General features: G+C 38.1%; 1 protein-coding gene across 1 annotated transcript; it reads left to right on the top strand.

Annotated features, from left to right (window-relative positions):
- The first annotated feature begins 75611 nt into the window (after nt 1-75611).
- On the top strand, nt 75612-254219 carry MLIP (muscular LMNA interacting protein). The gene is made up of 13 exons (XM_055123001.1): nt 75612-75707; nt 85945-86100; nt 89800-90192; nt 104453-105970; nt 113430-113501; nt 129975-130040; nt 130124-130207; nt 130314-130352; nt 144656-144700; nt 158359-158403; nt 180124-180252; nt 205304-205510; nt 252073-254219. Exons 1-13 carry the CDS (start codon nt 75612-75614, stop codon nt 252076-252078), a joined length of 2856 nt encoding a protein of 951 aa, XP_054978976.1. The 3' UTR covers nt 252079-254219.
- The last annotated feature ends 34139 nt before the right edge of the window (nt 254220-288358 follow it).

The following is a 288358-nucleotide window of genomic DNA, read 5'->3' as shown; positions in this document are numbered from 1 at the left end:
GGTGAGCATTTATGATGTCTCTTCTTTCATGATTTGGGGAAACTATCTTTTCTATAAGTGTCATTCTAAGTAAATGAAATATAGAGTTTGAATTAATAGTCTTAACCATAACCAAGAACTTGTACAATCTTATTATAAAGTACAAGTGACATGATGTTAATTTGTTGATTTATGGTTTCAGATGGCTGTAAAATTAAAATGGAAGAAAATAATGCCTGATTGCAGAAATGCTCTTATAATTACTAGTTTTGTGACTGTGGGCAAGGTATTGAACTTAATTCAATACTAATTTAATTTAACTTCTGTTGTGAAAATTAAACTAGAAAAGGCAAGTACTTATTACAGTGTCTAGCTGAATTAAATTTTCTTATTGTAACTTTAATTTTATGTACATATTTTAAGTGTGTGTTTGAGAGTTATATCCATTTGGGGCATTTGAAGCGGTTGACTAATAAAAGCACTAGTGGCTTATGTAACAAATTGTACAGGAATGACAAAGAAAGAAGAAGCTACACAAGAACTTCCAGGCTGTTAAAGCTTTGGTGCTAAACCTGTGGTTCTCTTTATGGCCAATGTTTATTTCAGAGTTTTCATTTTATTTAACGTAAAGCTTCCCACTTTGTTATTTGAGCTGCATAAGAAAAATGTATCCAGTGTGCCTTTTACTGATGCTGTGGACTGTGCATCTCTCTACAAGTTTGTTCTTTCTCGAAAAAGAGGACCAAAGTGGTAGGAATCCTTTGCAGGCAGAGCAACTTGTGAAAGGCTCTCATCCCTAGCTACAAGGCGCCTTCTTTATCGGCACTCTCACAAGAATTTACATCCCAGGATGAGTCACATGGCGAACTAAGGCTGTGCTTCCTGACAAGCGGCTTAGACTCAAGTTCTGCTGCTATTTTTAGCTGCTCCCCACCCTGGAAGGGAAGACACTGGCTGAGCTTGTAAATGACACATTGTACTGCTGACAAACAGGGTGGATGGTGTCAGATTGAATTTCCTCAAGACTCTGTTTTCTTCAATTATGAGGACTAGTGGGGGACAAAAAAGGCCAAAAAAGGTCCCCTGGAAGGCTCAGCACCATAGCCCATAGGGCATTGTGCCGTGAGATGACACTGAGCACAGACACGGGCCTCCTTGCCCTCTCTGTACCCACACTGACCGAATTCATAATTAGGGTAAAATTAAAGATAAACCGGGGCTGGAGCGATAGCACAGCGGGTAGGGTGTTTGCCTTGCACGTGGCCGACCAAGGTTCGATTCCCAGCATCCCATAAGGTCCCCTGAGCACCACCAGGAGTAATTCCTGAATGCAGAGAGCCAGGAGTAACCCCTGTGCATTGCCGGTGTGACCCAAAAAGCAAAAAGCAAAAAAAAAAAAAAGATAAACTAAGCAGTTACAATCTGTGTCTCGCATGCAAGTTTGCACTGCGATGGTGAATAAACTAAAGGTAGGAATTTTGGTTTTGAGTGGCAAGAGAAAACTGCATCATCACATGACTCAAGATAAAGATTTCCCTGGCAGCTTGGCCACTGTAATCGACATGCACCCAGAAAGGACCTTTCTCTAATGAAGACACTCTTGCCTTCTTTCCTAACCCACACCCAAGAAGCTAGACCTCTCACCAGAGTGTTTAACAAATGATAGAATCATCTTTTTATATGTCTGTTTCCTTAGTACACTTTCCATCTCAGTGTTCCTGAAATATGAAAGCAGACATGCAGTGGGTGTCATGTATCAATAGGAACACACACTAAGTACACATGCTTGCAGTGGGATCAGAATACCGATGTCCTTTCATAGTTTCTCACAATCGACCAAAGGCCATGGAACTGTTGCATGCCTTTAATACAGAGACTCATAAATACATTTCACTTTAAAGAAGAATCATAGGTAACTCCTAGTTAACCTAATTCTCTCAAGTTGGATAGACATTTTACATTACTTAAAAAAAATAACATAATATGCTTTTTTCTCTTTCCTTACTCCACATGCCCCCCTCCGCATTTTTGTTTTGCAGTCATAGTTGTTGCCTTGTCACACACACATGTTGTGGAACTCAACAAAACAATAATCTCTATATTTATTATATATTTATCATATATAGGGAAACAAAAACAGAAAACAGGAAATATCGGGTTATAACAAACCTGTGACTCTGTATTAAAGAACTCAGGACCCAAGCAAGGAAGAAATGGGAGAAGGGTATGAAGAGGGGAGCAAGAAGGAGAAAGGGCTATGCTGGAGGGTCTTGGCACTTGGGTAGTGGTGAGGGGAGGTAACTGTGTGTGTCAAAACCATAACCAGGAGCACTTCCGTGAATATATGAGCTCAACTATATTAAGGGGCCCAGGAAATAGTCCAGCAGGTAGGGCACTTGCCTTATATCTTGACGACCGGGTCCTAACCCTGCCACCCCATATGGTCCCTCGAGTCTTGACAGGTATGATCCCTGAGCAAAGAGCAGGAATAAGCCCTGAGCACCACTGGGTGAGGCCTCCAAAACAAATTAGTTTTTGGAAAGAGCATCAGGAGAAAATTCCCAGAAGTTTTTGCTTCTCTTTTCCGTCTTCTCCTCATTTTAGGAAAAAAGTTGCTTTCTCCCTTTGCTGGACTGTATGCTGCCCTTTGCTCCTTCTGTCAGATTGCTTTGTGAATTAGTGTTCTAGGGACTTGTAGAAGGAACCATCGGGACCCAGGAGTGTGAGACTGTTTCTGTGTCTGGAGATGCTTCCATGTTCTGGGTCCTGCTTCTGTGTCTGGGAGATGCTTCCATGTTTTGCTGCAGCATGTTTTTACTCTGTGATACTGAAAAAGCTCCAATCTTTTCTATATAGAAAAATGTTAAAATTCATCTCTGGAAGCTTACCACCAAGGATGTCTTCATTTCTATAGCTATTGTCTACTCAGATGTAAAATTCCTAGCTGCTTTTAGTAAAAGTTTTCTCTTAAAGAGTGAAAAAGAAAGTATAAAGAGTACTTTCAGTAGAAGTAAAAAAAGGAAAGAATTTGCCTAGCAATTCAAAATACTGGTTTTATTCACTCCTGGCATTTGCATAGAAGTTGTATTCCAAATCATTTATTCTACTCCCCTTTGGTTTTTTCAGTACTCTAAGACAGGAATATTATTTTTTCATAAGTTTTGTAAATGACAAAATTTATATATAGAAAGATAAAAGAATTGCCCAGGGCATAGGTTAACATATATTTAGTGCTTATTTTGTTAGCATATATTTAGAAGATTCAAAGTACTATAAATGTATAGTACACCTTTATGCCTCATAATAGACTGAATGGTTGGGTATTATTTCTTTTTTATTTAAAAATTTTATTTAAAAATAATTATAAATTTCTGTTCTAAAATTATTTATGTCAGGTAGTAGACACTAAGAAATTAAATGACTTGCCAAAGTCATACTTTGCTCTCTAGTGGCAGAGAAGCAATTTATCCCTATAGAACCTTGGTTGTCACCAGAACATTCTGCGAGTATTTGGTATAGTTGTCCTACTCATTGGATGGGAGTCTTGTGAGATGACTTGTATGCATTGTTTTAAAAGGAAAGGTGTGAAAACTTAATTTCACAAATTAATTGAAAGGCTACATTTATAATTGACAGGTTCATTGAAAATTTCCAAATGTTAAGCATTATAAAATTCAATTGATAAATAATTATCAAGCATTTTCCGGTGTCACGGTATTGTATATATTTGTATTATTCCTGCAGTTTTCTTTCTGATAAGCCTGCTCCTTGGTACAGGTCACACCTGCCTTTTTCTCACCCTTACAGATGTTCTGGTTAGGCTGATGGTCATACGCCTGCCTTTATAAGACTTACATTCTACAAGAAAGGTAGTGTTGTCTGTCTCTCTCCTTTTGCCTATTTTCACTCAGCATAGTACTCTCCAGATCCATCCAGATAGCAGCAAGTTGCATGATTTTATCTTCTTTTTCTTTTGGCCACACCACTGATACTCAGGGACTACTCCTGGCTCTGCACTCAGGAACCACTCCCTGCAGTGCTGGTGGGCGGGACAGGGTTGGGTGGGGGCCATAAGGGTTGCTGGGGATTGAACCTTGGTTAGCCACCTGCTAGGCAAGTACCTTACCCTCTATCTCTCCTGTCCCTAAGTTCATCTTTCCTTCTGGTGGAGTATTATCCATTGTGTATATGTACCATCATTTCTTTCTTCTTTTTTTTCTTTTTTGCTTTTTGGGTCACACCCAGCGATGCACAGGGGTTACTCCTGGCTCTTCACTCAAGAATTACTCCTGGTGGTGCTCAGGGGACCATATGGGATGCTGGGATTCGAACTCGGCCGCGTGCTCCCCTACCCGCTGTGCTATCGCTCCAACCCCTGTACCATCATTTATTTATCCAATGTTCTGTTCTTAGACAATTGACATTTCCCCAGAATTTGACTATTGTGAATAGTGTTGCAATGAACGTAGGAGTGCAAATGTATTTTCTGAATAGAGATTTTGGGCTCTTGGGGTAGACGCAAGAAGTGTAACTGATGGAATTTCTAGTTTTTTGAGAAGTGTCTATATTGTTTTCCAAAATGTCTGGCGTGTTCTTTCTATATTTTTCTCCATACAGCTATGAACAGGTCTGATATTGAGATCTTTAATTTATTTTAATTTGATTTATGTGCATGCGGTTTGAATCCATAGTTTTGTATGCGACTGACCAGCTTTCCCAGCACCATTTATTGAAGAGCTTTCTTATTCCACTTTTTGCTCTTTTATTGAAAATTAACTGCCTATATAATTGAGGACAGGTCCCTGGATTCCCCATTCTATTTCATTGATATGAGACACTGTCCTTATTCCAGTACAATACTGTTTTGATTAGTATAGCTTTTTTACTATTATTAAGCTGATTGTCAGGTCTTTGATTTTCTGAGACTTTTTGGCATTGAGATGACCAGCAAATCTTGAGCATTTCTAGGTGCCTTGTCATTAATACTATTAAGATACTTCAATTGGGGTTACTTCTGAACCACATTTAAGGAAATATAGGTCAGAGCTTCATTTGTGATGTGTGTCAGATTCACTTGAGTGATATGTATTTTCATTTTTTAAAATTTGTGTTTCCCTGATGTTAAGTGATAAGAGACTTTTTTTTATATGCCTTGGATTATCTGTATGTATTCTTGAGGAAGTTTATGTTTATCTCTTCCCCCACCCCCATTTTTGTGGGATGGTATTGGACTTGCACTTGTTTTGCAAGTATGAAGCCTTGGAATCAATCTTTAGCACTGAGTTGGATAACACTGGGTTGTTTTTGCTGCTTCCACCAGGAGCTTAAGGTCTCTGAACCATCCCTGCAACAGTGCAACTGAGGCACAACTAATAATCTTATATTGCTTTTCTCTTTCCTTTATGTCATTTGTATGGTTTATTTAGCAAAGTCCTTTTTGTATAGACACAGGAAGGCAATTGATGCTGTGCTATATAACATGGGAATTAATTGACTCCAAAATAATACTTACTCCTGGGCATCCATATTTACTTAAGCCTCGGTTGCCCTTAGTTTCTAGCACTCTAAATGCAGGGTTTGATGGACCTGGGATTGATGGAGCCAAGGCAAGCTGTGAGCTACCCTGGCATTGAAATGGGCTGGGCCAAGAGTTATAATACTTAACTGTAAGTTAGGAGCACGGTCATGGATAAACTCTGTCATGGCCCAAAAGAGGTAATTCCATAAGGGAACTGCTGGGGTTAGGAAGACAAACCTGGACTGAGGACTATGGTCTGGAGTATATAAGTGTGATGTCCCCAGGAAGAGCCAAACTTTAAGCTTGATATATCTCTTACTGTGCTCATACAGAATGATGTTGCTAGAATTATTAGAAGTAGATTTACTACAGCTATATAAGTGGATTACTAGCTGAAGAAAAAAGAAAGCAACAACCCCTGGATGGAATCCCGTCCTTGAGGGACTCCTAGTAATCTGGAATGATCTCCATAGATGAGATTTTGTTCTTGAGTTAATCTCCTGGAGGAGTGGCCTTACCCTTCTTTGTTGATTTGTTAATGTTCAACCCCACCTTTGTAAACCCACCCTACATAATTCCTATACAACTGTGCTGCAAGGGGCTGGGAAGAGAAGAGACTAGAAACTGAAAAAGAAGACAATGGCAGCAAACTAGAAACCAGGAGACAGAGAGAGACAGAGACTGTCATGTCATTTAAAAGTTAAAAGAGGACAGACAATGGAGACTGGAAAGGAGAGTCTGAGACCAGAAACAGACCAGAGGAGAGACTACAGAGATGAGAGTCAGATAGAGCTAGAGAGACAGATAGAAAAGAGCACAACGGCACACATAGAATCAGAGCACAAAGGAAGAAGATAGGGAGAGAGAGAAGCAACAAAAAGAAGAGATCAAGAAGACAAGGAAGTGAACCGAGACTTTGGAGACTCTGAGGTCCGCAAGACTAGGATGATGGAACTCTGATGATGAGACTATGGCCGTATTGACGACTATGACAGCACCATAAAGGGAGACACCAGGGAGTCCACCTACTGCCTGTCCTTTGCTCATTGTCCCAGTTTCTGGGGAGGCTGATCCCAGTCCACCGAACACTGTCGCTGTGTCTTGTCTGCTCCCAGCCTGCATGGCCTGCCTTCACAACAACCCACCATCCCTATTCCCTATTTCTTATGTATTGTGTGTGTTGTGTATGTTGGGCTGGAACAATTGCGCAGTGGGTAGGGTGTTCACCTTACATGCAGCCAATCCGGGTTAGATTCCTCCGCCTCTCTCGGAGAGCCTGGTAAGCTACTGAGAGTATCTCGTCCGCACAGCAGAGCCTGGCAAGATAACCCATGGTGTATTTGATATGCCGAAAACAGTAACAACAAATCTCACAATGGAGACATTACTGGTGCCTGCTCTAGCAAGTCAATGAGCAACGGGATGACAGTGACAGTGATTATGTGTGTTGAGTGAAAACTCACAGCACTGCAAAAAATAGAATTAAAAAAAACCCCACAATGACTAGCTTCAACTAATACTTTTTCTGAAGTTGAGAGGGTACCAACATATGAGAAGAAAAAGTACTTGAGTACACTATGAGTTAAAATTTGATAGTAGTTAATAACATTTGGATATAATAAAGGAACTATCAATCTACAACATGTTCACTTTGTGAAGATCATGGTGAGTATGTACTCCTTGTTTCATCATGTTGTTTTTAATATTCTAATAATGAAAAGTGATAATTTGGTGTTACTGGCCTATCTTGACACTTTCATCTCTTAATTGTCATTGATTATTTAGCTAATGGATAGTTAAAAAATCACTAGAAACTTTTAACTTGTTATTGCTTTGTTTATGAATGGAATTATCATTAGACTAACAAAGTTTGATTTCTTTTTCCCATTATATGTTTCTTTGCCCAATTATCAAAATATTTTGAAATATGAGAACTGTTTAATTAATAATGAATATGCATAAAATTTACTAGTTCTGTTCCCAAAGTAGACTTTTGTTTAAAGGTATTTTATTTAGTAAGTTTAACACCCCATATAATAGTCTATACTCACTTTATAGATGTAGAAGATTAGAGTAGTGGAAGTTGGGAATGACATACTAAATTATTATGTGTCTGAAGAAAGAAATTGTATATAGTTTCAAATATTCTCCCAGACACACCTAGGTAATTCCAGAGCCACTGAAAAATATACTTATGTTTTTTACCTCTAAAAGATGATAATATTATATTTTAAATAAATAGCATTACTGCTGAAATTCTCAAGCTTCACACCTAAATGACATTTCCACGACTCATAGCTCTTTTAGCAACTATTTCTTTTTAATGCGTTCAACTGAGACAGATGTACAAAATCATAGGAGAGAAGGTGTTTATCTGCTTTGTTTACCGCTACCATTAAAATTGATGTCCCTAGATATTTCTAAATTTCCAGGTCAGAGAAAATTAAAAGCAAGGTTCAGGTGAAAGAGAATGTTCATTGGCTCTGTGTCTAGTTATCATGTGTTGAGATTAAAATGTCAGTCCCACTTTGCATTCTGACCTGACATACTTTCTTATTTACTGTGTTTCCAATTAATCAAATAATAAGCAGTTTAGTAATATTTATGTATCTTTATATAAAATGAAATCTATGGTATAGGGATGGGGAATATTTTTACTGTAAAGGATAATGCATTTGTCAATGCTTATGTAAATAACAGTTGATCTAATTTGTGTGTGTGTGTGTGCCAGGGGTCAAACCCAGGACTTCACATTCATGAGGCATGTACTTTCCCACTGAGCCATAGCCCCATCTTGCTTTTAAAACTAGTAGCTGTAAAAGAAGGCAAAGAACAAAAAATATTTAAATAAAAACAATAAATCGGGCAGGAATTTCACTTTAGCATTGAACTACATCTACACTAACTAGAGAGAGTCAAGTAAGTGAGATGAATCAGAAGGAGAAATACAAATATTGGATGACCTGACCTATCTGCAGTAGATGAAAAAGCAAAGCAAGGGGATAGACTATGACCAGTGAAAACAAACCCCTACACTGACAGTAAGAAGGAGACTAAGAAGGGCTGGAGGGAAGGAGACAGACAACAAAACACCTAGGGGAGAGATAAGGGTTTATTGGCACTTTGGTCATAGGCCATAGGTGTGAGATGAACACTACACAAAGACCAAACCTTTGTTTACCAGACTGCCTTGAAGATAAAAGAACATATACTTTATGGTGTATATTCTTTTCCTAACTGTACAGTGGACAAAGATAACACCCATTACCACTATTATTTCATTGTGCCCAAAGCTTCATGCTGGCCATCAGACTCTAGCTTTTGAAGAATTATACAATTCCAGAGACAAAATATGCAAAATAAATGTGAATGATATTAAAAATGAAGCCTTGTATACATGAAACATAATACTAGTATGAGGCTAAACAAAATGAAAATTATATCATTCTTATTCTCAGGAAGTCTCTAATGGGGGATTAGTGTAAAACTGATGCAAATTTTACTATAATATCAGCATTGCGGATGTGGAAGTTGAGAGATTAGAATATTACAGAAATATACAGGGAATCTTTGAAGTGTGGGACGATAAAGCAAAGGTACATTTAGAAGTGCCAGTGAGTTAGAATGTAAGGATGGCCTAAGGATTTGTGACAGTCCCATTACTTTCTCAAGTTAGTTCTATTTTAAACCTTTGACTTAAAAAATACCTTGCTTCAAAAATGATATTCACTTTGCAACATTTTAAGGATTTCATTTTAGGAGATCTTGAATTCTTTTTATTGTTGACCTGATTTTATATCAGATGCCTTTGTGATCAAAAAGGTAACAGCACATAGGCATATAAATTCTAGCTGTTCCCCACCTGAGTAACAGGGACAGGTAAAACCAATACAGAGAAAAAACAATTTTTAATATTAGAACTATGTAGACATTTTTGTAAAGTGTTTCTCCTAATACAAATACTATTCTTATGTATTGGTTTCTCAAAACAGTTGCCCCTCCTGATTCGCTTTGCTTGTGAATGATCCTTAGGATCATTAGGCCAGAATGATTAGGATCCTTGTTATCCTAATCACAATTCCACTGTTCCCTTTTTGCATTTTTATTTTATTAAACAAACAAACAAACAATGTTTCAGCCACAATGGCGGTGCTCAGGGCTTGCTTTTGGCTCTGTGCTCAGTGATCATTCATTCCTAGGGGTGCTCAGGGGACCGTTTATGGTACAGTGATTAAACTGTACCATAAATTGTAATTGTAAAGCAAGTACCTTACCTCCTGACATGTTTATTGACCCCACTTGTGACCTTTTCCACCTCCTTACTCCTTCTGTTGTCAAATTCTGACAAATATTTTTAAAAGTGATTTTTGGCTTCTGCTTATCTATTTTCTACAGCTAATATCTTGGGAATTAAAAAAAAATTATTAGTGAATCACCTTGAGGTACAGTTATAAACTTACAAACCTTCGTGTTTGCATTTCAGTCATACAATGATCTTTTACTCATACCTCCACAGTGCCCATTCTCCTCCACCAATGTTCACAGTATCCCTTCCACCACCAACCTGCCCCCCCCTCTCTGCCTCTGCAGCTCTGCAGCAGGGCATTCCCTTTTGTTCTCTCTCCTTTTGGGTGTTGTGGTTTGCAATAGAGGTATTGAGTGGCCATTGTGTTCAGTCTATAGTCTGCTTTAGGCACTTTCAACAGAACAGGTCCTCCCAATATCCTTTACTTGGTGTTCCCTTCTCTATCTGAGCTGCCTTTTTTCCCAGGATGTGAGGCCAGTTTCCAAGCTGTGGGGCAGACCCCCTGGTCCTTATCTCTACTACTCTTGGGTGTGAGTGTCCCATTCTTTTACTTTATATTCCACAAATGAGTGCAATTCTTCTATGTCTGTTTCTCTCTTTCTGACTCATTTCACTTAACATGATACCTTCCATGTTGATCCACTTATATGCAAATTTCATGACTTCATCTTTTCTAACAGCTGCATAGTATCCCATTATGTATATGTACCAAAATTTCTTTAACCAGTCATCTGTTTTGGGGCACTCGGGTTTTTTCCATATTTCGGCTATTATAAACGTTGCTGCAATGAACATGCAAGTGCAGTTGTCATTTCTACTATACCTTTTTGTCTCTCCAGGATATAATCCCAGGAGTGGTATTGCTGGGTCAAATGGGAGCTCAATTTCTAATTTTTTGAGAATCGTCCATATTGTTTTCCAAGAGGACTGAACCAGTCGGCATGGCATTCCCACCGCAGTGAAAGAGAGTCCCTTTCTTCCCACATCCACACCAACACTGGTTGCTTTTGTTCTTTTGGATGTGTGCCAGTCTCTGTGGTGTGACATGATATCTCATTGTTGTTTTGATCTGCATCTCCCTGATGATTAGTGACGTAGAGCATTTTCTCATATGCCTTTTACCCATTCGGATTTCTTCTGTGAGAAAGTTTCGTTCATTTTATCGTCCCATTTTCTAATGGGGATGGATGTTTTCTTCATGTAGAGATCAACCAGTGACTTGTATACCCTTGGTATCAACCCCTTATTGGATGGGTATTGGGTGAATGTCCTTTCCCATTCTGTAGACTGTCTTTGTATTTTGGTCACTGTTTCTTTTAAGTTGCAGAAGCTTCTTAGTTTAAGACAGTCCCATTTGTTTATCTGTTTCCAATTACTTGGTTAGTGGTGTGTCATCTTTGAAGATACCATTAGCTTCAATATCATGGAAGGTTTTGCTAAACTTGTCTTTAATGTACCTGATGGATTCTGGTCTGATGTTGAGGTCTTTAATCCATTTTGATCTAACTTTTGTACATGTTGTTAGGTATAGATATGAGCGCATTTTTTTTTGTTTTTTTATATAGCTGTCTAATTTTGCCAGCACCATTTGTTTAAGAGGCTTTCCTTGCTCCACTTCACATTTCTTACTCCCTTGTCAAGGATAGATGATCATATATTTGAGGGTGTGTGTCAGGATATTCAACCCTGTTCCATTGGTCTGTAGCTCTGCCTTTGTTCTAGTATCATGCTATTTAATTATTACTGCTTTGTAGTATAGTTTGAGGTTGGGGAAGGTGATGCCTCCCATATTTTTTTCCCCAATAATTGCTTTAGTTATTCGTGGGGGCTTATTGTTCCATATGAATTTCAGGAGTGTTTGCTCCATTTCTTTGTAGAATGTCATGAGTATCCCATTGAATCTGTACAATGCTTTGGGAGTATTGCCATTTTGACAATGTTAATTTTCCCAATCCATGAGAAGGGGATATCTTTCCATTTACTAGTGTTCTCTTTTATTTCGTGGATTAGCGTTTCGTAGTTTTCTTTGTACAGGTCCTTTACCTCCTTAGTTAAGCTGATTCTGAGGTACTTGATTTTCTAGGCATTTGTGAATGGGATTGCTTTGTTCATGTTACTTTCTTCTCTCTCATTATTTGTGTACAGGAAAGCCATGAACTTTTGGGTATTGATTTTATAGCCTGAAACTTTACTATGCCAGTCTATTGTTTTTAGGAGTTCATATCATCTGCGAATAGAGCTTGATTTCTTCCTTACCTATCTGAATGTCCTTAATATTTTTTTCTTGCCTAACTGCTACTGCAAGTACTTCCAGTACTATATTGTACAGAAGTGGTGAGAGTGGTCATCCTTGTCTCATCCCTGATCTTAGAGGGAAGGCTCTTAGTTTTTTTTTTTCCCACTGAGGATGATGCTTGCCATAGGCTTGTGGTATATGGCTTTTATTATATTGAGGAAAACTCCTTCTATATCAGTTTTAGCGAGTATTTTCATCATAAATGAGTGCTGGATATTTTCAAATGCTTTCTCTGCATCTATTGATATGATAATGTGGTTTTTATCTTTTCTTTTGTTGATATGATGAATTATGTTGATTGATTTCCAAATGTTAAACTATCCTTGCATTCCTGGGATCAATCCCACTTGGTTGTGGTGTATGATATTTTTGATGAATTATTGAATTCTATTTGCTAATATTTGAGAATTTTTGCATTTGTGTTCATCAGGGATATCGGCCTGTAGTTTTATTTTTTATTTTTTTGTTGTGTATTTGTTTGCTTTTGGTATTAGGGAGATATGAGCCTAATAGAAACTGTTTTGGAGAGTTTCTGTTTCTTCAATTTCCTGGAAAAGCTTAAGAAGGAAGGGCAAAAGTCCTCTTTAAATGTTTGGAAAAATTCTCTAGTGAATCCATCTGAACCTGGTCTTTTGTTTTGGGGAAGATTTTTTTATTATAGCTCTGTATAGCACTGTTATCCCATTGTTCATCATTTGCTTGAGTGGCACCAGTAACGTCTCCATTGTGAGACTTGTTACTGTTTTTGGCATATCGAATATGCCACGGGTAGTTTGCCAGGCTCTGCCGTGTATTCAGGATACTCTTGCTGGGCTCTATGAGAGGGATGAAGGAATCAAACCCAGGTTGACCGTGTGCAAAGCAAATACCCTACGTGCTGTGCTATTGCTCCAGTCCACTATTTATTACAGTTTCAATCTCCTTGATATTAATAGGACTATTCAGATATATCCAGATCTTTTTGATTCAGCCTTGGGAGATTATAGGAATCCAGGAATTTACCCATTTCTTCTGGTTCTCTTGTTTGGTGGCATAGAGACTTTCAAAGTAGTCTCTGATGATGTTTTGAATTTCTTTGGTTCCTGTTGTGATGTCCCATTTTCATTTCTGATTCGGTTTATTAGGGTTCTCTCTCTCTCTCTCTCTCTCTCTCTCTTGGTGAGTCTTGCTAATGGTTTATCAATCTTGTTTATTTTCTTGAAGACGAGCTTTTGGTTTCATTGATCTTTCGAATTGTTTTTTGGGTTTCTGCGTCATTGATTTTTGTTTGAGTTTCATTATTTCTTTCCTGTTGCCTGGTCTGGGCTACTTTTGTTGGTCCTTTTCTAATATCTTGAGCTTTGAAGTCTTATTTATTATTGTCATGGGGTTTTGTGTCATCTTTCTGTGAGTGTTTGTTTTGCTTGTAGGGGTTTTTCTTGTCTTAGCCCCTTTAGTCCTTTTAGGTTTGGTTTTGAGCCTATGAAGTTTCTGAGCTGTTGTTTATGCATGAAATAGTGTATTGTTCCTTTGAGTTTGAGTGAGAGTTTAGTTGGATAAAGTATTCTTGGTGAAGTGTTCATTTCATTGAATTTTTTCACTATATCCCACAACTGCCTTCGAGCTTGGACGGTTTTCTCTGATAGGTCTGCTGTGCATCTAAGGGGTGCTCCTTTGTATGTGATTTCCTTCTTTAAACTTGCTCCTTGCAGTATTGTGTCTTTATCCATGACATCCATCACTCTAACTATGATATGTCTTGGAGTTCTTTTTATTAGGGTCTCTTTTAGCTGGCACCTTTGGGCTCCTTGAATCTGGATGTCTGCATTCTCCAGCTCTGGGAACTTTGCAGCAATGATTTCTTTAACTGTGACTTTTTCATTGGAGTTGCTTCCCTGTCCTTCTGGTACTCCGATGATTCTAATTTTGTTCCTCTTGAAATCATCCCTAGGTCTCTGATTCGCCCTAGAGCTATTTTGAGGTCTCTTCCCATTGTTTGTTGTTGCCTGTAGGCTTCCTTCAGCTCATCTTCAAGTTCACTGATTCTCTCTTAGGCTGTAGCTATTCTACTCTTGAGTGCACCCACTGAGTCTTTTATTTCATCTACCAAATCCTTTATTCACGACACTTCTTTTTGTAGCTTTTCTATTTCTGTGCTCATTTTTTCCTGTATTTTTTTCAGCTGCCCGTTCCACTGTTTGTTTTATGTCTTCCTTTAATTTACTGAATACCTGTTCCACCGTTTGTTTGAGTTCATTGAACATCTTCAGCATTTCATCTCTGAATTTCTGAATTCTTTATTGGAAAGATCATATTTGTGGGTAACGCCTATTGAGACTTCTGGGCTTTTTTTTTATCATTCTCTCCTCATGGTGAGGTTTTGCGCTGTTTCTTCATGTTGTTGTGGTTGTATGGAGGTGTGACCTTCCAGTTCACTATCGCTATTCCCTCTTGTTACGAGAGAAGATTCTGGATGAGCTTTGTCGATAGTGGTGGCCTTTTTATTTTCCCCTTCTAGAACATGTCCTTCCTCTCAGATGTTCCCCTATTTCTTATGTGAGGACTCCAGTGAAGCTTTCACGGAATGTCATCTTTTATGTTCGGCTTGTGCAATTTCTTGTGTCATTAGTATTTTGGTGAACTTGGAAGAGACTCATGGCGTATTGGCCTATTGTGCTTGAGATATCTAGGATGTTACTCACGGACTAGACAATGGAGATTGAGATGTAAGTCCAGATTGCCTGAAATGGGAAAAATAACTGTGGCCGCTTTGGCCACAGGCACCACAAGAGGTCATGCCCACTTCTGTGGAGGTCATGCCCCCTACCTTGCTGTAGCTGGGGAGGCTGGGACGGTCTGGCTCTTAGGACATTTTTTTTTAATTTATTTTTTTTATTGAATCACCATGTGGAAAGTTACAAAGTTCTCAGGTTTATGTCTCAGTTATACAATGCTCAAACACCCATCCCTTCACCTGTGCCCATATTCCACCACCAAAGACCCCAGTATACCTCCCACCCCCCACTCCCCACCCCCCATCCCTGCCTGCTTAGTTGATAAATTTCACTTCATTTTCACTTTACCTTGATTACATTCCATATTTCAACAAAACATTCACTATTGTTGGAGTTTTCCCCCAAGAAAGATAGCCCTACTGCCCATGCAGCATTTGATAATTAGTTTTCCATTGCTGAAACTGGAGAGATATGAAGTCCCGTTGTTTCAAGTACATAGAGCTTTTCCCCCCTCCTTCCCGCGCCACCAAGTTCGTGCCTGCTTAATGAATAGTCCTCATCTTATGGCTGACACCACGCCGCCCTACGAGAAAAAAGGATATTTCCAGTCCTAGGCCGGCGTGGGGCTATGGCTTAGTTCAGTCTAGAGACATGGTTACAAGTAGTTTCTGGGACCGGAATTAGTCTAGATAGGCTCCGGATTCTGGTTGATCAGCAACATCGCGGCCACTCAAAGTGTGGCCACCTGGGTCGAGTCTCAGCTCGACCAGGAGCATGCCCTGGTATTGGCCTGAGACTTCCCAAGTGTCCTGCTGTTCAAAGTATATAGTTTTTTTTTTCCCCCTCCCATTCCCACGCCTCTAAGTTCATGCCTGATTAATAGACTTCATAATATAGTGGACACCACACCGCGTTTCTCCCAGAAAAGGGAAAAGAACCAAGAAAGAAGGATATTTCCTCACCTCGGCCGGTGTGGGGCTTTGGCTTACTTGACAGTCTAAAGAAATAGCTGCTACTCTGATTACCTTCAATATTTCAACAAAAAACACGGTACTATTATTTGGAGTTTCCCCCCACAGTAATATCTGCTAAAAAGGAACCTTTTCACGTTGCTGACAATCAGGAGATATTAGGTCACGCGGCTGTGACAGCAGCCGCGAAGTTTGGGATTTCCATATGAAGTCCAGGGAAAATTCTTTTGGTAATTGCATCACTGCAATCTTTTACTTCCCTTTCGTGGTGCTCACATGATGGAGGAGCCTGGAGAGAAGAACCGTGCCCCGCTGGAGGCCCATGGGCCAGTAGCTCCGATCACACAGTTTGGAGGCATTTTTGGGGCGCTGCTCGTGTCCAAAGGAGTTCAGTTGCCTCCGGGGTCGAGCTCGCGCGGCGGCAGAAAAGAACTCTTAGGACATTTTTAAGGACTTTTGAAAGCATCTAAGTATCTCTCTTCATTTCATATGCACAAAAGCCAGGTCAGTAGTTCTCAAAACACCTTTGCAATGCACCAGACTGTTTCTGTTTTGAAGAGCATTAGCGCTCTCCATTATTAAGTCAAAACTCCCTTAGATTTAGGACTATCTCTGTCTAGGCTGGTTTCCAGTTGCTTATCTTTCTGCATTCTTTTGTATCATCTGGTTCATGTACATTTCTTGAAAACAAAGCTTTTTCCTTTTCTTTCTCCCTTGGAGCATCAGAGGTTGAAGGAGCATGAAGAGATAAGTGAAAAACAAACTTCTGAGAGGGTGCTCATATATTTTTCTGCAGTATTCTGCTCTCAGCTTCTGTTAATCTTAAAGACTTAACTTTAATATCTATTTCTTAATTTTTTTAAGTTTAAAAAAATAAAGGAAGTGATTCATGGTTATTGGGAAAATAAAAACAGAGTTATTTAAAATAGCCTGTTTATAATTTTTAAACAGAACTTAGGTATTGTGCCTATCAAACAGTAGGTGTTCAATGAATGTTTGTAGAATGAATATATGATCATTGAAGTCAGAATCTAAACCAGTCAAATTATTAGGTCTGTTGTCTTTTTTTTTGTTTGTTTGTTTTTGGGTCACACCCGGCGATGCACAGGGGTTACTCCTGGCTCTTCACTCAGGAATTACCCCTGGCGTTGCTCAGGGGACCATATGGGATGCTGGGATTAGAACCCGGGTCGGCCGCGTGCAAGGCAAATGCCCTACCCGCTGTGCTATCGCTCCAGCCCCTGTTGTCTTTTAACTCAGTTATCATTTCCCACATTTTCACCTGTCATCTTGTTTCTTTTCTGACCAAGAAAATATAAGATTCTCTGTGTCAATGTGTGTGCACACACGTGTGCTTCTTAACAATTAGAAAAAAATGCATTTGAAATGTTTTATCTTGTAATATGTATGGGAAAAACTAGCAAGCTTCTGAGAGTTTCCTGCCCACTTGGGACAGCCTTGCAAGCTTCCCATGGTGCATTCATATGCTAAAGCCAGTAACAAGCTGGATCTCATTTCCCTGATCCTGAAAGAGCCTCCAATGCGGCATCATTGGGAAGGCTGAGTGGAGAAAGGCTTCTAAAATCTCAGGGATAGGATAAATGGAGAGGTTACTGAGCCTGCTCGAGAAATCGACGATCAACGGGATTTCGTGATCGTGATGTATAGGAACTATTTTGATATGATAAAAATACTTGGTTTTGGCATATTTAGTAGTGGTATGCCAATTCTGCACATGTGATTAATTTTCTTGCTTATTTAGGTGTAGGGCCCTGCAAGTAGGTTTTAGCACTGTATCACTGTAGCACACTGTCATCCCGTTGTTTATCGACTTGCTCCAGCAGGCACCAGTAACGTCTCCATTATGAGACTTGTTGTTACTGTTTTTGGCATATTGAATACGTCATGGGTAGCTTTCCAGGCTCTGCCCTGCGGGTGAGATACTCTCAGTGGTTTGCCGGGTTCTCTGAGAGGGATGGAGGAATTGAACCGGGTCAGCCCCATGCAAGACAAATGTCCTACCCGTTGTGCTATCACTCCAGTCCACAAGTAGGTATTAAGCAATTCAAAACTATGTTACTCTGTCTTGTCAAATAGTACCATGGTGAATAAATTTGGTCAAGATAGATTCACCCTAGTGAGGATAACTTTGTGTTTGTCCTTTCAGCCTTGCCGCAGGGAACTTAGTTTACCTTAAAGCAATATCCTTTCTGTATGGACACAGGAAGACAGTTAATATTATGCTTTGTAACTGGTAGCTTAATAACTCCAATAATATTTACTCCTGGGCATCTGCTTTCTCGACTTCGTTGTCCTTAGTTCCTAGCATCCCAAAAGCAGGGTCCAGACTAGGAATGGAATGGAATGGACCCAGGGCAAGCTGTGAGCTACCCTGGCATCGAGATGGGTCAGGCGAAAGTGCCAAACTGTAAGTTGAGAGCATGGTCATAGACAAATGCTGTCATGATCCAAAAGTAACGATGCAACTAGGACCCTGCTGGGATTAGGAAGCCTAACATTGCCTGAGGACTGTGGTCTGGAAGATATAGTGGATGTCCTCAGAAAGAACCAAACTTTAAGTTTGATATATCTCTTACTGTGCTCATACAGAATGACATTGCTAGAAATATTAGAAATAAATTTACTATAACTATTTAGATAGATTACTAGCTGAGGAAAGAGAAAGCGACACACCCTTGTTTGAATCCCACCCTTGAGCAGATCTCCTAGTAATCTGGAGTAATCTCCTTAGATGAGATTTTGTTAATGTCCTGGAGAAATGGTCTTACCTCTTTTTGTTGATTTGTTAATGTTCAACCCACATTTATGTCACCACCCTATATGAGTGCTATATAAACGAAGACTGTAAGAGAAGTAGAAGGAAGAGGTAAGACAGAAGCAGAGAGAAAAAACGGAGGCAAGACAGAAGACATAGGAGATGACACAGAAGCAAGAGGGAAGACACAGAAGCAGAGACAGAGAGAGATCGGAAGAGACCAGAGGAGAGACTACAGAGACAGAGACAGAGATAGAGAGACAGACAGAAGAGAGCACAGTGGCCACACAGAAGCAGAGCACAAGGAGGAGCCATGCCGATCCGGTCCATACACAGCGGCTGGAGAACACCGAACACAAGCGGTGAGAGAGAGAGAGAGAGAGTGCCGCCTTGAGAGCCCTCGAACAAAACAACACACATCACATCGACCCCCCACCTCGCCCCCCCCACCTTGAGCGCGTCTTTGTATTTTTTACACCCTAGCATGTGTAAACTTAAAAAAATTATCCATGGTTAGATCAGATAGAGGCATTTGTACATACGTTTATGTGTATTTGTTTATGTGTATTATGTGTATTTTAAATGTATATATGTGAGTTTTTATATTTACAATCAAATATAATTTAGAATTTTATTGCCTAGGACAGATACTTGTGCTTAGAGAATCTATTGTGTGCTTTTAGAGTATTGTTTAACTTAGGGGCCGGAGAGGTGGTATAGTGGGTAGGGTGTTTGCCTTGTACAAACACCCTAGGGGTGACTGTAGCCATACCAGACAATGCACAGGGATTTCTTTTGGCTCTACACTCAGGGAACACTTCTGTGTGCTCAGGGGACCCTGAGGGGTCTCTTGATTTAACTCAGGTGTGCTGTGTGCAAGGGAAATACCCTACCTTCTGTATTATCTTCTACAACTACTTTCTATTTTTATTTGTCTATCTCTAATCAATTCCCCCAAACCAGAGTTAACAGTAAAGTACACGTTTGTAGTACAGTGTGATGAAATTATTGTAATATTTAATCAAGAGAAGTTTGAAGATTTTCATAGTAGCAGGTTACTGGTTGTAGATATCTAAATTAGAATAGTCCTGGAGGTTTGTTTTCCTTCAACTCCTTCCCTGGGGCTATACATTTTGATACAAGAAGACTATTTAATGTGTTTGCACAATATAGAAGGATGTCTTGAAAGAATCTCGACACTTTGGTGTCAAGCTTCTCAAACTTTGGTAACCAAAAACTTTACCTCCCTTTTGTAAGTCAAGGTCAATTTATAGTTTGTTGGAGCTGGAAGGAAGAATCTGGAGAACAGAGATTTGAGAATTTCAGAGATCAAGGGGTTAATTTTTACCAAACTAAGTAACTTAGTAACTTATCTTCAGCAACCAGTATGTTTTGCAGCATCAAGGAATTTAGCTATGTTGTGCAATTACTTCCTCCTTTTGAACAATCTAAAATTAACAAGCAGCTGACTATCAGGTGATCTCCATTAATGGAATTGTTCTATTTTGTTAAGATTCATGATTTTCTCCCCAAATTTTATTTAGGCACCATGATAATGCTGCTAATAACAGAGTTTGACATGAAATATTCCAACATCATACCCTCTGCCAGTTGTCAGTGTCCATCCACCAATATCTCCCTGTTCCCCTCACTCACCCCTACTCTTGCCTCTTTGGCAAACTCAGCTCTGTACACCAGCTTGCTGGTTCTATGACTGTTGGTGTTGGTCATTTGCCAGTTGGCTATTCATTAGTGTTTCTTTATAGTTCACAGAGGAGACTGATCATTCAGTACATGCCCCTTTGCTCTGACTACTCTACACGATACCCACTAGTTCTCCTCCATTTTTCAACAATTGCATGATTTCATATTTTCTCATAGCTGGCTTATATTCTATTCTTACATATACCACATTTCTTTATCTACTCATCTATTCTTGGGCACACGGGTTATTTCCAAATCTTGGCTATTGTGAATTGCAATATTATGAATATAGAAGTGAAAATACCTTTTTAAAATATTGTTTTAGTGTTTTGTCACAGAGATCAAATTGGAATCATGGGTCATATGGAAGTACAATTTTTAAGGTGCTTAGTGGTGGCTTGGAAGGGTCTCATATCCCCACCAACATTGGCATCAAATGCAGTGCCATATGACAATTTCACTGCATTCAGTGATATCTCGTTGTTGTGTTGACTTGTATTTCCCTGATTATAAGTGGCTCAGAGCACTTTTTCATATACCTATTGGCCATTATATATCTTCTTTGAAGAACTACTTATTTAGTTCTTTTCTCCATTTTTTCCGTGGGGATGTTTTTGTTGTTTTTTAATTTTATGAGTTTTTTTTAAATTTTATTTTATTGAATCACCATGTGGAAAATTACAATGCTTTCAGGCTTAAGTCTTAGTTATACAATGCTGAAACAACCATCCCCTCACCAGTGCCCATATCCCACCACCGAAGACCAAAAAAAAAAAAAAAACACAGTACACCTCCCATCCCGCCCACCCCCGCACCCCCCGCCTTGTAACTGATAAATTTCACTTTACTTTATATTAACTTTGGTTACATTCAATATTTAAACACAAACCTCACCATTATTATTAGGAGCACCCCACTAGAGTCAGACCTGTTGTGAAGAGAAATGAGGTCACGTGGCCGCAGTAGCGGCCGCGCGGTTTTGTATTTCTGTACTTTAACAACTAAGTCCAAGGAGATTTCTTCCGGATATTCAATCATTGCAAGCTTGTAAACCCCATCTGTGGTTGTCATAATATAGCGTCCCCACGCCCTTCATCCCCAGGAAGGGACAGGCGAGAGAGAGAGAAATACCTTTTCCCTCCTGGGCGGGCATGGGGTCGCGGCTTAGTTCTCTGGCTGGAGACAATCTGCAAGGAGCAGTTCATGTTGAATTTGGTTCAGCTGGGTCTGGATTCAAGCTCGCCCAGCTGTGGAGGAGCCGCCCACGTGTGCGGCCCCCAGGGTCACATCTCGGCAGCGGTGGGAGGGGCCGGTGCCTCCCACCTTCCCAAGGGCACCCTCGCGCCCTTTTGCTGCACTTTTTGTCGTAAAATCCCATCTGTGGTCGTCATAATATGGCGTCCCCACGCCCTTCATCCCCGGGAAGGGACAGGCGAGAGAGAGTGAAATACCTTTCCCCTCCTGGGTGGGCATGGGGTCTCAGCTTAGTTCTCTGGCTGGAGACAATCTGCAAGGAGCAGTCCATGTTGACTTTGGTTCAGCTGGGTCTGGATTCAAGCTCGCCCAGCTGCGGAGGAGCCACAAGTGTGTGCGGCCCCCAGGGTCACATCTCGGCAGCTTATGAGTTCTTTATGTATCTTGAATATTATCCATTTGTCATATTTGTGGTGAGTAATATTTTCTCCCAGTTTTTAGACATGTTATTTTTATCATTATTTGTGCATAAGTTTATTAATTTGATGTAATCTAATTTTTAAACTTTTGCCTTTTTTCTTTTTTGCCAATGGCATTGAGATTCATGATTTTTAATAAGAGGAAGTTAAAGGCAAAAGACAAGAAGCACTGAAAATGATTGAGTGGCTGTTCATGTAGATGACCAGCAATAAATCCAAATTCTGCTGAAACTAGTAAAATTTTGAATAAGTCTTTTGTCCCTTGCTTTCCTTATCTTAAGAATATTAATGAGCTAAAGTTATGTCATTGCTGTGTGACTGAAATGAAATGATTCATGCTAAAGGCCTAGAATACCCCTTGCCCTGGAATCCTTACTGTTTGTTTGCTATTGTCACCAGGACTAAAATGATGATCGTTTCTTTTTATATTAGAGTACCTCAATTTTTTTTTTAAATCAAAGATACTTGGGGTTGGAGTGCAATAGATAAGGATCTTGCCTTGCATGTGGCTGACCTGGGTTCAACCTCTGCACCCCAGGTAGTCCCCCGAGTCCACCAAGATTGATCCCTGAGCTCAGAGCCAGGAGTAAGCCCTGGGCACTGCTGGGTGTGGCCCCCAGAAATAAAACAATTTTAAAATAATAGAAGTTAGAGTTTTCCTGTTTTTTTTTTGGGGGGGTCACACCCGGCAATGTATAAATGCATAGGGATTACTCCTGGCTCATGCACTCAGGAATTACTCCTGATGGTGCTCAACGGACCATATGGGATGCTGGCAATCGAATCCAGGTTGGCTGAGTGCAGTGCAAATGCCCTACCCGCTGTGCTATTGCTCCAGCCCCTCCGGTTTTGTTTTAACTGTACCATTCATTGTATAAAGGAAATAGCACCAAGGAGTGGTGCTAAATAAGGCACTAAATCTTAGGTCACAGAAGTCCTAAACTTCAGCATATTCAGCGTATTCAAGAAACAATATGCAGAATCTACCAGTGATATTTAAGATGAGTTGTAAATGAGACTAGAAAATCTGGCATACTGCAGGCAACTCAATCTTAGGCTTTGAAGCAGTTGGGTTGGATTCGGATGCCCTTCATTCTCTTGACTTTTGAATTATTCCTCTATGGACTGCCAACACTTTCAGGAACATCCTAGGATAGCTCTGATTTACCCGATTGACAAAAATGTTATTAATTCATTCCTCATTGTCTTCTGTCATTATTTTCAGACTTTAGCTTCTAATATTTTCAACAGTAGCACAAATGGATTTGACTCTGATAATTATACATGAGTTCTTTTGGAACAGTCTTTTCCAGTTTTCATATAATTGAAATTGTATCACTGTCATCCCGTTGATCATCGTTTTGCTCGAGGGGGCACCAGTAAAGTCTCCATTGTGAGACTTGTTGTTACTGTTTTTGGCATATCGAATATGCCACAGTAGCGTGCCAGGCTCTGCCATGCGGGAGAGATACTCTTCATAGCTTGCTGGGCTCTCTGAGAGGGATGAAGGAATCTAACCTGGGTCAGCTGCGATGCCTTAACTGCTGTTCTATTGCTCCAGCCCAATTGAAATTGTATGTAATTATAATTAAATGTATGTTTGTATTTAATTTTGTCCACCCAACATATAGTCTTTCCACATTTAACTAAACCACAGAATTAGTTATTGTATTTTTTTTAATGTTGGAGTACTGTTATTTATTCAGCCATTGATTAAGCTGATTGAATTGGGCATGAACTCCACATTACCTTTTAAAATTGTTTTTAAAATTAGATATCCATGAGATAGACCATTACAAAGCTGTTCATAATTGGATTTCAGTCATACGATGATCCAGCACCCATCCCTCCACCAGTGCACATTTCCCATCACCAATGTCCCCCATTTCCTCACCACCATTCCCCAAGCCCCTACCCCTTACCCCCAGCCTCCCTCTGTGGGAGGCTTTTTCTTGCTCTCTCTCCCCTTTTCCTTTAGTGCATTATGGCTTTCAATATAGGTGCTAAGAGATTATGGTATTTGTTCAGGCATTCAGTATTTTTATTGGGACGGAAAAATAAAATAGACTGGAGTAGCTTTTCAATTTGATGGAAGCTTTGTGGCGTGGATGTGATTGCGGAGGCTTCTGGAAGTACAGGGAGGCGAAGAGAGGTAGCCCATCCCCACCCTGAGGAAGCCTGGAGATTTCAGTCACAAAACCTGCATGCCAAAATTTTCAGCAGATTATACCTTGGTGAGGTCTGTCCTGAGACAGTGCATTCAGGCTGGGGTTATGGTGGCGATTTTGGATTGTGGAAGCAAGTGGCTGCTGGGGACTCTGTTTGGGCGGGCCCCAGGCCAACTGGGTCCCCTCCAGTTTACCCTAGTCTGTTTAGCCACACTCGGGTCTGAGATTAACTGTGACTTTTGACCTCTTTTGAGATTTATCTATGGGTCTCTAAGATAAGATCAATAAATGAGCTTGTAGAGCTGAGCCGAAGACGGTTTGTGGGTATGGCTCCCACATACCTAACTTTTGGCCATTTAATTTCTTGGTAAAGTTGGTCACAAGTTATTGGGATCTGGCCAAAGGCACAGAGGCAATTTGGAGTGGTCAGGAAACCTGAAGGCACCATCAGGCTGCTGATGCAGGTACAGGTTGATCTGTTGGTGGCACCATATCCCGTAGTTATTGCATTTCTACATAAATATTATTGAACAATTTCCCAATTATTAACTATTTAAGTTGTTTTTGTAGTTTCATTTAAAAGTCCTTTTCTATATGTTTCTGCTCCTTTTATTTTCATTTTAAAAATTATTTATTTAGAACAAATTCCAAAAGTTATATTATTACACCAAAGGCACAAATATCACGATGTATTCATAAATTTCTACATATCAAATGTGTAAACATTTCCATGTATCAACACACATATACATACATAGAGCAGAGTGCCCCTCTCAGTTTTAAGAACTATTAAATGCATGCAATATATTTATCTCAGAAAAGCCCAGTACCTAATTTTTTGATTTTGGGGAAATAATTGGACTCAGGTTACTGTATAAATGATGGATGGGCTATTATTTCATCATTTTAGAAAGAAATTCTGAGCAGGATGACCATGCATATGTGTGCACACATTTATATAGCTTTCTCGCTATTTGGAATCAAGTGGGTGTTCTCTGACATTAGGTCGGAGCATGTAACAAGAGTGCACTATTTGCATAGTTAGGGGTGTTAGTTTAGGCAGAATTTAAGTAGATACTCTCTAGGGAAGACCTACTTTCCCTACCATTATATTATTGCAATTTAATGATAAATAATTTGGGTTTGCATATGATTTGTGGCTTCATCAAACATGCAGAGAACCTCTTTTTTATGTTCAGGGCAGTCAGGTGCTTTGGCAGCCATAAAGATGTGAAAACCAGAGTCACAGCATTCTGCAACTTTGTAATCAAACAAGAGGACTAGCATTTGGTCACAAATCAATACCCTAATAATTAGTCAGTGCTGTGTCTTCCCCTCAATAATGTGGGCATTAAATGGAGAATGAAATTACTTTCATGGAATGTTGATTTATCTTTAGCCTAGATATTCAACATGGGTGATAGCCTCAGGAGAAAAAAAAATTCATTTCCATTTTGAGGCCAATGACACTTATTTTCAAGACTAATTATGTAAGCTTTTCTTCTTTTATCAGTGGCATTGACACATGGAAATATCTGGGAAATCTGAAGTTTTCCAACATCCTTGTGAGAAGCAAGTACACTGCTATTTTCCAAATACATTTATCTATAAAGACAAAATTTCTTCTGGGAAACAGAGAGATTGAAATTAATGGAGGAACGACTCAGGAGTTGGCATTTGATCTTTAGCATGACAGTAAGATTAATTCAGTGTATGATATATATTTGTAGCTGAATTAATCAAATATGCTGAAATTGATAAGGAGAAAGGAGGAATTGACTTTGACATTCTGTTTGATAGTTGTTATTAAATACTCAGCAAGTTCAGTAAAATACACAGCTACTTCAGAAATAAAGGAAAAATTGTAATATTGACACTTATTTTTAGAAATATATCTAATTAACCTTCAACAGCACCTACAAAAATCCTCCAAGTATTAGATTATTTAGAAATTGTTAAAAATTTTTCCTTTAAACTCAACTCATTTCAGTTGATTTTCTAGAATTAGATTTGATTACATTTTCCACATATAGGCTAAACTTAATCGTTTTCTCCTAAGTGGGCAATCAGCATTTCTCTTAGGCTATAGAACTAATAGCCTGAAATGTATTCTGTGAATTAATATTGCAGTAAAAGGGCTGTTATGTTAAAAGCTTTCCTGCTCATGTTCTAAATACCTTAAGCTTTATAGAAGCTTCATAGAAGCTGACACAAATATCTAATAGCTTCATTTGTAGAAATCAAATTTGGATATAAGTGATGGTAATCAAAACGTATATAGTTTATGCAAAAATGGTATTTCTTAACTCACATATTCAATCTGAAAATCCAGATTCTATCTGACAGTGGGATGTACCAGTCCTCAAGTTTACTTGAAACTCAGATTAAAAGTAGATAGGCTAGTCACTGGGAACCAACCTCGGTTCCTTTCTCTGCCAACATTTTTCTTCCTTACTGCAAACTGGGGCTGACGTGTTGTGGAGACAGATCTAAGTGGTTCCTGAATTTTACATCTTAAAACTTTGAGGGGAATGATGGTAAATAACCCATTACCCAAACTTAAAAATCCAGAAAACAGTTCTTGTGAGTCTAGTTTAAATTTGAAGTTAGCACTGGATAAGATTGACGGGAACAAAGAAGTATTTTCTATTGAAATTACTTTATTTTGTATTTGGCCTTCATCCATCTGTGCTCAGAGCTTATTCCTGTCTCTGCATTCAGAGATTACTCCTGCTAGTGCTTGGGAGACCATATGCAGTACCAGGGATCAGACCAAGCTCCCGAACATCTCTTCTCTCTCTCCAACTCTGATCTTACACTTTAAATGCACTTTAAATTTCATTTCTCATAGAAAATATTTAAAATATGAATTATAATTTTTATTTTATTACAATTTTTACTGACACATTGTATATTTGAGGCTTAGCATGAGGCGACTTACTTAAATTTGCCAGTAAATCCAATAGCCAGGAGTCGGGCTGAGCATTTGTTTCTGTGTCTCATTCCGGAGACCCCCGGTCCTCCAGTGCATCAATCAAGTGCATTACTCCTGTTTCAATTTCAGGTAGTGGGATCATGAAATGACATGTCAACTCACATGGTAGTGAAGGTAGATGGGTTGGAGGTAGAGAAATGTGCTAAAGAGGATACTGTTAAAGGTTTCCCCTACCATCCTAATGTCAGTAATAGAGATTTGGGAGACGTTTGTCACCAAGCTAATGTTGACTGACCTAAACATGTATAGTAAATCAATTCACATTTAAAGGTATTTCAAAAGTGGACAAAACTATTGTGTCTCAAGTCTACATTCCAGAGGTCACAATTTCACTTACAGTTTATCTCCCCCCACCCCCACTGTTTTATTATTTACTGATTGTAAGTGAGAAAAATGTTTCTTCTTGAGATAATCTCAAGACTATTCAACAAATGCCTTTTCATTCCCAATTATGTGGAGTAAACAAATAGAACAAATACATTCACATATACATAGTTAGTTTTCTCCATGTACAGGGGATTTTTATAATTGCTTAACGATGAAAAAAGTGTTTCTTATTTCAGAATGAACAGAAATATCCAAAAATTTCAGAAACCATGTCTTTGGAAAAGATTCAAATTTGTTGCATATTTTTAAAATTTTAAGCATAATATAATTATAAAGTGAACTTAAACAATAGCTTTGTTCTCTTGGTTCATCAATCCAATTATTTGGAAGGTTATTTTGAAAAGGTATAGGTAAAGTGGGTAGTGGTTGAGTTCAAATTTTGATGCATTTAATAGCTTCCTCCATGTTTAAAAAAATTCTTGTGACATTTCCACTGTATAGGTTTTTTTTTCTTTGCTTTGGGTCACACCTGGCAATGTTAAGGGGTTACTCCTGGCTCTGCATTCAAGAATTACTCCTGGTGGTACTCGGGGAACCATATGTGTGCAAGGTAAATGTCATAACTGCTGTACTATATCACTGTGGCCCCTCTTCCATAAAGTTTTTATTTTGTTCTCTCCCACCCACCACACATACACCTCTATTTCTTTTGGAGGAGAGCCACACCAAATGATTGTTTTTACTCCTCAATGTCAAGTTTTAAGGGAAGAAACTTCCCAACTCTGTGTAGCTGTTGCCTGCCTGTTTACACAGAAACAGCTATACAGCTTGTCCAATAAGTCACTCTCCCTGCTTTATTTATCATTTTTGTTGTTTCTCCTTCAATTTTCTCATTACTTGGTACCATGCTGTTACTAGCTCAGCTTGACATAATGTCAGATTTTCCATTTCTTTGTTCTTTACCTCCTCCATAGTTTATCTCCTAGATAATAGTAAATTGTTAAGCTGTATTGCTTTAAGCAGAGATTCTGTGCTAACCTTTTGGTCAGAGAGACAAAGTGTGTCTATCTAACTAGTGACTTCCAGACTGACAGCTCATGTAAGGTCCTTCAAGGACCATGTGGCTGCTTTCACTTTTTGGAGAAAGTAGGGCACATAAAATTTATTACATGCAAAATTTGCCTTTAACCTTGAGAAACCCTTTCTACAGTTATGGGCTCCTATAATATTTTGATGTCCTGATCAGAGATAATATTTATACATATAATAAAGGAATTCATTATTGAAGATTGGGCCTCCAAACCTTTTGAGCCATGTCTATTTGAGGAAGTAAATGGTCAATCTTCTGAGTATGTTGATTATACTTACATAATACAAAAATCCTAAAATAAAATAAAGCAAGCCTCTTATATTTAAAAACTGGAATCCTTTTCATTCATGTAGTAAATAACAAGATTTGGGGATGTCTATTATGGAATGGAGGCATTGTGTCCTCTGCTCTTGCTCTCGAAGGAAAGAATTCAGTCAAGAGACTCAGAGTGAGATGGAGTGAGAGGAATTTTATTGCAAAGCAAAATTGAAATACAAGACATTCCTAAAATTGTGGAGAGGGCTAATTTAAAAATGGGCGGCCCTGCAAATTTGTACTGTGTAGACTGTTATTTGCTTTGCTCTTTCTCTGTTCTTATTCTTGGGCATCCCTTTGAGCATTTGCCTCACTCTGCTGCTTAGTGATCTCTGATTCTTGTTTTTACACACACACACACACACACACACACACACACAAACACATACACCCCTGTGTGTGAACAACCTCTTCAATTCTTTCTGGGCATGGAGAATCTGCCAGTAAGCAAGCTTTTGGAGCTCCATTCTGCTCCTCACAAGTCTATTTTCCGGTACTGGTTTTTAGCCTTTGTATACATGTGGCCTGCCATCTATCTGTGTGCTAGTACCCAGACCATCACTTACAGTCACTGCAGTAGATCCATGGTTTTCAATCTGTTTGTACCTGTGGCCCCTCATTGGCCATGGACTTGGACCAGCAGTTGGAAGCCAGTTTTATGCTCTCACAGCTAGCTGGCTCTCCCCCTTTCTCTTCTGCCTGGTCACCCACCATTGCCACAGATGCAAGAAGGGGGAGTGTTGAAAACAACAGATCTCCGGAGGGTAGCAATGCCCTAGGAATCTGTTCATCTGCAGTTTATCCTGCCCACGGACATTTCTTGCCCTCAGAAAAGAGCCAACCACAGACTAACAGAGAAGGCGACCTGGAGCCTACTGTGCTCCCTATTCTCGGCCCCCCCCCCACCCCCGCTCTCAATGCCACCTTGTCTGCTCAACCTACAGACCTCTGGCCTCCAGAGAGCCAGAGGATCGCCGCACCCAAAAGACTCTTCTCTCCTGCTGCAGAGCCAAGCACCAGGGGGTTGGTGGTGGTGTGTATGGGGCAGTGGGCTCTTTACTGCCGGTTTAACTCCTTCTCTCCTGCTCAAGCCTGCCCGCGTACTGGCTGTCTCAAGCTTCATGGCACTCGTGATTTCAAAATGGTAACCCAAGAATGTTACGTTGTATTGAAACACTTGATATATAAAATGGTCAATGATATTTATTGGTAACAAAGTCATAGTGTTAATTTGAAAGTGGGGAATTGATTTCACTCTTGTAATTTAAAAAATGATAAATTTCAGGTATAAAATAATAAAAGAATATGACTTTCTCTCCATGGAGTCCCAAGGACTCTCTCATGGAATCCTTGCATTATATCCATGGACTTCTTATAATTAGCATGAACACTGCTGAGAACCACTCCCACTTAAGGTGATCTACAGTATTGTTTTCACCTAGGTACAACATTTTAAACTAAGATCTTTAGTGAGAAAAATGTTTTACCAAACAAATTATAATAATGTGTTTTCTATAATTTTTATTTTCTTCTATACATACCTGCAGTAATAGTATATGTCTTAACAAAAATTATAATGCTTTCCAAGCATTTTTTTTTTTGCTTCTGCCTTATGGGCTGCTGTTTACTTTTTCAGCTACTCATGGGCACCAGTAGTTTTGAAATCTCTGCACATTTTTATCATCTTTCTTTTCACTTTATCACACACCATTTGAGTTCCAATGGCAGTAGTCAGCACCCATTCCCTTCTGAAAAAGGGAATTTTGCCACTATTGTCCTTAAAGCTCGTCCAAGGCTCCATCTCTGCCCTTACCTTCCAGCAGAGTTGGCTTAGAAATGAGGGTTGGAGACCTAGAAGAGCAAGACCCAGCATGTCTTTTGTAGCAGAAAGTTGACCTTTTCTAATACAGCTCAACTGCACCCATGGATTAGCTCTCAGCTTTCATACTTTCTTCTAGAAGGATGTTTTATTATAACTTTTAAATTGAGTTTTTAAGTAGGACAGCTTTAATTCTTTTTTCTTTTTGGGTCACACCCAGCAATGCTCAGGGGTTACTCCTGGCTCTGCACTTAGGAATTATTTCTGGTGGTGTTTGGGGGACCATATGGGATGCCTGGGATCTAACCCAGGCTGGCTGTGTGCAAGGCAAACACCCTACCCGCTGTAAAATAGCTCCAGCCTCTGACAGTTTTAATTTTAGAAGTAAAATTCACTTTGAGGATTTGGGAATATTGGCACTTTTCTTTTACTATGTTCTCATGGAATTACAACAATAGCAAAATGGTTTGCAAGTCAATTATCTAGTTTTGTAAGTTAAGGATGCCTGCAGTTCACTTTCATTTGTTTGAGTCTAAATACTCATATTTGAGCCAATTCTTAAAAATTGTATCTCTGAGTTCATGTGTGCTAGAATAGAGACCTCAAATTTTAGAAACTCCTAAAATTTTGCAAGAAAAATAGATCACCACAGTTGCTGACTCAGCAAGTCTGAGTCAGGTGGGAGCCTGCAATGGGTGGGAGCAGCAAACCTGCATTCCTGGCAGTGTGTTAGGCAACACACACCTCTGTCCAGAAGCAGACCATGGAGCCTACTGGTTAGAGTTTAAGTCACAGAGCTAACATTGCTGCTAATCTGTTTATTTCTAATATAATTTGAATCTCAAATTTTAAACAGCATGAAAATCTTACTTTCTATAAGCAAATATATACTTTATGTATTTTCTTTCCTCCCAAATTTCATTTTATTAAATCACCATGAGTTACAAAGTCACTTATAGTTGGCTTTTTGCCAATGTTCCATCACGGATCCAGTAACCCACATCAGCTTCCTTCCACCAGTGTTCCCAGCTTCCCTCAGCCCCGCCTGCCATCTTCACAGACATATTTTAAGTTGGTTATTAAAGTTTGGGTCTCGTGATTTCAGTGGTTTAGGTATTTAGCTCTATCATTCCTTGACCCCACCGATATACCTGAATCCCTTTGACTTGTGCCCATTGCTTCTCATCTCTCTCTCCCCCTCCCTCTCCCTCTGTTTCTTTCCTTCTTCTCCCTGTACTGTGGGGTCACAGGTGATACAGCCATCCCCTTTAAGTAAACCATTGCATTTTCTGATCTAGTTACTTTAAATACCACATGTAAGTGATATTATCCTATGTCCCTCTTCTTCCGTCTTACATAGTGTGTAAATTTTAAACATTACTCCCTTAGTAGAGGTAAGATTAAATGTGGGGGTTGTAAGATCCAGGGTCAGTTATAATGCAATATAAAACAGTTATGTGTTTCATAGCTGCTCTTAGACATTTTATGTATACAAAGTATGGATATATATAAAAGATATCCATATATGGATATATATGTAAAGATATCCATGTTATAAAGGAAATTTATATCAATGGGAAGTAAAATGGGCTTATATTTATAGATTTAGTCCAGTGACACCAACCTGTTTACTTCTTTTCAATCAATTTTACTCCTAGCCATTCTTTTGGCTTTTGTGCCATATTGTTTTAGGTGATACTTTTCCACACTTTTGAAGATGAAATTTCCATGAAGTTTGTTAACTTGTTAGTTTGAAATTGGTTAGTGTTTTTATTTTTGTTTTTTGAAGGTGCTATTGATAAATGACTCCCAGTGTGTGCCTGCTGCAAAGGTGGGAAAATGTAATCAATTTTATAGTTGTGCTAAGTGTTCAGCTCAGGCATCTGCTTATACTTCACAGATGTGTGAATTGAATTGAATGGGGGGAGATTCTGGTGCAAATCACCACTCCTTGCCAGTCTTGGTTCAGGAGCTATCTGGGCAGGGATTGCTTCTCCTTGAGTGAAAAGTGAAGTTGAAGCCATAACATGCTTCCTCCTGCCCCCCTCCCCCTCCCCCAGTTGCCTTTCATATATTTACTTAAAAACAAATTCCTTTTGACCACAGTGCTAGTATCTTAATTCAGCTGTCTTCCTGAAAAATGTTTGGCATAATTTATGCAAATTAAGGGGCAAGTAGCTTTGTTCCAGTATTGATTGAGCTTTTGCTTTCTCTGAAGCATTTACACAACTGGGGAAAAAGAATGGCACCAAAGAATGAGTCTGTCTATAGACAATGACAATCTTGAATTCAAAACCCAATGGTGTCATTTGTTAATTATGCTACCTTGGACAAGTGGTCAGTTTCTTTGTTTCAGGTAGAAAATCTGCAGGGCTGTGAGGGATCAGAAACAAGATGGGAAACAGCTGGTACCCAGTAAACAACCTATAAATGGAAGTTATTATAGGCAGAATTTCTTAAAGTTGCTCATGAATATCAAACTTTGACTCATTCATTTGCAGAAGTACAGCTGCTATATTTATTTAAACTGAAAGAAAATCCCAAACTCTGAATAATGTTTTTTCAGAGGACAGCCTTTGTACTTCTGACTAAATTTTTATTCAAGGTGATATTTGCTTATTTGTCCTTGCTTTTGGCTTCTGTGTATATTGATTGGTTTGTTGAAGTTAAATTGCTTTTACAATTTTATCCAAGTTTTTAAAGAACATTAAGTATACAATAGTTACAGGTATGTCTGTTACTAGTCTCCCAAATGTTAAGAATCCCTACTGTTAATAGCACACAGTACTGAATCAATAAATATTAGTGATTATTCTTAGTAATGATAATAATTTGACATTTCATTATACATGCTTCCAGATGTTACATGTCTTAAAATGAAAGTGCTGTTTTTTATGACCAGCACTTGTCTGAGTCATAGTAAGTTAAATTATCCTTACATATATATATCATAAAGAGCTGTTTGTCTTTTTATTCCTTATGGATTCCTGGTCAGTCAGACCATAAAAAAGCCCCTTTTTTCATAACTCCAAGTAATCCCACTCATATTGCCACCTCATAAGTGCTTCTTTATCTTCTGTTAGATAATACCTTGAAGTATTAAGGCAACCCAAGGTGTAAAAAACTAAGCACGCTGACAGGCCTGTGCACTCGTGGGCTCTCCAGGCGGCTCTGTCTCACCGCCCACATTTGGTGCTCTGGAACCACTGTGTATGGGTTGGATCAGGATGGCGGTTGGCCAAGGGCAGGCGACGGAAGGAAGAACGAGGACCAAGCTGGCTGCTGATTAGTTACCGTTTATTCAATCTTCCATCTTTCTCATCTCCTTCACTCCTAGCTCCTTCCTCTCTCTGGATCTACTGCAGCCTCTCTGGATTCTCTTGTCTCTCTCCTCCCTCTTTCTCTCTCCCCCTTGCCCCTAGGCTACACACAGCCAGGTAGCAAAACCATCATAAGAAAGCCCTTCCTGAGGGCCAGGCATTCCAAAGCCCTTCCTGACTCTTCAGGTTATTTTCCTTTCCTTAGTCCAAACACTCATTAACATCTTAATACTAGTTATTTTTGTATGGACATAGCAAGAGATACATTAAGTCTTGCAAGGCAGCTCTCCTGGCAACATCTTGCCACAGACTCAGACTACAGCACTCTGGCCAGATTAATCCTTCCTCATCCTAGCAGGGTCCAAATCTAGTTATCACTGTTTGGATCATGACAGCATTTGTCCATGACCAAGCTCTTAACTTATAGTTAAGCATTAGGCGCTTTGGCCAGGCCCATCTCGATGCCAGGGTAACATACAACTCACTGCTTGCCCTGGGTCCATCCCATTCCTCGTCGGGACCCTGCTTTTGGGGGTGCTAGGAAGTAAGAGCAGCTGAGGCTTAGGTTGAGAGAACAGATACCCAGGAGGAAAATGTCATGTAGAGTCAAATGACTCCCAGGTTACAAAAGCATAGCATTTGCTAAGTCTTCCTGTGTTCATACAAAAAGGACATGGCTCTGAATAAGCTATGCAAAGGACTCAAGGAGAAGAGAAAAACAATATATACAAGTCAACAGAACACTAAGAAAGAAGCTACAAATAAACTCAGAGGAATGGGAGCACTGTGATGGGAGTAACCCAATAAACTTAAACTACCTGAGGTTATGTTATCCTACACCAAGGCTTGACATTTGTCAATCAAATTCTGATTATACTTAAAAGAGAGGGACTTTGAAAGTTTGATATTTGGCACTACATTGTGATTCTCTGAGCACTGCAAAGGATTATTCTTAAGTACAGAGTTAGGAATATATCCTGGGCACTACAAAAAAAACCATATGCTAAAAAAATCTAAAATGATAGACAGATATATTTTATTAATATAGGTCACTTATTCTTTATTATATTTATAGGGCACATAAATTAAATATTGGGCAGAAGTTAAATAGGACCTCAGTTAAGAATGTTGTTAAGAATGTTGCTTGGCTCCTTAAAGACTATGATCCTGGAGGGCTACTAGTCACTTTTGGCACCCAGCGGCTTCTTATAGAAATGCACCTAGACTGTGAACTGAGCTACAACCCTATGCTGCCCCGGGAGGGAAAAGGTTTTTCTCTCTTGACCATTTCTTTTTTTTAAAAAAAAATTTATTCTTTTATTGAATCACTGTATGGAAAGTTACAAAGCTTTCAGGTTTAAGTCTCAGTTACACAATGCTCGAACACCAATCCCTTCACCAGTGCACATATTCCACCACCAAGAATCACAATATACCTCCCCCCCCACCTCCCCAGCCCCCCACCCCGCCTGTGTAACTGATAAATTTCACTTTACTTTCACTTTACTTTGATTACATTCAATATTTCAACAAAAAACCTCACTATTATTATTTGGAGTTTCTCCCCCCTAAAGTGGGACCTGCTGAAAAGGAAGCATTTGATAATTTGTTTTCCATTGCTTAAAATGGAGATATGAGGTCAAGCAGCCGCACGGTTTTGGATTTCTGTATTTTAGTATTTTAGTAACTAAGTCCAGAGAAATATCTGCCAGAAATTGCATCATTGCAAGCTTCTACCTCTCAGCTACTTTATATTCCACATATGAGGGCAACCTTTCTATGTTTGTCTCTTTCTTTCTGACTCATTTCACTCAACATGACACTCTCCATGTTGTTCCACTTATATGCAAATTTCATGACTTCAAAGGGACTCTCCTTCACTGCTGGTGGGAATGCCAACTGGTTCAGCCCTTTTGGAAAACAATATGGACAATTCTCAAAAAATTAGAAATTGAACTTCCATTTGACCCAGCAACACCACTCCTGGGAATATATCACAGAGAGGCAAAAAGGTATAGTAGAAATGACATCTGCATTTCTATTCCATTGCAGCACTGTTTGCAATAGCCACAATATGGAAAAAACCAGAGTGCCCACAAACAGATGACTGGTTAAAGAAACTCTGGTACATCTACACAATGGAATACTATGTAGCTGTCTCGACCATTTCTTTCTGCGGGGGTGGCACCCACGTGGCAACCACCATCTTCTAGAACCCACTACCCAGAGATACTAGTTTGCAATGACATGGCGCGCAGGAGATCTTGGGATGGGGGTGTTACCGGCATGCTCTCTGCCCAGATGAGATCTGGAGCAGCCTCACACGATACAGTGAATTGCGCTAAAATATCAGAAATCCAAAACCACGTGGCTGCAATAGTGGCCAAAGAGCTCATATATTCTTCACTCTCAGCAATGGAAAACAAATTACCAAATGATACCTTTTCAGCAGGTTTGATTGTTGGTTGAAAATTCTAAATAATAATAGTATTCTGTTGAAATTAAAAAAAAAGAATGTTGCTCAAAATGGGGTCAAAAGAATAGAAAGGGGTGGATAGCAAATTGGGCAAAAGAGACCCCAGTCTGTGGTTAAGGGTGAAACTAGAATTCTTCTGCCAAAAATAAGGTGATATCCACATATTTTGATATAAAGACTATGGGTAAAAAAACCTATATAATGTTTTGAACTAGTCTTTAATTTGAAATTGTGTTTTTTTTTTTCTTATAGCCAAATATAAGAAAGGCTGGAGCAGTAGCACAGTAGGTAGGGCCAACCCAGTTTCGATTCCTCCGTCCCTCTCAGAGAGCCTGGCAAGTTACTAAGAGTATCCTGCCTGCACGGCAGAGCCCGGCAAACTACCTGTAGCATATTTGATATGCCAAAAACAGTAACAATAAGTCTCACAATGAGGACGTTACTGGTGCCCGCTTGAGCAAATCGATGAGTAACGGGATGACAGTGATACGGTGATAGCCAACTAGTATTCCATTTTGTATTTGTATTATAGTTTCTTTAGGTAGTCATCTATTTTTAAACATGGGCTGTTTCCACCTTTGGCTATCATGAACAGTATTTTAAATCCTGGTACCTAAAATTAATAATGATATTATTCAATAACAAAAGTGAATCATTTTCCTGATTTTAGCCTGGAATCCCCCTGCTCTGGTTATAACATAAAATACTACTCAGGATTAATAAATGAAGCTTTGGCTTTTGCAATTAAATCAAATGTGAAGGAGAAAGACAAATATTGAATGATCTCATGACTTCATGAGACTGGACAAAACCAATGGAAGCAAACCCAGGGATTTGGACTGCAGATTCGTGTGTGATGAACAGGACTGGCGAGGGGCTCACGAGGGTTCAAGAAGAGAGGCCCACTGAATTGTGGTGGAGTGAGGATGTTGGCATTCTTGTTGTGGTTGTGGTGGGTAACAAATTCTCTGCAGAGGTGGGAAATTATAGTTCTAAAATGTATAAACAGCCATGTAAACTAATGTTATCTCAATAAAAAATAAAAGGTCAGGGACTTTAAAAACTACATGTTCTATAACTGTCGAAGACTGTTTCCTAGTAATGTTAACAGAAGGCAAATGCCATATGTCCCTGCACATTGATGAAGAAGTTTGGACCAATATTTGCTTAAATTTAGAACACTGACTCATCTTGGCTCAGCATTATACTTTTCTTGCAAACAAGAAAATGGGCTAAGAAGCAGATGGGTGCAAACTAGATCAAGAGCATTTATCTTCAAAATAAATGACTCAGGGCATATATTTTCTTGCTGGACACATAGTTAAATTAAACTATTACTGAGTATTATTGGACATTTTCCATGGATAAGAAGACATCTTTTCATGCCTGTCAAATTTAACAGTTTTCTGTACCTAGAATCCACTTTGCTTGGTCCAAATTCTTATTTTCACTTAGTAATTTAACAAAAAAGTAGAATAATAAATAGGTTCAAACTCACATGATTTGCCATCATTTTGACAGAAATATTTCAATAGCTCCCTTAGAAGTTCCTAACAAGCAAGAGTTTCTTTGTTGAATTAAAATTTTTGGCTTTGAGACACTTATTGTTTTGTACTTTCACAGATTAGGTTAATAGTGGTTGAAAATGGATCTGTAATCATTTGTAATTCATTTTCTCTGTTTTCTCCCTAAAAATTATGTTCATATGTACAAGTAATTATATGAATAAGTAATTGAAGTATTAATTAAACATTTATTATTTTGTTATTAATTATTATTTGTCTCACCACCAGACATTGAGATAGAATTTTCAGATTTAGCTAAAACAGGAGACACAGTTAACTTATACTCCCTGATCAACAACAAGTAATTATTTAGTATCTTGAAAATATAAAAAAAATTTTATCCTAAAAATCTGTTGGGATATAATTATGCTAAAATAATATTTGGTGTTTACTAGACATTTAAATTTATATATAAACAAAAATCATGGTCTAACAAGTACAGTTTTGTGAGATACTATGCTTAAAATGTTTATACTATTTAAATATATACTATTATACAAATATGTAATATACTATTATTAAACATACACTATACAAATATACTATTCAAATTATACCATTTTGTTACACTAAGTTTAAATATTTATATAAATTTATAGGAATCTATAGATATTAAACTATTAAAAATTTTAGGTGCAAGGAAATTGTTAGTACCTCATTAGTGAATCAGTTTTGGTTGCCTGTTTACTCTTATACTTTGTTGCTAGATAGGCAAAATTTGGGTTGAGTAAAATTTATTTTTAATGAGAGCATAGAAGTATGCTTTTGCTGCAAGGAATATGCTTTCTTAAATTAATCATGGTCAGAAAAAATTTTGACAATTGTTTATTCCCTATTTTAATTACAATGTAATAGTTTCATTTTAAGTTTTATGGTATGTGGAAGTTAGAGATAAGGGAAAAAAGGAAGTGGAAAGAAAGAATGTGGAAGGATGGAGGGAAGATGGAAGGAATTAATACCCACCTATTTCATCATCTAGAGATAGATGGAATTAATACAATATACTCATCATCCAGAGAAAACTAACTGTGAAGATATTTTTGTTCTCTTCTTCCTCTGAGGTTAGGATAGCTTTCTTTAGCATAACTTTCTCCACTCCCAATATTTTATGGATTAGCAAAACACTTAACTTATTGTGCAATAATTTGTCTTTGCCTATCTCTCTGTCTCCCTTAGAGTGCTGAATTCGAGAAATCAGGAGCAAGATTTTTGATTTTTATTCCCATAGTTCCTGGCACACAGATTAAACCATGCAAAATTGCTTGAATTAACTTGAGAATGAAACTTAATTCTATGCTATTATTGTAAAATCTAGTTTGTAAATTTAAGGTTTTAAACTTAAAGAAACATCTGTAAATATTGGTCATATACATACATATACCTTGGAAGAGTGGCACTTTTGCAACCAAGTCAGGTTGATTTCTTAAAAACATTATTGATCTTTTAAAAAAGGGGCCTCCCTCAATTTCTGGGTTGAGTTTCATTTTGAAAGTTGTTAAGGTCGAGATAGGTTAATATATTCAGATGGGATTGAAGTAACAGATGCGTTGCTATTTCCAGTGCAGAGTTGTTGAGAAAGCAGGAGAGGAGAGCTTAATTTGTACAATGCTTTGTCATCTTTGCAGTTCATCACTATCAGGCTGACACAGGCAAGTGTTTATCAATGACTTCTATTGACTGACACTGACCTTGTTACAACCGTGGGTTTTTTTGACATCAGTCAGTTTGACACATGGCACCAGGCTTCATGTGCTGCTGACTTGAATGTATTGTGAGTTCTATGGCGTTAGTAGAGCAATTCCTTGTCACTGTCACTACATCAAGCCTTTGACATCAATGATGTGCTATATTCTCTTTTCCATGTTTTCATTTGTAGTAATGTTCTAGTTGTATGATTGTTTTTAATGGAAGCAGGCAACAGATGTAAAATTAGCCATGGACTGATGCATGATCCACTTTGGGACTGTTCCAAGAACAGCGTAGTTTGCTGTAACTTTATATAACAAAAAAATTATTTAAGTAAATTTTAGGTTGAAGTGAGTAGTATGGTTTTAAGGAATGTGCGTGCAAGCTTTGACTCTCTTTGAAAGTTGAACTAGAGATTTTATACTTTTTTAAAACTTTAAAATGTAAGTAGGAAGAACTTGGGAATGTAAAAATGTTATGATTTGAATAATAATTTTATAAAAGGTTTCAAAATGCAACGTTAATTTCTTAAAAATTCTTAGGATGTTATGCATTAGGTTGAAAAAATATAGATGTTGCCCTTTTTATTTTTCCCTTGCCCTTTCATTAACTTCTTATCCTTCCTCACCTTCTCCCTCTTCTGTTCCTCCTCCACTCCACTGTCTCCTAGCCTGACATCTATATTTCCCGATATAACTTTGGACTCCACTTATTAAGTTTAATTATATTTTTGATTTCCAATAGTATCCCTTGAAACAAAAATTATCCATAATTATTACAGGGGCAACAATGCTGTTTATAATACTTATGTAATTGCATTTACTGTTGGGTGTGGCAAGTCTATGAAAATGGAATAAATGGGTACTGAGTGTTCTGGCAGATTTTATTTGTGAGCCATTGCTCATGCAGTCAGGGTCACATTACTTAGATATAAGTGAAATTAGACAGCAGGGAGAGAGAGGATTTTCTAATCCACCATAATGCCTTTAAGAGTGATTTGATTATTTTTCTATATATTTTGGCCAGTGCATATGTCTACATGATTATTGGGAACTTTTTAAAATTGGGAAATTTTTAATATTTGCATTAACAAGGAGAAAAAGAATACCCTTTCATTTGTAAATTATGTCATTTTTTCTTTTAAAATTCTTCCAGTAAGAAAGAATAATGCATTTCCATTGCACTTTTTTTTTGTTTTAGCTTGCTTCCCCAGGGTGGAAAAGTTTCAACTGTTTTCAATATATTTAGGTTATTGTAATGGCCTTTGAATCCCAGAGTCAAGAGAATAGTTGCATAGTGAATTTTTATTCCAGAAATGCATTCGTTGTGAATTTCTATTAAAATTGATTTTGCACATTTATTTCTGATCTCAAATATAAGACAGAAGAGGTTCTTTGGATGCTATCAGGAGTTACTTAGAAATATACTCAAATTGTGTAGCAAACATTCACTTTTTAGTAGATCCATTGCATGAATAGATTTGATTCGAAAGTTACTGAGAGCTTATCATCTAGATAACTTTTCACTAGGAATTATACTCATGGAATACCTTTCATTTTAATAGATCATAAGCTTCAAGACGGGAGGTCCCTTGAATGGATCAAGATAGGAACACGGTCAGTTAGCAGAGAGTTATATCTTACCATACTGCTTTATCCTGCTAAATGCAAAGTTTCTTACTGGCTGTTGTCCCTAGTGGCATGTATATAGTATGTGTATTTATCAAATTTTTTTGAATTTTCTCATATAGATTTTAAACTGAATACTTTGTTAGATTTATACCTATTATGTCACGTTTGGGGGTGCTAATTTAAATGCCTCTGTGTTTTAAATTCCAAACTAGACTTATTCACTGTTTCTTTATATAGGAAAGCAATTGCCTTTTGTGTATTAAGCTTGTATCTGCTGCCCTGTTATAATTATTTACTTATTTCAGGGGGTTTTCTGTTGATTCTTTCCAATTTTCTGCAGACTATCATGTCATCTGTGAAATATGGCATGGTTCATCTCATCTTTTCAAGCATGTATACTTTTTCATTTTTATTACTTTAAAATTTTATACTGTCAACATGATTTACAAAATTATTCATAGGTGAGATTCAGACATAAGTGTTGAGGCAAGAGCCCCCACCCAGTGCCAGCTTCCCTTCCCCAATATCTCTAGGTTCCCATCTTCCCACCAGATTCCTTCACAGGCACATTTATTTACTTTTTTTTAAATTTATAATAAATTTATTTATTTTTAATTAATGAATCACCATGAGGGTACAGTTATGGATTTATACACATTTGTGCTTATGCTTCCCTCATACAAAGTTCGGGAACCCATCCCTTCACCACTGCCCATACTCCACCACCAGTAAACCCAGCATCCCTCCCACCCTCCCCGATCCCATCTCCCCCCACCCAGCCCTGTCACTGTGGCAGGGCATTCCTTTCTGTTCTCTCTCTCTAATTAGCTGTTGTGGTTTGCAATAAAGGTGTTGAGTGGCCACTGTGCTCAGTCTCCAGCCCTCATTCAGCCCGCAACTCCCTTCTCCCACATGGCCTTCGACTACATTATAGTTGGTGATCCCTTCTCTGAGTTGCCCTTTCCCCACAATGTGAGGCCAGCCTCCAAGCCATGGAGTCAACCTCCTGGTAGTTGTTTCTACAATTCTTGGGTGTTAGTCTCCCACTCTGTTATTCTATATGCCATAGATGAGTGCAATTTTTCTATGTCTGTCTCTCTCTCTCTGACTCATTTCACTTAGCATGAAACTTTTCATGCCGATCCACTTAAATAAAAAATTTGTGACCTCCTTTTTTCTAACAGCTGCATAGTATTCCATTGTATAGATGTACCAAAGTTTCCTCAACTAGTCATCCGTTCTAGGGCATTTGGGTTTTTTCCAGATTCTGGCTATTGTAAACAGTGCTGCGATGAACATACATGTGCAGATGCCATTTCGATTATACTTTGTTGCCTCTCTGGGATATATTCCCAGCAGTGGTATTGCTGGGTCAAATGGGAGCTCAATTTCTAATTTTTTGAGAATCGTCCATATTGTTTTCCAGAAGGGCTGAACCAGTCGGCATTCCCACCAGCAGTGTAGAAGGGTCCCTTTCTCCCCACATCCTCTCCAACAGCGGTTGCTTTTGTTCTTTTGGATGTGCGCTAGTCTCTGTGGTGTGAAGTGGTATCTTGTGGTTGTTTTGATCTGCATCTCTCTGATAATTAGTGATGTAGAGCACTTTTTCATGTGCCTTTTGGCCATTTGTATTTCTTCCTTGGTAAAGTTTCTGTTCATTTCACACAACCCCAAATGTATGATCATCTAATCTTTGATAAGGGAGCAAGAGATGTGAAGTGGAGCAAGGAAAGCCTCTTTAACAAATGGTGTTGGCACAACTGGACAACCACATGCAAAAAAATGGGCGTAGACCTTGACCTGACACCATGCACAAAAGTCAGATCAAAATGGATTAAAGACCTCAACATTAGACCACAAACCATAAGGTACATTGAAGACAAGGTTGGCAAAACCCTCCACGATATTGAAGATAAAGGTATCTTCAAAGGTGACACAGAACTAAGCAGTCTAGTAAAAACAGAGATCAACAAATGGGACTACATTAAACTAAAAAGCTTCTGCACCGCAAAAGATACAGTGACCAGAATACAAAGACTATCCACAGAATGGGAAAGGATATTTACACAATACCCATCAGATAAGGGGTTGATATCAATGGTATATAAAGCACTGGTTGAACTCTACAAGAAGAAAACATCCAACCCCATAAAAAAAATGGGGCGAAGAAATGAACAGAAACTTTACCAAGGAAGAAACATTTATTTACTTTTTGATTTGGGTTTTGGTTGTTGTAGTTTGGATCTCCTGATTTCAGTGTTGTTGTCTCTAGTTAAGATCTGCAGCTATACTGTAGCTTTACCCCACTGGTGTGCTTGTGGCCCTGACTTTGTTCCTTCTAGCACTCCTCTTCTTACCTCTCCCTGGATTGTTCTACGACCCATCCATCTCCTCCGTGTTTTTCAGGGATGAGGGTGATGTAGGTGTCCTTCCTTCAATGTGTTGCAGTCTCTCATTCCTGTTATTTTGTATACCACAGATAAGCAAGATCATCCTGTTTGTCTTTTATTTTTAGTATATTAAAACTTTTAATATATACTTAAAGTAATGATAAAAGAAGTCCTTATCTTGTATTTGATTTCAGAGGGAAGGAATTAAGAATCTCATGATTATCTATGAAGTTAGTTATAATTTTTTTCTCTAAGTAGATAATACTGAGTTGAGAAAGTTAATTTTTATTCTTAGTTTAGTCAGTTTTAAAAAATTTATGAATGTTTTAGGTTTTGTCAAATACTTTTTCTGCATCAATTGATTTTATAATATGATTTTTCTTTTTTTAGCCAATTGATGTGATATATTAATTGATTTCAAATGTTGAACCGGCTGTGCACACCTGGGAAAAAAATGGTCTATAATTACTTTTTTATACTGTAAGCTTCATTTTGCTGACATTTTTGTGAATAATTTTTGCATCCATAAGACATTTTTATTTGTAATTATAGTATCTCTGTCTGGTCTTGCTACTAAGGTAATGCTAATCTTGTGGAATGAATTAAAAAATATTTCCTCTGATTCTATTCTTTGAAAGAACTTATAAAGTATTAGAATAATTTCTTCCTTAAAGATTTGGTAGTATTCACCAGTGATTCCAACTGAGTCTGGTGCTTTCTCTTTTGGATACACTGCTGATTCCATTGCTTTAGTAGAAATAGTTCCATATAGAGTGTTTTTCTGATTAGATAAGTGTTAGCAAGTTCCATCTTATAGGATTTAATAAATTTCACACCTGGTTTATCAAACTTTTATGGGTCTACAATTATTCAAAGTAGTCCTTCATTATTCTTTAATGTTTATACAATCTATAGTGATATTATCTCTGTTTATTTAAATTTTTAACTAAATTTGAAGTACCATGATTTATAATATTGTTAATAATAGCATTTCATGCATACAGTGTTTCAATATCACACTCTCAACCAGAATATCCTCTTTCCTCCACCACTGCCTGAGGGTCCCCTCAAATGGTCCTTGCAGTTCCCAGCACCACCATTCTGAGAAGCACTGAGTCTGTAGTGGGCATCTGACCCATTTGGTGGAGCATCAGTTGGTTGTCCCCCCCATTCCATACCCTGAGCACTGCTTGGAAGGTCTCCCTACAAATAAAATAAATTGTAATGATAATAATAACCAATTCATAAAAATTTTGTAAGGATAAAATGAGGAAACAATAAATACTTGGAAGATAGAAATGCCTCTTAGCTTCTAACTTCATGTTTATTATAGTAGCATGGTTATCACTATCATTGCTAGTCATGGCAGAATTCTGTGGGACTCTCTGAAGATAGCAGTTGTTCCATTTGTAGCTAGGATACAGGTCAACAAAAGGGGCCAATGAGATGAGAAGGTGGAAGCCCAGCACAGTATTAGTGGTTCTACAAGAACAATTGCAGAATCCTGTGAGAAACCTCCCACTTGCCCAAAATAGATGTTTTCCTTTGAAGAAAGTGTTGTACATGGAATTGCTTACTGGTGATTGTGTTCACATAAGTGTCTATTTGTGCACATTTCCTTATTCACATCCCCGAATTTGGGCCAATTCTCAAATCTTGTGTGACTCCATCCCCAGGCAGTTTCACAGCTTAGTAAGTGTTATCTTCCTTCATTTTGAGGGCTTATAAATCTACTTTTACTGTTTTCTCTTCCCCTGAAATCTAGTACATCATTTCCAGTTTTTACCTCAAACACAATGTCTCTGCAACTTTAAAATTTCTGTAGCTAAATTTGCTAATTCTCCTTGACAACATTTAAATGGTTTATCCTCATTTTGCTAATGGCACTAATATGTTTCAAATTTATTTTCCTTTTATTTCCATTAAGTAAATTTTAGGCTGGAGCAATAGCATAGAATGGTAGGGCGTTCGCCCTTCATGTGGTCGACCCGTGTTCTATTCCTTCGACCCTCTTGGAGAGCCTGGCAAGCTACCAAGAGTATTGAGCCCACACGGCAGAGCCTGGCAAACTACCCATGGCGTATTGGATATGCCAAAAACAGTAACAACAAGTCTCACAATGAGAGACATTACTGGTACCCGCTCGAACAAATAGATGAGCAACGAGATGACAGTGACAGTGACAGTGAAGTAAATTTTAGCTAGAATCTTTACTTCACTTTTTTTTGATTTATGAGCTTCATGTGTCCTTACTGGACATTCTCAGTGATTCAAGGTCTAGGGACATGCAGCATACATATTCCCTTACTAAAATATAATCCCCTTAAGGAGCTGAAAAATTAACATCAAGAGCTGCTGTGAAATATATGACATGAATTTAATGGTATAAACATTTTCTTTTATATATATATATATACATTATCAAGCTGATTATAAGATGAAAAGTCAAGGTCATTTATTTTATTTTATTTTTTAATTTATTTATTGAATCATTATGAGAACAAAGTGTTCATGTTTGAGTTTAGGTCATACAATGCTCAAACACCCATCCCTTCACCAGTGCACATTTTCCACACCACCCCCCCAGCCCAACCTTCCCCCTGATTCTGTGGCAGATAATTTCCACATTACTCTCTCTCTACTTTGATTACATTCAACATTTTGACACCAGTCCTACCATTATTATTTAGAATTTCCCCCCAACACTCAGACCTGTTGAAAAGGGAACGTTGGACAATTTGTTTTGTATTGCTGGTTATGAGTAGCATATGATGTCGTGGCCGTGTGGTCTGGGAATTCTAAAATTGTATAATTAGGGTTTGGAGAGATTTCTACCAAGTGCCGCTGGGTTCTGAGATTCATTTGTGTGTCTCTGGGATCATGGCCATTAAAGGAGCTTAATAAGTAGCAGGGGACCCTTTCTTGGGTATCATCTCAGGGTCCCATTGGTGGAAGGGAGGAGAAGGATCGACTCCTCCCCATCCCGTGAGGCCTGGTATGTGCCATCAGTGTTGGCCCGAACCTGGGTTTTCCAATGAGGTCTGGAAGATGGCAGCCGCTGGGATTCTCGGGGAACCGGCACTTCTGCTGTTACCCACTCGGTTCTGAGATTTGTTTGTGTGTCTCTCTCAAGGTTATTTTTTAACAGAAAAGATAGCTATCTTTTAAGGAAGAATATAATAAATTAGAACTAAAAAGTACCACAACATAACAGACCAGAATTTTTGTTTTCTCTGCATTGTTAGAAAACAAATTTTTGTTTTCTATGCAGTTAGTTAGAAGGAAGAAAATATGCAGATCTTTCTCATATTTTTATGGTAAGAATTGGTCTCTAGATATAATATGTCCAAGGTTGGCACATTAAAATACATTCGCTTAAGTGTGTGAATGAAAATTCTACAGCTAGACAGTAATAAAAGTGAAACATAAAGTATACCTTACAAACCATCAGAGAAAATAAAATCAAAGGAAAGGTATATCAACTGCAAAATAAAAAATGAAATAAAAAGACAGGAAACATTTAAAAAGGAAGATAACAGACACAGGTCCCAAAATATTTGTTGTAACAATAAATGTAAAGGGAACAAATAACGTTTTTATAGTCTTTGTGGAATTTTATTATCAAAAATAATTAAGTAGAGATCTCTTCCTCTTAGAGAGGTAGCAGCAGGGGTAGCAAGTAGGATATATTGGCAGGTGTGACTAAGTGTGAGTAACACTGAGATTCTTTGGAGCCCCAGGTCTTTAGTATCCAGCTTGGTTATGTAGGAGCTTAGTAGGGTGTATCTCAAAAAGTCCTGTCTTTCCTCTGGGACATGTCATGTCACTTGAGTTTTTATTCAGATCTAAGCACCCTAAATCCTAGAAAAATGGAACGCCCAGCAGACGTCTATCTATCCTCCACATACAACACCATTTTTGTTTATTAACTTTTAAAAATATTTACGTAATCCTTGGTTAGGTAATGTAATGCAGTTCCCCAAAGCTTTAAATGTGCTTTACAATTTCTACATTTCAGTCTCCAGACAAACCTTACTTTTAAATCTAGCCTCATATACCCAAGTCTTTTCTTACCACTTTGTATATCTCGAACCTAACATGTCCACAGTTGAACTCTTTCTTTCTCAGTGAAGATTATTTTGCTTTTCTTTTTCAGTTAAGAGCAACCCTATTACTCTTTTCCTGGAAGTTCTCAGATTTTATGTTTTTATTTTTAATGTACTTATGATTAGTTTACAACATTCTAGAATGAATAATAATAATACCTTAATTCCTTTACATGTGAATAGGATTCACCACACCCATGCCAAAAATCTTCCCTCTCCCCTATTCTCCCACTTGCTCCCCTTCCATCTAATTAACACCATTGTTTTTACTAAGCTGACTAACTAGATTTAGGGTATTAATTTTTTAGTCCATTTGCTTTATTTATATTCAATATATGAAAAATCTACCAATTGTCTTTTACTCTACTTTTTTTCATCTAGCACAATCAGCTCAGGTTCTATCCATATTTCCACAGTTGGCTTATTTTAGTCATTTATTTGGGGTGCTCTTAAGCAGTGCTTGGGGATTCAGGGTCCTTTCCTGACAAGGCTCACTCAACAGTTCAGACAGTCAATGCTGGGGTCAGAGGGTGCAGCCTTTGCTCAGGTTTTGACACTCAGGGATCATCAGAGCCACACCTAGCAGTGCTCAGGGGGCCAAGCAGGAGTTCCACCCAGGAATCAAACAGTGTGGAGCCCTTGGCCCCTGTGTCCCGATCCCTTTTGGAGGATAGTCCATTGAATATATTCTTTTTTTTTTATATATTCTTTTTAGTAGGAACCGCACCCAGATGTTTACCTTAGGTGAAGCTTGGAGGGGGGAATGCGATGTCAGAGATCAAACTCAGGGCCCCCCTATAGCAAGAGTTCCTTGCCCTTTGCGTTCCGAAGACCTGCCAGCTAGTGAGCAGCCAGACTTTCTGCTTAACCTCCAAGAGCCTTAATCTTCACTTGGGGATTGGGTCCAAAGGGAGAACACTGGGTGGGCTGAATTTCCTTCTTATTGAAGTCAATTCTTTTAGCAAGCATCTCCCTCTGAGAGTGTTCAGAAAGGATCCTGGTACTATTCTTGCTTATCTCTCCTTCCAAAGAGGAAATGTGCATATTCTTATGCTAATGTGTTTTCCAACCTTCACACCTTTAATTTAATTCAGGTGGTTATTAAGGAGTAAAGTAACATTATCTTTTTTTGCAGAAAAGTCCAGGGAAAGAGGGAATCTGAGAGGTCTCAGAGGCATCAAACTTCCTGAATATTTATCAAAAGTACTAAAGCTGTAGGAAAGGAAAAAATGAGAGTAGGACCTGAATGAGAAATCTAGGGGGCAGGATGAGATGCACAAATAAAGGACTTGGAAAGTGCTATTTACTTAACCCCTGGGTTTCTGTGGCAGGTGAGACAATCATAACACCAGAGTAGAGAGAGGTCAAAGAACCTAACTAGCTAGAATGCCATTACTTATATACAGCACAGGGTTAGTGCTTAATTCATTACATATAAAATCATTACTTAACTTTTTACAGGGGAGTGTCACTTTTCTCACTCATGTCTCTAAATCAGCATTTCTCAGCCTTTTCCTGGACTATAGTTTCCTTCCTGTCCTACTGATTAGTCCCCTAATCTTGAGCTGTGGTACTCCACTTGTGTAATTTTCACCTGTATTGGGTAGGGCATTTGCCTTGCACGTGGTCAACCTGGGTTCAGTTCCTCCATCCCTCTCAGAGAGCCGGGCAAGCTACAAAGAGTATCCTGCCCACATGGCAGAGCCTGGCAAGCTACCCATGGCGTATTTGATATGTCAAAAACAGTAACAAATGTCACAATGGAGACGTTACTGGTGCCCACTCAAGCAAATCGATGAGCAATGAGATGACAGTGACAGTGACAGTGACCCTCTTGGAATATCCTGAGTGTGCACAGGTTTCATATATCCTGCAGTTGAGAACTGCTGTTTTTAGGCATTCTTTCAATTTCAAGGCTGGTGAAGAATGTTTCTCCAAGTTCTTTTGTCTTATCTTATGTAAAACTAGTCCTTCACTTTCCTGGGATTTGTTTATTACTCTCTTTTAAGCTTCAAATACATATTGATATACAACTTAAGTCACTTGAGTTGCTTAAATATACCCGTCATGTTGTCAAAATGAGTAAACCTGTCTCAGAGGTTGTGTTAGGGAGTTAGGGTATTTCCCATACTAACGTGAATTAATTTTTACCCCACTTATATGCATATTTCGACATTATACAGGAGCACCTTTTCAGTTACTTGACTAATCAAAGATTTGAAATAATGTACTCAGGTTATTTTATTGATGGTTGTGTTCTCTTGAAATGCTGGTGCCCACTGCCTATTTTGTTTCCTTTGTTCCCTTTGCTAAGCCTACCAAAACCTTAACAATATTATGTGCTAGTGAATTAAAATATTTAGATAGGAGAGAGAAAAGATAGCTAAGTGGATACAGGAGCAAAAGTGCCTATTCCTGAAGCCTGAGGACATAGGGTCAGTCACTGGGGTTATATACATATATGCACAGTGCAATTCCGGCAGCCCCGCTATCTGGGAGCTCTGGTGCCATAATTGGTTTCTGGCTATTCTGGGGCAGGGGGTTGCTGGGAAGATCCCCAGCGTCAGGACAGAGGCTCCCAGCAGTGTGTGTGGGAGCGTCTAAGTGGACAGTGTGAGATCTCCAGGGCCACTCACTGCAGCTGGGACATGTGCAGGTTCAGACCAAGGAAACAGTGAGAAACAGAGGAAGCTGGCCGGGAGAGATGAGGGCAGAGGAAGGATAAATGAAGCGATACCAGGCAGGACCCGTGGCACAGAAAGCAGGTGGCAGCCCCCTGAGCATGCTGCTTGTTCCTGTCCTGACATCCAGGTCAGAGGAAGCCTGCAAATAGGAGACTGGCCACATCTAGGCTTAATGAGAAGACAAAAATGTGCTTCTTCCCTTCTTGTTGGAAAAGTATATGTATCTTTCTATATGGACTGGAGCGATAGCACAGTGGGTAGGGCGTTTGCCATGCATGCGGCCCACCCGGGTTCAATTCCACGGAGAGCCTGGCAAGATACTGAGAATATCCCGCCCACACGGCAGAGCCTGGCAAACTACCTGTGGCCTATTCAATATGCCAAAAACAGTAACAGTAAGTCTCATAATGGAGACATTACTGGTGCTCACTCGAGGAAATCGATGAACAATGGGATTACAGTGCTATCTCTTTATAAATCTTTATATATGTGTGTAATACATATATATGCCAAAGAAATCCACTTCTAGTTGCCACCATCCCCCCCCGCCCCGTGACCCTTCCCATGAGTTATGGGAGCTTTCTATTTGCTCTCTCTCATTTCCAGTAAAATCTGCTTAAGTGAGGCTGTTTTTGTTTTGTCCTCTGCTGCCAATCTTCAGTGGTTCAAGACAAGACTTGCTCCAGGTAACAGTACCACAACTAGGGTCAGTGAGCACTGTGGCCAAGAATGTGAGCACCGAAACCTGAGGTGTGGGCCATCATCATTGCAACATCAGTAGAGGGAAGGGAAGGGGGAAATATTTAGATAAAATTATGGTAAATTACAGTAAGGAAATTGGGACTCCATAGCAGAAATACATTAAAATATAATCTATGCAGAACAGATGACTGGCTAAAGAAACTTTGGTACATCTATACAATGGAATACTATGCAGCTGTTAGAAAAGATGAAATCATGAACTTTGCATATAAGAGGATCAACATGGAAAGTATCATGCTAAGTGAAATGAGTCAGAAAGAGAGGGATAGACATAAAGATTGTACTCATCTGTGGAATATAAAATAACAGAGTAGGAGACTAATACCCAAGAATAGTAGTATATAATACCAGAAGGTTGACTCCATGGCTTGGAAGCTGGCCTCACATGCTGAGGGAAAGGCAGCCCGGATAGAGAAAGGAACACCAAGTAAAATGTGGTTAGAGATCCTGTGTGGGATGGGAGATGCATGCTGAAAGTAGACTAGAGACTGAACATGATGGCCATTCAATACCTCTATCGCAAACCACAACACCCAAAAGGAGAGAGAACAAAATGGAATACCCTGCCACAGAGGCGGGGTGGGGTGGGGGGGACAGGATTGGAGGGTGGGAGGGATACTGGGTTCATTGGTGGTGGAGAATGGACACTGGTGGAGGGATGGGTTCTCGAACATTGTATGAGGAAAACACAAGCACGAAGATGGGTAAATTTGTAACTGTATCCTAATGGTGACTCACTAATTAGAAATAAATTAATTTAAAATTATGAAGATTATTAAATTATTAGAAAGTATTACTGTAAAAATAAATAAAAGTTAAAAATAATAAAAATATAATCTATGCATATTTCTCTTTAAAAAGCCATATTTCCTCTAATAATTTCAGATTGATAATGAATTTATTCAGGATTTGGAAAATAATATACTTTCTGTCTCCTACAGTCTTACTGAGTTATATAATTTTAATTATCAAGAAAAGAAATCCTTCCAGTAAGATCATATCAATAAGGCTAGGATACCTATTTTCAGAATATAAATGCTTACCTTAGCTGAGCTTGAATTTGGTGCTGCTTGGCATTTTATAATATATGATTAATTTTATATCCCCAGGCCAGAACGTAATTTTACTCCCAGGATTCAAAGCTTCATTTTTTCCTTTAATGAAATACAGAATGTGATTGAAGACTTGCTGTATTCTGAGCAATAATAGAACCTGATTTCAGAACAGCTCATTTCTGATGAATGGACATGGCAATGTAACATTAATTTAGAGACTATCTTTTATACAGAATGTTCAAACCTGACCATCTAAGACTTTTAGCAACCTGCATTTCCTTGAAACAACATCTCCAAAACCATAATAAAATACCATTCTCATAATACCAACTAATACTCAAACAATTACTAAACTACAAATTGAATCCAAATAATGGATCTATTTATCTGGGGACCCTGCAAACAGTGCTCAGGAGCTCATGGGGCTATTTCGTGAGACACTTGGTAAACTGGAATGAACGGTTCAGTGCTTGACCCATCTATGGACTGCTCAGGCCATAGGCCATGCTCAGCAGGAGGAGAGGGGAGGGAGACCAGAGTTCTTACTTGGTTTTAGATACTTGTCCTCAAACTTCAGGGGAAGAATCCACCAGGAATTTCTCTTTTCTTCTTCCTTCATTCTTTCATCTGTGATAATCCCCCTACCTAGTTTCTCCTGGCAGAAGATTGTTGTTTAAGAAAGCTAGTTGTTTAAGTGTACCAAATGTTTTGTCATTATACTATAGTGTAGTACAGTATTTTCTTAATACAGAAAAGTTATGCCTAATAATTAAGTAAAATATCTAATCTGTGTGTCAGACTTCAAAGTTAGTAAGCCTCATCTAGTTATGAAGTATAATGGTCTTAGTCTATGTATTTTAGCTTTGTTTTTGTTTTCACTTTCTATGCAGAATGACTTTCTTTGACCATTAGAGTCCTTCTCTCTCCAAGATAGTCATTTTGATTTTCTCAATCAGAGCAACTAGGGACTGGGGATATAGCTCAGGGGTAAAGCAATTGCCTAGGGTCAATATCCTGCATCTCCCCTTCCCCCCCATCCCCCAAAAGTCAGAGGAACTATTTGGTGTGGGAACTCGTCTTTAAAATTTAGTGACATTCAATGACTATGAGTTGTATGCAGAACATTGTTAGGTGGTATGAAAGAGAGAGGAGCAGGGATTGCATCTACATAAACACATTACACACAGAGAAAGGGCAGCAGAATAGATTTTTGACATTTACAGCCTTAAAATTATTTTTTTACATTGAAAAATTAATGAATCACTGTGAGATACAGTTACAGACTTACAAATTTGCCTGATTACGTTTTGGTCATACAGGGTCAATGATCGGGTATCCATTCCTCCACCAATTCCCGTTCTCCACCTCCTGACTATGGCACACAGAAATGTTTCCAGACATTGCCAAATGACCCCTGGGAGGAAAAATTGCTTCAGGTTAAGAACAACTTTGTGGTTGATGAGTGAAAGTTGAACCATTATAAATGGAACCAATATTTCTCATGGGTTTAATGTGTATACTAGAGTTCTATTCATGAGAACACATTCCATTCAAAAAATTACAGAATTGATTTAAAATACTTGTTTTTAAAGACATTTATCAAATATGTACAAGTAAACATTTCAAAATATATGTTAAGGAAGATATTTGGTAGCTGAGATTTGTTAGAATTGAATTCAGTGAAGTTTACTCAACATTATTTTATATTTTTTCTGAATTCAATATGAATTCTTCATATGAATTCTTCATTAAAACCCTGAATGAATTGTTTGAGGCTCTTCCTGTTCCTGGAGTGAGCAGATATCATTGGGCTACACTAGCACATGACAGGGACAAATGGAGATGTTACTGGCGCCCACTGGAGCAAATCAAAGATCAATGGGAAGACAAGTGATACAAGTGAATTCAATATAGGTATTATTTTTTGATGTAGAGAGTACAGAATATGAAAAGAAATGAAGACTGGGAGAGGCTTATTCAATAAATTTGGCCAGGAGACTCTTTAGACTCACCTGTCTGTGAGATAGGGTGAGTTTTCAAGATCTTACAGACTAAAAAGATTAGTGAGATTCAGAACTTAATGAGTGGTCATTTTTATTACTTCTTTGAAATCTAGCCACCCTAGATTATAGTGGATCAATCAATGATAATCCTCAGAGTCTTGGGAACAGCCCCCTTAGCATTGTCATTCTGCCTAGAATTAACTCTTCTGATCCTCCAATTATCAATCTTTTAAAGTTTGTTTCTCAAAAACATCTGTTTTTGAGAACTTGTAAACTTTCAAAATATTTAAATTCTTACTTACTCTCACTTCACTGTATTTAACAGGCTTTATGATTTCTACTTTAAATTCTTCAGTTTTCAGAGTCATTTCTGTCTTAACAAAATTGGCACTAAGCTAAGGTTATGTGACTGAATACTAATTCATGAAGATAGTTTTCAGAAGGAAAATTGCAGCTAAGTGAAGCACTGATAATTTGTCAACCTGGATACTTTTCTACATGACTTGAGTAGGATCTGAAATTAAAAACCAGAAGAGAGAGGATTAAAAATAGAACGGGTTTCAGTTTCTAAAAGTGAATTCTTGAAGTGTATTTCCTGTCCTTTTAATTCAATTTATCACATTCCCTGCCACCACCATTTCTGCAAATAAGCTGCATTTCCTTTGGGGCTTCCAGATCTTTCAGCTGGACATTGCTAAAGACTGGTGAGTTGCCACCACAGTTTAAATCATATCATATTGGCATTGTACTAGCAGATACTGTACTTTAAGGTGGAAGCAAAGACTGAAACGTTTTGTCCTTGTTATATATTTTGGTTCGTGTTTTATTCAGTTCAAAATAGGCCCAATGTTAATTTATTTATATGTGGGCAAGTATAACCGTGGAAATCAAGAAGATTTAAGCAATTTTAATTCTTCATTGATTATATTTTCTCAAACAAAATACATTTAAGTATAGGTATAGTTGCATTCTAATTATAGAAAAAGTACATTAGTAAATATATGAATAGTGTCATTATAATAATATCAATTTATCTTATAGGATTCATAAATAATAGAAGCAAAGTTTGTAGTATAGAAATAACACCATGCTTATTAGAATTTTTCTAAATGAAAGAATTTGAGGGTCTATGGAGATTTAAAATTTTATTGACTTTCTATCAGTTCAGTAGATGGTTTGAGGGATTTTATTGTAGTGAGAATTTATTACAAAATTATAGATTATAGTTATTTTAGATATGCAATCTGAAAAAAGTCCTCAGATTATCTGTTTCAATGGCTCTTAAATTTGTAAGCCACAATTTTGTGTATATGCATTCATTTAAATAGAAAACAGAATCTCTGAGATTGTGCTTATTTTTATAATTTTTGTAAAATTTAATTCTATTTCATTCTTTTGGTCTCTTCTTTAACTCATTTTTCTTAAAATGCTCGATAGGATTGACTCCTAGTCATATCCTGTGTTTTGCAAATATACTGATCTTGAATTCATGGGCAAAGCCTCTCTGAAGTGCCCTGTCTGAGGTCAATCAGCTCATTAGCAGCAAAAGCAAATGTTCTTCTGAAAACACATATGGAATTTCAGATTTAAGTCATTTAACATTTGTTGCTTACAAAATGATTGATGATTCATCCATGAGTGCTTGAAAGGGCTTGAATATAAACAGGCGGCAAGCATTACTGTTGCTGTAGCGTGTGCCTGTCCACACACGGACACTAATCTTGGGAAGTGACTCTTGGACACGCCGGCCCAAGAAATCTGATGCATGTCATCGGCTTTGAGTTATCTTCATACCTTTGGCCTCCCCACGAGAGAGAAATGAATCATTCCTGAATCTAGCTATTTCCAGTTCTGAAAAGGCTGTTTACTCTTCTTGGAGAAGGCATGTGGGTGACACAGCAAGAGGAATCTGGAGCAGGTGCTGTTCTGCCTCAGGCCACTGTCAGCCTGTGACTTTCCGAGGCATTTAACCTTTTGCACCTTGATTTTTATCACCAGCAACAGGAGAGAGTAATACTGAACCAATGTCCTCATAAGCTGTTGAGTTTTTGTTATTTTGGAACCTTCCCAGGGGTGCTGGCTCTGAGATGGACTGGGAAGGCCAGACAGTGCCAGGGATGGAACTGGGGCCCTGTGTGTGCCAATTAATCGCGAGTGCCAGCGGTTGGACTCCGTCTCAGCCCCACCTGAAGATCATGCACGGGAATGGAATGAAAGACTAATATACTATATAGACAAGAAGTACTGAACAATGTTCCTATTGGTCAAGATCCTATTTTTCCTTTATTTTTAAGATACAAAGGACATAGAGTGATTATGATGGTCATTGATTATGATTCCTCCTCTGAATAAATTAGAGTAAAATCAAAGGTGGGGAATATGGCTCTACTTGTTCAAAATGTGTTAAGAGGCTTCATGCATATATCTTCCAGCATCATCTTGAATATCAGCCATATGCATACATCACAGTCGGGTAGGTGTTGTGGAAGAACATGTTGGCCACGGCGAGACACAGGCTCTGTCAACACTGGAGCTACAGACAAATGACTCAACCCTGGCAGGGTTTCTCTTCTCACTAGAGAAATGAGGTGTCCTGTTCAACCTCACAACACTTAAGGATGAGTCTGTGCGTTGAGTTGGTAAAAATAAGTGCTAGCAGGCTATATACACCTGAACCACCATCTGATTTTTGTTAATTACATCATACTGAGAACACTGCAGACATATATTTTCATATTTTTAGTGACTGATTTTACCTACAAAGTTGAGTAGTTGTAACAAAGATAGCATGATCCAAAAAAGTCTGAAATATTTACCATCTGGCCCCTTACAGAATAACTTGCCAACTCCTGAAAATGGTCTGAAAATGAGTATAAAATTCTTTCCATTTCTGGCACATAGCAAAGACCCAAAGAAGAAAAACTGTTTTAACTGTATAATGGTAATGGTGAATAAGATGACACAAATGATGATAATATTGGTAGTGATGAGGATGATAAATATTTTATTTCACTACCAGTTTCAAACTCTTTTATCCTATTTTAGAAGTCACTCTTCACATTGCTTGGATACTATTCCCTCCTTTTCCTCTTGTCTCAAAATTAATTTTAAGGGAAGGATCAGAAACTTTCTATAAGACAAAGGAATAAAGCTCAAGCTATTTTTAGCTTTGTCAGGAGGTGTAAAGAGATATTTGGAGGGGACATCTGGATCTGCTCCTTGTTGATTTTTACAAAATGTGACCACTAACCTCTTTATGTTCATTTTTTCATCGGATAGTTTCTTTGGAGCTATTTGTGGAGGGACCATGAGGGATTTATTCGTTCATTTATTTTTCTTGAGAGCCCATCTGCACCCCAGACAGGCCTTTCCTGTGTGGGGCTTGATGATGAGTGCTGCTAACATCCCAAGGGTTTTCTGGCAAATGTTTTCTGAAGGGTCCTCCCCAGCTGTGCTCAAGAGCCCAGAAAGCACTCCTGGTGACACATTGCCATTGGCCTGGTCATGGTGGGCAGGGCTATACCCAGTTGTGCTTTGAGGCCATGTGATTAAATTTGTGGTACCAGCGATAGAACTGGGGTCCCCTGACATGAAAGATATGTGCTTTGAACTATATCCCTGACCCTACTAGAGATAGTTTTCCTGGTCTGAATTTTTTTTCAGTCATCTCTTATTTATCCAATTAATCCCATATAATTGTAATGTATGTTTATTGTTTTTGATGTTGCTTCCCTCTGCCCCTGCACCCCCCTCATCCCCCTGATAATTCATTTCAAAATTTTTTCATCTTTTATTTGGCTACAGATCATGACCAAGCTTTCCTTTATCATCCTAAGAATGTGGGACACATTTGCAATAGCTGTGTATTTTTTTTAATTTAAAAGCCAAAGAAGAATAATGAGCTCCTTGTCTTTCTATTAGAAATTTCTGGAATATCATGTTTGCTAACAATCACATAAGTTTTGCTCTGTCTGTGACTTCGGAGATAAGACCCCCTCTTGCCACCTCTGGATCACGTCTGTCTTAAAAAATTAGAATCACTCAGAAAATTAGCATCTGTTTCTTCTCCCAGTTATCAATTCACATTTCAGATCTGTTTCTCCTTTTAAAAACAGTTTCCCTAGCAACTGAACCAATCTTACATGATCAGAGCTGTTTGTCGCTTTTGAAGTTTGACTTTCTGACAAGGCCTTCTGGCCTAGGGGGATAAAAAGCAACATCCAAACACAAACATTTCAAAAACACTCAAGTGATGAATAACCAATGGAGACCGCATTTTAGGAGACTTCTGTAGTTTGTGTGCCAATCTCCATTACCACCACCCTCGCCAATGTTAGAAATCTCTTGAAGTAGCTATTTTTGTAACAAAACAGATGGAAGAGATTCTAAAATCATCAAAAATATATTCTAGGAAGCAGTGGGTAGATTAAGATATAGGAATGTTTGCTATAGGCAGCCAGGCCAAACAAACTCACCTTGTAGTTGTTCTTAGGCTGAAATAAGAACATTCATCACAATTCAGATGTATCATGGGGAACAAAGTCTTTTTCTCCCTCTGCTCTTAATAGAACAAGACATACTGAGAGAGGTTGGTGAGTTTTAGGTAATACTCATCTGGCTTTTCACTTACATCTTCACCACTTTCATTATTATTAGCATTGTTTAATACTGGTGCTTTTTTTCTTTTGCCCTGCTGTTGTCCTATTTATCAATAACCAGAGTCAGAACCTCATTTAGTTATGGTTTCCTTTCTCTCTACACTCTCATTATGGCTCCTGCTATAACTTAAATATTGTTGAGAGTGGACAAAGTTACTGGAGTAAGAAAGAGAGGTATGATATGCATAACACTATCATGGATCATATTGTAAATCATGGCACATCAATAAACTGGGAAACAAGAAAAAGCAAAAGAAAGAGGGTCAGAGTGAGCATGAAAGTTTCCTGCTTTTCATCATATCACTTCTACTTCTTCAAAGGGAAAAGGTAAACTTCCGAGACCTCCAGAAGTTTGTAAGACACTGTAGGGACCTCCACATGAACGTAGAGCAGAGATTAGACAAGAAACAATCAGAGCAGCAGCAGAAGAAGCTGAATCAGAATTTTCTCATAATGATTGGTTATGTTTTCTTTTTGGAAGATTTTCCCTAAGAGCACAGCATTTTTTGTAGGAATCAAGTCAAATGGGAAACTCTCTCCTTCTTGCTTGTAATTGAGATGGAATTTGTCTGCAGTCCCTGCAGCATATAGGCTGGTGGTTTATATTTCATGGACATAAGTGGAAGAGTCATTTGCAAAAGGACTTGCATTTTCACAAAGTCAATTGATTTTGGGATAGAAGGAAATGTTTGAAAAATTTTAAAAATTCAAAATTTTTATTTATTTATTTATTTATTTATTTATTTATTTATTGCTTTTGGGGTCACACCTGGCGATGTACAGGGGTTACTCCTGGCTCTACACTCAGGAATCATCCCTGGTGGTGCTCAGGGGACCATATGGGATGCTGGGAATCAAACCTAGGTTGGCCGCGTGCAAGGCAAATGCCCTACCCGCTGTGCTATGGCTCCAGTCCCCTGAAAAATATTTTTTTAAATGAAGGAAATTAGTAAGAACCACATACACATTTGGGGTCTTTTGTTGTGTTCTAAGTGCTGTGTCCTTGTATTTCAGATAAATTAGGTATTCAACAAAATTCTAGTTATAACCATTCTCTACCTTGATCCCAAAGGTCAACAGGAACACAATGGATTGTCCAGTGAGTCTTGAAAATGGCATCCTGGAATCTTTGACATATAGCCATAATTTTCTAAAATTGTTCATTCTAGAGAAACAAACAAACAAAAACAAGAAAGCTATAAAATAATTATGAACACTGGGTTACGCACAAGCATATGAAAACTAAAATGTACACTCTTAGGGACATCTAATATTATTTTTAGGGCATGAGTAGATTTATTTCATGACCTTTATACAGATCATATTTTTTTGATTAAGGCATAGAAATGCCTATTGTCTGATTATTGTAAAATGTCTTTTGGAAAGAAAAGCATAAAATCTAGATATGTTGGAAAGAGACATCTGCCCAGCTCCCTCTTCGAGAGATTGGCTGTAGAAAGTGCTCTGTCTGTCATCTCCTTCCGATTCTGCCTCCTGGAGGATGATACTGTGATGAGGTAACAGCTTCACAGGGGAGCCTACCTCAGCTGAAGGCCTGGGCACATTAGTTGGAATACAGGATTCTCTCACATTAACACTCCCACCTTTATACTCAGCACAGGATCTCTTGGGGCGACATTACAGTTAAACTTTGCCCTATGCCAATCCTGCACCTGACTTTCTTCATACTGTTTTTAATAACCCAAGTAACCGTAACCTTGAGTTTTGTGACAGTATCTACTTCTAAGAAGCTAACCCATAGCACCTGGTTATTAATTATATTGCAACTAATTTAAGAGACAAGATTATTTAGTGGATAGCTGATGATATGGGAAAGGATTTATGTGCTAAAATCAATTTAAACTACTGAACAAAAGTCAGCTGTTTCCTGTTAGACCTGAACTTGCTTGTTGACATACCTAGGACACTTGAGAGTGAGAAGCGAGTAGAGAGAAGTGAAGGAGGCAAGCAAGGAGACAAGTAAAACTGGCTTGGAAGATAAAAAATTGGTTTGCATTCAAATGAACACATATTACTAATCAGGGTTTGGAGAGGTAGTATAGTGGGGAGGCACCTGCCTGCCTCCTCCCTGCAGCTGACCTGGGTTTGGTCCTCAGCGGTATCTATGGCCTTTTGAGCCCACCAAGAGTGATCCATGAGCATAGAGCCAGAAATAAATCCCAAGCACAGCTGGGACCCAAATAAAACAACAAAGAAACCAAATTAAAAACAATTTAATATATATTTAATGCTTCTGTCTACCTGGAGCTACATAAAATGTTTTACATCTATTATATTATTTAATTGAGCCTATGAATTAAGTTTTCAAAGTGCCTGCTCTCAACAAGGAAACGGATTTTAAAAAATTAATAAAACTATTTAAGTTCAGGCAATTTATAAGTATAAATCCAAGTCGCAGATCCGCATGTGTCAGGCTCCCTAGTCAAATGGCTTGCATATCAGGTGCTCAGATTAGAACCAGCCAAACATTAAAGAGGAGATTTTAGAGCTCCAGAGAAATGGTAGAAGTGTAGGTACAGCTGGCTAGTAAGGCAGCCAGCTTTCATGAGTGTGGCTGCCAGGAGAGGAGAGAACAGCCATCAGGGAGAAGAAAACCAGGGCAAGTAGGAGGAGCTAAAAGGGCAGTCTTTGGATTCTTGAAAAAAAGAGAATAAGGGTGACTGGAGAAATACCGGTACACAGAGGGTTCAGATGTCACTAGCAGATTTTATTAGTAATCAAATGACCTAACAATATCTCTAATATTTTAGGGAGATAAACTAAGTGATTTGAGAAGTATGAGGTCATCCACTGATCATCATCTGTAAGAATGCTGAAAATTCAGGTTGGTGGGAGGAGGAAGGCTGGCTTTAATAGATGACCATTTAAAACATATGTAGTGATCTCATTGTTAGTTATAGACTGTAATAACAGTTTAATCTAATACTCTGTTAGGTATGTGTTGCAAGTTTTATGTGTACTAATTAAAATAACTTTAATTAGTATAAGGAAGTTACTTTTATTATTCCTATTTTACAGATGGGGAAAAGTGAGGTAGTAAGAGGTAACCTTATTAGTATTACAATTATTACATAGCAGAATTGGATTCAAATCCAGCCATTAATCTGCTGAGCTCTTGGCTAGTAGGACAGAAAACCTGATGGTTTCATTAAAAACTGATGAATTAGCAAAGTTTATATATTGCTTTTGTTTTTCATCTCAGGTACAGTTTTGTAGAAAATGTTGAGGGTATTTAGTGATTATTTATTTTTCTTTTCCAAAGAGCTATTTTAAAAAGGGATTAGTTTTGTCTTTTCCTGTTAGTTTTTAAGGGAAAATTATTTAAAAAATAATTTAAAATGTAAAATGTTGAAGGAAAGAAATATTTCATTTTTCCTAGTAAACGTATTGAGGGAACTGAAATCATACATTTTGGACTTTAATAAATGTCTCCAGAAAGAAAGGAGGCATTCTATCGTTATAGCAGAAAATTTTAGCAACTATGCACAGGAACAATGACTTTCTGTATCTCAAATTCCTTTATGCCTACAGGCTGCTCAACCGAATGTCATTAGAATCACTAGAACTTATTTTCACATAGTTTGAAGTATCGCTCATCTCCTACACAATCACATGTCGACTACAAAGTTATGTATATAGCTGCACATAACACAGTAGAGACAGCAGATTGGAATCTAAGACGTAACTGATTGCCTGCCCGCTCAACATCTCTATCCCGTTCCAGGTAACCAGACTTTTTAATGTCAATACATGCTTTCAGAAATCTGAGGGGAATTCTTGAATTTTTTTTACTAGGACCAATAAAATAGATTTTTAATATGATAATATTGAGCTATTTAAAGTAAAACACACTCTAAAGAAGTGTTTTTGCTTCGAATATGGTATTTAGAATAGACAAATTTGAAACAGGTTTGCTTTTATATGTAGACATCGATTAACAAAGTCATGAAAATAGTTTGATTATTTGCAGAAATCTAAGAGTAAAATAGACAACAGAAATAATAGAAGTTCATCAGAATAAAATGAAATGCCAAGTGAATTTCATTTATTTTTGGTTTTTGGACGGCCACATGTGGCAGTACTCAGGGCTTATTCCTGGCTCAGTGCTTGGGGATCACTCCTGGCTGGACTTGGAGGGCCAAACTGGGGATTGAACCCAAGTTTCAGGTGCAAGGCAAATATCTTACCCACTATACTAGTCTTCAAATTCCAACTGTAACAAAATTGTAATTCCTAAGTACTTAGGAGCTAGGGGTGTAGTTCAAATGGCATAACACTTGCTTTGCATGTGTGAAGCCCTGCATTGGATTCCTGGTCTGGAAAAAAACATACACATGAGTGTATTCATAATGATATTTTCATAAAATTTGAAAATTATTAACTAGATTCATTGATTTTAACACTTAATGTTAGATTTCTATTTACATTGTGCAAGTCAGTATCATATCTTACAGATATGATAACAACTCATTTTCGAGAGAGCTTACTACGGTAGACATCATGCTCAGAATACCTTATGTGTAATTATATTTAATTAATGTGAACTCCCTGTGAGTTATATACTGTGGCTTCTTCATGGAAACAAGGGAGCACCTATTCATTGTAATTTTGGTAATTTTGATAATCTCCATTTAAACCTGTGGGTAAATTTGATAATTACTTAACTTCTTGTTTTCAGTTTAAAAATCATTGCTTTTTTATTTCCTTTTGTGATGTGCAAAAAATTCCTTTAAATGACTTATTTCGTTAACTTGAAATTTCCCTGTTTGCATCCTGAATATTATACCGTGAGAAAAAAAATAAAAAGATGCTTTTCTTGTATTTTGTGCCAAATTGGTTCTTAATATTTTATCTTTTAAGAAGTGACCTGTTTCTAATCTAGTAAGCCTTCTAAATCTCAAGTAATTTCTATAAGTGCTGAAGGCTAAATTATATTTGCATATACTGTCTTCCTGTTGATGTGAGTGGTAGAGAGAAAAAGTCTTGCTTTTCCTTAATTCTTTACACTTGACCCATAGCACCATTGCTTCTTATCTCCTCTTTTTTTCCCTGGGCTATTAATACACTACTAAGTTGTTAATTCAGTAAGTATATATGTAATTTCTACTAACGATACAGCTGAGATCTGAAAAGATAGTCTGATTTATTTTTAAGAAAGACTTCATGGCAGTGCTGGTCCACGGACACCTCTCACCTTGTGCTAAGATAGTGTACACTGTAGTCATGGTTTTACCTGGGATGAAAATCACTAGATGTCAACCCTAAACCAAAAGAAAAGATGATCTCAACTTCATTTGCCTTACCGGCAGTCTTCACCCACTCTTTCATAAATGCATATGTACATCACCAAAACAACCCTTTAGGCTAACTGGAGGTTGATCTGTAGGATATGGAGCAAATGTTAGATTTATTAACTTTCCACTGACTGCTGTGTAATTCTTGAGGAATTGGAGTTTTAGAAATTGTGAGCGAGTCCTAAGGTTTGGAGAGTTTAAATAAGATGATGGCAGCTCAAGGTGAATATGCTTAAAATCTGCCTTTCTGTTTTGTTTTGAAGTAAAACATTAAAGGTAGAAGGAAAGAAACTTCATATAGAGAATTTTGTTAAATTTTATACATGTCATCTATTCTGGGCTGAAGCAATAGCACAGTGGTAGGGCATCTGCCTTTCACGAGGCAGACCCGTGTTTGACTCCTCCGCCCCTCTGGGAGAGCCTGGCACGCTACCTGTGGCGTATTCGATATGCCAAAAACAGTAACAATAGGTCTCACAATGAGAGACGTTTCTGGTGCCCGCTCGAACAAATTGATGAGCAACAGGATGACAGTCTTGACAGTCGTGATCATCTCTGAATCTTTCACACAGCAATCATGAATTAACACATTGTTAATTTATTTCATTAGATACTTATTGAACTCCTTCATGGCAAGCACTCGAATAGGTGCTGAGAATATAGCTGGGCACAACATAGAATAATCTTCCCACTGTGGTTTTGTTTACTTTTCCATGGGGGGCCCAAACACTAAATAAATCACCATGATATGATTATATAACCTTTGATGGGGGAAAATATTATAAGAAAGTACAGTTGCATCAAGTATACAATGGAAGATTCCATCTTGTCCAATAAACTCATGATTTTGTAAAATTTGTGTCAGAAATTATGTTATCCCTTTGGTATAAATAAATTTAAACTATTCTCTATATAATTTCTCAGTTTTCAGAATGCAGTGGGATCAGAGTGTTCTAAATAGAAAAAGGAATATTCTCAATAGGAGAGAGGTGGGGGAGAGAGAGGGAGGTAGGGACAGGACAGGGACAGGGACAAGGGGCGAAAAGAAAAGAAAGCGCCTGCCATTGAGCCAGGCATGGATTGGGGGGTGGTAAGAGGGAAGCTGAGGACACTGGTGCTGGGACATGTACACTGGTGGAGGGATGGGTGTTAGAATACTGTATGACTAATATATAATCATAAACAGCTTTGTAACAGTCTATCTCACAGTTACTCAAAAAAAGTAAAAAAAATGCAGTGGGTGATGAACACTAAGGGAACAGGCTTCTGGAGAACATTTAAAGTAGAGTAAGTAGTCAGCCATTAATTTTGCTCCATTAAAACAAAAAGAATATGGGACCAGCAAGATAATATAGAAGGTTAGGTGCTTACCTTGCCACAGCCAATGCAGGTTCCATTTCCAGAACCACAAATGGTCCTCCAGCATCACCAGGAACAGTCCCTGAGTACAGATCCAGGAATAATTCCTGAGTCCAGAACCCCATCCCCACCCTCTCAAAAGACATTGTCCTTACTCCTAACCAGTCTCTTATTTCTAGTTATGAGAAGGTAGAAATAATTCTTTTGCATTGTCAAATTTTTGACAGTCCATTATAGAGTGCCATTGAACTTATTAGCAATACTGAGAAAGTATTACCTCAATATGATAACTAAGTAGACTGAGTCTGTCTTGGTTTGCTCATTTTACTCCTGATGTCCTAATTACTAGCAGTCCTTCCCTCTTTCTCACTCAGAAATTTCCCAGTTTGTGTGATAAACCCTGTGGTCAAAATAAAGCATGATTAGAAATCTGCTAATAAGTGGAAGAAGCTTGGGGGAATGTCTCATAAATAATCTCTGGAAGATATTTGTCTAGGGCCAGGGTTATAGATCAAGTGGATAGAATGCAAACTTTGAATGCAGGAGGGAATTCCTTATATTTAAATATATATAGAACAAAATAGAATGCTGCTTCCCATTTTATTTTAAATAAAAACAATATAAATCATATTAACCAACAAACATACTGAAAATAAATCATGGTTTTTAATTTTGCCATATAGAAATATACTCTAATCACTACAGATGTGTATATAACTCTATTTACTTACAATAAGATTTTATAAAATTTATTCTGTTAGAACTTTTCTTTTACCATATATATATATAATGAGAGAAACAAATTCAGACAACATATATAAGTATATAATATATAGCAAATATATATCCACTGTGGATGGTCTAAGCACTTTTATTTAATAATATGCATTATCTCCAACAGTTGGCCTCACACTTTATTATAATTTGGACAGGTTTCAAGTTCTTCAGGAATTAATCTATGTTTCATTTATTCAGTTTATGTGTTTATTTTCCTGTGTTACTGAATGTGTTGCTCATGAATATTAGAACAAATGTGTTTTTCATTGGTTGATCTAGACATCTATTGCCCCTTCCTCATCTCCTCTGAGAATATTTGTATATCTATCTCATTCTGCTATCTTTCTAGCTCCGATCATGAATAATGTTTTGATTAGTAATTCTTGGGAGACTTATTTTTTGATTGAGCTATGTTATTTTTATGCATTCATCAACTATCATAACAGAGAGAAATTTCTCTCTAGTTAAACTGGTCATACTGTGATTAGAATTATAGTATGCCTTAGACAAGAAAGAGGTTTTGTAGCAAAATAAATGAGGAGCTGTAGGCTAAAGCCTGTCGAAAGCCTCTTGATTGCGGAACTCAACTCTGCACTGATATGAAATGCACTAACTACAAAATGTGTTTGACTACAGAATCCCTACATTCATCTTGTAAAGCTGATAATTTAAGAATAACACATTGCATAACGCATTACAGAATTCTTATTTGAGAAATTGTCAGGAGAAATTAAATGACTCATCAAAGACCTCACAACTATTTGGTGAAAACTCTGAAATCAAAGCCTATTTTGTCTGCTTCTGACCTACACAATTGGCAATGGAATAGTTTGGAGTATCCTGTGTCTTTTGCTATATGCATATAAGACTACTTCAAAGTGAGTTGACTCTGCCTCTTTAATTTTGCTATCCACAAACCTCTGTACCTTTGGTTCCTAGCAACAGTGACAAATTGTTCCAGTGGAACTGAGAAACTTGAGACTAATTCTGTTTTTTTTTTTTCCTGACAGTGAATTGTTCCAAAAATGGTCCTTTTTCACTATAAGAAAAAAGTTAAAGGAAATTCCACAAATAAAAAGATCACTGTCAGTCAAGCAGTTCACTGAGCAGATATTTATCAGTCTTTTAGGGGGGAGGGAGGTTATATTATTCTAAATGCAAGGAAAATAGCAGTGATCCAAGCAGAGTTAGCTCTTATAAAGTTTAAAACCCATTGAAAAATATTAGATGAGAAACAAACTTTTTTTTCTATTTATTTTATCCTCTTCCCTACCACCCTCAGGGGGTTTGAAGGCAGCTTTTCAGGATATTGAGCCCATCAGGTGGGTGGTTCTGTGCTAGGGTCTAGGGTGTTAGGCTGTTTGGACCATGAATTTCTGGGAATCATCACGTCATAACTGGTGATGCTCTGTGATCATAAGGTTTGTTACTCATAATGCTCCAAAGTCATATGGTTCTGGGGATTTAACCCAACTCAGGCATGTGTGTCCTAACCATTTCCCAGCCACTAGAAACAAATTTTATAGATTGGTAATGTTGTGAAGAAATATTACAAGGTCAAGAAAGGAATAGAGAATAATGGTAAGGAACCAGGTTTCTGTTGTGATTTTAGGTATGATACTAAAATGATTTACTGTTAAAACAGTACTTGAGCAAAGTCATGAAGAGCAATAGGAAGTTTGGTAAGAACATTTCAAAGAGAGGGATTAGTATGTTCCAGGAATGTACAAAAAATAATTTTGGGTAGAACTGTAGGAATATATGTGGGAAGAGCCAGGTGGTGAGAACCCCATCATTTGTGATGCAATCACTTTAAGGATTTTGTTTTTTCTCTAGATCACAAAACAAGCCATTATAAAAATTTCCCTGGAAGAGTGACATTCCTCATCTTCTAGTTTGAAGATTTGATCTTGATAATTCTATGTTGAGAATAACTGTAGGTGTATGTGTTAGATCAGGTTTCCAGGAAGCAGACTCTGAGGTGGAAATTAACATGAACACATTTTCTCTCAAAGAGATGCTCTCAGGAACAACACCTGTGGGAAATGAGAAATAAGCAAGATTAAGCTAGGGAAGAAATTTGGATGTAAAGTGTTCTCCAAATGAGCCTAACCATCTTCCTAAAGAGCTCTGAAATTGAGTCATCCTTTTGAATTGTTTCAAAATGGACTGTTGCAGGTGAACTATGTGATGTCAGGAGCCAGGGCCATAGTAGACTTGAAGAGGGGACTGCTACCAACTTCCTGCTTTATCTATCTCAGTCACCCAAGAAAGTGTGTGGAATACTAGCAGCTGTCAGATTTCTCCTAAATTTTACTTGCTATCCATGGCCTGTGAACATGTCCCCATCTGATTTTCAGGGGGACTTGGAACTCAGGCTGGAGTGAGGAATTTGTTCTTTGTAAGAAAGGAAAAGTCATCCCTCATTCTACCCAAGTTTCCAGGTCCACTGTCTACCCTCATTGTAAGAAATTCAGAAGGAGATGAATAGCAAAGTCAGTTTATTTGGGAAATGGTAAGAGGAAATAGGGAGTAAGAGGTTCAGAGAAAGATGGATTTCTCCAGAGGAGAGAGAGACAAGTACACCTTCGAAGGTGAGAAGTTGAGATGTGGCTGACCCTGAGACTAGAGAGTGCACATTCCAATCAGGAGTACAAAGGAACTCCCAAGTGGGAGAATGACCATGGTGCAGCACTGTAGCACTGTTGTCCCCTTGCCCATCGATTTGCTCGAACAGGCACCATTAACGTCTCCATTGTGAGACTTGTTGCCACTGTTTTGGGCATATTGATAAGCCATGGGTAGCTTGCCAGGCTCTCCTGTGTGGGCAACATACTCTTGGTAGCTTGGTGGGCTCTCCAAAGGGGTGGAGAAATTGAACCCGGATCAGCCGCGTGCAAGGAAAACATCCTACCTGCTGTGCTATAGCTCCAGCCCATGACCAAGGCTAAGAAGCACAAAGGCAGTTTTACAGGGCTTTCCAAAACTGCCCTCCCCACCCCACCCATCTGTCAGGTCCTTGCTATGTTATTGTTGAGAGGAAAATTTTAAAACTATTGGTGTTTATCTTTCATATTCTTATCACAGCCTTTGTTCCTGACTTGGAAGTATTCCTCTAAGGGGGTCCAATCTTTGGGACCAACACTTGTGCATTTCAAAGGATCTCATCCTTGTCTATGGATTATTGCACTGAAGAAATCTTTATACCTCTGGCTGCTGTGGTTTTGAGACACAGTGGCCTTTACTAAACCACATCACCAGGACCTAACCTGGTTGCCTGTCAGCCTGTCTATGTCCTTGCAACAAGAATAAGAGAACTACTTCTTTATATTGCTAGTTCAAAGTAACATCATGCAGGTTGTTCCCGAGGAAGAGGAGTGGCTTTGGGCAAGGAACTTTTTTCATTTGAGGGAAATTTCTGGAGAGAACTGACAGCTGAACTCTGTAAAAGTCCTTCCAGCTTCTGGGGATAGCTTTTAGTCCACCCACAAAGGATTGTGGATGATTTATCAGAGCTTTCTCTATAGGAGGCCAAATGTAACCAGGGAAATTAGTTAGGAAACAATGATTCAGAACAATGATGATGGTAGGTTCTGCTGCTGGGATATTGGAAGTACAAATAGCAATTTATATTTATACTCTGAAGGCAGAGCCAAAACCTTATGCTGATATTTTGATAATAATTACGAAAAATTCACTGTATCACTGTCATCCCATTGATCATCGATTTGCTGGAGCTGGCCCAGTAACATCTCCATTCATCCTAGCTCTGAGATTTTAGCAGCCTCTCTTTACTCGTCTTTCCCAATGATGCCACACTGGAGACTCTTTCAGGGGAATGAGACCCATCATTGCTACTGTTTTTGGCATATGAATATGCTACGGGAAGCTCTCCAGCCTCTCCAGTGCGGGTAGGAATTGAATCTTGGCCCTTGATGAGATAACATGGTGCTGGGGGCAGTTTGTGGGTGTGGCTGCCAAGCTACTGGAAAATGGGGTATCTATGTGGAAGAGGCCCAGTCCTGATCCGAGAAGGCTTGGAGATCTCAGCCTCAGGTCCCGCACACCTGGGTTCCTCTGCCGGTTCCTTCATGCGTGAGTTCATCCACGCTTGTGGAGAGTGGTCTTGAGCATGGCTGTGGCTGGGTCTTTGGCTGCTGGGGCTCTACTTGGGGTGGGGAGGGGAACTCAACCTGCCTCTCTCCGAGTGGTCCTGGTGAAGACAGCCAGGCACAGGGGTAAGACTCTGAAAAATTAGTAGAATTATCTGTTTTTTGCTTAAGCAATGGGAAACAGGTAAATACAGTATGTCGCTGATGAAAAATGTTGAGGGGGTGATGAATAGTTTCAGGTAAAAGGTAAACCATTCATCTAGGATAGATTAAGCATTAGACATCAGTGAAATAGTGAGTGAAACTCTTAGTTGGATAGATGGTGCATTATCCAGAGAAGTCATTCAGTCTAAAAAATAATGTTTGGAACTCACTGATTTATAAATGGTTTTAAAACCATGGAACTGGATAGGATCACCCAAGCTGCTGTTGCTCAACTAACTCAGAGCCTACGGGCTAGCCTAAAACAGAGAAGAGTGTCGAGGGGATAGGAACAAGAACTGATATTTTAAAATTGGTATTTGAAAATACCAAAAAGAAATAGTATTTTAAACTTTAAGTGCAGAAAGTGATTTAATAAAGGGAAGGTGACCACCAGTTTCTCATCCCTAACAGATGTTTCTCATCATTGTCCCTATAGCCTTTTCAAAGTTTACCATGTTTACAGTTTATTAATTTCCTCTGTATATCAAATTGAGTCAAAAAATCTCATATAAATATAAATATGAGATTTTTCCTCAGTGCTAATTTTGCTCAGTTAATTTAAACTAACATGGCTTTCTAATATCATTTAAAGTAGAAGAATATAGTCCAAAGAGAAGAGAATCTAAGTAAGTGACAGGAATTGGAGCTGTGCGGATGAGGCCAACATGCACATCCAACTTTGATGAGGCTAAATTTAGGCTGTGATGGAGTCTCATAGGGATTTGATAAGATGTAAGAATTCACTTTCATTATCATTCATTGAATCTGAATCTGTGGATTTGGACAGTCTTTGTGGGGATCCATTATCGCCAGAGATGGGGAGCAAAACTCCTGCCATCATAGAAGAAATATCACCAAGTGCTAAAATAAAATGAGATGTGGCCCAAAGTTGGTTATTAGAGATAGGAACTAATAGTACAGAAATTAAGAGTGAAGAATCTCTTGGAATAGACAGAAGTCATAGCCCCTTAATGTTTACATCAAGCACATCATCTTGTAATTGCCTCTAACTTCAACCAACAGTCTTGTGATTAGTGATAGTGTATTATCCATGAGGTGGAAACCCATGTTGAGTATAGGATGCAGGCCATTTTAATGTTTTTATCTCTCAGAGCTAAAAATAGTGTTTGGCACTCAGGGGATTTTATTAAGCTAAACAAATGGAATGCCTAGGAAGTACCTTTTAAAATCAAGAACAACCATAGGAACAGAAAAATGGATATATGAGTAGCACTGGCAGTTGTATCTACAATCACTTAAATTTTTTTCTGGCAAACTTTGGTAGATAACCTAATTTTCTCATTTTCCCCCATGTCAGCAAGAGAAAATGTTGGTTCTATATAATTTATTTTAAAAAGTACATCTAAAAGATTTGTCTGCAGTCATATCAACTTAATTTAAAGATGGAGAACCCCTGCTTTAGCCACCAATAGCACCAGATTTCTTGGTGCAGGTGGGACAGTGTACATGTTGGGTTGCTGTACATGGTGCTCAGGGTTTATTTCTGACTCTTTGCTCAGGGGTGTTCCTGGTGGCACTTGGGGGAACACATATGACATCAGGATTTGATCCAGGGTAATGGCTGACATAGCAGCTTTAGGAGTTGAGGCAGACCCTAGGTGACCTACTTATCTATATAGTGTTTAAATATTTATATATAGTAGATATATTGTAGTTGTAGTTGGACAAGACTCTCTCTCTACTCCCCTGAATCCTGTGGGAGTACTTTACTTGCTTTTTGTTATCTGAGAGTGAATCCTTAGTTTTGGGAAAGTTGTCATAATTTTCTATCCAAATGAGAATTGTTTCTATAGGAACTTTGCTGAATACGTGAATTTTTTGAAACTGTATGTAGTTACTAACCAGATGGCTGATACATGCTACTATAATACATGGCTGCATGGTCATTATATGTTTTATTTTGTTTTGTTTTTGTTATTGGGCCACACCTGGCAGGTTATGTGCTCAAGGATTACTTCTGGTGGGGCTCAAGGGAGTGCTGAGGATCAAACCTAGGTTAAATGCATGCAAGACTTACATAGTGTGCTAGCTCTCAAGTCCCAATGTATGTCCTGTATGTCTTTTATAAAGTGAAAAGCTCTAGTTTCTATTGAGAACAGTTAACAGTCTATTATGCCAGTAAGTTCTAATTATTAAACAAGGGAAACAGAAGTTGCCAATAAGATGCAGAACAGAATAGTAAAATAATCAATTTATTTCATTGGTTCTCACATTGTTATGATTCAAGGAGGATTCCATGTAGGACATCATGGAGGAACTGAAATATTCCTTTTCCATTATTTTAGGGTCTCAGGGTTTAACCTGGTTCTGTGCTCAGAGGCTATTATTGGCAGTGCTCTGGGTACCCTGTGCAGGGCCAGAAATTGAATAGATATTGGGTGCATATAAGGCAGGTGACTTACCTCTTGCATTCTCTCTCAGGTCCTTACTCTTCAAAATTTGGTTGTTCAAATATGTTAATATTGCTTTGTATTTGGGGAGGAATGAAGAAATATCAGAGAATAAAGGAATGAGATTGGGAGAAGAACTTTATAATTGGGATTCACTTAGAATAAACTGATTGCATCATTGAAAAATTCCTGATTGCCAGTTTCCTTGGAGAATGACACAATAGACTTTTGAAAGAAGGTAGAGCTAGCATTATATTTGTATTACCTATTGATGTTTGAAAATATATGCATATTTTGTGCATATAATTCACCTACTTTATAACATAGTATTAAATCACATTAATTCCCTTAGTTCTGTTTAATTTTGTTTTGTTTTGGGACCATGGCTGGTTGTGCTCAGGGCATACTCCTTACTCTTTACTCAGGGATTGTTCCTGGTGGGACTTGGGAGACCATATGGAAAGCTTGGAATTAGATCTGGGTCAGCTACACACAAGGCAAGAGCTTTACCCACTGTATTATTTCTCCAGCCTCAAGATTTTGGATGGTTTATATTACCCCTGTTTTCCGATTCTGACTTACCATTATTCTCATTTATATTATTGATCTCTCATATTAAGCTTTACATATTGAACGAAATAATCATCCTCACATAGCCTTGTGAAATAAGGACTCTGCTTGCCCATATTTCACCACTGAGAGGGCTGAATCTTTGAGAGTCTCACTAGAGGTTCTGCTCATAAAAAGAAGTGACTCTAGAGATCTGTCCTGTTTAGTGCCACCTTCTGCGTTCTGTTCTTTTGAGAGGTGCCTTCTCACAAACTTTTCTCTATTCATGACATGAGTGCTCTCTGCACCATTTTCACCTCTTCTAGGCACAGCTCAACTGTCACTTTCTCCTTGAGGGACCACAGATATCTGTGGCCTAACTGTCCTCCAGATGGTCTCAATCTTGGCTCCACAACTGATACAGAGCAGAGCAGGGCATCTCCTGGGATCTTGTTGAAAATGCAGAAAATGTGGGGCTGGAGTGATAGCACAGTGGGTAGGGCGTTTGCTTTGCACTCGGCTTACCCAGGTTCAATTCCCAGCATCCCATATGGTCCCCTGAGAACAGCCAGGAGTAATTCCTGAATGCATGAGCCAGGAGTAACCCTTATGCATCGCCACGTGTGACACAAAAAGCAAAAAAAAAAAAAATGCAGAAAATGTGAAAATCCCACATCTCCTCGAGGAGAACCTGCATTGTAGCAAGATCTCCAGGTGGTATATATGAACAGTTTGGGAGCTTCATACTTTGTGCTTTTCTTTGGGTTATAAGCTCTGAAAGGCAGAAGGGCTTTCTATTGTTTGGTAGAAATTCATAAATGTACAAAGCATACAAGACAACACATTACTTGGTGATGTGATAAGATATAGCATTTATATTCTGAAATTTAGATCATTCTCTACTTCCAAAAGTATTATTATTTGGAAGAATTTCCTTCTGTGTGGTGATAGAGTCCAATTTGACAATTATTTAATTTGTCATGTTTTTACCAACTTAGGCATTGGCTAAAGTTGAAAATGTTAATTGGTGTCTTGTCCCCACATCAAACCCTCCATTCCTTCCCCATGGCCTTTGATCTATCACCTGCCCTTGGGTCCCATCTTTCATTGCCAAAAGCTCAAATATAGATATTAGAGATTTGAAAAAACTCAATACTCAGAAGATAAAGAAAAAGAAAGCTGAAGACTCCAATTAATCTTATATGTGAAATTTTGAGGTCTGTTTCTCTGCAAGGAGGACACTGACTATCTTCCAGGAATGCTGAAATAGAATTTTGTCTCTAAAAACTACTGGATTTCAAGTGTTATTTTAGATTGAATTTGGTTAGTATCAAAACCTCAGTCACTACAGATGATCTTGTATTTTCATTTGCTATTTATATGCCAAGAACCCAAAGCTAATGATTTTTGAAATGATGGCTGTGTGTTTTCCAGTTTCTTTATTTAGATGCAATGTTTACATGTATTTGTATTTCTGAATGTTCTCTGTGAGGGTGACCAAATGATCACACAGATTGGCAGATGCTCGGGCCCTTCAATCAACTTCTTATTGCAGTACAATCTGGTTTCTCTGTTCTTTTTTGCAGAATATATCATCGGAATATATGCATAAGAGAAAAGAGGGCAAGCACATATAGGTTGCATTTAAAAAAATTCACACTAATTCTATTTCAGCAGTCAGTATGATTGCTGATGAACTTGCAAATCTGAAAATTGCTTAAACTTAAAGCCACGCTTTGGAACTGACAACATTCTTTAGTTCAGGGAGGATTCCACTTTACCTCTTTTTAGAGTTCTTTTTTTTTTTCTTTCCTGTGTGAATGTGTGTGTTGTTTTAGTGAGAGACTCCCTTCCCACCTCAGTCATTGGTTTGCTCACTCCCTTATGCGATGAATCAATGCTTCCAGAACAGGGGCTTCTGAGTGACTGCGGGAACAATTACTTCCAAATGAACTCGTGCATCTTAGCAGGGAACGTTCAGACCACACCCCAGGTAAAGGGAAGTCTTTCCTTAAAGCTTTCAGTAACTTTTAAAGGCTGCGGCTGTGCGCTGTGGTGTTTGCTGCAAGAGGGCTTGAGGGAGAGCTGCATGGGGGTAGAAAAATTGGATTGTATATTATAATGCAATGTTATCTAAAGTTAGTGGTAAGGGCGAGCAGTAAAGGCAAAACTGCTTACTGGGAAACCAGGGAAAATGCTCAGGACAGCCCTTGGCATACTGTTGATGTAAGGACACCCTGTAACATCTCTTAATAGGAGGCTAGTGGCCATCTGTGGTGTGGGAGTCAACATCAGAAAGGCGAAGGCTGTGGGGAGAAAGGAGAAAGGAAGAAAAGGCAGACCAAAATGAGCTGCGGAGCAATTAGCTTTCAGGGCGCACGGGGAAAAACATTTTTTAAAAATTATTATTTGGTTATCTGTGAGAAGGAGATAGTCTCAGAGATTTTGAGCACTGGAAACCATATGTAGGAAAAGATTTAAAATCCTAGCTCTAATTTCTATGATTCATATATTTTCTCATGGATAGAGACCAAGATGTGTTTTTAAACGGCATTGACAAGTGAAAGTGTTAATTGGCATTTAACAAGTGCAGTGGTATTAACATGCATCTGTTTCTGCTTTGTGTTGTAAAGGATTTTTCATCACCATAGCAATTCATTTCTGGGCTCCATTGGAACAAGTATGCTGTAAACAGCTACATTTTTTTCTCCTTTCTGAACAAGGGATCCAGCATTCTATAACACATGGCTCTTTATCTAAATGCTGCAGTCTAGCTATTGTAGTTTCAAATGGAATTTTGCACCCGAAATGATCTGTATCCTTGGTAAGATTAGAGGATGCTAGGTAAAGGCGATGAAAAGAGCACCATGCCAGCATTGTCCTGGTAACTTAAAAGCAAATACTGAACTATTGCCCTTTCTGTGGTTGCTCTTCTGAGGTTATGTGTATGGAGAGGAATTTATTCCTGATCTTTTTCTCAAACAGCAACATAGAAAGATGAATAACTCTTTAGTTCTATTAGATTTTCCTGTTTTATGTTACTCTTGAATGATATAAAGTATTGACTCAACTAAAATTAAAACTTATTCTCCTATACTGTTAAAGAAGTACTATATATGATATGTTTCTGTAAAAAAATAGAACTAATAAAGTAGAAGGAAATAATTTTATTTACTTTCAGTTGCTTTCATTGTTGACATGTGGTTATGTTTAGAAATTTATTTGAGGGCATTGATATTCACATACCTTATTAATTGAAACCTGAGGTTTCATTTATACTTCTATTTTATCCACTAAAATGATAGCTATTAATCTTTAATAGGCCCATATTTTATTATATAGCAGCAATGGAATTTTATTTATATTTTAGAGATTTAACTAACTTTTAATTATACAAGTTATAGAGACCTTTTTAAGTATTTATTTATTTGCATTTTCAAAAGTAAAGGCATTTATTGTTAGTTGTGGCTAACAATAAATGTATTTCATAGCCATGACATTTGTACTGAAAGCTAATAAACATCAGCATATAAGTTTTACTTATATATAATGTAGGATGGAACTCTAGTCAACATAGAGAGAAATGAGGGCAGGCCTATAGAATCTGAGGTCATCATTTTACCTCCTTTTTGATTAGCAAAGTATTATTTATTTTCTACCAAAGTGAAATTCTATCATAGATTATATGAATTATCCTCAATGATTTTCTTACTAAGACCACTTTCCATCTATTATGATACTAGTTATGTAAAGAAATCTACCTAAAAATAATCCATCTAGAAAGTGTATGAAATTATTGTATTGCTGATAATGTGCTCCCAAATCTCACAAGGTTTTAATATTCCTCCTTAGGAAGGAAAGCATTGTTTAATATTTTCAAATGATAAGCTGCAACCTGAAAGTCAGCATAAAGGTGTTGAAGGAAAATGAAAAATCATTTTAAATACTGGAGAAAACTTTGGTTTAGAAGGATTTGTTTTTGTATTTTAGACACTTTAAATATATACATTGTTTCCAACTATCTTTGTCATGGTGGTCCCTTCTCTATCCAAACTGTCTTCTTCCCCAGCATTTGAGTCAGACTTCCAACTGTAGACCGATCCTCCTGTCCTTGTTTCTACTGTCCTTGGGTATTGGTCTCATATTATCTTTTTTTTTAAATCCCATAAATGAGTCCAGTTATTATTTATCTATCCCTCTCCTGACTCATTTCATCCATATAATATTCTCCATTTCTATCCATTTATAAGCAAATTTCATAGCTTTATTTTTTCTAAGAGCTGCATAATATTTCATTGTGTAGATGTACTATAGTTTCTTTAACCAGTCATCTGTTCTCAGGTATTCAAGTTGTGTCCAGATTCTGGCTTTGTGAATAGAGCTGCAATGAAAATATTAGTGCAGATTTAATTTCTCCTGTGTGTTTTTGGGACACTGGGGTGTATTCCCAGAAGGGGTATTGTTGGGTCACATGGAAACTCAATTTCCAGGTTTTTGAGGAATGCCCATATTGTTTTCCAAAAAGACTGGGCCAGTGGCCTTCCAACTAACAGTGAAGGAGAGTACCTTTCTCCCCACATCCACAGAAACATTTGTTGCTCTTGTTCTTTTTGATGTGTGCCAGTCTCTGTGGTATGAGGTGATATCTCTTAGTCATTTTGATTTGCATCTCCCTGATGATTAGAGTTATAGAGCATTTTTTCACGTGCCTTTTGGCCATTTGTATTTCTTCTTTGAGAAAGTTTCTGTTCATTTCTTCTCTCCATTTCTTGATGGGGCTGGATGCTTTTTCCTTGTAAAGTTCTAACAGTGCCTTATCTTGGATATTAACTCCTTGTCAAAGCAGTGTTGGGTAAATTCCTTTTCTGAATCTATAGCCTGTCTTTGTATATTGGTCACAATTTCTTTTGAGGTGCAGAAGCTTTTTTAGTTTAATGTAGTTTAATTTGTTCATCTTTGCTTACACTTGCTTGGTCAGTGGTGTTTCATCTTTGCAGATAGCTGGAAATAGTCACTCTAGATTAGAACTGTGCACTGAAAACAGGTAAAGGAACAAACATAATCTATCAGTTCCTGTATTGCAACTCACAATGTCCCAAAGTCTAGAGAGAGACAGAAGCAGAGAGACAGAGAGAAAAAGAAGAAAAGTCTCTTCCATAGAGACAGGCTGGGGGAAAGGTGATGAGAGGGAAACTGGAGATATTGGTGGTAGGAAATGTGCACCAGTGGAGGGATGGGTGTTGGAACACTATATGACTAAAACCCAACTGTAAAAAATTACGAAGGCAGCATGCGAGGGAAGGGGAGGTGCGATGTTGTTCTGTTGTCTGTGTGCGCACTGGGGCAGTTCTCTTTAGCACGCACCGCTCTCGTTTGGTGTTCTTGACCGACTGTGTATGAACCAGATCTGGATGGCTCCTCCTTGTGCTCTGCTTCTGTGTATGCCACTGAGCTCTCTTCTGTCTGTCTATCTCTGTCTCTGTTTCTGTAGTCTCTCCTCTGGTCTCTTCCGACCTCTCTCTGTATCTGCTTCTGTGTCTTCTGTCTATTTTGTCTCCTTCACTTCTGTGTCTTCCCGTGTGTCTTCTGTGTCTTCTCTGTTCTTCTCCCGTGTCCGACTCTCGTGTGTCTTCCCCTCTGTCTCTGGTCTTCTTCTTCTGTCTCCCCTGTCTACTTCTTGTCTCCCTTGTCTTCTTCTTCTGTCTACCCTGTCTCCTTCTTCTGTCTCCCCTTCTTCTGTTTGTGTCCTGTTGCCTCTTCTTCCACAGTCTTAGTTTATATAGCAAATTACACAAAGGTGGGTTTAACATTAACAAATCAGCAAAGAAGGGTAAGACCATTTTTCGAGGAGATTAACAAAATCTCATCTAAGGATCTCAACTAGGAGATCTGTTCAAGGGTGGGGTCTAAATAAGGGTATGTCAGGGTGTGTCCCTTTCTTCTTTCCTCTGCTTAAATAGTTATAGTAAATTTACTTCTAATATTTCTAGCAACGTCATTCTGTATGAGCACAGTAAGAGATATATCAGACTGAAAGTTTGGTTCTTCCTGAGGACATTCACTATATATTCCAGATCACAGTCCTCAGGCCAGGTTAATCTTTCTAACCCCAGCAGGGTCCTAATCTTGTCATTACTTTTGGATCATGACATCATTTGTCTATGACCATGTTCTCAACTTATAGTTGAGTATTGTGGCGCTTTGGCCTGGCCATTTCGATGCCAGGGTAGCTCACAGCTTGCCCTGGGTCCATTCTGTCCCTCATAGGAACCCTGCTTTTGGGGTACTAGGAAATAAGGGTAGGGTAGAGAAAGCAGATGCCTGGGAGTAAATATTATTAAAGTCAATCAGCTCCCAAGTTACAAAGCATATCATTGACTCTCTTTCTGTATCTCTACAGAAAGGACATTGCTTTAAGGTAAACTAAGTTCCCTGCATCAAGGCTAAAAGGACAAACCCCATGTTGTCCTACACCCAACCATGATTAGCTTTGTAAATCTGTTTATCATGCTAACTCAAAAATAAAAAAATAGGTACAGATGTCATTTCTACTGTGCTTTTTTGCATCCTCGGGATATGTTCCCAGAAGTGGCATCGCAGGGTCATATGGAAGCTCAATTTTCTAGTTTTTGAAAAACTGTCTAGTTTCTGAACAACTGGATAGTTGTTCAGAAAACTGGTCCAGAAAGGCTGGACCAGTTGTCATTCCCACCAACAGTGAAAGAGCGTCCCTTTTTCCCCACATCCGCACCAGCACTGGTTGCTTTTGTTCTTTTGAATGTGTGCCAGTCTCAGTGGTGTGAGATGATATCTCATTGTTGTTTTGATTTGCATCTCCCTGATGACTAGGGATGTGGAACATTTTTTCATGTGCCTCTCAGCCATTTGTATTTTTTTTTTTGAGGAAACTTCTGTTCATTTATTCTCCCCATTTTTTGATGGTGTTGGTGGTTTTTTTCTTGTACAATTCTACTAGTGTCTTGTGTATTCTGGATATTTATCCCTTATCAGATGGGTACTGGGTAAATATTCTTTCCCATTCTGTGAGCTCTTTTTGTATTTTGGTCACTGTCTCTTCTGAGGTGAAGAAGCTTCTTAGTTTGATGTAGTCCCCATTTCTTTATGTTTGCTTCCACTTTCATGGTCCGTGCTGTTTCACGGTGATTCAATAAAATTAAAAAATATATATACATTAGGGCCTGAGTGATAGTTCTGCAGGCAGGGTGTTTGCCTTGCATGCAGCTGACCTGAGTTCGATCCCCAGTATTCCGTATGGTCCCCCGAGCACCGCCAGGAGTAATTCCTGAGTGTAGAACCAGGACTGAACCCCTGAGCATCTCCAGGTGTGACCCTAAAAGAAAAAAATTAAAATTAATATATACAGAGAGAGGGGGGCAGAGAGAAAGAGAGTTTCTAGAAGGCATAGGATTTTTATCTTTTTTGAAATTTGGGTTTCAAAATTTTTAAAAATTTAATCACTGTGAGATAGACTCTTATGGCATAAGTGCTTTAATTTTTTAGTTACCAAAAGTTCTGTCTTAGAACAGGAATAAAGTTAGGTAATTCCATAATAAGAGTAAAAATAGCCTACAATGATATCCAGACCTCTTTGATTTCTTGCTCAAAAATAAATATATATAACAACTATTATCTATGCCCCAGGTTACCTGTCTCAGGACCACTTAGATGTCAGCCATGCGCCGTGATGACACTCTCTCCATCCCAGACTTACTGTCACCAGCATGGCTTCTGTTTTCATAGGCACAGTCAGGTTCACATTCTTGTATCATTGTTCCTTGTCTTTCACCAAGTCATATCCTTATTTTTTTTTCTGGAAACCGAGTAACATGATCAAAGACTGGCCTTTTAATCATTTGGATCTCTATTTATATGTTATTTACTCACACATTCATATTGTGGCCCAGGATGTAAATGTTTTCAGAGACATGGAGACTGCCAGTGACTTGCATCTAATTTACTAGTTTTTTTCTACCCAAACCAAACTCTGTGGTGGATAATTATCCTTAAATAACTCTCTTTAATACCCTCAATTTCTTTACACCTTCAGCATCCTTCTGTCAGAACTACCTCCAAACATCAGTTCTTTAAACGTGACAGTTTATCTTTGTTTCCATGTGAGACAGTTGAGTATTCCCAGAGGGAAGTGTCAAACTGTCAAGTGAAGCAATTCACTACAAATTCATGGATTTGATTTTGGGATAGGCCCTTAGTATTGTCAGCTCATCCTTTATATCCTTATAGCTAGATATCTTATCTGAGGAAAGATTGATGATGGTTATTGACCTTGCAGTTAACATTGTTTCAGCTTTTTCCATTTCCCTAAAATCCTGTGTCACTTTTACTACTTCTTCCTCAGTTATCAGATTACTTAACATTAGATTTGGAGGGTTCAACCTTAGACCTTTTACTCTACTTTTTCTTACACTTTAGTAATTTAGTCTCATATTTTGCGCGTATAAGTTAACAACCCTTACAATTATATCTCCATCCCAGACATTTCTCTCAACCCATCCTGACATCCATATTCATATTGTTACTTGAATGTGTATTTGACATATAAAGCTTAATCTTTTCCCCTAAACCTGCTTCATCTGCTGTTTCCTTTATCACAGAGAATAGGGTATTTCTTGCGGATCTGCAGATTGAAATCTTTTACTCATATTTGTCTCTTATCTATCTTGCATCTAAATTTGCAGCATATTGTTTTTCCTTTGAAGTGTAGCAGACTTTTAGCATTTTGTATAAGTCTTATTACAGCAATTAAAGTTTGCTCTATTCTCCTAGCATGGATTATTGGAATAGTTTTAAAAATTTTCTTTCGTCAGGGGAAGCCTCCCAAGCAGTTAGAGAGTCTGGCGGTTATTCCCAGTGATTCTCAGCCAGCCTAGGCTTAATGGTTTCAAGCTGGGGTCTGGGGATGTGTTGCTGCTTTGTCCCTCTGGTACTCAAACCACTAGGCTGCTCTGGACATTGTGCTATATATTTTTGTATACTTAATTCATTTTCTGTCTCCTGTGTCAGATTTTAAATTTCACTGGGGATATATTTTAGTTCACTATGATATCACCAACTGCTACAATGCAGTCTGACATTTAATAGGTATTTAATTAGATTTTATTTATGAATTAAACTAAGTAGAAGGCTAAGTTCAAGTAAAGACCTAGCTTTAATAGGTGCAGAGTAGATCATAGAAAGAATATGAGATCATAGAATTAAAGATGCAGGTGGTTGAGCAGATGTACTGATAGGGATTATGTGCATTCTTTTTTTTTAACCATTTTATAATGTTTTACTATGTTCATAATTAATTTTTATTGTAGTTTAGGTAAATGGTTACAATAGTGTAAACATTTGTAGTACTGATATGTAAGTTACTGTGCCTCACCACCACCAAAGTGCCCAAGACTCTCTATCACTGTCCCTGTGTCACCTCTAACCCACCACTTTACTCCTCCCCTTCACCACTATTTGCTAATCTGAGTTTTTTAATCCAAGGCCAAGTATTTGTCATATTTATCTACTCTCTATTCCCTTGTTTTGTCTCTTTCTATACCACAGATAAGTGATTATCTAATCTTTCACCTTGTTCCTCTAGTTTATTTTATTTCACCTGATACTCTCCAGTTCTACCCAGGTGGCAGTGGGACTTCTCTTCTTTGTTATTTTTTTATTTGGGGGGAATTATTTTATGATTACTTCAGTAATGCATGAAATGAGGATCAAACCAGCAACTTACAATGAGAAGGGGGGACAAGATGTTGAGGATATGAATAAGGAGGCAAATATATGAGTTCTTTAGGTTAATGACAAAGTGGTGGGTTCTGAAATTATGACTACAAGTCAATACTAAAGGACTTGCTTGATTCTCAAAGCCATAAATTTTAAGTGAACACTAAATATGGTAATTAGATTTTCCCTATTCACATTATATCTGTGGCATAGGTGTTGGATAGTTAGGGTTAGAATTAATGGGGACTGTGATTTATCTAAACTGAGATTATACTCGAGAGAGAGCAAGCTACACGGCACACCACATGGGAGTAATTGTGTCTGCTTGAGTATTGCCGTTGTCTTGTTTTGTTTAAACATGGGAAAACATAATGTTGGAAGGATCCATAGACTTTTATTCTGGTGCAATCTGAGAAATGGTTGAGTTGAGGTACTAGATAAAGTGATATGGAAAGTAAATGATAGTGATAAGAGAATCAAAATGATAAAGTTAAAGAGGGGATATACCCACAAATCTTGAGTAGGAGTGGGAGAAGCCTGATAAAGTAGGGGTCAAGGAAACACATTACTAGACCAACTGTCCTTGGGATATAACTAGGTGATATAAAAAGCATCATATAACAAAAAATTGGAAAAGAACCTTGAACAAAATATTCAAAGGAGAAATGGTTCAATTTGAGCGTGGACAGATGACTAAGGGTCTGAATTGTTACAAATGGAGGCCATGAGAGTCAGAGATGCATGTTCGTAGATGAGTGGAAGTTAAAGAACATATAGAGGCACTTAAACAGTGGATAAAGGACACATCATACTTTGAGGCTCAGTGTGAGAGAAAAGAGCTACCTCTGAGGGAGTTTATATGGCAACAAGAATCCTTCAAAATAAAACTGAATTGTGTTGTAACTGAAATGTGGAGAAAAGTTAGGACTCTAGTTGATATTATGGTGGCTGATTAAATTCCAGAAAGCATATAATAAAGTCTCAAGAGTTGGAGTAGCATGCAAGGGGAAACAAAATTAGGAATGTACATACAGGATTGATGGGTGTCTCTGAGACCAGACTTACTCGAGGGATAAGGGCTGCAGGACTTGCCAAGACCAAGTTAGTATGGCTTGAAGAGAGAGGAGAAAGGTTTTTTCCCCCAGGACTTCATCTTTCTTGTGATAAAAACATGGGGAGAGGTGCACAGTGCTAATGTGATTTTTACTAAGGTGGGTACGTGTTATCAAAAGCATTGGTCACATTTCCCTCACCATTCCATTTATTCCATTCTACCACATTAAAGACCTTTTCCTCATCTTAATTTTCTCTGGTCTCCAGACAGATGAGGTTACTTCTCTGGTTCTTTAAATCTGCCTGCCTTTTCTGAAGCTTTCATAATTATTGGTTACTTCTCTGAGTCTATAGTTATAGACTAACCCTATCCCTAACACAATACCAACCCATGCACTTTGCTAACTCTCTTTCCCTCTGTGAATACTCTCAACCTCTCTACTAACACCTCACCTAAATTGGAAAGTGCAGTTGACAGTCCTGTCTTCCCTTGCATCTTTTTACATCTGTCTTCACTCTGTTGATCTTTTGTCACTTAAGAGAACAGAAGTCTCTCTTTCTCCTTGTTTCTATTCTTAGATCTTTCACAACCAGAATAATTTACCTGAAATTCTAATGCATTTTTGTCAGTTCCTGGTCAAACAGTACTATTATGCTTCTCTGTTGTGAGTGGACAAAATCCAAGCCAGCTGTAGATGTCACTGCTAATTCCCCTGCCCCACCCCGAGATTTCTCAGCCTAAGATATACTTATTCTCATCTCCCTCTTCACTTCATATTTAAAGTTCAGCTCTTGCCTTTCATAGAGTTTCTCAGATTAGTAAGGCATTTCTAACTGCAAACTTCTGAGTGCCTCACACACAGAGTATGTAGAGTCATTTTTGAAAGGATAAAAAGTAGATGAGAAGAGTTCTATCCTCTACATCCTTGAGAGGAAATATTAACATTCTAGTAGCCAGAAAGTTAATTTTTTTCAATTCAAATTCATATTTTAGCATTGTATTTAATGATAAATGTTGGAAGTTTCTTGCTTGGTTGATGATTATGAATCAAATTGAACCTGCTAAACCAGGGTTAAATGGGTAAACATCAATTTTGAAACAGCCCAGATGCTGTGTTTTGTGATAACTGAGTAGAGATGACTCCGAATATTCCAGCAGATCAACTTGTCAACCTGCTGTTTTATTGCCACCCTCTAAAACAGCATCTTCCTGGGGCCTCACAGCTTTCCCTGATAAATGGTATCATTAAAAAAAAAGCTATACTATGATTATTTTTATGGTTGTTTTCTTTGGCAACCATGCACCCAAGCACTAGACAATAGACGATTTATCAAAATAAATGAGATAAATATCATGGTTTATAGAGAATAAAATCAAGACAAACCTCTGACAAGACTGAAAGTCTAATTTATTACATGTCTCATAGGTCTCTTCTGGTGATTCTGAAGCCAAACCTCTGATCTTCACATTTGTCCCCACTGTCAGAAGACTACCAACCCACTCTCAATTGACTGACACCTCTAAATTTCTTGTTAAAATTCCTGAGGAATCAAGTGATAAGAATCCAGAAACTGTAACTAGGGTAGGATTCTTTTTATTCTTTTTTTTTCCCTATCAAGCCATTAACACTAAACCATCACTAAATTATTCATCAATAATGATACAAAAATGTTCGAATGCTTATTTTCTCAACTTAAAGTGAGATGGCCATAGAATTTAAGGTTGACTAAAAATACAATTATATAATGGAAGCCTAGATGTCATCATAGTCTTTGGGCTATGGTTGTAGCTCAGTGGTAGTGTTCCTGCCTCGCCCGAATGAGACTCCGGGCTTGACCATGGTAGTCACCTCCGCTGCCCAAAATAGAATTAAATGTCAACAAACCTCACAATCTAATATGTTACTCTCAATCCTTTTGAGTCAGCAGGCATCCATTATTTGCTATTTATAGTTCACCTCCTGGCACCTCCCCTTCTTTCAAACCATTTAAAAGTACTAAGACCAAGATATTTTGTAGTTAAAATTTATCTTGAACAAAAATACAAGATTGGGTCTGGGCTCCACATATATCCCTTGAGCATAGCCTGGAGTGTCCCCTGAGCAGGAGTAAGCTTTGAACATAGCTGCATGTGGCCCCCAAACAAAAACAAAATGCAAAATACCCAAACTTGGGGAATTTTATAAATATACTGTATGCACAAACTTTGATGTTAGTTTTGTAAATGTGTGCAGTTTTGGTGTGTAAAAGTCTTATCTATAGTCATAAAGCTATTGATACTCTTTCAATAGTGGAACTTTTGAAAATGTATCCTGTGGAACTAATACAGAAGAAAAAAATTTTCTGTAGGAAAATAGTTAGGAAAAAATAAAAGCTGCCAAACAGCTAACAGAAAACAATATTGTATATTACCTTAACTAGATTATAATTACAATAATTATGTAATTCCTTATAAAAGTTAACTTAGAATATTGTGACAAAGTACATTACATTATACTGCAATTATTACTATATAAAAGAAAGTCAATATAACAATATATTACAGTATAATATATTACAAGAATATATTACAGTATATAACATATAATATATTAGGTAATATATTATATATACTATAGTATATTGTTACATTTTACATTATACTGTAATTATAACTCTATAAAGGAAGATACCAGGACTGAAAACAGAATAGAAAAAAATTGGAAAATGGTTTGTTAAAATAATTAAATCTGGGATGAAGATGGCTTTGTCCTTAAATATTATTTTATTATAAATAAAATGTGAGTGAGGGAACTTTATAGACTTGAGCCAATTGGAATGCTTGGTTCAGATTGTATTGAAATACCTAGCAAGTTGTAATTGTATCTATGATTCTCAGATTTTCAACCTTGTTTCATTTTATTTCAAAGACTATTGGGGCAAAATTATATCAGATAACCTGCATGCTATATGAAGTGATTTTTGGGAAAGTATCTCTACAGCACTACACTGCCACATGTAACATACTCATGGGATACTTTGTCATTAGGTGCACTGAGTCTGTGAGGAGGTAGATATATGAATCAGTCTTGTTTTCAGTGGACCAAAATTTCCAAAAATAATGTATTTATTTGTTATTGCAACATTACACACACAACCACATTTTTACAACACTTAAAAATTTACAAGATTTTAAAAAATAAAAAAATAAAATTTACAAGATTTTCTCCCTATTATTAGCAATTCAATGTTATAATAAAACAGGATACAAAATCACTATTTCTTTATATATTTAACAACTATTAATTAGATATATTCTGCAATAGATGCTGTGAATTCTGAATGACTAAATTCAACTCATAGTTGTTGAAAAGAAGACAAAAATTAAAATGTTAAAAAGATTAGACCTCAAGTTGTGAAAGATACAGTAAAAAAAAGATATGAGTCTAAAATACTATAGAAAAAAATACTATAGACTGGTGGACTGTGAATCCTTTTATTATTTATTTATTTATTTATTGCCTTCTGGGTAACACCTGGTGATGCACAGGGGTACTCCTGGCTCTGCAGTCAGGAATTACCCCTGGCGGTGCTCAGGGGACCATATGGGATGCTGGGACTCGAACCCAGGTTGGCCTCATGCAAGGCAAATGCCCTTCAGCTGTGCTATTGCTCCAGCCCCTATGAATCTTTTTAGATGATTAATTTACATTAGTAAATTTTTATTTTATATTATTAATAAATAACTTGTTTTCTCAAACAAGTGCATTTTTGTTATTTTACATGTTTACATATTAAGATTTCTCTTTGTTATTTAAGTTTTAGGCTTTCGTTACTATAGAGTATTATAAATTATAATTTGAATAACATTATCAGAGAAATCCTAATCAGAGAGTACTTGTGTTTTATATTAAATATATATAATCATCAGCTGAAAAACACATAATGATGTATAAAATGAAATACTTAGTTTAGTTGTATCTAATCACTTCTATTTTATCTTCACATATAAAGCCCATGCACACATACACAGCAAATATTAAATTAACTGCTACAGTGGAAATTTATTTTACTGTATTCAATGTCTTCCTTAACTTAGTGTTTTGAAGTGACTTTAGACTAAAAGAAAAATTAAAAAGAAAATAATAGCTATCATAGTATGATTTTCTAAACCATGAAAATAAACACTGTTCCTTTTAAATACAATTAAGATAACGATTTTTTAAGAAAAAAAGTAGAAAAGATAATTTGATAGCTGATCAAGTTGATTTGCTTTTGGCTTAGAAAATTGCATTCATAGCAAATTAGATGGGAAAAGATTTTAAAATGTAGAATTTAGAATTATAAATACAAAGTAAAATACAGTAAAACTTTTTATGCATAAAAAGTATTTACCTTTTTACTGCCTTCACTACCTCCTCTATCCTCCCTTCTTTCTCTTATTTTTCTGGTTTTTTTTGTTTGTTTTTGCTTTTTGGGTCACACCCAGCAATGCTCAGGGGTTACTCCTGGCTTTGCACTCAGGAACCACTCCTGGCGATGCTTGGGGGACCATATGGGATGCCGGGGATCGAACTGGGGTCGGCCTCGTGCAAGGCAAATGCCCTACCCGCTGTGCTATTGCTCCGCCCCCCCTCTTATTTTTCTTTCCCCACATCTTTCTCCTTTATTTCTACCTTTATTCCTAATTGTTTTATATATATTATGAATGTATATGTATTTTGTTCTGATTTTGTATTTCCTTTTAGACTTTTATAAAATATTTTTTTTCTAAAATTACTTTTCTTTATAAAATAATATCATTATTTTATTCATAGCAGATTTATTTGCTGCTATTATGGACCCTGAATTCTTTGTACTTAGGCATGAATAGATGGAGCATTAAACACATATATTTAAGTTAAACCTATTGTCTTCAAAACAAATGTTTTGATGTTTTAAAGAATTTTATGCATTAGGACTTGCAATGCTGCAATGAGGGTTTCATGCGTACAACATTCCACAGCCCACAAGATTGTTTTTCTTTCCACCATTGTCTCAGGGCTCACCCTTAAGTCTCCAAGCCTCTTAAACTCAATTCTGTAGACCAGTTTTCAGATTCTATTGCTTTTGGCCATTTGTTATGCTCTTACTATGCCCCCTAATATTTCACATACAACAGAAAAAAATAAACTAAAACAAAAAAGAACAAAAAACTTGTGTCCTTGGAAATTATAAACAGATTAAGCTTTCAAGTACATATGTAGAAGATAAGCATTTATCAAATCCATGCCAAGGTTTTTATGTCTCTCTATTTATTGCAGTCTAATTCCAATGAATACTTGACCTTAAATGCTGAGAGCCAGCAGAAGAGAGACCAAGGGCCATTGCTTTACCCTACAGAAGTCAGTGAAAAGGTTTCACAAGAAAACGGGATTAGAGCAAACGAACCTCAAAGAATGCAGCAAAGTGACCTCTTCAAAGCTGAGTATGTCTTTATTGTGGACTCTGAAGGGGAAGATGAAGCTACAAGCAGAAAAGGTGAAGAAACTCCCACTCTTGGGATGGGTATCCCAGCTCCACGACCCAAGTCTCTCGCCATCTCCTCCAGCCTGGTCTCTGATATGGTCCCTCCCAAAACTCTAGGGGTAGACCTCCAGGTCCCATCCCAGTCAGAAATTCCTCATGGCACAGCACCTCAGCAAAAGCCTATACAGGTAGGTTTTTCTTCTTACCCTAAGAAACAATAAGTGTTTGCATAAAACATGTCCTGTCATATTTGCAAAGGCATTTATGCAAAACTCAAAGAAAAAGAACTAAACCCCCCCAAGTCCCAAGATCCTAAGTTGTCATAGTACAAAAATATGTAAATATTTTACATGTAATTTACGTATATAATATTCAGCAATATTCAGAAGACAAAAATTTACAAATTAAAAAGGATTATATAATTATACTATAAATCTAAGAGAAAATGAAAAAATTCACTGATTCACTGAAGTGGATTTGCAAGAATATTATCTCTTGTTGGGGAATTCTGGAGAAGGTTGATATTGGGAGTTTCTTAGGAGAGAGTGCATGGTGAAATGAGTGGTTTTATCATGAATTCTTAATAGAATAAAGATTGAGTAAGAAAATATCAGTTGCTTAGATACAAACAGATCACTTAAAAGCTGGAAAACTTAATATAAGGGTTAATTAAGAAATAGGAGGGTGTCAGGAAAAGAATTCTCCACCATTCGTCCAAAGGAAAATATCTACTGAAGTTGGAAGGCTGGCCCCACTGAAATAGGGTGACTGTCCCATTTCCAAAATCAGCAGTAATTCTGAATGGTTCCTTTAAGATGGTGAGTCTATGGGTCTATGGTGTGATAGAAGAAAATGTATCTTGATGGTTGGAAAGAAAATAATGGATAGGAGTAGCATTTGGAGAAAAAATATTGATGTTATTGGCTAATGGTCAGCTCTTTGTTATAATAAAATTATAAGATGACTTTGACAAGGCAGTGGTAAAATGTAAGGATGCAGAAGATAACTTGGAGAGTACTGAATGTGGAGTTCTTGTTAATGAAGCATCATGACGTCTTGCTTATGATCTAGCTCTGCATTTGAAGTTTTGCATAGCATTTGGGAGAACACTTATATTGGTGAGACTTGGTCTCATGCAAAACTGTAGAGGAGGATTTTTTTAGGTGCTACCACATTTTTATTCATGCAACTTCAGTGACTTTTTCCTGCTATATGCAAAATACCTTCAATTATCTAGTATTCTTGTGCTACCTTCTGATTATTGAAGATTGACCGGGGTGCCCTCAGCCAGTCCTACTGGAATAAAAATTATATTTCTTATTAAAACTTAGTCTCAGTTATTTTTTGGAAACATTCTTATAATATCACTATATCACTGTATCACTGTCATCCAGTTGCTCAAGCGGGCACCAATAATGTCTCCATTGTGAGACTTGTTGTTACTATTTTTAGCATATTGAATATGCCATGGGTAGTTTGCCAGGCTCTGCTGTGAGGGTGGGATACTCTGGGTAGCCTGCCGGGCTCTCCGAGAGGGACGGAAGAATCGAACCCAGGTCAGCCGCGTGCAAGGCAAATGCCCTGCTGATGTGTTATCCCTATAGCCCTCTTATAATATAATTAAATTTAATCTTAACTAAGCAGTGATGAACTTGGGACTTTTATTTCCTGTGTCAGGAAAAATATTTAAACAGCTGAGTTGAAGATGTTACTCATTCAGTGAAAGGTAACATGATGTGGCCCTTTGAAGGCTGTGTAGCTGTGACGATGCCAAAAGATCACCACAAGAGAATGTTGTGGAGGGGATGGCAGGCTACAGCACTGAGGGTGCCAGGGTCAGGCGCTGTTAAGGCCCCAACGCAGGGCTCACCCATGCAAGCCTGTATTCTACCATTTCCCCAGTCTAGCAAAATATAATTGGCAAAATAGTTTTTGGAATTTTTCTTTTTTTTAAATTTTTTTTAAATTTTATTGAATCATCGTGAGATAGTCACAAGCTTTCATGTTTGGGTTACAATCTCACAATGATCAAACACCCATCCCTCCACCAGTGCACATTCCCCACCACCAATATCCCAGGTAAATCCTCCCTTTCCCACCCTCCTCCTGCCTCCATGGCAGACAATATTCCCCATACTCTCTCTCTACTTTTGGGCATCATAGCTTGCAACACAGACATTGAGAGGTCATCATGTTTGTTCCATTATCTACTTTCAGCATGCATCTCCCATATCAATTGGTTCCTCCAGCCATCATTTTCTTAGTGATCCCTTCTCTATTCCATCTGTCTTCTCCCCTCTGCTCATGAAGCAGTCTTCCAGCTATGGGGCAATCTTCCTGTCCCTTGTATCTACCGTCCTTGGGTGTCAGCCTCATGTGATGCTATCTTATGCCAAAAATGAGTGCAATCCTTCTATGTCTGTTCCTCTCTTTCTGACTCATTTCACTTAGCATGATACTTTCCATGTCTATCCATTTATAAGCAAATTTCATGACTTTATCTCTCCTAACAGCTGCATAGTATTCCATTGTGTAGATGTACCAAAGTTTCTTTAACCAGTCATCTGTTTTAGGGCACTCAGGTTGTTTCCAGATTTTGGCTATTGTGAACAGTGCTGCGATGAATATATAGGTACAGATGTCATTTCTATTGTCATTTTTTTAACTTTTAATAGGGGCCACATCTGCCAGTGTTGCGAGCGGAAGGTGGTTTTAGGTGCCACTCTTGGCTGTGCTCTGATGGGTGGTAAGACCCTGATTCTGAGGAGCTGCACTGCTTGGGGCCCAGTGGTTGCCAAAGCTACACTGGGGCCACAGCAGTAGTATTGGAAGGCGATGTGGTCCTGGGGATCAAACTCTGGGCCTCTACACACTCGGCACAAGCTCCACTACTTTGAGCCATATTCCTTGCCCCTGGAGTCTTTGTCTATTTTGTTCCCACATAGATTTCTTATGTGGAATTGGCAGTGTATTTGGTTTCATGTGACCAAATATATAGAGAACTGGAGAGTTAGTGCAGTGAGTGTGAGGGTGCTTGCCTTACACCTGACTGACTTGGATTTGGTTCCTGGCATCTCATAAGGCCCCCAAGCCCTGCCAGGGGAATCCCTGAATGCAGAGCCAGGATTAAGCCTTGTGCATTTCTGGGTGTGCCCTTGCCAAAGTCATGGCCAAATATATGTAAGTCAAGCTAGAGACCAAAATTGCACACACTTTGGAATAATTTTTCCAGCTTACTTTGGAAATATTAAGTACATTATAGTTCATATTATCAATGCTAAAATAAAAAGTGAAAGCTCAACCTAATTTATTAGTGGTGATTGAACATTGCGATTATCATGAATAGAGAAATACTGTCTCCTGAAATACAGTGATTATCTCTGTATCAATTGCCTATATAATCCATTTGAATGATAAATAGATAATTTTGAAATAAAAATAAAATGAAATGAGTATAAGATGCCTGATATTCACAAATACAAACTAAAAACAAGTCATGACAGAACCAAGAGAGGCACTCGCATAATTTGTAGGAGTAAAAAGTTTAAAAAATATTGCATAATTGGATTTCTTAATGCCAGCAACATTGATTTTCAATATTAATGAAATTAATTCTAGTCTATCTGGCAAAAGTAAATCCATATACAGAATTGTCTCTAGCAATAGTATATCAAGTTGTCAATTATGCAATAACATCAATAAGAGTCATCAATAATGCAATAATATATCAAGCTATTCCACTTTTTATTCTTTCCTTGAACCTTTACATAAAGTATTGTAGAAATTGTTTTTTTAAACCACATTTCTCTTCTCCAGATTCCTGATTTTCAAAAATAGCACACACACACACACACATCACATCTCTATGGAGTCCTTGATTTATCTGTGTGGAAAGCTTCTTCCTTTCCTAGCCCCATCTCCATTCTCACCCAGGCTAGTTCACACCGAAGATCATGTTTTTTCTAGAGCTGATCTATTTGAAGAAAAGGTACTTTAAAAATTATTATTATAATGTAATTCATAATACTTGGTTATGCTTCATACTTGAACACCAATCCCACCACCATGACATCTTCCCACCACATTTTGGATGTTTTCATACCGAACCCCAAACCCTGCCCCAAAACAGAACTGAAATAATTTATTTTGCATTGTTTGTTATGAATAAACTGCTAAAAATGCTCCAAAATACTTTCCTTAGAAAAGAGTGTGTGAAGATTGTTGTACTTTACCCAGGAGCCATTAAGCCCTTCTATAAGAGATTACTAGTATATTGTTAAGGGTTGAGCCTTGTGTGCTTTTATATATACACATATGTATGTATGTGTGTATATATATATATGTAAAAATATATTTCCCTCTAACATTGGTTGTCTTCTACTTTAAACCCCATCTAATGTGGTGAGCTACTCTTGGAGTATGAGTGGTGTGAAGCATGAAGAAAAGGTACTTTTTCTTCCTCTATCTTTGTCACTTTCTTTTTAGCTTGCTGACCTTTAAAGAAAATCTTCAATGTGGCTTCTTTTCACTATGTCTTAATAATCAGCTTTGTCAAGGCCTTTCTCTTGCTCATTCGTGCATTCCTAGCAATTATTTCAGTGTCTTGCTCATAGTAAGTTTCCAAAAAGATGCTTTGAAAGAATAAATATTTATAGTTCATACCCAGGATCTCCTTGTCTGACCCTTTATGAAATCCGCTTTGATCCCCACAGTGAAGAAAAACTCTCCCTTAATGTAATTCTTTTATTTGTTTCTTAGTACATCTTTCATCATAATTATGTTTTTCCAGGACATATTATAAATACTTAGGTTGATGCCTTATGTCTCCTAGCACACTGAAAGGTCTTTAAAGTGCATATTAAATCCATTTCTTTATTCATCAGTCAATTCTCTACAGGAATTACTATATTTTCTTGGCATAGTCAATAAATTTAAAAAATGGGCCAAATTAATTTTTATTCTGAATACTTTCACCAAAATGTTATATTTAGTTAAATGAATGTGATGTTTAAAAAGCCACTACATAAAAGTTTTAAATAAAGCTATAAAAATAAATTTTTGAGAAAGAGAAATGTTTTTGAATCTTAGTTTTTAAAATGTTGTCATGAAAGTCTCTGAATTAGCTTAATTAGGATATAAAAGATGAAAAATATATGACAAAGCTTAGAGGTAAAATAGTGAGAATTAAAATGGGGGAGCGCATGGGGTAAGATTAACTAGATTTGTTCATTATTAACATACAGGGACATAAAAATCTACCATTAAGAGTTTTGTAAGCCATGGTATCTAAAATAAGAGTAATATGTGAAAAAAATGAACAATGAGTGCATTATATAGTCAGGAAATTTGGGTGCAATTGGCTATCATTAATTGAAGAAGGAACAACAGGCTTGAGAAGGGCTAGAAAGGAAGACAAAACTATGGTGTTAAGTTTGAGATATATTGGCACAAAAAATGACATCTAGGGAGTAGGAAGAAGTATAGATATGCTGTGCTGAAGAAAGAAAGAAGTTTGTTACATAAATTGAAGAGATAAGAATGAACATATTCACTCATCGAAAAAAATGTAGAACAAGACAACAAATGTAAAACCTAAGGTAGCACAAAAGAGCCCAGGAAACAAAGTCAGTGAAAGATACTCAAGGAGACCAAAGATATTGGAAAAAGCTAAACAAATATTCAACCAAAAGAGTGGTCTATAAGCAAGGTCAAATACTTCATTAACTAAGATAATAAGTAATATCTAATAGGGACCAGAGAGTTCATACATGGCCCTCCAGCCCAATTTCAACCCCTCGCACCAAATATGGTCCTTTGAGGACTGCCAGAAATAAGTCCCGAGCACAGAGCCTGCAGTAAGCCCTGAGCACAGCTGGCTGTGATCCCCAAACAAAATAATAATATAATATAGTATAATAATCTGAATATAACACAAGGAAATATGTAAAGCAAAGTCAAATGAGCAGGTTCTTTGAGACCTGTTAAAATTTGAAATTAGGAAGTCATGAGGTGACCTCAGTGGTATACTGTGAGTGAGGTATTAGGGCAGACATCAACTTGATAATTGGTAAAAGGTGAGGAAAAGGTGACTGGAAAATTGTCTAAGGAAAGAAAAACGAGAAAGGTCATTATGACCATCTTCATCTGGGAAAGTTGCTATTATAAACCCTGATCCTATGATTTGAATAACAGGACGATGATAGTAATATTCCTTGAGATATTATATGTAAAGGACTTAGAACAGTGCCAGATCCAAGATAGGTTCTTAATAAATAATGAACTGTTTTTTTGTTTGTTGTTTTCGAATCACACCCTGCAGTGCTCAGGGCTTACCTGTCTTCGTGCTCAGGGATTGGTCATTGGGCGTCTGGGGGACCATATGGAGTCGGGACTGTGTGCAGCTGCCGTACCCATTCTGGCCCTAATTAAATGTATTTTTACAAAGTTTAAAATGGGCATAGGTTTAAGGAATATGTAAGAGGTCTTTTACATTTGTTTAAATGTAACTTGTGTGCAAGATCTAAGGAGAGAATGTGGAAATTAAGATGAGAAGATCTGGCTGGAGTCAAATGAAGGTCAACATAAAATCCCTGGAAATATGAACATTAGCATATATCTGTTAAATATCTACCGTCCATGGATCTGTGGGGAAGGGGTTACATCACCTTTTTATCAGTGGAACTTTAGAAACAGAAACCTTCCTTAGAGCTGAGTCCTCATTTTCATTTTGAAAAATTAAATGCCCTATTCAGACCAACATATTTAATTACAGTAGCCTTATCTTATCCTATATATTTTTGAGCCTTGTGCTAGAAAAAAATTGCATTCTGATCTCCATCACTGAATCCAATACTGGAACATTGTAGGTGCTTAGAAAGTGTCTGTGTGGTTGGATGGGAGATGTGTGCTGAAAGTGGATAAAAGACCAAACATGGTTGCCTCTAAGTATTTGTATTGCAAGCCATAATGCCCCAAAGAAGCAGGGGAGGGAGAGGGAGAGGAGGGAGAGAGATTTCCCCCTCAAATGGCATATTTATATGTAAGGAAGTGGTTTGCAAGTAACCATCAGCTGGACAACTTTCTAAGTAAAGCAGAGAAGAACAAGAACTGAGTCTGCTTGAACAAGTAGGTGAGAGTTGATTCAAGTAGTCACTTAGGTCCTGAGAGGGCTTCTTGATTATATAATTTGCCTTTTAGGGGTGATTAGAAACTTAGAGAACCTGGTTCTTTATATACCTATATCTATAACTATTTCTACCAGTAATCTATATCTATATCTCATATCTCTACTATATATCATCTTTATCTCCCTTTATATATACATATATATCTCTTATGTATACATACATATATTTTCAAGAACAAGAATAAGAGATTTGAATTTTACTTTTTGGTTTTGGGGCTACACCGAGTAGTTCTTCAGGATTACTCCCACTACGGTGCTCGAGTGTTGCTACCACCAGGGCTCTGGGGACTGTCTGGTGCCAGGAATAAAGCTTAACCCTCTACCTGCAAAGCGTAAACTCTGGTCCTCCGAACCATTGCGCCCTCAAGTGATTTGCTTTTTAAATAAACTCTTGTGATCTTCCCATTGCCATGTCTCCTTTTCTATCTCTTGATGAATATGTGATTCCCACTGCTTTTGTCACTGTGCCTGATGAAAGACTGGACACAAGTAGCATCGTGCAATTGTTGTGTGAGGCCTCAGCTCTTCTCTGTTGCTGCAGGATCCCCGTGATCTCAGACCAGTGGCTACTTGTTTCCTGTAGGTGAGATCATTTGTACTGCTAGTCCAGGGACAGAGGAAAAACATTAATAGAAAATCAAGTTACTTTGACAATTCCAGTGAAACGATGGAATTGGATGAAAAAGGAGAGTGTCCTGAATTATTGATGTTGAAACTCAGTTTTTTTTCTTGCTGGTGAGGTAAAAATGGAATTAGATATCAGAGTCATTATTGTCCTCATACCTTGCCACTTCTATTGCTCAGAATCTAAAGGAGAAAATGAAGTGCTGATAACTGAGGGAACATGACAGCACTTCCTCAAGGAGACACTCTGTCCCCATTCTGCAGCCTCTGCTCCCTGCAGGATGATCGTACTCCAGTCACTAACTAGGGGAGTAAATATTAAAAGACATTGTACAGCAGGTACAATAAGCTTGTTTTGGTTGACAATGTTTTATTATAATATTGACAAGTGAAGGTGATCTCGGGTGACAGAGAGTGAGTCAACTTGATGTTGAGAACTTACTTTCCTTATATATCTGTTTACCGAGGACTTGAAGTTTCTAAGAATCAATTCACCATATTAAGTAAAAATTCAATGGCACTTCAAAAATAAATGGACCTGAAAGTATTGATAATGAAAGGCAAATTGTTCCAGAAAGAGTGAATACCTTGAGGGGGAACACCTAACTTGGTCTGCACTATCAGGAAGGGATAGTTTCCATTCACTATTTGAATGGAAACACGAAGGTTTGATGACCTGTTTTCTGGGTAGACATGCAGTGTCTGTATTTCAAGCAGGGGAAACAGTTGGGAGGTGCCATCATATAAAAATAGTGTGGGGGCTGGAGCTATAGCACAGTGGATAGGGCGTTTGCCTTGCACGAAGCTGACCCGGGTTCAAATCCTAGCATCCCATATGGTCTCCTGAGCACCGCCAGGAGTAATTCCTGAGTGCAAAGCCAAGGTGTGACCAAAAAGCAAAAAAAAAAAAAAATGGCGTGGAAGAAGAGAACGCATAATGAAAAACTCATTCAAAATTAGAAACTGGGGGGGGGGGCTGAGCAATAGTACAGTGGGTAGGGTGTTTGCCTTGCACGTGGCCGACCCGGGTTTGATTCCCAGTATCCCATATGATCCTCTGAGCACTGCCAGGGGTGATTCCTGAGTGCAGAGCCAGGAGTAACCCCTGTGCATTTGCCAGGTGTGACCCATAAAGCCAAAAAAAAATAGAAAATATACTAGAAAAGTGGAAGTAGAAGCCACAGGTATAACAGTTTTGAAAGGGTGAGAGAGATTGTAAGTGTCAGTTTCTATGGAGAAATTAGGAAAGATAATGGGTTATCTTTACCTGCTTGCTTTTGGAAGAATGAAATCATTGTATATATTGTTTATAGTCTTTGTGGAAGAGCAAGTGGTTACAAACTTGTTAAGCAGTCGGTGAGAGGAGTATTTGTTTACTGTTACTCCATAAAAATTACCACAAATTCAGAGGCTTAAAACAATACCTATGCATTTCACTCCTGATTTCTATAAATCAAATGTCTTAGCACAAGTGAGTTTATTGGTTGCACAGGTTGAAATCAAATTGTTAGACTTCCTATCCAAGAGATGGGTCAGCTTCTAGGCTTCTTTAGGTTATGAGTGAATTTATGTCTTCAATAAATAAATTGAGGCTGTAGAACTCCCCTCATCTTGCTTCTTTTTTTTCTTATGATGCACGTGGTTCAGTCTGAACTTGAGCTGTATTTCCACTCTCATAGCAGCTTGATTCTAAATACCAGCAAGACAGCAAGAACATTTCTTCTATGATTTATCTGCTTGATCCTCTTCTAGGGAGCTCATATGATTAGATTATGCCCATGCAAGATAGTTCTTGAAAATCACCTGGTTAGTTGCTTTAATTACCTTTGTAAAACATTTTCACCTGTGCCAGATTATTTCTAAGCAAGTCACAGTTCCTCCCGTTTTCTGGGAAGACACATCTCTGAAAAGAAGTTTTAGAGAGCAACAAGTAAGGGAGTCAGTGGGTGCTTGCAGCCACAAAAGTGACTGGGAACAAAATGGGACTGTAATTAGGGGAAATAAAGGAACTACCATGGCCTACCATTATCTCTTGTATGTTCAGGTCTTCATAAACTTGTGATATTTAGCAAAATGTTGCAAAATTTAGTGTTTGCAAACAACCTCCACTTATTTAGTTAAACAATTTGTAGTCCAATAATCTGTGTTCAGTTAGTGACCACAGATCTGGATCGAGCACTTTACTGTGGTTCACTTACATGTCTGCAACTGGCTACTAGATTGACAAGTCACTGCTGTGCTTCCTCGTGGTTTGTTAACTGAGAAGGACCTTGTCTTCTCCACTACACCAGCCTGGACGTATTCACTTCATGCAATGTTCTATACTCAGCTGGCCAGTAAACTCCGAAGCACAAGTGTTTTTCAAATGACTTTTCTTGTATTCTACAACTGTCTTTCTTTATTATATGGTAGTTCTCTCCTACCTTTATGCATATTTTGCATTTTGTGGTTTCTTATATGTGTTCAGCTGCTATTGAGAGATATTACATATAATAAAATACTTAGATGCTATACTCACGTAACTTTTATTGTGGCACATTTTATTGTTCTGATTTATTATTAATATCTTGTGAATAATTTATAAATTAAGCTTTATCAGAATGTAAGTATAGGAAAAAGGACTATATATGTAGTAGATGTAGGAAAAAACACAGTATATATTGGATCAGGTATTATCTGTCAGGCATCCACATGGAATCTTTTAACATATGTCCTTTGGATGAGGAGAGGACTACTATATTTGTTAAGATCCCATTGGCAAAAACAAACACACTGTTAACTGAGATTAATGAGTAAGGGGGTGGGGACCATGTTGAGCAGTTCCCAGTGGATGCTCCTAGCTTCATGCTTGGACATCTTTCCCAGTGCTGCATGGAATAAGCTGTGTCGCCAGGTACTAAACCCACCCAGCTGCACGCAAAGCATGCTTTCAGCATGTTGAGCAAGCTATCTGGCACAAAGGAAATATATCTTTTAAAATGAAAAGAGTATGGTGAGCACTTTAATAAATCACTTCATTATTTTATTATGTTTTTAATTATTAATTCTGCTTAGGTTTGTGTTAGGATTGGAGAGATAGAATGACTATGACTATATAGTATATAAAGGAGAACTAATAAAACGAGATCCCTCAGAAGGCAAGAACTTCAAAGCACACAGGGCAAATTTACCATTTAAAAAATTAAATGTAATTTTTTTCTTATAAGGGAAGGGAATGAAGGTGAAGGTACACACTTGTGTTCCCTAGGTCAGAGAGTTAGTATAGCAGGAATGGTGTTTGACTTGCTTGAACCTGGCCTAGTTAATCCCTCTTGTCACATATAGTTTTCTGAGTCCCTCCAGGAGTTAATTTTTATGCTCTGTTTTGTTTTGGTTTGGGAGAGGGGGCATCTGGCAATGCTCAGGAGTTACTCCTATTCTGCACTATTCAGAACTACACAGATGACCAAATAACAGATCAGTAACTTTAGCTAACTGTATATACATTTTTTTGAGGAGGGCTTGGGCCAAACCCAGTGATATTCAGGGTCTACTCCTGGCTCTGCACTTAGAGACTACTGTTGGGACTCAGGAAACCATACGAGGTGCCAAGGATTGAACCTGTGCAAGCAAGTGCACAAATGCCCTACCCACTGTACTATCTATCCAGCCCCTAGTTAACTGTAGATTATATCAAAAAAATCAGAGTAGTTTTGCAATGAATTTGGTTGGAGAAATATGGATAGTCTCTATTACATAGCAGTGGATGCTTGATTAAAATCATCCATATGGGAACAGAACACTGCAGGCATCCTCTGTTGATATTATTGTGAGTATATTCCAGAGTTTAGGAAAGCCTTTTCAGTATAGAAAGTTTTATTGGAGGGAAATATAAGAAGGAGACTCAGAAGGGATCTTGGAATTAGTGCAGAGCATAGGTGTGACTTGAGAAAGGTGTTTGATGTGAAAGAGTAAGAGGGGTAAGGTAAGAAATAAATGACGAAGACAGAATAGGTTTAAGAGAGAAAGTATTAGAACCTCAAGACAAACTAAAAAAATAACATGAAGGTTATTATGGAGGAGTATGAAGTGATGGAGATATTTATAGACTACGATAGAGTCGTTTATCATCACTGCTAAGAGATTTACAGGGAAGAAGTAATGTAAAGAATCCATTCTGAACTCCAGTACTGAGCAGTTGAAAGTGTTCATTCTTTCTCATAAGATTATTCATGTCTTTTCTACCTACTTACAAAAAGCTTTGTTAATGAGAGGAGCTCAGGAAAATAAACCCTTGAATAAAAAAAATTCATTTCTCATTCCTGATAATTTTCTAAAAATAAGGTACTACATTTTTATCTCAGTATAAACTAGGATCACTGCACCTGAGCCCCAGACCCCTGCTCCTCTCCCCCACTTGTCCTTCTTTGATATATATGTATATATGTGTATATATATGTATGCATATATATGTATATATATATATATATGACTGGAGTGATAGCACAGTGGGTAGGGCGTTTGCCTTGCATGTGGCCGACCTGGGTTTGATTCTTCTGCCCCTCTCGAAGGGCCTGGCAAGCTACCCAGAGTATCCCGCCCGCATGGCAGAGCCTGGCAAGCTCCCCATGGCATATTTGATATGCCAAAAACAGTAACAAGTCTCATAATGGAGACGTTACTGGTGCCCGCTCGAGCAAATTGATGAGCAATGGGATGACAGTGATGAACTAGGATATTCTCTAGATGTAACTGCAAACTGGAAATGACTATATCACAATATATAATACAAGTGTATAAGGCATACAACATATATAAATGCATAAATAATCTTAGGCTTTTTAGAGTACTCTTAGAATTTCTTCAATAATCAACTATCACTGTCACTGTCATTGTCACCTCCTAGCTCATTGAATTGCTCAAGGAGGTAGCAGTAATGTTTCCATTGTGAGACTTATTGTTTCTGTTTTTGGCATATCCAATATACCACGGGTAGCTTGCCATGCGGGCAAGATACTTTCGGTAGCTTGCTGGACTCTCTGAGAGAAATGGAGGAATTGAGCCTGGGTCAGCCACGTGCAAGGCAAAAGCCTTACCCTCTGTGCTGTCACTCTGGGATGTGGCATTGTATTTAACTAGTATTTATATGACAAGAATACTGTACTCCAAATACACAAATAATTTACTCATAAAAAGAAAAATATTTTGGGTATGTTATCTCAGAAACAAGTTTGTGATGAGTTATTTGAATTTATCAGTTTTAAACATACTAAAAGACTTGTGAAAATCTTTGGATCAGGTCTGTTGAATATCTTCAAAATGTATGATTAAGCAAAATAAAAAAATACCTTTCACTGCACTTGTCAAGCTTTTGCTAAGTTTGGGTAATATAGAGTTGTATGTTTTTTCTGCTATGTAATGTGTCTGTGTATGCATATCTGTGTATGTAATATACATAATATGTAACATAGTATCTCAACTAACTTACATTACCTCAAATCTTTATTGACACAGGTATTTTCCTTTCTCTTACTGATTGATAAATCAATATTTGAAAGAAAATCTCTACTTAAAATAATTGTGCTTTAAAAAGCATATCAATTCAGTACTAGTCTTAACATACTGGATTACTTGTAGAATAGCACAAAAATGCATATATCCAGTTATTTCACAAACAGTTCAAAGCAAGTACATTATTTGTTTTGTTTTTGTTTGAAGTGGAACTGGTAGAACTACACTGTTTTAGGAAGCTTATATTTCTCAAGTATTCTGGATTCTTTGGCTATAAAAACTATTTCAGGGGCTGGAGCGATAGCACAATAGATAGGGTGTTTGCCTTGCACGTGGCCGACCATCCCAGGTTCGATTCCCAGCATCCCATATGGTCCCCTGAGTACTGCCAGGAGCAATTCCTGAGAATAGAGCCAGGAGTAACCCCTGTGCATCTCTGGGTGTGACTCAAAAAGCAAAACAACAACAACAAAAAAACCTATTTCAGCACAATCCAAATTGCTTGTTAAATTTTAATTCTGGGCAGTAGTAGCTAAAGAAAAAAATTTTTAATCTGAAACCCTTCTATTTTGACTTTATTTTCACACTCAATTTCTCACTGACATTGACTGATAAAGCTTTTGAATTCCAGGCATTGTTTAGGGTTATGAATACCTGGAGTAGCCCAAGATTTTAGAATTTTAGACATTCAAACTGTGATTAAAATCTTCAAGGATTGTAGTCATTATTATTTTTTTATGACTTATCCTCTTAAAGTGGAAGAAAATCTATTATATTTTCCAATGAGTTTTTTCATATTGATAGCAATTTATGACTTTTTATATTATTTGTCTCCAAATTATGATAACTTCTAGCCAATCAATGACTTTCAAACAGAAACATGCAAATAAACTTTCACATTGATTTTCATTCTGGGGCTATTAATAGGGTGCAGGATATCATACTTTGTGATTTAGTTACATCTTGATTTCAAATCTAAAGCAGTACCTCATTAGCAAAACAACTTCTTCCACTTTTAGGAAGTTTCACGTACCTCCTTCCGTGTAAACTAATAGAAGGACTGTTTGTATAAATATTCAAGTGACAAGAGTCTCTTGATCCTCTTGCGGATAGTGCCCTATGACAATGTCTGTTTCTCTTCCCTCTAGTTAACTTCTCCCTCCACCTCCGAGCAGCATGCCTGTAAACCGCCCGCTTTCTCCTTTGTTTCTCCGACTAATCCGCAAACACCACCTGGCCCAGGGGCCCCCGCTGGAGCCTCTGTCCTAGAGGAGTTCCACACTCGGAGGCTGCATCTCAGTGGGGCCCTGGTGGAGGAAACGGCTACGTATTTCCAAACTTCTGCTCACTCTGCACCTTTTATCTCATCGAAGGGCACGTTCTCGTCATTACAGACCCCTCACTCTGCTCAGTTATCAGGTTCTAACTTAGCGAGTACGCCTGCAGCTGATCAAACACCTGGACCGACTCCTGAAGTTCTGAAGAAGACAACACCTGTAGCCTCAAATGTCCTTAGTCCCAAAGAAAAGGCAAGAAGCTCTTCTCCCACACCGTCCTCCAGTGCTTCTCTGAAGTCCGGTTCTGCATCCTACATACCAGTCCGTATTGTCATGCATTCACTTTCTCCAAGCCCCAAACCGTTTTCAACTTCCGTCCATGGTTCCTCTTCGACTATCTGTAGCCAAATGTCATCTACTGGCAGCCTCTCCAAGTCAGGGAGAAAATCCGCAGTGCCATCTCGGCTCTCCCTTCTCACTGCCATCCTAAAATCAAACCCCTCTCACCAAAGGCCCTCTTCCCCTGCGTCCTGCCCCACCTTCTCTCTCAACTCCCTGGCTTCTTCCACGCTCACACTTGATCAGAAAGTAAAACAAACCACATCCATGCCTAAAAAATCTCTCTCCAGCTGTTCCCTGAGATCTAGATCCCCCGAGCAAAGAGAACACCAGATTCCTGAGCTTCCTCAGCAACTCGTACACTTACCCCTTTTCACTAAATCAGACCCCCCTTCCCAGGTGCCTGCCATTTCTCCCACAAAGTATGCAGGAAGCAGCCTTCTTTCTTTGGACATAGAAAAAACACCGTCACCTATTTCTTGGAAGAGCAATCCAGCCCTCTCCTTGCAACCTAGGACAAGTCCTGCAGGTCTTCCTCCTGTTCCACCAAGCCTTTCTCCTCTTTCTTCAAAGGACAGACATGATGATGAGCTAAGGGATTCAGAAAGATCCAAGAATATTCACACGCATCCTTCTCCATCAACCTCCTCTGCACTGTCTTCTATGTCTTCTCCTACTAACCAAGGAGCTGTGAGCCCCTCTCCAGAAAAACGTTTTCATCCTTCCCCAGCTCTTTCAAATCTGATAAACAGATCCAAAAAAACGCTTTCTGGCCAGGGGCAGACTCCGTCATCTACTCCTGCAGTCCCTGATTCGAGTGCTAGCTCTGATTCTCTTCGCAGTTTGAGGTCTTCCCCTATTCCTCCTGCTAATCTGCCCATCCAGGGAATACCCTCAAATTGTGGTAGCGGTAACTTGCCTTCAAGACTGGGAAAATCTGAAAGTTCATGGTCTGACCACAGGTCATCTCCCATCTCTCTAAGAACCAACGAGTTGCTTTCTCCTTGTGCACTGGCCATGCCAACAGACCCTGAAAATAAGACATCTAAGGTATTTTTTGCACGCTGCATGTTGCATGTTTATTTTGCAATATGGAAGTCTTATTTTTCCCAGGGAAAAAAATAAGTATAGTTATGATATTCATTTCTGAGAAGGAGATAGAGAAATGCATGGAGGTTAGGGTATTTAAATGTGAAGTTGAATTAAAATCTAATATTGCTTAGGTTTCTGTAAATCCTTTCGAGTCTGCAAACACTTTTTGTGTAAATATATTTATGGCTTTTAATACTTAATTTTTGCATAATCATAAATTATATTATTGATCCCAATGATCATATTTATAGTAGCTAGTTGAGATTTGGGACTATGATGTATTTCAGATTTATTAATAGTACAGAATCTATTATTCATTAAAATCCCCCATGATGATAGAATACCAACAGGCATAGTATTAAATGTATTATTGTAGATGTAAGTCAATATTATTGCCCAGCCCATTTGAAAATATATACTGTTTCTTTGTTGGCATTTATACATTAGTATTTTTCTTCTTTTACCAAGTGAATTTCTTCATTGCTTTCCATCTCACAAACTAATCAGTTGGGGCTAGCTATGTAGGACAAAATGGAAGAGAAATTTTTATCAGTAAATTATTTGATTTATTAAAAAAATACTATTGGGCTGAAGATATAGTACAGCATCTAGGGCACTTGTCTTGCACGAAGCCAGCCAGGGTTTGGTCCCCAACACCCCATATGGTCCCCTGAGCATACCAGGAGTGGTTTTCCAACACAGAGCCAGGAGTAAGCCCTGAGTACAGCTGGGTGTGATGTAGGGCTATTTTTAAAAACTTGAATATTTAGTAATTATTAAATGCAGAAAGGAGGCAAACTGAGTATAGAAAAATAGAATTAAGTGAAGGCAAGTAGTGATTTTTAAGTATTCTGAAGCAAACCATTGAGCAAAAATGTAAAACAGTATTAATTTTAACATGAAACCTGAATTAATTTTAATATTTGAAGGAGCAAATCTTAAGATTTTATTTAAAAATAGGTTTATTTCCCCTTCTTTATGCACCAAGAAATTAAATTTTAGTTAATAACTTGAACAGGTCACATGTCTTGTATTAACAAAACCGGCATTTATATTAATATAAAACTAATAATTATTAAAGTTACGTTATTTTAGCACAATGGGTAGGGCATTTGCCTTGCATGTGGCCGACCTGGGTTCGATTCCTCAATCCCTCAGTGAGCCCGGCAAGCTACCAAGAGTATCCTGCCCGCATGGCAGAGCCTGGCAAACTACCCGTGGCGTATTCGATATGCCAAAAACAGTAGCAATGTGTCTCACAATGGAGACATTACTGGTGCCAGCTCAAGCAAATCAATGAACAACGGGACAATAGTGCTACAGTGCCACATTATTTTTACTATAATCTACGTCACTGTCACTGTCACTGTCATCCCTTGCTCATCGATTTGCTCTAGCAGGCACCAGTAACGGCTCCATTGTGAGACTTGTTACTGTTTTTGGCAGAGCCTGGAAAGCTAACCATAGCATATTCAATATGCAAAAATAATCTATGTATACAAAGTAATTATATGTTAATTATTACTTTAATGTGTTTAATAATTTTTATTAAGAAAATCATTGCTATGAAGCAATGACCAGAAACCCCAAGTTTATGATCATTATAGAAATTATTAAATCATTGTATTTTAAACCTCAATACAAATGGGCAAAGAAAATAAAACTCCATAATTCTAAATTTTAAAATTCTATGTATTTGAAGTAAAATGATCTAGCACTATACTCTCAAACATATATGTGTGATTATAGAATTTTTATGAGCATGTTATAAAATGATGATCCAAACACTTGCCATTCCTAAATTTTTGACAATAATTTTTAAAACAATACCTCTATATACTTGAATCACTATTGCCTTCTTAAAAAGTGATTTTTCACCAGAGAGTTCTTCAAATTGTTTTTGTTTATGGTTCACTCTGCTTTGCCCATACTTTTGGAGAACTGGAGAATGTGCCCAAACCCATTTTTGTCTTGCTCACATATACTACCAATTCTGAGGATAAGAATTTATTTTTCGTCTGATTTCTTTATTTCCAAGTAAACAGAAATTAAATTAAACATGGAAATCTAAAAACATTGCTGAAAGTGAAAGTGCAAAGAATCATAATTCATCACTTTTTACCCATTTCTTTAAGTAGGAAAAGTTTAGAATGGACAAAATTTACGATAACTCTGAATAGTAGTCACTTTCTGACATATATTGTTCTATGTCATCATATTCATTTCTTCTTTGCTTCTTGCTGTGTTCTCCCCAGAATTAGACTACCTTTCTGTTTGGTAGTATAAGTTATTACTTGAAGAGTTTATAATTTCATTGATATTGATTCTGAAATAGATAAACCCTATCTCAGTTTTTTTGTAATGTTTTATCTAACTTGCTAAGATTATTTTGTACTGTTAGGAAGAAATGGGCAACATAAACATTTGGCATTTAAAAGACTTACATGTGGTCATGAATTGTTTCTTTTTTAATCCTTTCCTTTATGGTGCTAATCCAAGCACAGGCTCTCTTTGAAGTCAGAGAGCTTTAGATTTCAATCAACTTCGCTCAGTGCCAGCTCCCCAAAGCAAAAATACCCTAATATACAAATGGCCATCAAATTAAAACATAAATGCTTCAAGGATATTAGTTCAAAGACTGGACCCCAATGTCCTTTGATATTGAAATAAAATGAAACAGCTACAGAATTCTGAACTAAATTCAGGTATAAAACATGTTTGATGTTTCTTTTTCATAGATAGAATCTTAGGGTTGTAATTCAGTTTTCATTAGCATGATATAATTACTATACTTGAATTTCAGAGAAGGCTGAAAATATTATTGTATATTAAAATCATGATCCCACACAAGGTTTGCAGCTATAACTGTTGCTCAGGCTAGTACAACTGTTTGCATCTATTGTACCATATATTTTTTTCTGGAAAAGAAAAATATCACAAAATTAATCCATAGAATTACATTTGTTTTTCCAACTTACTTTGCTTTTATTTCTAAGATTTTTTTCCCTAGTAAGTTACCATGGTTTTCTGTATGGGAATTTGGGAAAGATCATTATATCAAAACCTCATAAAGTTTGTCACTCACTGAAAATAATCTGAAACTCTTTATTATTATTATTTTTTTTGCTCTGAGACCCTTCAGTGGTATGCTTACCCTAGCCTTAAAGCTATTTGACCACAACTTGTTTAGGGAATCAGTTGGAAGCTTTTTGATATTTCATATAATTTTATAGCTAGTGTTTTATTTATAAACTCTCATTCCTTCAGGGTATCACAACATTTCCAAATTCATCATGTGGGAAACTTGTTGTTAACAGTCTCTTTGTGACTTTTTCTGTTTCTTCTGAAGCACATGTAACCAGGAAAATGAACAATATGGATTGTACCTCTATGAGCAAAACTAGTTAATCTGGATTTATACAAACATTTTTCATTTATTCAATTCATGACTCCTCAGTGCTTATAATGTGCAAGAACATTTTTTAATCAGCAGAGGACAGTGCACAAATAAAATATGCACCAATGCCTACTCACAGAAAATTTCCATTTGATGATGGGAGAGACATTATAAACTGTACTGCTTTGGGACACTGATGATTGGGGCAGTGTTGTAATGGCATACTCATGGAAAGGATAATAAGCAGTACTCTAAACCCCAGTAACCTTAAGACTTTTTTTAAAAAAACAAACTTTACTGCTCCCTCCCCCTATACCATTCCCTAACCAATAACTTTATGCATTACGGTCATAACTGGTCCATGGAGAAGAGTATAGCAGGGTAAAGGGTGGTGTCCCCAGTTTGTATTCAGTGGCCCAGATGTTTTCCTTGAGAAGAAATCCAAGGAGGTTATGGTTCTTAAGAGAATACAATCAGGAAAATCATCAGGAAGAGCTGGGAAGAGCAAAGAACAAAGATTAAAAAGAACATACAGGGATCAGCATGTCCACTGAGTAAAGAAGTTATGGTTATCAGAGAGAGATGGAACCAAGAATCAGGAGTCTTATAGACTACTTCTGAGTCTTCTTTTTATTTTCAGTTGGACAGAAAGCCATGGGAGGGATATTAAAAGATAATTGAGTCTTATCTATGTGCTGCAGGTTATTAGACTGAAGGAGAAAGTAAGGCAATCTTAGACCTTTAAAACAAAGCAGGCAAATAATGGTGGATCTGGTGAAGTTGTAGCAGAGAAGGTGGAAATATCTCGATACATATTTTGCATGTAAAATAACTTTCAGCGAAGATTAAAGTCGCACATATGAAATGAGAAGCAGCTGAAACTAGACTAATGTGACTTCTTGTTTGTTTTTATCTCTTTTTGTTCAATGTCTTTCATTCTGTTTCATCCATAACGTTCTTGATATCTCTCTGGGTATTCTAGATTTTCCTTTTTCTCCCATTCCTGTTATCTGTGACTTCCATATTTGTGCTAATTCTCTGTTCCGTTTTCTTGACCCTCGCCAGCTATGGATTGTGTTAGTACTGATTCACACACAAGGTTAGTGATAGATAGATGTGTCATTTTTACTCTTCGGAGAATATTTGCATTTTTAATTAAGGTGGTTTGCACTGTTTATCTCAAAGAAGAGACTTTTTAAAAGACCAAAAAAAGGCAGTGTTCAATATGAGTTCAAGCCTTTGAAGTTCACAGCTTTGAAGAAAAATGACATCAGAAGCTCAGCATATTGGATTGCCTTCAGGACAAGCGTGGGAGGAGAAAAAGGGTCTCTACACAGATAGACTAGTCTAGGATCTTAGCAATAAATAAGGAACTAAATCTAATTTTTTCTTCACCTTAATTAATCTTAATCTTCAATTAATTTGGGAAACCAATATTTGCTAATTGGGTCAACAAACATTTACCAAACATCTATTTTGTGCTCAGTTGGTATTAGTATTTAAAAAAATCCAATTTCTGTTCTGTAAAAGACAGGTCTATAGGGAGAGAATATACTATAATATAATTAAATGTTATAAATGTAGGATGCTAGGAACCCTAAAAATTCAGCCATGGAGAATGTTGCTAGAGAGAATTGTTCAGGAAAGTTTTTTCTGTTGGTACTTCTCTGCTAATCCATGGTCTATTGCCACATTCTGACATCACCCTCAACCTTACCTTTCATCATCAGGAAATCTCTTTCTGTGAATTGGATATTGTGTGTTAATTGTCAGGGAGACTCTGACTGAGGCAGCAGCTTAGGCATGGCCAGAGGAACAGGGAGTGTGAGTGTAGGAGTAATGAGAAGTGCACTCTTTCCACAGATGAGATGCTTCTAGAAGGAGAAGAGGCCATTGTGCCAAGGGAAGTTCTTCAGGAAGGTTACCGCTTCTTGTTTTTCATATAATAGATGCTCTCACTCACCTGCACTAAAGAGGAGCTCAGCTCATCTTTCTCAAAGCCAATGAGTTTGCTTTTTGATCTCATGGGTCTGTGAATCCTACGGTAGAATCTTAATAGATTGCATCAACAACAAAAAGTAGTTGAATTACCTTTCAAAGAAGAAAAATAAGTTCTTGTTGTCCTAACTTTTACATCCGGTATTTGTATCAAAATGTCTATCACCCAAAAAGATTCAAGGTTTTATTGTATTTTATTGTATTTTTATTCTGAACAGGGACTTTTGAAGTTATAGAAATTTTAGAAACTTTGTAAACTGGGACCAGGACAATACTTTAAAATTGAGCTAAAATGTCTTAATTATTGAGGTATAGTTGACTTTTAACATTGTATACTTTCAAATATATAGTGCACTTTATTTTGTATTTTGATATATTGTGAAATTATTTCCACAATGATCTGTTTAACATTAACCTTGATATATAGTTATACATTTTTTCTCTTTAGGTAGAAACTTTTAATTTCTACTTTCTTAGAACTCTCAAATTTACAATAAAGTATTGTTCATGATACTTGCCATGCTATACATTATATTCAAATGACTTTATTTTAACTTAAAATTTTGTAGCAAGAGACCTTTCTCCTATTTCACAGAATACGCTCAAGCTCCCCTGTTCCTCTGGAAAACACCAGTCTGTTCTCTGTATCTATAAGCTTGATTATTATTTTTTATCTGTTTCACTTATTTATTCCACTTAGTATAAAAATTCATACTATTTCAAAAATTGCGATTTCATATTTTTAAAGCCAAATAATTTTCCATTTTATAAAAATTACATTTTCTTTATTCTTTCATCCAAATACATCTCAAAATATGCAATATTTTATTTTGAGTTTTCTGTTTGCTTGCTTGTTCATACCCAACTGTGCTCAGGGATTACTCCTGGCTCAGTGTTCAGGGACCACTCCTTAGGCCTTGGCCATCCATATGTGGTGCCCAGGGCTGGACCTATGTGAGCAATATGCAAGGCAAGTGCCCATCTCCAGTTTTGTCTCTCCGGCCCTATTCTGAATTTTACTTAAAAATCATGAAATTTTGTTATTTGGCTCATTAAGGCTTTTGTATTAAAATGATATATGGAACCATGATTTTTTTTGTAAAAGTGAATTTAAGATTGAGTGTGGTATTCTTATTTTTTGTTATGGAGCAAAGTTGCTTATATTACTATCCTTCAAATATTGACTAATTTACTGCTTGATAAGCATTTGTTGCTAAGCTTTATATAGTCTTTGTTTTTATAAATGATCACTATATCACTGTATCATTGTCATCCCATTGATCATCAATTTTCTTGAGTGGGCCCAGTAAAGTCTCCATTCATCCTAGCCCTGAGATTTTAGCAGCCTCTCTTTTCTTGTCCTTTCCAATGGTGCCGCATTAGAGGCTCTTCAGGGTCAGGGGAATGAGACCCATCATTGTTACTGTATTTGGCATAGAATATGCCACGGGGAGTTTACCAGTCTCTTCCTCATCCGGGCAGTAAACTCTTGTTAGCTTGCCAGGTTCTCCAAGAGAACTAGTCTATCAGATGCCGCATTTATAGTAGACATTAATAAATGTCTATCATTTATAAATGATAGTGTGTAACATATCAATAATTTATTGGTGAGTATTCATTAAATTCTTGTACTATACAAAATGAAACACTTTCTTTTAATATCAAGCAGGAAAAAAACCAACAATCAATATTTATAGTATTTGCTGGACTAATGGTCCTATGAGTAAATACTGTTAATGAGAATTTACACAAGTCTGTAGAAATGGGTGTTTTAAGTTATAACACATACAACACGCAATTGCCTATAATTAATAGGCTGATACTTTACTGTGATACTCCTTTGCTACTCTTATTCTAATAAAATATTAACACAAGCAAGCTAACTTTTTAGGAAAAAATTGTCTAAGCTTTAAAAACTCTTTTCTCATTTAATAACATCATTTAGCTCAGTAGAACTAGTCAAAAATCATGTATTCGTTCCTCTTTTCATCCCCACTCTTACTTTCTGGTTACCTGTTCCAGCTGTACAAGACCAAGTCAAGCTACAAGGCTCTGGCAGCAATCCCTACAAACATATTTCTATTGGAACAGAAGGTCAGTGTTGGCTCAAAAGCAGAGTGAAATTTACATTTTCATTACTTTTTCTAAAATTTGTTGAGAAGGTTTTGTTTTAAAGTTCTTTTTTTTGCTAAAGTAAAATGTTGCTGCTTGTTCAGAATGCTATGATGAAAGCATCTTGGTCGAAAGCATTGGAGACACTGATTTATCATGGAGGATCCTGCTTCAAACAGATTTGATGCAGATGCAGATATTTATATTCTTTGGCATTGGGAAAATGATGTCAAGAGCTTTCATCTTTGTTCAAATTGACCAAAAATAGAGGTAACATGAGTTTATATGTGAAGAGCTTGGTCAGCAGTGGTGACTGATAGTGGCTTCATCAAGATGAAAATTTGTTACCTGAGAACTCAGCTTAACTCCTTAAATCCCATCCTAAACTCAATCTTTTCATCCATTTTTAGTCAGTGATTCCATATCCATGAATGGGAGGGAGAACCAATGTTCCCTCCAATGACCCAGCTGCTTTCACATAGCCCCAGAGCATTATTGCTTTGCTATTAAGAGTCATTAATTATAAAACTACAGGCTCCTGCTTCTGTAAATAAATTGACTTAAGTCCTCTTGTTTGATAATCATATCTCATATGCTCTAGTGATAGCTAAATTGATGATCAGATCAGAATGGAAGTATAACCAGTTTTGGATCTGATGAAATGATTTATTTCATAAGTTATTTTTATGAAATCTGGGCCATGCATTGTTTCACATTTTAATTCATTACCATGTATTACAACATTTCAATGTGTTATTGTCAAAATATTAATTATTGCCAACAAGGCCACATTTTGGTTGTTATTTATGTAAAGATACATAAAGATACTAAAGATAGATAAAGTCTTGTTCCATTCTTGTTCTTTTAGCATGATCTGGGGAATAAAATATTTGCATGATCTTGTTTTAGAAAAGATGAGTATGATTCTTCCTTTTAAAGGTGAGAATTCTCACTGGGACCTGCTAAGTAGGCACAGAAGTAACTATCAGAGGACAGTATGTTTTACATCTGGTATATCTGATATTTAATTTCAGTAATCCACATGTGAACCCAAATCAATGTTTTATATATTTAAGTTCTTGAACTAGATGGTCACTTGGCTACAGAGAAATTTGGATCTTTTTATTAATGTCTGCTCTGAATTTCTCTCTTTCATAGTTCATTAACAGATGAGTTTTATCTAAAGCACAAGTCTGAGGAGGCTTCCAGAGAATATAAAAGGTGACTACATCCTCAGTCACCCCTTACCCTACAGGATATGGTTGTTGTTGAATCCCAGTAACTGTATTGCTTTACTAACACCCTATGGTTATATCAGATGGGCATTTCTGAAATATATTCACAAGAGTCTGCTTTCATAGAAATGAAGAAAAATTCTCTCCTCAACACCCTGACAGGGAGAATAGGGGCTCATTATGAAATTGTATGGTACTGTAAAATTGTATGATACCACTATTATATTTAATTTTTCTATAGTACAGTTAATAATTTTGAAAAATCTATCTGTGATAAGAAATATTTAATTGCAGAATATCTGTGAGCTTTCTTCTTTTCCAATTAAGTGAATTTTAGAGATTATAGTTGATTTGTTATTTATTAACTTACTTTTCAATTTCATCACCAACCCATTTCATAAATGTAAATAATATCAATCTATGTTTATCACAGTTCAAAATCATATGGAAGAGGACTTCATTTATACTTTTGAATAAAATACTTGAGAAAAATTATTGCGTTTCCTTTTAGTGCAGCAAAATATTAAAAAACTCTCTGGAGGGTTAATTATTACTATAAAAACTATAGGGGTAACACGGTCTTAAGGTAAATTGCTTTACGGCCACAAATATTTGATGATCCGTAGGTCAGATTATGTATGTTTTTCTTCTTCATATTCTTTTTAAAATTCCTTATTTTCAGTTTTGTTGGTTTTCCCAAGTTATGTGTTCCTGAATAAGTAACTTTCCATTTTAAGCATTTTAAAATCATAACTGTTTTATCTCAAGAGATTTGAGCTTATTTTTTAATATGATTTCTTGAATGATATTGTACTGTTCCTTTCATGGTTGAAACTTAAAAACATCTGGTAATTTAGTTCTATTATGAAAACAGAACTCATCCCATGTCATTAAAACGTAAGGGACTTATTTTCTGAACTGAGTGAGGAAAATTAAGGCTATAGTTACCAGAAACACAACTATTTGGGGAAGAATTAACAACCTGGAATAATTTAAACCATAGAATTTTTCTTATATCCCTTTCATATCACATGGATCATTATAATTTAGGGGTAGACTAAGGTTCCAATACCATATTCTCATTATATCCATGCTCTAGAATTCCTTAATTAAAAAACTTTAAAATATATTCAAATATTAGTGCAAAGATTGCTCCATTGAGGGTTCGAACCCATGCTGGATATTTTATAACACATTTCATCTTATAGTATCTAGTATAATTAACCCCCTAAAATAATGCTATTTTTAAAAGCAGGGCTTTTTAAAAGTAAAATAGATTTGTCTTGCTATAGACATTAAGGTACCATTGAATCACTGGGTTGATTTCAGCTTTAATCACCCATAATTTTCAAAAGAGTACATATTATTGGCAGAGACATGAGGTTTCTGGCACTTCTGTAATTTATTGTCTGCCTCAAAAAAATTTATAGCTCATTCCATATTTTATCATATCCCCCACTTTGAATGTTTATGAGAAAAACATCTTTACCTTGTATTCACCAAAGCTTTATTTGAATGTAAAGTATAGCTTAACATGTTAAATTCAGTGTTTTGGTTTAATCTCCTGTCAATAATCTCTTTTCTAACATTCCATTGAAAATGGAATAACATATTTATAAAGGGACAAATTAAAATCATCTCACTTTTTATTTATGACTGCTCATGAATCTTAGTTTACAGTTTACAGTTACAGTTTCTAACAAATTATTATTTGTTCATCGGAGTATAAGTCTTTTTCCTTAGAAGTATACTAAGCTATCTGTTACCTTCATCAACGAGTATTACTGTGGATAAAATAAAGGCTAGATTTAGATACTAACAAATGATGTTCTTTTTTGCCAGTTTCAGGATATATTTTATTTATAACCTATATGTGCTTGAAAAAAATGTTTCAATTTTACATATTGTGTATAAGATTATTTATTTAAATTGGAGTTCTAGGATAAAAATTATTTTAAAATTTTGGTGGAAAAATGATAAAGGAAAACAACTGTGAAGACAATAGTAAAATGTGAAAGTAAATATTAAAATGTAAAGGTAAATAGTTGATATGCCTTCTTATTTATGAAACAATTTGCTCTGAGTTGCTAGTTGAAATTTTTAGAACATAAGTTTGTAAGCTCCAATAAGATTGAGCATATATATTTGGGTGAGACTATTTTTAAGATATCTACTTGTCTTGGAAAATCTGGTCTCTAATTTAGCATATGGCCTATACTTGTGAGATTTCTTAATTTAGATTAGTAGTAGAAGTGGATATCTGCTCAATTATTTTAGTAATGGAGAAACGCCCAGATCCAAAATCTACACTAGCTGCTTTCTTCTCAGACTGTTGTCTGTTGTGCACATATTTTTTTAAAAAAAACACAGCCAATCATATTTAATTATGCATATTAGCTTTTTAATCTACCATGAGCTCTTGGAAAGAATGTAAGTGTTCATTGAGAGAATTAATTTAGTTTACAGCTGGCTAAATCTCGAAATTTTACAGAAAATTTTCCTCAAAATATCATAAAAATAAGGAGCCTAGTACATCAAGATTGGAATGAAGATAATTAGTAGTCTTCCCTTAGACTACTAATAGATTAATAGCACAGCGGGTAGGGTGTTTGCCTTGCACGCGGCTGGCCCAGGTTTGATTCCTCCGCCCCTCTTGGAGATACCGGCAAGCTACTGAGAGTGTTCTGTCCGCACGGCAGAGCCTGGCAAGCTCCCCATGGTGTATTCGAGATGCCAAAAACAGTAACAACAAGTCTCACAATGGAGACATTACTGGTGCCCGCCCACTCGAGCAAATCGATGAGCAACAGGATGACAGTGACAGTGACATAGTTGATGGAGATAAGGAGTTCCTTTCTAATACTTCCAATTTAAGAAAGAAATTATAAACATTTTTGCCACTGTGTCCTGATGAACAAGTTTGGAAATTGTGATAGTTTATCAGAGGAAGAAACATTTGTCCTTCAAAGATCTTGGGATTAAGAATGATAATTAGGGACAGTGGTTTAAGTGTAGAGCACATGTCATACAAGCAGAAGACCTGGGTTTGATCCTCAGTATCTCTTATCTACCCTTTGCCCACATTGCCTGGCATTATCTCCACATAATCAAACAAAATTTAAAATGGCAATGACTATTAGATTTACCCAAATATTAAAATAATTTAAATGTTCATATAAAATTAAATAAGCATTCCTAGTTCTTCCTTGAAAATTTAAAACCAGTCACAAAAATAATGTAATGATAAATATTTCTTGCTCTTAAAATAGTTATGTATTAATATGTCTGTAGTATTCTTTAGCTGACAGTGTACATTTTCCCTCGATTTCCCATCTCTCAAAGCTACTAAGATTGATCTGAATTTCCAACTGGATAAAGTAAGTCAGATTTCTTATCCTGTGAAAAATTTTAATTCTACATTATCACAAAGAACTTCATGTTGACAATTGACAATAGGTAGTCAGTTTGTCATCCTAAGAGGATATATTTTACCACAGAGCTGATTAGGTTTGCAAAACATAGGCGCATTTAGCTTTAGTATGAATCATTTTAGTGGTGGGAGGTTGATTTGATCATTACTGAAATGCAATAACCACCCAGAAAATTTTAAAATCCAGTCAGAATAAATCCTAGGTATCACAAAGCCCCTTTAAGATTATTTTTCCTTTGGAAGCAGTATACTTTTTAAAGCCTATCTACAGTGTAATTAATACCTTCTATTATCAGACTTTTAGAAATAATCCACTCCCAACTAGAGAAGATTATACTGATTCAATATTTCTGACTAAAACGTGTTTGCCATTTCATCAGAGATGCTTGTTTGTGGGAACATATTATAGTTTATTGACATACAATTCCGTAGGCACTTTGATATGCAACTTAAAAATGTGTAAATCTAAATGAGCATCTATTCTGTCAATAAGCAATCTACAACTGGATTTCTTGTCAATGGATATTTAAAATGCTTTATTAAATACATCTTAACTTTATAGACCAAAATAGATCCTTTTTATGACTTCTTGAAGGCTTTATAGAGATGACATATTTGATAAATGGCAACTCATCCATAAAGAACAAATTTTGATAAATTTCCATATTACTTTAATTCAAAATCCTTCCCTCTCCAAACTTTAATAAAGTGTGAGTGTTGTTTCACCATTACTAATCAAATCCTTCATTTTTATTTATTCTCTAAAATCACTTAATAGATTTTTTTCATATTTTGAGTAAATTTTAGTATTTTTAAATAGCTTAAAATAACATTGTGCTTGCATATAGTATTTAGTTTTGGCTATAAAACTTATTGATTGCTTATTTGCTGCACATTGATTATGTGTTCAGATCTTTATTGATAGTTAAGTTGCATTATAATATGGGAAACGAGGTTTATTTGTTATTTAAAGTATGAAATGAGCTTATAATAATTCTTTAAAGAATTTTACAAGAGGGTATTGAATCACATTATTTCCATCAATCATTAATTCTTTGAACTCCATTTTTATTTGCTAGTAATTTTGGGGGGTCAGTTTGCTCATTTTAGTCTATACTAAAGTTATTTTTTGTGTACGTGTTGTCCGCTATATCCTATAATTACAATGGTAAGTACCATATTTTACTTATTATAATAGAACAAAACACCCAGTAGAACAAAGGCATGGCTGGATATGTAATTATGATACAGAATTTATAAGGTATATACAAAGTTATACCATGTCTTAAAAAGGTAATGATAGACACATTGAGAAAATCTAAAACATTGTTAAAGGAGTTTGGTTTGGATATTTTACAATAAATAGGAATTTCCTAAGTAAGCTCAGCACACTCTAAGCAGAGGAAGTCTAGTATAGCAGGAATTGGAATCTGTTCTTGGAAAGTTCTCTCTAGTGCACCTGGAGTCCTTTGGACTGAAAGAGCAGCATGTGAATACGGTATGGGTAGAAGGGGTTGTTACAAAGATGAAGAAAGGAAAGAATCCTTTTCTGAGGAGACTGTTCTTAGTTCTTTAATTATGTTTTTTTCCTTCTCTATGATTTCAGTTATAGTTAGAAGCTCAGTATAGTTAAAACCTATAATGAAGGTCCAGCAGTCTTTTTAAAATTTTTTTTTTTCTATCTGGTGAAATTGGGCATGCTTCAAATGGCTTAACTGCAACTTTATTTTGTCACCCTGCTTGTATGGATAAGGTTCCCTCACCAAACAACCATCCTTAATAAAAATTCCCAGGTACAGTTTTCACACATTCAAATAAGCACATACTTCAAAGCCTGATTTCCATTCTCCCATTTTCCATACTGTCCCTGAAGATGAATGCTTATGGCCAAACATGGCACCCAGGGAACTCTTCCCCTACATTCTTGTGTATTTGGCTGACAGTGATATTGATTTCATGTTTTATGTCAGTTAGGTATTTAATCATTTTCAAAATGGTGGAATAAAAACCTCATTCCCACCATCAGGATGAATAGGAGGTGATTAAAAGACCAATTCAATGTAGCCCATACTGGAACAGAAAATATAGTTTCATATTATTGACTCAGATATCTCAGATGTTGCAATTAGCTTGAAAGACTTTTAAAATTATAATTCAAGTATCTGTCCAGAGTGATAGAACAGCAGATAAGGCACTTGCCTTGCATGTGACTAACCCAGGTTTGATATCTGGCACCCATTTGATCCCCTGAGCACTGCTAGGAGTGATCCCTGAGTGCAGAAACAGGAGTAATTTTTGAGTACTTCCAGCTGTATCCCCCCCCCAAAAGTATTTAGAACATGCTCATATTAAATTCTTTGTGTAGGGGCTGGAGCGATAGCACAGTGGGTAGGGCATTTGCCTTGCATGAGGCCGACCCTCGCTCGATTCCTGGCATCCCATATGGTCTCCTGAGCACTGTCAGGAGTAATTCCTGAGTGCAAAGCCAGGAATAACCCCTGAGCATCACCGGGTGTGATCCAAAAACCAAAAAAAAAAATCTATGTGTAAATTAACATATAGGAATAATAAAAATTAAAACTATAAAATATAATCTAATAGAAATTCCAGATTGAAAGATAAAACATCAGAGATAGAAGATTCATTTGAGTTAATTTAATATAAAATTTGATATGGAGATGAATCAGTAAACTTGAATATAAATTGCAAGAAATTAAACCATCTGCAAGTAGAGAAGGAAAGACTGAATAAATGGAAAGAGCACCATAAACTATGGGTTAGCAAAATATAATGGAAGTCTCAGAATAAGGAGAACAAATAAAATGAAACAAATATTTGAAGAACACTATGGCCAGAATTTCTAAATTTAATGAATCAAATCAATACATACTTAAGAAACTCGGTTTCAGTAACATTATTTCAAGGAAGATCACATGCAATCACATGGATAAAAGTTAAATATTAAAAGAAAATTTTGTAGAGTAAAATAATTTGTTATGTTTGGTTGAGCAATGCTGTGTTTCATAAGAAATGATGGAAAGAAGACAATGAAATAGCATCCTTTAATGTTTAAAAAACTGAACTGTATGTTCATATAAAATTGAATTGAACTTCTCTGTAAATCTGATCTTGATTTTCATAATGTTAGGTATAAATGAAAACATTTTCAATTATTTTATTAAAATGTGTAGCATTGTTTGTATTCATCAGTGTAACATTCTTATGGTAGATAAACTGTGATGCTTCAGATGTTTGATACAATTTACATTTAGTATAATACCACATCAAAGTTTGTGTAGTTCAACTTGACCTTTCCACATGGCTCTCTTATAGGAGAATATAATGTAATATCTATCCATTTTGTGCCTTAGTTATCTGAAGGTGAAAGATAAAAGATCATCATATAGACTCATAACTGTTTTATGCCCATAGTCATTTACCAATTTTGTTCACATTATTTTAATAAGAATCAATCATAAGTTTCTACCTAAATTTATGAGGCTAAGAAAAAAATATATTTGTGCCTGAAAAAATGAATATGCCTGATAGCCTTAGCATTACTACTACAGTATCCAAATTATTCAAGGTAAAAAATAACAAGAACATTGATATAAATCATTTTAAACAAATAAAAATTTGAAAATTGAATAAAAGAGAACTAGAAAAGGAGAGAAAAACATAAAACCGAACAATTTTAGAAATATTCTTAAAAAATTATTCTATTAAAAAATGCTGATCTCATATTGCAAGAAAATCAAACTGTATTTAAAAATAAATTTCAGATATTTTCTGCTTACATACCTCTCTCTCGCTCTCTCTCTCAACCACACACATAAGTACACACGTACACACATACACAAACACACACGCCAAATATTCAGTGGCATGGAAGTAATTCCCACTGAAGGAAAGTCAGAAACTGAATGACTGACTTCTACACATAGGTGCCTGGGTGTCCATATGGAAACAGGTAGGAAAGACTGGGAATGTTCGTCATAAACCTCTCCCCTACAATTGATATATAGGGAAATGATTATTTCCCACTTTTCCCGAAGGAGTGAAGGGTTTTGCATTTCAACTTTCAAGGTTTTTACTCCAAAATGGAAAGGACTTTTTTTTTTTTCGTTAAGCTATTTTAAATGGTCCAGCACAGAGAGGATGTGAAAATGCCCATTCCTCAGTCTTTGCCTGGAAGGGCCTTTACAGAGTCCTTTACAATCTGTTACTGAGCGTCTGGCTTCTAATTAGCACATATCCGGATCTGGCTCCAACCCAACACACAGCTCTGGGAGTCAGTGAATACTTCACCCGCCTTTTCCCTCCAGCTTGTTCCAGCTGTAGAACCAGCATTTATCTGAAGGTGATTACATAGATATCTAGCACCCCATTTTTAATGGTTGCCACATAGAGCCCTTGAATTACCTAGCTTGATTAGTCAAGTTTTAAAAAAAAATGAGCTCAGAGAAATATAGCAAAGAAAGAAGCAATTGTAATTAATTAATTTTTATGAATAAGATGCTTTATTTAATACCATGATTTATAAAGCTGTTCAAAATATAGTTGTTACCGACTTTGAATATTCAAATATCAATCCCACCACCAAAGTGAGCTTTTCTACACCACTGTGCTCACTGGCCAAACCACCTTCCAAGCCTGTTCCCTTAACAGGCACACAGTAATTTTAATTTATGTTTCTCATTACAGCTAGACAACTAAAGGAATTATCAAAAATACTGGAGCGATAGCACAGTGGGTAGGGAGTTTGCCTTACATGAGGACGACCCGGGTTCAACTCCTCCTTCCCTCTCAGAGAGCTTGGCAAGCTACTGAGAGTATCCCTCCCGTACAGCAGAGCCTGGCAAGCTCCCCATGGTGTATTCGAGATGCCAAAAACAGTAACAACAAGTTTCACAATGGAGACGTTACTGGTGCCCACTCCAGCAAATTGATGAACAATGGGGACAGAGCTACAGTGTAGTGCTACTTTATTAAAAAAATATATCAGAAAGCTATTATACCTCATCATGGGATTGTTAAATTCTTGTCTAAGGATTTACTAAGCTGTTTGAGCTGTTTGTTGCTAATTGCAACCTTCAGTACTATTATTTTTTGTTTGTTTAGTTGGCTTCTATGTTACTTTCCCAAATTATGATATGCTTCTCTTACTAGAACTCCAGTATTGAGGAATTTGGAGGTGTTGGTTGGCTTAATATGTGGCTGCAGGGTCCAAAGATTCTAGAATCTATGGTCTGGACCAACGAGTTGAAAATATCAGAAAGTTCTCAGCAAGGACACCTGACCTTTTTCAGTTTGCTGTCTCTGCAGAGAGTATTAGTGAAGTGGTAGAGTCAGCCATTTGCGTGGCTGCAGGGTAGGTTGTGAGTCTGACTGCCAGGGCCACTGCAGAGTGGGACCAGAGCTGCCCCTTTCTTTCCCAGGGATGCTCCATAGTTCTCAGTGGAAGATTTGGGTGTCCTGAATTTTATCAGTTTGGCTTGCATCTCCTTGGAGATTTAGGCATGAATCAGCAGAGCAGGCCCGTGTGGGTGAGTTACCATGGTGGTGGCTGTGGAAAGAATCAATTTTTAAAAATTAATGTAGGAACATTCACTTTATCATAAGCAATAACCAAACTTGCGTGGAAGAAATAGTTAAGAATTCCCTGTCCAGTTCCTATGTAAAGAAACTTAATTACATACATTCTCAAATGCTATCTGAATGATGACTTCTAATCAGTCTGCTTCTGATGTTGAGTGTGACCCTTGTTGTTTTTTTGTGTTGTTTTTGCAGGGTTGGGGGAAGGTACAAACACTGGGCTGTGCTCAGGACTTACTCCTGCTCTGTACCCAGGGATCACTCCTGGCAATACTTGCAGACTTTATGCGGTGCCAGGTTCTAAGAGGTCAGTTGTGTGTGAGGCAAGCACTTTATCCACTATACTATCTTTTTGACCCCATGGACTATTACAAGTCTCAACACACTCAAATACTAGAAGCCTGTAAGAAAAAAAAGTGACTTAGACAAAAACCCAAAGATATTAGAGACCACCAGTTTACAAGGTTTATTTTCTACTTGACACCAGAATGGAAGAGATGACTATTTTTCTAATACACAGAAGCAAACAGAGAACCAACAAAAATGAAGAAAAAAGTATGTTTCAAACAAATATGAATTTCTGTGAACAAGTCTTAATAAAACAGAGACAAGTGGGACTGGAGGGACAGTATAACCCAGGAAATAGGAGATTTGACTTACATGTATCATCCCACGTGGTTTGATCCCTGTCAGGATATGTGGTCCCCAGAGCACCAAAAGGAGTGATCTCTGATCACTCTAAGCACTGCTGGGTTTGGCCTTCAAATAAAACAATAAAATATAGAAAAGTGATTTACCTGAAAGTGTTATTAAAAAAAACAATATATAAATGTGGCCACCAAGATTAGAAAATCAAATGCATGGGGAAAAAGATAATTTTGGCAAAGAGATAACAGTTTTTAAAAATGCCAAGAATTCATAGTCTGCAAAATACAATAATCAATCTAAAATATTGAGTAGGATGATTCACCATTAAACAACATCAAGCAGAAAAAAATAGTAAGCAAACTCAGAGAGAGGGGAACTAATCCAATTAGAGGAAGAAAAAAAAAAAGAAATTTCAAAAACTGACAATAGATGCTGGAGGGATAGTACAGCAGGTAGGGCCTTTGCCTTGCAAGAGGCTGACCCAGGTTCGATTCCCAGCATCCCATATGGTCCCCTGAGCACCGCCAGGATTGATTCCTGAGTGCAAAGCCAGGAGTTAGCCCTGAGTATTGCTGAGTGTGACCCCCCAAAAAGCCAAAAGAAAACCCAAAAAACTGACAATAGTTTAAGGGGTGTATAGGATACTCAAGTGGGCCAATGTACACACTTTTTATTAAAAGGGATAGAGAAAACTTTTAAAAGAAATAATCAGTGAAAACTTCTCAAAAATTAAGAGGCAAAGAGAAACAGACATCCATGTTCAGAAACCTAAAATGCACCAAGACAAAAGAGACCCAATTTAGGACACACTGTAATCAAAATGACAAAAGTTAATCAGAAAGAGAGGCTCTTAAAAGCAGCAAAAAAAAAAAAAAAGAAAGAAAAAAAAACGCAAAAACCTTATGTACAAGTTAACTTCCACAAGATTATCAGCAGATTTTTCAGCAGATATTTTGCAGGCCAGAAGGGAGTAGGATGATATATTTAAAGTGCTGAAAAGAAAAGATTTCCAACCAAGAGCTTTCTGACCAGCAAAGTTGTCCTACATGGTAAAGGAACAAAAGAAATTACACTTGTTAAGTGAAAGCCCAAAGAAATCATTGTCACTCAGCAGACCTTACAAGAACTGTAAAAGGGAATTCCTTCAGCTAATAAGGGTCGAATTAGTTTAGATGAAAAGTCATGAAAATACAAAACTAAATAGTAAAGATGCATATATGATTGAATTTGAAAGTAAAATTGTAATGGTGATGAGGAAAAAAATTATAAACGTAACATAATGGCTAAAGATAAAAATATTTTATACCTATAATACCTTTTAGTGCTTACATTCTATAAAAAGATAAAATGTGCCTTCAGAAAAAATATATGATGAGAAGAATGTAAAAATGTAAATTTTGACTGTAACACAAGCACAAAACTCTATAACTGTATCCTCACGGCAACTCATTAATAAAAACAATTAAAAAATACATTAAAAAATGTAAAGCTTTTGGAAATAAGCTATACATATGAGTAACCCCCAAATACACATCTAAAACATAGGGGTCTTTTGTTTTTTCATTTTAAGTAGTTTAAAATATACTGTTATTCAATTTAAGTTGCTTTCTTCACCCCCACCCCAATCTTGGGGCCTCTCTTGGAAGTGCTTAGGACTTACTCCTGGCTCTGTGCTCAGAGATCTCTCTTTTCAATGTTCAGAGGACCATATGGGGTGTTGGTCAACCATCACAAGGAAAAATTTCTTCTTACAGTATTATAGCCCCAGCCCTGAAATTTTTTTTCCAGCCCTTTGAAATTAAGCTGCTTTATGTAAACCTCATGGTAGCCAATAATCAATTTGTACTATATACAAAGGATAAGCAAAGCCAAGCATAGCACTGCAGAAAATAATCAAATTATAAAGGAAAAAAGCAAAAGAAGGAAAGGACAGTTAGAAAAGTCAGAAAACAATGAGCATAATGGCAAAATAAGTCTATGCTTCTCAATAATTATTTTAAACCTGTATGAACTAAATACTTTAGTCCAAATACATGGGGTGCCAGGAATTAAATGCAGGTCAGCTGCATGCAAGGTAAATGCCCTACCTGCTATACTTTTGCTTAGGTCCCAGAAGTGGTCAGTTTTTTGTAATCATATAACTTTTCAAGATTCAAGCAGGAAGAAATAAAAATCTTGACCATATCAGTAACAAGCAAGGAAATTAAATAAGCAGCTAAAAATACATTAAGAACAGAAGTCCAGGACCAGATGGATTCACCAGTGAATTATGAAATAACTAAAACCCATTCTACTTAAATTATTATAAAAAGTTAAAAAGGAGAGAACATTTCTAACCATAGTCCATTATTAGACCAATAGAGTAACTAATTCCTATAACATGCATTTTAAAAGCACACAAAAAGAAAACTATAGATTTAATATGTCTGATGAATGTTAGTGTAAAAATCCTCAACAACCTTGATATATCAGGTGTAACAGCATATCAAGAGTCATTTATTATGATCAAAAGTGACTCATCCTGGGGTTGCAAAGGTGATTCAATATATTCAAATCAATTAATGTAAAACAGCACATCAGAAAAAAGTGATATGTTGATATTAATAAATGCTCAAATTCCATAGGATCTAGATGCAATGTTTTTTTTTTTTAAATTTTTATTAAATCACCATGTGGAAAGTTACAAAGTTCTCAGGTTTATATGTCAGTTATACAATATTCAAACACCCATCCCTTCACCAGTGCCCATATTCCACCACCAGAAACCCCAGTATACCCCCCGCCTCCACCCCCTACCCCCTACTGTATAACTACTGAATTTCACTTCATTTTTTCTTTACCTTGATTACATTCCATAATTCAACACAAAACTCACTATAGTTGACATAACTCTCTCTCTCTCTCTCTTTTTTTTTCTCTTTTTCCTTTTCCCCCTTTTTTTTTTCTTTTTCCCCCTCATCCCCCTTCCTGCGCCTCATAGTATGGTGTACGCCACGCCACGTCGGCCAGCGTGGGGCTTTTGCTTAGTTCACAGTCCAGAGGTGGCTGCTACATTAAAAACCTTCAATATTTTCAACAAAAACTTACTGTTATTATTTGGAGTTTCCCCCCCGAGTCAGACCTGTTCAAATGGAACCAATTCACATTGCTGAACAATTATAAATGTTATATATGCCCCCTTCCCATGAGTTCCTGGGAGCCCCCAAAGTAAAATCCGAATACCTGTGGGTCTGGAATCAGAAGATGGCGCCTGCCACATGGTGCCGCCAGCCCGCCGCTTTCCATGCAGGAAGACAGGGTGGGGGGGGGGGGGAAATCCACCCCCAGCAGCACCGAGTTGTAGCCCAGTTTGGTGTCCCAATGCATTGCTCTCGGGTGCTGCGCTGGATGCCCGAATGTGTTACATCTTTGGAGTCAAAGTCTTTAAGCGCCGCAGAGGGTCCGATTCGCGCTCAGCGGCTCCGGGTTTATCTGGGCCGAGGGCGATGCAATGTTTTTATTAATAATATGTGGTGTTGTGTGGTCTCCCTGTTGGTTTATACTTAGTATGATAACCTCCTGTCTTTCATCATCATGTTTTTGACAATATATAGAAGCAGTTTTAATGTGGTCAGATTTTTCAATATATTTTCTGGGATCAGTGGGTTTTTTTCCCAAAATTCTTTATTACATAAATATATGGTCACCATCACTTATTAACAGGGAAATCAAAATAATAATAAAATATCATCTCACACCTGTGAGAATAGCCTATCTCCAACAGACAAGAAACTGGCTGGCAAAGGTGTGGAGAAATCAGAACTTTAGAACTTGATTATTTGGAATGTAAACAGAGACAGTCATTACAGAAGCTGTGAGGGTATTGTTCTAAAGATATGTATGGGGAGATCATATGATATAACTTTTTAGCTCCTGGATATTTATTGCACCCAGATTGATGACCCAGAGCATAGAGTGTGCCCTGTACATGAAGAAGGGCCAGATTAATGCTGGGAAAAGCTTTAGATATTAAGTCTATATATCCCCCCCAAGCAAACAACCCCCCCAACTAATTTTATATATATATCTTTATATTTATTGCAGCATTTTTCAATAGCCAAAATATGATGACAAACTCAATTCCAATGAATGAATGATTAGATTTAGAAGATATGGCACTCAATAGATTTCTATTCAGGGTTAAAAATATAATGTTGCTATTTGTTACAACATGTGTGAACCTAGGCAATATTGTTAGTGAAGTATGTCTAAAATGCTGCATTTCTCACTAATATGTGGAAGGTAAACTATGCAAAAACTGTTTCTAAATGTTTTTAAAAACTTATGGTACTTAAATCTCTAAAGGTGTTTGGCATTTCTTTTCTTTTAATTCTTCATTTAAAATTTTATTTTCATTTACTTACTACTGGTTTGCAGTATATTTGAATTTCTGGGGTTTGCTTCATACTTTTGTGTGTATAATTGTCAGCATTTCTACCACCAAAATTTCACTGCCATTCCACTACAAAAAATATCCCTTTGCTTATTCCTTTACCTTCCCCCTTTCCATTTCCATATTTTTCATTGGATCTAAAATTACTTTTGTTGTTTGTTATAGTTTGTTGTAGTTTCACATTCCCCATAAGAGTGAAAGCACTTGGTAATTGTCTTTCGCTTACTACACTTAATATAATCATGAGTTTCTTCTCTTTTTGATATGTCATTTTCATAGGTGTGAATTTCACTTCTTATGAGCAATGGAATAACTGAATTATTTTTTCTCTATCACTTGTATCACATGTCATCCCGTTGCTCATTGATTTGCTCGAGTGGGTGCTTGTAACATTTCCATTCTTCCCTGTCGAGTGCTAGTGTAGCCCAATGGCGTCTGCTCACTCCAGGAACACAGAGTCTCAAACCATTCATTCAGGGTCTTGGTGAAGATCAGATCATCTTTTAGGTGGACAGCCAGGCGTTCTTTTGACTAACCATGGAAATCCAGTCAGTTAATTTTTTCTCTATATATCTGAAATTGATCACAATAAAATATATATTTCATGTTGAACATATTTAAAAGTCACTCGAGGCAAAGTCTAATAGAAAAGTTAGTTAAGACTTTTTGAATATAAATAATTTAAAAAGAGGTGATTTTTTCCTTGTATCTGCATGTTTTTTTCAAACTTTCTCTAAAGCATTTCCATAAGAGTTGTTTTGTATAGTATTTTGAGAATTGGTTACATAATTTTTATTTTTATATGTGTGTATGTGTAGCTTCCCAGTGTATTTTGAAGTAAATGAGGTTCATCTTGTTTTAAGATAACCAAAATCTAGTTTGTATGTTTAAAATCTCAGTTTCTTTTCTACAGCCCAATATTTTACGGTACACATATTAATACAAGGAGAAACTGGACAAATGTGAGAAATGCCTCTAGGTCAGAGAATAGCACAGTAAATGATTCAAAGATCTCCTCCACCATGGAAATACTGAATTATATAGGACTTTCTTTGAAGAGAACTTTCTACTGCAGTAGCAAAAACCTTACATGGAATTATTTGACTCCTCTGTAGGCACTGGATAAACCATCTCAAACCGAAAGCATCTCCAAAGACAACATGTTTGACCCACCATTGGAGGTAATGAAGCTAGATTATCCCTGCTTTTAAAATGTGTTCCCTCAACTCCTTGCTAACTCAGTACCTGGTTTCAATTCTTCCAGTTCTATTTTCCTGCACAGCTCAGGCAGCAAACTGAAGAGCTCTGTGCTACCATTGATAAGGTCTTACAGGATTCCTTGTCTATGGTAATGCCTTAGACTAGAAAGCACAATTCAAACATTTGCTTTGCTTCTCTTCTTTTGCTTCTACTCGTATGTGATGTATAATAGTCCTGTCCTTTTTATTTTGCAGCATTCTTCTGATTCTCCTTCGAGTTCTGACCCAAACAAAGTATGTATAATGCTGTTAACCATAGGAGTTCCAAGATCAATGATTCTGAAACCATATGAGAAACCCAGTAGTGAATTATGAAATTAATTTAGTGGATAACTAGCATTTTGTTGTTGTTAACAAAAAAAAACCCCTAAAACACAGAACAGTAGGAATGTGAAATATCAGACTATTCCAAGTAGTGAGTAGGCATATAGACACAAGTTTTATTTGTAGATATATGGCTACAGCACAAAATCTATTTTTAACATTGAATCAAGCTCAAAATAGTTTGCAAGCTAACATGCTAGGGTTTGCTGTTAAATATCGACATATTAAACACTCTGAATTGCAAGTGAAAATCTTAGCTTATGTGTAATCTCAAACATAGCTGCAGTGCATATAACTCAGTCACAGAATTGTGGCAGTAGAAATAAAGTACAGTGACGTAGCATTAGTCTAGAAGGTTCTTTGTTTTTGTGTTTGTGTTTGTCTTTTGAAGGTGAGGAGGGCAACTCGTGGTGATCAGGGCTTACTCCTGACTCTGCACTCAGGGATGACATTTGGTGTTGCTTAGGGATGGGGCACATGGGTTACCAGGGATTGAATGCAGGTTGGATGTGAGCAAGGGAGCACCCACCTGTTGTACTCTCTCTCTTGCCCCCTACTCCAGGGATATCCACTCAGTTACTATATCCGTAATTTGTTTTTCTTGTACTGAGTTAAATTCATGTTATTGTTTCTTGATTTGGACAGGTACCTGAATTTATTAGAATACTACTAAGCAGTGTTAAAAATGAATAAATATTTCTGTATTATGTAATCAGACTATTTTCATTTGGTGAAATAAAATGTTCTATCGATCCACATGAATTTTTTGAAATCCTACTCATCCAGGCTTCAGTTTTTAAAATTTTTTTTCATAGATAGTTATTAGGGTGGATATTTAGGAATAAATTTTATTTTGTCATGGAATTAGTATAAATATTTTTGCATATTATTTAATAAAATAAACATTATAGAAATAGATATATGAAGTAGATTTTTAATGTACAAGATTCCTTTTAATTAAAATATTAATCCTAATTTCCATGGTAGGTTATAGACAAATAATCTTTTTCTTTTTTTCTTTTTTTTTTATTTTATTTTTTTTTAAATTTATTTATTTTTAATTAGAGAATCACCGTGAGGGTACAGTTACAGATTTATACACTATTTGTGCTTATACTTCCCTCATACAAAGTTCGGGAACCCATCCCTTCACCAGTGCCCATTCTCCACCACCCGTAAACCCAGCGTCCCTCCCACCCTCCCCAATCCCATCTCCCCCCCACCCCACCCTGCCACTGTGGCAAGGCATTCCCTTCTGTTCTCTCTCTCTAATTAGCTGTTGTGGTTTGCAATAAAGGTGTTGAGTGGCCGCTGTGTTCAGTCTCTAGCCCTCATTCAGCCTGCAACTCCCTTCCCCCACATGGCCTTCGACTACAATGTAGTTGGTGATCGCTTCTCTGAGTTGACCTTTCCCCGGAACGTGAGGCCAGCCTCGAAGCCATGGAGTCAACCTCCTGGTACTTATTTCTACAGTTCTTGGGTGTTAGTCTCCCACTCTGTTATTCTATATACCATAGATGAGTGCAATCTTTCTATGTCTGTCTCTCTCTTTCTGACTCATTTCACTCAGCATGAAACTTTTCATGCCCATCCACTTAACTACAAAATTCTTGACCTCCTTTTTTCTAACAGCAATATAGACAAATAATCTTTAATAATGACATAGAAATCCTGAAAACTATCACTGGCAATATTAGTTAGAAATTACATTTTAGCAAAGAAGATGTATAAATGAATAATTTAGTTTTTAATCTTTCTTTACTATATATTCAATATATTTTAGGTATAAAAATAGAAACTGATTTGTCAAAAAAGTTACATAAAATTTAAAATGTATATTTTTTCTCATTTCATTTGCTAAATATATACTATTATACAAGATCGAACTCATGGCCTTCTTTTTTTTTTACTTTTATTTTATTTTATTTTTTAAATTTTTTTATTAGTTTATTTTTAATTAGAGAGTCATCGTGAGGGTACAGTTACAGATCCATACTTCTTTGTGCTCATGTTTCCCCCATACAAATTTCGATAACCCATCCCTTCACCAGTGCCCATTCTCCACCACCAGTAAACCCAACATCCCTCCCCCCCTCCCCAGTCCCGTCTCCCCCCACCCCACCCTGCCACTATGGCAGGGTATTCCCTTTTGTTCTCTCTCTCTGATTAGGTGTTGTGGTTTGCAATAAAGGTGTTGAGTGGCCATTGTGTTCAGTCTGTAGTCTGTATTCGGCCCACATCACCCTTCCTCCACATGACCTCCAACCACATCCACATTTTACTTGGTGGTCCCTTCCCTGAGTTACCCAGAATGAGAGACCAGCCTCCAAGCCATGGAGACAACCTCCTGGTACTTATTTCTACTATTCTTGGGCGTTAGTCTTATAGTCTATTATTCTATATTCCACAGATGAGTGCAATCTTTCTATGTCTGTCTCTCTCTTTCTGACTCATTTCACTTAGCATGATACTTTCCATGTTGATCCACTTATATGCAAACGTCATGACCTCATTTTTTCTAACAGCTGCATAGTATTCCATTGTATAGATGTACCAGAGTTTCTTCAACCAGTCATCTGTTCTAGGGCACTCGGGTTTTTTCCAGATTCTGGCTATTGTAAACAGTGCTGCAATGAACATATAAGTGCAGATGTCACTTCGACTATACTTTTTGGCTTTTCTGGGATATATTCCCAGCAGTAGTATTGCTGGGTCAAATGGGAGCTCAACCTCTAGTTTTTTGAGAATCGTCCATACTGTTTTCCAAAAGGGCTGAACTAGCCGGCATTCCCACCAGCAGTGTAGAAGGGTCCCTTTCTCCCCACATCCTCTCCAACAGCGGTTGCATGCCTTGTTTGCATTGTAGATGCTCTAAGTTACTGAGCTATTATTTTGTGGGTACTTTTTAAAAAAGAAATCGAATCACAATGAGACACACAGTTATAAAATTGTTCATGATTGGGCTTTGAAGGACATTTGCTAATTTGTTCAACCTTTCCACATGGGCTCCTCATGAATATCCCTCAGTGAATACAAAAATCCTAGACTTTTTTGATAGGCATTAAAAAATGTTTGTTCAATGAAAAAAAAAATTAAATAATAAATAACAGACCTAGAAAATAGTGACTAGATTTTTTTTCTAGTCACTACTTGTAGTGACTATAGGATGCTTGTAGTGTGTATCTAGTATGTTTTGAACCCTTGTGTCTGGAGTTTGTAGGCAAACTCTGGGGATAGATAGCTCACTCACTGATGTTGTGTGCCTCGAATAGAACTCTAGAGGACAATAGGTATCAGGGAAAATGGGGTAGGGGAAATGAGCAAAAGAGAGAGAAGTGGCCTGTGGAAAATCAACAGTGTGTCATCATGAAAGCCTAAAAGTGGTCTTTCAGACACTCATTGTGGTTGCTATCATGAAAGATTTCAAATGTAAGGTTCAAACTTACCATGTGTATTTTAAAATTTACTGTAAATTTTGTGTTAGTGTTCATTTTTGTATTTTTAATTTGTATAAACTTGAATAACATATAATTCTTTTTGAACCTATGGTTGTTATTTAGTATTAAATATCAAAAGAGAGTCCTTGAATAGATTATATGTGTACATATATATGTATGTGTGTGTCATTTTCAGTTTATGTTTCATTAGGTATTTTATTTTCTATTAATTTCTATCCTTTTTCACCTTCTCGTAAAGTTTTCTTCAAGACAACATACTTATGAATATCATCTTCATATTCAGGTTGAGGTTCTGTTTATATGGAACATTAAGCTAATCAGTCTTTATAATTTTAGTAATGTTAACCCTGATTTTTGCTATCTCATTTTATATTTCCTATTTAAAATGTTTGTTTTTACATTTTCTTAAGATACTTCAAGACTTACTGATTTGAAAATTATTTTTATTTGAAAATTTAAAAAAGTTATAGTAACATGTACATTTAAAATTAAATATTTATATTATATTAATTTTAAAGTTCATAAATATTTTTTTAAAATTGTTTAAGTATTATAGTAATTTTCATTTTCCATTTGTTTTTCAAATATCTATCTATTGCTATATAATATATGTACTATTGGTTTTATGCTTTCTTATTTGAAAGCAATATTTACTTAAAGAAATATTTACTTATTTAATTAATAAATACTATGGCAATATTTTTTGGTTGTCTACACACTTAAAAGGTTTTAAAAAAACTCCTAATTTCTGACATATTCATAGCTGTCTCTTCAAGTAAGTTTTATTTTCAAATTCAAAATCCTGATAAATTATATATTTAATGTCTTTTTTATTTTTTCTATGATGTATGTGCATGAGGATACTTTTATAATTGCATTTAAATTACTATTTTCTTTTTTTTTGTTTTTTAAATTTTTTAAATTTTTTAATTAATGAGTCACAGTGAGGGTACAGTTACAGATTTAAACATTTCGTGCTTGTTTTTCCCTCATGCAGTGTTTGGGAGCCCATCCCTCCACCAGTGTCCATTCTCCACCACCAATGAACCCAGTATCCCTCCTACCCCCTAATACCATCCCCACCATCCCACCCTGCCTCTGTAGCAGGGCATTCCAATTTGTTCTCTCTCTCTCCCTTTTTGGCGTTGTGGTCTGCAATAGGGGTATTGAGTGGCCATCATGTTTGGTCACTAGTCCACTTTCAGCACGCATTTCCCTTACCACACGGGATCTCCAATCACAATTTACTTGGTGTTCCCTTCTCCATTTGGTTTGACTTTCCCCCAGCATGTGAGGCCAACTTCCAAGCTATGGAGTCAACCTTCTGGTATTATATATTACTATTCTTGGGTAGTAGTCTCCTACTCTGTTATTTTATATTCCACAGGTGAGTGAAATCTTTCTATGTCTGTCCCTCTTTTTCTAGCTCATTTCACTTAGCATGATACTTTCCATGTTGATCCACTTATATGCAAAGTTCATGACTTCATCTTTTCTGAAAGCTGCATAGTATTCCATTGTATAGACGTACCAGTGTTTCTTAACTGGTCATCTGTTCTTGGGCACTTGGGTTTTTTCCAGGTTCTGGCTTTTGTAAACAGTACAGATGTCATTTCAACTATACTTTTTTGTTTTGTTTCTCCAGGGTATATTCCCAGAAGTGGTATTTCTGGATCAAGTGGAAGCTCAATTTCCAATTTTTTGAGAAGCATCTGTATTGTTTTCCAAAGGGGCTGGACCAGTAGGTATTCCCACCAGCAGTGTAGAAGGATCCGTTTCTCACCACATCCTCTCCAACAGCAGTTGATTTTGTTCTTTTGGATGTGTGCCATTCTCTGTGGTGTGAGGTGGTATCTCATGGTTGTTTTGATCTGCATCTCCCTGATGATTAGTGATGCAGAGCATTTTTTCATGTACCTTTTAGCCATTCGTATCTCTTCCTTGGAAAAGTTTCTGTTCATTTCTTCTGCCCATTTTCTAATGGGGTCGGATGCTTTCTTCTTGTAGAGTTCAACCAGTGCTTTATATACCCTTGATATCAACCCTTTATCAGATGGGTATTGGGTGAATACCCTTTCCCGTTCTGTAGATTGCCTTTGTATTCTGGTCACTGTGTCTTTCGAGGTGCAGAAGCTTCTTAGTTTAATATAGTCCCATTTGTTGATCTCTGTTTCTACTAGATTGCATAGTTCTGTGTCATCCTTGAAGATACCTTTAGCTTCAATATCGTGAAGGGTTTTGCCGACCTTGTCTTCGATGTACCTTATGGATTGTGGTCTGATGTTGAGGTCTTTAATTCATTTTGATCTGATTTTTGTGCATGGGGTCAGGTCAAGGTCTAAGCCCATTCTTTTGCATGTGGTTGTCCAGTTATGCCAGCACTATTTGTTGAAGAAGCTTTCCTTGTTCCACTTCTCATTTCTTGCCCCCTTATCAAATATTAAGTGATCATACATTTGGGGTTGTGTGTAGGGATATTCCACTCTGTTCCATTGGTCTGCGGCTCTGCCTTTGTTCCAGTACCATGCTGTTTTAATTGTTACCGTTTTGTAGTAAAGTTTAGGTTGGGGAGGGTGATGCTTCCTATCATCTTTTTCCCAAGAATTGTTTTAGCTATCCGTGGGCGTTTATTGTTCCATATGAATTTCAGGATAGCTTGATCCATTTCTTTGAAGAGTGTCATGGGTATCCTTATAGGGATCATGTTAAATCTGTATAGTGCTTTGGGGAGTATTGCCATTTTTACGATGTTGATTCTCCCTATCCATGAGCGGGGAATATGTTTCCATTTCCTCATGTCCTCTTTTATTTCATGGAGTAGTGTTTTATAGTTTTCTTTGTAGAGGTCCTTTACTTCTTTAGTTAAGCTGATTCCAAGGTATTTGATTTTCTGGGGCACGATTGTGAACAGGATTGCGTTTTTCATGTCCCTTTCCTCTGTCTCATTGTTAGCATATAGGAAGGCCATGGTATTTTTGGGTATTGATTTTATAGCCTGCGACTTTACTGTACAGGTCAATTGTTTCTAAGAGTTTCTCAGTAGAGGTTTTAGGCTTCTCTAGATATAGTATCATATCGTCTGTGAATAGTGAGAGTTTGACTTCTTCCTTTCCTATCTAAATGCCCTTAATATCTTTTTTTTTTTTTGCCGAATGGCTATTGCTAGTACTTCCAGTACTATATTGAGGAGAAGTGGTGAGAGTGGGCATCCTAGTCTTGTCCCCGATCTTAGAGGAATGGCGCTTAGTTTTTCCCCATTGATGATGATGCTTACCATAGGTTCATGGTAGATGGCTTTGACTATCTTGAGGAAAGTTCCGCTAAAACCCATTTTGGTGAGAGTTTTCATCATGAATGGATGTTGGATCTTGTCAAATGCTTTCTCTGCATCTATTTATATTATCATATGGTTTTTTCCTTTACTTTTGTTGATATTATGGATTATGTTGATTGATTTCTGAATGTTAAACCATCCTTGCATCCCCGGGATAAATCCCACTTGATCATGGTGTAAGATCTTTTTGAGGAGTTGTTGCATCTTGGTCTGAAAAGATAGTTGATACAACTTCTATCTTCCCGATTCTATTAAGGTATAATTTGTGGCTCAGAACGTGGTCTATTTTGGAAAATGTTCCATGTGCGCTGCAAAATAATGTGCATTGTTTCTTTTTGGGGTGTATAGCCCTGTATAGGTCTATTAGCCCTGTCTCCTCCATTTCTTCCTTCAGAGCCATTGTTTCCTTGCTGAGTGTTGTTCTTGTCGACCGACCTGCCCAGAGGTGTTAAGGCAGTGCTGAAGTCTCTAACTACTATCGTGGTGCTAGTTATGTCCCCCTTAAATTCTGTTAGGAGTTCTTTTAAGTATTTTGCTGGTCGTTCATTAGGTGCATATATGTTTAAGAGTGTGATTTCTTCCTGTTGTACATATCCCTTGATGTATAGAAAATGGCCTTCGCTGTCTCTTCTGATCTTTTTCAGCCTGAAATCTATGTTGTCAGATACTAGTATGGCCACCCCAGCTTTTTTGAGGGAGTTGTTTTCTTGCAGGATTGTTTTCCATCCTTTTACTTTTAGTCTGTGTTTGTTCTGGCTATTCAGATGTGTTTCTTTAGGCAGCAGAAAGTTGGGTTTAGTTTCTGAATCCATTTTGCCACTCTGTGCCTCTTGATTGGTGCATTTAGACCATTAACATTGAGAGAAATTATTGTTATGGGATTTTGTGCCATCTTTCTGTTGGGTTTGTTGTTCTTGTAGGGTTTTTCCTTGTCTTATAATAGCCCTTTTAGTCCTTCTTTTAAGTTTGGTCTTAAGTCTATGAAGTTCCTGAGCTGTTGTTTCTCCATGAAATAGTGTATTTTTCCTTCAAGTTTAACTGAGAGTTTAGCCGGGTAAAGTATTCTTGGTGAGGCATTCATTTCATTAAGTTTTTTCACTATATCCCACCATTGTCTTCGGGCTTGGAAGGTTTCCTCTGATAGGTCTGCTGTGAATCTAAGGGGTGCTCCTTTGTATGTGATTTCCTTCTTTGATCTTGCTGCTTGCAGTATTGTGTCTCTATCCATGGCATCCATCATTCTGACTATGATATGCCTTGAGGATTTTTTATTTGGGTCCCTTTTAGCTGGCACCCTTCGGACTCCTTGGATCTGGATGCCCACATTCTCTAGCTCTGGGAATTTCTTAGCAATGATGTCTGTAATTGTGTTTTTTTTTTCATTGGGATTGGTTCCCTGTGCTTCTGCTACTCCAATGATTCTTATGTTGTTTCTCTTGAGGTCATCCCCTAAGACTCTAATTCGCTCTATAGCCATTTTGAGGACTTTTGCCATTATTTGTTGTTGCCTATATGCTTTTTGCATTTCATCTTCAAGCTCACTGATTCTGTCTTTGGCTGTAGTCATTCTACTATTGAGGGCTCCTACTGAGTTTTTTATTTCATCTACTGATTCTTTTAATTGTGTCATTTCTGTTCGTAGCTTTGAAATTTCTGCTCTCATTTCTTCCTGGATTATCTAGGTGGACCGTTCTAAAGCTGCATCCATATTCTCCCTTAATTTATTGGATGTTCATTCCATAGTTGCTTTGAGTTCATCCACAATCTTTACAATTTCCTCTCTGAATCCTCTATCTGAGAGGAGGTTGTATTTCTCGGAAGTCCCTGTTGAGGTTTCTGAGATCCTCTCTTCCATCTTTCCTGGCGATTGGGATTTTCGCTGTTTCTTCATGTTGTTATGGGCTTTACTGTCAGGCGCACTTCCTTAGCTTGTGAGGGGCCTCAGTTGAAGACATGGGGCTATGGTCTCTTTACAAATGACTTTTTGTTCAGCTTGATATGTTCACTGTCATTTTTGTGAAATTAGATAGGCTAGGCAAGTTGACTATTAGCATGTAATGACTAAGATGACCAGGGTATTCTTCATAGGAATAGGTTATACCGATTGTAATCAAAGTGTGATGTATAGAATGGGAAAAATAGCTGTGGCCGCTTCAGAAGGAGGCTGAGCTCCCATTTTGAGACCACACCCCCTAAAGTGAGGACACGCCCCCAACAACCTGGGAAAGAGGCGGGGCTCAGGACAGTGCCATTAGGTGACTGAGATCAGCGAGGCCAGGCTGGGAGCGTCAGAGCCCCAGACCCCAGGCGGCGGGGATGAGGGGCGGTGATAGGAGAGCTCTTCTTCGTTGGGCAGGGTGGGTCTTAAATTACTATTTTCCTGGAAAATATTGTAGATATTTTTTATTCAGCATCTTTTTCTCCTTCAATAATATTCTTGGGACTAAGTGGTCAGCATGATATTTTCTCCTCTGCAAATAGTAGTCATTAAAGAATGGCTCTGTAACTTTTAGAATTTTATCTTTATCTATGGTATAACCGATTTTTTCATAATGCTTCTAAGTTTGCATTTCTTTTTCTTTTATGGGTTTGGATTTGTAGTCTCTCTGACCTTTCTGCTGTAGTCTTCAATCTTTTATTCCCCTTCCATTTGGGATAATTTATAATCATTATTTTTTCAAACATTTATTGCCCCCTAGAATTCTTGTAATACTGAATTTTATCACATTCACTTCTGTATTCTATATTCATCTTTATTTCATTTTCCTACTGATGTATTGCTCCCTAATTCCTTCAAGAGGATTCCTTGATCTAATAGTTTAGCTCAAGAACTTGGTTCATATTAATTCTGTTCTTCAATGCATATTCAGTGTTTTGTCATAGCTTATATATTTGTACATTCCCTTTTTTTTTAACAGTCAGGGGCAGAAAATTTAGTATAGGGATCCAGCCATTTCCTTTGTGTGTTGCAAACCATGGGTCCATCTCTGTCTCTGCATATATTTCCCAAGCACTGCTAAGAGTGATCCCCAAGTACGGAAGTAGGACCTAAGCACTGCCAAGTATGGCCCCAAACAAACAAAGTAATTCAGTATACAATTTACTCACTCTAAAGTTCACCTATTTGGTCTCCAAACAGACTGTTTTCAGTTTTTTCTAGTATGTTCCATTCTCACTGATGTGAGATAATATCTCATTGTCTTTGTTATCTAAATTTCCCTGATAATTAGTGATGATGAGCACTTTTTTGCCGATTGGCATCCTTTTGTCTTCTTCAGAGAGTGTTTGTTCATTCTTCTCTCCATTTTCTTTTTTCTTTTTTTGCTTTATGGGTCAGCAAAAAAAGGCAAGCACCCTATCCGATGTACTATATTGCTCCAGCCCCTTTTATAGTCTTTTTATTTATTGTTATTGACCTTCATGAATACTTTATATGTCATGGATATTGACTAGTTATTGACCCTTTGTTTGATGTGTGAATACTTTCCCCCAGTCAGGTGTCTTTTAGCTTTAGCCCATATTTCTTTTGCCATGCAAAACTTTTTATTTGATGTGGTCCCATTTATTTATTTGGGTTTCTGTTGTCTTTGCCAATGGAATGATTATCATTAAACTCACCAAAGTCCAAATCTTGTCTTTTTTTTGGGGGGGGTCACACCTGGCGATGCACAGGGGTTACTCCTGGCTCACGCACTCAGAAATTACTCCTGGCAGTGCTCATGGGACCATATGGGATGCTGGGAATCGAACCCTGGTCAGCTGAGAGCAAGGCAAACGCCCTACCCGCTGTGCTATTGTTCCAGCCCCCACAGTCCAAATCTTGTAATGTTTTACGTATATTTTTTGTGGGGGTGCATACTCAGCTGTGCTCAGGGTTTATTCCTGGATCTGCACCAAGAGATATCTCCTGCCAGGCTCTGGGACCATATAGGGTGGGTGCTGGGGATTGAACCTGGGCCAACTGTATGCAAGGCAAGTAACACACCTACTTTATTATATCTTTGGCCCTTTATTATCTATGTGTTTTATGGATTCTGGTCTGGAGTCAAGTCTTTTGATCCACTTTTAAGTTGACTTATATGTAAGGTTTCAGATATGGATCCAGCTTCATTTTTTCACATGAATTTATCAAGTTTTCCCAGCACCACTTCTGAAGCAATTGTTTTTACTCTGTATCATATACTAGCTCCTTTGTTGATAGTTTTCCATAGGTCTGGGTATTTGTCTTTGGTTTCTTGATTATAACTCATTGGTCAGAGATTTTATCATCATCCCAGTACCATGATGTTTTAGTTATTGTTGCTTGATAGTTTGATTTATAAGTAATGAGAAACCTTCCAAGTTTTTTATTTCTCAGTATAGCTTTGGCTATTCAGGGTATAATAAGATTCATTACAAACTTTAGTGTGTCTTATAAGAATATGATAGATATCATTGAAATTTGCATGGAGCTTGCATTAACTATATAAAATAATTTGGGTAGGCTTATCATTTTTTCAATATTGATATTTGCCATCCATTAAAATGGAATACTTTTCCTAAGGTCTTGATCTCTTTCTTAAGTGATTTCTAGTTTTCATGGTATAGAATCTCATGTATTTTGTTAATTTGATTCCTAAGTACCTGATGGTTTTTTAGACACCGTTTGACACTTTTATCTCATTGTCTTCTGGCTCATTATTTGCATGTTAGAAATGTGACATATTTTTGTGTGTTGACTTTGTAGCCAGCTACTTTGATGTACTGGTTTATTGTTTCTAGGAGCCTTATGGGGAACACTTTAGGGCTTTCTATGTGTATTATAATGTCATCTGCAAAAAGTGATAATTAGATCTCTTTTCCAATGTAGACCCTTTTGATAGCTTTTCTTTCCTGACTGCTATTGCTGGAATCTCTTATATTATACTGAATAAAACTGGAGACAGTGCCTACCGTGCCCTGTGCCTGACCTAAGAGGGGACTTTCAGTGTTTGACCATCAAGAATGATGATGTGCGTTTGTTTTCAATGACCAAAATGTTCCTTTTCAACTCTATTCTATTGGGGGGTTTAATATGAATGAATCCATACATAATCAAGATCCAATGATCTTGTAAAAAGCTTTCTCAGTATTTTTGTTTGTTTGTCTGTTTGTTTTTCTCATTTTTGGGTCACACCTGGCAATGCTCAGGGATTACTCCTGGCTCTGCAGTCAGGAATTACTCCTGGTGGTACACAAGGGACCATATGGGATAGAATCAGAGTTAGCCATGTGCAAGGCAAATACCCTAATCCACTGTACTATCACTTCAGACCTAAAAGCTTTCTCTGTATTGATTGATAAGGTCATATGATTTTTATCTTTCCTATTTACTGACATGGTGTATTATGTTAATTGATTTGTGTATGTTGAGCCATCGTAGATCCCTGTGATGAGTCCCTCTTGATCATGCTGTAGGATCTTTTTCATACACTGTTGAATTCATTTTGGTAAAATTTTTTTGAGAGTTTTTGTGTTGTTGTTCCTCAGGAAGTTGGTCTGAAAATATCATTTTTAGTAGTATCTCTATATGCTTTGGTTACTAGTGTACTGTTGGGTTCCAAAAAGCTGTCAGGAAGAATTCTTGTTTCTTCAATATTTGGAAGAGTTTACATCTGTGGAATATAAAATAAAAGAGTGTGAGACTAACACCCAGGAGTTTTAGAGATAAGAACTAGGATATCTGCCCCACAACCTGGAAACTGACCTCACATGCTGGGGGAAAAGGCAGCTCAGATAGAGAAGGGAACACCAAGTAGAAGATGTTGGGAGGACCTATTCGGGTTGGAAGATGCGAACTAAAAGTAGACTATAGACCGAACATGACGGCCACTCAATACCTCTATTGCAAACTGCAATACCCCAAAAGGAGAGATAACGAAAGGGAATACCACAGAGGCAGGATGGGGTGGTGGGTGATGGAGTGGGGGTGGTGAGAGGAATACTGGGATCATTGGTGAAGGTGAATGGGCACTGGTGGAGGGAGGGGTAAATGATCACTGTATGAGTGAAATGCAAACACAAAAGTTCATAAGTTTGTAACTGTACATCACAGTGATTCTCTAGTAAAACTTTAAAAAAAAGAAAAAAAAATTGGAAGAGTTTAAGGAGTAAGGGTAGTAGTGATTAGTCTATGCAATATAATTATTTCATCCTTCATATACAATTGAGTTATCATGATGTTTGGGTGCATAGTATAATAGTTTTTCTTTTTACTATTATTATACTGAAACCACTTTGAATATAGATATTTTAAAATTTTTTTATGAAAACAACATAATTTACAAAGTTATTCATAGCTGAGCTTTCAGCATACAGTGTTCCAGCACTGAAACCACCACTGGTGTCAGTTTCTCTCCACCCCCAACCTTCACCCTGGCCTGCATTTGAAAAGTGTCTTTCTTAAGTTTGGTTGTTAGGATTTGAGTCTCATGAGTTCAGTGTTGATGACTGTGGTTTGGATATTTATCTATACCATTTCTTTACAGCAGCAATGTACCTACCTCTTTGATTCCTGCCCCTATGTTTTGCGTGCATGTTTGTGTGTATGTGTGTGTGTGTGTGTGTGTGTGTGTGTGTGTGTGTATGCCTGTGCATGATAATAGGGATCAAACTCAGGTCTCTATATGCAGGGCATTCACTGTATCATAGAGCCACATTTGAGTTCTCAAGCAATGTTCTGAGACAAAGTGAGTGGTAAGGTGCATCCTAGATTTTTGTTGCTGTTACTTTGTTGTTCTGTTTTGGGGTTTTTGTTTCTTTTTGTTTGCAAGTGAAGTCATAGGAACAGAGGGGGAAAAGGAAAATTAAGGTTTAAAAATGATCAAGAACATAACTCTTTAAGTGAAGAGATGAGACAGTCAGAATGCAGCTGATAATGGCCAATGATTTTGAAGTCCCACTGAGACCAAAGCAATGTTGTATCATGGTACTTGAGAAATGAAGATGGTGGATAATACAGGGCTCTGAAAGTAGAGATGGAAGAGATTTTGTACTTTGTTTGTTAAAGTCAAGTCTAGGGATGCTTTTGTGAGTTGAATTAAATATCCCTGGAGCTGAAAGTTCTAAGCTTAGAGATAAGCCTCTGAATGAAATATGAAATAACTAAAACTTACATAAAGGATGATTAGGATTTCAGAGGAACACCAACAATTAAAAATGGGAAATTTACTGTAAAGGTTGATAGATAACAGCAATAAAAATAATATCAGGCATAGTTTTATGATATAATTTAGTAATATCGTTAGTTGTCAAAGAAATGAGATTTTGTATAAAAGAGACTAATTGTTAGACAGTATTAATAGTAAAAAGATGAACACATCTCAGAAGTTGAATTTTTAAAATAGTTCCTTGATTACATTAGTAACATCACTGATTTTTTTCTTTTTTTTTTTTTATTACAGATGCCTACAACTCTTCCCAGAGCAGCTGGTCGAGAAACCAAATATGTGAGTCTCTACATAATTATGCATACTAATTTTTAAATGTATGCTTTGGAGGGAACTCAATTGCATAGTCATTTAAGTGGAATTAGTTTGTTTTTTTGTAAGCGGAAAGGGGTAGAGTAGTATGATTATCCCAGATGTGGAAGATCATATTATACCAACCAAGATTATTGAATAAATCCCATCTTAAGTGAGGTTTAGTTTGATTAATTTTTTTAAATAAAGCAGATTTAAAGGAACTGCTTTCATTATAATTATCAAAGCTTGGTTAAAATTTTAATTTTTGTTATGGTATATTGTGCTCATAAAAAAGTCATTTCAGATAGCTGAAACATTAAGATTTGTCTGTTTCCAAACATGATGACCTCTCAGTGTCTGTGTTGCAAGCCATAATGCCACAAAGTAGAGAGAGAGTATGGGGAATATTGTCTGTGATGGAGGCAGGGGGAGGGTGAAAAAGGGGGGGTATACCCGGGATATTGGTGGTGGGGAATGTGCACTGGTGGAGAGATGGGTGTTTGATCATTTTATCATTGTAACCCAAACATGAAAGCTTGTAACTATCTCGCAGTGAGTCAATAAAATTTTAAAAAATTAAAAATATATATATATATATATAATTTGTCTGTTTCCAATAGAATTTTTATTTGTTGCTTTCTTACATTTAAATGATAATCAAATAAATTAGTTTCTAATTATGAGAAAAAATTTGATTAAATATGTGTAGATATAAAGATCCATGCTTGATTTCACTAATTATGAAATTCTGGCTCTGTGTAGTGTAGATCTCTCCACTCCTACCATACATAGATTTATTCAGTCCTACCTAATAGTGAGTTCGTCTACCACTGGGTTATCTTATGCTTCTGACCAGCCGTATTCTAGTGAAAAACAAAAGTCTGCTAGCAAATGTTTACTTTTTAGTTTAAACCAAACTAGTCGAAAACTCTTTTTGTACTATATGTTAATAATTTATAGTACGTTGTTTTTATTATCATTATTATCAAGAGTAAAGTTACCAAATATTTTTATAACATCTCATTATAATATATTTATCTTTGTGTTATCGCTTATATTTTCACAAGACAAGTAGTAAATTAGACAAAAGTTTTCAATTTAACCACACTCAGAAAAATCTGTTTTGAGGAAATTAGTAGAAACATCCCTTAGAGCAGTTCTAAAAGGTGTTGCTCTTATTTATATTAGAAACTTTTGGAGCAAAAGAAAAAGAACATTGTCATCTAGAAGGGTGTTTATGTCATACTGTTTCTTAATAACTATCTGTATAAATACTTAACTCTCTGTCAATTAGTTTTTCCATGTATAAAATTGGGATGCTAATATTTGGTTGATTTATACTGATTAATGTATGGAAAACTCTAAATGTAGACCTGACACAATAATTATTCAAAAGCATTAGTTCATCGTTTTCTTGTTTTTACTTCTTTGACCGTGAACATGCTCTTCTTGTTTTCCTCCTACTCATTTAGAATATAACAATTGACCTAAGTGTCTTGGTTCTTCAACTGGCTGTGAGAAGGAAATAATTCCGTAAAGTTGTCTCCATACTTTTTGTGATTAATTTATTTCATAAGAGCCAGGCATAAGAAAAAGTATCTAGAATATTTTGTTCTCCTTTTTCTTTTTCATCTACTAATTACATTTAAACAAAGTGCCTTTGATTTAGACTCACTGACACAGTATAAGGTGAGTGGGATGGTGTCTTCTTGTACTCTTCCCTGGGGTGGTTAATTTGATGGCAATAGGAATAAATCTGGAAGAGATGTACCTCCATAGTAAGAGATTATTTCAAAGTCTACCTACTTTAGCCTTTAAATATCTATCATCTCTCTTCAAAACTTTGAAGAAATTAGGCATCTTCTTAGTATATTCCTGCTGGGACTTCATGTGTCACTGACTTTGTGGTGATTCTCAGATAAAATTCAGAAGAGATCACAACCTCAAACCACAGGGGGAACATAAAAAGACTTAAAATAGAGCTAAGAAAAAAATTTCTTTTATGCTTGAGAATATACTTAACAGATTTGCACAATCCACTTGTATTTATAGAAGTCCTTTAAATATAGCACATATTCTGTAATCCCAACTAGAAAAAAAATCTAGTCACTATTTTTGAGGTCTGCTATTTAGTATTTGACATTTTTTTCATTGAACAAACATTTCTTAATGCCTATCAAAAAGAAGACTAGGATTTTTGTATTCACTGAACGGTATTCATGAGAAGTCCATGTGGAAAGAAGGTTGAACCCTTCCCATTTATGAAACATATAATAAAGGAAGAAGGGATCAAATAATTAAAATACTAAGCAATTTAAACAATTTATGTTAAGCAATTAAAATAGTAAATAAGTGTGGTACTTTCTTATAGAAGTAAAAGGAAACCTGGCCAGAAAGAATGGTTGATGGTAAAGTAAATAAAAAGTTGATATTTTCCAATGTATTAGGATACTCACTGGATTTTTTATTTTTCTGTGATGATTATCATGGTCAGTTAAATTCAAAAAACAGTAGGAGTTGGGGAACATGAATTTTGGGAATAAGCTGACTATTCTTTGTAGAAAAAAATAAAATAATGGAAAAAATGTGCTTATTTTCTAATTTCTTTTCCTCCTTTTTACACTTGTTTTGCTGGGAATCAACCCCATCCTTCACACATACTAGGCTTATGCTTTATTTCAGAGCCACATTTCCAGCCCTCACAGTTTTCTTCAGTTTCCCATATACTTGAATTGCAAATTTTTTAAAAGTAAGTTTTATTGAGTATTTATTGTAAAAAAACATAAACTATGCTAACAAATTGAGTAATGGTGACATCCACAATTCATTTGTAGGATTGCTTATACAACCCAGTATTTGATCTGATTGTTTTAAACTGACACAAAGTTAATAAAAGCAATAACTGGGTTTCGGGGCTCTATTTAATTATTAAGCTTTGAATAAATAGTGAGAGTTATTATTGTAATGAAATGTCCATTTTACAGAGAAGAAACCCAGGTATAGGACATGTAAAAGTCATAGGACATGTAAAATCCAAACTAATTTTTGCTTAGGTTAAAGCCTTGGCAATTAATACTTATATATATAACTATAGAAGTGTGAAATAGTTTGTTTTCCTTATGTACTTCTCCATTAGTGTTTATACACTGTGTTTCAATTAAAGTCATATTTGGTTACATTTAAAATTTACATTTAAAGTGATAGTCATAGATTTAAACTCTAAGAGTTTAAATCAATAAAAAAAAGAGTTTAAATCACTTACTTATATATAAATTAACTCATACAAGAAGTATTTCTCAGGATAGTCTTTACTGAAAAAGTTTACTTCCCCTTAATGCAAAGAATAAATTTTTATTTGTTTTTAATTCTATTTTCACTTTCATCTTTGTAGGGCAATCTATTTTCCCCTTTACATTACACTTTCATTGTAACATTTCTTTTTCTTTTATTTTTTGCTTTTTGGGTCATACCTGGTGATGCACTCCTGGCTCTGCACTTACTCCTGGCAGTGCTCAGGGGACCGTATGGGATTCTGGGAACTGAACCCAGGTCGGCCATGTGCAAGGCAAATGCCCTACACACTGTGCTATTTCTCTAGCCACTGTGACATTTGTTTTTCATTACTTATTACTAGTATGAATTCATTTCACTCATATAATTCAAAGCCATAGTACACTTTTTCAAGAAAAACAAAAATTGCAGAAAATTAAAATAATGTTAGATGCTATTACTAATTTATCAAAAAATTCTTCTATGCTAATAACATTTTATCAATAACATTTTTTTCACAAACTTTGAATATTTTATGAGCTACAATTTAAATGGTAGCAAAATCACGAACAAGAGCTTATTGAATATAATATAGTACACTGGCAAGGTCTCATTTTTATTGAATTTAGGGACAGAAAAATATGTCAATGGAAGCATATTACTTTGAAAATATAAAATATATTAAAAATGTTTAAACGTTATTAAGAATATTCCCCACTATGTCTACAGATATTCAAATAAAGGTCATCATCTCTAGCTTAACTTCCTCCTGTACTGCCCTTGTTGCTATGCTTGGCACTGTTGCTAGGCTGGAGTGTTTCAGAGGCAGTGTGTACTTACACGGTTACAGATCTTCACGTAAGGGATGATATAAACACAATCCACTTAAACCCAGTTGTGGCTTCATAGGATGCTATTTCCAAAGGATGTTCCCAGAGATTTGATGAATTGTAGAGTTGTAAACATCTAAGCAAGAAATTCTACTTAGATAATTTTAAGTAGATAATTTCATTTCTTTTATTTATTGACAAGAAATATTTCCAAGGTAAATATTTGTAAAAGGGTAGAAGGAAGTAACTGAAGACTATCTGTTCTGTTCAATGAGGACCAAAAAAAAAGAGAGAGATACCCTTTTTGCCTTGAATCCTCAGTAAAATTCATCAGACACAAAGATATCATATTTCAGCCATTTCAGCCATTGGTCTCTGTTCACTTGCAAATATAAACAAATTGTAACTGGTCATTATGCTACCTTTTCCTCCTTATCAATAATGCTCAGGACTAGTTAGAATTATTGTTCTCCAGATTAAAGGGTAGTGCTTTTAAATGCTTCTAAATTTTCTTTTGTTTTTTGAGCCATACCCAGTGATGCTTAGGGCTTACTCCTGGTTCTATGCTCAGGGAAAACTCCTGGCACTGCTCAGAGGACCATATGGGGTGCAGGGAACGGAACCCACATCAGCTGCATGTAAGACAAATGCTCTGCCCACTGTACTATCCCTCTGGTCCCTACCAAATCTACTTCTTTGTGCTAACATTTTCTAGGGATGTAGTGCTAACTTATCAAATGGACTGTAATGAGATATTTGTAGAGAATAAAACCTGCAAATAAGCAACACGAAGTTAGAGAAATGTGATGCCTCATAGTATTTACCTATGGCCTTGGTGATTAACATTCATACTATTGCAATTCACTATTTGGGACGGACAGATGGCTTATCAAAAAGTGCTCAGGAGATCAGTCACCCCGGCAGTGTGAAGCGCTGATTCAGTACAAGGGCTGAAGAACGAAATGTTGCTCACAGGTTCTGGGGATTCCCCCACCACCTCATTGTGCTGGGATGCTCCTGCGCTAAGCCCAGAGGTGCTTGGAGGGCCTAAAGGCTGCCCCTGGAGACACCTAGGGAAACAGGTGGTGCTAGGATCTGAGCCGGGGCTCACTTATCCTCCATGCTACATTGTCTTTCAGCTCTTTTGAATAGTGTCCTATCAGAACATTCTGTGTTAAGAATAAGAGTGTAATTATTTGCTTCTCCACTAATACTTGGAGTTACTTTTTTTGCTCATTTGTAGATCAGTCTTGCTTGAGAGAAAGAATATAGTTCAATTAACACATTGTTATGAATTGAAGTGCCTGAAGAAAAGAAATCTCAGGACAATTAGTCAACAAGAAATGGTGGAAGAGAAACATTTTAGTGATATTGAACCACAGTCCCACCCAGGGACAGAAGTGCTCAAGAGGAGAGTGCATGTCCACAGCAAAAGTGCAGAGTATGGAAAACAAAGCAACTCTTGAGCACATTTTGTCTAACAAGCTTTGATTTTTGTCATGATTTCCCAAGAACATTTTTCTGGAGTGATGCATTCAAGGGATGTGTCCACAAGGAGGGAAAGCTGCAGATTGCAAAGAAAAGCACCCTAGAGAGTGCCTGAGAGGGGCTAGAGTGATAGCACAGCGGGTAGGGCAGTTGCCTTGCACACAGCTGACCCGGGTTTGATTCCCAGAAGCCCATATGGTCTCCTGAGAACCGCTAGGGGTAATTCCTGGGTTCAGAGCCAGGAGTAACCCCTGTGTAATGCCAGGTGTAACCCAAAAAAGCAAAAATAATAATAATAATAATAAAAAAAAGAGAGTGCCTGAGACTGGTTATACTTTCCTCTGACACCAAGCTTTTATTTAAAAAAAATATGAGAATGGGGAAACTTTCTTCTTTTTTAAAAATAGTTTTATTTTATTTTTATAAAGTTGTTCACAATAGCTCATTACAGACAATATTCACACACCAATCCCACCACCAAGTCCCCTCCAACCGCCATACAAGGAAAGTGTGTGGAGATGACTGTATTTAATTCTGGGGTCATTTCAGCCCTTGGGTAAGAGATTACACCCGAACAAATGTGTGCTACTCTTGGCACATCAGTGGGCTAGATTATAAGAGGTCAAGCGCTCCAGGAAATTCTGTGTCTCTCTCTTCTAGGAGTTTTATTTCATAGTGTCTGGATCTTAGCCATTGATGAGATTACATGGCGCCGGGGGCAGTTTGTGGGTGTGACTGCCAAGCTTCTGGACAACTGGTTAGCTGGGGAGAGGAGGCCCAGTCCTGTTCCGAGCAAACTAGGAGATCTCAGTCATGGGTCCTGCATACCTGGGTTTTTCTGCAGGTTCCGTCATAGGTGAGGCTCATCTGAGCCTGTGGAAAGTGGCCTTGAGCATGGCTGTGAGGTTGAGTTCTGGAGTTTTTCAGCTGCTGGGGTTCTGCTGGGGCGGGGAAGGAGACTCAACCTGGCCCCTCTGAGTTGCCCCAGTGAGGATAGCATGGTGCGTCCTGACACCAAGCTTTTAGAAGAGGAAACTCTCTCCAACGTTACCTTGCCACAGTGGCAGCCTCATGTAGCAGTTGGTTTTTCAGTGGATTTCAAATCCTTGTCTCTGGGTCTTTGCCACTTTAACTTTCTGTTTAACCAAATAACAGATTATTTTGTTGATTTCCTCTCCCAACACCTATCCCACCCTGTGAGATCATACAGAAGCTCTCACACCACATGTGCACTCCATAGTCCCTCTAATAGACTTTTTTTGAAGAAATAAATAGATAAAATTTTGACTTTCATAGTTTTTGACTGCTCTGTTGTATTATTATTATTATTATTTGTAATGATATGCTGATTGAGGCCAGAGAAGGTTCTAGGGGTAAGACAGTTGCCAGAATTGTGGCCAACCCTGGTTCAAATCCTCAGCACCACATATGGTCCCCTGAACGTCACTAGGAGTGATCTCTAAGTGCACAGGCAGGAATAAGTGTGACACTGCTGAATGTGACGCAAAACTATTTGTATACTTATATTAACTGTGTCTGAATAAAGGAGAATTTCTTTTGTAACTAGAATTTTGTCCAAATAAGACCCAGAGATAGTGCAAAGACTGTGCTTCATGCCTTGCGTATGCAAGGACCCAAGTTGAATCCCTGACAGCACGTGAGTCCACAAGTTCCCCTGGGTGTTTCTGATGATCCCACCCCTGTGGGCCTGATTAACAGCATGGCTGGACTAAGTCTTGACCAGTTATCACAAGGAGTGAGCATTGCTTGGGAGACCCTTATTCCAAATAGTCTCTTTAGAGTATAGATGAGGGGGTGGTATTTCACAGCAGAGCCATTCTATTTAGCTTGTTTGTTTAAGAATCTTCCCTGGTGGTTTCTTGGAGGTTATTGTGGTGCTATAAACCACCTTGGCGAATGAGCTCGAGAGTTTCTGAGGACAGGCATCTTGTGGCTTTCCAACTCTTGGCATCTTCACACAGTCTTGGAGATGCTGAACTAGTTGATCATATTCTTCGTTGATGTTATCAACAACAGCATCTTCCCATGTTGCCCAATATTGCCAAAGAGCTCCAAGTTGGTGGTCATTCTGGGAGTTCTCTTCTTAAACTTAAATTTTGCAGACCTTTCTCCCAGCTCTGTGAAGTAGAATTTTGCACGAAGGAGACAGTGGTCCAATTCCATTTGGAATTTTGGGACAACAGCGACATTAGTCAGGCAAAACCTTCGAATGAATATGATGCGGTCCATTTAGTGCGGAACTGTCCACTGGGAGACTCCCATGTCCAACTTTTAGATTCATCCTTCTGGAATTGTAAGTTGCCATGGATGTTCTTGGTTGAGATGATGAACTCAGACAGTCTCTCACCCTATTCGTTCCATTCTAGGCCATGGGACCCAATGTGGAGTTCTTCAGGTGACCTTCTCGGTCCTATCCTGGCATTAAAATCACCAACAATGATCTTGTAGAAGGTGTGGTTTTCTTTATAGAACTTCTTCATTTCTTCTTCATCGTAGTTGGATGTTGGTGCGTAGATGACGGAGATAGAAACTGCTGGCAGTGAGCCACATCTATTCATGTGTAATCGTCCGATTTGTGTTGTTAGTTATTTGAATGAATCAATGCTCATGGCCAAGTTTGTGTTGACAAGGATACCAACGCCACCGATACCTCTGTTGTCGCATGCTCTGAGGAACAGTTCTTCTCCATTGTCAAAAATGGCATGGACAGACCGATGATGTCATACTTGATCTTCTGTGCTTGCACCATTAGGTCCTCAATGGATGCTTCCGATGCCAGCGTACATGTGTTGAATGTACAGTCATTTTAGTCTGTCTTCGTTTTGGCAGTCTAGTTCGTCCCTGAGATTTTTTATCACCCTCTCCCTGCTCATCCTTCTTAACGCTGCTATATTGAGGGCTCTTTTGGTGTCAGGCAAATGAAGCCCATTGTTGTTACTGTTTTTGGCATATTGAATACACCACGAGTAGCTTGCCAGGCTCTGCCATGTGGGCGGGGTACTTTCAGTAGCTTGCCGGGCTCTCAGAGAGGTATGGAGGCTTTTAGGGCAGCCTCTAGTTGCCCTTACAGGTGTTCCCATGGTTCACGCCATATTTGAACCTCATCAAATATGGTGTGGAAATTATGGAAAATGGGTATTAAGTGTTTTATACTGTGTCTGGAAACTGGCCTGGAACTGGGTAGTGCAGGTAGTGGAGGTCTGTCGGTGAGGTATTTTATCTGACTCCCGTAGGATGGGACTTCTGGGTTTGATCCCTGGAGTGCTAGAGATTGGAGGGGGCAGGCAGAGGATCTTGTTTCCAGGTCTTGTTGAGCCTGGAGTTTAAGGTTGCAAAGTTCTACTTTACCTGGTTCTGTGAGGCTTCACTCATGCATGAGCATTTGGCCCGAGTGTTCGGAAAGTGGCCTGGAGCGTGGCAGTGGCTGGGTAGTGATAATTCATGATATTAAACATAAATCAATATTTTTATTCTTTGGTAAATGAAATCAGGCTTTATAAATGTCCACTTGACCCTTTGGTTTTAATTTAACTTCTCCTTTCTCTGGGAATAGATTCTCATAATAGTGATATGAATTCATTATAGTAGATGAAATGAATATTCTCCAGAATGTCTAAAGTATTTCATTATTATTTGATGATTCATAGTGAATAAATTTTGAGTTTTATAGATAAAGAACACAAAGATATTTAGAAGTTTTCAAATTTAATCAATATATTGATCCAGGAATTATATATTTCATTCTATAATATTTTTATATTATTAGTTTGATATACTGGTAGATATTAGAAATATAGTAAATTATTTTACTTTAATTTTGCATCTCTTTTTTCTATTTTTTTCTTGAGTTACAATGACTTAATATTGTTATTATCATTATAATTCATCATTATCATCTTGCTGATCATCGGGTTTCTCAAGCAGTTTCAGTATCATCTCCATTCGTCCTAGCCCTGAGATTTTAGAAGCCTCTCTTTACTCATCCTTCCCAAGGATGCCACATTGGAAGTTCTTTCAGGGTCAGGGGAATGAGACCTTTGCATTGTTACTGGTTTTGCCATATGAATACACCATGAGGAGTTTGCTTGGCTCTTCCATGTGGGCAGGAAACTCTCAGTAGCTTGCCAGGTTCTCCCAAGGGGAGAAGTAGGCTATAAGATGTCTCTCCGCCACAATGCGGTCACGTGCACTTCCAGGAGCTCGGTATTAAGTCTCTGGATGTTGGCCGTGGGTGGGATTACATGACGCTGGGGGACAGTCCCTGGTTGTGACTGCCTAGCTACTGGAAAATGGGAAACCTGGGTGGAAGAGGCCCAGTCCTGATCTGAGAAGGCTTGGCGGTCTCATCCCCGGGTCCCACACACCTAGGTTCCTTTGCTGGTACTTTCATGCATGAGGCTTGTCCAAAAGTGTGGAAAGGGCCTTGAGTATGGTTGTGGCTAGGCTCTGGAGGTCTTCGGCCCTGGGAGCTCTCCTTGGGGCGGGGAGATGAGCTGAAGCCCACTAACTCTGAGGGGCCCCGGGGAAGATGGCCAGGTGCATGGGCAAGAGACTCTCTGACTTGTTCTCTTCCAGGAGCTTGGTTTTAAGCCTCTGGATGTTAGCCGTTGGTGGCATTACACGGCGCCGGGGGGCAGTCCCTGAGTGTGACTGCCTAGCTCCTGGGAAATGGGAAATCTGGGTGGAAGAGGCCCAGTCCCGATCCAAGCAGGCTTGGAAGTCTCAGCCCCGGATCCCACACACCTGGGTTCCTCTGCTGGTACCTTCATGCGTGAGGCTTGTCTGAATGTGTGGAGAGGGGCATTAAGCAGGGCTTCGACCCCGGGAGCTCTGCTCAGGGCGGGGAGGGAAGCTTAAGCCCACCAACTCTGAGGGGCTCCGGGGAAGACAGCCAGGTGCATGAGCAAGAGACTCTCTGCTTTTTGACTAAATATTGTAGTTGTTTCAAATATAAAACAAAATGATTCACAATTGTGAAATAAGCACCACTATAAGTCTAGCTAATAGTAATCTCCATACATGGAACAAATATATTTTCTTGGGATAACTTTAGATCTATTCTGTTGTGTACTTTCAAGTATGCATTATAATATTATAAATTATAAATGTTCATGTCTAAGAAAGTATTTTTTCCTGATTTGTTTCAGTCAAGGAGCTTCGATCTAATTCAGCACATTTCAAAGAAACATTAACTTATGGAATTCTTAGAAAATCCTCTCAATGTTGTAATAATGAAAAATTAAAGGGAAAATCTATGATTTTCAAAGAAATAATTATTTTTCTTATTACATTATGAGGTTAAAACAAAATCGTAGGTGAGCTGAAAAGCACTATGATGGACATTGTGAAAGCAATTTTTGTCAGTATGAAATAGTCGTAAACCTCAGTGCACACTAACCTGTCCACAGCAATCAGAGCTGGGGAGCACTTAGCTGGGGCGCCCTGCTGTCACCGAGCAACCAGAAATGGCAGCACGCTGTGACAGTCCTCTTGAAGAATGGCATGAGTCAGAGGCAGAAAACAATGTCAGATCTAGTATAAGGGCTGCAGGTGCTTCGTAATTTTATTTTGGTGATTCACACCCCTACCTACATACTTAGCGACAGCATAAAATCACTAAATTTTCCATTTTCAATGATAATTTCTCTTGCAAAGTAAATGCAACATTGATAGAATCTACCCTAAAAAAATTGTGATGTCAAAAATATGCCCAGCATATTTATATGCTGGCTTGTTGATCATTTCCCACGAAAGCTGAAGGTTGGGCTGATGTGGAAGATAAGCATCCCATTCAAATGCAGGAATGCTTAGTATAACATAACTATGAAAGCTACATATTAACCCAGCTTGAGATAGAGCGGGGAAAAAGGAAATGGAGCTTCTAGAAGTTAAAAATAAAGTCTCCGGGGCTGGGGAGATAGCTGAAAGGGCTGGAAGACAAGTGTGATGCAGACTCTGCTTCATTTCCTGGCACTGCGTCATTTCAAGGTACCACCAGATGGCGCTAGTAGCCCCAGTACTAATGAACCCCTCAAGCATTGCACAGAGTGGACTTGGTGTCCCCTGAACATTGCTTGGAAGTACCCCCACCATAAATAATAGCCCAGTAAAATGCAAAATTCAATCTCATGTTAAATGTGCTAATGTGAAGTGTATAGGTGAAGAAACATGAGTTAATTGGCAGACTATATGTAGAAACCAATCTATTTCTGTGTCTGTCTCTTTTTCTCTCTTCCTTTCTTCTTTCTCTCTCTCTCTCTTTCTTTCTTTCTTTCTTTCTTTCTTTCTTTCTTTCTTCTTCTTTCTTTCTTTCTTTCTTTCTTTCTTTCTTTCTTTCTTTCTTTCTTTCTTTCTTTCTTCTTTCTTTCTTTCTTCTTCTTTCTCTCCTTCTTCTCTTCTTTCTTCTTTCTTCTTTCTTTCCTTCTTCTTTCTTTCCTTCTTTCTTTCTTTCTTCTTCTTTCTTCTTTCTTTCTTTCTTTCTTTCTTTCTTTCTTTCTTTCTTTCTTTCTTTCTTTCTTTCTTTCTTTCTCTCTCTCTCTCTTTCTTTCTTTCTTTCTTTCTTTCTTTCTTTCTTTCTTTCTTTCTTTCTTTCTTTCTTTCTTTCTTTCTTTCTTTCTTTCTTTCTTTCTTTCTCTCCTTCTTTCTCTCTTCCTTCCTTTCTTTTTTTCTTCCTTTCTTCCTTTCTTTGCTTTAAGGTGCTCAGGATTTACTCCTGGCTCTGTGCTTAGAGATGGCTTTATGTGGGGCCTACGGAATCATACATGTTGCTGCAAGTTGAATCTAGGTTGGCTGCATGCAAGGTCAGCATCTTACTCACTGACCCTCTGCACTATCTCTCTAGTGTCTATATTTTCTATAAATTTTCCTGTATTTTTATGTAGGATGGATTGAGATAGATTGTATTTAAAGGATCCTCAATACAAACTGATTAAATTTAATAAAAATAGGCAATATTTGGAGAGATAGTCATGGAGAATTTTACAGAATTGAAGAAATATACACCAACCCAGAGTGAAGGAATATACCAAGTTCCCAAAAAGTATACATAAAATATAAATTTATCTTCAGATATATTGTATTGAATGCCATGGAGAAAATCTTAAAAGCTAACCATATGTGAAGATAGATGATCCACCAAGTTATGGCATTTATACTGTAGCAGTAATAGATAGAAACCAGAGCTAATGTGATAGCATGTACAATTTTTTAGAGAAAACCATTGTCATCCTAAAATTTTATGTACAGTTGTTGCTATCCTAAAATTTTACGTATAGTTAAACTATCATTCAAGAATGAGAACTAAATACAAATTCTTACAAGAGAATAAGATGTGAAAAAAATATTAAACCATTTACAGTAGTCAGAAGGAAGCTAAATCACCATAAAAGGACTCAAGAATGAAGAAACAGCAGTCTTAAAATGCAATAATTTTCTACACCATAATTTTCTATATTTTCTTTGTATGTTTTTGTTTTGGGGTCACACCAGGCAGTGCTCAGGAGTTGCTCCTGGCTCTGCACTTAAGAATTACTCCTGGTGGTTGTTAGGGGACCATTTGGGATGCGGGGGATTGAACCCAGATTGGTAGCATGCAAGGCAAGCTATTGCTCCAGCCCCAAGAAAATCTTACAATTTTTAAATATAAATAATCACTAAGGAAAAATCTGTTGTTTCAACATGTGCTATAGAGCTATAAGCACCCAACAGCATAGTATATTGAGGTAAAAATAGGAAGTACATAGATAATAAAACATTACCTAGAAGAATTTGTGATGTATTGTGGTAGTGTTTATGTTAACATAGTAATATTAAAAATATTAGAGACAATATGTTCACTATTAGGTGAAAAAATATAAAATGCATTGGAAAAATACTTTAGTGTATGAAAATCTTAAAAATGATACTTCTACTTCATTATTTTAAAGTATTATTGCTGATATGCATTAATAAAAGAACTTTGGCATAATTTAAAATATAGGAATGTTTATTAAATGTGACCTTTACTAAATGGAAACTATTCCTATAATTTTACAGGCGAATCTCTCCTCCCTCTCCTCTTCAGTGTCTGAGAATCAGCTGGTATGTACCCTTACTAAGGCATGGGTTGTAAAAATATACTGATCTCTCAAAGGATATCAAGGCAGGTTTATCTGAGTGAAAGTAAACAAATAATATGTTTACTATGTGCGGTTTCCTTTCCCTACTTCTCTAAAAACAGTTTTATGGTATTGTACTATAACTCTATGGTATTGTTCTGCAGTTTGAAAGCATTAAAAAACAAACACTATGGGGTCAGAAGCAAACAAGAAATTTAGAGAAGAGAGCGTAGTTTATCATGTGAAAAATCAGAAATAGGTTCAAGGAGAAGCCCACTTTTGATAATGTACATAGTCTAGACATGTGAAACTTGGAAAGGCTTTCATACAAGATTAGCACCTGAGTTATCTACATCAGTGATGAGCAATTAAAAGAATATGTGAGCCACAAATGCAGGGCACATATATACTTTATTTTTTTATGGTAGCAAAATTATACAGATAAAGAGAAACAGGTTACATTAATTTCAATAATGTATTTTATTTAATGGAAATAAACATCATTTCAAGATATTATTGGTAAAATTGAGATTAACATTAAATTACATTTCTATGACTGGAAAAATTCTCTGAAATCTATCATGTATTTCACATTTATAAAACATCCTAATTCATACTGTTTATACTTTAGGGGCTCACTTGGTGGAGAAACTGGTTATCATGCTGCATGGCACAGATTTAGATACTAGAATCTGTTGTTTAGAGATAAAAATGTTATTAATTAGGCTCATCATCATCATCATCATCATCATCATCATCATCATCATCATCATCCCGCTGATTGTCGAATTTCTCGAGTGGTCTCAGTAATCTCTCCATTCCACCTAGCCCAGAGATTTTAGAATCTTTACTTGTCCTTCCCAAGGATGCCGCATTGGAAACTCTTTCAGGGTCAGGGGAATGAGACCCAGCATTGTTACTGCTTTTGGCATGTGAATACACCATGGGGAGTTTTCGAGGCTCTCCCATGTGGGCAGGAAACTCTCAGTAGCTTGCCAGGGTCTCCCAGAGGGAAAAGAAGGCTATAAGATGTATCTCGGCCGCAAAGCAGCCCTGCATGCTTCCAGGAGTTTGGTTTTAAGTTTCTAGATGTTGGCTGTTGGTGGGATTACACAGTGCCAGGGGTAGTCCCTGGTTGTGACCGCCTAGCTACTGGAAAATGGAAAATATGGGTGGAAGAGGCCCAGTCCTGATCCGAGAAGGCTTGGCAGTCTCAGCCCTGGGTCCCACACACCTGGGTTCCTCTGCTGGTACTTTCATGCATGAGGCTTGTCCAAAAGTGTGGAGAGGGGCCTTGAACATGGCTGTGGCTAGGCTCTGGAGGTCTTCAGCCCCGGGAGCTCTGCTTGGGGTGGGGAGGGAAGCTGAAACCCACCAACTCTGAGGGACCCCAGGGAAGATAGCCAGGTGCATGGGCAAGAGACTCTGTCTCGCTCTCTTCTGGGAGCTTGGTTTTAAGTCTCTGGATGTTGGCCGTCGGTGGGATTACACAGCACCGAGGGCAGTCCTGGGTGTCACTGCCCAGCTCCTGGGAAATGGGAAATCTGGGTGGAAGAGGCCCAGTCCCAATCCGAGAAGGCTTGGCGGTCTCAGCCCTAGGTCCCACATACCTGAGTTCCGCTGCTGGTAACTTTATGTGTGAGGCTCGTCCGAACATATGGAGAGGGGCCTTGAGCATGGCTGTGGCAAGGCTCTGGAGGTCTTTGGCCACAGAGAGTCTCTTGCCCACATGTCTGACTGTCTTTCCTGGGGCGCCTCAGAGGGGGTGGGATTCAGCTTCCCTCCCCGCCCTGAGCAGAGCTCCTGCAGCTGAAGACCTCCAGAACCTTAGCAACAGCCATGCTCAAGGCCCCTCTCCACATGTTCAAATGAGCCTCACTCATGAAGTTATTAGCAGAGGAACCCAGGTGTGTGGGACCTAGGGCTGAGACCTCCAAGCTCCCGCAGCCAAGTTAATTAGGTTACTTTTAAAAAATAAAGGTCCCTTTAAAAATATTTCTTAGCTTTATCAGATTGAAATAATAAATAGTCACTTAGGTATTGCAAGTTAAAGATTCTCTTTATACATTATAAATGTCTTTAATTGTAGATTTCTGAACATTTGTCACCTTTAGTAAAAGTAGTGAAAATATCAAGCAAAGCTTTTGAAGCATTAAGGAAACAAACTCTGCCTGTGGTTTAGATATATACATAAACCCACTCTACACCAGTGATGTGCCTGGCGATCTGCTTCCTGTCCTTCATCTCCCATCCCTCTTCCCTCCTCAGTTTCTTTCCTTTCCTTCTCATTTCTGTAATTGAATCAAGGCTAACTTGGGTACTCACCTTCCTTCCCACTTTGGTACATTTCCCTGCATTCCCTTGTCCCGTTATTCTGTAAACCATTGAGCCAACACTAAGCGAAAGGCCTGAACTGGAGTAACCAAACTTAAAAGTATGCCTGGTAAGGAGGCAAGTGGGAGTGGGAGAGAAATTGGCACAGTGGTGGGGATTGGTGTTGGAACATTGTATACTTAAAACTCTGTTAGGAAAAATTTTGTAAATCTAGTTGCTTTAATGAAAAAAAAAACTAAATAACCACTACTTAATACTGATTTCCCCTTTTGTTAAGGGTTGTTTTGGTGCCCTATGTCAATAGCTATCCAATCATCTTGTTGTCAAAGTCATAGATCAGAAATATTTTGATTTATTTATACTAAAAAGTCACTATATGAAAGTATGGTCTTGCTTTGAAGACTGATTCAATAAAACTGGTTGATATTTTGATGTCTGTGTTTCTAGTGGAAGAGATGTGTCTGCATGATGACATATGTCCTTCTGCAAACAGGTTTAGATGAGTGTCAGGTACAAACGTCGTGCAGTTTAAGGATGCTGGGCTGGGAGCCTCAAAACCCTTCTTTCACTTTTGGCTTTGGCACTGACTCCTAGGCTGACAGTCACAGTTCTGGGTTCCTAGGGTTTGAATCCCCTAATTGAACAATAAAGGCGTTTTGTATCACACTTCAAGTCCTGCTAGCACTCTGAGGCTGTGATTACTAACACAGTGAAGTGAAGGAGTTGCCATAGAAACAAATACTCAAATAACAATGAAGCATCCCAGTTTTCCATTTCAGATGTGGAAATATTGCTATTGCTACTTTAATAGTTTGAGTAATGATATACTGATATTTTTTGGAGAATAAGTGTGAAAATCAGGGATGCTTTAACATTTGTATTTATAATTTCGCTCAACACACTATACAAAACAGAGATATAAGATGTAAATTGAATAATCATCTGCACTGTAGTCCCTGTTGTTTATGGATTTGCTCGAGTGGGCACCATTAATGTCTCCATTGTGAGACTTGTTACTATTTTTGGCATATCGAATACGCCACGGGGAGCTTACCAGGCTCTGCCGTGTGGGTGGGATACTCTTGGTAGCTTGTCGGGCTCTCCGAGAGGGACGGAGGAATCAAACCCAGGTCGGCCTCATGCCAGGCAAACGTCCTACCTGCTGTGCTATCGATCCAGTCCCCAAAGACAGTAGGTACATCTGAGAAATGACAAACATTTGTAAAGCAGACCGCAAGACGCTTTACTGGGGAGCCAGGGCAAGGGAACATTTTAAAAACAAAATAGTAAGAAGAATGTTGTCTGGGACCAGAGCTTGATGGTTTACTGGTTATTCTCAGATATAATCTCATTCACACATGCTTCGCTCCTCCCCCTGATATGGCAAACTCTTAAATAGAGTTCAGACATGATTAGGTGCTGAGAAATGGCTGTGAGAAATCAGACGCAGGAATAATCATCTAACACCTAAAGTATTTTTCCATGTCCAAACTTGTATAACTATCTTCTTGTTGTTGCTATTGTTGTTTTGAGGCCTTAGCTTGCAGTGCTCAGAGCATACTTCTGTACTCAGGAATCTCCTGGGAGAGCAGAGAGACATAAGCAGTTCTGGGGATTTAGCTGAGGTCAGCTGCAGGCAAAACAAGAGCCTTAAACCCCCTTCTACTTTTCTATCCCTTAATAAATACCTTTATACATGTGTATAGAGCATATATTATTTTTAAAATGTCTATTATATTTTCTTAGATTTACACCAATCACTATATAGTATTTTGCCACTTTTAAAATGCTTGGTATGGTGTTCTAGATCTTAGAAGTCAGCAGGTCATCTTGTCATCAAACTCCTGCCCCCAGCCATTCCCGTTTTCAGAGGGAGGGGGTGGGTTGAGTTTCCCTCCCTGCCCCAAGCAGAGCCCCAGCAGCCAAAAATCTCTGGAACCCAGCCACAGCCATGCTCAAGGCCACTCTCCATATGCTCGGACGAGCCTCACCCATGAAGGAATAGACAGAGGAATCCAGGTATGCGGGACCTGGGGCTGAGATCTCCAAGCCTGCTCGGATTGGTACTGGGCCTCCTCCATCCAGATCCCCAGTTTTCTAGTAGCTTGGCAGTCACACCCACAAACTGCCCCCAGCACCATGTAATCTCATCAACGGCCAAGATCCAGAGCTATAAAACAATGCTCCCAGAAGAGAGCGACACAGAATCTCTTTCCCCTGCACCAGGCTGTCTTCACTAGGGCACCTCAGAGGGGAGCAGGTTGAGTTTCCCTCCTCACCCTGAGCAGAGCCCCGGCAGCCAAAAATCTCCAGAACCCAGTCACAGCTATGCTAAAGGTACTTTCCACATGCTCAGATGAGCCTCACCCATGAAGGAACTGACAGAGGACCCAGTTCTGAGGTCTCCAAGCCTGCTCAAATTGGTACTGGGCCTCCTCCACCCAGATCCCCAGTTTTCCAGTACCTTGGCAGTTACACCCACAGACTTCATCCCCTCTCCTGCGCCATGTAATCTCATCAATGGCCAAGATCCAGAGGCTATGAAACAAAGTTCCTGAAAGAGAGTGATGCAGTTTTTCCTAGAGCGCACAGCCACATTGGCAGCCCTGCGACCTCTTTATTTTTATTTTTATTTTATTTTTCCCCACAAGGCAGAGCCTGGCAAGCGACTTGTTACATATTTGATATGTCAAAACAGTAACAACAATGTGCTCTTCATGTTCTTGGAGCAAGCAGACTCCATTGTGCTACATTAACACGCAGCAGGGACAAATGAAGATGTTACTGATGCCCGCTCAAGCAAATCGATGAACAACAGGATGACAGTGATACAGTGATACAGTGATACACCGATCACTATATAGTATTTTGCCACTTTTTAAATGCTTGGTATGGTGTTCTATATTATACAAGTCAGCAGGTCATCTTATCATCAAAATAAATGACAGTATTTTTATTTGTCAACTGAAATATAAGGGTTGGAGCCCTGGTATACTGGATAGGATGCTTACCTTGCCTGTGGCTGATCCGGCTTCTATCCCCAGCATTTCATATGTGCTCCAAGCACCACCAAGCACCACCAGTAGTGATCTCTGAGCACAGAGCCAGGAGTAAGCCCTAGCACATATCAGGTGTGGTCCCCAAACAAAACAAGTGAAAAATCATGAAAAACATTGCTTGATTCTGAACAAGATTGATTTCATAAAATTGCTTGGTTATACTGGCATTGGGCTAGAGAGATAGCACAGCAGGTAGGGTGTTTGCCTTGCACGCGGCCAACCCAGGTTGAGTTCCTCTGCCCGCCTCGGAGAGCCCAGCAAGCTACTGAGAGTACCTCACCTGCACAGCAGAGCCTAGCAAGCTACCCGTAGCGTATTTGGTATGTCCAAAACAGTAACAAAAAGTCTCACAATGGAGACATTACTGGTGCCTGCTTGACCAAATTGATTAGCAATGGGATGATAATAACAATGACAAAATTAATATTTTGGCTAAATCCTTTCAGTACCCTTTAAAGATAAATGTGTAATTATTTCACAAAATGAAATATATTAAGATGTCATTGTAGATATAAAAATAAGTTTTCTTTTGCCTAACAAAATAAATCTGTTTGTTATAGAGGGTAAAAATCCAGATATTGTTTCAAATAACTTTTTTAATAAACACTTTTTTATTAAAGCACCATGATTTACAAAGTTCTTCAGAACAGTATTTTTCAGTTTGGTTATTGTAGGTCTGAGTCTCATGGTGATAGTGTTCTTGGCTCAGTGGTTCACACACACACACACACACACATCACAAGATGCTGCAACACTACTGATGTTTTCGAGGACTACCCCTGTCCCTGCTACCTCCCATTTCCCTCTTACTTCCCCCCATTTATTCCCTTCTCTAACTTCTCTAACTTTCCCAGTTCTATAATCTAGGGCAAAAGATTTTTATGAACTTAATGGAGCGATAGCACAGTGGGTAGGGCATTTGTCTTGCATGCGGCTGACCCGGGTTTGATTCCTCCGTCCCTCTCGGAGAGCCCAGCAAGTTACCAAGAGTATCCTGCCCGCACGACAGAGCCTGGCAAGCTACATGTGGTGTATTCGATATGCCAAAAACAGTAACAACAAGTCTCACAATGGAGATATTACTGGTGCCTGCTCGAGCAAATCAATGAACAACGGGTTGACAGTGCAGTGGAGTGCTATAATCTAGGGCCAATGGTAATCTAGGTGTCTTCCCTTTGATACTTCGAATGCTCTTCTCCTGTTATTCAAAATGCCTTATATGAATGAGATCATCCAGTATTTGTCCTTCTTCTGGTTTACTTTGCTTCACTTAAGATATCCTCAAGTTGAGATACCCTCAAGTTCCATCCAAGCTGCTGCAAATTTCATAGTTTTATCTTTCCTTACAGTTGCATAGTATTCCTCTGTGTGTTTTTGCCACACCTTCATGATCCCCTCCTTTGTTGTTGCACACCTGGGTGGATTCCATATCCCAGCTATTACACTAAGTGTACCATGAATAATGGTGTGCATCCTTTGAATGTTTTTGTATCTTGGGGTAGATAACAAAAGTAAAATTATTGGGTTATATGACAGCTCTATTCTTATTTTTCTGAGAAGTCTCCATGTTATTTTTTATAAGGGTTAAGCCAATAACTCTCCCACCAGCAGTAGATGAGCCCATTTTTACCACATTCCTGACAACACAGATTGCTCTCAGATTTTACTCATATGTATGATTCTCACTGGTGTGAGATGATACCTCTCTGTCTTCATGATTTAGATTTCCCTGATAATGAGTGAAAATAAACAATTTTTATTTTGTCTATTGGCAATCCAGTTTTCTTTTTTAGAGCAGTGTTTGTTCATTTCCTCTCCCCATTTGATAGGGTTTTTTGATTTTTTTATGAGTGCTTTATGTATTTTGGATATTATATATCTTGTACTTTATATGTCTTGGATATTTATTTGATATATTGAGTGCAAATATTTTCTCTCACAGTCAGGTTTTTGTTTATTTTTTTTAGCTTCTGTTTCTTTTACCATGCAGAAACTTTTTAATATTATGTAAGTCCATGTGTTCATTTATTTATTCATTTTTGACTGCCTTTGCCAGTTTAATCGTATCATTGAAGTCACCTTTGAGTTCCAGTCTCAGTGTGTTCTGCTCTTTTTTGTTTTGTTTTGTTTTTGGGTCACACCCAGCGATACACAGGGGTTACTCCTGGCTCATGCACTCAGGAATTACTCCTGATGGTGCTCAGGGGACCATATGGGATACTGGGAATCAAACCCGGGTCGGCCGCTTACAAGGTAAATGCCCTACCCACTGTGCTATCGCTTCAGACCCTCTGCTTTTATTTTTTTCAGTATATTTTATGGATTATCATCTAACCTCAAGGTTTTTGATTCACTTTGAATTGACTTTTGTATAAGGTATGAGAAATGGATCCAACTTCTTTTTTCTTTTTTACATGTGATTATCCAATTTCTCCAACACCATTTGTTAAAGAATCTATCTTTAATGCCCTCAGATATCCAGCTACATTATTAAAAATTAGTTGACATTAGGTCTGAAGGATTTGTGTTTGAGTACTTGATTGATGCTAAACCATTGATCAGAGAGTCTATCCTTATACTAATACCATTCTGTTTTGATCATGTTAGCACAAAAGTGTATGTATACCTGAGCTCAAGGGTTCTTGAGGATTCTATAGAAGATTTGCACATGGATAGTGTGTCACTTAACATAATAAAAGGAGCAAAAGGAAAGGAAGGATCTTGGGAATCTTCAAAAGGCTTCTTAATTGCTGGGCTAAGTTATTTCAATATCAATAGAATCTATTTTAATAGGGGCTATTTTCTTTGAAGAAAAAAAAAACACACTGGACTCTGCAAAATGGGAAAGCATAGCTTTTTTTAGTGGCAGTTTGGGAAATGTTTTAAATTACATTTGGCTTTGGCTTTTGAAGTTTCATGCCATTGCAAAAGTGGTCATTGTTGCCTGAAATGGAATATTGAATCTAGAGAACAAAAGACAATTTGAAAATAGATTTTAAAAAATAAGCCATATGGCTATATCCAAGTAAAAGCAAAATGTAGATTATTGGAACTCTATAAAGAAGAGTGCTTAAACTGCAGATACTTTGTTCCCAGTTCTGAATGCCCCATGATGTGTCCTGCTCTGATGAAGCATGACTCATTTTTCTGAGGACCCTTGAGGTGTCTGTTCTTTGGAAAATGAAGCTCTGAATACTTTTATGTAGAACTGAGATCTTCAAGCTTGAAACAGTTTGTCCTTGACTGGTTCTTTGACTCAACTTAAATGCCAAGATTGCCTTCAACTATTGTGTATGCCTTCTTAAGTTTGAGTCATGCTATTGCCTTTCCTTTACTCATTGAATTATTATTTTTAAATTTATTTATTTTTTAATTAGTGAATCACCTTGAGGGTACAGTTACAGATTTATACATTTTCGTGCTCATGTTTCCCCTCATACAATATTCGAGAACCCATCCCTTCACCAGTGCCCATTCTCCACCACCAATAAGCTCAGCATCACTCCCCCCCAATCCCATCTTCCCCCACCCCACCCTCCCACTGTGGCAGGGTATTCCCTTTTGTTCTCTCTCTCTAATTAGGTGTTGTGGTTTGCAATGGGGCTGTTGAGTGGCCATTGTGTTCAGTCTCTAGTTTACATTCAGCACACATCTATTGTTTCTAAGAGTTTCTTAGTAGAAGCTTTAGGCTTCTCTAGATATAGTATCATATCATCTGCAAATAGTGAGAGTTTGATGTCTTCCTGTCCTATCTGGATGCCCTTAATCTCTTTTTCTTGTCTAACAGCTATCGAAAGTACTTCCAGTACTATATTCAAGAGAAGTGGTGGGAGTGGGCATCTTTGTCTTGTGCCTGATCTTAGAGGAAAGGCCCTTAGTTTTTCCCCATTGAAGATAATGCTTGCCATAGGCTTGTGGTAGATGGCTTCGACTATCGAGGAAAGTTACTCCAAAAACCATTTTGGTGAGGGTTTTCATAATGAACGGATATTGGATATTGTCAAATGCTTTCTCTGCATCTATTGATATGATCATATGTTTTTTATCTTTACTTTTGTTGATATGATGGATTATGTTGACTGATTTCCGAGTGTGATACCATCCTTGCATCCCTGGGATGAATCCCACTTGGTCATGGTGTATGATATTTTTGATGAGTTGTTGGATCCTATTTGCTAATATTTTGTTGAGGATCTTCACATTGGTGTTCATCAGGGATATTGGTCTATAATTTTCTTTCTTAATGGTGTCTTTGTTTGCTTTTGATATTCGGGAGATGTGTGCTTCATAGAAACTGTTTGGGAGAGTTCCTGTTTTTTCAATTTCCTGGAAAAGCTTGAGGGGAACTGGAAATAGGTTTTCTTTAAATATTTGGAAGAATTCGCCAGTGAATCCATCTGGACCTGGGCTTTTGTTTTTGGGGAGATTTTTGATTACAGTTTCAATTTCCTTAATATTAATGAATCTATTCAGGTATTCCAAGTCTTCTTTGTTCAGTCTTGGGATTATAGGAATCAAGGAATTAATCCATTTCTTTTAGGTTCTCTTGTTTCATGGCATACAGGCTTTAGAAGTAGTCTCTGACGATCTTTTGAATTTCGTTGGTTTCTGTTGTGATGTCCCCCTTTTCATTCCTGATTCGGTTTATTAGGGTCTCTCTCTCTCTTTGTGAGTTTTGCTAGTGGTTTGTCAATCTTGTTTATTTTCTCAAAGAACCAGCTCCTGGTTTCATTGACCTTTCAGATTGTTTTCTGGGTTTCCATGTCATTAATTTCTGCTCTAATTTTTATTATTTCTTTCCTTCAGACTGGTTTGGGTTCCTTTTCCTGGTCCTTTTCTAAGGCCTTGAGCTGTGAAGTCAACCTATGTATATAGGCCCTTTCTTCCTTCCTAAGGAATGCTTGCAGAGCTATAAATTTTCTCCTTAACACAGCTTTAGTTGCGTCCCATAGGTTTTGGTAGCTTGTGTCTTCTCATTTGTTTCGAGGTATCTCTTGATTTCTTCCTTGATTTCCTTCCTGACCCACTCATTGTTTAACACAGAGCTATTTAATTTCCAGGTGTTTGTTTTGATTCTTTGCGTCTGTGTGTGATTAGCTTCTATCTTCAGCGCATCGTGGTCTGAGAAGATAGTTGATACAATTTCTATTTTTCTGATTTTATTGAGGTATGTTTTGTGGCCCAGTACATGGTCTATTTTGGAAAATGTTCCGTGTGCACTGGAAAAGAATATGTATTCTTTCTTCTTGGGGTGTAAAGCCCTGTATAGGTCTATTAGGCCTCTCTCTTCTATTTCTTCCTTCAGAGTCCGTGTTCCCTTGCTGAGTTTTGTTCTTGTCAATCTATCCAGAGGTGATAGGGCAGTGTTGAAGTCTCTGACTACCATTGTGCTGTTAGCGATGTCCTCCTTAAAGTCTGTTAGGAGTTGTTTTAAGTATTTAGCCGGTCTTTCATTAGGTGCATATGTGTTTAAGAGTGTGATTTCTTCCCGTTGTATATATCCCTTGACAAATAGGAAGTGACCGTCGTTGTCCCTCCTAATCTTTTCAACCTGAAATCTGTGTTGCTGGATACTAGTATTTCCACCCCAGCTTTTTTGAGGGAGTTGTTTGCTTGCAGGATTGTTTTCCACCCTTTGACTTTGAGTCTGTGTTTGCTCTGACTGTTCAGGTGTGTTTCTTGCAGGCAGCAGAATGTTGGGTTTAGTTTCTGAATCCATTTTGCCACTCTATGTCTCTTAATTGGTGCATTTAGGCCATTGACATTGAGAGAGATTGTCATGGGGTTTTGTGTCATCTTTCTATGAGGTTTGTTGTTCTTGTGGGGTTCTTCCTTGACTTACAATAGCCCCTTTAGTCCTTCTTTTAAGTTTGGTGTTGAGTCTATGAAGTTCCTGAGCTGTTGTTTATCTGAGAAATAGTGTATGGTTCCTTCGAGTTTGAGTTTGAGTTTAGTCGGATAAATTATTCTTGGTGAGGTGTTCATTTCATTGGTTTTTTTCACTATGTCCCACCATTGTCTTCGGGCTTGGAGGGTTTCCTCTGACAGGTCTGCTGTAAATCTGAGGGGTGCTCCTTTGTATGTGATTTCCTTCTTTGACCTTGCTGCTTGCAGAATTGTGTGTCTATCCACCGCATCCGTCATTCTGACTATGATATGCCTTGGAGTCTTTTTATTCAGGTCTCTTTTTGCTGGTACTCTTCGGACTCCTTGGATCTGGATGCCTGACTTCTCCAGCTCTGGGAATTTCTTAGCAATGATGTCTTTCACTGTGTTTATGTTCATTTGGATTACTTCCCTGTGCTTCTGGTACTCCAATGATTCTTATGTTTTTCCTCTTGAAGTCATTCCCAAGGACTCTGATTCGCTCTATAGCCATTTTGAGGTCTTTGCCATTATTTGTTGTTGTCTATAAGCTTTCTGCAGCTCATCTTCAAGCTCACTGATTCTGTCTTCGGCTGCAGTCATTCTACTGCTGAGGGCACCTACTGAGATTTTTAATTCATCTACCGAATCCTTTATTTGTGTGACTTCTGTTAGTAGCTTTGTGACATCTGTTCGTAGCTTTGAAATTTCTGATATCATTTCTTCCTGCATTTTCTTGGTTGACCTTTCCAAAGCATCATTCATATCCTCCCTTAATTTATTGGATGTCTATTCCATGGTTGCTTTGATTATATTGACTCTCTTCAAGATTTCTTCTCTGAATTCTTTTTCTGAGAGGTCCTGTATGTGGGTAGACCCTGTGGAGATTTCTGGAATCTTTCCTTCATCTTCTCTTCCTGGAGGGGATTTTTGCTGTTTCTTCATATTGTTATGGAATTCTAGAGTTGTAGCCTTTTAGTTGTCTATCCCTATTCCCTCTTTCTGCAGGGAGATTCTGTTTGCGCTGTTGATGACGGTGGCTTTGTTCCAATATCAGAATACTTCCTTACTCTCAGTCGCTCCTCTTGGTTTATGTGGGGCTTCTAGTGATGACTGAAGGCTATGCTCTCTTTACGAGGAGTTTGTGCAGATTCTATTGTTCACTGACAGCTTTTGTGAAGCTCAAGTCAGCTGAAGGCCTATTTGGCAAAAAAAATGATTTAGATGGCCAGGGTGATTTTCGAAGATATAGGTTATAGAGTGTATAATGAAGAAAAATTATAACTGCGGCCGCTCTGGCAAGTGGCCACGCCCTTTTGAGGCCATGCCCCCTAAATACAGGCCACGCCCCCAGTAATCTCTTGGGGCACAGGGCGGGGTAGGCGGGGTCCTCCTTGTGAGTACCTGATTGGGAGTTCGGCTGTTACAGAGGAGCAGAAAGGCGTGTCCATGCAGCCCAGGGAGTTGGGGGTTTCCAGGGGAGCCCCCGCTGTCTGCAACCAGTGGGAGAGTGTCCCTCGCGTCGGTACTTATTGAATTATTTCAGTTCAACTACTATGAGCCATGTGTACACTACAAAATGTTTATTGAGCCTTGGAATGTGGTTTTTAATAATTCAAGCCATATATATATATGCATACTTATTTTTATGTAATTATCATGGTAACTATGAAACATTTTAAAACCTCCCATCAGTTAGGCATTTTCTTAGATTAGATATTTAGTAGCAACACTACATTACAAATGCATATTGTAGTGCATTTTTTCTTTATAATTCCTATTCTGGCTTTTTTTTTTTTTTTTTACTGTCTTACTAGACAGTAAGGTTGGGGTGGTTTGCAGAGGATACCAGTGTTGCCCAGGGCTTACTTCTGGCCCTGCACTCAGGGATCACTTCTGTCAGACTCAGGGAACCGTGTTGGGTGCCCAGGATAGAACTCAGGTCTGCCGCATACAAGGCAAGTGGCTTACCCTCTCACTATCTCTCCAGCCTGTAGTTCCCTTATTATTATGACAAAAAACTGGGGTGCAGATTTTAGCAATGCTATATCAGTAGTGCCAAGACTAATTGGTAATAGAGGAATCAGTTTTCCCACTCAATGTAGAAAGCTTTACTCTGCACTATAATATTATGAAGTTTGAAATACTTATTTGAGGATAATAAAAATGACAGTATTTGCTCTAAGCAGAAATTAGTGTTTGTTTAAAAAAGAATTAGTTAATAAATATTTACTAATTGAAAAAGTGAATCAGCTAGATAGATAAATTTCTTTTTTTTTTTTTTTTTTTTTTTTTGCTTTTTGGGTCACACCTGGCGATGCACAGGGGTTACTCCTGGCTCTGCACTCAGGAATTACCTCTGGCGGTGCTCAGGGGACCATATGGGATGCTGGGATTCGAACCCGGGTTGGCCGCGTGCAAGGCAAACGCCCTACCCGCTGTGCTATCACTCCAGCCCCGATAAATTTCTTTTGCCAACAATTTGTTAGAATTTTTTTGAGTATTTATGAGCTTGTTGTTGCAGAAACTTATAAAAACATTAAATAACACTGCAGAATGAAGAAAAGGCTGAAGAAAATGGGTAAAAAAATCTTTTTTTGGCATTTTGCATGTATTAACTCAGTAGAATTCTTAGTATTTAAGTATTCTTCATATGTTCTATTTGGTTGTTTTAGTTCCTTGAATAGATACAAATAAACCGTGAATATGGGACCCAGTCCTTTGCTTCTGTTATTTCATCACACCTCCTCAGAGCCACAGTTGTAGTCAAAAGCAATTAAAAACATGCATCCTCTAGTAAAAGTCACTAATTTAAGTAAACTGTTTCTCTAAGAAGCCATTACTTTAAAATCAGCAATGGTGTCTGTACATCGGTATTAGTAATCTATTTCAGTGTTCATAGCAGCCAGGGGTTGTACCAACTTGTCATAAAATTATGCTTACAAATTCCAAAGGGCAGAAACAATGTTTATTTTTAGTGTCTATAGTGGTAATGTTGAAATATAAATGTATATTTGATGAAATACAAACGTAGATGATTAGCAGGCTTAGACTTGTACTCTACAGACCATGACCTGGCTCGCACTCACTCTCCCTGGCCCAAGGACTATAGACACTATTTCTTGAACTAGGCCTCCCTCACAACCAAGATAGAATCGAACATAATCTCAATTCTATCCCACTTTCGAATTTTCCAAGAAAGATGACACCATTTGGAATCAAGAATTTCATGGCAAGCCAGATAATACAGGAGTGAAGGCACTTGCCTTCTACCACTTACAACTTGGATTAAGATTCCCAGATGTTACATATGGTCCTCTGAGCCAGGCCAGGAATTTGTCCTGAACACAGAGCCAAATGTAAGCCCTGAGTACTGTCAGGTGTTACCTACTTGACACTTCCCTCACCCAAACAAAACAAAACAAAAGCAGATTTTCATTTGTCACTGCCACAAGCAAATGGAGAAGAGATGTTTAAAATCTTATCAGTAGGTAAAGAAGAGATCTCTACCCATGAGTTCAGATAAATTCAGATAGTAACTTCTGACTTCTCTTATCTCTAAAGGTGATTCACCCCACCCTACTCTCTTTTTTCTGGTTTTCTCTTAGTGAAAAGATCCATGTGGATGTTCTATCCTGTGAACTTTTCTCTTCCTGTGTTACACAGTAATGAAAAAGTCAGTATAGGAAACATAAGTAGGAACCCTAAACTGACAATCAGCACCACTTGAAGTGCATTATTGTCAATGCGCAGGGCTTTTCACTATTACATTTTTTTAGCACCTACTAGATTATAGACACAGATCCAAGTGCTGATTATATGAGTAATCAAAATGATTTTTTGGTTTACACCAGAGTTTCATTATAGTGGAGATATCAATATAGTAACACAAAAACTGATGTTAAATAGTAAATGGGAAAAATACTATTAGATAAATAGGGATTGCTGTTTTATCTGTTCAAATGAAACATCAGAGGACCTCTCTCTGATGAGGTGGCATTTTTAAAACAGCTTGAAAGGGAGAATCTTAGAGAATGAAACAAACATTTCAGACAAAGCAAGAAACAAAAGAGCGAAGTTCCATGGGACTGGGCAGGTTGTAATGGGTAAGTTGTCTTGTGAGTAGCCAACAGTGGTTTGATCTTCAGCACTACAATGGTCTTAAGCCTGGCCAGGGGAATCTCAGTGCAGGCCCAGGAGTAAGCTCTGAGCATTTTCCTTTGTTCTCCCCCAGCCCCCTACTCAAAAAGTAAAAAGTTGCAGAAATATGAATGAACTAAATGTGAGTGAGAGTGAGGAGTTGAGAGGGGCAGGGAGAGGTAAGATTTGAAGGCGAGTGGCTGGTTGGTAACAGGGAAGATGAGGTCACACAGCTGCATACAGGCTCACCTCCTCTCACCTCACAGGACACCAAAGCTTTCCACTGCTACAGACAGTCTTGAAAATGTTTTGAAGTGAGGTGAGGCGCTCCAGATCCTTGAGAGGAGCCCCATGACATGATTTATACTGTGATAGTCCTATTATTTAAATAGTAGAGTAAATTAGCTTTTGGAGAAAAAAAGTTTTGTCTTCCTCATTTCTATGGATTCCAAAGTTCTTCAGAATCGTTAGAACTTTAGACTGAGGCTAGACCTAAACTGGCATAACCCAGCGAACATCTGATGGCAGTGAGTTTTAAAGATTCAAAACAGCATTTGTTTTTCTGTTGCATACTCAAAAAAAGAACCATGTTATGTACATGCCAAGTGTGAAGCACACACTGTAACCTCTATACTATCATAAAACCACTCTCGCCATCTATTATGACTTTTCTAACTTGATTAATTTCCATTATTTCTCCTTGGACACAAAGAACAACTTACATTTGCCAGAATTAGTGAACAAAAATTTACTTGAAATCTGAAAATATTGGATAGCTATGAGGCTGGAAGCAGTGTAGATCAGAAATCAATAATGGGTTACCCTTTTAAATGTCTCTTTCTGGCAGCAGAAGTTAAAGATTAAGTAAATGTCACTAGATGGTAGAGCAAGGTAGAGCAAGGTAGAACTATCTTTAGGAGGGGAGCACTGTATTTTGATGTGTTGAGTTTTAATTGAGGGTTTTCAATTGGGTATTTTTTTTTGGACTGGGGGGTGTCCAATCTGGTGATGCTCAGTGGTTACTCCTGGCTCTACACTCAAGAATTACCCCTGGCAGTGCTGAATTTGGGTCAATCACACACAAGACAGTACCCTACTCAGTATAATATCACTCCTGCCCCAAGTGCCTTGACCCCGTGATGTGCAGGGGTTAGTCCTGGCTCTGCACTCAGGAATTACCCCTCACAGTGCTTGGGGGACCATATGGGATGCTGGGAATCGAACCCAGGTCAACCGTGTGCAAAGCAAATGCCCTAACTGCTGTGCTATCACTCTAGCCCCAAACTTTCAAGTTTTCAATGTGCATATGAATCATTTTGGAAATTGGTAATGTGTAAGTTCTCATTCAATGGGTGGGATCTGATGCCTAGTACTTCTAACAGGTTTTCAAGTAATACTACTGACTTACAGACCTCATTGTGAATAACAAGGTATGAGCAGTCATCTTAGTTGGATGTGGTCATTAGTGTACTTGTGTGTTGTAATGTAGATTACACAACTATTTGGTACTGAAAAACAAGGTATTGGGAAGAACAGAGGGAAGTTACTAATATTCCAAGAGTTTCTGCCAGTGGTAGCTCCAATTACTTTACATATGCTTTTTTTTTCTGTTTTGACTTTTGGACCATACCCAGTGGTGCTCAGGGTTTACTCCTGGCTCTGTAATCAGGGATAACTTCTGGAAGGGGTTAGACAACCATATTGGATACTGGGGTTGAACCCAGATCAGCACTGTGCAAGGCAAGTACCCTATCTGGTATACTATTAGTCCTGTCTACTTTCGTCATATATGCTTTCTTATAGATACTGTGATTTTCTTAATTTGAGTCATTTACTTAAATATGCACATGCAAGTTTTATGCAGTACCTCTTTAAGCTACAATTTCCAGAAGGGCAGGCAGGTAAATAGAAAATGTACCATAACTAATTATTATTGAAGGACACAATCATTGGTTAGCATTACGATAATATTGGCAGAAGGTTTGGACAGATTGAGCGACCTTTTCAAGGTCATGCTGTCTATTATCAATATTGCAAACACTACAGTCTATGTACTTCATGCTCCCTTAACACCACTATCATGCTTCCCCTGGGGTGTAATTGTAATGAATTTTAGATATCAATATACATTTGAATATCTTGTCCATGCAAACTATAGAATTTTAGGAAGAAGGAGTAGTGGCTATGTGTGGTATATGTGTATAGATGAAGCAAAGACATATAGGTGCTAATATTTGGAAAAAATCTCAGGTTTCATTGTGGTTCAGGAATGCTCCTTTGGTGAGAACATTTAAATCACATTAAAAATAAGTTGTATTTAATGAGATTAATGAAAAGGAAAGTAAAATCACACAGAATGAGGTAAAGATTGCCAAAATCAATGACATGTCAATTGGCATTGGAAAAAAAAAAGATCAGTGAATATAAAGAGATTAAAAAAAAACTTTAAAAATTTGAAGACTTTGTATTTTGGGTCAAAAAAGTTATTGAAAAGTGGATGTTTAAAAATTATTTGAAGTTTTTATGAGAGTCAGAGTAAAGCAAGCAGGTAATACGCTTGCTTTACACATGACTGACTGCTTCAATTCTTGGCACCCTCTATGGTTCCCCTGCCTTTCTGAGAATAGTCCCCGAACATAGAGCCTGGAGCAAGCTCTGAGCACTGCTGGGTGTGGCTCAAAACAATAAGTTAAAAAATATATATATGCTTCTTGTTTTTCTCCTCTCAAGTAAGCATTGAACTAATTAAGATCATAAACTTAATGACTAGACTAGACCCGGAATTAAAGCTTAACATCATTTATTATCTTCATAATGTTGGTATATGACCTGTTCTTATTAAGCTTTTCACAGAGTTGCTGGTAAGGAATTGATGAGCTAGTCTCTATAAAATACCTGGCCCCATGTAAGTTAGATAAAATATCAATGAGTATAAGAGAAAAGTAGCATCATCAGCTTCAAAAAATGCCAATAGTTCTGGGGCCTGAGCGGGGTAGACTTTTGCCTTTCATTTGGCCAATCCGAGTTTTGATCCCATATGGTCCCTGAACATCGCCAGGAGTAGTTCCTGAGTGCAGAGTGAGAAGTATCCCCTGGGCATCGCAAGGTGTGATCCAAAACACAAAACAAAATACTAAGGGCTTTGAAACTGTTTTTATGGTATGTAGAATGGCATGGGCAAACAGAGATTTCCCTGAGTGTGGTTTATCAGTGTTCATCATGGTTTATCATGGTTCATGATTAGTCTGTGTGGTTCCGAACTGGAGAAACTTGGCTTTGGTTTCCAGATGAGAGACAACTGGGTGTGGAACAGATGGTTAAAGGTTATAGGATAAGAAATGTGAAAAATGTCAAATTAAACTGTCTAATTTTATTTGCCTGGAGCTATATGTCACATCTAGATATATTGACTGTTGGGTTAAGGTGCAGAAGCAAGAGCAGGACATAGGAGAGAAGTGATAAATATAAGAATCAGAGAAACTATCATAAAACATGTAAGAAATAATATCAAAACTTACTAAATAAACTAGAATGAAAAAGTATCAGAGATTTCAGGGAGTCCCAGCCTTAGAAATAATTGTCAAATAGAAAATCATCAAATGCTGGAAGTTCATAGAAATTAAGAAGTGCAATACTGGTGGAGAAACAAATAGAAAACATTAGGAATTGATTCTGTTATTGAAGATATTTGATATCCAACCACCTAGGAGTTCTCCCCACCCCACCCAAGAGAGTGTTCAGAGTGAGATTCTAGGCCATATGATCTGTTGCCTCTTCCTGAGAGCAATATAGTGATTGAGTAGTCAATTCTCTCTGGCAGGGGGGGTGTATTAGCATAGATGTGTCCCTGATGAACTGTCCTCTCTTTAGGCAGAATTCAGTTTCATGTTGGGTTTGTAACCTGGTGAGGCCAAATTATTAGAATTATTGATTTCCTTCTCCACAATGAAGCAGGGGAGGAGAAAGTGTAGCATTTGGAAAAGAAAGAAGGAGACATGGAAAGGAGAAAGAAAAGTAGGAAGAGAAGTTTGGGCAGTGTAGGATCATGACCAGATACTCAGCACCTTCTTGATTGCCAGTGCCAAGAGGAGCCAGCGACTGCCCAGTTTCATTCTTGTGCAGACTTTCCTACTCGCTCTCGGTTCTCAGGTGTATAAGCTACTGTGTGATTTCACACAGTATTGGTTTTTACTTGTACAATTTTCCCTTCTTGAGAGAAAGACTTTCTTAAGTGGGAAATATTTCTCTGTCTTAGGGGAGACAGAGACATTTCTCAATCTATATGTCCCCATATATATATATATACACATACATGTACATATATGTATATACATGATGTTATATATACATATATGTATATATATGTATATATATGATGACTGGGAAAATATATTGAAAATGAGCTATTTCAGTACAGCATTTATTCAAGATTCAAAATATATTAGGTGGTTTATAGAGCAGAGAGATAGATGTCCTCCCTTAAGGCCTAGCTTGTGACAATCGACATTGACTGAACAGAACTAATTGACTATTTTCTGAAAGGAAATGGAGTTAAGAAGAATGGTTACGCTAAAATGCTTAAACAGAAAATGTGTCACAATTTTTTGTTGAATTTCTGTTTGGAATGGCTTTTTTAAGCTTATCAATCATTTTCTGACATTTTTTCAGCATTATAAGACTTTTGTACTTGTGAAGCATTAGTTTGAAATTGTCCCAAACTAGATTGTTCTCTCCTAGGCCTCTTTTACCCAGTCCTCCCCTCCCCTCCCCTCTCCTCCCCTCCCCTCTCCTCCCCTCCCCTCCCCTCCCCTCTCCTCCCCTCTCCTCCCCTCCCCTCTCCTCCCCTCCCCTCCCCTCCCCTCCCTTCCCCTGCCCTCCCCTCCCCTCCCCTCCCCTCCCCTCCCCTCCTCTCCCCTCCTCTCCCCTCCCCTCCCCTCCCCTCCCCTCCCCTCCTCTCCCCTCCCGTCCTCTCCTCTCCTCTCCTCTCCTCTCCTCTCCTCTCCTCTCCTCTCCTCTCCTCTCCTCTCCTCTTCTCTCCTCTCCTCTTTTATTTTCCTTCTCCCCACTTCCCTGCTCTGCTTCTTCTTTCTTCTCTCCTCGTGTATCTTTCTCATTAAACTGACATTGAGCACACATTTATAAATCTTGCACATCCCCTTTCTCAGGTTACCTGCATCTCAACTTGGTATCTGTAGTCCTTTTACTTTATCTCTAGCTCTCTCCTTTCTGGAGAAGCCTACATTTTCTCTTGAAGATCTCTCTCTCTCTCTCTCTCTCTCTCTCTCTCTCTCTCTCTCTCCTCACCGCCCTGTTTATGTGTGTGTGTTGCCTGTCTCTTTCTTTCTCCCTCTGTGTATATGCATGTGTGTCTCTCTCTCTCCCACTTTCACTTTCACCATAAATTCCTGAAATAAAACTAACTCATCTCAAACAAAAGCAAAAACAAATTTGTGAATTTTGAATGATGAATATATTAAACACAACTGTTTTGATAACAAGTTGATAAAATATACTTGCACTTGACCCAAACTCAAATTTAGAAGAGAATCCAATGTAAGGAAAAGGACTCAGGGAAACCCAAGACTAGCTGGGCTCAGAATATTTGGGGATTAATTTCTGCAAAGTACTTAAATCTTTTTTTCTGTCTAGACTGACTTTTATTACTTTTCTCTCTCTCTCTTTATATTCTCAGATCTAGCTTTTACAAAAGCTAGGGTATTTCCCATAGCTCCCAAACTGATTTATTATAATCTCAGTCTGTACCTACAGAGAAGTTTAAATACCTATTGTTGAAATAGAAAACTTGTTTGCTACCTATTTTCACCTTTTCATGTTAGAATGCAGTTTCTGACTCCATCACTCATAATACAAATAGAACTTTCAGGTTCCAGTTATGTGGATTTGGGGAAGAGGAGATAGTGTCCAGAAAAAAAATGTATGTGGATGTGACAAATTACTGTATTCTACTATACCCAGAATGAGTGTGCTTCCTGATACAGGATTGAAATTTTTACTGATTAAATGCACTTGCAAGGATACAAAAACAATATTTGGCCAGATGAATTAGAAAGTTTTGCCATCTGAACCTCCTGATAGATTTCTATGAGTTGACTGATGTAACAACTAGTACTAAAGTAAGATTAATTTCAATTATTTTATTTCAGTAATAATTTTATATGTTTACAGAATGCTTTAAAATTCTATAAAATTATGAATTTTGTTAGAACATCTCAAAGATTTGATTCACATGTTTATTGTAACAATGTTCATTTCTTTATTTTAAAAATGATTTCATCTTCATGAAGACTAAACCTGGAGTAATTCGTCCAGTACCTGTAAAATCCAAAATATTACTGAAACAAGAAGAAGAAATATATGAGCCCAACCCTTTTAGTAAATACCTGAAAGAAAGCTCAGAGCTCTTTTCTGAACAGGTGAGTATACCTGAGAATTTTGTTTATATTTTGATAATATAAACTGGTACATTTGAATATCATGTATGTAAGAACATATTAATTTGACTGGATTTTAGTGATGATAGATCCATTTTTCCCTAAAGTTCTTAAGTATATTCATAATGATTTTAAATATTTTGAAGCCTTCAAATAAAATTTTATCTTTAATGCTGGCATTATATTAGGATCAAATCATTTATATGCATGCCATAAAATTGCTGATTAGACTTGTCCTATATGTAATTTTTATCTCTAAATTCCTTCCTCTTCTGGGAGATGGTATTTTAGATAGGATATACTAGTACCTTAGACAAAAATCCCTGCCATTTGTATTTATATTAGCATGGAAGGAATTATGTGATCCTCTAGATTGAATAGTTTTAGTTAAGGGGATAATGGTCAAAGTTATTCAAGACTGTTTGCAGTCCCTTAGAATGAACCCGAGTCCAGCAATGTGCAAGGAAAGTGCCTTACATGCCTCACACCAACCCCAGCAAAACATTTTTATCATATACAAAAACACTACTAAATATCTATTGCCTATATGACATTGATATATTTAAGCTTAATGTGATATTTTAGACAGTATCATATCATTATAATGTTTTTGTGGAACTAACCTTATAATCTAATCTTATATGACAAAAAATGCCAACAGTTAAAATAAATTTCACATGATTTTCACACTTCAAAATACAATTCTATAAAATAATAATTTGGAGGTCTGGAAATACAGTGCAGCAAGTAGGGAACTTGCCTTGCACACAGTTGACTCCAATTCCATCCCAAGGAGCCCACGTGTCCTCCAGCTGTCATTCATGAGCCCAGAGCCCTGAGTAAGCCCTCAGCACCACCAGCTGTGACTCCAAAACCAAAATAAGATTTTTGTACTTTTTATTTGTATAATTTTAATTTCTTACATTTTACTTTAAATATGATTCATTACAAATATCAAGTTAATATATATTATCACAATTTACAGTTATTTGAATTAATAATTTAAATTTTCAAGCATGGGATATTCTTCTCATTAAAAGGAGTCCACATTTCTTTTCACTGCTTCTTCTGACAGAAAGTTTAAGCCCCTGGTTAGTACAATATAAACCTTTGTATTGCAGATAAGTGATTGAAAATCTGAGCTCTTTTGCAAATATTAAGGTGCTATACACATAATTATATTTATATTATCTTTCAACCAATTCATTCTTGTGTGTATCCCAACTTCCATAGGGAGCATGAAAAGTAGTGTGTCAGCCTGCAGTCTTTTAGAATTGAAAGAAGCCTAGATTCTACTTAAAAGTGAATACCAGACAATCTTTGATCTTATTTCTTGATGTGTGGGAAACTAATAGGTACTGATACACTGACAAGTTGCAGCTTCTACCAACTCTTCTTTTTATATTGAACTCTGCCATATGGTTGTGTTCAGACACAATTGTGGGGAAGGATACCAAGATAGGTCACAATGTAAAATGTTTAGATTTACTTAAAACATAAATTGAGCAACAACAATTTATAAGCTCAGCATTGCTACTACTGTAGACCATCAGTAAAAGAGAACATACTCAAATTATAGTTTTAGCCATTATTGTGTTCTTTCCTACTGCATCCAGAGAATAGAGTGGTTGCAAACTCTGTTGATCTCACCCAACCATGTAATGGAAATTAGTTAGGCAGAGGGTCGGGCCAAATTGAAGCAGCTCTCATTCACTAATCTGCCTTATACTAGGGAGTGTTCCACATGACAGGAGATGTTGGATGGGATTGTTAAGTCAGTAAATTCCCACAAGCAGCTTCACTGCCATAAAATATGATTTTGAAACCCTCTATTACAAAATGTCAGACACTAGAGATCCTGAGACTAGATGGAAATGTATTTACTGTAGCTTATAACAGAACAACTGGGCAGCCTTTTGAACTGATAATGAAGCAAAACTTTGCGTGGAGACAGTCTCTGAGTACTAAAAGCAAACTTTTGGGGGTCACACCCGGCAATGCACAGGAGTCACTCCTGGCTCATGCACTCAGGAATTTACCCCTGGCAGTGCTCAGGGGACCATATGGGATGCTGGGATTTGAACCTGGGTTGACTGCATGTAAGGCAAACACCCTACCCACTGTGCTATTGCTCCAGCCCCTAAAAGCAAACTTTCAAACAAAATGCATAATAAAATAATTTAGACTTATTAATCAACTATTTTACATTGAAGTGGCATAGACTAGGAATCATTATTATATAGAGATGTCATTTTTAACAAAAACTCTTCTGAACAAAGCTTATACTTTTTTTTTTGAAATTACTTTTTAGTCTGTTATTATATCAGCTTTTACTCCTTTTGAGTTACTGCAAAATTTTCTCACATTCCACTTACAGATTTAAAACTAAGTGATGTGCTCTGAAGGATAATTTTATTGTTAATTAAAGGCAGGGTTGGAAAAAATTAACAGAATTGATTGGGAAAATGGGCATCCAGAAGATATAGAGACTTACAAAATCAATCCATTGATGTGAATGAAGAATATAAAGAGCCAAATCGTTTTGAGTTTGACTATTGAGTTCGCCAATGATTGCTTTCTGCTCATTTAATGTCTCAAGTTAGATAAAGGTGATTTGAAATTAGTAATTGAACCCATGATGTTAGGATCCATTTTTCCTCTTAAAGCCTTAAAGAAAAGCATAAAAAATACATTAGAGTTAAGTCAGGGAACATTGTTTCGTATGATTTGCTCATGTTTAAAACATACATTGCAGTCCATAAGCATTGGATAACATGTATGTTTTAAAGTGTTGATGAGATCCCAAATATAAAAGTTATAAATTTGAAGACATGTTCTAGATAAGAGACAGGAATCTTTTCTTCTTCTTCAATCCAAGTAAAGTAATCTAAGGTAAATAAATTTGGTTGAAAAAATAAAGCTAATAAAAAGAGTAACTATAAGAAAGCATAGAAGAGAATTTGGCATAGAGTTAAAAATGGAAAATAAACTGATTTTTTAAATTCTTTTATGAGGGCCTGGGGGTGACTGAGTGGTAAAATCACTTGCCTTGCCAGCATTCGAATGAAGAATTCAATCTGTGGTTCCGAGGACAGTCCTGACAGTTGTTATTTGGAACCCCCAGTTCACAAAGCATGTGATCTCTGGCCCACTGTAGTCAGTTGTATGTAAATATTGCAACCAAAGTGTGCAATTCCTGATGAGCATGCAACTAGGAATGCTACACACCACAGATACCACAATTGGAATGGTAAGCACCCCGCCTCCATCAGCCCAAGCACATGTGTGAATCCCAGCACACTTTCCAGTGAGCACTATGGCTGAAATGCACAGGAGCACCAGAGCTAAGGAGTGAGACTCCCCTACCCGCACTGTGCTTGAGACTAGAAGCTGACATGTCACCCTTGGCAGACACCTCAAATAAATGTGTGCAACACCTAGTCATAGAAACAGCAACAAAGAGGAACAGGCAAGGGGGATAAAAATGGAAAAAAAATCTTAAAAACAGCAAAGATGGCATAGGAGTTCAGCCCATGGAGAACCAAGCCGAGTAAGTTTTTAAAAGTTCTTAAAAATAAGAAATAAATTATTAAAAATGTTATTCAGTGTCTGCAGAGGAATGCTACAAAGACTCCTGGAAAGAAAGGTCAAGCAGTAAGTTTGTAAATTCAGAATTGGTAATTTCTTAGGGATTGGAAAGTTTATTTATTTATTTTTAACCTTTACTGAATCTCTGTGAGTTATGAAGTTTGTCAACTCTAGTTTTTCAAAATCCCCAGATTTTTAAAATCTGGATTTTTCATAGTCTCCAGGTTAAAGTTTTTCAAAGTAATATTCCAGTTCTGGATGAATTGTTTTGGGATTTCAAGCAGCTGCAGTGCAAGTGTGTGGTCTTTAGCTGAACTCTTAGGTGGCCCGCGTGCAGCATGAGAGACGCCCTTGCCACAGCTGGGGAGTCCAGCAGTGCTGCTGTCTGCCATCCCTGGCACCCTAAGCAACTACCAGCATCCTACAGTGACAGATCAGCGCCACACAAAAGGGGTGCCACACTCAGCAAGCACTGCAGCTAGAAAGATGTGCAAGTGGCAGCACCAGAAAGTCTGACCTCAAGAGGGCATTTGTGTAGATAATACAGACACCCCCAGGGAGCAGCACAACTATTAGTTCTGTGCTTCTGCCAAGAATGTGACATGTGGTGGGACACATGTATACTAATCTCTATCCACCAGTGAAGGGGAAGGAAGGGGAATTAAAAAGAGAAAGAAATCACTTAAGAATAATATTCTGAGCTCTGAAGATAGACATTATAAGTGAAATTTAAAATTTGAGTTCAGTCATCAAATATTAACGTGTCCTATATAATTTGACCTTCGATACTTTATTAATATTTCTTTTCTTTTTTTAAATTTTTTATAAGAAATATTTTATTGAATCACCGTGCGAAAAAAATTACAAAGCTTTCAGGTTTAAGTCACAGTCAAATACTGATTAAACCCCCATCCCTTCACCAGTGCCCATGTTCCACCACCAAAAACCCCAATACATCCCCCTCCCACTCCGCCCCCCATCTAAGTAGCTAATGAGATTCCCTTTATTCTCTATATACTTTGAGTACATTCCATATTTCCATACAGAACTCACTATTATTGGTTGGAAATTTTCCCCAACAATCAGGCCTGCTGAATAGGCATCATCTAATAATTTCTCTTCATTGCTGAGAGTGAAGACTTTGAGTGAAGACTATTGCGGCTGCACGGTTTTGGGTTTCTAATACTTTAGCTCAGTTCACAGTCAAAATGCATGGCTACAAGAATCTGCTCTGGTGCCAAAATGGGTTAGGAGACCTCAGGATCACAGTCTTTAGGCGCGGAGGGTCTGTTTCTTGTGCCACGGCTCAGGATCATCTATGGGGGGAAGGTGCGCCGGGAACGCCCCCACTCCCAGGACCACCTACAGGCTACGTCACTAAAGAAAGTCCTACCTCCGGGTTGAGGGGTCTTAGAGGGTGGCTCTCACCACGTGGGTGCTGCCGCTGCTGCCATTTTTGCTCAGAAAAACGGGGCGGAGAGGGAAAATCCCTCCCCAGGCTGCACGAGGTTGTAGCTCAGTTCACAGTCAAAATAAACGGCTGCAAGAATCCGCTCTGGTGCCAAAATGGGTTAGGAGACCTCAGGATCACAGTCTGTAGGCGCGGAGGGTCTGTTTTTCCTATTTCTTTTCTTTTAATGTAAAAAATATCTTGGGTAAAATAAAACAAAGCAATTCACCTGCATGGCGAGTTCTGACACATGCATGCATTTTCATTGGCTCTGATATGTCAGAATAATGATCACTTTCCTGCCTTTCTAGTCTATTTCCTCTCTCCTTGTATTTATCTACTTGTTGATTTTCAGAACAATGTAGCAAAAGATAGTTTAAAAGATAATTTTTTTCCAAGTCAGTCTTTATGTATTACTATCACTGTATCACTGTCATCCATTGTTCCACAAATCTAGTGGGTGCCAGTATGTGTCCAATAGTCCCTGTTGCGTGCTAGTGTAGCCCGATGGTGCATTGGGGGCTCTTTTAGGGTCAGGGGAATTAGGACCTTCACTGTTACTGTTTTTGGCATATTGAGTATGCCATGAGTAGCTTGTCGGGGTCTGCTGTGCGGCCGGGATAACTCTCAGTAGCTTGCCGGGCTCTGCGAGAGGAATGGAGGCTCTTGGGGCGACCTCTAATCGCCTTTACAGGTATATATATGTAAGTATATATATACATATATATATATATATATTTCCCTCTATGATTTGTTGCCTCCTGTCTGACCCCATCAAATATGAAAATATGATGTGGTAATTATAGAAAATGAGTAGGGAGTGTCTTATGATGTGTCGCACATCCATGTTCACTCATATGTGAGGTTTGGCCCAAGTGTGTGGAAAGTGGTCTGGAGCCGGGGCTGGGTCCCTTGGGGTGGGGAGGGCTCTCATCTGCCACCCCCTGGGGCATCCTGAGTGAAAACAGCCTGGCACAGAATCCGATGGCATGGTTATAAGGGCCTCATTTTATGCTCCCTTCTGTGAGAAGCAGCCGTGAGTTCTGGAGGGTGGCCAATGAGGAGATTATCTGGCACCTGCAGGAGGTGGCTTATGGGTGTGACCCCTGGGTCACCAGAGACTCGGGGAAGCAGGCAGAGGATTTCGGCTTCTGGGTCTATTGAGCCCAGAACCTAAAGTTACAATGTTTCGCACTACTTGGGTTCTGTGGGACTTCACTCATGCTTGAGGCTCTGCCTGACCGTGTGGAAAGCGGCCTGGAGTGTGGCAGTCCCTGTGGCGGTGGGTGGGCTGTGGAGGTCGGCTGCCAGGGCTGGGTCCCTTAAGAGTGGGGAGGGTTCTCACAGTCTGGCACGGAGTCCAGTGGCACGGTATGATTAGTTATGGTTATGGTTATGGTCTGTATGAGAACTCTTAAAATACATGTCATAAGATTGTTAATTCCCATTCAGAACTCTAGTTATATGTCTGAAAAATGAGGACGCTTAAGTACTTTTGAAGGTATCCTTTTATCTTGAGCTTTATTATTTTGAACATTATTGGACCTCCCCTGATATTTTAGATCCTTAAATGATCCCCAAAAAGGAAAACAAGGAAAAAAGCAAATATTACAAATGTCATAACTTTTGAGGGATGGAAAGTCTTATAAAATACTGTTGAGGTCAGAATTATGACAAATATTTCCCATTACCATAGAGTGTACTGTGATTTTTGTTTTTTTTTTGAATTTTGCAATTTGAGTCAGAATTTTTTGTTTCCTTTTTTAAAAAATTCCATTCTGAATCATTTAGTCATACTGTAAATCACAGTGACTAAATAAATATATTAAAATAAAACTATTTAGAACCTCTACTCAGTACCACGCCCTCGCAGATGAGATGAATCACCAGCCTCACCCCAGTATCTGCCATTTCAATGAGCCGGCTTTATGTCTCCTGAGGTACAGCAGCATGACAGCACCTCATCGGGCCTCACAGTCAGAGTTACATTTCATCCCAATGAGTGAAGGCAGGCTTGGAAGGAACAGAGAAATTCCCAGCCTAGTTCTTCAGAAGGTCCCAGGGTTCAACTACAGAGATTTACCCTCAGCACAACAGAAGCACTGGAAAACCAATGGGGAAGACACATAAAATCTAAGTTCAAGAGCAAAAACAATAACAAAAGTCTCAATCATCATTATACAGCTATCAAATACTCAGACTTCATTAGTGACATCATTAGTGACCTTAGTGACATCATTGTGAGGATGCTTATTCAGCTCAAAGAAATAATGGCACACTTAACAAAGGAAAGTAGAGAGCCAAAATGAGAAAACTACAAGCAGAAATGAAGAGAATGGTAGGTGATATAAAATACTCAAACACTCTGAGCAAAATAGAGCACCAAGATGAAATGGAGGAATCCTAGAAAACAACAGAAGGTAGAAAACAGGCTGAAAAGAAATAAACAATACAGCAGAGAACTATGGCATGAGTTCAAGGGGAACAACATAAGAATCATCAGAGTTCCCAAAGTACAGGAAGACTTTGGGACAAAGTCAAAAGACAAATTTGATGAAGAAGTAATAGTTAAAGAAATCAAAGAAAATAATTTCCCAGAGTTGAGGAATACAGGCACCAAGCTCCATGAGTTCCGAAGGGTTCCAGTGAAAATAGACTCAAACAAAAAAAAAAAAAGACTCAAATAGAAAGACTCCAACATATTTTGTTCTCAGAATGACAATGGGCATCACAGTGAATGTAAGATTAAAAAAACAAAAACAAACCACCAACTCTCATTTTTTTGGACTGCATATGTAGCAGTTTGGAACTCACTGTTTCCTTTTAGATTCAAATATAAAACTACTGTAGTCACACTGCAGTATTGAATGTTGAGGTCTTATTTGTTGCTCTCAGAACAGTTCCTTTTGCTTATAATCAGAATTGTTATACTTCAGATATTTTTATAAAATGTTTCAGTGGAATGAGATCACTGTGAAATACATGTCTGAGTAGAGAGGATGAAAAGCTGAGAAAGACTAATGGATTCAGTAAAGTTAGAATATTTTGTTGATAAGAATGGTGGTATGGGAGGTTGAATTGTGATTGGGATAAAAGGAAATTAAATGAGAGAAGAATAAACAAAGGCTGAGGAAGTGGCTCTGTCATGGGGTATGTGTCTTTGATATGTGAACCCCTGCATTCAATCTCCAGTGCAGAAAGGAAAAAAATAAGCATAATAATTAAAGCTAATTATTTGTATTCAACTTGTTCTAGAGAAAAAATTAAACATGAGGGATGTCTAAAATTAAAGATGAGGGATAATAGAAGCTGTAGCATTTCATTGATAAGTAAAATAGTTTAGCATTTTAGGGGTAGTATGAATCACTGTGCAAATTAAGACTAAGGCCAGAAAAATAGTACAGGCAGTAGCACACTTGCCTTGCTTATGGATGTGATTACACCACCCTGGTTACCAGAATAAGGCAAAATATGTGTGTACAGACTCGGGAACTCTTAAGGGCTGAGGGTACCTGGTAAACATTTTTTCTAATGTGAAATAAGTGAAATAAGTCCTATAATTTATAAGCGAAAAGAGAAGGGAATGGCAGAATGAATTAATTAAATAGAGCATGACTTCATGCCTCCTTTCATGGGCCTTAGCAAAGGGGGTGATAGTAGGTTGAAAGGGAGATTAGTTATCATTGGTTACACAACCTTCAGCTAAGTGAGCACAAACAGTCTCTGGGGAACCAAACTGCAACAGAGTTGTAGTTAACATCGACCTGGTGGTAGTAGGGCAAGGGACTGAGGGTGTTGCTGAGGGTGTTGTTGTTCTCGCCTCTGAGCCTCAGGAGGAGAGAAGTGAGACTGTTTGTGATGCGCATTGGTGGAGCAGTACACTGGTCTGACTTAAAATGTTTGGTGATTTTTTTACTTAAAAAGGAAAAAACTGGGAAAAAATGATGGCAATGAATGAGAATAAAGTAAAATCTATTCTTGAAAAGTCACCATAAGAATAGTCAAGTTTTGTGGGTGTCCATTCCCAGGCTTCTTAAAGGCAGCATTGCCCGGGAATGAGCTTCACTTTTATCTGCAGGGCATAAAGGGGATTGGACCCAGGTCTTGGAGGAAATTAAGAAAGCCTCCCAGGTAACAGACACTGCTCACTAGTGGTTCAGGAAAAGTCTTGAGTGAGAAATAGTCTCTAAAAAATGTATGCTTGCTTCCAGAGTCAGGCAGGTGGCCTCAGGCCCGGAGAGGAACAGGGCTCTGTACTTGGAGTCTGTCCAGAATGCAACACTACTATTGCTTGTTGAAAATTGCAAAATGTTGTAGTGTAGTGCTGCAGGAAACCAGATCCCAGCCTTGACAATTTTCCATGGGAGCTGGTGGTATGTGTACCATTTTTTTGATTTTTTGTTACTTCATGGAAAAGATGGGCATCACTCTCTGAGGGAACAGAGAGACCTTATTAGGACTCAGTACAGTTATAGAAGAAAATGGTGCATTACGTGAAAAGCTGAGAAATGTTTAAAAAGAGAAGGAGCAGGAAGACTTTGGACCATCTCTGAAGGCTGTCCACTTTGAGAAGGAGTCTGTTTGGGTAAGCTTGAAGGTGACCCGAGAAAGGCCAGAGCTGTCCCAGGGTGCAGAGAAGGATCTACTTCACTTTCCAGAGAGCATGTCCAAGGAAGTGAGATGGAAGACTTCCAAATGAGGTGAATTGGAGGTGGAAATATCTAGACCCAGAGTATCCCAAGAAAAGATAATAGAAGTCCTTCAGTGGCAGGCAGTTGAAACCAAAACAACCCTTAAAATATTTCAAATGCAGGACGAGATACTTCAGATTGCTTTCAAAGATGTCACTGTCACTGTAACTGTCATCCCGTTGCTCATTGTGTTGCTCAAAGATGTAAGGAAGGATAATTCCTAGCTTTAGAAAAGTCAGAAGCAGCTTTTACAAGAAGCAGACGAGTGGAAGGAACAAGTGAATGAACTTCAGAATCAGAGATTAAAATGTAAGCACTCCCAGAAGCTGGGAAACAAGTTCTTCCATGGCTAAGGGTAATCTAATCAAGTCTCTGAGCAAGCACTTGCTAAAAATGTAAGATGGCATAAGAGATGAGGAACCACTCGAAATAAAGAGGAAGCCAAGAAATGCTAACCTATTCAATAGAACTTTGAGGAGAGTAATTCAGGCCTTGCTAAGTTAAATATTGCTCTAGAAATTCTAGAGAGAGAAGGGAACTGAATGAATACCCAATTATCTGAAGTGGATGAAACAAATGAAGAACTTATACAGCATATTGAAAATCTTCAGAAGGAATAAACCTCTTTGCGGTCAGAAAACAGACAGCTTGAAGATAAAATACAAAACTTCAGTACAAACTTCAAGGAATGACTGAAGTGTATCAAGATGATGAGACTTCACTTTACAAGAAATTAATACTAAAGCAAAATGACAGGGTAGAGAAAGAAAAAATCCTTTCCAAAGTGGGTCAAGAGATATGAACAGAGTTGGAGACCTGTGCACCTTGAAAAATTGAAGAGAACTAACCATTGATATCAAGAGGAAGTTATCTTCCAAAAAACAAGAGTGGTACCAATTATTCAGCAATTCAGACTGCTGAAAGACAGCTCCATAGTTTAAGGGAAGAAAATGTCCACATCAGACACTTTAACTGAGACAGAGTTAAAATTTTGACTTTCATCAAAAGATTCTGATGGATCTGATGTTTCAAATACATATTCTTGTAGAAAGCCCTCCCACCACAATCCCTCAGCTTTGAGTCACTCTACAGCTAAGGAGAGCTTTTCTCCCTCCTCTAACAAAGCAGACAGGAGATTGGGAGGCCCAGGGGCTCCTATGGGTCCTCGGAAAAACAACGAAAGAAGAGAAACAAGCTATTGTCATCTTCTGCCAATGGGCCCCCTTTGCTTCAGGAGAACAAGATCACAGGATGATGATTTCTTCTCTAGGCGAGACACATCCTGCTCCAGCTTTTCCGCAAAAGCAGAAAGAGCTTCCCTCCAGTTCTGGCAGACTATCTGAACCAACATAATTTAGAAGTTTGAATATGGCATCTTTGAATATAGGTGGGCCCACATCTAGTAAATATAACAGCAGAGAGAATCTTTGTAATGTTAGTGTGCCTGAATTAACTTTTTCTGTTCAGAAGGAAGCAGTGCTACGGGCTCTGTTCACCACCTTTTCCTTTGATCTTAAATCCAGTGTTGCCACCATGATAAGGGTCCCCGATCATGAGAAAAGGCCCCTCCTAACATCCTTCTTCTCCACTTCTCTGGAAACATGATACAATTTTTAGAGATTATTTCCCACTTAAGACTTTTCCTGGACCACCGCGTCCAGCATTCTAGTGAGCAGTGTCTGTTGCCTGGGAGGTTTTCTTAATTTCCTTCAAGACCTGGATCCAACCCTCTTCTTGGCTTCTGTCACCACACCCTACAGGTAAAAGTGAAACTCATTCCAAGGTGATGGTACCTTTAAGGATCCCAGAACAGACACGCAGAATCCCACAAAACTTGACTATTGTTACATCTTTTCAAGAGTGTTTTTACTTTATTCCCATTATTAGTTCCGGTAACGGCTGGCATTTGCATGGCTATAATTTTACTCTAATTGAAACTTAAAGGTTTTAGAATTCTCAGCTGTGTATTGTAAGTTAATTTATATCTAAAAACAATTATTTAATTTTTAGAGTTTAGATAAATTATTAATTTTACCACCCCCATTTATCTTTGAACATAATGTCTTGCCTTTACCCCACAAACTGAAAACTTTTAGGGTACAGATTATTTCTTTTCAAAATTCTATGTATGTGTACATACTCTCGTAAAAACATAAAACAAAAATTCTCTTTTTTCATTAATTTTTTAATTTTCAGGCCACATCCATTTATATTCAAGGTTTATTTCTAATTCTGCACTCAGGGATCATTTTGTGATGGGGCTCAGGGTACTGTATGTGGTGCTGGGGAATCTAACCTGACTTGACTGGATGCCAGACGAGCATTTCACCTGCTGTATTAGCATCCGGGTTCTTTAATAGCTCTTTGAAGGGTTCTAGTGAACCTTTGCCATTTAAACTTCTTTCTCCCTCCCTCCAGCTCTTCCTTTGTCCTTCCCTCCCACCTTTCCTCCTTTTCTTCCTTCTTTTCTTTCTCCTTTCCCTATTGGAAAATATCTTCCCTACTCTCTTTCTGCATTGGAAAATATGCTACTATTTTTGCTTGCTTTATGTACTGAGTTACACCCATCTGTGCTTGTGCTCAGGGATTGCTCCAGGTGGTGCTCAGGGACCAGGTGTTCCCAGGATTGAGTCAGAGTTCCTGCATGCAAAGTATCCATCTCAGACCTTTGAACTTTCTCCTTGATCCTGTGACTGGAGGAGCTGGGCTAGTAGAGAAGATGCTTGCTCAGGTGCTCACAGCCTTGAGGAGGTGTTAACACTTCGACTTTTTTTTTTTTTTAATCAACTACTTGGAACCCAACCCAAGTCTTCAACCATACAAGGTGTTTGTTTTACCACTCAGTTCCAACCCAGTCCTGCAACTTTTTTTGTTAACAGTCTCCTGAATAGGAAGGCTAAGTAGGCAATCTAAAATTTAAACAAGATGGAGATGCTTCTGCTCAGATAGAGAAGGGACCATCAAGTAAAGGCTGCTAGGAGGGCCTGTTTGGGATGGGAGATGCGGGCTGAAAGTAGACAATTGACTAAAAATGATGGCCACTTAATAGCTCTAGTGCAAACCACAACACCCAAAAGTAGAGAGAGAGCAAAAGGGAATGTCCCGCCACAGAGGCGGGTTGGGGTGGTCGGATGGGTGGTGGTGGGAGGGATGCTGGGAACTTTGGTGGTAGAGAATGGACACTGGTGGAGGGATGGACACTCAACCATTGTATGACTGAAATGCAAGCACAAAAGTTTGTAAGTCTGTAACTGTACCTCACGGTGATTCACTAATCACTGTATCACAATATCACTGTCATCCCGTTGTTCATCAATTTACTTGAGTGGGTACCAGTAACATCTCTATTCCTCCCAGCCCTGAGAATTTAGCAGCTTGTCCTTACTTGTCTTTCCCAATGACTGGAGCCTCTTTCAGGGTCAGTGGAATGAAACCTATTGTTACTGTTTTTGGCATATAGAATATGCCATGGGTAGCTTGCCAGGCTCTGCCTGTGTGGGTGGGATACTCTTGGTAGCTTGCCAGGCTCTCTGATATATATATATATATATATATACATACATACATATATATAATGTATATTATATATATATATATTACTCTATGATTTGTTGCCAACTATCTGAAATCCACCAAATATGGTGTGGTAATTATGGAAAATGGGTAGTAAGTGTCTTATAATGTGTAGTGCGGTCCAGAAAGTGGCCTGGAGCATGGCAGTGGTTGAGTAGTGGTGCCGGGGCTGGGTCCTTTAGGGCAGGGAGGGTTCTCACCTGGGCCCCTCTGGGGCACCTTGAATGAAAACAGCCTGGCGTGGAGTCCAGTGGCAGGGATATAGGGGGCCTCATTTTATACTCCTGTCTGGGAGAAGCAGCCATTGAGATCTAATAAAAAAATAAAAGATTTACTAATAAAAATTTTTTAAAAATGGAGATGCTTCTTATAAGTGAAGGTAAGAAACCTTTGCATGCCTTTCTAGTCTCTGGATTTCCTATTTCTTCATCCTTTACATGCAGAAAATACTACACTTTGATTCATTTGTTTCATAATCACAAAAGACCCTAGGATAATCCTTGCCATTAACTTTGAGTATTATTTTTGCTTTTCTCTTTCTGGGAGGTGATATTGGACTGGGCGACAGGCTCTGCATAATAAACATAATTTAGCTGCAGAACATCAATCCTTTCAGTAAGATGCCTTGTTGAGACAAGAAAGGATTCAACAGAAAAAAAAATAAACCTCAGGATATTAAAAAATGCAAGATGATTTTTCTTTAAAATTACAACACTGTTAACATGAATATAATATGAATACTGCATTTAATGCGCCTAAATATCCAAATCTTGTAACATGAAGAAGTTTGTAATTGGTGCATACAAAAACCTATCTTGTATACAGCCTGTTAAGAATTTCAAGGAGATTCTTAAGTCTAAATATGTTTTTTGGGAGGTTAGAATGGGGTGATGGCTGGTCCATACCTTAAAGTGCCCAAGGCTTACTCCTGGTTCTGTGCTTAGGGATCAATGCTGGCAGGTCTCAGGGAACTGTGTGTGATGCTGGAGACTGGACGCAGGTCAACCAAACATCATGCAAATGCTTTAGCAGCTGTGCTATCACTTCAGCTCCAAAGGTTTTTTTGTTTTGTTTTGTTTTAACTTACAAGTATCCTGCCCAGGAGTTAGCTCTAAGGTTTGTTGTGTATGCATTGTATACTGGGGGCATGTTCTTTAATCTACTGGATTGTTTGCGGCAGTGCCTCCCTGGCTTGTGAAATGCATGGCCTGGTGAGTGCTGCTGTGAATGACTCCTGAGCAATGCATTGGGTTTAACCCCTGAATGCCACCAAGTGTGGCCCTCCAAATTAAAAAAAAAATTAAGATACCTAGTTTCAATGTTGATAAAGTATAAATGACCACGTATTTGTTTGTGGGGCATCTCTATTTGAAAATAATAACACCCTGGTTTTCTCAAAAATGACAGTGAAGTAGCTGGAGAGTGTAAATTGGGTTGCAGGGGAAATTTTCCACCCCTGTGGATTCTGTTAAGACTAAACAAGTATTCAAATTGTGTCAGACACACTATCCAATGAAATATGGATTTAATAATAGGGTGTTTGCCTTGCACGGCTGACCTGGGTTTGATTCTTCCGTCCCTCTCGGAGAGTCCACAAGCTACCGGGAGTATCCCGCCCACACAGAAGAGCTGGCAAGCTAGCTGTGGCAGATTTGATATGCTAAAAACAATAACAAGTGTCACAGTGGAGATGTTACTGGTGCCTGCTCAAGCAAATCAATGAACAAGGAGATGACAGTGCTACAGTGCTACAGTGCATTCTTTTAAGTAATGGTCACAGTATTTTTCAATGCAAGCAGGACCTCAGCCAACCTTAGATCCCTGTACCAACATGACTCTTAATGCCAAGGGCTTATTCTACATGTCACTGTCACTGTCATCCCGTTGCTCATCAATTTGCTTGAGCGGGCACCAGTAACGTTTCCATTGTGAGACTTGTTACTGTTGTTGGCATAGCGAATATGCCATGGGTAGCTTTCCAGGCTCTGCCTCGGGTGAGATACTCTCGGTAGCTAGCCAGGTTCTTTGAGAGGGGCGAAGGAATCGAACCCTGGTCGGCCGCATGCAAGGCAAATGCCCTACCAGCTGACCTGACTCTACATGTCTACGCTACATAATGGGAAAAAAATCCATCTCACCCTCTTAAGACCAACCCCACACCTACAAGTCAAGAAAAGAAAAAGTTTATTTTTACATGCTTCTGTATAGAAGATTCCAGCTACTCATCACAAGTCAAAGATCTGCAGTTAGCATTGTCTTTTTTTTTTTATTTAAGTGTTCCTGAAAGATGCTTGAGCTGTGCTCAGATTTTTTTACCTGTGGAACCCTGGAAATATATTAAGAGCCCCCTGGGGACCATGTGGTACCGTTTTGGTACCACCATGCTGAACACCTTGGCTTGACTGATGGTTATAAAACTCTAGCGAAGACTTCCCTGATTCCTCCAAAGGAGAGTCACATAACAATGCAAATGCAAAAAGAAGGCCCCTGTGTAATCTTAGGAGGATCTTGGGATGTGAACTTTCATTCCACCCTAGAGAAATGGAGTTACCATTTTCAACCATTTCTAATGTTACCCAGTCTCCATTACCCAATCATTATTAAATTTAAAAAGTCTCTATGACAGGGCTTGTAAGGCATTTAAAAATAGATGCACAATTTAAAATTTACTGTTGTTAATGTTCATTAGAATTAATACAATTTTGGAAGGGGTTGCCTTTCTCCTGTCCAAGGGTCATTAAGTTTCTCTTCTTTCTTTCACCTTCCTGAAAAATCAAAGAAGCTCACCTTTTATGTGACTTTTGAACTTTTGAACTTTTCCAGTATCAATTGTTCCTCTCCCTCCACCAAGTATTGGTGAGCACCATGTAATAAGAATGAAATAAAAATGTATAGAAAAACATAAAACACTTTTTAACCCTTCAATACCTAATCATTGATCATATAATATGTTCTCTCACCCTGGGCAAGTCTCTATTGAATAGCATTACTGTTGGATAGCCACTGCCTTTATGAAATAAATAACCCAAAGCCTATCTAGTGAATTATATTTTAATCATTTGGAAATCTTTTTTTTTTTGGCATAGAGGATTTGAAATAGCTAACATATGCTACCTTTTTGCATACTTCACAAGTTAAAACTTTTTGGTTTAAATCAGGTTTTGAAATAGATAAGTGTTGCTTTAAATATGTCTGTTTTTGAAATGCATATGGATTCTTCAAAATTAGGGATGATAAGCAGCAAGAAGTTATGCCATATGTTCAAAACAGAGAGATCTGATTTATCTTGGCTTAATCTCAGTGAAATGTAAAAGAATAAAATTTCTTCCTTTTTTTTTAGTAATTTGGGATTGCTGTAATTGAAATATACTTTTGGATAAGAAGCTACTCTTTAAAAAATGCATCATATCTTCTTCAAATAATTCTTGAGTTTAAGTAGTATGTAAATTAAAACTGCAGCACAAATGCTACAATTTTCATTTTAAGTTGTTATAGGCTCAGGCAGGAAAGCTGGAAATCAGTGCTGTGTTTCAATATACACATTATTTTGCCAAAAAGGTGGGAAGCAGAGAGGATGGAGTTAGAGGCTCCAGTAATTTCACCCAGTAGTGGCCTGAGTTCCCTGAGGTACAGGGAACTGTCCACAGTTCGAAAAGGGACAGCGGGAGCAAGCAGAGTGGATTTTCACCCTTTGCTTCTAAACCACAGGGAGGAAGGTGAATTTAAAATGCCAGACAGAACAAAAGCCTCTCAGATGTGCGGGCTTTAATGAAAAGAGCTCAGAGTGCCTTAAAATGCCCCTTGGTGTCACAAGGGAAACAGCTTTTGAAGCTAAACAGTTTGACTTGAAGGCTGAGTAGAAAGTGGGCCTTTGAGTATTGATTCCAATAAGCTGTCACATTAATTTTCTGATGTCTCTGCCAGTACTTTTTGGTCTACAGTATCTACATTTCTCTTAATAAAGAAAACTATTAATTTACTTACATAGTATATGTCTGCTAATAGTTTTCTACTACACAATGATATTTCCTTCCTCAGTTCAGTTCTTGATGTTTTGTAGGATTTTATGTTACCTACAACCAACTAAAATGACTTCTTTTTAAGAAACCAATCTTCTAAGTAAAGCTGACTTTATATTTTAGAATTGCATATTTATAAATATTTTTATACTGAGGAACATAATTCTCAAGTAAGTGAAAATCATCTGGAAGCATTTTATCAAAAATAACAGCAGCATACCCCACTACTAAAAGCATGTACAAGACAATTTTATGCTTTCCCTCTTTCCATCCCCCAAAGAAATAAGAGACTCAATTGCTGAATACTAAAGCAGAAGAAAATGTTGTTTATAACTAGGAATCATATAGAACATCCAAACTCATATACACCAGTGTCATATAATACATTTGGGTAAGGTAGGGTCTAGGTAAAACATAATAAATTTTTTTTTTCCTTTTGGTTTTGGTTATCCACTGAAAGTACAAGGGCTAAGGAATATGCCTTCCTTGCATGGAGTTCATGTTGGTTCAATCCCTGGCACTCCGTTTTCCCCAGAACACTGTGAGGGGGAGCCTGGAAGGCCTCAAACACCCCTAGGTGTTGCCTAGAGCCCCGGGTTTGGCTGGGTGGCTTGGTTAACCCCTAGCACTCAAGCTCCTAAGCAATTCTGCGCCTTGAGGCCTTTGCATTGAAGGAGTCACTGCAAGACTCCTTGTTTCCCTGAACACCTGTACCCCCCAAATAATTTTTATTTATTTATTTATTTATTTTGCTTTTTTGGTTCACACCCGGCGATGCACATAGGTTACTCCTGGCTCATGCACTCAGGAATTACTCCTGGCGGTGCTCAGGGGACCACATGGGATGCTGGGAATCGAACCCAGGTTGGCTCTATGCAAGGCAAATGCCCTACCCACTGTGCTATTGCTCCAGCCCCCCAAAATTAATTTTTAAAAATTCCAAATAATCTGAACTTATTACAAGAAATGACAAAGATTCCTTAGTAATTTGTATGGTACAAGCTTGTTATTAGTCAGTCATTAACAATTGTAACCTACATAGATTTGACAAGTGGGTTGATTTTATTATGCTATTGAATTATTTGAAATGAAATATTACATCTGTTTTCATAACTGTTACACCTAACCTTAAGTCCAAATTTTTCTTGCATTTTATCTAATAATTGCATTATGACATCATAATTAGGAAGACATAATTAGGAAGTATATATAGAGAGCAATTTATGCTATGCTATTTTTAGTGGTTCAGACATGGGGAACTCAATATTATAATCCCTGTATCACTGTCCTCCCGTTGCTCATCAATTTGCTCAAGTGGGCACCAGTAATGTCTCCATTTGTCCCTGTCGAATTCAAGGTCTGGCGAATGAGCCCTTTATTATTACTGCTTTTGGCATATTGAATATACCATGGGTAGCTTGCCAGGCCCTTCCTTGCGAGATTCTGCATTGCTCTCTTCTGGGAGCTTTGTTTTATAGTGCTATTATAAATATTATGATATTTAAAGTTTTTCTGAATTAAATGACTTTTTAAAAGAATCTTTTAGGGCCCATAGTGATAGGGAAGTGGGTAGGATACTTGCCCTGCATACACCCCCAGCACCCCATAAAGTTCTCTGAACACCAAACACAAACGATACCTGAGCTCAGAGCCAGAAGTAAGCCCTGATTAAAAGCCAAGTGTGGCCAAAACTCCAAAGGAAAAAAAAAATAAAATTAAGAACCCATTTAAGTTGAGAATGCATATATTCTTGTGTAATAAATTCAGTAGAGTAAAACACAGAAAATAGCATGAGGGGGTAGAGAAATTGGAATGGGTTTAGGCATTGCCTTAATGTAGCTTACCAGATTTCCATCCCTGGTGTCACAGACAGTCCCCCAAGTTCTGCTAGAAGTGATCCATGGGTACAGAGGCAGAAATAAGCTCTGAGCACAGTTGGGTGTTGCCAAAAAACTCAAAAGAAAAAAATAGAATGGTAAATTGAAATCTGTCCTTTCTATCAAATATCATTCGGTGAATGACAATGAAGTAGAGTCCTTGCCTTGTATGTGTGAAGGGAGGCCCAGGATTTGATCCTCAGCACTGCAGAAATGAGGACATATTTTTAAATGAATATAGAATACCTGAAAAAATATTTTTAAATGCATATAAAACTTCTCTAAAGATATTTTAAAATAAATATGGAGTAAATTATACTATATTTGTTTTAATGCAGTTGGATTAAGTTATATTTTATAAAATGTTCATTTTATATTGCTTATATTCTAAATGTGGACTATAGGAAGAATTATGACATTTTTATGCACTAAAAATCAGGGACATTTTTTTCTAAACTAGTATTGCCTTAATAAAATCATTGTTCTATAAGAGAACTATTAATGGAATAGGGAGTAATATATTTTCAAAAAGGCTGTGGTATGTGTTTGTGGCTATCTCAGTATCCAGTGGTAAGATACAATAACAAAGAAGATGTAGATAAATTAATACAGACAATTAAGTACAGATATACATAGAAAAAACATTTCTCTATATTGAGATGAGAATGTAGAAATAAAAATAAGGTATTGATGCATATATGTGTGTTTGTGAGTATATGTACCCACACAAATATGAACTAGAGTAGAACAAAACAATCTTGCAAAATCCATTCAGGGTTTCTCAAGTAATATCACAGGAATGTGTCTTAGAAATCAACAGACTTCACTATGGGTTGTGAATTATTTGGGTTTTTTTCCTTTATTTTTTAATTTTAATTTTTATTATATCACCATGTGGAAAGTTACAAAGTTTTCAGGTTTATGTCTCAATTATACAATATTCAAACACCATCCCTTCACCAGTGCCCATATTCTACCACCAAAATCCCCAGTATACGCCCCGCCCCCGCTTCCCACCCCCAACTGTATAACTGATGAATTTCACTTCAATTTCTCTTTACCTTGATTACGTTCCATATTGCAAAACAAAATTCACTATTATTGTTGGAGTTTCCCCCCCAAGAAAGACAGCCCTACTAAGGAAGCATTTGATAATTGGTTTTCCATTAAAAGATTGTATGTTTTCAGTTTTAGAAAAGGTCGCGGCCGCGCGGTTTGGATGTGTCCCAGTCCTGCAAGCCGGAGCCATGTTAGTTGCTGCTCAGTGTCGCCAGGGCTCCACCCGGAGAAGGTATACCAGCTGTACCTCCTTCGTCTGGATCCCCGGTGTTGCTGGCCTGGTTTCGGGTCCGGAGCATTTCTCCGGCCGCGTTGCTCACCAGACTGCCTGGCCTCTTCTCTGTTGAATGTCTGTTTTTCAAAACTTCAAATGAGGGGCCGGAGCGATAGTACAGCAGGGAGAGAATTTGCCTTGCACACAGCTGATTGGGTTCAATCCTTAGCATCCCATATGGTCCCCCTAGCATCACCAGGCATAATTCCTGAATGCAGAGCCAGGAGTAACTCCTGAGCATCGCCAGGTGCGACCCAACCCCCCATCCTTTTTCCAAAAAGACTTCCACAAGTATAGTCAGTAATGTGTTGCAATTTATTGTAATAAACTGCATTTTATTACACTATTCAAAAGCAAACAGGAAAAACAAAAGCACTAATTTCCATTAAAAAGCAAACAACTTGACGACCACAACTAAGTTGTCCAAAATTCAGTTGAGTGACCTAGTACTGTACTTTGTGGAACAATGCAAAGGGAGTGAAGAGAAAGCTACTAGAATGTGCAGACTCCACAAACATTCTTGTTGATTGTGTGGATTTTACCTTGATGTGAAGCCCCAAATATTATTTTTTTATATAGGTACATATGTTGGCAACTAAGCATTTCCTAACACTGATGTGGTATAGTAATTATATGTCAATGCCATGAACCTTAACTTTATTGTACCGACCTTATCCAAATTAAAATAAAAAATAAAATAAAACCTTAATTTTAAAAACAAAACAAAACCCAAAATTGCCTGACCCAGTTCATTCTGAAAAACAGTGGGCATGAAGCTGCATGTTCATATATTTACACAAAAATTTATGTTTTGTAGGAAGTACTATATTTGAGTAAGTATGGATACAGTTAAAAATACTACATACAGTACTGTACATATGACTATCTTTACTGCTTGATTTAAGGACTAACCAGTCCCAGTCAAGAGTCTATATCTTTAGGGTATAAAAATCTAGACAGTAGTCTCCTCCTCATTTGAGCTCTTTGCAAATTTGGCTCAGGAGAGATTCAATTACTATGACAATAAATGAAGTCCTATAAAGAAAAATGGAAATCTACCAGATTGGGTAATAAGCAAAACCAAACTTTTAGAGATTTTTAAACAAACAAATTGAGAACAATTGAAAATAGCAAAGTACATAAGAACCACAAAAAAAAAAGAAAGAAGTTATAATCTTCAGAATGGGCAGTTTGAATTCAGGCCAGTTTCCTTAAACAAGATAAGCAAGACACTTCTATATGCTATGGGGTAATATTTATAAGGGAATATAATTTCTATAATTTCCAAAAATCTAAGTATAATATTAACTCTAATAATGCAAAAGTAAGGGAGCAAGAAAGTAGAAATATATTAATAATAGCATACTTTAATTTTTCAGGGTACCATAGATCCTATAGAATACTAAATGCAGATTATTTAAGGTCAATATGCATTGTAGCACTGTCGTCCTGTTGTTCATCAATTTGCTCGAGTGGGCACCAGTAACATCTCCATTGTGAGACTTGTTGTTACTGCTTTTGGCATATCCAATATGCCACAGGTAGCTTGCAAAGTTGTGTCGTGCCAGCAGGATACTCTTGGTAGCTCTGCAGACTCTCCGAGAGGGACAGAGGAATCAAACCCAGGTTGGCTGCATGCAAGGCAAACGCCCTACCCGCTGTGCTATCACTTTTTATCTTGTGCAGCAAAAAACAAAATAATTGATTTTAATGTTTGTGGAAGCATGGGGCTGGAGCAATAGTGCAGCGGGTAGGGCATTCACCTTGCATGCGGCCGACCCGGGTCAGATTCCTCCACCCCTCTCAGAGAGCCCGGCAAGCTACCGAGAGTATCTCGCCTGCACGAGCCTGGCAAGCTACCTGTGGCGTATTCAGTATGCCCAAAACAGTAACAACGAGTCTGTAACAACAGCAGGCACCAGTAACAATGGAGAAGTTGATGCATCTGTTGCAAATCGATGAGCAATGGGATGACTGTGACAGTGACAGTGGAAGCATGACAAAAAGTAATTGTTAGGTCAAAAGAAAATCTATCAATTGCCATGATAGAATTTATACACATATGTTTCTGTGATCTAAAAAATATCTAATGACATATTTAGAAAACCTAAAAAATACCTTCCATGTATATAGTAAAAGTTTTTGCTTTTTAATAAATCTCAGATTTAAAAGAAAATTCAAAAATAAAGTTTTTACCTAGAAAAAAGAAAATAATTATTTTTTGAACTTATCAGAATAAGTTAAAATGGTTCTTGAAAGAAATGCTTTATTTTCTATTGTATGCAATCAAAGTGAAAGTAAAGTGAAATTTATTAGTTACACAGGCGGGGGGGCTAAGGGCGGGGGGCTAGGGGTGTGGGGGGTTAGGGGTGTGGGGGTGCGGGGTGGAGCTATACTGGGATTCTTGGTGGTGGAATATGTGCACTGGTGAAGGGATGGGTATTCGAGCATTGTATAACTGAGATTTAAACCTGAAAACTTTGTAACTTTCCACATGGTGACTCAATAAAAAAATTTAAAAAAAGAAAAAAGAAAATGACTGGAGGAACCAGTCGGGATGGGAGATGCATGCCGAAAGTAGATAATGGACCAAACATGATGACCTCTCAGTGTCTGTGTTGCAAGCTATAATGTCCAAAAGTAGAGAGAGAGTATGGGGAATATTGTCTGCCATGGAGGCAGGGGGAGGGTGGGAAAGGGCGGGGTATACCCAGGATATTGGTGGTGGGGAATGTGCACTGGTGGAGGGATGGGTGTTTGATTATTGTGAGATTGTAACCCAGACATGAAAGCTTGTAACTATCTCACAGTGATTCAATAAAATTTAAAAACTTAAAAAAAATAAAAATAAAAACAAGAAATGCTTTATTTTCAATATGCCTTATACATATTGAGAAGATAAGAAAAATAGATGAACTATTCAATTCATATATAGTTTTGTGACATTAGTAATATATGACAAGACTTTAAAAATTTTGAAGGAACTTGTTTTGCAACTCATGACTCTAATTTCAAACATTTTTTTTATAAGAGTGGGGCAAATTTTTCAGCATTAAAGTTATCAAAATTTGTTTACATTCCCCTAAGAGAGTAAAAGAAGAAAAGAATAAGAAGGAAGTGATGGAGGGCTGGAAACAAGAGAATGAACATAGATTTCACCCAGACCGGGTCTTCAGGTTGATGGTGAAAATTGCAGGATAGCAATTTACACAAAACAGATCTCTAGCCCAGAGTGACACTGGCATTTCCAGTGATACCCATTTGAAGGTCAAAACAAGGGTCACCATCAAGAATCCTTTCCCACTGTACTGCATGGCCAACCAGACATGTTCATGTGCTCCAAGATTCTTAGATCCCCTAGCTCTGTGGAGTGCTGATAAGATTCTGTCCTCCTCCTGTCTAGTTTGTTGGCTAGAGGCCCCATCTGATTCCACAGAGGTGCTGCCTCTGGATCAGGGTGAACCTGTTCCCTGAGGTCCTTAGAAGAGACTCTTGAGCCTTCTAAGAAAACCTGAAGCCAGAATATAAAATGGAAACTTTGTTTAGTCCATCTTTTCCTGCACACCTTCCACTGTCAGTAACCATGCTCCTTTTATCTTGCACAACTACTCTTATGCTTGCTACTCAGTTTTCCATGTTAATCCCTTTTGCTCTGATTAAGAAATATAGCTATCTCTGGATAGATGCTTCACTGAGAAACAGAATCACATCAGAATACTTATCTAATGACTACTTTTAATGGGAAAAGGGTCCACGCATTCTTTTGCACTTCCCATAACCTAGTATTATTTAAAACCATTACAGACATTAAAATAAAGGCATTAGGGGTTGGAGTAATAGTGCAGTGGGTAGGGCACTTGCCTTGTAGTACCCGGTTCAATCCCCAGCACCCCTTATGGACCCCTGAGTCCACCAGGAGTGTTCCCTGAGTGCAGAGCCAAGAGTAAGCTTTAAGCACTGCTGGGTGAGCAAACACCATGGCCAGGCTTTTGTGCAACTAATTCCAGGTCACTGTAACAACAGTATAAATACTAGTAACAGGAAGGGGAAGGAAGCAAAGAATAAAATTAAATGTGTTACTTAAATTAGTAAGATCACAAAGGCAGAGAAGTAATTCATTCAGATGAGGAGTTTGGGGCTGGAGCGATAGCACAACGGTTGGGCGTTCGCCTTTCACACAGCCAACCTGTGTTCAATTCCTCCGCCCCTCTTGGAGAGCCCTGCAAGCTACCGAGAGTATCGAGATCGAGCTGCAGATCCTGGCAAGCTACCTGTGCGTATTGGATATGCCAAAAGCAGTAACAGTAAGTCTCTCAATGAGAGACGTTACTGGTGCCCGCTTGAACAAATCCATGAGCAAGGGGATGAGAGTGATGAGGAGTTTGGGGCTTATAGATATATTTTTCTACTGCAAGGGCCTAACACAATGCTTATATTGTGTAGAGCTAGTTCCATGAGCTTGACTATTGTCCTCTAATGTACTCTTTATCCCTTCTTCCCAGGAGGTGACAGTCTCTCGCAAGCCTGTTTCTTTGCATCCTTTGTACCAGACTAAACTCTATCCTCCTGCTAAGTCCCTGCTGCTCCCACAGACCCTCTCCCATGCTGACCTTCTTACCCCAGGACCCTTCAGTCATTTGTCCTCCTTCTCACTGAATGATGAACGGGAGAACACGCATGCTCTATTCAGTCACGCTGCCCCTAATAAGGTGAGAGTCCTTGCTGAGTGCTATGCTGTGGATCTTCTTCATGTTTAATCTTTAAAGTGCAAATATGCAGGAAATATTTATTAAGAATATTTACATATTTGATAGAACCATACTAAGGATTTTAAATATTTGTGCTAAAACATGACTATACAAAAAATGAAAGTTAATTCAAGGAGCATATGATTTTCTTTTTAAAAATTATTTAGTTTATTTCTCGTTATTTCATGTTCTTACCTGAAGTGTTTGGAAATGCCAAGAATATTTCCTAAATCTAACAAGATGTCATTATTAATTTATTTTCTAGGCTTGGCTCAGTGTTCTTAGAAATTGCCTTAAATTACAGTGTGTCAAAGGAAAGACACACATATACAGTCAACAAGCTGAAAAATGCTTCGAATTTCTAAAAGTATTTGCCAGATAATATCAAGTTTTTAATTAAGAACAGATCTGTCTGCTTATACTGCCAAACAATTGTGTATATTAAAATTTAAAAGCATTCATTACCTGAAAAAACAGGTTAAAACATAGATTGTTCACTTGGAATGTAATTATAAAAGTTTTGTAGAAAGTAAGTAGTCAGTAGTATGTGGGATTACTTATAAATGCTTTTTCCTTTTCTGAGAGTTACCATAAGTAGCTCCTGGTAAATACAGACTCTCAGACCTATTTTCTACGAGTGATTTATGCTTTACCAAATTATCTTTTGATAAAATTCAAAATCTTGTTTTTGAGTTATTCTTTGCAAATTCTTTGAATCTAAGAAAATACACTACTATTATTTAAAATTATTCAAGACCACATGCTCCAGAAGGTAGTTGAATAATATTCCTTAGTCCCTGCAATGCCTCCTTTAAAAGAAGTTCAAGCAATTATCTAAAAATAGTGAATACTATCTTAGGAGAAAAAAAATTAGCTTTTTATACTGACTGGCATTGATCACATTTACAATTTCAATAAATCAAATTTATTGTTTGAAAGTCAGGGATTGGAATACAGAATCAGTAGTATACTAAGTTATTAAGATGTATCTAGTTTATGAAAATAGCTCATTTCCTGGAATTGTTAAAATCTGATCTTTCTCTACATTAACTTCCCTCCAGTACTCATTCTTGGGTTTGACTTTATGGGCTTAGTTCCTAGGTTTATTTCCAAACTCAAATTTTCTCATTTCTTCCTGAAGAACCATTTCTTAACTCTAGGATTCCTAGAAAAATAAAGTTGCACAAGGGGTTTAGTACGTTTTACTCTTTTGTTGAATCAATAATGTGTACTTCTCACTTCTAAATCTTCATCAAACTCTGTGCAGCATAAATCATCACCCTACTCCTTGCCCTTTTTATCTTGCTATGTAATTTTTGAATTATTTTATATATAATATATCCTTATGTATTTATTTTATTATGGGTTAAATTCTGTTTGGGACTTTTTGTTGTAAAAAATTAAGCTAGCATTTGTTTACAAAAGAATAAATGGTTATATATTTTTTAAAGTTCTATATAATTATACAGTATTCATCACCAAATTGCCAGTATTCTTCCATGGTTGACCATAAGATCCTTCCTGCCATGACCCCCTTTTTACAGAAATCTGTTATGGAGGGTAATATAGTACATAATGGTGCACGGGTACTTTTATCTTAGATAAACATCTAAGTATATCCAATCTACTTCCAACCTCATGAAAAATGTCATTACTCTTCTTACTTCTTTAATTCTAGAAAGTAATACTACCCAGTAGCTATGAGCAATCAGTCTGTATGCATTAATTTCTCAACTTCATTCCTTTAAGATGATGTTGGAAAATAGTTTCTCTATACCTCTAGTTAATATAATAAAATGGAAATGATAATAATACTCAAATTCTTAAGTTTTGTGGGAAAAATAATGTATTTAATGCAAAAGACACATAAAACAGTGCCTAGAACAGAGCAAGACCATGTAAGCAATAGATTTTATTAGTAGCCTTTAAAGAGTATTAGTAAGGTTTTTTTCCTTCACATTTTTCCCCACTGGATTGTCCTATTTGTATGAAGAAACCTAAAAAAAAAAAAAAAAAAAAAAAAAAAAAGACCCTCAATCCCTTTCCTTGATGCTGCTGCAAGCTACCAATTTTAAGACTTGTTCTCCCAGAGATTAATAGCCTTTATCTAGATTTTTCTGTAGACTCATTCTTTAACCCATTCTTGAAAGCATTCTGTCTCTACCTCAGCCACAGCACTTTAATCCCTTTCTCAAGGGCAACCTGCTGGAGAAGAGACCGAGGCAATGTCTTGGTTCTTTCTCTTTGACCCTTGCAGCAGTTGACACAGTTGTTCAACTATTAAGTCTATTCTCACTCTGCTTTGGGGATAATCTGCATATTCCCCCTCTCTAACTCTTCCTTTGTGGAAACTTCTTCCTATATTTCAATTGTCTGTTTCACTTTAGATATTCACCCACTCACACTTCTGTGATAATTCTAAAATCTGCGTTTCCAATTCTGCCTTTCCTCTGAGATGGGGTTTATATCTTTATTTTCATGCTTGTCAGCTCCATAAATTGTCATGCTGTCACCTCAAACTCATGTTCATTTTGCCTCAAACTAGTTATGTCTGGTTTCCCTACTTCAGTTATTAATGCCAGAATTCTCTGTTCCCAATTTGAAAGTGGATTCATCTATTATGTGTTCCCGTTGTCTCTTCACAGTCACTCACCAACTTGAATAGATTCTTCTTTTGCAATGTCATATTGCTATTTCCTTCCTCTCTTTATTATCATTATACTTATTGCTCCAATCTACTATTTTCCTCTGGGCATGCTTTGGGAATATCTAACTCTTTTAATTGCCCATGTATTCTCCCCATATAAAATAATTTCCTGATTTTTTTACTTCTCAAAACAAGTTTTATACTTCATAACCCAATCAAATTATCTATCTCCTCTGTCAAGTTTTTGCCATGTATCAACATTTAAGTAATTTTCTCTGTTTTTAAATTTTTATTAGCCTTGCTATGCCAAGGTATCTCATACATGTTATAGATTATTTGTGTTTTTGTCATGTGGGCCAGCAGGGATGAGGGGGCAGATATCTAGAAAAGGGTGAGTCACTAAGCAAGTTACTCTGTGGACAAGATTTGGGTTACCAAGCGATTCTAAGAAACATTGTAGGACACAGACCTGAGTTAGTCAAGTTAGGTGGAGAAGCAGAATCCTGACAGTCAAGAGATGGGGTGAAGAGTGAAAAACCATTCCTCAGAACCATGCTTCAAGAAAAAAGACGAGGAGGCAGAGAGCTCTATGTTCAGAGGATGGTCATCAGATGTCGAAGACTGAGAAGACATGTGTTGATCAAAGGTTTGTTTATAGTATGCCTCCAGCTGTGGACCAGTCCTTCTGGTTGTTATTCCTACTATCCTTGGGTATTAGCCTCTTACTATGTTTTTTTTTTAATCCCACAGATGAGTAAAATTGTTCTACGTCTGTCCCTCATTTTCTGACTCATTTCACTCAGCTGTGATATTCTCCATGTCCATACATTTATAAGTGAATTTCATGACTTTATTTTTACTGGTGGCTATGTCAAGGGGGGGAGAATAGGATAGAGTCAGGGACCACTTTGATCACGGTAGTTGGAAATGATCACTCTGGATAAGAATGGTATGTTGAAAGTAGATAAAGGAGCAAACATGGTAACCTTTAAATACTTGTATTATAAACCATAATGCCTAAAAGGAAAAAAGGAGATAATGAGAGAGAAAAAAATGCCTGTCATCAAGGCAGGTGGGGGTGGGAGGGATAGCAGGAGGGAAATTTGGGACATTGGTGCTGGGAAATGTACACTGATGAAGGGATGGGTGTTGGAACATTGTATGTCTGAAACCCAGCCATGAACAATTTTGTAACTGTGTATCTCATTGGATTCAGTAAAAAAATAGTTTATAGTATGTATATTTACAACTCTTACATCTGAGATATAAATTTAAAGTCCAGGAACTTTCCAATCAAAACTTTAGCTATTGGGTTCAAAGGGGTAAGCATGTATTTGTAGGTGGGAGAACCTCTCCCTGACCCCAGGTTGACCTCTGTATCACATGGTCCTCCAAGCACTGCCAGAAATGGTCCCCAAACACTGTTGGATACGACTCTGAAACCAGAATAAGACCAATAAATAAATATAAAAAAAAAGAAACTGGCTATCAGATTTATGAGGTTTTCTTATTTTTTGTGTTTTTATGCATTAGTAGTTATCTCTATATAACTACAGAAACAATAAATGATACAAAGAAAATATGTATAAAGGTGTGGGGGGTCTGCGTCACCACAGAATTGTTTCAAGTTATTTTGTCCACTCTTCCACTTTTCAGTGCAATTAAATGCTTAGTGTGTGTGTGTGTGTGTGTGTGTGTATGTGAGAGAGTGTGTGTGCATGTGCATGCGTGAGTATTTGTGTGTTTATTTGAGTGCCACAAAGGCAGTCCTCGGGGTTTCTTCTGTCTGTGTTCAGGTTACTCCTGGGGGTGTCTGGGCAACATATGCAGTGTATGGCCCAGCTTAGTCATATGCACATGTGTGCCTGCATGCTGCGCCCTCTCTTCGGCCCTAAGTGAACACATTCACATTTTCCAAGGCAATCAACTGCCAGGCACAGCACATCTGCTAATGTCTAGGGCAAAATCCAGCGTAGTCGAATCTCTATTTTTGAGACTTTAAGCATTCTGAAAGATTACCCTTTCTGTACACCACTGAAACTTTTTATGAGATTCTCAAATGCATTCTTTGTCCTTAGATGTAAAAAATAGCAGACATATAAAAATCTAAGTAGAAAGTTGATCTACTCCATAACTTTTGCTCTTGTCTACTGACTCACTTATTCTACTCTCACAATCTCTGACATTCACTTATCTTTTTAAACTCTATACAAAGTTCCACTTAACCTGGCCATCTTTTACATTCTAACTTAAGTTTTTAGCTTTAGACATTTTTTATCTTTTCTTATCCTACCTATTTTCCCCCCTTTTTATATAGAACAACTGCTTGCCAAGAAGTCACCCCTTATCATTGCCTCTCACAAGGCTCTACTGGCCATAACAAACAAAAATACACGTGGCCAGTCTATGACTAGAACTGGGAGGAGTGAGAAATAGGCCTCCACAGTTGGGATGACTTTTTGGTCTGTTGCAGGAGAAAGATTGGGGGTTGCTAGGCAGGGATGCTGCAATTACAGTGAAAGCTTGAGAGGTTGTACAAGAGGAAAAGCATCTTAGAATTTGAAGCCCCAGGAGGGAATTCACAGCTGTTTTGTGGATAATTGCTATTTTTAAAATTTATATTATTTGGAGACTTAGTTTATGCCCATGCTGCTATTTTATTTAATTTCCACTTTTGTGTGCATGCATTATCTTTGTTACCTTGTTTGTTACAGTTTACCATCTTATTTCTAATCTTTTAAGAAAGAGATTAGCGATAGCTGATTTCTTTACATACATTTCCTTCTATGGGTTCCACTAGTTGCTAAGTTTGAATTCATTATTTTCTACTCAAGAGCCAATAGCTTTTCCTAGCACTTTCTGTTTTATTATTTCAGTGATTATCTAAGGAGTAGTACTGTAGCACTGTCATCTCATTGTTTATCAATTTTGCTTGAGCGGGCACCAGTAATGTCTCCATCGTGAGACTTGTTGAGACTTGTTACTGTTTTTGGCATATCGAATATGCCACAGGTAGCTTGCCATGCTCTGCTGTGAGGGCGAGATATTCTTGATAGTGTTCCGGGCTCTTCAAGAGGGATGGAGAAATTTAACCCGGGACGGCCACATGCAAGGCAAACGCCCTACCCACTCCTAAAATTTCTCTTCCACTATAGCTTTTACTTCAGTGTCTGAGACAGTTATTATTTTCTATCTCTTTCTTTCTCACTGTGAACCCCTTCAGCTCTGACCGTGCCTACTGCAGAAACCCAGGTAACAATCAGTATTGTTATATGTCAGGGCAAAACATTGCCGTTTCTAACAGAGGGGCACTTGCATTCCTAAAGAGGATGGCCATGTGTGTCTGAATCTATCCTTGGATATGTATATATGTACAAAATACATATACAAAAATTATATGTATGTGTATACACAAAATTACATATGTAAAGAGATACATTAGCACATGTATATATATATTTCCTAGTTACATGAAAATTTTCATTTTTAAATATAATTTTTATATTTAAGATGGGCAGAGAGTCTTTTGCCCGCATTCCTGGCTGTCTTCCCCAGGGCCCCTCAGAGGGGATGGGCTCCAGCTTCCCTCCCCACCCCGAGCAGAGCTCCCACAGCCGAAGACCACCAGAACCTAGCTACAGCCATGCTTGAGGCTCCTCTCCACACGGTCAGACTACCTTCATGCATGAAGGTACCACAGAGGAAGCCAGGTGTGTGTAATCCCATCAATGGGCTACATCCAGAAAGAGACTTAAAAGCAAGCTTTCAGAAGCACGTGGCCACTTTGCAGCCGAGTGATATCTTGTAGCCTACTTCTCCCTCTGGGAGAAACTGGCAATCTTTTGAGAGTTTCCTGCCCACATGGAACAGCCTTGCAAGCTCCCCATGGTGTATTCATATGCTAAATCCGGTAACAAGCTGGATCTCATTCCCCTGACCCTGAAAAAGCCCCCAGTGGAACATCATTAGGAGGGCCGAGTCAAGATAGACTTCTAAGATCTCAGGGAAAGGATGAAATGAGAAGTTACTGAGCTCGCCCAGGAAATCGGTGATTAACGGGATTTTGTGATTCGTGAACTATAATTTTTGGAGGTGTTGGGCATTGGAGTTGGAGGCCATACAAGTGTCAAGAATCTAAACAGATTTGAGTATGTGAGAGGTAAGCTTCTTAACCACTGTACCATCTTTCAAGTTATAAAACATCATTAAAAACATTTTATAAGTCTATCAGTATAAGATAAGAAATCATTCAATCAACAGATATAAATGTATACAATTTATTGTAATGCCCCTCCTCATTATAAGAAGTGTCCTGGTTTGACTAGCAAGTGCATCTATACTTTATCTATGGAGAAATGTCATAGACTTTATCTTCAGAGTACAATAAGACATCAGTCACTAAATTAATTCTATTGAGTAAATGAATTGTTTTTATGTGAATATTTAGAAAAGTAAGTTTAACTCTTGTTTTTGTTTCCCTACTGTAGAGTAGTGTATATAAAACAAACAACAGGCAGATCCAGATGATTTTTTAAAATTTATTTCTTTTTAAAAATTTTTTTATATTAATGAGTCACCTTGAGGGTGCAGTTACAGAGTTTTGTGCCTGTGTTACAGCAATATAATACTCGAATACCATCCCTTCACCAGTGCCCATTCTCCTCCACCAACTGCCCCAGGGTCCCTCCCCCCATCCCCCTTGCTGTCTCCCTACAACCCCTCCCCCCGTGACAGGGAATTCCTTATTGTTCTTTCTCTCTTTAGTATCGCCTAAGGTTTGTAATGGCGATACTGGGTGGTTATCATGTTCAATCTATAGTCTGCTTTCAATCCATCTCTCCCATCCTGAGTGGATCCTCCACTACACTTTAGTTGGTGTTCCCTTCTCTATCTCAGCTGCCCTCTCCCCCAGCATGTGAGGTCAGCTTTCAAGCCGTGGAGCAGGCCTTCTGGTACTTATTGTTACTGTTCTTGGGTGTTAGTCTCCCATTCTGTTGTTTTATATTCTGCAAATCAGTGCAATTTTGCTGTGTCTGTCTCTTTCTTTCTGACTCATTTCACTTAGCATGATACTTTCCATCTTGATCCACTTACATGCAAAGTTCATGACTTCATCCTTTCTGACAGCTGCATAAGTGTTCCATTGTATAGATGTACCAAAGTTTCTTTAACCAGTCTTCTGTTCTCGGGAATTCAGGTTTTCTCCAGATTCTGGCTATTGTAAACAGTGCTGCAATGAGCATACAGGTGCAGATGTCATTTTGACTATACTTTTTTGCATCTCCGGGATATATTCCCAGAAGTGGTATTGCTGGATCAAATGGAAGGTCAATTTCTAATTTTTTGAGAAGCGTCCATATTGTTTTCCAAAAGGGCTGAACCAGTCAGCATTCCCACAAGCAATGTAGGAGGGTTCCTTTCTCCCCATATCCATGCCAAAAGCAGTTGTTCTTTTGGATGTGAGCCAGACTCTGTGGTGTGAGGTGGTATTTCATGGTTGTTTTGATCTGCATCTCTCTGATGATTAGTGAAGAGCATTTTTTCATGTGCCTTTTATCTATTTGTATTTCTTCCTTGAGAAAGTTTCTGTTGATTTCTTTGCCCCATTTTTTGATGGGGTTGGATGTTTTCTTCTTGTAGAGGTCAAACAGTCCCTTGTATACCCTATGATATCTACCCCTTATCAGATGGGTATTGGGTAAATATTCTTTCCCATTCTGTAGATTGGCTTTGTATTCTGGTCACTGTATCTTTTGCGGTGCAGAAGCTTCTTAGTTTAATATAGTCCCATTTGTTTGTCTCTGTTTCCACTTGGTTGCTCAGTTCCCTGTCACCTTTGAAGATAACGTTAGCTTCATGGGCTTAAACCTTGACCTAACACCATGCACAAAGATCCAGATAATTTTGTTCATGACCCCAGAGAGACAAAACCTACCCTGGGTATAGAATTAGGCCTCCTCAAAGTGGAATTCTAGACCAATCAATCTTGAGTTTATTCCTGAGTAATCTGCACTAGACCCTCCTGTCTCCTGAAGGAAGGAGGTTTTGCCTGAGAGAATATTTTTTTTCCTTCTGCTGGGAACTCTATCCCATCCTTTATCTAAGTGTGAAAGCCTTCCATTTTGTACAGTCCTCATGAGACTTTTCAACAGTCAGACTGTATACAGTCCACAATGAATATTTTCATAATACAAAATATGCCTCTAATTGTACTTAGATAAGTTTGATTTGTGGAGCTGTAGGTCTTCTTAAGCAGTCAGTACTCAGTAGTTATCATCCAGTCTGGATGCTGATTTAACGTTAGGGAACAAGTATATGGGTGCTACTTGATGTTGAAGTGTTTGGGCTGCATAGTATTCCACTATGTCAAGTGGTGGGACAAGAGTAGGATAGAGTTAGGGACCTCTATGATAATGGTAGTTGGAAATGATACTCTGCATAAGAAAGTAGATAAAGGAGCAAACATGTTAATCTTCGCACCATATACTACTCAGCAGTCCATATGTTTAAAATTCTACTTCCAAAAATTGTTATCAAAACAGAGTATTGTGGGATCAGGATCAGGGTCAAATGATGCAGCAAGTCAAACTCTCAAGTTGCATCTTAAGCTCCCAATTTAATGATATTTTTACAGCTTCCTTGCTATTATTTATAGAATTTTGGTAGTGAGTAAAAAAACAATTTAACACCGTAACTAATAAGACCTTGATTTCTCTGATCTAAAAATTGCCTTTTCTTGTATTATAGCCTATTTAGTACTGTAGCACTGCCACACTGTCATCTCTTTGTTCATCAATTTGCTTGAGCAGACACCAGTAACATCTCCATTGTGAGACTTGTTGTTACTGTTTTTGGCATATTGAATTCGCCACAGGTAGCTTGCCAGGCTCTGTCATGATGGTGGGATACTCTCGGTAGCTTTCCAGGCTCTCAGAGAGGGACAGAGGAATCAAACCCGGGTTAGCCGCATGCAAGGCAAATGCCCTATCTGCTGCGCTATCGCTTCAGTCCATAGCCTATTCAATTTCTTTAATATTACCAGATGTGTTGACAAATCACACATCCTTTAAGTCTAATTTCTGTGCATCTACTAATATGATTGTATGGTTTTTATCTTTCTTTTCGTTGAGTGGGGTAACATTATATAATTTGCATATATTCAACTGTCCTTGCATCCTGAGAAGAAAAAGGAGAGAAAATTCAAAATAAATTAGATCAGAGGGAACAGGAGTTAGTGGTTAGGGTAATATGTTAGGGCATACCTAACGCGCCCACATCTCGGACTTAATTTGCAGTACCACATGATTCTCTGACCTTCCCTGTACAGTCCTGAAGGCCCTCAAAGCCTCCACATTGGCCAGTTATCCATAGCACCACAAGGCCCCAGCATCATCACATTCTTGTGTGCCTCAATCACTGATCTGGCATGCTTGGTTGGCTGCAAATTACCAGCTCCTCCCCCAGGCCTTCTGAGAACCAGGAAATTTCCCCCAAAATCATTATCAGAAACAAAAGGAGAAAATTTAGAACAGACAACTCAGAAATACAGAATATTCAGAGTTTGCTATGAATAACTAATTTTTGAAAAAAATATAAAGGAAATAGATGAATTCTTAGAAATATTCAGACTAAGTCAGGAGAATGCACAGAACCTGAACAATCATGAGTAAGGAAACTGAACAGTAGTTAAAACCCTTCCCTGGTTCGGGTAGGGAATGCTAATAAGTTCTACAAATCTTAAAAGGGTGCATAGTCCTCAAGCTCTCTCAAAGTGTTGAGGGAAAAGGAATCTTTCCTGAGAGCTTCTGTGAAGACAATATTACTCTAATATCAAATGAAGACAGAAATATTACTAAAAATAAAAATTATAGACCAATAATCCTGATGAACATTAATGCAAATCTTAGCCAATTGAATCCAAATGTATGTCAAAAACATTATATGTTATGATCAGGTGGGTTTCATCCCATGAATACAAAGTTTGATAATTTTTTTCAAAAATTTGTATTTTAATTTTTATGTGGTAATTTAATTTATATAAATTTTATGCAGTAATTGAATCTACATAATTATATTTTATTCTTTCTGTGATTTCTGCCTCTCCCTCCCCCATTTATAAAAGTAGATTACTGGTTTGCTTTTAAAACTCTACTCTAAAATCTAAGGTAGGTTGATTGCATCAGAATTACATGAGGCACTTTAGAAAAATGCAAATCTCTAGACTCACTTAAAATCTTTACATTCAGAACAGTAGGTTGTATGACATCTTCAAGTTTTCATCAATTAGAAAATTTTTTGGTTCCACTGTGAAAGCATTTTTTTCTTTTTTGCTTTTAAATTCTCTAATGATGTTCCATAAATAAGAGTTTATTTATAAAAATTAACTACAAGATTATAAGTATACACATATTTATAAGTGCTTGATTATAATTGATCCCCCCATAAATCATAATAAAGTAACATGAAAGAGCACTAAAAACTATCTACATTTACATTGGTCACAGAATTCTTTACTAGAGTAGATAATAAGCTGTTGTTATTAATCAAAATTATTCCAATGTCCTTTTAGCATTTGAAGATGAGCTAAGTAGTTGTACATCTATTATTTATGGACTTATTTTATCAGAAGTTAAATTTTCTCCAGAGCGATACTTCAATTATTAAAATAAATTTTTCTTTCAAATATACCACAGTTGCCCTGCTTATGATCTACATTTAAGAAATTTAAGTGGATTTTAAAATAGAGGCTTTAAAATAAAATAATTCCTTGTATCAAAAGAAAGAGGAAACATTTAACTTAAAATTATTTTTTAGATATATTAAAAGAATACTTTTTGATCATTTTTTTTTGGTCTCTTTTCCAAGTAATTCCTCTTATTATCGTAGACTAAGAATACAGAGGTGGGCCAGAGAGACAATACAGCAAGTAAGGGGCTTGCCTTACATGTGGCTTAACTGTGTTGATCTGTGTTTGATCCCATATGGTTCCCCTAGCACCATCAGGGGTGATTTCTAAGTGCAGAGTCAGGAGTAAGCCTGAGCACTGCTAGGTGTGGCCCCCAAACAAGGAAAAATACAAAAGAAATGCAACTTGTTCTTGGTGAGAAATTAAGAGAGTGAACAAAATAAAGCTGTTTTCAATAATTTCATTCATTATGTCTGTCTTTTTTATTTTTTCAGCTTTTTGGGTCACACCCAGCAATGCTGAGGGGTTACTCCTGGCTCTGTACTCAGAAATTGCTCCTGGCGGTGCTTGGGGAACCATATGGGATACTGGGGGTCGAACCTGGGTTGGCCTCGTGCAAGGCAAACACCCTACCTGCTGTACTATTGCTCCGGCCCCTATTTCTGTCTTTTCTGTATAAAGGCTCAATCTGCAATGAGTCTCTAGTGAGGGTTCCAGTTAGAATACTGAGGGAGCCTGTCTGGAAAACTCTACTATAATTTTGAAATTGCAGCATAGGGACTAGGAGAGAAGAAACAGCAATAGACTGCCAACTCTTGGAGAGAACAGAACGTTACTTTCTTTTGCTTTCACCATCCAGTATTAGGGGCTGGCATATCGACTTGGAAATTCTGGGAAAGGTTCATGAGAGCATGTGCTGTATGAGGAGAACAGAAGAACAGAAAACTTTCACGTCCAGATAGGCAGGTGGGACAATTCCTGACACAATAGATGACAACTTTCCCTGGCACCAGCAGCTTTGGATATTTCAAGCCCTATAAATGATAACTTGTCTCATTTGTTTGATTTTCTCAATTTTTTTCTTGCTTATTTGTTTTCAAACTATGAATACTTGGAAAGTTGATATCATCACCATTACTAAGAATTTCAAAGGTATTCAGAGAATTGACTATAAAATCTATAGCAATTTTATGAAAAATTAAACGATCACATTTATGATTATAATTTAAAATGTTTAAATTTTAAATGGATTAAATTTTCTTGTTGCTATCCCAAGGTATTTTTCCCCTTAAGGTTTTTTTTGATATGTTAACAGACATAAATGAAGTTAAAGCAGATTATGACAACAGTAGAAGGAAAAATGTGAAGGAATTCTAGCATCACCTACTGATTCAAAAGCTGTGGGAACTTTGAAATAAAAATTTGTTTGTATAAGATGTAAATATTTAGATATAAAGATGTGAAAAACTTTTACAAATTTATATCAAGAATAAAGCAATACCCCCTTAAGCTAAGTAGTTTACAATCGTGCACAACTTCAAAATGAGTAAATGAACATTATGAGAAATGCTTCAAGGTTACAAAAAACGTTGTTTTTTTAGGAGCTTGATCAAGAGCACAGTTTCTGCAATATCCCCCCCTACTCCTCCCAGGAGGTGCTCAGGAGGTCCTGACATATCAGTGTTTCTCAGCCAAACAGGCCCTGAGGCTCAGTGCCAGGGTTCAAAAATACAGTGCTGCACACTGAGAAAGGAGAAGTGGTAAAGAAGTGGTATTACTTGTGCTCCAGGGCCTCACTGCCACACTTAGTGATGCTCAGAATACCATTCGTCGATGGGGATCAGGTCCATACTAGACTGCATCCCACCCCATCCCCACTACCTCCTGGTCCTAGTTCTTACAGCTTCTTATTCCTTCATGAAGTCTAGGAAGGCTAGAGGCTGGAAGGTTTTAAAAAGCACAATTATGTGTCCATTTCACGAAGATTTCTTGAGTATCCCTTGGGTGCAAAACACTGTATGCTGCCTATAACTGCAAAGAAAGTAGACAAAAATGCCTTTGCCATCTATTTAAGAGAAATAAATCAATTAGCAAGACCAAAAATGAATCATTACATAATTGTGTCAACTGTCTTGTAGACCTCTGAGTGTGGTCATCCACATACCTCTATGGAGAACCTCAGAGTCTTGATGCCTCACCTAAGACTTAACAAGAAAGTGATGTCTGAGAACAAGCAGTTTGGGGACTGGGTCAGCATTCCAGCTGAGGGGACAGTGTCAGGGAAGTTCCCAAGGCAGAAGAGAGAAAGAGCAAGCAGATGAGAAAATGAGAGCGGCTAGAATATTGAGGCAGCAGCTGGATTCTGGCACTGTCATTTGAAGTGAGCAAGTAAGATTGCCAGAAAGCTTCTGCCTCTGGGAATAATGGATTAGCAGAGTCTGTGGAAAGAAAGTAGGAAGTGAGTTGAGGGCCTACTAAAATGACGTTCTTTTTTTAAAAGATGTTGATATCTTAAGAAGTAGGTGAGGTGCCCCGTTACACTTATTTTAGATTACATTTCATTTCAATTTGAAAACAATCATTACATAGGTTTTACCTTCTTAATTTTGCTGATGGAGATACAAAGGCTCAGAAAGTGTCATTTATATGAGACTCACAGAACTAGCTTTAGATGTGTGACTCTCATATAAATGACTAATTGACTAATTTTCTTAGTTTCTTCAAAACACTGTCAATAAACTAATACCTCAGTGTGGCCAGGAGGCCACCCTGAGTGTGATAGCAACACAGGTTTCAACAATATCAAGGAAACAACTCGGAGCCCTCAGTGAGGAGGCCTGGCATTTATTTGTCAGTGTCTGCTGTCTGCAGTTCTAGGGTGGGGCCAGAAGAGGGTTTGAGGGTTTAGAAGAAAGAGCGACCAATGTGGTGGGTACATGAGCAAAAGTCTTAGTAGAAACAACGTCATTTGTCTGTAGTGTGGGTAACGCCCAGGCACTCAGCACATGGTTGAGGGAGGGGCAGTGAAGCAACAGAGTTGCTCTCAGTCTTACACCCCACCTTTGCCAGCATAGCCATTGATGTGATTCAATGGCAGTGTCTAGAACTAGCCACTGAGGCCATCTGATTTCCTTCAGGCAACAGGTGAGGGGACGAAAGGCTGGTGTGTAGCCTGGTCATGCCAGTTCAGTCCCGCTGCTGCTCAAGGGCCAATCAATCAAAAGGCTTTGGGACAGGGTCAGGGATATTTCAGGCAACAAGCCATTAGGATGGAGCATGGAAGCTTCTTTTCATCCTCCAAGAAGCCATCTTGCTTCCACAGCCACTAGGAGAAAAGAGAACAGGGAAGCACATTTTTAAAGAGTGGGTTGCAGATTGGTAGGTACCACAGAGAACTGTAAAATCCATTCCTGCACTCACCCTGTGACGTACAATCTGTCTTGTCTGCAGATCTAATAAAAACTAAGCTTGGACTTTTGGGGAAAGTTAAACTGAGGCTTATCTTTAGACTTTGGAGGGAGGAGTAAGGCAAGGACAATAGATGATGTCTAGACAAGTTTTCTGGTATCTAATATTGATCTGTTTGGCTGTTTTCATATTGGCTGTTTCCAATGTGAATTATTGGCGGACCTGAGTTTATCATGACCCAAACAATGCTGTTCTCATTTCATTTCCAACTATAAACTTCTGTTGTCAGTCACAGTTCCAAAGATTAGCATCTAGAAAAACACTGTGCATCTCTTGCATGGATAAAAATGGCAGAGGTAGCCCTATTGAGTGGAAAATCATTTTTAATATTGAGGACAGAGTTTCTTTGTACACTCTTCATTAATAACATCTAACTGTGTTCTGTCCCCATAATTAGAAATCCTCTAATTGTGGCGAGAATCTTTCTTAGTATGAATAAATCAGGGTTGTTTATTTTCTACCCTTCTGGAAATAAGCAACCTCACTCTCAAATTATAAAAAAAAACTTCTCTGACAACTTTTGGAGTTTATGGAATTTGGAGAGTTATTAATATGCCATAGAATAGTAAACCATTGAGGTAGGTGGAGTAAGAAAAAGCTTTATGAACTGAAAATTGGTTTTTTAAATGTTTTGAAGTTTTCAGCAAACTGAAATGTGAGGACTATTTGCCTTTGCCAAACTACTTGCAAAATAGATGAATCTTTACAAGTTCAAAAGGAACATTCTGATCAAAATGGCTAACTGCAAATTAATCGATCTTTCAGTAGTACAAAAAGAGAGTGCTGGTGAGCAGGCATTTTAAGAGAAGCAGTTCCAAAAAAATAAAAACAAAACAAAAACAAACAAAACCAAGAATCAATCATACTAGTTAGGTTCTCCACTAGAGGGCAAAGAGAACATTTCAACACAATAGATGCCTTAATGTCAGGCTGGCATTTGAAACAAGGCTGATTTCAGCCTATCTAATTGCCAGTAATCATTCTTAAAATTTACTCAGTTTAATCACAAAACTGTTGACTTTTAAATTTCTTCCAGGAAACTGAGAAGAATGTCTTAATATATCTGTCCCTGAGATCATCTTCTGTCATCTAGTTGTAGTTTCTCAATGTAGCACTGTGATAAAAATCATTTTAGGACTAAAGAAATTGCTAATTTGAAAAATTCCATAGTCAGGAGGTAGTTTGGATGGAATTTTTAGTGAGAAAATCCATGTTTGAAGAAAGATAGTTTTTATTTATTTAATGGGGGTGGATAGTTTCTCCCCAAGTCGTGTCCTGGGAGTTACTCCTGTACATATTTGGTCAGCACTGTGAGAAATGGGTGGTCTGGTGCTTCGCAGGCCCAGAGGGATACACTTGGGGACACCTTGGGGTGGGACATGCAGTTCTGGGGAATTAAACTTGGACCTTAAGTTTGCAAACATGTATTTAGCCTTTAAGCTCTTTCCCTAGCCCAAAAGATGTTTTTTAAAAGCTTTTATAAAATAATGTGCTGGCCAAAACTTTATTGTCTACTCTTGGGTTTTGTACCCTGAGTGAAAAGAAAATGGTCATCAGTTTGCATCTTGTTCGGATGAAGATGCTAAAGGAAGAAGCACCTTTTACTCCAGAGTGGGCTTTCAGCTGCTACCTGCTCCTTCCCCTTTGCTTGGTGGTATCTGAAATCTAGTTCCTCAGAGATGGAGCATGAGAAAAGGATTCAGGTGTTTGCAATTTCTTTCATTTTTTAGATAATTTTTTTATTAGTGAATCACCATGAGGTACAGTTCCAGATTTACAACCTTTCATGCTTATGATTCAGTCATACAATGATCGAGTACCCATCCTTCCATCAGTGCCCATTTTCCAGCACCAACGGTCCCAGCATCCCTCCCACCACCTCCATCCCATCCCCTCCACCCCACCCCACCTCTGTGGCAGGGCATTTCCTTCTCATTTCCTTCTCTCTCTCTCTCTCTCTCTCTCTCTCTCTCTCTCTCTCTCTCTCTCTCTCTCTCTCTCTCTCTCTCTCTCTCTCTCTCTCCTCTTTTGGGTATTGTGGTTTGCAATAGAGGTATTAAGTGGTCATCATGTTCAGTCTATAGTCTACTTTCAGCATGCATCTCCATCCCAAGCAGGCCTTCCTAGCACTCTTTACTTGGTGGTCCCTTCTCTATCTGAGCTGCCTTTTCCCTCAGCATGTGAGGCCTGCTTGCAAGCTGTGGAGTAAACCTCCTGATACTTATCTCTAATATTCTTGGGTGTTAGTCTCCCATTCTGTTCCTTTATAGTCCACAAATGAGTGTAACCTTTCTTTCTGACTTATTTCACTTAACATGGCACTTTCCATGTTGATCCACCTATATGCAAATTTCATGACTTCATCTTTTCTAACAGCTGCATAGTACTCCATTGTGTAGATGTACCAAAGTTTCTTTAACCAGTCATCTGTTCTCAGGCACTCGGGTTTTTTCCAGATTCTGGCTATTGTATACAGTGCTACAATGAACATATAAGTGCAGGTGTCATTTCGACTATACTTTATTGCATCTCTGGGATATATTTCCAGAAGTGGTAGTGCTGGGTCAAATGGGAGTTCAATTTCTAATTTTTCGAGACTTGTCCATAGTGTTTTCCAAAAGGGCTGAACCAGTCGGCATTCCCACAAGCACTGAAGGAGAGTCCCTTTCTCTCCACTTCTGAGCCAACACCAGTTGCTTTTGTTCTTTTTGGATGTGGGTCAGTCTCTGTGGTGTGAGATGATATCTCATTGTTGTTTTGATCTGCACCTCCCTGATGATTAGTGATGAAGAGCATTTTTATGTGCCTTTTGGCCATCTATATTTCTTCTTTAAGAAAGTTTCTGTTCATTTTATTGTCCCATTTTCTGATGGGGTTGGATGTTTTCTTTTTGTAGAGTTCAACCAGTGCCTTGTAAATCTTTGATATCAACCCTGGATGAGCTCAGTCGATGATGGTCACCTTTTCTCCCTTCTAGAGTTCCACCTTTCCTTCAGGTGCTCATCTGCGGCTTATGTGAGGTCTCTAGTGAAGCTTTGGAGGATGTATTCTTTTATGAAGGGCTTGTACAGTTTCCTGTGTCCGCCAGAATTATGGTGCAATTTGAAGTGGCTACTGGCCTATTGGCCTAAAGTGTTCGAGATGGCCAAGATATTCTTGACAGAATTAGGTGATAGAGATGAAGATGGGAGCCCACAGGAGGCCACACCCACTTCTGTGGTGGCCACGCCCCCTACTGCGATGTAGATGTGGTACTGGGGGGGACACAAACCTGGGACAGGGAGCAAACTTGGAGGGTAGTGGTGGGGGGGACAGGTTGGCACTCATGGAGGTTCGGTGACTCAGAGTCTGAGGTTATGACTGGGGTACAGGTGCTTGGGGAATGGCGGCCTGGATGGGGTTCACTGATCTGGGAGAGGGAACAAACCAGGTGGTGTGGCGCTGGAGGGTGGTGCGGGGACAGACAGGATTGTGTTTGCAATTTCTTGATGGTACACTCAGAAAAACATTTTGTCAGAGAACTAGATTACAAAATGGGAGACAGAAGAGTTCTGAACAACTATGTTCAAGGTGACCAAGGTTAAGACCATTTCAACCTCATTCACCCAGAAAATGGTTCTGGAGCAGAAGCTGCCTATTTTTTATTTTTTTAATCCCAGTTATTTATCCCTGAGGCAAAGGATCTGACATTTGATACCTTTATCAGTGAGTCATTGGCTCAGGGCAATAATGTGAGGGAGAGACTTAAAATTCAAGAATACACTTTTTTACTCAGGGCAAGATGAGCAAACATAGGCCTTTGAAATATAATAAAAATAGTAATGGGGGTACTTATCTTTGCAAACTGATTTTTTGTTGTTTGTTTATTGGGTGACAATTGTGTTCAGGGCTTATTCTTGACTCTGCTTAGGGATCACTCCTGGTAGCGCTCACGGGACTATATGATGTGCCGGAAATCGAACTGGGTTTGCCTTGTGCAAGGCAAGAGTCTGAATCTTGTGCTTTCCTCTGACTCCTGTGAACTGAAATTTTATAATTTCTTTAGTTTTGAGAACAATTGATCTGACCTTCTAATGCTATATACATATTTTTTTAGAAAATGTGATTTATATGAGATTAGTCCACACTAGGTTGTATTTATTCAAAAGTTCTAGACCTACTTGTAAAAAGAAACTTATCAGTTACAAGGTAGGGGGTGGGGGGGCGGGATGGGAGGTGTACTGTGTGGGTCTTTTTTTTTTTTTTTTTGGTGGTGGTATATGGGCACTGGTGAAGGGATGGTTGTTTCAGCATTGTATAACTGAGACCTAAGCCCGAAAGCATTGTAATCTTCCACACGGTGATTTAATAAAATAAAATAAAATAAAATTAAAAAAAAAGTTCTAGACCTACATAAACATCAGCCTTGAAGGCTGAGCCTTGAATGCATCAGGTTCAGGTTTGGTCCTAGTACCCCAAAAGGTCCCCAGAGTGTATCAGGAGAGATCCCTAAGTCCACAAGCACAGAGACAGGAGTTAATAACCCTGAGTACTGCTGGGCTTAACAACCCACACCCCCAAACAAAAACAATAGCTTTGCCAGTTTCATATTATTCACCTAATTTTCTCATTGCTTAAAAAAAAATTGGCTATTTTCCAGTTGACTCCATACAACTCAAACTGTATTTTCCTTTTGTGGCATTTATATAGTAAAGGATTCTTTTATTTTGAAACTTTGGAATTTTTTTTTTGTGTGTGTTTGTGTGTGTATGTTGCTTTATCTTATTTAATATGAGCACTGTTTTTACTTCTTTCACTGAATATGAGTATACATTTCTTTCTAACTGCATAGTTAGTGAAATCTTACTCATGTATGACATTAAAGTACAATGCAGACATTTACTTTATTAGTCATTAAATATTGACACCGATTTCCCCTCAATGTTTTGAGAAACTCTTCTGTGAAAGGAAGATGTGATTATGAAGTTGGACCTTTCTTTAGGCTTTTTAAAAATATTTGTCTAATCTCCACTTTGTTACTCAAACACTTTTATAGTTCTATGAAAACATTCAAATAAAATCAATATCAAAATATTAGAGGTCAACTGGGACAATCTAAATACTTTGAAAGTATATTATTATAGATATATGTTTATGATCATAATAGCCTTTCCTTTTTTTCTCTTTTGTTTGTTTTTGGGCTACACCCAACAATGCTCAGAGCTTATTTTTGGCTCTGCTTAGGGGTCACTCCTGGCCTGCTTGGGGGACCATATATTGTACAGGGTTAAACCTAGGTCAGCCCTACCCACTCTGGCCCCTGATAATAGCTTTTTTTTTTCTTATTGATGATGTCTTTTTTGGTCCTTTATGATTTTTCCCTTGAAATCCATTTGAATATAAGATTCCATTCCAGCTTTATTCTGATGAATGCATATGGATATGAAAATATTTTCTTCTTTTCATTTTTAACTTTTTTTATAATTTTAGTTTTAGGGTTATACCCAGCTGTGTTCAAGCTTTGCTCCTAACTCTGTGCTCAGGGATCACTGCTGGGACTATTTGAAGGACTGTATGTGGTGCCAGGGATTAACTATTTTCAGCTGCATGCAAGTTCCTTCCTTAACTCCTGTACTATATCTCTGACCCTACAGCTTTTATTTAATGTATGAGATGATATCATTAAATGACCTAATTCTGCCATTTCATTTTACATTTTCCATTACTATAATTTCTTTTCTCTTAAGTTGTAATTCTAAGATATATCGTTTTAATTTACTAATTTAAATGTATTGATTCTAGTATTCTGTTACAGTTGATTTTAATATGGATTCACATTTATTTTTATATGACCCTATAAATATACCTGCAATCTTCTCCTAATAAGGTCCAGTGGTCATTCTGTTCCACTACCTTTCATCATACTGATATTTCTAATTCTAGATTTTTTACTTTATCATATGACTGTATTACCCCTCTCTTTTACTTATAGTCTTTCATGACTCTTTAAAAATGCTGTTGTGACATACTCAAAGTGTTTTATTGTTTATACTTAACTATATGGCTTGCCACATGCTCCTGCATTCACTTCTCTTATTTGAGTACTTGATCCAAAACTTTTTAAGGTGGGTCTTTACTTGGCAAATACTTCAAGAGCTTCTATGCCTGTCAATATATCTTATGCTTTGACATTTGACTGAAATTTTAAGTTTATCAAATACTTAAATTTTTAGGGATATTCTTAGGGAAATTTGATAGGATCATAAAGGCATTTTTATCCACATTTCAAAAGATGCCACTCTTTGCAATCGCTAAAATTTATTAATATAAGTCAACATGAGTCTTTCTATGGTATTTTCTTCATTCGCTGGATACTATACCTATTATATGGATTGAATTTTGAATAAAGAACTATCAGGACTGTAAGAATGTGGAATTTTAGTATTCAAGGGAATACACAGTATTATGCAATGACAAACCCTTGACCTTGGATTATAAAACTGAGGTTACAAAGAAATGGGGGGAGTGAGGGAAGGAGAGTCGGTCTAGAAGTGGTATTAGGACAATAGTGGAAGGTCTCAGGCATGTTGATGGTGGTAAAAGGTACAGTAGCTTTACCATGTTATGATTCTATATCAGAATCATAAACATGAACACTGTTGTAACTGTTACCTAAACACAATTAAATATATTTTTTAATGAATGTAGTTGTAGTAGGAGCATACCTATTAGGAAATGAAGAAATCAGTTTCCAAAGGGGAGATCTTAGCTGATAACAAGATTTAGAAGATCAAGCCTGTTGGAGTCCCTCTAAAACCAAACTCCAATGCCTGCCAAAACAATCTAGTTGGGGCAAGGCTGAACTGGTGTTCTGTGAGTTTAGAGATGCATGACAGGTATGCTGCTTTCTTAGGAAGAGCTGAAATTACTCCTGCCATGTAGTTTGAAACAATGCATAAGGATGTGGAGGCCTGGAATGAAGCTTGTGGGGGCCAGGGCTGGCAGTCCTTTGGGTAAGCATTGCTCAGCCCCTGTGTCTGTGTCTACTGTCTCTTCCCACACGTTCTTCCTCCTCAACTCCCCTCAATTCTCAAAGATGCGGCAGGGCCACATACAATGCTACGAGAAAGCAAACCAAAGCCTACTAATGGGCCTTGAGGGAAAGGAGGACAAAGAATGACTCCATCACAGTCATGCCAGTGTTTTTCTTTTATTAAAAAAGAAAAGACAACTTCTCCCTACTTTATGCAGTACATCAGTTTATACAATTAGCTCCTGGAGTGGTTTCTTGCATCTTAGTTTGGCTGGTTGGGAGCTAGTAACTGCTGGAACAGGAAAGACTAAGACTAGATAAGAATAAAAAATACATATAGTTACAAGGTTGAGTTTTAATACAGAACTTAATATAGTCTTAATACAGAACATTTTTTTAAACCATACCTTACATTGGAATAAAGTCAAATGTGTTAGAGTTAACATGATATTGAAAGCAATTGAAAATGATGTTTGCCCATAGGTTAAGGCAACTAATTGTGTCCTTTAAGGACAGAGGAAAGAAAGGACAACAAATACGTTTCCTTGTCAATTCCAATTTCAGTTTCCGGAATTTAGCTGTAGTCCTAAAATGGAATTGGTATACAGATCTGCTGCATTTCCATTACAACCTGGTTGCTGCTGCATGATGAGAAAAAAAAAAAGTGTTGTAGTTAGTCCCCTCAGGGAAAAAGTTTCTAGCTGAGAAACAACTTTAGATGAAAAACGTGAGGGATGTAGTATTTGTTTTCAAAATGGACTGAATTTATAGTAAATGGGGAACCATTTTCCATCATGCTCCATTAGGAAGTGGTCACTAGAGTAGAGAATTTTAACATCCTAAGTCTGTGCCTCCAGGAATGGAAGAGGAAAAGACAAGAATTAGAATAGAGTATAATTTGAGCATTTTAGTAAAATATCAAAAGACCTATTACAAGGAACACAGAGGAAATTTCCTGTGTTTATTTACTGGCATTGGACATAATGGTTCTTAGACTTCAGTATAAAGATGAGCTCTCAAAAGAAAGTTTTCAATGGGCTTAAAAAGGCATTAACATGCATGGAATTCTACCTGAACATATGATAATATTTAGAGAATATAAAAGGAATATTGTGAAACTTAACAATACTTATAATAGTCATACAAAGAGCAGCAGTACTGCTGAGAGCCTATATTAAGAAGCTCAGATAATATATTTTGGAGAATTCATTTTTACCCATCACTATAACGTATGCAATTTTAAAAGGGAGAATATTTTTTTCCCATGGGTAGTATCATTTATTGGCCAACAAAGCTTTGCTCAATCATCACAGATTCATTGAGTCATCCAAATAGGAGAGGTAGTCAAACTCCTTTCCTAAAACCTTAGGGCCTGGATTTTAAAGAGAAGCAACTGAAGCTCAGAGAATAAAAGTGACATTCTCCGACCGCATTATACTTGGTGATCCCTTCTCTGAGTTGCCCTCTCCCCAGAATGTGAGGCCAGATTCCAAGCCCTGGAGTTCCTCCTGGTATTTATTTCTACTATTCTTGGATGGAAACATGAGCACAAAAATGTATAAATCTGTAACTGTACCCTCATGGTGATTCACTAATTAAAAATAAATAAATTTAAAAAATAAAAATTAAAAAAAACATGAAAAGTTAAGGAAATGAAACAATAAAACTTCACTGAATCACTAAAAAAAAAAAAAGTGACATTCTCCAGGTCATGTAGGGACTTCGTGGTATAGACAAATGTGGAAATATTTGAGCAGCACAAGAAAATGTATTGTGGTAAGACCAAATTCTAAAAATAAATATTTAAGCTACTGATACTCTGAAATTTAAATATACAATATATTCCAGGCCAGTGCAGACAGACTCTGAAGATTTATGAATGTCTCTCTCTGTCATTGAAAACAGAATTTTCCTCTTAAAAAAGGTATTGAAGTGCCCTCACTAAAGAAGAATTCAGAGCACGGTCTGAGTGTCATCCCAAGGCAGAGACTCGGGAACAGTCACATCAGCCAACTAGTCTTTGTCGGCAAGCGCTAGGGTTTATGCACTCTCAAGCAGCTTGTAGTCCTTTGGGGAGACAAATTCTTCATGAGGAGAGTCTTATCTAGCAACTTTTATTTATTTAATAGCTATTTTTATTAATGTGCAGAAAATTGCTACAAATTCTCTGACCCCTATTTCCAACACTCTCATTTTGCTCATGCAGGGAATTATCTCTGGGCTGGAGCGATAGATAGCACAGTGGGTAGGGTGTTCGCCTTTCACGTGGTCGATCTGTGTTCGATTCCTCCGCCCCTCTCGGAGAGCCCGGCAAGCTACTGAGAGTATCGCGCCCGCCCAGCAGAGCCTGGCAAGCTACCCATGGCGTATTGGATATGCCAAAAACAGTAACAATAAGTCTCACAATGAGAGACGTTACTGGTGCCCGCTTGAACAAATCGATGAGCAACGGGATGACAGTGACAGTGAAAGAGGGAATTTTCTCTATCTTTCAGACTACCTCTGAGTCAGTTATTTTTTTTTTTCATCTACTTAGCCTGTCCAATATCCCTGAAAGTTCTAGTAGAGATAATTACTAGAAGGAGAAGGCTTACTATTCTTTATACTTTACTCTTTTGGGAAGGATTTTTCTCATCTTTCTAAATAAGGTCAATTCATCTTTATAAACCTTCTTAGCACTCTAAAGTTTATTTTACTTTTACTTCCTAACCCATTAGTTTTTGTGTTTTTCTGTTGACTTTTGATGTATAATTGGCAACCAGTCTCTTAGGAGACAGCAGCCTCCTGGAGCAGGGACACTATTTGCTATATTTTCAACATCAAGCAGAGAGCCTGGCACAGTAGAAACAGCAACAAAAGAAAAAGATACTTGGTAAATTATTTGGTTATACAACTTTGAATATAATTAACATTTCAGAAACACTAATTCTGCCAATTCATACAGAAATGCTGGCCGTAGTTTTACTACTCAGCCTGTGGTTGCATTGTCATCTGCTGACAACTCTTAGGAATGTGGAATATGTGGTCCTTTCTAGAACTTCTGTGTTAAAATCTAAAATTTATGATTCCCAGATATTTTTTGTGCATTGTGACATGTTGCAAATCAGGAATTAAAAACTCAAATGTTTTGTTTGACTAGGCATATTTCCTTTCCTAGTCAATTTTATTTTTTAATTTTTTTAATAACTGAATTTTTTTGTTTTGTCTTTTGGGCCACAGCTAGCAGTGCTCAAAGTCCTGGCCTTGTGCTCAGAGATCATTCCTAGCTGTGCTCGAGGGACTATATGGGATGCCAGGTATCAAACCGAGGAAAATGCTGTACCCATTGTACTATTAAGCTCTCCAGACCTTAAATAACTGTTTCTAAACTTGTCTGATACCTTTTTTGGGTAATGTTTATAATGCGATTTATTATAAACTAAAATTACCTCTTGTTTAAGTTGCTGATTTAGGTTAATAGAATGTTGTAGATGGTTTAAATTCTTTTCCAGTCTGCAAAATTATTAATCAGAGCACGATGTACTGGTTGTATAGAAACCTATGAGAAAAGGTCCAGAGGTGGGCAAAGGGGAAGCAGGAGGGTTTTGTCTCCACAGGGCTGCTAAATGGTGACTTTCACTCTGTAATTACAAGACTGTAGCTCCACTAGAAACTGGGGATTCCCCAATGAAGTTCAATGCTTGTCTTTATTTTAAAATAATTGAGCTGTTTGGGTGCATTAGCTCCCTGCAGTGGGCCAGGGTGCTTTACCCTCTAGATGACTGCAAATCTAGTACATTGTGCATTGTGGAAGACTCTCAAGCAGTTCAAGAGAAGCCAAAATAGAAAACTGCAGGTTGAGGCTGTGAATTCAAACACTAACACCTGAATTCACTAATTTTTTTTGAGCACTCAAATTGTGAAAGTCAAATAGAACACCGTGTAATATAGTTCTAGCTCAAAGGTCTCTAGTCTGTAAACTCTCAGAGAAACAAAGAAACTTCCTTGGCTGCAGCAAACACTTCCTTATTCTCCTCCAATCCAGAACTCTGAATCTTGCAAGTCAGAAAACCTTTTCTTTTATCATTCATTATAAAAAAATTATTCAGGTATTTAGTCATTTAATGTTCTCTCTGTGCTGAATGAATCCTTGTGAAGTGCAGAAAATTTAAAAAATGAGTAATCTATAATCCACATTCCTTCCAATAGCTAATGGTGTCATTATGACAACATTTACATTTATGAAGCACTTTTGCTATAATTTTTCATGTCTAGTTTAGAGAGATGTTCTTAAGAAGGCTATGGTCTAACTTCGTTAACAAATGTAGGTGGTGAGACAAAGTTAGAGGGTAGAACTTGCTAAAGACAAATGAAGTGAAGGAAGTTTATAAAAAGATGTGACTCAGCAAAGAAAATAATCCCCGAGAAGTGCACTCTGAATAACATGTGTAGCACCCTTGGCAATTTTTAAATGCTAACATTTCTTGCAACACAACTTTGGATTCATAATATCTGAGAGACAAGAAGCCTATTTTATCTTCACAGTAGAGGGAGAGCTTTTTGAATTACCTTTCCCAAGTAGATTGAAGACTTAATTTAGTGATTTAACCACATCTTGTGTATTTTCTTTATTTTTCCCTCATTTCTCCAGTTGGTTTGAGGAAATTATAGTTGTTTTGCGAAAGAAGTTCATGTTACCTTTGGAAAAGTGGTGACATTTATAAGAAAGCCTCACTCTGGTAATAAATACTTCTCGAAGCCTTATATTTGTTTGGTGGCAGCTGTGATCAAAAGTGTAATAAAAATCAACAGAACATTTTGCTCAAATATCACTTGTTGATTATTATCCCACAGAGGTGAGTGAACAAAGGTCTTATTGGTCTGTTATACAGTTTCCAGGAAGTGATTTTCCACCCAGGACAAAAGTATGCTTTGTCTTCTTTTACTTCAGCTTTCTATTTAATTGATTCTTCTATGGTATATAAAGCTCTGATGTTAAAGTTAGTTACTTTTCTGGTTTATTTCTTCTTTTGTGGGTGGGGTGTGGAGAAAGACTATATGTTTTCCAGAATATTGATCCACCTAGTAAGGAGGTTTGGATGATGCTCTTGTTCAGTACTTATTTTCTTGATGAATAGTTAGTCATTCACTTTGTGGAATTTCTGTTATATTTTACTTACAATTTTCATCTGACTGTCAGAATATTTTTCTTATTATTTGCCCTAAAATGACATCTCTGTCCCAGATTACAAAAACTCTGTATTCACTCTTATTTCTCTTATACATTTTCCAATTTTCTTCCCTGATCAACAAAATGTCCGCGTGTTTATTTGATGCCTCCTTACTCACCATGTGAGTAGGTATTGAAGCACAGAGGAAAACATTGAATTCTTTTCTGAAGTCAATGCTCTATTTTTCAACCACTTTAACCCCCTTCTCTCTTTGTCGTTCTCTCTCTTTCCCATGATTCCCTTTCACTTTGGCTTTCTCTACCTCAGTGCTTAAATTTCTTCCAAATGTTCCCTACCATTCACATTATACATATTAAGTGCAGTAATTCTTTTGAAAGGAAAGTATGATCCCACATGCCTGTGTCTTGCATGAAGTATTCCAATAGTTCTGTGCTGCATAGAACAGCACCCAGACAGCTCATCTGACTGCAAGCCCATTGTGCCATTTCCCTACATGGAGTCTTTTCATAGCCACACCACCCACCACTGACCTGCTTCTAATCTCTGAATGTGGTACTCTTGCCTTCAGTATGTAGTTTTCATTTGGCAGAATGACACATACCACTCTCTTCTCCTGAATTTCCTCCCTTATCCTGAGCTACTGTCCGGTGGCATATTATCTCTTCACAATTACTTGGCACAGTCCATGGAGGTCAGTCAGGGCTTTGACACTTAGAGTTTCTGGACCTTGAATAGAATATTTTGTTTCTTGGTATTTTAGTTTTCTCATCTGTAAAACAAGTTAATAGTAATGCCAACTAACAGGCTATAAAAACTAAATGAATGAATAAGTACCATGAATGAATCATATAATTATGTAACAATTATAGCTAAATGTTCTCTACAAGATTTTTAATATCACATTTTACTTTAGAATTTTAGGTCAGCTTGAAGGTAATAACATATACATACTATGATGTTGGACAATAAATAGAAAAAAGCATTCCAACTGAAATATAAGTGATCTGAAGATTGCTAAATCGAACCTAGCATATTCTGTTCTCTTTAATTGTTTAGTATAATTAACACATAGGTTTTGAAATTTGAGATCAAAATAAAATGGATTGAAATGAATAAATGCTATATTGCGAAGGAAAGAAATGTAAAAGTTTGAATTGTATAATTACTTGTTTTTCAATCTCAAGTGAATATTTCAATCAGAATATTTCCTTCATTTACATATTGCAAGATAGTTATCCTATTCTGTTTTAAAGGACTAAGATAATGGAAATTTGACTTAATACAAGCTGTAATAGCTCATATAATTACTATATACTTAGTCTGAATATTCTAAAGACTGTTTCCTGAAGGACCAGTCACTTGGGTCTGAGGTTAGACTGATTCAAACCAGGCTTAACATCTAAGTGGACTCTGGAAGTAGGATAGAGTCAGAACTTTTAGTTCCACTCTAGAATATCTTGATTTCTAGTTGGTTCTTAGGCAAGATCATGCTTCTAACTAGTGCAATGGTCAATGCTATGAGTCCTAATGTTATAATACTCAAATTTTATGTTTGTGAACAGAATGTAATGTCTAGGTTTTATTGAAACTACATCTTAAAATAAAATCAGGCAGAAATTGGAGCAATACTTCAATAGTTAGGGCTTTTGCATGTGGCCAAGCCGGTTCAATCTCAGGCATTTCCAATGGTCCCCCAAACTTGCCAGGAATGATTCCTGAGTGCAGAGCCAGGGGAAAACCTTGAGTAGCACCAGATGTGGCCTCCCAAACCAATCAATCAATTGATAAATAAATAAATGCAATATAAAGTAACATAATGGGAGACTAACATCCAAGAATAGTAGAGGTAAGGGCCAGAAGGCTCACTCCACGGCTTGGAACCCAGCCTCATATGCTGGAGGAAAAGGCAGCTGGGATAGAGAAGAGACCACTATGTAAATGATGGTTGGAGAGATTGCTCAGGATGGGAATTGTGTGCTGAAAGTAGACTATGACCAAACATGATGGTCATTTAGGATCGTATTGCAAACCATAACATCCCAAAAGAGAGAGAGAGAGTAAAAGAGAATGTGCTGGCCACAGAGGCAGGGAGTGGGAGTGGGGGGAATACTGGGGACATTGGCGGTGGAGAATGAGCTCTGGTGCAGGGATAGGTGTTTGATCATTCTATGACTGAAACGTAATCATAAAAGTTTGTAAGTCTGTAACTGTATTTCATAGTGATTTTAAAAAATTAAAGGGATAAAAAGCAAAACAAAAAAAGAATAAAATCCTTGCAAACCACAAATAAATCAATTAATCACTGTATCACTATCATCCCATTGCTCATCGATTTGCTCAAGCGGGCACCAGTAACGTCTCCATTGTGAGACTTGTTGTTACTGTCTCTGGCATATCAAATATGCCTTTGTTAGCTTGCCAGGCTCTGCTGTGTGGGCGAGATACTCTCGGTAGCTTGCTGGGCTCTCCAAGAGAGGCAGAGTAATTGAACCTGGGTCGGCCACATGTAAGGCAAACACCCTACCCTCTATAAATAAATAAATATCATATTTTTTTAAAAAAGAAAGAAATGCAGGTTCCATTCTTGAAAATTAGCTGGTATGAAGAGAGGCTTCAAGAAATGTGAGTCAGCCCAACAACAATGGTGGTTCCCACCAGGACTCAAGACTCAGCACTGGTATGCACTGAATCACAATAGAATTGTGTTTTTGCTTTTTATTTTCAACTGTCTTCCCTGCAGCCACCAGAATATTCCAAGAGACCACAGGCGAGAATCACAAAAATGTGATTGGGGGCATGTCAGGTGACTTAGGACAACTAGTAGGATTGGGGACCATGGAAGAAAACAGATTGAAAGGGGTTCACAATTGGAAAAAGGCTGAGAAACACTTTTTCTCTGCAGTAGGTAATAGTGCTAGAACCTAATTTCTGTTAATAGTCGATCAAATCTAGACCATATTGGGACTCAAAAACTAAAAGGTGCAATAACTTTTGAGTAAGCCTGCTTTACCCAGCATAAAAGCAGAAATGCAGTGTTCTAAGCAAATCAGGTGTGATTACCCTTGAGTAGGCATGGAGAGAGATAGATTTGGAAATTGCAAAAACAAGAATTTCAATGGAAGCATAAAGAAGCTCCCTACTGTGAAAGGGTCACTATGCTTTAAGCAGTACTGTAATAACATCATCTGGCTAAATCACACAGTTTATAAAGTCCTTGTGTTATTACAAATGTTTGCAATGACATTAATTATTTACTTTAGTTTCCAAATAAGCATTTGTTATCTATAGATACATCTGCTTTCACAGTGGGTCTGAGGATGATTTGTCTCTTTGATTTGGAGCTTTTCAATTTGAGATGCATTATCAAAGTTGAAACATAAATTTTTTTATGTTTCAACTTTGATAATGTTTCATAAACATTTTTCTCTTTATGATATCTGGCAGTGTGTTTTAACAACAGTCAGTAAACATTTAATAGCTGTCTGTGGTATTTGTCAAGCATCGTAAGAGGTTATGTAGGACACAGAGAAAAACAAGATGTGGTCTTATGATCAAAGTATTTACCATTTTTCAATTGTGTGTGCATGTATTAATATGTTCATTTGTTTTGTAAACCATCGAATCACGATAGTTATACTTGATAAAATTTACTGTGATCAGCAATAATATACATATATCATTGACTGTCTACTATAGTTTAAATATTTATTTTTCCTCACTTCTACCTCTGATCATATCCTGGGCACCTTTTCTGTGAAACTGAGTCATACAATGGTGGCTATTCCTGAACATGAGACTCTTGATTCCAAGGAGGTTAACCTAAGATATAATTAGAACTCCAGTTTTCCATTTCTATATATTGTGTAAATAGCCAAACTTAAAAAAAATTAACACAATTGTGCTTTTTTGCACAGGGATAGATTTAACTGGGACTATAACCTTAAACTATGAAATCTTAGATTTACAAAACTTGATTTAGAGAAATCCTATTTATAGGAAATTTCCCAAAGGAGACAGAGTAGGTCCATCCCTTTCAATGACTTCATTTTAACTCTTGATTCAAACCAGAAAATCACACTTATTTCCATGGGTAAGTTGCTTATTTTCTCTTTTCTCTCTTTTTCATCTGGAGAAGAGAAAGGATTGAGATGGTTGTCCCAGAAGATTAGAATTTTAGATGTCAGTGAAGTTTCTGGGGTTCAAAATAAAACAAAAAGGCTTATATATACATAGCAGCACATCTGTCAGCCATCTTGATAGCAGACTAGCATTTAAGACAACCCTTAAATGTTTATCAAAATTCCTCAAAGAAAAGAAAACAAAAAAATAAGAGAAGAATTTGCCTGGTATGCATTTTATGGGCAGCTAGCATTCAAGTTATGGTAGTGACAAATATATCTAAAAGGCCAGACTCTAATTCATCTAATCATGTTTTTGGAAATCAGTTGACCCTCAAACTAAAAAATAAAAAAGGAACTGGTTCATTTTAGCAAGTAATGTAACAAGTAGTAGGGCTGTGTATAGCTGGTTCCTGGTATGGCTTTCAGAATTAATACCTGTAGCAAGAGAAGTTGGTTGTAGAAGTTGGTTTTAAGTTTCTTGGGGAGTGTGCCTAGCAGTGCTCAGGGATCACTCCTCTCTCTGTGTTCAGAAGTCACTTTTGGTGGAGTTTAGGGAATCATATGGAGTGCTGGGAATTTAATTCCATTCAGCTGTGTGTGAGGCAAGGGCCTTATCCACTTCACAATTGCTCCAGCCTCCCAGGAAAGAATTTTTAATATAATTTTATTGTCTATGTATTCAAAATATATTCATATGACTTAGACAGATGACAGAGGTTAATTTTAATTTTATGACTAGAGGACTAGACAATAAATTTGTCTTATGAATACATCTACAATGGTAAGCAGAATGAAAAACTGATCAGCTGAGACTTTTGGATATAAACAATGAAATAAAGGATCCATTCTGATCCCAGATTTGACAGCAGTGAGGCCATCAATATAACTTTTCTGTGCTATACTATAGGCTTCTATCCTGTGGTGGGGAAATACAAAATTTGAATTTCTTTGACTGTGTGTTGTTCCCTTACTATGCATTTTTACTCACCACATGTAAGAGAAATTCTGTATCTGTCCCTCTTCTGCTTGATTTCAGTCAGTATATGTCCTGTAGTTTTATTCACATAATCATAAATTGCATTTAATGTTTACTTATCACTGCATAGTACTGTAGATATACATAAATGTCTACAGTACTATATAAAATATACATATATTAAATATTAATATACTATATTACTATATACTATTATATAATTATAATATATAATATAAATTAATGTATTCTATACAATATATTAATATATGACATATTAATATATTATATATACCACAACTTCTTTATTCATTTATCTGTAGTTGGACCTTTGGGTTGTTTCTATATTCAAAATAACTTCAAAAGTTATTTTGAAGTTGTAGAGTCGGTGTCGTTCAGAGTTTCTGAATTCACAAAGCATGGTAATACCACCTGAAATAATTGATGCTTCAAAATTTTAATTTTCTTTTGAATAACTCTACTTAGAAATAATTTCTCTCAGTTGGTTTATTTCAATTTAGATAATGTTTTTCACATACACGTTATTGTACACATTTTGAGGGGAGGTTTCGGAATGCAGAATGTCAAAACCCAGATACTACAATCTGCAAAGGAGTTCCTTGTGCCTAATGGTCCTGAGCTCCAGAATGGCAACACAACCCAGACCTTGAGGACAGGATGTATTGATACACGTAAAGGGTCTATTCAGCAGTCCCTGCATAGGAATGCCCTAGCAAAAGACCCCAAGCTGTGGCATCTTGAAAAACCTTCTAAAATAAGATTTTCAAAAGCAGTAAGGGCATACTCCACTTGGAGGTTTGCTCTCATCCCAGTTTGGAGTGTATCACTGCTTCACTTTACCAGGAACAGAAAATAGAGCCATAAAGAGAAGATATTCACAACTCCTCTCTCTGGATAAGCCTTCATTCTCCCTGCAGTGTATCCCATTTCTTTATCTTTCTCCTCATCCATATTTCCAAAATAAAACATACTTCGTTGCCTGATGAGTACCGGATAGCGAAACTTCCATTTTGAGACTAAGGAGTGAGGCAGTTAGAAAATAGACTGTTCAACAGATGACTCGTTTCCAGACACCAACCTGGGAATGGAGGAAGCCAGCAAGAGATTCTCTAGGACAGAGAAGTCATAAATCGTTCAGGCCACCACAGTGCTTTCTCCTCCAGGTTGTCACAGCTTATTTTTGGCCCTGTGAGACAAGACCTAGATACTAATATATAGCAACTCAGTGAAATACTTTTTAGCAAGATACTAGCAACATCTGAGTATGGAGAAGAGATTATTCCCAGGTCTGATTCCAAGGCCCAAGTTACCTAGATATCTCAGAGCCAAGAGGGGATCCAAAATACCAAACAGAGCACAAGACTTGTTCTTTAACTCTAGGTCTTTCTGTTGTGCAGAAAATGCCTGCATGCCCCTTCTTTGCAAGCATCCTATTTCCCTCACAAATTGTTTGTATACCTATAATTCTCCTGGGAACTTCTTTCACAAGCCTTTGCACCTGCTCACCACCCCCAACACTTTGCTTTCCAGAATTTTATTTTCTAAACATAGACAAGAAACTAGATTGGTAGTTATAACTTGAGTGTCCACATTGGGAAGGAGTTCTGTGGACTTGATGAGACCCAGTCTCCCCAAACACTTCACTAGTCAAGTCTGATGTCCACACTGGAAGTGTAGGCGGGCACTCTGTATATGTTTTTAATTGAGTCAGGTGAGATACACAGTTACAAATCACAAAGCTATTCATGATCATGTTTCAGTCATACAATGTTCCACACACATCCCTTCACCAGTGTACAATTCCCACCATCAATGATCCCAGTTCCCCTCCTGCGACTACCCCCAACTCCAAGGCTGCCACTATGGGCCTGGCTCAGGCGCTGGGGGAGAAGGTATCTGGGATAGAGAAGGAATCACAAAGGCAATGGCAGTTTGAAATGATCACTTTGATTAGAACAACAGGCTCTCTGTTGATTCAGGGGTCTGGGAGGCCTATATTCTGATTACTAAGCTTTGAAGTGAATAAGGGTGTACACATACTCTTTCAAATAAACATTTTGTCTGGGCAATAGAAGCCAAGAAGTGGTACTGCTGAGTTTTACGGTAATTCTAGTTTTATTTATTTATTTGTTTATTTATTTATTTTTGAGAAATCACTGTACTGCTTTCCATAGAGATTGGACCAGATGACATTGCCACCAGCGATGGATAAGGTTTCCTTTCTACCACATTCCCACCAATACTCATCGTTTTCAATATTTTTAAAGAGGTGATATATCAATGAGATGATATATCAGATGATATATTACATATGTGGGAAGTCTAATTTCTGAAAAATCATTCCACCAACCTAAAACTTTTCACAAGGTAATAAAATTTTAAAAAGCTGTCGTCATAGAATAAGCATCAACTAGAATGTGATGTACATCACGACAGGAAGAAACCCCCCCTTCCTTATCCCATGCAGACACAACCCATTACAGGCTTTCAATTCATTCTCAAGCAAGAGGATTTATCAGTACCATTTATTACACATTGTTCAAACACCTGGTAATTGGAGCTGCATCCATGCTTGTTAATTGTATTTAAACAGGGACATATAAAATCCCTTTACCTTTATGATAGTAAGTTTGGTAACTTAAAGCCAGATTTTAGGTACATTTTGGTTTGTATCCTCCCTCAGAAACTAGAACAGGACCAGAGTGATAGTACACTGGGTAGGGCATCCTATCTCTGGCACATCCTGTGGTACCCAGAGCACTACTGGGAACACTATTTCAAAGTGTAGAGTAAGGAGGGAGCCCTGAACACTGCTGGGTGTATCCCCCAAAGAAAAAGAAGACAAAGAAAACTAAAAGATATGCGTGCTCTCTCTCTCTCGGAGGTTGACATTTAAAGAAAAGGGTCTTAAGTCCTTGAGAAAGACTTTCCAGGTGGTCCATAAAGCTGATGAAATGCCAGCAAGCTTCTAACACACATTTTAGACAGATGAGTCCTATTTTCAGTGATGAGTTTTCCAAAGTTAATGCTCAAAGAACAAGGGCACAGGGTGATCTCTTCCCTTTATTTTCATAAGAGAATTGATCGTCTTCTTTTTAATATCCATTTATCCTTACAGATGGTTGATAAGGGAGGAACAAACTTATGCCCGAGTCTGACTCTGAAGCAGCAAAACAAAAACAACAAATTCTACTTATTAAAATTCTGTAAGGGCTCTGTTGAAGATATTAAATGCTATGGCCTCCAAATTTTATGTTGTACTGTACCTGCAATCTCTATTCAATTATGTAAAAGGAGCTTAAATCTTTTACAATTTCGTTATGTGGTATAGTTTAGGTGGTAACGATAAGGTTTAAGTTTACGGTTGCTATATGTAAAACCACAGCACCCCACCACTGCCAACGTTCTCGACCACCACCCCTCTATCATTTCTAGTCTGATCTTTTTCCTCTCTTCTCTCCACAATGCTTGGTAATTAGTTTTGTATTCTAAGGCCAAACATCTGTCATCATTTGGTACTGTCTATTCCTGTGTTTATCTCTCTATTCTACACATGAGTGAGATCAAGAGTATCTGTCCTTCTCTCTCTGATTTACTTTGCTTAAAAGGATTGCCTCCAGTTCCATTCACCTGTAGAAAATTCATGGTTTATTCTTAGAGCTGCATAGTAATCTATTGTGTATGTGTGTGTATATGTCTATATGTACAGTGTGCATATATATGTGCATATATTTATTTATATATGTATATAAATATATATACACACGTGATATATACATTAGATACCACAACTTCTTTATTCATTCAGTCATTATTGGACATTTGGATTGTTTTAATATCCTGACTACTGCACTAAGTGCTACAATTAAAATAATTTGTACATACCTCTTAATATTTTAATTCTTATATATTTTACTATTTGGATAATAATTCTTATACTAGGTCTTTTATTTTTACATAAAAGTTAATAGCTCTAGAAATGAGTAAAATGCATTTTAAATATTTCAGGAAAATATGAAGCAATAAATTGATTATGATGTTTTCTGTAAATTACTTTTTGTTCTAGATATGTGAATTCTGATACATACTTGTAAAAATATATGTGGATCATGTTTTCATTGTCAGAAAGGAGTATGTAAATCTTTTTAAATTAAAAGCAATTTTTAGAAATTTTCTAAATATTCATTAAAGTAATGTTTTTTATAACACTGGATTAAATACCGACAACACTATCACTGTCACTGTCACTGTCATCCCATTGCTCATTGATTTGCTTGAGTGGGCATCAGTAATGTCTCCATTGTGAGACTTGTTTTTGGCATATTGAATACACCACGGGTCACTTGCTAGGCTCTGCCATGTGGGCGAGATAGCTTGCCCACATGGTAGCTTGCCCAGCTCTCTGAGAGGGGTGGATGAATCAAACCTGGGTTGGCCACATGCATGGCAAATGCCCTACAAGCTGCGCTATCACTCCAGCCCTAACACTATATCACTTATTATTTTGGTTTCTGCGGCCCTGTGGATTATTCCTGAGTCTAAATTCAGGGATCATTACTGACCACATGGGATGCCAGAAACCCAACCCAATCCAGGTTAGCCACATGCAAGGCAAGCATCCTACTATCATTCTGGCTCTAGCCTTATATCACTTATTTAATGTTAACTGAAACAAAAACAAAAAATTGAATGTGATGCCTTAAAATTATGCTTTTACTGTGTCTTAAGTGTTTTCTTATTTATATTTTGTTATATCTAAAATAATGTTTTTCAGTTGGCAATGAAATAAAATAATGAGGCTTAACTACTAGGCAGATGATAAGGCTTTTTGTTTAATACTGATCTTAACCTTTATTAAATGTCAGCCTTTATTCATCCCAAATATTTAGTTCTTTATCAACCATGCTATTGCCCCCTCCTCCAAAGTAAGCAAACAAAAATCATAAAATGTCTTAAGTCTAGATTCCTCTTATCATAGCATAAAACATGATTTCAAATCAGTTGCTGAATTGAATTGCCCAACATTACTTTTCAAGCTAGAGTTCAATTCATTACTTCATAGGTGAAAAGAAAAATTTCGTTTTCAGTGGTTCAAGATAGGGTTAATTGAATGAAGCAATTAAAAGTGTTTTTTGCTTAGCTACTTTTCCATTACTCCCCCTAGGGGAAGAAATAATCATCATCAGTCTTCTCTGTCATTCCCTTGCTCTTTGATTTACTCAAGCAGGCAATAGTGATATCTCTATTCCTCCCAGCCCTGAGATTTTAGCAGCCTCTCTTTACTCATCTTTCCCAATGATTGGAGTCTCTTTCAGGGTCAGGGGAATGACACCTATCATTACTGGTTTTGGCATATCAAATATGCCATGGGTAGCTTGCCAGACTCTGCCCGTGCAGGCGGGATACTCTGGGTAGCTTGCTGGGCTCTCTGAAAGGGATATATATATATATATACATATATATATATGTATATATATACACACACAGAAATACACACACACACACACACACACACACAGAGTCTCTTGCCCGAACGCCTGGCTGTCTTCCCCAGTGCCCCTCGGAGGGGATAGGCTCCAGCTTCCCTCCCCACCCCGAGCAGAGTTCCCAGCGGCCAAAGACCACTGGAACCTAGCCACAGCCATGCTCGAGGCCCCTCTCCACACATCCAGACAGGCCTAATGCATGAAGGTACCCACAGAGGAACCCCGGTGTGTGTAATCCCATCAACGGCCAACATCCAGAGACTTAAAAGCAAGCTCCCAGAAGCGATATCTTATAACCTACTTCTCCCTCTGGGAGAAACTAGCAAGCTTCTGGGAGTTTCCTGCCCACATGGGACAGCCTCACAAGCTTCCCATGGTGTATTCATATGCTAAAGCTTGCAACAAGCTGGATCTCATTCCCCTGACCCTGAAAGAGCCTCCAGTGCGACATCTTTGGGAGGGCCGAGTCGAGAGAGACTTCTAAGATCTCAGGGAAAGGACGAATGGAAAGGTTACTGAGCCTGCTCGAGAAATCGATGATTAATGAGATTTCGTGATCGTGATTGTGATATATACACACACACCTACATATATATGTGTATACACATATATGTGTGTATATATACACATACACATAGCATATATGCACATGCATATACATATATACATATACACATATACACGTATATATGTATATGTACATCTATATACATGTATGCACATATATATGTATGCATATAGATATAGATATATATATACATATACCTCTCGGGGAGCCCGGCAAGCTACCAAGAGTATTTTGCCCGCACAGCAGAGACTGGCAAGCTACCCATGGCGTATTTGGTATGCCAGAAACAATAACAATAATGGGCCTCATTCCCCTGAATGAGGATTGACCCTGAAAGAGCCCCCAATATGGCAGAGTTAAAAAGGATGAGCAAGGAGAGGCTGATAAAATCTCAGGTCCAAACTAGGTTGCCAGAACGAAGAACTAAAATGATTGTCTGTACTTTCAATGCACGTACACTAGCATCGGAAGCATCCATCAAGGACCTTATAGTGGAAGCATAGTAGATCAAGTATGACATCATTGGTCTGACTGAGAGGAGAGGGCATCGACCACATCATGTCACTTTTGAGACTGGAGAAGAATTGTTCCTTAGAACATGCAACAGTAGAGGTGTTGGTGGTGTTGGTGTCCTTGTCAAGACAAACTTGGCCATGAGCATTGATTCATTTGAATGCCTAACAACCCAAATCAGACACTTATGCTTGAATAGATATGGCTCATTGCCAACAGTTTCTATCTTCGTCTGTTATGCACCAACATACAACTACGATGATGAAGAAATTGAGAAGTTCTACATGGAGCTGGAAAAGTTCTGTAAAGAAGACCACACCTACTACAAGATCACTGTCGGTGATTTCAATGCCAAGATAGGACTGAGAAGGTCGCCTGAAGAACTCCACATTGGGATGCATGGCCTAGAATGGAACAAACAGGGTGAAAGACTGTAAGAGTTCATCATGAAATTGACACATCATATTCAATCGACAGTTTTGCCTAATTAATGTCACTGTTGTCACCAAATTCCAAATGGGATTGGATCACCGTCTCCTTCAAGCAAAATTCTACTTCATGGAGTGGGAAGAAAGGACTGCAAAGTTTAAGAAGACAACTCCCAGAATGACCACCAACTAGGAGCACTTTGGCACTATTGTGGCAACATGGGAAGATGCCCTCATTGACGGCATGGATGAGGAATATGATCAACTTGTTCAATTCCTCCATGATTGAGTGAGGAACGCTGAGAGAGAGAAAGCCACAAAAAGATACCTGTCTTCAGAAACTCTCGAGCTCATTTGCCAATGTGGCTTAGTGCGAGCCTCAGGCAGTCAAAAGCTAACATCCAAGCTTGCAAAGAAGGGCAGAGAAGCGATAAAGGAGGACCTCAAAGAGAGAAGAACAGCAGTGTTGGCCGATGTGGCAGAAGCTGGGAAACATATTCGCAATGCCCACCTGTCCTTTGCCAACTACAAGACCAGAATGACTACCCTCCAATGTCCTGATGGATCTATCACATCTTCCAGAAGGGCAATGGAGAATATTATCCATGACTTCTACTCAACTCTCTTCGATAGCCACATCCACCTGCCCACATACCAAATTCCGCAAGATGGATATATTATTCCCAATGTTCTCCCTCCCAAAATCCAACATGCCATTTCATTGGTAAAGAAGCGAACAGCACCCAGCCCAAACAAAGTCATGCCCGAACCCTTGAAGAATCTGCTGTTAGTACTCATCAATACACTGGATCAACTCTTCACATGCTACCTGTCTGAATGTAAGGTTCTGTTCCAATGGAAAACCAGCAGGACTGTTTTGCTATGCAAGAAGGGAGACATCCAGGACATCGGCAGCTATCGCCTGATCTGCCTGTTGTCCGTCGTCTACAAGCTGTTCACTCGAGTCATCCTGAACCGAATAGGCAGAAGACTAAATGAAGGACAAACGTGAGCAAGTCAGGTTCTGAAAAGGATTCAGCACGATCGACCATATCTACATGGTGACCAAGCTCATTGAGGTTTCTTAGGAGTTCAACATGCCGCTCTGTCTAACATTCATCAATTTAAATAAGGCCTTCAATTCTGTTGAGACTGAAACGGTAACCGAAGCCCTAGCCAAACACGGTGTTCAAACTCAGTAAATCAGGATCCTCCATGAGTTTTATTACAGATTCACCACCAAGATCTCATCATTCTACAAGGAAGTGATCATTGACGTTAAGAGAATGGTTTGGCAATGCGATACCATTTCACTGAAAGTCTTCAGTGCCACCCTCAAGAACAGCATGTGATGACTGGAATGGGAAGGGATGGGAGTGAAGATAGATGGTCAGCAAGTACACCGCCTCTGCTTTGCTGATGACATCATTCTAATTACACCAAACATTAGCCAAGAGGCATGAATGCTGGCTGACTTCACGCATGAGTGTGGAAAAGTTGGACTGCAGCTGAATTTCACAAAGACAATGTTCATGAAAAATGGACTAGTTTCTGATGTTCCATTTGCTCTCAACACAATGAACATCTCCAAATGCAGCAGTTCTATGTACTAAGTTGAGAACTCAACATGATGAACGACCTGGCACCTGAGCTACGCAAGAGGAAGAGAGCAACGTGGAATTCCTTCAAGAGTGTCGAAGAAATAGCTAGGAGGATGAAGAACCTTTGGCTCTGGGTACTTCTCTTCGACTTCATCGTTCTTTCTGCTCTAACATATGCCTCAGAGACCTGGGCCCTACAAAAACAGGATGAGAACACTATTCAGGTCTCCCAAAGAAGAATCAAAAGAGGTAGTATCACTCTTCACTCAAGTGAGAGACGGAATCCGGAGTTCTGACCTCCATCAACATTGAGAATCAGGAATGCTGTCCCATTTGCCAAGGAGTCGAAAATCATATAGGCTGAACACGTAATGTGATTTGAAGATGACTGCTGTATTAGAGCCGTTACGGACTGGATATCACAGAAGTCAAATTACTGTGTGGTCGCCCACCTATGAGATGGTCAGACTTCTTCGTCAAAACCCTGAATGAACGGTTTTAGGCTCTTCCTGTTCCTGGAGTGAGCAGATATCTTTGGGCATGTGACATGGACAAATGGAGATGTTACTGGCGCCCATTTGAACAAATGAAAGATCAATGGGATGACAAGTGATACAAGTGATAATGTATTGCATGATAAAGACAGACAACTGTGATTTTAAGTACAGTGATCATGTGTGCTAAGCAGAGCAGCGCTGGCCTCTTCAAAGGGAATCTGTTGACTTTGAGGACCTGATGCAGCATTAATGGACAGTGCTGCTGCATCCCTATCCACAATCCCTTTCTATTCTAGGGCTACTGCCTTCCCCTTAGCTGGCTATATCATTCCCCGAAATGTAACTGCCAGACAGATGAAGTCAAGTGAACTTATCCAACCCAGCCTTTATGAAACTGAACACTGAAAAAAAAACAGCTAATGAAACTCTTGCTCCTTTCACCAAATTTATTGATTTGATACATAATCTATATCAGAAGAATGATTCTAATAAGTGATTATCCATACAATCTCTATATGTTTATATTTATAGGGTTAGACTGTCTGGAATTAATAAGACAAATTTAACTCCATGTAAACGAATAGTAGTAGATAATAGAAGCCAAAAACTTCTAGTATAAAAGAAAATATCGAAGATGAGGAAATTTAGTTAAAAATATTTACTCTGATAGAATGTGACATAATATCATTACTGAAAGGAAATGGCCATAATTCAAAGCGACAACTCATCAATGCTACATTCCCAAATGTCAGTAGAGAAAAAAGAAGGTGCCATGTTCTTCTCTAGGCCACTTTCCCTTCTCTGCTCTCGCTCAAGGTAAAGACAGAATCATATGGCAAGGTCTGTAGTTCAATTCTGATCTTGATATGGGCATTGAACAAGAGAAACAAAGCACCAGAGACTCAAAAACTGCAGAATCAATGGCTAAGTAGGGCTGTGTGTGAGGCATAAATGTGATCTCTGTCTCTAGGAGAAAGAGCTGAACTGTTGAGATTAAGAGGGAGCTAGGGCAAAATGAGTGTGGGAGCACCATTACCACCTCATTTTGAGTCTTAGACCTAGAACATTAGCAGATCAGCAGCCATGACATAAAGCAGTAGGAGCTCTGAATCTAGATGCCTCTGAAGCTTTAAAAAGAAAAGGAGAAAATGTAATTTAGTCATGTTCTCCTTTTCTTTCTAATAGTAAATGTCACCATTAATTTTATTTTCCTGAAGCACCAACATTCGATAGCTAATAATATAAGCAATTTAAAATAACTTCAATTATGTAACATTGATTAAGTGCTGTGTATTTTATATGCCAAACCACTTTATATATCTAAATATAGATTTTCACCATAATCCTTTATGTTCATTTTACAGAGAATAAAACTGAGAACCCAAAACAATTGTGACCAAGGTCTTACAGTATTTGAAGTTAAGCCGTAGTTGCTTGATGTTTTCATTGTTTATTTATCTTTGTCATGCTAAAATATACATTGTGTCTGACTTGTAAATGGTAATGTGTCATCAGAAGAATTTAAGCAAAATGTATGTAAGAATCTGTAAAAATTTTGCTCATTTGTGGGGAAAGGTTGGGCCATCTGGCAGTGCTTAGAGCTATTTCTAGCTCTGTATTCAGGGTCACTTCCGGTGACACATGGTGGAACATATGTGGTGGCCAGGATCATACTGAAGTTGGAGAGAAGTAAGGAAGCTCCCTAACCCATGTGCTGTCTCTCAGATAAGTAAGGATATATTTATGTATTTTTTAAATGTATTTTGTTTGGGGGCACATTTATCAGTGCTAAGGGTGAATTGCTGGTTCTGTGCTCAGGGATCATTTCTGGCAGGACCCAGGGTATGGGGTAACTGGAATCAAACCTGTATTATATATAACACAAGCTCTCTAACCACTGCACTATGGATAGAGCCCCTGTAAAGATATACATTCAGACAGAATTCTAACATAAACTATAGGTCTGACTGGCCTCTAAAGTTTCTTTCGAACATGACGTTCTTTACTTGTAAGAACAATTATGTAAGATTGAAGAGAAGTGAGTAATTCAGCTCCTGGCAACACTGAGGCAAACACAGCACACTTCGTCTCAGCTCTTCCTGAACCCATTGACCAAAGTGTGGAATCAAATTTGGACATGGAGAAATTTTGCAGCAATCCATTTAGTCTTCCAGAAAGAGGAAGTCAGCTTTTTCCTTTTGTGGATTTGAGCCATAGCAGCTTACCCACAGACTGTCTCCATGGTAGTGCTTGGTGGAGCCCGCCCTAAGACAGACCACCTGTGGCAACTAAAAGCAGGTCGTGTCCACCCAAACCACACAGCTCAGAATGAACTGTTCTCTCTTCAGACCCTGCACTTCCTCCCCTTAGACAGCCTCCTATCTCAAGTAAAGATTACAAAATTCAAATGCAATATTTTGCCTTCTCCAGTCAGGATGTTGGGAATGACCATCTTGTACATTAAAAAGGCAAATACTATGATTCGTAACTATTACTCCAAATGCAAAGTCTTCCTCTATTGAGAATGGCCCAACAATAAATATGGTATATAAAATGTGTTTTCTTCCCCTGGGACTCGATGCCAGACTGTTTTCACTTGGGGCGCCCAGAGGGGGCCTCGTGAGAACCCTCTTTGCCCCAAGGGACCAAGCCCCAGCAGCTGACCTCTACTGCCCAACCGCTGCTATGCTCCAGGCTGCATTCCAACATATTATAAGACACTTTCTACCCATTTTTCATAATTACCACACTATATTTGATAGAGTTCAGACAGTAGGAAACAAATCATAGAGAGTAATGTATATATGTACATATATATATCAATATATCACTTCATCACTTGATCACTTGACATCCCATTACTCATAGGTTTGCTCAAGTGGGTGCCAGTAATATCTCCATTCATCCCTGTTGCTTGCTAGTGTGGCCCAATGGCATCTGCTCTCTCCAGGAACACGAAAAGCCTCAAACCATTCATTCAGGGTCAACAGGCAGATTGGGCGATAGTTGCCAATGTCTTGGATATCTCCCTTCTTGTACAACAGAATGGTCCTGCTGGTTTTCCATTGGAATGGAAACTTGCATTCAGACAGGTAGCGTGTGAAGAGTGGAGCCAGTGTATTGATGAGTACTGGCGACAGATTCTTCAGGTGTCCGGGTCTGACTTTGTCTGGACCGGGTGCTGTACGCATCTTTACCGAAGAAATGGCATGTCATATTTTGGAACAGAGGATGTTGGGAATGACATATCCATCCTGCAGAATTTGGTATGTGGGCAGGTGGACATGGCTGTCGAAGAGATCTGAGTAGAAGTCATAAATAATCCTCTCCATTGCCTTTCTGGAAGATCTGATAGATCCATCAGGACGTTGGAGGACAGTCATCTTGGTCTTGAGGTTGGCAAAGGACAGGCGCGCGTTGCAAATACTTTTCCTGGCTTCTGCCACATTGGCCAACATGGCTGCTCTTCTGTCTTTGAGGTCTTTCTTTATTGCTTCTCTGCACAGCTTTGCGAGCTTGGATATTAGCTTGTGGTTGCCTGAGGCTCGTGCCAAACCACGTTGACGAATGAGCTTGAGAGTTTCTGAGAACAGGCGTCTGTTTGTGGCTTTCCCACTCTCGGCATTCTTCACGCAGTCATGGAGGTGCTGAACCAGTTGATTGTATTCCTCATAGATGTTGTCAATGATGGCATCTTCCCACATTGCTGCAATAGTGCCAAAAAGCTCCCAGTTGGTGGTCATTCTGGGAGTTCTCTTCTTAAACTTAAACTTCACATACCTTTCTCCCAGCTCTGTGAAGTAGAATTTTGCATTAAAGAGACGGTGGTCTGATCCTGTTTGGAATTTTGGGACAATAGCGACATCGGTCAGGCAAAACCTTCGATTTAACATGAAGTGGTTAATTTCATTGTGGAACTGTTCACCAGGAGACTCCCATGTCCAAAGTTTAGATTTGGCCTCTGGAACTGTGAGTTATCATGGATGGTCTTGGTCAACATGACGAACTCAGTCTCTCACCCTGTTAGTTCCATTCTGGGCCATGGGACCTAATGTGGAGTTCTTCTGGTGTCCTTCTCGGTCCTATCTTGACATTAAAACCATCAACAATGATCTTGTAGGTGTGGTCTTCTTTATAGAACTTCTCCAGCTCCATGTAGAACTTCTCAGTTTCTTCTTCATCGTAGTTGGATGTTGGTGCATAGACAACAAAGATAGAAACTTCGGGCAGTGAGCCACATCTATTCAAGCGTAATCATCTGATTCAGGTTGTTAGGCATTCAAATGAATCAATGCTCATGGCCAAGTTTATGTTGACAAGGACACCAACGCCACTGATGCCTTTGTTGTCACATATTCCGAGGAACAGTTCTTCTCCAGTGTCAAAAATGGCGTGATATGTTCAATGCCTTCTCATTTTGTTCAGACCAATGATGCCGTACTTGTTCTTCTCTGCTTGCGCCATCAGGTCCTCGATGGATGCTTCCGATACCAGCGTACATGCATTGAAAGTACAGACAGTCTTATTAGTCTTTCTTCATTTTGGCTGTCTAGATCGTTCCTTAGGTTTTATCAGCCTCTCCTTGCTTGTCCTTCTTAATGCTGCCGTATTGGGGACACTTTTGGTGTCAGGCAAATGAGGCTGGCCCATTGTTGTTTTTGGTATATCAGATACGCCATGGGTAGCTTGCCAGGCTGTGTCATGTGGGCTGGGTTCTCTTGGTATCTTTCCAGGCTCTCTTAGAGGGATGGAGGCCTCCAATTGCCCTTACAGGTTTTCCCATAGTTCACACCATATTTGAAGCCTAAAATTATGGAAAATGGGTATTAAGTGTCTTATGCTGGTGCAGAAAGTGGCCTGGAGCATGGCGGTGGCTGGGTAGTGGAGGTAGTGGAGGTCTGCCGGTGAGGAATTTATCTGGCTCTGGTAGGGTGGGTCATCTGGGTTTGATCCCTGGGGTGGGACGCTGGAGATTGGAGGAGGCAGACAGACGATCTTGTTTCTGGGTCTTGTTGAGCCTGGACCTCCACTATCCAGCTACCGCCACGCTCCAGGCCACTTTCTGGACACTGGTGCTGAACCTAACACATGAGTGAAGCCTCACAGAACGAGGTAAAGCAGAACTTTGCGACCTTGGACTCCAGGCAATACATTACATAATAAGAAAACAACTATGAAAGCAAAAATAAAACCAAAATGAGTCTACTAAAAAGGTTTGTTTTTTATAGAATACTATGACCAAATATTAATTTATATATTTGGGATGTACATATACTTAAATTTTATATGTCTCCACCAATATGTCTACTCTTTTCTCTTATTTTTCAGAAATGAAGTTGGAGCAAAAGCTGATAACGCAGGCTTCACTGAAGATATTTGTAATGCTGGTGCTAATCAGTTGCTAGATTTAACCTTTCTATTGTCTGCAGTATTCGAGTTCCCTTTATAACTGCAGTGCAGCAGTGGAACTAAATAAAAAAATATTCTGCAGGCATATAGCATCTCAGTACTCTACTAATACCCAGCATAGGCGAAATTTACCTACAGTTTTTGCACCATTATTAGAGCCTTTAATGCCTTCTATTAAGCTGACAGCAATACTAACATGCCCCTATATTTAGCTGCAAATAAAGAAGATACATGGACAAATAGAAGAATGGTCATGACTATTTTTTAATACCTAATTTTATTTGATGCATATATTATTTACTGACTCAGGTTTTAGTCCTTGTTTGCCTTGTGTTTTTTTTTTTGCATGCAAATTAAAAACAAAAAAAAATGCATTTAAAAAATATGAGTCCTCACCTGCCTTCAGGGAAGGCTAATTTTTGGGATTTCATTGAGGAGAGAGCTTGAACGTATGACAGGTGATTTTTCACATTATACATACTGCTGCTCTGTATTGTTGATGTTCAGAATTGCCAGGATCTACCCTGTACATGGGCAACTTGGTGATGTGAATCTTCGTCTTGCTAGAATATGTGTGATATCACTGTCTCTGACTCATTTTCCATGATTCTTGTGAAAGCTAATTCAAAGTCAATTATAGCTACTTCAGAGCTCATAATCTTGTGTGCAACTAAATTCATGAAGCATACTCACTGAGATTGGTAGTCCAAGCAGCCGAGTCTCCGACACACCCATTTCCCACCCTTCTGGTTCTGCTCCATTTCTGTGCCAGCAGCCATCGCTCTTAGCCTTTGCCTTCACCAAGTATTTCCCTTCTTTTAGCCCTTTGCCCTGCTGAGAAGTGTAGACTATGTACAATTAGAATCCACAATTACAACCTGGCAAATCTGGAAGGCACTGTGATAGCACTTTAGGGAAGTCACTTCAGTGTTGTTTTTTTTTCTTGCACATGACTATGAGCCACATTCCTTATAGAGAGAGATTTGTGAGCCAGATATACCTTTTGCCAGTGGTCTTCAAACACTGTTCCACTAACTGGCTCCAGTCCACAGGTGATGAAAGGTTGAAAGCTACTGGTCGACCACTTGATTCTAACTGCTGGTCCATGGGCTGGTATTCAGGACAGTTTCCAGTTTCAGGTTTATAAAGGTTTAACACTGCCCTAGATCACTACATCATCGCCCCATTACCCTGCCCAGGGCAGAGCAGAGAAAGATAGCTACAGAAAGTAACCAGACTTCATTCACCAAGAATCTTGCAATGCTCCGTCTTCATCATTTGGTACCTGGAAATCTAAACTTCCATCAGTGATGAGGAGCAGAGGAGTTTCAGTTCAAATACTCTATGCTTATTTTTCTTCTTCCAAACAAAATCTACTTCTCTCTTTACTTGTTTAGTTGTAAGAAGAATCACTTTAGTGTGTTACTAATAGTCTCAATTATTCACTGTGCTTTTACCAAGTGCCAGCACCATAGAAATATTTCACAAGCATTTAATTTAACCTTCACAATGAGCCTGTGAGGTAAGTAATATTATCAATATTTTATGTGTGCGAGAACAGTTCCAAGAAAGAAAATCAAGCTAGTAAATAGTATAGGCAGAATTCAAAATCTAGGAAATCTGATTCTGAGAGGAAACCATTATTTAATCATTTGGTTATTTATTCATTCATTCATTCATTCATTCATTCATTCATTCATGTTAGAACTTGGTTTTCAAAGCTTGAGTTAACCATTCTCCCAGGTCATGGCAGACAGTTGTCATAAATTGAGATAAGACTCTTCTTGTATATTTATTTATTATACACACATCCTTAAAGTTTTAGCATATTTTCTTTGAAAATGTTTGTTTTGAAGATGTACATAAATTTTGCCTGCATGCAAATTCAGAAATTATAACTGAAATTGCTGTTTACATTGTTAATTTTGGGCAGGACGTTTGCCTTGCATGCCGCCAACCTGGGTTCGATTCCTCTACCCCTTTTGGAAAAACCTGCAAGCTACCTAGAGTATCTCGCCCGCATGGCAGATCTTGGCAAGCTATCTGTGGAATATTCAATCTGCCAGAAATAGTAACAAGTCTCACAATGGAAACGTTACTGGTACCTGCTGGAGCAAATCGATGAGCAAAGGGATGACAGTGATACAGTGATTGTTAATTTTACTCTGTCATGTTTTTAAATTCTGTGAAAATTATGTTCAGTGAAAGCCTGTTGGATTATTTTCTCCCTCCTCACATTTCATTTCACCTACTCTTCTGACCTGTCTTTCAAATCTTCCCTCTACCAGAGAAGGTTGTGATATGCATTATTTATGCATTGTCTTGTGGAACTTTGTGAAAATTTCCATGGAATTTATATGTAAGATTATAATTTTGAAATCACAAATATGCAAGTACTTAACTTGACTGTTTTCCCACATTCTTGTTCTCTGAAAAAGTTGCATCTAACTTTTATTTAAAGACATTGGTATTCCTTTCCCCACTCCAGTGCTCAGTATCCTGGAATAAGTTCCTCTCTATCTTTCAATATCTGACTTTGAAACATCTAGCTGTACTCTCATTGAAGGCAACTTTCAACAAAAGAAATTTAAACATGTGATCTTATTCATCCTAGTTTTTCAGTTCTAAACAGAAACTTTTATACCCTCTGATTCTTCATGTTTTTTTCTTTTTGTCAGTTAGGCATTATTCTTTTTATACTATTGATGTAAAATGAGAACCTGCATCATTACTTAATTGAGTTCAGAAGGTAGTGAGGAATGAATCCAACACAGGTCTTTTGACTTTTCTGCTGTTATTTCTACCAAGACAACTAACCTCTGAATGCCATGATCTAATCCACTTGTTCAAGTTCTTCAGTGAAAGTCAGAGATTTAAGCCGAGTACAGGATGAAGCAAGTGTCTTCAGTGAAAGAACATGGAGAATTAAATACTTGCTCAGTTGTGTCAGTACCAGCCTTCTGAGGCTGAGACATTTAGGAGCACAATGGATGTGATTAAAAACAGTAAGAATGGACAATGTTGAATAAATGTATTAGACAGCATCTGGGATTACCTGATAAGCAGATTCTGGGTCAGGAATTGACTATGGAATATCAGGAAAGGAACATTCACAGTTCACAAGTGAGGAAGTGAGCAAGAGAGAAGAAGAAACCAATTAAGATACAAAATATCCAGAGAGATAGCATATCAGGTAGGACACTTGCCTTGCACATGGCCAACTTGTATTTCATTTCCAGCTTCTCTTCTCAACCATGCCAGGAGTGATGCCTAGCACAGAGCCAGGAGTAAAACTTGAGCAACAGTGAGTGTGTTCCCTCAAAAAAAAAAAAAAAGAAGAAAGAAAGAAAGCCAATGCCACAACAATGAGCAACTCAAACTCATGGATGGAATATCCCAGGATACAAAGTTGAATATGTTTTAATTTAGAGGAATGGAAATAGGAGTAGTCATTTGAAAGTTTGACAATCAACATTTATATAATAGAATCTTTTCTTTGTAAAACTTTGCTTCTCATGATGTATCTTAACACATAGTGTTTTCTTATAAAAGAAGCTATTGTTTTCTTATAAAATTTTAATTTTGAATAAAAGAAGAGTCCATTGAATGCTCTTCCTTATAGGCTCTAAAGTGAAGTGCAGAAGAAAGTGTCAATTGACTCTTAAAATAATAAGGGCATATTCTCAGAATTTCATTACTTGGTTAAGGAGAGATTATGTGCAGGAACAAATATCTTTCCTTAACTAGATTTCTAAGAGTTCCACATTTGAGGCAATCTTTATCTATAGAAATTAAATAAACTGACAGGATAACTTGGTTTGCAAGAATAAAAGATTGGTTTACTTAGAGAAAATGCAGAGGCTTCAGAAAAATCAAATCACAATTAGAAAATATTGTTGAATTTGCATAAAATAAATATTACATTTTGGAACTTTTGACATTGCTGTGGTAAGTTGTAAAACTGAACATGTTCCCCTTATGCTTTAGGATTGTATTATTCTCAATTTACTTGACTAGAAATATCATTGTTTATTTATTGTATACTTTAATAAATCCAGTGTAATTTAATCTTGTAAAGGTTTTCTGACAGATTCATTTGGAGTTGCTTGGCATCACATAAAACCTGACTCAAAATTTTCTTTACCTAAAAATTCTAGACATAAATTTAAAACAAAAAATTTTATAACAGTAAAGGGATCTTGATAAATAATGTAAAATTTTAAATACAGGAGACTGTAGATAGTGACTTCAGAAATACATAATATTTCTAGCATAAACACATTGAAAGAGATTCACTAAAAAGAAAAAAATATGCATAAGATTTAACCATGCAGTGAAAGAAGCAAAACGTGGGATAGTAATGGTAATGGACTAGAAAATATTTTTTACAAGACTTACGAGGAAATAAATAAGTCAATTCACTCAAGAGAATAGATATTTCAGCAATTTCACCAACTACATATTTTGGGTTATAGTCCAGAATCTTATGTTTTTATCAATAGACAAGAAAAAAATTTGAAAACTTGTAGGGGATTCTAAAAGACAGCAGGATAATCTGATCCCCCACCCCAACTAATGAACAGATCAAGTATAGCTGAATCCTTTGGCTCAGAGCCAGAGCAATAGTATAGCACACAGGCCCTTGTCTCTTGTGCCTCTGACTGGGCTCTAATTCCTGGCAAGCACACGGTCTGCTAAATATCACCAAGAATGACCCCTGCATACAAAACCAGGAGTAAGCTCTGAGCACTGCCAGGTGTGGCATTCCCCACTCCTAGAATAAAGACCTTTTACTTTAATAATTTATATTAAAGAAAGAAAATAATTTGAAGAATATGTGGTAGGTCATGCTCTGAATTCCCCTAAACTGATTTCAGTTAAAAAAATCATCTAATGTTTTTATAATCGGGGGATGCACATCACCAAGAATGTAAACACTTTGTTATTAATCACATTCTCTGTTAATAATTATAAGGGAAAATTTATTTATTAGCATTTATTTTTCCACAAAATAGTATTTTCCTCAGAGCGTGAGCATTTAAATCTTTTTCTTTATGTTCCTAGTACTGTCAGCAATCACAGATTTTAATTAACAGAAAAAGAACTGGATTTCTCAACAAAAATGAACTATAATAATTTATACTCAAGGACCAATCCTAAATTTAGATGAACAGGAATTTTAGAATATTGCATCTTTAGTGTTTTTAAAATGAGTCAAGCTAGCCTGCATTTTATTGCTGGAGCCAGGAGGCAGTGCTGCTCAGGCCTTGAGGTGCAGGTAAGGGGGTGGGGGCCCACCAGACCACACCATGGGGCAATTCTTGGGGACTTCCAGAGCCATGGCAGACTATGTGGTTCAAAGGAAAAAAATGGTAAGGGGTATGCAGCACACACGCCCTAGACCCTATACTAATCCTTCAGCTTTAATTATTTTTAATGTTTTAAAATTGATCAGAGAATGATGTTTGCTTTGAAAAGCATATGCTCCTGCACACACTTACTCCTCAAGCTGTTAGCTATTACTGAGAACATGGGTAGCAAGAAGCCTGGCACATGGATCCGTCTTAAGTAAAAACTTGTTATGTATTTCTGAGTGGTCATCACTACTGGTACCTTGTACCAGAATAAATAAGGGCTTTTTAAAAAAGGAGTTTTCTAGTTATTTTCATATCAATTGAATCTGAATATACAGATCAGATCATTTGAATGAGAACTCAGAAATCTGCTTTTAGTGGATGGTGAGTACCCCTAAAAAGAAATAGATCTGCTTTTGATAAGACATGGGATAATATCAGAGTATTAACACACTTTGAGAATAATAGATTATCAAATCAGTTTGATAACTAAGCTGGGAGAGTAGTGGTTCTATATATTTATGATAAATATGTGATATATTTATAATGGAATTATTTTACAGGTGGTAGGAGGGAATGATTGAACAGATATTAAATATTTTCATCAATCAAGTAAAGGTGGATGATGTATTTAAACAAAACAAACTTAGACCAAGTAAGTGATAGCACAGGCATATCAGTGCCATTTTATAGAGGAAAAGCATGACTCTCACTGTATAGGTTGTAAATATGTTATTTATTGAGAATAAAAGTCAAGGCAAATGTACAGGACAAAAAGTCAAGATGAATAAAGGAACAGTTTATATTCATTTATTTTCCTTCCATACACTAATAGAGACTAAAGAATGAGAGGACAGTGTACATTATGAACTCTGAAATTTCAAAGATCAGAGATGGATTAATCCATATCACTTCATACTTAAAATAAAATTTAATTTCAAAAGGTATAGAAGGTGAGAATTATGACCTTGTTCACAGTGAGAAGTGAGCTGAAGCTGAGGATTAAATTATGACGCTAGTAATAAGAATTGAATTTTAGGGTTTGAGTGATGGAGCTGGGGCATTTTCCTCCCATACAGCCAAGTTGAGTTTGATCCCTGACATTCTGTATGGTCCCCTGAACACTGTAAGGAGTAATCTTAAGCACAGAGCCAGGAGTAACCCCTGAGCAACTCTGAGTGTAGCCCAAAGTCCTAAGAAGAAAAAAACAGAATTTTAATTCTGATCTTTCTTGCTTTAATGTTTATTTGTTTTGGGTGTGGAGGGCATAACTAGTCATATTCTGGACTTCTGACTCTGCTCAAGGATCACGCCTAGTGTAGCTGAGGGGACCCTGTGGCGAGTGGGGCTTCAAACCTGATCACATACAGGGCAAGCACCTTAATGCTTTACTATCCTCGCACTGCACTTCAGAGTTATTTTTGTTACATTCAACAAGTGTTTTCTCACTTTTCTCCTTCCACATTCCAGCAAATGCTCCTTCCTTGGAAAACTCACCTGGGTCTTTAAGGGCACATCACTAAGAGCAATTGAATAGATAATTGTCACCAGTGGGGTGACTACCCGCAGGGGTGCAGGGGTTACAGAGAGCTTTGGGTCTTCTGTTTTCTCTATCCACACCTCAACTTCCCTTTGCCTAAAGGGCCTGTGAGCAGGAAAGCTGAATGACCACACCTAAGCATTTTTCTCTAGTTCCCTTGCCCAGATTCTTTTATGCAGAATGTACACTCTCTTTGGAAACCCAGGTTCCACTTCTTAGCCCCTTGGACATCACATTGCTTGAATGGTTATCCCCAGATTAATAAAATTTATAAATATTTATTATTTTTTTAATTATAAAAATTTATAAAATTCACCTCAAGGTAAGTTGTTTCTCCAACAATGGAAAGGTACTCAGACCTTTTTGCTTTCTCTTTTTAGAAAATTCTGCCACAGTAGTCATGTAACATGATAGAAGAGGATTTAGCAATGATATGAATTTCAGTGGTATACCAGCTGTTTCTCACTCCTTTCACTCAGCTATTCCACACAAATGTTGAAAACTGACTTTATACCAGGCAGTCTGCTGAGATGTATAGAGAATCTAGTGTGATTTATTCATCATTTCAGAACACATTTGCCAAATCAATCTCAACAGCATTTACAGAGTAGTATAAATAAAGTACTACATAATATTCTTTTAGTTATGACTGGCTTGACATATATCTACTTGTTAAGAGAAATCTAATGGCTTCCACAAGATCTCTGATAATTCTCAAGGATTGATATTTTTTCCTAATGTCCTAGGAAATTTCTAGCTTCTATGAAACTCATGATCTAACTTTCTCTTTGTTGCTATACTCTTAATGATGTGGGTCACAATATTTTCCTATTTCCATCTAAAAGGACCCTCCACCCTCTAGAATGTATGAGTATTTAATGCAAATTTGTGAATGATGGTTTGACTAGAGTATGGTTATCAAATGGTAGGGTAGTTATATTGCACTTTAGACTCCCCTTCTTACAAAAGAATGGACCACTTTTGCCATACTGTTGACTTTAGTTTCTACATTGGGTCTGAAGGTACTTCTCCATCTTCTTTCTCATCACTCCATTGCATGTGCAGGTGTTTCTTCATTTTTCTCCTATTATATTTTCTTAGGATTCAGAGAGATAGAACTGGGATAAGGATTTTGCCTTGCATACAACTGATCCAGATTTGTTCCCTAGCACTAAAGGATATGCCAAGCATTGCCAGGATTTCTCGAGCACAGACCCATGAGTAGGCCCTGAGTACTCCTTGGTGTGAATCCTCAACCCCTTCAAAAGATATCCTCCCTATCCAGTTCCATAACTCAATATCTTTCAATGAGAGAATCATGGGAAATCACTTACCTTAGTCCTGAGTAAATTTTAACTGAAAATCTTCCAAATTTTTCCCCTTCTCTTCATTTACAGAAAATGAAACTTTCACAAACATTAAGGAAATTAGAACTATAAAATATAAAATGCCTAGATGCTTTTGTTTCTCTGTCCCAAAGCTGTTTGTTCAGGCATCCCATGTTCCAGGTAATGGGTTAGTTTCCTAGTTTTCTCTGAAACCCCTTTAAAATCTTCCACCACCTTAGCATCTTTTGGTTCTGATATTTTGATTTTCCCTTGTGGCTGATCCCTGCTCAGATCATAACTTTATGTTCAACTACATCTTGTGCCCTGTTCTTATATTTTCCTAAGTTGCTGATCTCTTAGTTCTGTGATTCTTTATTCTAGAAAATTTGCCATAGTCAGGTCTCAGCTGGGACTGCAGGAAATCTTTTTCCTCTCCTACGAAATAGTCTAGGAGACTTCAACATTTTGGAAGTCTCCACTGATAGTCATGTATGCAATAATAAATTATGATGAAGGTAACCTCCTTTCCATCTCATCTTAGGAGGAGCTAGTCATATTGAAAGAAACAGTGAAAAGTGCTGTTGATTGAAAATATACTTGACTTCCTGGAAAGATGCCCAGAAAACTTTCAAGTTTCTATTGAGCAGTGTGAGAATTGTGCTTACTTTAGGAAATTTAAATGGAGCAGAATATATGAGGCTAAGTTTGTATATCAATTCTGATTCCCAAAGTTATTTTTGTTTCATAAGGCACCTTTGTGGGGACATGCTATATGCCAGGCCATTCTAGAGTAATTACTTTCTCTCTGCACAATTCACAAAATGTATAAATGGAAACCTGAAGCTGACTGAATGGTTCTTTCAGCTTGTATCCTACTTTCATTTATGCCAAGATCCAGAATTTAACTAAGAAAATATGCTTTACAATATTTGATAAGACTGCTTTGCTGAACTGCCCTGGGGCATGAGCTTCAGATATTTTCCACAAAGAGAAATTTCCTGCTCTGTCAGAGCAAGCCCAGACATTATAGTGAAGGTTTCCCCAGTAAATGCCTCCCAGTTCATTCTGGTGAAGGAAAACTTATGAGGGTGTCATATCAGGTCATTTTCTTTGGCAGTGTTACACCAGAATCAGGGATGAGCATTGGCAATGGGCTGTCAGATCAGTTATTTATATTTCATCTGGGTACATTCTCTTAGTCTCTGTTGCTTCCTAGCTTACTAGACTCATATTGGAAGGATTCAAGAGCCAACTAGAAGAGCTCTCGTGACCAAATGTAGAGCAGCCATTTAGGTTTCAGCGAAGATACAATTGCAATGGTCTGAAACCAAAGAGTTTATAATAATGTTGAAAAATAAATTCATCATAAGATGATTGTAAACTAATTCATATCTTGAAAGATGAAAAAATAAAAGTATTAAATATATCCTGGGTTTTCTATGTGAATCATAGCACTGGGTAATTATTTCAATAGTACGTTAGGGATGCATCTTCCTATAAAATTATTATCACTAACAAGGGAAAATAAAATGACAGAAATTTTACCCCCTAATATTTAATAAAGTCATTAATCCAGGAATGGAGAATTAATGAATTCAATGAAAAAAGAGGGTGGAAAATGGGCATTGTGTGCCTCCTGATTAAAGCTTATATCATACACTGGAGAAAGCTAAAGGGCCACTGTTTAATCCCCAAGCACTATGAACTGTGACTGCAGAAGCAATCCCTAGCACTGCACTAGAAGTATCTCCAAGTTTAATGTGACTCAAGAACAATAAAAAATAAAAATAATATATGTAATAAAATTGAGTCTTATCTACTGTGCTAAGTTGATCTCCTTGATCCTGTATGTCCAACTGCTCATTTTATGTTGTACAGAGGATAGATAAATATAATGAACGGTCACAGAAATATGTTATCAAAAAAATACCAAACTCTGGAAAACTGTTCAAAACAAACCATCTTCTCATTGGAATATGAAGAGATGGAGAGGGACCACAGATGACTGTAGACTTTAAACACAGTAGAGTCCAAAAATATAGAACAAAAAACAAGAAATATCAGCACAGCAGAATTGTCTGTTGTCAAGACGATTGTAGGCATGATTGGGTCATATTCTAGGAAATACAGAAACTGAGATTTTCTGGTATTCAAACTTTATCGTTTGCCATGCAGATACTATTTAAGAACCAGTATCATGAAAAAAGAAGAATCAATCCACAGCTAAAATCAAACATTTGCCTTTGAAGTGAATCTGAAATAAACAGAACATGTGTCTAATGAGAATCTTATATTCTAATCTCTCTGATATATCTTGATTGAATTACATAGTTAATCATATCAGCAGGAAAGTGGGCAAGATCTTCTGGTTACATCTGTACTGAAACAAAGTGAATTTTTGGATTGTTCAGTGTGAAAACAGAGGACTGAGTTTGTGCCAGTCTGAGAAAGTTCATGTGTCATGTTTTGCTTTATCAGTAAAAAGTTTCAGGAGAGTGTGGTAACATGTCTGCACCGTGGGTAGACTTGAGAGATTAGATTACTGTGTGCAATGATCCCTGGGCTGTGGAGGAGTTCAGTCTTGAGCTGAAACATTTTTTTCCCTAATTGTTTTTCTGGAAATAAGAACATTAAACTATTCTTAGAAATGAGTAACAGTTGAATCAGTACATCTGGAGCAACTGAGCTGTTTGATAACTTGTCTTAAACTGATTTAAGGAAAGTCTCCTGTTGATAGCTGTGGGCCCTGCTAGTAAGTTATGTGAAGCGGGGTGGAGAAAGGTGGTCATTTTCTCCCCACATGCCTCTGCTACCCAGGACCCAGGGTTACTGGGTTCTTGTCTCGCCTTGCAGAAAAGAATTTCAGGACTAGACAAGTAAAACAGATTTTATTTGGAGGTTTTGATGGGAAGGAGGGAGAGAAAGTGGGTGAAAGTGGACAGTAACATGCTCAAGAGAGAACCCAGGCATTAGACATGAAAGATTGAAAATCCACATCTTAAGAGGGGAGATGCGGACAACACATGTGTTTGGCCACATGGGCACAAGCAGTACATGGGCTGGGCAGCAAGTGTGTGTCCTTCCTTTGTCCAAGGTTGCCTTTATAGGGTTTCTCCAACCTGCCCCCAACATGGGGCTTCTACCTAGGTCAAGGTCCATTGCCAAGGAGATTGTCTAGGGGGGTTGGGAGTGGTGATGGTCTTCTTTGAAATTCCATTCCAGGCCTTTTGTTCCTGCAGGAGATTCTCTGGGTCTCTTGCTGGCGCCAGGTGAGGGTCTTCTCAGACCTTAGTTCCTGTTCTTTGCAGGGTTGGCCTTTGCAACTTCAGAGCTATTGATCACTGTCATCCCATTGCTGATCGATTTGTTCCAGCGGGCACCAGTAACATCTCTCATTGAAAGACTTATTGTTACTGTTATTGGCATATCCAATACACACACGTAGATTGCCAGGCTCTCGGGCTCGATACTTTCGGTAGTTTGCCGGGCTCTCCGAGAGGGGTGCAGGAATCAAACTCGGATCGGCCGCGTGAAAGGCAAACGCCCAACCACTTACTTCCTAGAAAATTCATTGCCATCACCTGGGGAGGGGCCTTCCCTGTCTGCCTGCCTGCCTGCATCACTCTGACCACAGAGGCCCAGGGGTGGGGTGAGGGTCCCTTTTCTGGTGGTTCAGGAGCTTGTCTTCTTTAGCTCAGTGCCAGTGGAGGTGGGGCTCATTGTCCACTTGTCCCTTTGTTTCCTGGGTTCTTTTCTCGATGGGGTGGGTAGAAGGTAGAGCACAGGCTTGACCACTAATTTGGAGTGTGGATGTGACTAAGTTGTTGGCTCTTCTTGGGCCTTATTTTCTCATTGGAGAAGATATCACTTCTTTTCCTACCAAGTGACATCTGAGAGCCTTCCTGGAATCTAATCTCTACAATTCTCTGATTAATATGTGCCAAGAATGTCTCACTAAACAAAAAATGATTAAATGAGATTATTAACTTTAGACAGTAGACTTGAGGAACTGTGGTCAGAAATTCAAAGTTCACTAACAAACTATTCATTAACCAAACTATCCAAGTCCTCAGATACGTGACATTATTTCCTAAGAAACTGTAAGTAAAATTATGAATTATGTACGAAGTTTTATATATTCCATCATTTCTAGTTATCTGCCTTACTTTGCCTGCCTGGGTCATGAACTTTACTATACAGATTTTTTTTTATTTTTTCTCAAAAACTTCTAATATTTTCTTTATGATTAACAATAAATTTTTCTTCTTCACAATTGAGTTCTTTTGTCTTTCTTATTCTAAATTGAATGGCATATGTAAAAAACTAAGGCTCGCCGAGGGTCGTGAGCTCTTGCGGGCTCTCCGGGTGGCTCTGTCTCACCGCCCACGTTCGGTGCCCCCGAACCACTGTGTGTGCTGTCGGTCAAGGGTAGGCGACGGGAAGGAAGAAGGCCAGACTGGTTGTTCGATCAGTTTATTTCATTCTCTCTCCCTGCTTCTCTCCCGGCTCTGGATCTCTCTCTGGATCTGTTGATCTCTGGATCTGGCCCCCTTGGATCTGGCCCCCCAACCCACTCTTATAGTCTAGTTAAATCTCCACAGCATGAGGGGGTTGGGGCGTACACATAGGTGTGGTCACCATCAATAGGGTAAGGTTCCTTTCCCTTAGGGGATGCTTCTCCTAGGACTTAATTCTCTTTCAGCAGGAGGATCCACCCAAGGGCGGAGTCCCATGAATGTGTTTCTCTTCTCCTCAACCAGCAAACATATAAGAATTCATAATATTAATTATTTTGTATGGACACAATAAGAGATGCATTAAAGCTTATGGAATTGCTCTCCTGGGGCCATCTCAATCTCAGACTACAGTGCTCAGGCCAGATCAGTCTTTCCTATCCCTAGCAGGGTCCTAGTCTCATCATTACTTTTGGATCATGACAGCATTTGTCTATGATCAAGCTCTTAACTTAGGGTTAAGAATTAGGCACTTTAGGGGAGAGACTCTCCAAACAATAATAGTGAGTTTTGTTGAAATATTGTATGCAATCAAAGTGAAAGTAAAGTGAAATTTATTAGTTACACAGGCGGGGGGGGCTTAGGGTGGGGGGGCTAGGGGCGTGGGGGTGTTTGGGGTGTGAGGGGGCGGGGTGGAGCTATACTGGGATTCTTGGTGGTGGAATATGAGCACTGGTGAAGGGATGGGTATTCGAGCATTGTATAACTGAGATTTAAACCTGAAAACTTTGTAACTTTGTAACTTTCCACAATAAAAAATTAAAAAAAAAAAAAAAAAAAAGAATTAGGCACTTTGGCCAGGCCCATCTCGATGCCAGGGTAGCACATAACTCACCGCTTGCCCTGGATCCTTCCCGTCCCTCATCGGGACCCTGCTTTTGGGGTGCTAGGAACTGAGGGCAACTGAGCCTTAAGTGGAGAAAGCAGATGCTCGGGAGGGAATAATATTCGAGGCCAATTAAATCCCAAGTTACAAAAGCATAATATTGTCTTCTCGTGTCCATACAAAAAGGACATTGCTTTAAAGTAAATTATTCAAAAGGCACAAGAAGAGGAGAAAGGCAATATTAACTTATATAATATAAATTCAGTATCCTAGGAAGGTCTGACCTTACAAATTAGCAGAGTCAGATTAAGGGAAAGCCGCGGATTAACTCTTTTGGGGAAGAGAGCATGGAGAAGTGATTATAGCTAAACAATGGGATGGGAGAGATTCGGGAACACCTTGATGGGTGTGCCTGGGGTAAGCCTAAACTCCGGGGAAAACCGGGACAAGCTACTTGTGGCAAGAAGGGAGAGGACAAAGTAATGTCATCCTACAGGCATAGAAAGAATAAGAAAGACAAAACACATTTTCTTTGGATTAAAACAGGCTTGGGTTCTTCTTTCTGTCTCTGTCTGGTCTGTCTGTCTGACTGTCTCTCTGTCCTCTCTCTCTCTCTCTCTCTTTCTCTCTCTCTCTCTCTCTCTCTCTCTCTCTCTCTCTTTCTCTCTCTGTGTGTGTCTTTCTGCTGACCTTCCCCTTCTCTTCATTAATATCAGAATTGGTTTGGGGAAAGATTTTACCTCTCTGAGTCTCTTTTTTTCACTTCTCTCTCTCTCTCTTTTTTTTTTTTTGGAACACTTTGCAATGTTTTTGTGAACATTAGATGAGATCACTGAAGAACTGATAAAATGAATTTCTGGTGACTTCCTATTACCAAGAACAAGTTCCAGTAAATATCTTAATAACATATATAGATATACACATATTTACTCCTCCTCATACTCAAACTGAACAAGAGTATCTCAAGTGAAAGAAAAGAAACATCAGGTAAATGTTAATTTATCCTCTGGAAGCTCTGAATATTTAAGGGCATGAACTAGAATTTTGCTCTTTCAGTTCTGTCTCCAGCATCTATCATGTGGAGAACTATAGCTATGCATCCTTTCGTCCCTGTCTGAGGTGAGTACATGTCCGTTTATCTATCTCTTACTCTTTTTTTTATAGAAATTCTCAGCCTTTCCACTTACACACAGTTCTGCCATTATGGGATAAGAGGTTCCTGGGGACAAACAACTATTATGGTGCCATCAGCTCCTAGTTCAACTGGACAGAAATTAAATTCTGGCTCACGAATGTAGCTCAGTTCAGAGTGGCCCCTGTCTCAGAGCAGATTGATAAGCTTACTCAGAATTGGAGTTTTTGACATGTTCTCCCTGTAGGTGGCTCTGCAACAAACTCAGAAGCTTTCAGAGTTATTTTCCATAGTAAATATAGGCAAAACACATATGGCATTTGTAATGAAAGAGACAAATGAGAAAAGGCATGAGGTGACAGAAATTGGAAAGCCCATTCTGAATTCCTTTTGGCTCTGAAGCCTCAGATTCCATTGATGTTAAGGCACCACTAACCCGTTGCCTATGTGACCTCTCCAACACTCTTCCAATAAATGTCCTTATTTTTGCTTAAATTATTTCAAATTGGATTCTGTTGCACGGAACTAAAGTAAAAACAGCTGATTGAGAAAATTCACACTCAGATAATCTGGGCTGATGCTCCTGCAACAGAAATAAATGTTGTTTTTTTTTTAATGATTTGCTTGCAGATAAATTTCCTGCCACATGTGTTGTTGTTAGTAAGTGACCATGTTCTAATGATGTGTAGATACAGGTTTTCAACTTCATTTTAACTCAATTGAGTCCTTTTATACATATGGTTTATTAATATGTATTGGGACTTCTGTTAGAGTGGAAATCCCTAAGGCAAGTATGGATTTAAAGCAAAAGATTTTATATGGGGTTCAGATATTGTGCTCTTAGGAATTCATTTAATAATGTCAATGTGTGACAGCTATACCTCTTGTGTCACATTGGAAAACTCTGTGTAAGTAGAAACAGTGTTTCATCAACAGTCCTTAAAAGATCACCCAGATATGTCAAATGTAGCCAGAATTACTACCTAGCTAAAGTTTGAGTTCTAGACTAACCTGGTCTTTCACACACCCATGGCAGGTTTTTTTTTTGGGGGGGGTGCGGTCAGGGTTTACGCCTGGCTCTGCACTCAGGAATTACTGCTGGTGGTGCTTGGGGGACCATATGGGATGCCAGGGATAGAACCCGGGTTGGCCACATGCACGACAAACACCCTACCTGGTGTACTATCGATCAGGCCCACCATTCGAGTTTTGACACACAATGACTGTGTGAATTGTTTAAATATAAAAATAAATACTAGTATTTAACAATAGTAATGCTGTAAAGTAGTACAAGTAAAATTCTAATAAGTTGTCTGGGTCTCAGTTAAAGCTCAGTAAGCATTAACTATTTTCTTTATAATTGCTTTATATAGCCTTAGCATGATTTAGAAGTTCTTCTGTATTTCAGTCACTAATTGGAATAAAATGTGAATCATTAATAATTCCAAATTTAAATATTTTTTATATTTCCATACATTAGTTCATATTAATTTCAAAATTGTGTGCAGAAAAATATACAGATTAAAGACAGGTGATACTAAAATACTTTTATATTTTTAGGCATTTAGAGTCAAATGGAGGGTCCGGGCAATAGTTGATTAAGATGAAAACTAAACAATTAATAAAAATACAAAATAAGCACAGGGTGGAGACAGAGTTCAGAGGATTAGAACACATGATTTGCATATGTGAGTCCATGGTTTTACCTGACTACATGGTCCCCTAAACATGGCCTCAAGCAACCCCTGAGCGCTGAGCATAGAGTAGTGAAGGAGCTCTGCTGAGTGCATTCTAGGTCTAAAATCTTTTTTAAAAAGCCACACACAAAAAAATTAAGCACAAATAATATGTTCCACAAATGCAAGTTAATGCTAGAAATAAAATATGTTCAGGGCTGGAGCAGTAGCACAGTAGGTAGGGTGTTTGTTTGCACACTGTCAGACTGGGTTTGACCCCTGTGCCCATATGGTCCCCAAAGCCCCACCAGGAGTGACCCCTGACCACAAAGCCAGGAGTAAGCCTTTAGTATGGCCAGGTGAAGCCCAAAATCCAAAATATAACAAAATACAGTATGTTTACTACATGTACAAAGATCCAATCTACTTTTCTATAGTATTTGTGATTTACTGCTTAAATAGTACTGGAAAATACTGTTCGGTCTCTCAACAGATCAAAGGGTGAATCTTAGATGAAACTAAACAGATTTTTTTAAAACTGTAGGCCAACTGAAATGTATTTATTGGAAAAAAATGAAGTTCTTTGTCCATATTTTATTTGCTTATGGACAACACCCAGTGATGCTCAGGTGATACTTTTAGTTCTGCACTCAGGGTCATTTCTGGCAGTGCCTAGGCAATCACATGGGATGTTAGTGATCAAACCTTATCTGCTGTACTACCCTTCAAGCTCCCAGCCCTCACCCAGATTTAAGCTAAGTTACATTTTTCTGTTATTATAGGCATTTTATATATTTAAATATTAATCCTTTGGTAGATGTATGTTCTGAAAATACATTTTTCCTATTCTGTAGGTTGCCTTTCATTTTATTGGTTATTAATTTTGTACAGAAACTTTTTGATCTTTCTTATAGATCAACTTGTCTAAAACAGATTTTCAAAGAGACAAACAGAAGGAGCTCTTCAGGGTAGGAGAAACATCATAATAGACCCGAGGTAGGAGGTGAAGAGAGTCTTGAATGTCTTTCAGCAAATAACATTTGAGCACCTGCCATATGCTGTGTACTATATTAGACACAGAATCGAAAAGACAAGTAAAAGTACAACTGACAGGAAAGTCGTGCACTAGAGTGGCAGACACTTGCATAGACATAATGGCGAGCAAGTCCTTGCAAATATTAAACCTACACATCTCATAGTCTTTTCAAACATGCTTCTTGTGGCCTCTCCCAGACCCATTGAGTAATCAGGGTTCTGGCAATGGGGAAGAAGGAAATTAATGCTTAGAAGTGCTAATTATCCTGAAATTCTATGTTTCAGTTGGAGCCAGCCCCAAGAAGTTATCAGGGAGTATGAGGGGCAGCTAGGACCCCGCCAAGTGGTATGCTGAAGAATGTGGCACAAGGATCCAGCCATACACCCCAATCCCCAAGCTTTCTCTCTGACTCCTAATCTTGAACTTTGAAGTTTCTTTTTCTTTTGACTGTTTCAGATAGTATGTAGTTCTGAAGGAGATGGTGAGAGAGGAAATACTTTTCAAAGTTACATAATCTTACTTTAACATATGATCTGATCAATGGCAGACAAATTGAAGAGAGAGATTATGTCATGGGAGAGTGATATTAGCATATTGCAGGGAGAAGAGAGAAAGCCAAATGATGACCCTGGAGTGGTAGGAGAAGAGGAAGGAAAGCATGTCACAGGGAAAACGGAAGATTCTGGAAGAGATTGAGCTTTCAGTTCATAGCCACATCCAAATTGTCTATAGAAAATCTGGAGATACAGCAAGGGAATTTTTGTATTTCTCTGTCTGCCATACCCACATTCAGATCTTAGGGGCTGCAAAAGTTTTCAGGTAGTAGGAGACGTGAATAAGCCCAGAGATCTAGCAAAGACTATGCTAATATAGAGGTTTGTTATTCTGGAATTCATCTGGCTTAGAGCCTCATGCTTGGGATAGCAGATGTTTTATGGTAGGTTCATCATATCATCAAAATTTATTTCTATTGTTTATGATAGTTTTATGGCTTCAATCCAAAGGTGATTATAAAGCAGTTTGGTAATAGATTGAATTGTTTAGAGTCTAGGTTAGGTTTTGCAAGAGAAGCTCATAAATGCACTATCTAAGGTAGACTGAGTAAGAGAGCCTCTTTGATGACATATATCTTTTTAATATGCGGTGATATTCAAGTCCTAATGGGTAAGAATTTATTGGCAAAATTTTAGAGGTAGGGTTGGCCTTCCAGGTCTCAGATTTCACAAAAATAAAGATATGAGAGTAAAAAGAACACATTCTGTCTGCCATGAATATTTCTAATGGTTGACAAAGGGCCAGAGACAAAGTTCAGCAGATAAGGCTCTTGCCTTGCATGTGCCCAACCAGGGTTCAATCTGACACTCCATATGGACCCTCAAGCATGGCCAGGAGTGATCCCTGAGCACTGAGCCAGTATAAGCTCTGAACACAGCTGTGTAAGCCCTCCACCTGCAATTTTTTAATGACTGCCACAAAGAGAGAGGGGCAGGTTTTTGATTCTCCAAGGAACAGTGCAGCAGGCCCATTAGTATACAAGGTTACTGGAAGGTACTGTCTTTCATCGGGGTGGGGCGTTTTAGGCCACACCCGGCTGTACTCAGAGTTTACTCATGGCTCTGTGCTCAGGTACCACTCTTGAACCATGCTGAGGGTTTGAAACTTGGTTTATGGCAGCAAGGCAAGTGCCTACTCTGCTCTGCTATCTCTCTGGTCCTGCAAGTTGTTTGTATTCAAAACCTACCAAGAAGTGAAGGGGGCAAGACTGGGCCATGAGAAAAGTTGGACAATAATGCTATACAATGGAATCTCAGACAATCCCACAGTGAGCTCTGGACCTTGATGTTTCCTTAAACTGTCAAAAATTGTATCAAGGAGTTTTTCAGACCATTTTCCACTGACCTTGCGTACAGGTTGTCCTAGGAGTGAAGGCGTAATCTTGGATAAAGCAGCTTTATCCAGTTAAATTCCTAGCAAATGGTATCTGCTTTGAGAAAATACTGGAACAGTCACTATTCCAGGGACTAGAGAAGGAAGTGCCTCAGACTCCAAGTGGCCCATCACAGCCCGCATAACAAGGCATCCACAGGCAACAACTGAAGTTATAGCAATAAGCACACATGAGGTAATGCATGGGAGTCACAGGAGAGGAGGAGTAAGCACAAGAGAGAGGGCGCCACCCTCTTCCTGCTTGGCCATCCATGACCTTGCCAGTGGCCTGCAGGCAGACAGGGCTGGGGAGCATGTAGTAGCTCAGGGTTGGTGATGAACACAAACACCCAGTAGTCTCCATCAGCACAGCATGGGAAGTGGTTCCTGCAACCCTTATTTGGGGAGGGTGTTGTCGAGGAAGAGGAAGTCGTTCCCAGTCTTAGCTTTCCTAGTTTCATTGTCTTTCCTTGGGAAAAGAAATTGAGAAGACACTGCATTATTTTTTTTAAATAAAGAATTACAGGTGAGAAGAGAGTTTTAAAAATAATAGGAAGAACTTGCATGTCCAGAGTAGAGGGTGCTGTTTTGTCAAATCTGATTATTTAGCCCCTGTTCAAGCTGCCCGAGTTTGGGGCTTGTTGTGCAGATGTGAGACACAAGGACTTTATGTTCTGGTGGTCTTCACTCAGAGCCTTATCAAGACCTTGGTCCTGACCTTTCCTCTCCTGCGTGAAGCCAGCCTTTGCAATGGGGCAGGGCTGCTCAGTCTGGAGCATGGGCTGGTAGTTCATCTTTTATTTCTTTCAAATCACATTTTGGTGTTATTTACCTTGAAGTTCACTGTGAAGAGAGCCCCTACCTGACTTTCTGCCTTAATATGGGCCTCACCAACACACAGAATGTTTTGTGTACTTTTATAAAAAAAAAAAAAAAACTAAAGGAGAGTTGCTGAAGGGCCTTAAGCAGAAGGTTAACAGTTGTCTTTTAACCAGAATGCAGGAGCCTTAAGCAGGAGGTTAAGTGAGTCCAATCGTGTTTGTATTTTAAGACGATCACAATGGTTGCCATGTAGAGAACTGATCGTGAAAGAAAACTAGAAACAGCAAGATGTTTGAGGATGTCTACAGCCATCAGAGAAAAACACTGAAAATCTGACTTGTTCAGTGGAGACACAGAGAGAGAAGTGAACTGATTAAGGAGACACAGAAAGGGAGGGAGAGGGAGAGAGAGAGAGAGAGAGAGAGAGAGAGAGAGAGAGAGAGAGAGAGAGAGAGAGAGAGAGACAGACAGACAGACAGACAGACAGACAGACAGAGAACGAGAGAATAAATTGCCTCTACTTACAGACTGGTGAAAGATGGGGAGTTGTAAAATATAGATGGAGCCAGTTTCTGGGCAGCAAATCAGAAATAGGGAAGTGACCCAAGACAATGCCAGGTGGCTTTACTTCCTAGTCTTTCTTACTGGCACATGGACAATGGTCCTTGGCAGCACTCTTGTGTTTAGGAGAGACCAGATAACTATCTCTGGTTAATCAAAAATATTCTTCCATCGAATATGGTAGCATTGAGAATCCCTCCTTCCACTTTCTTTTCCAGCCTTCTACTGAAGCCATTCTGGTTAAAAGACAACTCTTAACAACTAGACCCTGGTCTGGGCATTATTTTTTATATACTTTATGAAGTTGCAATTATTTTTAAAAATTTTTGGGGGGGAGGGAGATGGGGTTGGGCTGTACCCAGCTGTTCTCAGAATTGACTCCTGGCTGTGTACTCACGGATTATTCCTAGGGGTGCTCATGGGATTGTATCCAATCCTGGAGATTAATAGGAGGATTGGCTGCAAGCAAGGCAAATGCCTTACCCACCTACCATTACCCCAGCTCCAACTGTTGAAATTCTTATCTGGGGGATTGAATTTGCTCTACTGAAACTATTTCCTGCTTCAACCTGCACAGTGTAATTAGTGTAATTGCAGTCTTTGCCCAGAAAGCATTTTAGAAATTACTAGGAGTGTCCCAAAAGAGACAAGTGATTTGCCTCTTTATAATCTATTTCAAATATCAATTTCTCCTTCCATGGCAGATAATCTTACTTTTCTAGATTATACTAAATAAGTGAAGTCTGTGTTAGGAAGAGGTCACCAAATATATCATCTGACTTTTCTCCAGCAGTCCTGAAAGTGAAAAAATACCATAATATTTTTTAAATTAAAATACAGGAAGGATTTATGTTACTCAATAAAATATCTGTGGAAGTGATGTGATATCATCTGAGATGAAGCAGTAGAAACCTGCATGCCACTTATTGGTGTTTTTTTCCATTTATAATGAAGTTGAAAGGCCATATGTTTTTATTTGTTTAGGGGTCATACCCAGTGGTGGTGGTCACTCCTGGTTGCTGCTGGATGGGGACATGATGTGCCAGGATGGGGCTCCCACATTTCAGGCATTGGTTCTGGCCATTAGGGTCAACTCGCCAGCCTTAAGCCGTATGTTTAGATGGAAAAGTCATATGATCATTCATGACATGACTCAGCTGGGCTCTGAGTATGGAAGGCTTTGCGTTTGGGATTATCACTCAATTGAAAGAGGTGGATCTTGCTGAGAGGTGAAGCAAAGCTTTCTAGGTCTTGTTTGTAAGGGCTGGTGTTGCTCTCACAGAATGAAAAAGTAATGAAAGCAGAACATCATGATTTAGGCTAGGCTGCGCATCAAAAGAATGTGTGGGTGTCGTGTGTGCAGCTGGTGGTGGGTAAATATATCCGGTATGCAATTAAAATGCAGTTGAATTATTTAAGACAAAATCTATACTAGGGAATATGGAGAAGCATCTTTTCATTTTATTTTATTTTATCTTTATTAAATCACCATGAGATACATTACAAAGCCTTTAAAGGCATCTTAACCAGTACACTAAGTCGTGTGAAGATAGAGGTTATTAAATGGTGTAGGCATAGGGCATCCCAATTACTAAATGTTGTAGGTATTGGGTAGCCTACTAGAGACTTCTGCCTTTTAGATGGGTAGATCAGCTGAACAATTAATTATCACTAATTATCTCTAACCAGTTTCGTTTTCTTTGAAATTATTTCTAAAACTCGTACTGGGAATTGTTTTGAAAATAATGAAAAGGAATTCTGGTTACAAATTATTATTGATGATGATAAAATAAGATCTTTTTTTTTGATGTGTGTGTGTGGTGGTGGGGTGGCATTGAGTCACCCTTGGCACTGCTCAGGTTTTTCTCTTGCCTCTTTACTCAAAGGTCATTTCTGGCAGTGCTCTGGACCACATGCCATGTCAATGATTAAACTCCAAGACAATTGAGAATTTGAGCAGTTGTACAGAGAGCACCTGCCTAGCAGTTTAGGGTCAATTCCCAGCACCACATAAGTTCCCCTCAACCAGCCAGGAGTGCTCAGGAGAGCAGTGTGTCTCCCCCCCAAAAAACACACAAAAACCTGCAAGGCCAGTGCCCTACCCCTTTACTATCTCTTGGGTTCCATTATTTTGTTTATATACCAGATAAAGATATGGAAGCTATTTGGTATTGTAATTTTATATAATTGAACTAGGTGACATAATGATCTAAAGTGGCTTGCTTAGGGGGTTAGATTATAAGACAGGCAGTGCTCTGAAATCATCTTGCACTGTGATTGAATGTCACCTTGTTTTGAGCAGATGTATGTCTGTGTTCCTCCTGAACAGTTCATAGATACCAAAATGGAGATTGAGTTCAGCAGCATAAATACGGATATGAGGTTTGTACCCTGCTGTAATGGGGCAGAAAAAAGGAAGTTGCTTGAATTCAGTTTACATGTCTTCAACTGTTGATGTCATCCACATAGGTAACTTAAATATGAGAAAATATACTGGACTGTTATACTGAGTATAATTTCTTTCCTGAATTGTGTCACCAAAGAATTAAATGGCCTCTGAAAGAAATACAAAGGACAAGAGCAAAACCAGAACCTAAGTTTTACCCTCTTGGATTTCAGATCCCACTGGCCACACGATTTCAAATGAGTTCACTTCAGGCGCATTATTTATATCCCTCAGTACTGTGAAGAGGGTGCATTCCTATTGTTTTATTTGTATATTGTTTTGGAACTTTGGGGCATTTTATAAAGAGAAGTTAGTTTCAATTCTCCAATGTGTTGCTTTGTGATAATGTTAACAATTTCTCCTCTTGTGTGCTCTAGAGGGTCTGCGCAAAATGATTCGACCTGTCCAGTGAGCTGTGGCTCTTGCTCATGGTGGGAAGCAAATGACCTGAACAAACTGGCCCCTCGCCACACGCCCAGAGTCCCTGCTTCTGAGGAGAAACAAGGAGCTGTGTTCCTGCCTGGAGCTCCATTTCCCCGCCCCCGCCGGCCCATAGACATCCATTTCACCTGGTGTTCCCTCTCATTTTCTTCTTCCCTTGTTCTGACTGCACATTGTTTTTGAATGACTATTGTCATCATCTGCTTAATTAAATGGAATATGGATTCGCTGAAATTCCCACTCATGAATATAAACTCTTCTGTGCAACAAAGGCAAGAATACAATAGCCGGATGCTTATAGCCTATTGGAGATTAGAATTTAAGATTAGATAAGAATTGCCTAATGTGTTTATTAGTCAAAGGTGTATGATAGGAAAAGAAAGGGCTAGAGCAATAAAATAACAGGCAACTAATATATATTGAATTCTTAGTATAGAACTGGAATAGGAGCTTTTTGGAACTATATATGTTCAATTTATGAACTCTCACTGAGAATGAGAATATACGGTGATATAAGGTGCCCACCACCAATAGCTGGGGCTAGTATTAAAAGTTTACCACTGTGTTTTTGGAGAAGACTGGCATGTGTGTTTTGGGATACCTTATAGTCATGATTAACCCCATTATATCAGAAATGTACAAAGTAATATAAGAGAAAGAAAAGACTTGATGGTGTGGATGGCAAAGAATTTTTATAAGTTTAAAGTGATAAATGCGTAACTATTGCACAAGTGTATGGAATGGCTCACTTTTCATTACTTTTCAGGACCTTAAAGTATTAAACTATTGATTTATTATATTTCCTCTGGATACATCATGATTTACACAAAGTATTTCATATACTTTAAGGACCTGAGTCTATTCCATTGAAATACTTTAAGGACCTGAAATTACTTTAAGGAACTGAGTCAGTGCCATTGAAATTAACAAGCAAGAAGATAAGTGATTGCAAAAGGTGAAGCAGGTTCTCTTCATCTCTTGTTTTTCAGCCTGAACTTGTTATACCCATGTCATTTAGCTGCCCTTTTCTGGAGCCTAGAAAATGCTCCATTCTTTCTGAAAAATTCTGCCGCTGTTTGTTCTCATTGACACAGTTGTTTTGCTCAAATGATGCCAGCTTTCCTTCTCGGATTCTATTCCCAGATCTCTCCCCAGTCTCTAATCAAGATACTACATTCTTTTTTTTTTTTTTTTAATGAGAAGTGCATGTACTCTCCAGCCTACACCACTGAAGCTCTCTCAGCCTGTGCTCAGGAAAGTGGTTCTTTGAGTGAAATATGTGGTTCTCCCTAGTAGATTCCTCTCCTCACTGGAAAATCTCTTTGTTATCAAGGTTTGCCTTTCTATGAAAATAGGGGTAAAACCTGTTTTGCCAGGGAACAACCCTATCTCACATTGCACCAGTAAAATCATAATTTCTTAGGGTAAGACCTCTGGCTTCCTTTCATTTTGTATAATTTTTCACTTCCCCAGTGGGTGAATCCAATCTGCAACCAGCATGCAAGTCACTGGGTGAGGAAGGGTGGCTGTAAGTTTGTAAAAGCAAGTGCTTTTAAGCAGGAGGAATGTCCAGGTGATGTAAATTTGGTATGATTGCCTCAAGCTGGTAAATGATTCCACAGGCTTAAAATGTCTTCAAATTTGCATATTAAAAGCAGTTTGGAGGAGAAGTCCCAGTTTAAACTGGCGAGTAGAAAGATCCCGAATTCATCTCCTGGGATACATGGAATTTATAGCCATGCAAAGAACAAGATCCTTTGAAAATAACTTACACCAGTGGAATTACTTTCTCATATCCAGGTAATCAGGCAAAATGAAAACAAAATAAAAACTGGGAAGGGGTAGGTAAGTCTAAAATACACCCTTGTAACCACCATCCTTCAGCTCAGTGATCCAGAATTGGGAGAGCACTAAAACCCAGAGCTCCTTCCTGAGGAGGAAAGGGGTCAGAGCCCACCGAATGTACCTCACTGTCAGAGGGTACTTGAGCCACCCTGATGATGGTTGGGGCTTACTGCTGTCTCTGTGCTCATGGAGAGCATTTGCAGTCCTAGGGATTAAACTGATTTGGGCCATGTGCAAGGGAAGCCTTTTAACCATCTCTTCTGCCCATAAGACCTGCATCTTACAGCAGAATCCCTGAAATATTTAACTTTGAAGACCACTGGGACTCCTGCCTGCCATTCTCTTGGTGACGTGGCAAATTAAGACTAGATTCTTAAAGACTGCCTCTGGGAATCAGTGGTTCAAGCTCTGGGTTCTGAAACAGTCTTTCAAAAACCATGTTTGAGAGGCTGGAGAGATAGTACAGCAGGTAGGCTGACAACCTGGCTTTGATTCCCAGCACCACCCCAAATGGTCCCCCTGAATCTTCAGGAGTGCTCCTTGGACACAGAGCCAGAATAAGCCCTGAGCACCACTGTGTGTGTCCCCCAAATTAAACAAAATGGAACAAAACAAAAAACAGGTCTGAAAAGCACTCAGGCTTTAAAGAGTGCTAATTTTATGTGTTTAAATTTATTACTTTTATTCTTGTTTGGGGGCCACACCTGATGGTGCTCAGAGCTTACTCCTATCTCTGCACAGGCTCACTCCTGGTAGTGCTTGTGCGACTAAATGGGGTGCCAGGAATCAAACTCAAGTCAGCTTTGTACAAGGCAAGAGCCACATCTGCTGTACTAGCACACAGGCCTGCTAATTCTTTTTCACAGTACTTTCCACACTCTCTCTCTCTCTGACTCATCAAAACTTCTTCCATTTCCTCTTTCTTTTGTAAAGATTTAATATCTTCACACTCTTCTCTAAGCTGCTCCATAGCACCCAGGTACCTCCCAAAGGTGAGCACTATACACCTGTGGTGCTGATTTGGGGGGTTGTTGTCAAGAGAACACCCCAGGATTACCCAACTCTGGAGACCTCAGAGGCCTGTGGAGGTGTCCTGAAGGGCTGAAGCTGACTGAGTCCTTTCTACCATGTTATCTACTTCATGGCAGAGCCGAAGGCACACACGAGGAAACTCAATATTTTTCTGAAAGGAGCCTATTTGCTGGTCTTCCTAGCTGTGGGTTTAATTCTAATTAAACCCTCTAAGAGCTGACATTGGGGAGCCAGTGCTCTTTGAGTACTCATGAAGCTCCAGGACTTGTCTCTGAAGGTGGCCCTTAGGGACACAGGGGTTCTTCGCATTGTGCTGTGTGTGTGTTTTTCTCTCTCCCTCTCTGTCTCTGTCTCTCCCCCTTTCTCTCTCTCTGACCCTCTCACCTTCTCCCCCCCCCTCTCCTCTGTCTCCCCACCCCCACCCCTATCTCTGACTCCTTACAGATCACTGCTATCTCCAGGAGTGAGGAGCTGAGTTTTGTGAGCACTGCCTTTAGATCATCTGGTTTCAGTGGTCAGAGGAACTTATGCTTGGCGTCCCATAGTATTAAATGCATGAGCACACTTTATTTTTTTTTAATTATATTGAATCAGGTCAACATTGCCAGTTCTTTGAACAGGTTGGTGGATCGCGACGCGCTCCCTTCCCGTCCAGCCCAGCATCCCCCAAAGCCCACTGACAGTACCATCCCAGCAACTGCATCTATATCTGTGAACCAGACTTTAACAATGGGACTGGCTGGGGGTGTGGCCTCCTGTGGGGGCGTGGCCTCATCAAAAGTGGGCGTGGCCTTTCGTAGGGCCGCAGTTTTTTCTTTTTTTTTTTTATTTTTTATTTTTTTTTATTATTATTTTTTAAATTTTATCACCATGTGGAAAGTTACAGAGTTCTCAGGTTTATGTCTCATTTATACCGTATTCAAACACCATCCCTTCACCAGTGCCCATATTCCACCACCAAAATCCCCGGTATACCCCCCGCCCTCCACCCCAACTGTATAGCTGATGAACCTCACTTTATTTTCTCTTCACCATGATTAAGTTCCATATTTCAACACAAAACTCACTATTGTTGTGGAAGTTATATCCCCAAAAAAGATAACCCTAATAAGGAGGCATTTGATAATTAGTTTTCCATTCAAAGATTGTATGTTCTCAGGTGTTAGGAAAGGTCGCGCGGCCGCGTTAGCGGCCGCGCGGCTCGGATCTGTCCCAGTCCCGAATCCTGGAGCCGTGTTAGTTGCTGCTCAGTGGCGCCAGGGTTCCATCTGGAGAAGGTGTGGTGGCGGCACCTCCTCCTTCCGGCCCCCCGGTGTTGCTGGCCCCGACTCGGGTCCGGAGCATTTTCCCGGCCGCGTTGCTCACCAGAATGCCTGCCGCTTCTCTGTGGATTGTGGCATGAAGATGGCGCCGAGGGTGGGTCGAGGGCGTGACTTCCAGCGGCCGGGACCACTTGGAGTTTTGGGCTGGCGCTGCCCCACTCCAGTGGCCCCCGCGGCTCGGATCTGTCCCAGTCCCGAATCCTGGAGCCTTTCGTAGGGCCGCAGTTTTTTCTTCCACTCCCAACTCTGTACTCCCATCCCAACCTTCACTATCTAATTCTGTGGAAAGCGTTCTGGATACCTCAAACACAACACGACAACAATCTTCTGGTTGACTCCAATTCCACCAAAAAGCAAGTGTATTTAAGAATTTGCATACAGCCCTATAGGAAACAACATCTCCTCCAATGTTGCACTAGATGCCTATCATAAGTCATGGAATAATGTCCAAGAGGAAAGACGTACTCTAAACGAGGAGAAGGTTGACTATTGTCGATCTTATTCAGAACTGTTTCTGGCAATAAGTGGGAATAGTTCCAATGAATTTAAAGGTTTTACCTCTATAGGAAAAAATGGAAATCTCCACTATGAGTAGAGGACGAAGAAAAGAGGTTTGAATCCTCAACAGGGGGTACCCACAAATATGATCTTTTCGACAAAGAATGTCGAGATGAAATGCTGAAGATGTTCAAGGAATTCAAAGAATCAATGGAACAATCATACAGAAAATTAAAGGAAGAAGTGAAAGAAATGGGGGAACGGATAGCTGAGAAAATACAGGGAGAAATGAGAGCAGAAATAAAAAAACTACAAAAACAAATGTCACAAATGAAAGATTCAATAGATGAACTTAAAAACTCAATAGGTGCCCTCAACAGTAGAATGTCTTCGGCAGAAGACAGAATTAGGGAACTTGAAGATCAGCAGCAGAAATCATACAGGCAACAACAAACAATTCGAAAAGACCTCAAAATAGTTCCAAGGCGAATCAGAGACCTAGGAGATGACTCCAAGAGGAACAACATTAGAATCATTGGAGTACCGGAAGGAAGGGAGCCAACTCCAATGAAAAAAACCACAATTAAAGAAATCATTGCTGAAAAGTTTCCAGAGTTAGAGAATGCAAGCATCCAGATCCAAGAAGCCAGAAGAGTGCCAGCTAAAAGAAATCCTAATAAAAGCACTCCAAGGCATATCATAGTTAGAATGGTGGATGCCATAGATAGAGACACAATACCTCAAACAGAAAGGTCAAAGAAAGAAATCACATACAAAGGAGCACCTTCTAGATTTATAGCAGACCTATCACAGAAAACCCTCCGAGCTCGAAGACAGTGGTGGGATATAGTGAAAAAGCTCAATGAAATGAATGCCTCATTAAGAATACTTTATCCAGCCAAACGCTCACTCAAACTTGATGGAAAGATATACCATTTTATAGATAAAAAAACAGCTCAGGAACTTCATAGATTCAAAACTAAACTTGAAAGAAGGACTAAAAGAGCTCCTGTAAGACAAGAAATAAAACACCCATAAGTGCAACAAACCCTTATAGAAAGATGACACAAAACCCCATGACAATAATCTCTCTCAATGTCAATGGTCTAACTGCACCCATCAAGAGACACAGAGTGGCAAAATGGATCCAGAAACTGAAACAAACATTCTACTACCTACAAGAAACACATCTGAACAATCAGAACAAACACAGACTCAAAGTTAAAGGATGGAAAACAATCTTGCAAGCAAACTACTGCCTCGAAAAAGCTGGGGTGGCTATACTAGTATCTGAAAACATAGATTTCAGGTTGAAAAAGATCAGAAAAGACAGAGAAAGATATTTTCTATTTATCAAGGGCTATGTACAACAGGAAGAAATCACACTCTTAAATGTATATCCACCTAATGAGGGACCAGCTAAATACTTAAAACAACTGCTAGCAGACTTTAAGGAGGACATCGCCAGCAATACAATAGTAGTTGGAGACCTCAACACTGCCTTGTCACCTCCGGATAAATCAACAAGAACAAATCTCAGCAAGGAAACACTGGCTCTGAAGGAAGAAATAGAAGAGAGAGGGATAACAGAACTATACAGGGCCCTACACCCCCAAAAGAAAGAGTACACTTTCTTTTCCAGGCCCATGGAACATTTTCCAAAATAGACCACATGCTGGGTCACAAAACATACCTCAATAGAATCAAGAAGATAGAAATTTTATCAACTATTTTTTCAGACCACCATGCACTGAAGATAGAGGCTAATCACATGCAGACAAGGAGAACCAAATAAAACAACTGGAAATTAAACAACTCAATGTTGAACAATGAGTGGGTCGTGAAGAAAGTCAAGGATGAAATCAAAAGATAACTGGAAACAAATGAGAATGAAGACATGAACTACCAAAACCTATGGGATGCAGCTATAGCTGTGTTAAGAGAAAAATTTATATTTTGCAAGCATTCCTCAGGAAGAAAGGGCCTACATAGATAACCTGACGTCACAGCTCAAGACCTTAGAAAAAGATCAACAAATGGAACCCAAACCCAGCCGAAGGAAAGAAATAATAAAACTTAGAGCAGAAATCAACGACATGGAAACCCAAAAGACATTCTGAAAGGTCAATGAAACCAAGAGCTGGTTCTTTGTGAAAATAAACAAGATTGATAAACCACTAGCAAGACTCACAAAGAAAGAGAAAGAGAGAACCCCAATAAGCCGAATCAGAAAAGAAAAAGGGGTCATCACAACAGAAACTACTGAAATTCAAAAGATCATCAGAGATTACTTTGAGAATCTGTATACCACGAAACAAGACAACCTAGAAGAAATGGATAAATTCCTAGATTCCTACCACCTCCCAAGACTGAACCAAGAAGACTTGGAAAACCTTAATAGACCCATCCATATCAAGGAAATTGAAACTAATCAAAAATCTCCCCAAAAACAAAAGCCCAGGCCCAGATAGATTCACTAGCAAATTCTTCCAAACTTCTAAGGAGGACCTGTTACCAGTTCTCCTCAAGCTTTTCCAGGAAAGTGAAGCAACAGGAAGTCCCCCAAACAGTTTCTATGAGGCATATTTCTCCCTAATACCAAAAGCAAACAAAGACACCGCTAACAAGGAAAACAACAGGCCAATATCCCTAATGAACACGGATGCGAAGATCCTCAACAAAATATTAGCAAATAGAATTCAACAACTTATCAAAAATATCATACACCACAACCGAGTGGGATTCATCCCGGGGATGCAAGGATGGTTTAATATTCAGAAATCAATCAACATAATCCACCATATCAACAAAAGCAAAGATAAAAACCGTATTATCATTTCAATAGATGCAGAGAAAGCATTTGACAAGATCCAACACGCTTTTATGATAAAAACTCTCACCAAAATGGGTTTTGGAGGAACGTTCTTCAAGATAGTCAAAGCCATCTACCACAAACCTATGGCCAGCATTATCCTAAATGGAGAAAAACTTAGGGCCTTCCCTCTAAGACCAGGAACAAGACAAAGATGTCCTCTCTCACCACTTCTGTTTAACATAGTACTGGAAGTACTTGCAATAGCAATTAGGGAAGAAAAAGACAGATAGGGAAAAGATAGGGAAGGAAGAAATCAAGCTCTCACTATTCACAGATGATATGATACTATACCTAGAGAAACCTAAAACCTCTACCAAGAAACTCTTAGAAACAAGAGACTTGTGCAGTAAAGTCACAGGTTACAAAATCAATACCCCAAAATCCATTGCCTTCCTATATGCAAATAACGTGACAGAGGAAAGTGACATTAAAAAAAATCCCATTCACAATCACGCCCCAGAAAATCAAGTACCTTGGAATCAGCCTAACTAAGGAGGTCAAGGATCTCTAAAATGAAAACTACAAAACGCTAATCAATGAAATAAAAGAGGACACGAGAAAATGGAAACATTTTCCCCGCCCATGAATAGGAAGAATGAACATTGTCAAAATGGCAATACTCCCCAAAGCATTGTACGATTCAATGCGATCCCTCTAAGGATACCCATGAAAAACTTCAAAGAAATGGAGCAAACACTCCTGAAATTCATATGGAATGATAAACACCCACAAATAGCTAAAACAATTCTTGGGAAAAGAACGATGGGAGGCATCATCCTCCCTAACCTCAAACTCTACTATAAAGCAGTAATAATCAAAACAGCATGGTACTGGTCCAAAGGCAGATCTGCAGACCAATGGAACAAGGTGGAATATCCCTACACAAAACCCCAATTGTACAAACATCTAATCTTTGATAAGGGAGCAAGAAATGTGAAGTGGACCAAAGAAAGCCTCTTCAACAAATGGCGCTGGCATAACTGGACAACCACTTGCAAAAAAATGGGTTTAGGTCTCGACCATTCACCATGCACAAAATTCAGATTTAAATGGATTAAAGACCTCAACATCAGACCAGAATCCATAAGGTACATTGAAGACAAGGTTGGCAAAACTCTCCACGACATTGAAGCTAATGGTATCTTCAAAGATGACATGCCACTGACCAACCAAGTGGAAACAGAGATAAACAAATGGGACTATATTAAATTAAGAAACTTCTGCACCGCAAAAGATACAGTGATCAAAATACAAAGATAATCTGTGGAATGCGAAAGAATATTCACTCAATACCCATCAGATAAGGGGTCAATATCAAGGATATACAAGGCACTGGTTGGAATCAACAAGAAAACTTCTAATCCCATCAAAAAATGGGGCAATAAATGAACAGAAATTTTCTCGAGGAAGAAATACGAATGGCAAAGAGGCACATGAAGAAATGCTCTTCATCACTAATCATCAGAGAGATGCAGATCAAAACAACCATAAGATACCACCTCACACCACAGAGACTGGCACACATCCAAAAGAACAAAAGCAATCGCTGTTGGCACAGATGTGAGGAGATAGGGACCCTGCTTCACTGCTGGTGTGAATGCTGACTGGTTCAGCCCTTTTGGAAAACAGTATGGGCGCTTCTCAAAAATTTAGAAATTGAGTTCCCATTTGACCCAGCAATACCACTCCTGGGAATATATCTCGAAGAGGCAAAAAAGTATAGTTGAAATAACATCTGCACTCGAATGTTCCTTGCAGCACTGTTTACAATAGCCAGAATCTGGGAAAAAACCCGAGTGCCCTAGAATAGATGACTGGTTAAAGAAACTTTGGTACATGTACACAATGGAATATTATGCTGCTGTTAGAAAAGATGAAGTCATGAATTTTTCATGTAAGTGGATCAACATGGAAAGTATCATGCTAAGTGAAATGAGTCAGTAAGAGAGAGACAGACATAGAAAGACTGCGCTTACCTGTGGAATATAAAATAACAGAATAGGAGACTAACACCCAAGAATAGTAGAGATAAGTACCAGGAAGTTGGCTCCAAGGCTTGGAAGCTGGCTTCACACGCTGGAGGATGGGGCAGCTCACATAGAGGAGGGAACACCAGGTAAAGTGTGGTTTGAGGACCCACACAGGCTGGGAGATGTGCACTGAAAATAGAATATAGACCAAACACGATGGCCACACAATACCTCTGTTGCAAACCACAACACCCAAAAGGAGAGAGAGATCAAAAGGGGTGGGGGGATGGGGTGGGAGGGTGCGAGGGATACTGGGGACACTGATGGAGGGGACTGGGCACTGGTGGAGGGATGTAAACAAAATGCAATCATGAAAGTTCATAAGTTTGTAACTGTAACTCATGGTGATTCACTAATAAAAAAATTAGAAAAAAATGATTGAATCACCATGAGACATTTACAAGCTTTCATGTTTGGGTTATAATCACACAATGATCAAACACCTATCCCTCCACCAGTGCACATTCCCCAATACGTATATGCCCCCACTTTCTCACCCTTCTCCTGTCTCCATGGCAGACAATATTCCCCATACTGACTCTCTACTTTGGGCATTATGGCTTGCAACACAGACATTGCGAGGTCATTATGTTTGGTCCATTATCTATTTTCGACACACATCTCCTATCCCGACTGATTCCTCCAGCCATCATTTTCTTCTCTATTCCATCTGCCTTCTCCCCTCCACTCATGAGGCAGGCTTCCAGCTATGCGGCAATCCTTCTGGCCTTGTATGTGCTGTCCTTGGGTGTCAGCCTCATGGGATGTTATTCTATACTCCACACATGAGTGCAGTCCTTCTATGTCTGTCCCTCTCTTTCTGACTCATTTCACTTAGCATGTTCATGTCTATCCATTTATAAGCAAATTTCATGATTTCATCTCTCCAAACAGCTGCATAGTATTCCACTGTGTAGATGTACCAAAGTTTCTTTAACTAGTCATCTGTTCTAGGGCACTTGGGTTGTTTCCAGATTTTGGCTATTGTGAACAGTGATGCAACAACCATATACTTACAGGTGTCATTCCTACTGTGCTTTCTTGCATCCTCATGATATATTCCCAGAAGTGTTTTTGTGGGGTGATATGGAAGCTCAGTTTCTAGCTTTTAAAGGGCTGTCCATATTGTTTTCCAGAAAGTCTGGACCAGTTGGCATTCCCACCAACAGTGAAGGAGCATCCCTCTTTTCCCCCACATCCACGCCAGCATTGGCTATGAGCACATTTTCAAAGCGGAAGTGCTGGTGGGAAGGAAGGAAGGAAAGGAGGGAGGGAGGGAAAGCAAGAGATAGAGAGAAAAGCACTGTAGCACTGTCCTCTTGTTGTTCATCAATTTGCTTGAGTGGGCACCAGTAACGTCTCCATTGCGACATTTGTTGTTACTGTCTTTTGCATATCGAATATGCCATGGGTAGCTTGCCAGGCTATGCCATGTGGGTGGGATACCCTCAGTAGCTTGCTGGGCTCTCTTAAAGGGACAGAGAAATCGAACCCACGTCGGCCGTGTGCAAGGCAAATGCTCCACCTGCTGTGCTATCACTCCAGTCCATCCAAGAGAGAGAAAGAAAGAAAAAAGAAAGGAGAGAGAATGAAAGAAAAATAAGAGAAAGAATGAGAAAAAGAAAGAAAAATCAAATGCAAAAGAAAAAGAAAAAAGAAAGAAAGAAGAAATGAGAGAGAAAGAAAAAATATAAAAGAAAGAATAAGAAAAAGAAAGCAAAAGCAAGAAAATAAGGAAAGAAAGAAAGAGAAGGAAAGAAAGAAAGAAAGAAAGAAAGAAAGAAAGAAAGAAAGAAAGAAAGAAAGAAAGAAAGAAAGAAAGAAACAAAGAAAGAAGGAAGGAAAGAAAGAAAGGAAAAGAAAAAAGAAAGGGAATTTTGCAAGTTGTAGAATTTGAAGTCAGTAAACAAAATTTTGTGACATTTCTATTGGCTAATAACATCATAGAGAGAAATTAGAAAAATCATCCCATTTAATAGTAAGCATTCAATGTACCCAAATCTGTCCGCTACCACTACCATTTTCAAAACTGTTGTGTGCTGTGTTCTTGTTTCTCCTTCCACATGTTCTGTCCACTTTATGCGGTGTTCTCCTTCTAAGCCTGAACTGAAAACTTGTTTTCTTAGTATAGTCATTTCCAATGTAATTGCAAGGTATTGAGTAATACTTTATTTGTGCTCTCATAAATTCCTTTATATGGCCCTATAATAATATTCAGTCTGAATATGATTTCTATACAAGTGGACTTCCTTTGCTATACCAGTTATTTTTTTTCCAGGGATTAGGATTTTATTAATCTGTGCATTACCAGAATATAGTTATTCCTGGGAATCATTTGGAATCAAATCTGTGGTGGCACAAATTTGATGGACTAGTAGATTATTTCCAGCAGCAGATTAGGCAAAGAGAAAGAAAATGCAAATTGTAGAATTCATTTATCAAATAAATATTTATTGAGTGTTTTATTTATTTTTTTATTTTACAGGCATTTGTCTGAGCACTGAGGACAGTTAACAAACTACGAGTGGCAATCTGATAGCATCCTATTCCTAAAACATCAACATCCATGATGTTGCAAATAATGAAACCTCAGTGTGGAAAAAAAAATCAAAGTTCATTTTGGGCAGTGAGCTGGGGAACTGATGAACAGAGTTTGGGACACAGTCTTTGGTGTTCACACTTCCTGACTGTGTGTTCAGGAATCACTCCTGGTCACATGTGTGGTGCTGGGCCTAGACCATGGTTGGCTGCAGGCAAGCAGGTGCTTTATCTGCTCTACTCTCTCTCCAACCCTAGAGACAGTTCTATATCTTATAGAAATTATAATTTGAAGAGAATATGCAGAAGCAAAATAACAAAGTTATAGAATATCAGAAGATAGAGCTAAGGCTAAAGAGGAGTTGCCATTTTATTTTCATTTAGTTTTCACTTTGAGGTCAACCCAGTGGTGCTCAGTGGTTATTCCTGTCAGTGCTCAGGGGGCATTTTAAAATGTGTTCAG

This window comes from Sorex araneus, chromosome X (assembly GCF_027595985.1).
Source record: "Sorex araneus isolate mSorAra2 chromosome X, mSorAra2.pri, whole genome shotgun sequence".
Taxonomy (NCBI): Eukaryota; Metazoa; Chordata; class Mammalia; order Eulipotyphla; family Soricidae; genus Sorex; species Sorex araneus.
Note: the sequence above shows the minus strand (reverse complement) of the source record. Positions and strands in the feature narration are given on the sequence as shown.

Bases quoted from the DNA above. Each gene is read 5' to 3' on its own strand.
- MLIP (XM_055123001.1), top strand. From the start codon at position 75,612: ATGCTTCCAGAACAGGGGCTTCTGAGTGACTGCGGGAACAATTACTTC. The intron at 130,041-130,123 runs GTAATGAAGCTA...CAATTCTTCCAG, and splicing joins TGTTTGACCCACCATTGGAG to TTCTATTTTCCTGCACAGCT. The intron at 130,208-130,313 runs GTAATGCCTTAG...TTTATTTTGCAG, and splicing joins TACAGGATTCCTTGTCTATG to CATTCTTCTGATTCTCCTTC.